Genomic DNA, 283,799 nt, shown 5'->3' with positions numbered 1-283,799 from the left:
GAGATATACCTAATGCAAATGACGAGTTATTGGGTGCAGCACACCAACGTGGCACATGCATACATATGTAACAACCCTGCACGTTGTGCACATTTACCCTAAAATTTAAATAAAAAAATACATTTACCTAAAAATCAATATGACTGCTTAAATAAATAAATTGCACATTATTCTAAGAATACATGATTATGAAATATTGTCAGGCCTAATAGAAATAAAGATAACAGTATAATTATTCTTGATAACCCGAAACTGAAGAGAACTCAAAGGCCTCTAAAACTGGAGAATAGATTGTAAAAGCTGTGATATAGTCAAATAATTGAAAACTACTCAAAAGTACTACAAAAAAGGACACCAAAAGTATGTATTGTATGATCACATCCATATAAAATTTCAGAATGGGCAAGATCAATCTGTAGTGATAGAAACAAGAATAATAGCTGGAGGGTGATGGGAATTGATTGTTAAGTGGCATGAGAAATTTCTGGGGTAATGTCAATGTTTTATGGGCTGTGCGTGGCTCAATCATATATTTTTATCAAAAGTCATTGAATAATGACATAAAAATTGTGCATTTCATCTTATCTAAAGTATACCACAATTAAAAACAAGGAAAAATACTATCAAAAAATATGGAAAATAAACTTTTTCGCGCATTAGTCTCAAAAAACAATGATTTCTGATATTCTGTTTACTCTGTCAATGTTTTTCATTTTGAATCATCTAGGTTTTTCTGTATTACTATGCTTCAGCTCAGAGAGTGAATACTTAACAAAATGCAGACTATGAATTTCAGTGAAGTAATGGCCAAAAAATAAGCCATAAACAGATTATTGTGAGATTAGTATTTGTGGTATGCACAGTTGCCTCCCAAAGATGTCCACATCCTCATTCCTGGAATCTGTGAATATGGCAAAATGGACTTTGTAGCTGTAACTAAGGTTACAAACCTTAAGATAGGGCAAGCAGTTTTAAGTATCCAGGTGAACCCAATCTAATCATATGAACTTTTAAAAGCAGAGAACGTTCTTTAGCTGGAGAAAGAGAGGCTTGGCAGAGGGAGAAATTAGAAAGATTCTGCCTGAGAAGGTTCGGAGGCGTCATTGCTGGTTTTGCGATGTAGAGGCACACATAGGAAGTCTGGAGACAGGTTACTAGGAGCTGACACCAGCTGTGTCCACCAGTTGACACTGGCAAGAAAACAATGACGTACAACTGTACAAGATACTGGGAATGGTGATACAACTGCAGACGACTAAATTCTGCCAACAACCTTAATAAACCTGGAAATGTACTCTTACCAGAACTTCCCAATAAGATCCCTGTTGATTGTTAACTTCGTTTGGACCTTGCCGGTTGTTGAACAGGGGAGCTGGTTGAGCCCACTCAGACTTCAGACCTACAGAAGTGTGAGATACTAATTTATGTTGCTGAAGCCGTTAATTTAGTTGAAATTGTCCTGGTGCCAATATTAAAAAAATACTTTATTTTAGAATGAGACTGGATAATGAAGGGCTTGTGTTGATTTTCAAGGAGATTGAAAAATATATCTCATACATCTAGTGAAAACATGTAAGTTCTGGGGAGGATGAAATTGATAATATCTTTTCTATTTGCATTAGTCCATTTTTGCACCGCTGTCAAGAACTGCCTGAGACTGGGTAGTTTATAACGGAAAGAGGTTTAATTGACTCACAGTTCTGCATGGCTGGGGAGGCCTCCGGAAGCTGACAATCATGGCGGAAGGTGAAGGGGAAGCAGGCACCTTCTTCACAAGGTGGCAGAAGAGAGAGATGTAGGAGCACAGGAAAAAACTGCCTCTTTTAAAACCAAAAGATTTTGTGAGACTCGCTATCACGACAACAGCATGGGAGAAACCACCCCCTCCCATGATCCTATCACTTCCCTCCCTCGACACGTGGGAATGGGTGGGGACACAGAACCAAAGCATAGCAACATTTATGTTAATTCTGCTACATCATTCCTGTTAGACCATCTCTCTCAGTTTTGTTTTCCTAGAATAACAGCCCATTGCTTGTATTAAAACTATTTCTAGGTATAAACTTTATTCTCAGTAAAACCTTGAAAATGTGAATGTACTTGGCATTTTTACTTCATCAACACATAGGAAAATTCTGTACAAAGCCAAAATTCTTCTTTTGATTGCCCTTGTAATATAGAAAAAAAAGATGGAAATATAAATATTTTATATGAAAACTAAAATCTTCTAATATGGCCTCAAGGCATGTTGGTCAGCCTCATCCCTTTCACAAACTGGCATCAGTGACTGTTACTCTCAGTTTCCTTCCTTGTTTCCTCACATATACTCTCCCTATTCCTCCCCCAAAATCATTACTTCTAGTTAAATAAATCTTTCTTTCCATTTTTCATTCTTGTCACCATTTTCAGGAAAGAACTATTGCCCCTTTCTTTGATCAAAAGCAGCTCCCCAAATACAATGTTTTTTTCTTGCAGGAGGAAGGTTATTTTTTCATGTTGGAAAGAAATGAAAGATTAGAAACCAAACCACACACAATCTTGCATAGTGCAGTCACCAAGGAGGTAACTTTCCACCATTACTTGAGACAAATGCGTGTGTGCATTTTGAATCTAGTCTGACCCCAGAGCCTCTAAATAAATGAAGAAATACATGTGTAATTGAAAAAAAAAAACTGTTCTCTCAGCCATTATTCAAAGGACACTAACCCAAATAACAAATCTTAAAGCTCTTTAAAAAGTAAAAACATTTTCTTGGTGGAACATCAAATGATAACTTATTCACATTAAAATCCATAATTACAACAAGCCCCAGTGAATAGGTCTGGCTATTTTTCATTGAAAACAAAAAGTATAACAATCGTAGAACACCTGAATTTATTGGCTTTAATTAAGTGTGTTTATTCTAAACTGATGTAATTTAGGCACAATCCATAGAAAAGAAAATCTATTGTATATTCAGTACTGATTTGCCTGTCCATATAAGAAAATTTACAGTCTAGTGAAAATTAGCCTGATGTTATATACAGAAAACTATAAAACCTCTAATAACATTTTTTTCATTTAAAGGCAAAGGTTTAAAATAAACTTTATATATTATAAAGTCAGTTAAAGTTATTTTTATTTCTCTTAACTAAATACATTGAGATTTTAGAAGCAAAAATATAAATTTCTGAAATTGTATACATTATCAAAACAATTTCACTGAAGAATGGGGTTTAGATCAGGAATCAGAGTATTTCTAAGAAGACTATTGATTACTTTCCTCCACCTATTATAAGTAACTAATAAACTATTTTTCTATGTTTGAAATATTAAACTAATATTAAACATAACTGAACCAACTCAGTGGATGAACCCTAGCATTAAGGTAGGTCTATGTAACATATTTGTGATTATAGCAATGAAAGAAATGCATTTCAATTTTTTTCAGGTTCTACTATATTCTAGCTAAAGGATTAGCTTTGTAGTAGTAAGTTGAAGAATGGGAAGCAGAAATAGAGTAGAAAAGATAAATGACATTTATTAAGTCCATGCAGTGGACTAGGTGTATGATGGACTTTCTGTACATATTTATTTATACAAGAATCTTATAAATTAAAAATTATCCTCACTTAATATATAAGAAAATTGAGACTCAGACAAGTAAAATAACTCATTCAAGGTTATATAAGTAGGTTTTCAATCCTTATTCATCTAGTTCCAGTGCCCATGACCTGGCTCTCTGGAAGGGAAACAAACTGAGGAAGAGAAAAAGTAAAATAAGCAGTGAAGGCAGAAATTGCTAAACTCTGTAGTGCTATCAGGGGCACATAGGCATCTTCCTGGAACTACCACTAAGAGAGTGTAGCCCTCTCCCTACATCAACACCATTTATTTGTAGTGAGCTATAGAGAAACTAAGAAGGCAAGACCTCAACTTCCTAAGTGGACATAAATGTAAAATTTTTAGGTCTTGTGCGGGTCCAGATTCAGAGTGAAGAACATGAAGCCCTTGCTGCCTCAGGTGAGGAACCTAAATGGATGTCAAATAAACTCAGTAATCAAGGTAACTGATAATGTAATATTTTATTAAGTCAAAATTAATGCAGGAAATCTATGATGAACAACATATTAACATTTTAAATAAAGACAAAATCAATATTACTGAGGTTTTCTTTTGCTTCATGCTTCCATGTGGCTTGGCAATGGTGCTGTGTTGTTACTGATCCTATCAGACCACTGAGCATCTGCTAGAGATGATAACAAAAGAGTCAAAGATTGAGTCAAAGAGTGCATGCATTTAAAATTCAGATAATAATCATATTTAATGACTACAGCTTGAGGTTTTAAAATTTCTTCATATCTGTAGGTGTAGTATCTTTATCTATTTTAAAAATTTTCTTCCTTCTTTCTACTTTTCTTGGAAATTGTCAAAAGTGTATTATATTAGCCTTTTCAGATATCATATTTTGAAAATATTTATCATGTACTCCTATTTTTTGTTTTTATTTAATAATTTTACACTCATCAATTCCACCTATATCTTTTCTGCTAGTTAGTCTACACATAAGTTTTCAACTAGAAGTCCTTTTTTAAATGTCCAAGTCCTCTCACATTTTGTATGCATATTATAGTTTTTCATTTTCTATTTGTGTTGAAAATTCTTATTCCAAGAGCCTTTACTCAGTAATTCTGGATGATGGATAAATTGTGTTGTGGGTGTTCCCATGGGTTTTCTTTTGCAAATGTGAGTTCCCTATTCCTCTGGGGGGAGTGTAGCTATGTATGTTAATAAACAAAAATGATTCAAGTCATTATAAACAAGATAATATGTGAAAAGCGCAGGCAATGATATCTTGAATAAGAATAATTGGCACTGACATTGATAACTCAAATTGGAATAAAAGAGAATTAAATGTTCATTATCATGTAGTGATTCCTTAAATTAAGGAAGGATTTGGATGTAGATTTATAGGGGAAACATGTTACCAGGACATTCTTAAGAAAATAAAAGGATAGCTGAAAAAATTATATAAAACCCAAAGGGTCATTCAAGCGACAAATAGACATAAAAGATCTCAGATAACATCACCCCAAAAATCTAGACAAAGAATGAGCCAAAATAAGGAGAAGGTAAAAAGAGACATTTTATGAAATGACAGATGAACAATAAGTCCTATAAATACAGCACATAGATTAAGCAACTAAAGAAAACTTCTTGCAGACTATAGAATAAAAGGCATAAATTTTGGTAAAACAAGAATAATTCAAGTTACAAAACTCCAGAGGTTTCAGAAGAGAATTAAAAATAACTGTACTCACATGATCTCATAAAAAGATGTAGACTGGAGCAGTCTAAAAGTAAAATCTGAAGATAAAATAGAAACCACACGAACTTCTACCAGTAACTGCAGATTTGTAATTGATATCAACTCTCCCATGGAACACAGCAACAAAATTTCTTCAAGACACTAAGTGTTAACAAAGCAATGGAAAATTGCAAAGCCCAGATCCAAGAGATGAGCTTGGCATTGAGCATCACTTTTCAGCTCAAGATTTTTACTGATTCTAGGAAGTTAAAAAATAGATTGCAAAACTAAGGAATACTTTCGGCAGCCAAATGCATGTAACTGTGTGAGTGTGCAAGGGAATGTGGTGGGGAGAATTGGAGCACAGTACCCTCCAGGCTTTCAGTTGGGGGCAAGGAGTACACTCGATAAAGACCAGCCCACTCAGGGACATAAAACTAGTGTCTGATTGTGTGTACACTTATGGAAGTGTTAAAGTAACCTGCTAGTGTCCTTAGCTTACTGCAAAGACCAAATGTAATTCCTTTCTAGAGAATGTTAACATTTCCAGGGCCTCAAATTACTTTCAGTTTTTCATATATAATGCCTAGTACTCAATTTAAAATACATGTAAATAAATACATGATGAGATATGATGAAGAAATTATTGAAAAAAAAATGAGGATGATATGGTTTGGCACTGTGTCCCTGCCCAAATCTCATCTCTAATTGTAATCTCCACGTGTTGAAGGAGGGACTTGGTGGGAGGTAATTGGATCATGGGAGTGGTTTCCTCCATGCTATTCCCATGATAATGAGGGAGTTGTCATGAGATCTGATGGTTTTAAATGTGACAGTTTTGTCCAGTGCAATGGCTCACACCTGTAATCCCAGCACTTAGGGAGGCTAAGGTGGGTGGATCACTTCAGATCAGGAGTTCAAAACCAGCTGGTTAACATGGCAAAACCCCATCTCTACTAAAAATACAAAAAAATTAGCTCGGTATAGTGGCACATGCCTGTAATCTCAGCTATTCAGGAGACTGAGACAGAGGAATCACTTGAACCTGGGAGACGAAGGTTGCAGTGAGCCAAGATCACACCACTGCACTCCAGTCTGGGCTACACAGCAAGACTCTGCCTCAAAAAAAAAAAAAAGTGGCAGTTTTTCTTGCTCTCTCTCCTGCTACCATGTAAGATGTGCCTTGCTTCTCCTTTACCTTCTGTCATGATTGTATGTTTCCTGAGGCCTCCCCAGCCATGCAGAACTGTGAATCAAGTAAATCATTTTTATTTATAAATTACCCAGTCTCAGGTAGTATCTTTATAGCAATTTGAAAACTAATACATCAGATGTATAAGAGAAAAATCAATAATAAAAAAACTTTTGCCTGGAAAAAAATAATGAATCTCTTTATAATTGCATAATTATAGTACAGATGTTCCTCAACTTATGATAGGGTTACATCCTGATAAGCCCAATATAATTGAAAATATCATAAGTAGAAAATGCATTTAATATACCCAACCTGCCAAACATCATCGCTTAGCCTAGCCTACCTTAAACAAGCTCAGTGCACTAACATTAGCCTAAAGTTGGTCAAAATTATCTAACAGAAAGCCTGCTTTATCAGAAAGTGTTGAATCTCTCATGCAATGTATTGAATATGGTACATTATGTTGGAATTGTGATTGTTTTGCAGTGTTGTAAAGTCGAAAAATTGTAAGTGAAACCATCATTAAGTCAAGGACTATCTGTATATTTAAATTCTTTTATACAGACACACACACACACACACACACACACACGGAGAAAGAGGGGAAGAGAGTGACAGAAAGATAAACAGTGAGACAGAAAGAGAGACCAGAAATTACCAGTGTGAGAAATTAATAAAAGAGAGGACATCACTACAGTTTCTATAGACATCAAATCAAGTATAAAAGATTTATAGTGTCCCCAGCTAGTGTGATAAGGTAATTAAAAGAAGTTAAATTTGTAAGTATTGAAAAGGAAAGGTAAATGCTATTTTGGAGATGGCATGGCTATGTACCAATGTCAAAAATTATCTACAAACAATTAGAAATAAATGCCAGTTTGGTAAGGTGACTGGATTTATAACAAATGCACAAAAAGCAAAAATCAATTGTATACCTATTACACTTTTTATTTGATAAAGTAGAAATAATTCATCACAAACAAGGACAGAAAGGAAAGGGAATAAATACATCCTTAAATTGTGTACCCTTGATGCCTGTCTTGCTTCACCCTAGGCTCAGTCCTGATGAAAATGGCTCATTATTTGTTAGAGAAATTTAAATTAAAACTGTAATGACATACAATTCTACACATACCAGTTTGTCTAACATTAAAAGACTAACAATAATGATTACAAATGAAGATACAGAACAAAGGAAATTCTCATAGACTGTTGGAGAAAAAGTAAATGGATGCAGCTACCCACTTACATATTTATACTACAAGATACAAGCAAGGATGTTCATAGCAGCATTATTTGTTTAAAAAAAGATGAATTTTTAAAATTGCATATTGAATATTATTCAGTGATGAAAATGAACAAATTAGAACTACATGTAACAACATAGGTCAATCTTACAATGCATAATATTAAGCAATAAAAGAAAATAAATGAGTGTGTATTTGTTTCCTGGGGCTGTTGTAACAACTTATCACAAAGTTAGTGATTTTAAACAAGATAAATTTATTCTCTCTCAGTTAGAGAGACCAGAAGTACAACATTCGTTTCACTGACCTAAAGTCAAGATGGCAGAAGGGCTATATTCTCAATGGAGACTCCAAAAGATAATCCATTCATGGCCTCTTCCATCCTGTGGGCCTTCCTCTATTTCCAAAGCCAGCATCACAGCATCTTCAAGCTTCTCCATTTCTATTGTCCCATTGCCTTCTGCTCCCTCTGTCTCCTTTTTATAAGGACACTTGTGATGGCATTTAGGGCTCACTCAGATAACCCAGGATGATCTCCTCTCAAATTTCTTTTTTTTTTTTTTCTTGAGACAGAGTCTTGCTCTGCCACCCAGACTGGAGTGCAATGGCGCGATCTTGGCTTACTGCAACCTCCGCCTCCTGTGTTCAAGTGATCCTCCCTGCCTCAGGCTCTCGAGTAGCTGGGATTACAGGTGCTGCCACCACCACACCCAGCTAATTTTTGTATCTTTGGTAGATACGGGCTTTTTGCCATGTTGGCCAGGCTGGTCTTGAAATCCTGACCTCAGGTGAATCCACCTGCCTCGGCCTTTCAAAGTGCTGAGATTACAGACATGAGCCACTGTGCCTGGCCTCAAATGTCTTAAATACATCTGCAAATGCCCTACTTCAAATAAGGTCAGGCTCCATGGATGAAGACACGGACATGCCTTTCAGAGGCATTATTGGCCTACCACAGAGTGGGTATATAAATATCAAAACATTAAGAAAAGTAAACTCCAAATAGTGGGTATCTTTGAAGACAAATTAAGGAGTAGTAATCTGTTTTGCAAAAAAAAAATGTTATTCTGAGTGGTAGTTGTGGAGGTATTTGTTTTGTGATAATTCCTTAAGGTGTATACATTTTCTTAGGATTTGACATTACATATATATGTTTATGCATAAATTATTCATAGAAATACATATAATTAAAATTTAAGAAATAAATTATAATGACTCAATCTTCTAATGTTTTTTAAATTTTTTTAAAAATGTGACCTTTTAGGAAATAATGCAGTCACATAGATAAATTTAATACTTCCAATTAAAAAAGCAGACATAGTATTCTTATTATAAAATTATTTTTTATCTATTCTACTAGCTGTCTCTCTCTCACTATACATATAGTTATGTATCTTCCATCTATATCCAAACTTTTTGGAGTATGAAATTTGAAACACATATAACTATTTTACAGCTATTATAATAATTGTATGTGCTTATTCCCTTTAAATTTGAATAATACCAAAAAGTGCAAAGAAGAAACAAACAAAAAAATCACCCAAATGAATTCCACCAACTGTTAACATTGGTTGTTTCTGAAAATTTGGGGTGATTTATTTTGTTTTCTTTGTACTCTTTGGCATGAAGTATTTTTATAAAATAAGCAAAGTCATTACTATAAAAATCACTGAAATAAAACCTATGTAGAAATTGTAATAATGAAGATAACAAAGAGAGGAATCACTGCTTACATAGCCATTTATTTAGTGCTTACCATCTACTATGCATTATTCAGTGTCTATTACATTACGTTTTTCATCATCACAATAATTTTGCAAGATATATACATATATATATAAAACAGAATATTGTATCTGTATTTATTATAGATGATAAAACAGAGGTGTTTTGTGAGTTTAAGTGACAGCCAGCAAACAATATTGCTAGGTTATGGTACCCAAGAGTTCTAGCTTCAGTGCAAAAAAAAAATTCAATGTTTTCCACCGCCGCTCAGGATGTTTCTAATTCAATTATGACTGAATCAGATGGATGTATTGAGAATTCAGAAGTGCAGATTAGTCAAGGAAACCATGTACGTGTGCATGTTTGTTTTCTCCTCAAATCTTGCTCCCCTTCCTCAGTCTTTCAACCAACACCTAACACCTCCCTCAAAACACACAATACACACAAACACAACTAATGCCTTGAGAGCTGAGGCCATAGCTGACACATATTTCAACACCAGAGTCTAGCACAGAATCTAGCACTATAAGTCACCCCCAGAGTGTTTACTATAAATAAACTAGTGATGAGACTGTAGCTTAAATCCATGACCATCAACTCTGCTGCCACACTTACAAGCAAGAGTTACATCCGTCATTGAAGCTATGTAGTTGTGATTTATGCAGAAGCTTTGTAAAGAAAACCAGAGCTTGGGTAGTGGGTAGCAGTAATCTGTTCTCAATTTCCCCTATGAAGAGATAAACTCATTGCAGTCTATAGCTACCAAACACAGAGGTCACAAGATTTCTGTGACAAGAACTCCCACTGCTGTGGTCTTCCACAAATAACGCTAATGGAAACAGAGAGGAAAAACAATAATCAAACAATCAAATAAAGGTCTGACTGCATACTCTTTTTCAAGATCTTTCATCTGAGGATATCAGAAAGGAAAGCAATTCAGAGGTGCAAATTGCCTAATGTGCAAATCAATAACATACTGGTCTAATGCTCAATTTCATGGGATTGCTGTTATAAAAATGTAGGGAAAAGCAAATAATCAGGAGTCAAAATTGTCTCTTATCAGGGAAAGTTCATAATTAGTTTGCATTTTCACAGAATTCCAAATAGTACTGATTAATTAAGCCAATATGTATTCCAAGCAGCAACAGCTACCAATAGTCAGCCTGTGTGGGGAGAAGCATAAATCCAATGAACTCAAATTTAATACCCCTAATTGTACCAATGTAAGTAACAGTCAATGACTGAGCATGAAGCCCTTTCCCTAGACAATCTCTAAAATAGTTTTTAACTGAATTTTGTGAACAGTATGTAGAGAAAGTCTAAGGAAAAAAACACAGTGAAGGAAAGATTTCCCAAAATGCAAATCAGAAAACATTAAAATAATATTATGAAAGTTTGGTTTTCACAATTATGGTATTTTTCAAGTTCAATTCACTTTCTCATTGTTGTATTTTTCTTTTAATTTTTCAATTTCTAGACATATTTATGCAATTATTGGTAAATCTGTCTAAATTCTAGAAAAAATTTTGCCCATTTGAATGTCATAGAAACAGAAATATAAAAACAGTTTTAAGATATAAATATTCTTGAGGATTTATAACCAAATATTTTTATTCCTTATTCAACTAAAAATATTCCCTCATATCTGTGACCCAATTAAAATAAAATTGAATAAAATGAATATTTTAAGATACTGGTTTTCAGCATTTTCTTACTTTTTTTGTAAATGGTACAAAACTAAGTAACTAGTTCTCCTTTGCATAAAGAACTGCTCACCACTCTCCAAGAACAGCTATTTAATTCGGACAAAGAAGAAAATGATACACATACACCTTTCTCTCCTCCAGAACAAAGCAAAGAGAAAGAGATCAAATTGACAGAGAGTGGGAAGAGAGATGACTTATTCTTGAAGACAGACATGAAAGGTCAAGATATGAATTTTAGATAGACAGTGTAAAAACTTGACAAGTGAAAAGATAATCAACTTTGTGATCGAGGTCAGGAGATCGCGACCATCCTGGCTAACGTGGTGAAACCCCGTCTCTACTGAGAAATAGAAAAAATTAACCGGGCGTGGTGGCGGGCGCCTGTAGTCCCAGCTACTCGGGAGGCTGAGGCAGGAGAATGGTGTGAAGCCGGGAGGCAGAGCTTGCAGTGACGATCGTGCCACTGCACTCCAGCCTGGGTGACAGAGCGAGACTCTGTCTCAAAAAAAAAAAAAAAAAAGAAAAGGAAAAACTTTGTGAACTGTTATATACTTGCAATGTCAGAAAAAATAAGATATTATGCTTCAACTTCAAATCATCGACTACAGTACTGTGGTTGATGCAAGGGATGTAGATTTTAGGAAGAACAAAGAGACCATGAACCAGACTTGAGTGCCCTTCCTCCAGGTGTTTTTTTGTCATCTTAATCAAACTAAGGCTCCTGTATATTTGGGACTCATTGCTAGAAGTTTAATCTGCCCCGTTGTTGCCTTTCTTCTGCTTCTTTGTTGCCTAAGAAGTAGATTGACTTATTGATTTTGATTTTTAAGTTCAAGAAGGATATTTTAGTGCCAGGCAAAAGCACCTAATTTATAAGGTGCTGAAAATGTGTGAAGATGGCACCTGTCCACTGAGTTTCTAAAAAACTTAATTGGTCTACTAAAACAATAGGCTTGATTTTGAGGCCTGACTGCCAGGTTACAAAGTGTTTGCTGACTCACATCTGTCCCTTTCAAGCTTAATGAACAGTCTTTGTTCAACTTCCAAACATTCCATATGGTTAGTACTTGATGGAACACAATATTTTCACCAAGAAAGAGAAGTTCAATACATCTACTCATAACTGCTAACTGAATAGCCTATACAGAGTCAAAATTTAGCCTATGTGTCTCTAATTTTTGTAATTTTATGTACATATATATAGATATAGATTATATATATATATATGTGGAGAAGTTCTATGTTCATATATATATATATATATATTTTTTTTTTGGAGAAGTTCTATGTTCACTAGCTACTGTACTCTGGGGAACTTATCTAAATGGGCTGCCAGAACATGTGTGATTGATTTAGTTTTGTAGCTGATACCCACAAAATCTTGATTTCCCTTGACTTTCTACTCAGCAAGCTAGTAAATAAATGTATTAGTGGCAATATCATAGCACTTTTCTCTGATGAGCTCAAAGTATTTTCCAAGCATCTCCTCATTAATCCTTACAATATTTCTATGAAGTTAACTAGCAGAGATATATCTATTTTAAGGTAGAGATCAAATTGTTTTATGGATAGGTGAGTTGTCCAGAATTATATAGATTATCACTGGGGAAGAAGGAAGAAAATTAGGTTTCCCATATCTCAGATAACCATATAATTTATTCTGCAAACTAGGAAACTTGTGAAAGTGATAGGGACACTATGAATAATGATGCCAGGAGAACACCGACAAACAGAGTACAACCATGCTACCTATATCTTACTGAATGGAATAGTAAGAAAATCACAATACCTAGTTGAAAGTTGTAAGCCAGAGGATTTGTTTCATTATTTTGAGTTGCTGTAAAATAAAATTCTACTATAAATAGTTTGTTGCATTTACTTCCATTATTTTAATATGTAATTTTTCAAACATACTTGGAATTATAACTTACATGTAATTTTGTATTCAGGATTTTTAATTTGACACTTCAAATTGTTTTGCTAATATACAAGAATGCTTTATAAACATTTACAAATTACCACGTTATGTTAACATATATGGATTTACCATAATCAACATAACCATAGCCCAGTTATTATTTACAATTGTTTAGATTTATGAATAGTGCTCCAATGAGATTTTTAGCATACATTTTTCATATAGCTTTAACAATCTCCTTAGGATATATATTTTTTTGATGGCCTCCAGTTATATTTTTAATCTTTATTTACAATTTATTCTAATTTTTAGGCTTTAAGTTTATCTCTTGGGGGAATTTATTCTTTAATCTTTTTAGAACTTGTTTTGGTGACTGGTAGATGGGAACAATCATGAATGGTGTCATTATTTGTCCTAGTCTGATTGAACTGCCATCACAAAATACCACAGACTGAGTGGTTTAAACAGAAATGTATTTTCTTACACATCTGGAGGCTGGAAAGTCCAAGATCAGGATCTGTGAATGTTTGCTATCTGGTGAGTGTTCTCTTGCAGACAGTCAAGTTCTCTCACTCTGTCCTCACATTGCAGGGGAAGAGAGCAAGCTCTCTGGTGTCTATGTTACAAGGGAACTAATTCCATCATGAGAACCCTGCCCTGATGACATCATCTAAACCTTGTTACTTCCCAAAGGCCCTGTACCCAAACACCATCACATAAATTCTGAATTTTGGGTTAAATTACATCTATCTCATTATAATACTCTTCTATTAATATATTTAATTGGTAATATATTGTGAAGTTTCTGGAGATTATTGTTTTTCTATTAACATGATAAATTATAGTAAACTATTTCCTAATAGTCATCCATTCTTGCTTACTAACATGAACACCCCTTGATTATGAAATATGATTTTAATGGGATTACAACTTTTAATTGTAAAGTACAGCTTTAGAATATTTGCAGTAATATTTATTAGTGGAATAGGCCTGTATTTTATTGTGTGTAGTGTATACGAGAGAGACAAAGGGAAAGGGATGGGAAGAGAACACGTGTTCAGCTTTGGTCCAGTTTAGTATAAATACAATATTTATTCATAAGTATATTTGGAAGTATTTTTATTTTCTGTACATGGAAACATTTAAAGCTATAGATTTCTCCTCTCCCTCTCATTGTCACTCTCACTTTGTTTGTGTGTGCACGCACATGTGTGTGCATGCCTCATTTAGCCCCGCTGACTGATATGCCTGGTTATTTATGATCAAAAGCCAGACGTTGACCTAAGAGAAAAAGTCTTTAGATGGGATCTCCCTCCAAAGAAATTGTAGTTTTCTTCTGGCTTAGAGGTAGATCCTCTTGGTCCAATCAGACTGAAATGCCTTGAGGCTAGATTTCAGTTTTTGTGGCAGCTGGTGCATTTCTAGTTTGTGTTTTCAGCTACGGATTAGCTTTTTAGGGGTCTCAATGCCTAGGGAGATTTCTAGGTCCTCTGTTCCTTGTTGAATTCCAATTTTGTCTATCCTTTTGCTGAGAGGTCTGCTTAACTTCCTTTTAGTCGGGTAGCTCCATTTTATGCTAAGCTTCTTAGTTGCTCACTTTCTGCAACTAAAGAATCAGAAAATACTGTGAAGGAAAAACAAAACGAAATTGTTTTGTTTCTACTGGCCCTTTATCAAGCCCTGGCCACCATGATAGTCCTGAATTCCAATTTTTGTCTATGCAGGCCTATCAGATTTCCAAAATCTCTGAGTTACCATTTTCTTCTTAGCTATCTGCTCAGCAAATGTATCCAAATGAAAGGTTGTGGAGAATGTTGAAATCACTTCAATGTGTTTCTCTTCTTTCTGGGAGCTTACACACTCAAGTTCTGGATGCTTTGATTGCTCTCAGAAGCCCTTAAATAGCTACTTATTTTTAGTTAATTTTATCCAGCTTTCATAATTGTTCTTGCCAGGTGGGATGGCCTGATACAAATTAACTCCTCATAGCTAGAATTAGAAGAGGAAAACTTGAAATAGCTTTGAGTTATCAGTACTTTCATGTCTTGATACATTTCTTCTTGAAAATGTTCATGCCTGCTGATTTGTCTGTTGAGAGGAGAATGTTCAGAATTTTATATCTTCAACATCTTTTTCTGCATTAATAAGATACTAAGATTTTATAACTCTTGTCATTTGGGTCACTTATATTTTCATATGGAAAAAATCATATAATCCAGGGTTTCCAATATATTTGTGTAAAATTAAGAAAATGATCTTATCTAATTACTTGATAAATATCTGTGATTATATTTTCATTGCCTTCCAGTTTTAATATTTGTTCTCTATTCCTTCTTAATCTGGATTGAGGTTCTGATTAATTATTTTAATGTTGCAAATTGTTTTCACTTTTTCCATAAAATGAGTTCTTGAGTTTATATCTTTACTGCATCATTCTATTTTCGCGTCATGAACTTCTGCTTCAATTAAAAAAAAACCTCACCATTTCTATAAAATTGTTGTGTTCATATTTTATTTTTTATTTATTGTATAATTCAGTATGGAATATATAATATTATAAAATATGTAATAATAGGATAAAAAATAAGATACAAAAAGTAAGGGGTGTGAGTTTGGAAAATTATACTTGCTGATATGGTGAAATAACTCTGACCAAACTAACCTTCCAGCAATAAAAACAAAATTGGAAAACTGGATAAAATATGCATGGTAACATGTTAGGTCAGCTTTGTCTGTCTTCAAACAACTATAAATACTGTTCTACCCTTGTTATTTATTCTTTTCCATTTTGTTTTCTTAATTTTTTTCTTACACACCATTTATTTGAGTAAGTTTTGAAACTATCTATTCTTCATTTTTGCTGTTTCTAGTGTGGTATATATTTCTCAGATAAAAGATATTTTCCCTTTTATCTTTCTAAGCTCACACTACATATATAGCATTTATCTTATATCTGCTTTAAAAGCTATTTATGTCTTTTTAGGTCACTTACATCAGAGGAGTTGTATTGGTGCAGGAATGGGAGTTTGATTTAATGAAACAATGCATTAAAAATTTGTATTCAATTTGTGATTCAATGATAGTCAATGTGGCATGTAATTTTTTTCTGTCTTTTAATATTATATTGTCTTTGTTGCTTTTCTCTAACATGAAATATATGTTATACAGGCACAGTGCTGCTATCTTGTCTATTATTATCTTTGAATGGGACTCATTTTTGTCTGAGCTATTTATTAAAATGGTGAAGGAAAAGATCAGTAAAGTAAATTATGTCAATAGGCAGTATCAATTTAGGTCTATTTTCCATGAATATTTTCTCAGCAACTGTAGTGTTATGATATATATTGGTTTTCATCCACAGTTCCTGGCTTATAACTCCTCTAGCACTTGTTACAGTCTTTTGTTATAATATTGGGTGTGTTAGGCCTCAGGAGCAGGCCTCTCACCTTCTCATGGCCTGTTTTCATTTTTATGTTCCTGCCTTTCTGGTTGTGGATCTTAAGACCATCTCAGGAGAGAGTCCCACTCTATACCCTGGAGGGAGGAATGCTGATATCATGAAACTTCCATGAAAATCTAGGAGGACAGGGTTCAGTGAGCTTCTGGGTAGTTGAACACATGGATGTTCCTGGAGGGTGGCCCACCCAGGGATGGCATGGAAGCTCTGCTCCCTTTCCCCATGCATTGCTCTAAGTGTCTCTTCATCTATATCCTTTGCAATATCCTTTATAATACACCAGGAAATGTAAGTGTTTCCCTGAGTTCTGTGAGCCACTCCAACAAATTAATCAAACCCAAAGAGGGGGTCATGAGAACCCAACTTGAAGCCAGTATGTCAGAAGTTCAGAGGCCTTGACTTGTGGCTGGTAGGTTGAGGGTGGGCAGTCTTGGGGACTGACCTGTAAGATCTGACACTATCTCCAGGTAGACAGGGTAGTGTCAGAACTGAATTAGTGGACACTCAGCTGGTGTCTGCTCCTTGGTGTATATATGGAGGAAGAAACCCACACATTTGGTCACAGAAGTCTTCTGTGTTGCTGATTGATCTTTGTGGTGTGAGACTAGAGGAAAAACAGAGAGAGTTTTCTCTACACAGCAAGTATATAATCTGTGGGAATATCTCTTTTTACACCTAGCCTTACATCTGGCTGGCTACAGTCATTTATCTGGCCTTGGGAAATGTGACCACAGAATCAGATATACACATGAGATCAAATAATAAATGTGTATGTCATTTAAATATCTAGAAAAGTTATGACTTTACCAGATATGAAGAATATAAAAAGAACTCTATCAAGAATCATAGAGTAAATAGATTTTTGAATTTAATCTATTACCTAAACAATCAGAGTAGGGAGGTTAGATATTAAAATCAGGCTAAAGATGTAGGCAACATGGATCTAGAAAACATGGATTGCATTGCCATTTCACTTAGAGTTCATGGGCTTGGAATCTCTATTAACATAACTTTTACAACGTTAGAATTTGTTCCCATATTAATGAGGGAAAAACCAACAATTACCCTGAGTATCTGAAGCTCCAGATCTCATTTTCCAATCAAAATCTCTGACAGCTAAACAACCTGAAAAAGTAGCCACAACTCACTGAGGTGATAACCCCATTTGCTTAAGAGGATGTAATTGTTTTTATGATTTTTTTAATCCCAGGAAAACATTGAAAAAAAGTTTAGAGATGATGAAGTATATAAAAGCTATAATATTTATACTTTAGAGATGTGATATTTATTTATAATTGTATTAGTATTTAAATATAGATTAGCATTTTACATTCCAATTTTAAATGTGTAACAGAATATTTTAGATATTGGATTTTTTTTTAGTTGAAATTATAAGCAGTTTTACCGAGTTGCCAATAGTGGTTTAACATTGAAGATAATTTAAGATTCATGATTTTGTGAGTTTAATTTATTAGCTCTATAAGGGTTGTTTAAGTACTCCGAAGGCTTTAATTGTTAGTCTGATAATGAAAATGTTCACAAAGATCATTGAACATATTTATAAATGTAGTTTGAAATCTTTAAGGGAGTTTAATTAACTAAGTTGTAAATGGACCAAACATTAATCAAAGTCTCCTTAAAAATAATTTTTAATGTACTAGATTTACAAATAGAACAATAAGATTTCTAATTTAAACTCAAAAAATTTTTAAATTGGTTAACAATTTAACATAATATGCTGCACATTAATTCAGAATATGAAATCTTATAAGTAGTCCTTTTTACATTCAAGAATCACATTGATAAACATCACAAAATGCCCACTGGTAACCACTATGAAACTCTTTAAGCGATAGGTCCTGTATGAATTTTACTCCTCATGATTTGAAGATTATGCATAAATTCCTTCTTCTTGTTATTTGGTTTCCAATTTAGTCTTTACATAGACAATTCAATTTAGTCTTTACATAGACAAAACCCCTATAACAGAAAAACTGAAAACATAGATGGTGCATTCCTTCGCTTGCTTTCTGAGGACGCCCTACTCTAAAAGGCAGTAGCTTTCAATAAACTATGTCTTCTTCTCATTGTAATCTGTGACTCACCTTGAATTCTTTCCTGTGTGAGGCCCAAGAACTCTCTCTTGAAGTGTGGATTGGGACCCCTTTTTCCAGTAACACTAGTACTGTTATAATTAGGTAAATGTTACTCACACCTGAAACATGGAGCATAAATGATTGAATTTCATTTCTACACAACATTTTTCTCTTAAACTGACAATTTTTTAAAAATTTTTGTTTTGTTCATTTTTCTATGCATGTATCAAAGTACCAACTCCAAACTCTACCCCAGTTTTCTAATGAGTCTCATATTGCGTTCAGATGCATTAGACATTTTATCAGATTTATCTTTTAGAATTTTTTTTCTAGATAGCTCTAATTTACACAGGTTGCTGTGTACACATACTGTACATCTAACAACCAGGAGATTCCCTGTATTTTATACCCTACTCTTTCTTAGTTTACTTCCTCATTTTAGTGAAATTCTTCTCCAGTAAATTCCTGAGATAGGATGTATTGGATGTAGAGTTTTAGAATCTTGCCATGCTGTAAATGCTTATTATTGTTTCCTCCTATCTGATTTACAGTTTGGTTGGAGATACTATTCTGCATTAGAAATAATTTGTTTTGCAATTTATAAGGCTTTGCTTGTCTTCCAGTGACCATTTTTATTTCTCTTCTCTGGAAATTTGAAGTGTCTTCTTTTTTTTTTTTTCCGGAGTGTGCTGATTTGTGTGTGTGTGTGTGTGTGTATGTGTGTGTGTGTGTGTGTGTGTGTGTGTGTGTGTGTGTGTGTGTATGTGTGTGTGTGTGTGTGTTGATCTAGGTCTATTTTCACCACTGGCTTGAATTCTGGTGGACACATTCAATCTGAAATTCATACACTTTAACTCTTACCCATTTCAAAAAAAATTTATATATATCATACTTCATTGTATTTTTTTCTTTTCCCAAATGCCTGTATTTTGTTTGGCCCTATAGGACCAATTATTTAATTCATTAAACTTTCCCTTTCTCATTCCCAACTCTGTTTACACTAACTTTTCTGGAGTTGCAGTCAGCTTTAACTTCCAAATATCCCATTAAGTTATATATTTCTGCAATAAATTTCTTAAATTTTAAGAATTCTATTTTTTTGAATATCCATTTTATATCACACCTTGTTCTTGTTGTATTATCTTATCTTCCCTCTCTGAGGAAATTAATAATTACCTTTTTCCCACACTGTATAGACTCTGTTTACTTTCAGTTGTTTTGTTTATTTTTTGTTTCTGTGTTTGTTATTGGCTGTACCTAGAATCTCGTGATTGTTGGTTATCTGTTTGTGTTCAAGAGCAATACAATAAATGTTTATGGTAAGCTTCAGGTTCTTAGGAAATAATTTTCAACTGTGGCTTCCAGACAGGGCCATCAGGTTGAGAAGTTTTCCCAGAAAAGCACCTCATGACATATCCACTGTCTATTCCTTTGGGCTGATCATGATCTTCCAACTAGAGTCTTCCAGTCTTCTCTGAGGATATAAGACTAGTAGACTGTTATTTTTTGAATCTAGATAGAGGTGAAAATTGGGGAGATCTAGCTTTCAGTAGTTACTGTTCATTTTGCCCCCCTAATTTATGTATGACCAATGAAGATGATATTGCCAGTACTAAGATTCCCTGTTACCTCTCTAGACAGCAGATGTCTACTTTTCCACCAGCAGAACCTAGAGGCATTCACGAAGATTGATGAAGTGGGCGTTGGAAACAGTCTTTCAACCAATCTTCCTGGGTTTTAGTCCTACCTTTACTTCTACTTTCAGAGGTATCCCGTGCAACCAATTTATGAACATTTTGTAGAATCAGATTTCCCCGCTGCTTACAATTTTGCACTTTTTGGTAAGCTAGGTCAGTTACCAGCCATTTACAGAATTCCTATTTTCAAAAATGCTGTTTTCTTTTTCTATCACTTGAATAAGCCATTTGCCATCAGGTTATAGTTTCAGGTGGGAAAATAAGTCTCTCTATGTGTATAATATGCCATATTTGCTCAGTTGTCTGCATCTACTCTCACCATGTTTTGAAGAAAGGTTAAATTGTTATGGCACTAACAACTAGTCTTCAAAGTTTGGCTTATAATTATTAATGGTGTTGTTTTTAACAAAATTAGTGGAGTTTTTTTCTTTGCACATTGATTTTTCTTTTGGTTTTCAGTTGTTTTAAGAAATAAATGGAGGGAGAGATATGCTTCCTTTGCTCCCATTAACCAAAAGAATAGTTTGAACAACACAGGAATTAACATTTCCATTAAGTTGAAGAGGACCTGCTTGAGACACAGCTGGGCCTTGAGCTTTTAAAGGTGCTATAACTTTATGCCAGTTTCATTTTTTTCTATTGTTGGTATCTTCAAATGTTCTCATTTATCTAGATTTATTTTTATAGTTAAATTTTCCCTAAAAAATTAACCTCTTCACATATATTTTCAAATACATGACCAAAAGATACATATTGCATTCTTTTGAAATTTTCAATTATCCAGTTTTCCATTTTTCTTCTTATATTTTAACAGGCTCTCTCTTTTTTGTCATCTAATTTATTTGTCTTTTCAAAGAAACAATTTTTTGGATTTATTGAAAAATTCCATTGCTGTTGGGATGGGAGAAGATTAAATCCTTAAAATAATAGGCCAGGCATGGTGGCTCACATCTGTAATCCCTGCACTTTGGGAGGCCAAGGTGGGTGGATCACTTGAGGACAGTGGTTCAAGGCCAGCCTGGCTGATATGTTGAAACCCCTTCTCTACTAAAAACACAAAAATACAAAAATTAGCCGGGAATGGTGGCACGTGCCTGTAGTCTCAGCTACTTGTGAAACTGAGGCACAAGAAATCACTCAAACCCAGGAGGTGGAGGTTGGATTGAGCCAAGATTCTGCCACTGCACTCCAGCCTGGGTGACAGAGCAAGACTCTGTCTCAAAAAAACAAACAAACAAACAAACAAACAAAAACAAAACAAAACAAAAGAGAACTTTAAATAATAGTATATTGTATTGTAGATTATAAGATCAATAGATATTTATTGTAAAATGCACAAATAGTGCAACATTTCTTAAAGTAGACAGTGAAATACTTCATGATGCCATGTTTCTCCAAGAGGTACTATTGGGCCTTCATACAAAGCAATTCTTCCTTATATAGGACTGTTTGTCTCAATGCACTGTTTGGCCCAATGCATGCTGCATGTGATCTGTACTCTCTATTTGTAAGTGCTTGTCATGTCTCCATCATAGATACAACCAAAAATAACCTACATTTCCAAAATCACTCCAAAGGAATGGTCCTGAGAAAGAGTTGAAAATTCTCAACTCCTCGGATTAGATCTCTATTAAATAATTGAACAAATGTGCTAACTAATATTTGCAAAGCTGTTCATTATACAAGTTTATAAAAAATGCAAAGATGGTAATGACTTAAATTTTCAATAGATATGTTTTATAAAAATACTGGTAAAATTAACATTTTACAGTCATTTTAAATGATGGCAAGATATCCAATGTATTTTTGAATGAAATATCAGGTCACTACAAATCATAATTAGCATAATCCCATTTTTTAAAAAGTACACATATGCGTTTTATGAGTGAGAGTATTTGAGTTCTAATTAAATTGTTTTTGGTGGATTTCTAAAGAATTGAGGAAATGATGAGGCAAGTGGGATTGTAGAGAGAGGGAGATTTCAATTTACATTAAATTCACTCCTGGAGTGTTTGAGTTTTTGTAATAAAACATTATAAAATGTTATATCATTTACAGTATGATCACTTATAAACTTTCATTTCAATTAAAAGGAAATTTTTAAAAAGAGGACTACCAAATAACTACTGCAGCAATTGTAGTTTCATAAATGACTTTTTCCTTAATTCATGTTGTGTTAATGTGTGCCTGCTAGGTCAAGACCCAGATTTGACACTATGTACAGTCAGGATATAAGTATCAAAACAGAAGATTACCTATCTGGGTACCCTAGCTTCCCCATTCCTGAGCAAGTTGGGAAGCCATAGGGTCCAACTCTCTCAATATGTACTAATGAAACAGAGATACTTTTCCCAAAGGATATTCTTCTTGATGGTAAAAATATTAGCTAACATGTGTTAGCTGACAAAAATGAAGTATATTAAATATGCTAAGGGAAACTGTGGTTCAAGTGATAGAGATTTTTAATTCTTTTTGAGATCACGTAATTATACCCATGACAAGGTAAGTTTGGTTTAGAATAATTGCTGCCAAAATAAAGGATGCTGTTGATGGCCTGCTCATCCCCTGCCTATTGACTATTATTCTCAAACTCAGGCAAAATTAATTTTTAAATAACAGGATAAGAAATATGAGTAAGCTCTGCCTTTTCTGTGACAGGTTGAAAGTATGGAAGAAATTCAGAAAGGACATAGTCAGGAATAGATGAGAAAAGAAAAATATATATTATTTTGGCCATTGATATGGTTTGGCTCTGTGTCCCCACCCAAATCTCATCTGGAATTGTAATCCCCACAAGTAAAGGAAGGAACCTGGTGGGAGGTGATTGGATCATGGGAGCAGCTTCCCCTATGCTGTTCTCATGATAATGAGTTAAGTTCTCAAGAGATCTGATGGGTTCATAAGTGTTTGACGGTTCCTCCTTCACATGCTTACTTTCTCCCTTGCCTGCCACCATAGAAGACATGTCAGCTTCTCCTCCCACCATCATGGTAAGTTTCCTGAGGCCTCTCCAGCATGCAGAACTGTGAGTCAATTACAACTTTTTTCCTTTATCAATTACCCAGTCTCAGGAAAGTCTTTTATCACAGTGTGAAAACGGACTAATACAGCCATGAAAAATGAATAATGTTTAAATGGTAAGAAGAAGAAAGAACATTCTTGGCCTAGAGAGTACAAAAGGAAAGCCATGGGGTTGGACCTAAAAAGAATACAAAGGAAGAGGAGAGAAGAGTACTCATTGTGCTCAGCAGCTGAACTGGGAAATTTTTTACAAAGCCAAGAAATACCAAACTTAGTGAACTATTGTGGGACCAGTGAATAAAGAAATATTAAAAAGATGAAAAATAATGTAAGTATATGTGAGAAGAAAAATTAAGAATATCTGTATATTTTTGATCAAAGGATGTAATGATTAAAGTTACATTATAAATTATTCTATCTATGGAATTAATTATGGATTGAAAAGAATAAAAGTCAGACAAACTATAAACTTCTCTCATTCTTTATTTTGGAACTTAAAGAACTTATGTATCTAAGTTAATCAGATATTTTTATGTTATTTTTACAAAAGTACCTGTGCATTAATTTAGAAAGATTTTTATTGTCTGTTTTCTATAAAAATAAAGCGTAAGATTTTACTACTTCAGATAACATTTGCTATAAGTCAATCTATGCCTTCCAAGAAATTCTCTTGGTCAGGGCTCATACTTCTCCACCATATTTCAGATTTGATTTCTTTTTGGAGAGGTAAGATTTGTTACTGTGTCCCCTTAAATTGAAATAGATGTAATTAATGTGGCCATAGTGAGATTCATCTTCAATATAGTAATTGTATTCTGAAACATTCATCTTAAAATGAAATATTTTCTCCTCTAGCTGGAGTCTTTCATTTACAATTAACTTAAACTTTTAGTTCTTACACTGGAAACTCTTCTTTAAAGAAGATATGACTATTTTGTTCTCATAAAAGCTAGATTCTTGGAGAAGACAGAAACTGCAGCGGCAGAAAGATTAATGCGGATACTAGAATCTAGAAAGTTGTCTAGAGACTATTTAAAATGGTTACTGGAAGAAAGCTCAAAAAGAGAATAATCATTCAGAATAGGAAGAGATAGAAACCCTTAAACAATTAAAATAAAAATACCAGGTGTGTATAGTCAGAGGGAGAGATTTTGCTTATATTATTCTGGGGAAAGAAATAAAATATTTCTGTATAACATCATAGAAATGTAAATGGAGATGTTAAACTTCTCTGATGGGTAGTTTGAGAAAAATTTTAAAAATTGAAAAGATTTTTTTTTTTTTTGAGATGGAGTCTTGCTGTGTCATCCAGGCTGGAGTGCAGTGGCACCATCTTGGCTCACTGCGAGCTCAGCCTCCAGGGTTCATGCCATTCTCTTGCCTCAGCCTCTCGAGTAGTGGGACTACAGGCGCCTGCCACCATGCCCGGCTAATTTTTTTTTTGTATTTTTATTAGAGACAGGGTTTCATCGTGTTATTCAGGATGGTCTCAATCTTCTGACCTCGTGATCTGCCTGCCTCGACCTCCCAAAGTGCTGGGGATACAGGCACGAGCCGCTGCACAAGGCCAAGATTATTGTTTTAAAGTGTGAAAACTAATATTGAATACTTGTGTTTATATAATATGGTGTCCTATAATTTCTGTTTGGAGTATAAAATCAGCAACAAATATGTATTTTCAAAGCATTATAAATACAGAGTGCTAAGTTACTTCACTGTGAAATGTAGTCATATAAAGAATATAATAATTATACTGGATTCTTTTTAAATGGGCTCACATTATATTAAAAGGTTTCCCCAGTAATTCATTATATCAAAATGCTCCAGGCTGGGCATGGTGGCTTACACCTGTAATCTCAGCACTTTGGGAGGTCGAGGTGGGCGAATCACTTGAGGTCAGGAGTTGGAGACCAGCCAGGCCAACATGGTGAAACCCAGTCTCTAATAAAAAGAAAACAAAAAATTACCTGGGTGTGGTGGTGGGCAACTGTAATCTCAGCTAATCAGGAGGCTGAGGCAGGAGAATTGCTTGAACTTGGAAGGCAGAGGCTGCAGTGTGCCAAGATCACACCACCCTACTCCAACCTGGGTGATAGAGCAAGACTCAGTCTCAAGGAAAAAAAAAAGCTCAAAAGTGTTTGCTTATTTTGGTAAAATTATTCATTGACTATGCTCAGAAATCAAGGAAACTGTCCACATTTCATTTTTAGAAACTACACATTAAAGATCTAAAACAAAGGATAAAATATATGCAAAAATATTTGTATTTCTGGATAAATTAGTTTCCTGAGTTAACTCCTTGACTGTTGACATTGAATCTATTTTAAATTAAACAAGGTGCTGATAAAACAAAAGACAAAGAAATTCAAAATAAAATTGAAAGATGAAATCAGAGCTTACCAGAGATAAAATTTCCTCTGACAGTGTAAAAGAGATCTTCATACAAAATGCAGAATTTGTATAGTCTCTTTCCAAAAGACCATAAAACCAATCAGTTAATAGTTGATTTTTATGTGAAAAAAGAGAGTATAAAAGAAAAAATAAAGACACCAAAATCCATTTTAAATTCAAACAGTCATAAAGTTTCAAAAATGTTATTCAGATAAGAAATTAATGTCAGCTACATTCCTCCACAGTAAAGGTTTGCATCAACTTTTCACCTGATAGTTTTAGCATTCATTATAAAATTTGTTTCAACCATTATTTTACTAGGTGTTATAACGGTACTACATTATTTCATTTTTTTCTTCATTTATTAGCTGGAATAATTTCTAAAAGAACATTTCCTCCCAAATATGTATTGATTACACCAAAACACAGTTTTGACAGGAAAAGCAAGATAAGTAGACAAATGCTTGATTTTTATTCCCCTACCCACTTTTCACAGTAATGAATTAGTGCTTCAAGAAACTTTTATAGTGATTAAAAACTTATTTCCCATAACAAAAATTTTAAATATTTGTAAGTAAATGACAAATAATAATTTATCCAGTATTTCATGAGTACGTATAATCAGCCAGGATCCATTCTCCAACAATGCGGAGAAAGGAGCCCAGTTTAAAATTCCTGTCAGGACACCAGCAAGATGATGAAATAGAAAGCCTCAAAGCCCCTCCACCCTCCTGTCCAAGGAGACACCCGCTCGACAATAATACGCAAATAAATCCCCTTTGTGAAAAGTACAGAGGCCAATTTAAAGACTCTGGATTCCCTGGTAGGCTTCAAGCCAGACACATCTAAATCAGCAGGTAAATTTGTTGCACTCATTCATCCTCCCTCAGCAGTACAACACAATGGAGAGAAAGCACCAAACTCCCAGCTCATCTCTAGGGAGAGAAAGAAAAGTTTAGACCATATGTTCAGCATTTTGACTTTTTGGGAGGGCACCTGTCTACTCTGAATCTAAGTACTAACAGGAAAGGATGCCAGATTGCATGCCTGCTGATAAAGCCACAGTTTGGACTGTCACTCAATCACCATCATTCCTCCTGTGACTCAGTATAACAAGATTGGGAGAATACTCTACAGTTCCTGATTCCCACACAGAAGTGAAAGAGAATACTGAAACACACATTCAGTGTTTAGACTTCAGGGGAGTTGCCAAGTGATTGTTTTCTGTCTTGCCTGAATTTAAGCGCTAACAGGAAAGCTTTCCAGGTTGGGGATATTAAGAACAAATGAGTTGAGGCAGTTTGGTTTAGCATACATTCACTTATCATACTATCCTTCCCTGGATCAATATGCAATGAGTGGGAGAAAACCCTCAACTCCTGGCTTCCCCTTGGAGAAGGAAAAAGCTGGAGAGTGCATCCAGAATTCCAACTTTTCCCAGTCAGCCTGATGGACTGTTTTCTGTCTGACCGGATACGCTTGATGTCTCAGGACTGCTGAGAACAAAAGAGAGCTAGGGGGTTATAGCAACTCCAGATAACCTACAGTACTACAGATAGATAACAAAGAGAGCAAGAGATTACATGCTCCTGAAGAAAGACTTGCAAATTTTTCTAAGAATTTACACACAATTCCAGAGACAATACATTCACAGAAAGATTTGACACACTTCAGAATCTCTAACTGGGCTGACTGGTGAAAGGATTTCCCAGTGCAAAACCAGTCTGTAAAGACAGGGAGAAGTGGTTATTTTTTTCAAATCCTAGAATTGCAACACAAAATTAAAAGGCACGCAAGGAAACAAGGAAACATGGCCCAATAAAAGGAACAAAATAAGTTTCCAAATATCAACCCTTCAAAAATGGAGGTATATAAATTATCTGGCAAAGTGACATATCCTGACACATTCTCCAGGATAGATCACATGTTAGGTCACAAAACAAGTCTTAACAAATTTAAGACAAAGGAAATCAAGAACCTGTTTTGACCAAAAGTAGGATGAAGCAAAAATTCAATAGTAGAAGGCAAACTGAAACATTTACAAATATATGGAAATTAAACAACATACTATTGAACAGCCAATGAGTCAAAGAAGAAATCAAAAAGAATATTAGAAAACAAGCTGACAAAAAAAATTTAAAAACACAACATAGCAAAAACTTTGAAATGCAGCAAAGGCAGTACTAAAGAGGGAAATTTATAGCAATAAATGCCTACCTTAAAAAAGAAGAAAGATCTCAAATAAAAAACCTAACTTTACAACTCAAGGAACTAAAAAAGAACTAAGCCCAAACCCAGCAAAAGGAAGGAAATAATAAAGATTAATGCAAATAAAGGATATTTTCATACACATATTTTCATTATAACCAGAAAGCAGAACCAATGGAAGTGAATAGATTAAAAAAAACTGTGGTAATACTATACAATGGAATATGGCAATTAAAAAAAGAAAAGACTCAACCAAATAAAATTAAAAATGAAAAAGTAGACATTGCAATTGATGCCACAGGAATAAAAAAAGATGATAAGAGACTGCTGTGAATGATTATGGTGGTAATTGGATAACCTAGAAAAAAATCAAATTACTGGAAATACACAACTTACAACACTGAATCAAGAAGAAATACAAAATATGAACAAATCTATAGCTAGTAAGGTATTCAAATTAGTAATCAAAAATCTTCCAGCAAAGAAAATCTCAGGCACAGGTGACTTTACTAGAGAATTCTGCCAATATTTAAGGAAGAATTAATGGCAATATTTCTCAAACATTCCTAAAAAATTAAAGAAGAAAGAAAAATTCTAAACTCTTTTTGTGAAGCTAGCACAACCCTAATATCAAAGCGAGACAATGGCGCTACAAGAAAAAGAATTAAAGATTCTTAATGAATGTAGATGCAAAATCCTCAACAAATACCAGCAAAATGAATTCAATAGCACTGTAAAGTATCATTCACCATAATTATGATGGATTTGTTCCTGAAATGCAAGAAGTGTTCAACATGTGAGAATCAATATAATAGGCCACTTTAACAAAACAATTAAAATAACATCATCATCTTCATAGATGGAGAAAGAGCATTTGATGAAATTCAACATTCTCTCATTAGAAAAACACTTGAAAAAATAGGAATAGAAGGAAATTATTCCAACAGAATAAAGGCCATATGTAAAAACCCACAGTTCACATCATATTAATGAAGAAAAACTGAAATCTCTTCTTCTAAGATCAGGATCAGGAACAAGGCAAGGATGCCTTTATGAAGTACATAAAGTCCTAGCTAAAATAATTAAGCAAGAAAAAGATATAAAAGGCATCCAAATTGGAAAGGAAGAAGTAAAATTTTCTCTATTCACAGAAAACATCATCTTATATATTAAAAAAAACCCTAAAGATTCAACAAACAGCTCTTAGAACTAATAAAATGAATTCAACAAAGTTGCAGGATTCAAAGTAAAGATTCAAAAAAACACAAACAGCAAACATTCTGAAAAGGAAATTAAGAAAACAATCCAATTGCAATGGCATCAAAATGAATAAAATACGTAGGAATAAACTTAGACGGTGGGGGAAAGACTTGTACACTGAATACTGCAAAATATTGCTGAAAGAAGTTAAGGAAGACACAAGTAAATGGAAAGCCATCTGATTTTCATGAATTGAAAGAATATTTTTAAATTCTGATACTAGCCAAAGCAATTTACAGATTTGATGTAATCTCTATAAAAATTCCAATGATAATTTTAGAGAAATAGAAAGGACAATTCTAAAATCCATATGGAACCACAACGGACCCTGAATATCCAAAACAATCCTAAGAAAGAAAAACAAAGTTAGAGGCTTCACATTTTCTGACTTTGAAATATACTACAAAGCTACAGCAATCCCAATAGTGTGATATTAACATAAAACTAATCATACAGATGAATGGAAAAGAATGGATTAGTGGAACAGAATAGAAAGCCCATTGGGAGGCCAAGGCGGGTGGATCACCTAAGGTCGGGAGTTTGAGACCAGCCTGGCTAACATGGTGAAATCCAGTCTCTATGAAAAAATACAAAAATTAGCTGGGCATGGTTGTGGGCACCTGTAATTCCAGCTACTCGGGAGGCTGAGGTAGCAGAATCGCTTGAACCCAGGAGGAAGAGGTTGCAGTGAGCCAAGATCACACCACTGCACTCCCACCTGGGTTACAGAGCAAGACTCCATCTCAAATAAATAAATAAATAAATAAATAAATAAATTAATTAATTAATTAATACATAAATAAAGCAAGCCCAGAAATAAACCCACATGCATATAGTCAAATGATCTTTGACGAGGGTGCCAAAACTATACAATGGAGAAAGGATAATTTCTTCTACAAATATTGTTGGGAAAACTGGATATCCTTATGCAAAAGAATGAAAGTGAACCCTTATCTTACACTGTTCACAAATGTTAACTCCAAATGGATTGAAGACTTCAATGTAAGAACTAAAGCTGTAAAACTGCTACAAGAAAACATAAAGAAAGCCTTTATCACATTGGTCGTGGCAATAATTCCTTGGATTTGACACCAAAAGCACAGGCAACCAAAGCAAAAATAGGTTAGGATGATTACATCAAGATAAAATGCTTCTTTGCAAAAAAGGAAACAACAGAGTGAACAGGCAGCCTACATAATTGGAAAAAAAATTTGAAAACCATGTACGTGCTAAGGGATTAATATCCAAAATATATAAGAAACATCTATAACTCAAAAGCAAATAAACACATAACCCAATTTAAAAATGGCCAAATTCTTAAATAGATATTTTTCAGGAAGACATACAAATGACCAACAGTGATATAAAAAGATACTCACCATCATTAATCATCAGGGAAATGCTAATTAAAATCACAACAGGATTTATCACCTCATAACTCTATGACCATTTTTAAAAAAAGAAAATAGCAAGTATTGATGAAGATGTGGAGAAATTGAATTAGAACCCTATGTACTGTCAGTAGGAATGTAAAATGGTAGAGCCACTATGGCAAACAGTATAGAGGGTCCTCAAAACATTAAAAAATAGACCTACCCATATGATGCAGCAATCCCACTTGTGGGCATTTTTCCAAAATAATTGAATAATTCCAAAATAATTGAAAACAAGATCTTGAAGTGATATTTGCATTCCTATATTCATTACAGAATTATTCACCATAGCCAAAAAGTAGAAACAATCTAACACTCCATCATCAAATGAACAGATAAAGAAAATATGGTGTATGTGTATATATATATATAAAAAATATATATATGGTGTATATATATATAGTGTATATATATATGGTGTATATATATATATGGTGTATATATATATGGTGTATATATATATGGTGTATATATATATGGTGTATATATATATGGTGTATATATATATGTATGGTATATATATATGTATGGTATATATAGTATGGTATATATATGTATGGTGTATATATATGGTATATATATGTATGGTGTGTATATATGGTATATATATGTGTATATATATACACATACAATGGAATATTATTCAGCCTTCAAAAGGGAAATTCTGTCATATTTCAACATGTATCAATCTTAAGGATATTGTGCTAAGTGAAATAAGCCAGACACAAAGACAAATATATTGTGTTTCCATCTATATGAGGTATTGAAAGTAGCCAAACACATGGAAACAGAAGATAAAATGGTAGTTGTCAGGGCCTGGAGGAAACAGGAAATCTGGAGTTGCTGTTCCCCAGGTGTGGAGTTTCAGTCAAGCAAGATAAAAACATTCTAGATTTCTGCTGTACAACAATGTGTATATCATTAACAAAATGTTCTGCAAACTTAAAATTTTGTTAAGATGGTGGATTTTTTTGTTATGTGTTTTTTAATTACAAAAATTTCTGTCTGTATTTAGTTTACATTTTAGTAAGGAAAGACAAATAAGCTAATGGCAATGATAAATGCTGTAAGGATATCTACAGCAATAAAAGAAGTTATGGATATGGGAGTATAATTTTAGATAGTGAAGATTTCTGTATTCAAATGCCACATGGAAAAAGGACTAAGGGGAATGAGGAGATGAGTCATATGGAATGCCCAAGACACAGAACAAGGCAGGCAGAAAAAATAACAAGGATAAAGACACTGAAGAAAAATCATGCTTGCTATATTTCAAAACAACAGCGAGGACACTAGTGTGACAGAGCAGGAGTGACCAATGGGAGGCTGGAGATTTTGTCTGAGATACTGTCAAGGCTCAGGATCGTACAGGGACTTGTAAGCCTGGAAAGCACTTTGAATTTTATTCAGAATGAGATGAGAAGCCATTGAAAAGTTTCTAAGCAGATGAGTAAAATAATCTGCCTTGTATTTTAAGAGGAGCATCCTACCTTCTTCTCTGTGGAACAGAGAGGTGGAAGGGCAAAGCTTGAAGCAGAGAGAGCAGTGAAGAGTGTACTGTAATATTCTTATGTGAGGAATAGTGCCGGGAATGAGAGGTGGTCAGCCTTAAACTGCCATTTGCTCTCTGTATCAGGGCTCAGGGACTTTCAGACTCTCCAGGGATTCCTTACAGTTTTTACATCTGTTTCTCAGTTGCAAACATAATCTCTTCACTCTATGAGAACTGTAGATCTGAATCCTTGTTATGAGTCAGGAGTCCACTCTAGTTTACTCTCTTGTCAGTAACTAGACTTGAAATGTTTTAATATTAGGTGCTATAGTAATAAGATTGGTTAGAGAAATAGCAAAGAGAGAGCATCCCCATCCTATGACCATATCAGCACCAGAAGAGAAAAACACACCCACACAGTTTATTCCTTGGCATAGGCCCTGGTATTCTGTTAGGGAACAGGTTATTCAGGAAATACAAAGGGTCTTTGTACTTACTTTCAGAATGTATTTTCTTTAACATGAAAAGAATCCAAGGCCTTTAATGCTTCTAATTGCTTTTTGTGTATCTACTACCATCCCTTTCTAAATTACTGATACATTTCCTCAAATCTCGGCATGATGTCCTACATTCCAAATTTTCAATAGCTGAAAATTTCACCTTTTCAGTGCCTTCATGTTTATTTTAGTAAAAAGTTGAGAAAGACTTCAATAGAGTTATTTAATCAGATTTTTTTCATCTACCATAATTTTTGAATAAGGAAAAACATCAAAACTTTTTCTCCTTACTTGGCAAATAACTTCCATAGAGAGGAAAAAAAAAATCAAAACAAGTACAAAATGTAACAAAACCAAAGGACCATGTGAGGTGAAATTTAAAATAGAAAAAGGTCCACATTGCTTTGGGCAATGCAACTCCTGGGAACTAGTAACTCAGCACTTGAGAGCTAAATAATTCTACAGGGCTAAATATATATTCTGGTACCCAAGGGGAAAATGACATCATAGAGAGGTTAGGTCTATTAAAACATATTTGTAGATGTGTAGCTATAAAAAATGCTTTTAGATATGAGAAGAGAAAAAAACTCATTTGTTTAACAAGTTCTGTTGGGTGCTTTTCACTAAAAGAGAAACATCATACGTTTATAACACTGAGGATGTAAATTGCAGTACATTTCAAATTACATGAGAAACTAAAGAAAATATCTGTTTCAGGTCACTGAATAATTCATCCTTATTTAGTGTTTGTCCCTAATTCCTGTGATTTTATGAATAATTCAGAGCAATGATTTTACCTTTCTCTACAGCTTTATTTGGCAAATGTCCGCATTATTTTTGTTGCAAAGATGCAGCCAAGTTTCTTAGAATAGGAACAATGTTTAGAATGTATTTTTTCCATAATGAAAAATATTATGAAAGGGGCAACTAAGATATAGCTTACAGGGTTCTGTATTGTGATAACTAAAACAGACTTAGCCTCAAGTAAAACTGACATCTTGCTAACTGTTGGTGGTGAAGGAGAAAGAAGACAACATTGAACCAGACTGGGGAAAGATGAATTCAAATTAGTTAGAGATTTGTCACCCAAAGCAAAACAAATTCAAGCTTGAACTGAGTTGACATTGATAGTTATTATGAACTGCAAATCCCTCAAATTCATATGTTGAAATCCTAACTCTCAATGTATTGGTATTAGGAGGTAAACCTTTGGGAGGTAATTAGGTCATGAAGATGAAACCCTCATCAAAGGAAAGTAGTGCCCTTCTAAGAAGAGATACAAGAGAGATTTTTCTCTCCTCCATGTGAGGATAAAATAAGACAGCCATCTGTAAACCAAGAAGACAGCCTTCACCAAGAACCCAACCAGGCTGACTCCCTGATTTCAGATTTACAGCCTACAGAGCTGTGAAAAACAAATGTTTGTTGTTTTAGCCACTCAATCTGTGTTTTCTGTTATAGCTGCCCACATTGACCAAGAAAATACTAAACCCTTTATTTGATAGATGAAGATAGTATCAGACAAGGTATCATATGAGTAAAAACCTAAGATTTATGTGTGATCATTTTACATTGGAGCAGCTACTGAAAGTTGAGACCAAAACCACTAGCTAACATCGGTATGTCAACCCAAAACATTTGGGACAGTAACGAAGATACAGCAAATGAATTGTTTTAATATATAATCAAGGCAAAGTTATCATCAGAATTATAGGAAAAAAATCCACTGAATTTGGTTTATGACAAATTCATGATTCATTATATACCTTGATACTGGGCTTAAAGCAGCAATCCTAATTCCAGATCTACCTTCAAGTCTGGGTCAGCGTTCTGCAATTCTGCCAGTTTCATGTCAGGACTGGCTTAATATTGAAGGTAACTGAGCATTGCTAATGTCTGACTGGAGCTGAAAGAGGCCAAAAGCAGGGTTATAACTTTGGGAAAACTGACCTGGTGTCAACTTCCATCCCTTCCATTTCAAACGTGAAGGTATCACAATTAGAAGCTATTAGCAGTCTTATCTAATAACTTGTGGATAATTCCTTTTTTTTCTTTTTTTAAAAGTCAGGGTCTCACTCTGCCACCTAGGCTGGAGTGCAGTGGTGTAATTGTTATGGAATCTTTGGGGTGTCGATTTTCTGGTTGGAAAACTGTGATTGGTGGCATCTTTGCCAGAGTTCTTGTCCTGCATCAAGGAAGAATGGTGTAGGTAGACAAGTGAAGGGTTAAAGGAGAGGAGCTTTATTAAGTGTTAGAACAGCTCAGGGAAGACCCATAGTGGGTAGCTCCTCTCTAGGTTGTTCTGTCAAGTGTTCAGCTCTCAGCAGAAAGGGAAGCCCTGGAGAGGGTTGCTCCTGTCTGCAGCTGGTAGTTCCCAGACATCTCTGCAGGTCTCTGAAGCATTCAGCAGAGAAAGTAGCTGGCCCTCCCATTGTCTCCAGCTATCAGCAGAAAGGATAGCTCCTTCCTGCCTCTAGTCTTCCCTCCTCTGTCTTATGCCCTGTTCTGGCTGAGTCCTGGGCTTTTATGGCTGTCAGAGGGGAGGAGGTGTATGCCCATTGGTCCATGGGCAGCCATGGGTGGGCCCAGGAAAAAGCACCATGAGTTTTGCCTCCAGTCTGCAGGACTGGCAGCCTAGCCTGCAGGTGGGGCTTCAGTGGGGACCCATCCCCTTCCACCCAGGAGCCTGTCTGCCTCCCACAGCCATACATGGCACCCAGGCTGCTGGCACCAAGAGGCACTTGCAGGCCAGTGCCCAGCCACCCTCAGACCCCCTCAGCTTCCCCTCCCATGCCCCTGCTCCTCGGTGTCCAAAGTCCAGAGGGGGCTGAGATGGCAGGGGATTGGCACATCAGCACTGCTTCCAATGTGTGCCCACCTGGCTGGGCTGTGACAGCACCCTGCTGGGTCCCATCCCCACTCTGAGATCAGAGCACAGAGCCAGGAGGTGGGAGAGACCAGGCAGCAGGAAGAAGTGCCTCCAAGCCTGCAGGGGGCAAGGGAGGCGTTCCCAGGCTCCCCAAGAGTGCAGGGATGCCTGAGTCTGCAGGATTGGTTTGGGTGGCTGGGTGGTGGGCTGGGGTGGGGACAGAGTAGGGGAGTTGGATAAACTCTTGTCTGCTCCATGGAGTGAGAGGTCCAGGTCTAAAGTTACAGTTGCAGTTTGGTCAGCTGCAGCAGCACCCGGGGAGCTCCAATTCCAACTCGGAAGGGGCAGGGCTCCCACTTGTCCCCATCCTGCCAACTCCAGGGAGCAAACAACCCTGGCCACACCTCTCCCCTGCAGCTGGCATGATGGCAGCAGCCGCTGCCATCACAATCATAGCTTATTGTTGCCTCAAACTCCTGGGCCCAAGTGATCTTTTTACCTTAGTCTCCCCAATAGCTGGGGCCACAGACATGTGCCACAATGCCCATCTAATTGTTTTTTATTTTTTGTAGAGAAGTTGGTCTGGCTATATTGCCCAGGTTAATCTCTAATTCCTGGACTTAAGCAGTCTTCCTGCCTCATCCTCCTACATGGCTGGAATTACAGGCATGAGCGACTGTGCCCAGCTCCTGATAAATCCTTTCTCAATCAAAGTCTTCATCATCAGCCTTACTTACCACAATCTTCCCAGATGATCTCAAGTATCCAAAGAAATTAAAAGTAGCTACTGCTGACAAAACTGTTGGGTTCCCTGATATTGTGCAAGAATAAAATTATGCTAGGTCTTCCGTTAGCTAGCTCTTCTTCTGTAACAGTCTCTTTCTATGTATTAATCAAAACTGATGCAACTTTTTAAAGAACTATTCCTAGAAACTTCCTCCCTTCCCAGTCAGAATTAATGTATTATTTATCCATTTAAAGGACTATATAAGTAGGACATGGTTTGGGTATATAACAGCACTTATGGCCATTTACTTTGTGGTTCAGTGATTTCTGTGTGCTTCTGACCTGTATATACTTTCAGCCCTTGTAGACGTAGTGGTGGTAGTTTTCCCAACTTAAATTTATCTTTATCATCCACCTTTATCCACAGTCCTCTTCATGATTAGCACATTGTCAATAAATATTTATTAAGCTGAACTGAAAGTTTTTATTATGCATAAATAATAAGATGTCCATGTCCATGGTCATGCAGGACAGGAGAAGATAATTTTTTTTACCAGTGTATCTATTGCTAACAATTGCTTCAAGGTCAGGAGCCAACTCATGTATTAGACAGGTAAATCTTGTGAAAATATTCATATTGGAAACAGCATGTAGCAAGTGCAAACAGAACTAAATAAATCGTTTAATTTATCACAGTCCCTTCAAAGTATGAATTCTTCTTCTAGCATTACATCCAATTTGATAAAATCCAAAAGTATTTTATCTCAATGTTTTAAAAGTGTTGATGCTGTATACGTTGAGTTATTGTACAATTGAATGGAACCCACATTCAAAGTTTTTCCTCAATATTAAAATTAAATGGTTCTCTCTGTGATTCTTTCTGTTTGCAGTTTTTCTCAATTCATTGTTAGAATTTGCCTCTACTAATGTAATTCATTTGGCATTCCAGAAGTTCTGATCTTTTCAAATGTGTATTTTGACAGGTGCCTCAAACATTCATCCTTGGTTTGTGCTATGGGCTGAGAGTATATATCTCTTCAAAATTCATATATTGAAATCTAATATATGTGATGTGATATATATTACACATCACACACATATATGTGATGTGAGGCCAGGCTGGACACAATGGCTCACACCTGTAATCCCAGCACTTTGGGATGCTGAAGTGGACAGATCATGAGGTCAGGAGTTCAAGACCAGCCTGGCCAACATGATAAAACCCCATCTCTACTAAAAATACAAAAATTAGCGAGGTGTGGTGGCACACGCCTGTAATCCCAGCTACTCGGGAGGCTGAGGTGGGAGAATTGCTTGAACCTGGGAAGCAGAGATTGCAGTGAGCTGAGATTGTGCCACTGCACCACAGCCTGGGCAACAGAGCAAGACTCCGTCTCAAAAATTAAATAAATAAATAAATAAATAAATAAATAAAGAAGGGAGGTCTTTGGGATGTGAGTAGGTTAAGGGTTTGGGGAGCCGTCATGAATGTGTTAGTCCCCTTATAAAAGAACCCATAGGGAGCTACTTTGCCCCTTTCGCCCTTATGCCATGTGAAGATGCAGCAGTAAGTGTCAGAAACAAACCTCACCAGGTAACATCTCTGCCGGCACCTAGATCTTGGACTTCCCAACCCCCAGAACTGAGAATAACAAATTTGATTTATAAATTACCCAGTCTAAGGTAATTTGTTACAGCAGTCCAAATGGACTCAAACAGGTTGTAAACACTTGAAAAATGAGTATCTGTATTGAATCACATATTTTACCAACGTTTGCTTGTAGGAGTACAGCCTATGGGCAAAGAATTAATAGCTGACTCTCATTTGAATGGCCAAGATTTGCTCTCTATTTCCAGTATTTTATTTTTGTGCCTGTATGTTGGACATAGGCAAATTTTTACAAAACAAACCAGAAAAGTTCAATAGTCTTTCATTCCCTGCTTTCACTAACTTCTTTCAAGTATATTTCAACAATTATCTTAATATTGTCACCAGTAGATTAAGCATACTGTTATAAACACTCTATTTCTATTTATTCAAAGCTTGAATTGAGCTAGCTGCTAATAACTTTTTAAAATTAGCATTGCAACCATATTCACCTACCATATTTTTCCCTCTCCTTTGATTTCTGGGCATTACTCACTTTCACAATTTGTATGTGACTCACCATTCTATACCTACTTTTGCCTTACCTTAAAATATTTTTTGATTTAATACATTTACATTTTTTCTCCTTTTGCTTTTGGAATTGTATTACTATCATGGGAGGTTTACTTTTCCTCTTTCAAGAGTTTCTCAAAATTCTTCACCAAAGCCCTATCCCCTGAAGTGAGTAATATTCTTCACTATATTACTGCATCACATGTTTACATCTGGCTAAAGTAAGAAACATTACTCGTGTTCTGTAGCTAATTGATAATTGTTAAAATAAACTTACAATTGATAACAAATCATAGAAAATGATTATTTTAAAGTTCTTTATACTTGTAATATTTGTAAATAATATGAGTTATCACCTCTTTCTGTAGCTAATTGTATAGGGAGCACATGCAGTTAGTGGCATGTTTCTTAACACATTTCTTTCAATTCTTGTGGGTTTAAACCCAGAAGTTGACTTGCTGACTGATATAGCAATTCTATGTTTCATTTTTATTTATTTATTTATTTTTGAGATGGAGTTTGACTCTCTTGGCTCACTGCAAACTTCACCTCCCACATTCAAGTGATTCTGCTGCCTCAGCCTCCTGAGTAGCTGGGATTACAGGCACGCAGCACCACACCTAGCTAATTTTTGTATTTTTAGTTGAGACACAGTTTCACCATGTTGGTCAGGCTGGTCTTGAACTCCGGACCTCATGATCTGGCCGCCTCAGTGTCCTAAAGTGCTGGGATAACAGGCATGAGCCACTGAGCCCAGCCTATGTTCCATTTATTTTTAATTTAGGAAGCACTGTACTCTTTTCTACCATGACTATACCGCTGTAGAATCCACCAGCAATGTACAAGAGTTTCGATTTGGCTACATCCTCACGAACACTTGTTATTCCCTGGTTTTTTGATGATTGCCATCTTAATGTGTATGAAGTGGTATCTTACTATGGTTTTGATTTGCATTTCCTTAGTAATCAGTGATGTTGAGCATCTTTCATGTGCTTGATGGCCAGTTGTGTATCTTTTTTGAGAAATTTTCTATGTAAGTCTTTGCCTATTTTTTAATTGGGTTGTTTATTTATTGTTGAGTTGTAGGAATTCTTTATATATTCTGCATATTGATCCCTTATCAAAGATATTGTTTGAAATATTTTCTTCCATTCTACCAGTTGTCCTCTGATTGCACAAAAGTTTTAAATTTTGGTGAAGTCCAATTTACTTGTTTTTTTCTTTTGTTACTTATGCTTTTGGTGTCAGAAAGCTTTTAGTTTACAATTTTAACTATATCATGTCTCCTGCCTCATATGTACCACTGGACAAGGTCCCTTTTATGTACTCACCTTCTGTCAGAGGTAAATGTATTTTGAAGTGGAGAATGAAGATAATTGCAAAATTGGCCTGGAGAACTAAGGTAATTATGAAAATTCCAGATACAAGGAGAGAGGGCGCAATATGCCAGCAGTTCTCTACCAATCCATCCTAGAAGTCTTCTTTTAGGATTGCCTAAATAATGCAGGCGATGGATGCAAGACACACAAGTGTTCCAGAAGCATGTAAACAATGTACAGAGAAGAGGATAAGATAAAATAAGATGAGATAAGAATATTAGGAAAGCCCTGTTCAGAAGATTGCCTACAGAGGCAAAAGGGACAGTTACATTTTGCTGAGGGAAACAGGGTGGTAAGAAGCCTCATGTGGAAGATCCCCACTTATCCTGATACAGAAAGGTGTAAAATAATGTAATGGGAAAGCATTAGGCTGAGATAGCTCCCATGGCCTGGGTTCCTACATAGACAAAATGAAACAAGCTTAGCCCACCAACAAGTGGCCCGCTGAGTATTAGCTGTGTAATGAGAGACCTACCAACAGGATAGTTCAAATAATGCAACTGCCAAAATTTTTGCCAAACAAATAGTTTCTCTACTCTACTTCTACATTCACCCTATAAAAGCCTTCCCTACAAACACCTCCAGTAGATCCTCCAACCACTTTCAGTTTGGAGCTGGCTGATCCATGAATCTCTGTTTGTTTAAATAAACTCTTTAAAATGTTAATATGCTTAAGTTTATCTATTTTTTTCTCATTTTTAAAAATTGAGATGGGATCTTCCTATGTTGTCCAGGCTGGTCTTAAAACCCTGAACTCAAGGGATTCTCCTGCCTCAGCCTCCTGAGTAGCTGGAATTATAGACGTGTGCCTCCACACCCAGCTTACATTTATCTTTAAACAATGGTTTGACCCCTTTCTGAAATGTAATTGTGTTAAGACCTCTACCCTAAGTGATATGGCAGGCTCATTTTAGACCGTTGGACACTTTTGTCTCTGGACCACAATTTGCCCTTTGTGACCTGCTCTCCTAAGAAATTCAAGTGTAATTCAAGTTAGTTTAGCCTCTGCTGATCAGGGGAGATTGCTCTGGGTGCAAATTCAAGACAGGCACTCACACCTTCATTCATACCCCAAATCTCATCATCACACAATACACCCATGTAATAGACCTGCACAGGTACCCTCCAGAATCTAAAATGAAAGTTGAAATTCCCTAAAATTTTAATTTCATCTTACTAAAAAACAAAGATAAATTTACTTCTTTCCAATTTGGATATACATTATACTGACATACACACTATATTCTATGGTGAACTATATTGATTGAATTTCACATTTTAAACTAACACTGAGTTACTGTGAAAAACTCTATTGGGTCATAATGTATTATGTTTTTAATATATTTTAATACAATTTGCAAATATTCTGTTTTAAAATTACATCTATGTTCCATAAATAAATAAATATGTAAAAAATAATAAATGTTTATATTATTCAAGTGAAGATTATAGTGATCTTTTTGAATATCTACTTAACCTCAGCTAACTTTAAATTCAGAAGTAGCAACTCCATAGAAATTCAACTTATTTCTACTTTATTACTCATACTTGTCTCCTTGAAGAAGCTTCATTGCTATCATGCAGTTTAGACTGGGATGTCACAGATCTCTAGACTAAGTAGTATAATACTCACTATTCAAATAAAATCAAATTATTATAATGTTATGACACCTCGAAATACAAAAACGAAGCCCATGGATGTTAGGTTAATGTATAGAGAGAAGTATTCCTACTTACTATCTTTTAGGGCAGACATATCCCTGCTAAGGTGATTGCAAAATGTAATCAAAACCATATTGTAGAAGGAGACTTGAGATTCAGATTAGATTTTCATTCCAACTCTTACATACACAAGCTGCATGACTCTGGGTAAATTGCATATTCTCTTAGAGTTTCAATTTCTTCATCTGTACAATGGAGGTTAATGCCTATGGGCTATGGTTGATGTAGGGATAAAAGAACCAACATGGATGCATGGGCAGGGCCTGGTCCATAGAGCAGCTGGCATCAACAAATTGAAGCCCCCTTCCCATCTTGTCTTTGCGTGCACTACAAAATCCGGAATATGTCGGTATAAAAAGTACTCTTATAAGAGACAGAATTGGAAACTTTTGCAAAAAGAGATTGAAAAGGTGTCACATCTTGTGGCATGAGGAGTTGTGGGCATACACTTGAACTTTCTGCTGTGAGATATCCACAGAACTTCAGTAGCTTAAGAGAAGAGTTTAGATGTCATCTTAGTCATCTACCATAGAACTTCCTCTTCTTTTCTGAGATTTCTAGACAGTAAATTTTACAGCTCTAATAATGCAGTTCTCTCCCAATTGTTTGGACTATTCTAATAGATACAAAGCAGTATTTCACCAGCAGATGCTACTGCAGTTCATATGATGATTTCAAACTGAGAATCCCTTTAAAGTTATGCAACACATTTTTTTGGAAATAGGGTGAAAGTACTTTAAGATTAAAATCCTATGAAATAGGTTTACAGTAAATAATTACTTCTTGCAATGTCTATCTTACTATCTTATATTCACACATGTATCGGTGTCCTAATAAATATATGTGGTGAGTGAAAGTTACTTGAGGGCAGAGACTGTGCCATATGTTCCCTGCACTGCTGATGCCAATCTCAGCACGTGATATACAGTAGATGCTCAGTAAATAAATACTTTAACTTAAAAAATGCACTAAGAATAAATCTTAGAAGACATCAAAATACATATGAGTTCAACCTAGGGACATGGTCAGGAGCTCAAATTTCAATCTTATTTATTTATTTATTTATTTATTTATTTAGAGACAGAGTCTCACTCTGTTGCCCAGGCTGGAGTGCAGTGGCACGATCTCAGCTTACTGCAACCTTCCTCTCCCGGGTTCAAGCGATTCTCCTGCCTCAGCCTCCAGATTATCTGAGATTACAGGTGCACACTAACATGCCCGGCTAATTTTTTTGCATTTTTAGTAGACACAGGGTTTCACCATGTTGGCCAGGCTGGGCTCAAACTCCTGAGCTCAGGCAATCTGCCCACTTTGGTCTCCCAAAATGCTGGGATTATAGGCAACAGCCACCACGCACGACCACAAAATGTTTTAATGTAGCTTCAAAACCCCTTTGCAAATAGGTGTATTCATAACAAGATGAAAACAAGAAAACATTGAGCTTCATAAAATAGAAGGGTTCTGCCTCGATTTGCATGTGGCCCCATCATTTGTTTGCTGTTGGGCCGTGGTCAGGTTACTTAGCTGCTCTCTGCCTCCACATAGGCTTTATGCCTGTGCATCCCTCAACTACAAAACGGGAATAAGAATATCTAACAGAAGTGGAGAAAACATATATAAAGGCCTTTGAAAAGAGCTTGTGAAAGCTCAATAATTGTCCTCAATAATTGCTCTCAATAATTGTCACCTATTATTCAATAATAATCATAATCATGAAAATGTATGACTCAAAGAAAGATTCCTACTTCATATCCAGCTTGCCAAAAGAATATCAGCCATTGGACTTGTGAAAGGAATGACATTGAGATTTATTTTCACAATGCTAAGTTGGTTTTTTCTTTACCATTCAATTTCTGCAGTCCCCACTCTAAGCCCATGGTCCACCTTTTTATTTTTCCTCCTAAGATGTCTTCCCTTCTTGTAAGATTTTCTTTGCCTTAAGAAGGGCCCTTTTCATCCACCCACCATTTTACCCTTCCCAGAAGTTGGTTAATGGGCACAAAAATACAGTTAGATGGAAGGAACAGAAGTTCTAGTGTTCAATAGCACAGTAGAGTGATGATCATTAACAATAACTTATTATACATTTCAAAATGGCTAGAAGAAAGATGTGGAATTTTCCTAACACAAATAAATGATAAATGTTTGAGGTGATGGATATGCAAATTATCTTGATTTGATCAGTGCACATTGTATGCATATATCAAAATATCACATGTACCCTAGACATATGTATAATTGTCATGGAACAATAAAAACAAAAAGGGCCTGTTTCTCTTTCCTTCCTCCCCGCATTCCCTCCTATCCCAGATATGTGTTGCTCCTGGGGCTCTCCTGCCCCACGTTCAGTCAGCACTGAGCCAGCAGGAAGGATCTCACAGGTCATATCCTGAGATCAACCCTCCACCCCTTCAGGTAATGATCCTCCTGCTCTTAGTCATTTATATCCTTTGGTTCATAGATATTTTGAGTCAAGTGCCTTCTAACTGCTGAGCTACATAATATCCCTTGGTTTTTAAAGATAATACAAAGTGGATTTTAGTAACAACCTTGAGTCATCACGGCAGCTAATGAAGTTGGGGATTCCATGAAGCCATCCAAGCACATAAAACCCATTTCCTGGGTCCCTTTCCCTTAGCTCAAGGCCACAAAAATCAGAACATGAATTCCAGCCCATATTTGCATTATGTCTAAATAATTATGAATTATAAAATGAATCTAAAAAAATAGCTAAATATGTTCTATTCTTCTACTTCAATAAATATACCGCCATAATAACCCACAAGGTCGAAGTCGAGTGTAGAATTCTCTGATTTCTTGGTGCTCTGCGCGGGAATGTGGTAGTAAAGGGAGAGCTGATCCTCAGCCCCAGGCTAAACTTTTTTCTTTCATCATAGCTAGCCCTGTCCTCACTTGAGAAGCTTTGCGTACCCCTGTGTGGGGGACTTCCTAGGCCCCATGCAAGCTCCATCCACAATTCTCACCCCTTCAGACAGCAGAGCCTTGGGCACCATTTGGACAAGCACAGTTTGCGCTTTGAAATGGACCCAGGGAAGAGGCCATGCAGGCTCAGGCACATTTGGCCAGGGGCCTGAGTGCCCAGCGTGTGCCCTAGAAGAGATGGTGAGAGCTCTGGGTGGGCAAGGGTACAGTCGGTGGAGGGCCAGAGAGGCACCTTCTCAAGCGCAGGATTCAGGGCGGTAGTCCTCTTGCCAAGATGGAAGGCTACGATTCCTCCGTGCAATGACGACTGTGTCATGTCTTCTCAGCACACCTTTCATTCAGTCTCAGCCACCGTGGGGAGTTCTATTGAAGCACAGGCTTCCCTTGTGCTGCCAGCAAACTCAAGCTACACTTTCCGCCCCAGGACATCTCCACTATTGTAGGATTTTCCTGAGCACAAATACAGCCCAGAAACACTTGCAGGTTAACAGCCTCAGGGGAAGACCTCAACCAGTGTGGGACAGGTGGGCAAATGCTCGAGGCTCATGTTTCAGGTGGACAGTCCTGGGTAACTTTCCAGAGTCTCTCAGAAGGTCCTGTATAAAAAAAGTGCATGGGAGCAGCCTCAATAGCATGCCATTATTTTGGCTTTTTTCTATTTGCCTGGTTCACTCTTCCCACCTCTCACTCTTGCTTCTTGGAATCACTTCCCAAATAAACTATCCACACCCAAGTCTTCACTCCAGCTCTGCTTTCAGGGGTACAGGCGCACCTTGGAGATTGCAGGTTTGGTTCTAGGTCACCACAATAAAGCGAACCTCACAATAGAGCAAGTCACACGAAATTTTTTGCAAGTCACAAGAAATTCTTTGCTTTCTGGTGCATATAAAAGATACGTTGTCGGGCATAGTGGCTCACGCCTGTAATCCCAGCACATTGGGAGGCCAAGGTAGGTGGATCACCAGAGGTCTGAAGTTCGAGACCTGCCTGGCCAACATGGGGAAACCCTGTGAAAATACAAAAATGGTGGTGAGGGCCTGTATTCCTAGCTACTCAAGAGGCTGAGGCAGGAGAATTGTTTGAACCTGGGAGACAGAGTTTGCAGTGAGACAAGATCTCACCACTGCACTCCAACCTGGGCAACAGAGTGAGACTCCATCTCAAAAAAAATAGTTAAGTTTAAACTACTGTAGTCAATTAAGTTTGCAATAGCATTATGTCTAAAATATAATGTATACCTTACTTTGAAAATACTTGATTGCCAAAAAATGCTAACCATCATCTGTGCCTTCAGCAAGTCATCATCATTTTGCTGGTGGATGGTCTTGTCTCAATGTTGATAGCTACTGACTGCTCAGGATGATGGTTGCTGAGGGCTGGAGAGGGAGCGGTAATTTCTTAAAGTAACATGACAATGAAGTTAGCCATATTGACTGACTCTTGCTTTCATAAAAGATTTCGCTGTAGCATGCTGTACAGTTTGGTAGCATTTTACCCACAGTAGAATTTGTATCAAAACTGGAACCAATCCTCTCAAACTTTGCCACTCCTCTATCAAGTAAGTTTATGGAATAGTCTAAGTCCTTTGTTGTTCTTTCCACAATGTTCATGGCATCTTCAGCAAGAGTAGATTCCATCCCAAGAAACCACTTTCTTTACTCATTCATAATAAGCAACTCTTTATCCATTAAGATTGCAGCAATTCAGCTGGGTGCGGTGGCTCATGCCTGTAATCCCAGTACTTTTGTAGGCTGAGGCTAGTGGATCATCTGACGTTGGGAGTTCGAGACCAGCCAGACCAACATGGTGAAACTCCGTCTCTACTAAAAATACAAAATTAGCTGGGTGTCATGGCACATGCCTACAATACCAGCTACTCAGGAGGCTGAGGCAGGAGAATCACTTGAAACCAGGAGGTGGAGGTTTCGGTGAGCTGAGATCGCACCATTTTACTCCAGCCTGGGCAACAAGAGCAAAACTCCATCTCAAAAAAAAAAAAAAAAAAAAAGATTGCAGCAATTCACTCACATCTTCAGGCTCCACTTGTAATACTAGTTCTCTTGCTATCTTCACCACAACTGTGGTTACTTCCTCTGCTAAAGTCTTGAACCCCTCAAAGTCATTTATGAGGGTTCGAATCAACTTCTTCCAAACTCCTATTAATGCTGCTATTTTTACCTCCTCTGGTGAATGGTGAATGTTCTTAGTGGCATCTACAATAGTGAATCCATTTATAGAGCATGGATAGAGTAGATTTAGCATAATTCTTAAGAGGTGCCCTAGGATTTATGGAATTGCAAATGAGCATTGGCTTGTAATAAGAGAGTCAGTCTGTCCTATAAATCTTTTTTTTTTTTCTTGAGATAAGTTCTCACTCTGTTGCCCAGGATGGATTGCAGTGGCATGATCTTGGCCCACTTCAGACTTGGCCTCCTTGACTCAAGCAATCCTCCCACCTCAGCCTCCTGAGTAGCTGGACTAGTAGCATGCACCACCATACATGGCTTTTTTTTTTATTCATTTATTTTTGGTTAGAGACAGGGTTTCACCATGTTGCCCAGGCTGGTCTCAAACTCCTAAGCTCAAGGCATTCTCCCACTTCAGCCTCCCAGAGTGCTGGGATTACAGACATGAGCCACCCTGCCTGGCCTCTAAATTCATGTTATGGACACTCATTTTCATGGTTAAAAATTACTGAATTCACTGTGGCCTGTTGAGAGGTGGGATGGAGGAAACTATTTATGGAAAATGAAGAAGAAAGGGAAGCTCACTAGAAGCAAGAAAGTGTCATCGAATTTTACATCAAGGACTCCATGATAAAGAGAAAGAACAGGTAGCCTGTTTTTGTGGCTGACCATTGGACTGCAGACTGCACCTGCATCTACCAGGTTCTTCTGGATATTCCCAGTTTTAAATTTTTGACCTGATATTCATGAACACAGTGCTACTGGTCAGACCTTTGTCCAGGATTAAGCTTCAGAAAAGAATGTCTTCATGTAGTGGGAGGCCTGGTTAGGGTTATGATTCTGCCCTGGGGCATCTGCCCCTTCTGGTCTGGAGGTAAACTTGGCATCTACAATTTACCTCCACACTTGAACAGCCAAGGATGGGCTGAGCACAAAGGCTCACATCTGTAACTCCAACAGTTTGGGAGGCCAAGGCAGGAGGATCGCTTAAGGCCAGGAGTTCAAGACCAGCCTGGGCAAATAGTGAGACCTTGTCTCTGTAAAAACAAACAAACAATCAAAACCAAGGATGGATGGGTGTCAGGGAGCAGTTCAACATGGGAAACCATTAATCTGAGAGCTGGAAGGACCCTTAGACCAGCCCCCTATTAACAGATGAGACTCTGCCCTGGGATTATAGCCTAAGGTAATGCATTGAACTTTTCCAGAGATTTTAAAATAATCAGTCCTAAAACCCCCAAGCATACTGCTACTGTTTGCTATTGAATAATGTTTTCTAGTCCAGGTGTGGTGGTTCAGGCCTGTAATCCCAACACTTTGGAAGGTTGAGACAAGTGGATCACCTGAAGTGAGGAGTTTGAGACCAGCCTGGCCAACATGGTGAAACCCTGTCTCTACTAAAAATACAAAAAATTAGCAGGCCATGGTGGAGCATGCCTGTAATCCCAGCTGCTTGGGAGGCTGAGGCAGAAGAATACTTTGATCCTGGGAGGCAGAGGTTGCAGTGAGCTGAGATTGGACCATTGCACTCCAGCCTGGGCTACAAGACTCAAATTCTGTCTCGAAAATAGTAATGATAATAATAATGTTTTCTACAAGCCAGGGGTTATTTTGTACTGGGAACTGGTGTGAAGGGATCCACCATGTGTTAGCTTTTGGATTGATGACAGTTATTTCCAGATCATGGAGGTGGGAATGCTTGTTGATCATCTTCTATGTTCTTTGTTATATTGATTGATTTTTTTAAAAAGCTAGCATTTTTATGACAATAAAGTCATAAAAATAAGTAACTAAAATAAAGTAAAATAATCTAAAAAGGCCAAGTGCGGTGGCTCACACCTGCAATCCCAGCACTTTGGGAGGCCAAGGTTGGTGGATCACGTGAGGTCAGGAGTTCAAGACCAGCCTGGCCAACATGGTGAAACCCCCATCTCTACTGAAAATACAAAAATTAGCCAGAGGTGGTGGCAGGCACCTGTAATCCCAGCTACTCAGGAGGTTGAGGCAAGAGAATTTCTTGAACTCGGGAGAAGGTGCTTGCAGTGAGCTGAGATTGTGCCATTGCATTCCAGCCTGGGTGACAAGAGCTAAATTCCATATCAAAACAAAACAAAACCAAAATCTAAATGTAATTGAGTTGAATATTTAAACTTTTAATTGACATTTCAAATTAGATTCTAATTCCATTTAAAAGAGCATATGATAGAAGCAAATGTACTCATTTATGTTAACTCTGTGGTTTCATTTAAGCGATTTGTTTTGTGAAGAGACAGAAGTCCAACCAGATTTTAACACTGTATAAATATGTGTTTATTAATTTAATTACAATGACAATACTCTCAACTCCCCCTTTGAATAAAGGAGAGCATCTGATCTGTGTTCTGGGACAGTGTGCCCTGTAGTTGTGTGGAAATACCGATGCCCTCAGCTGTGTGGCAGGCTCAGTGGGACCCGGAGTGCAGGAGCCCCTGGGCCATTCACCTCTGGCCACAAAAGTCATTGTCCATTTATCCCCAACTGCTATAGAAATATTATTTTCAGTGGTTGTTATGATGTAAAAGAAAAGAAGCAGATTTATGAAACCTTTACATATAAGTTATGTTAGTAAATAAAGTCTACTTTCTTCTGGCTTAACTAAAAATCTATGCTAGTATTTATGCATTTTGGAAAATAAAGATGCCAATTTAAATATTATGAAGCAAAGCAACTGAGTATTAGGTAAGACAGCCAAGTACAACTGCAGAATTGTAGAGGTTATGGGTTACATGTATAAGAATATTTCATAGCAATAATCTTTTAAGACTCTGTGAAGACGCTCCACAGTGAAGCAGAAATTAGAACAGAATTAATAATACTGTGTATGCTGTCATTTCACCAATTTTTCAAAACCAGCTTTATGATTCAGGAGGGTGTCTGCTCTTTTGCAATTGGAAGAAAAGAAATAATATTTTATTTTTCAACTCTTAAGATTTTCTTCATTAACAGTATTTCCAAGGCGAAGTAAGGGAGTTGCAAGTAGCACCAAGAGAATAAAGCAGTCTTGAGCAGCTTTTAAAAAATGGTCTTAAAATATGGAAAATGGAGCCAGGTGTGGTGGCTAACTCTTGTGATCCCAGAACTTTGGGAGCTTGAGGTGAGAGGATTGCTTGAGGCCAAAAGTTTGAGACCAGCCTGGACAGCATAGCAAGATCCCCATTGTTACAAAAAATAGTAAATTTTTTTTAATTAGCTGGATGAGGTGGTGCATGCCTTAGTGTCCCAGTTACTTGAGAGGCTGAGGTAGGAGGAGTTCTTGAGCCCGGGGGTTCAAGTCTGCAGTCAGCTATGATTGCACCAGTCCTCAAGCCTGGGCAAGAAAGTGAGACCTTGTCTCACTATATATATAAATATTTATATATATATATATATAATATATATGGATATATAATATATATATGAATATATATAATATATATAAAAATATATATATGGAAAAGGGAAGGGGCCAAGAATATCAAAGACCTTATTGAAGAAGAGGAAATATTTGTGCTGCCAAATATCAGAACTTTTAAAAAGCCACAGCAATTAAGACAGTGTGGTCTTCACGATAAACTGACAGATGAAACAGAATAGAGAGTTCCCAAGCAAATCTACACAAATTTAATCTTTGATATGTGATGTAGATGACATGGCAGATCAGCAAGGAAAGAAAGGACTTTTCAATAAATAGAATAGAAAAATAATGGTTATTGATATAGGAAACAAAATGAAATTATATTCCTACTTCACTCTATATACAAACATTAAATTCCAGAGGAGAAAAGACTTACATTTCAGAAACAAAACTTTAATACTTTTAGTAGAAAATGTAAATGAATGAGACACAAAAAGCCATTTAACCATTAAAAAAGATTAGACATTTTGACTATCACAAAATTAAGAACTTTTTACATCAAAAAGTGGAAAGATAGGCTGGGCATGGTATCTCAAGCCTGTAATCCCAACAGTACATCACCAGAGGTCAGGAGTTTGAGACCAGGCTGACCAACATGGTGAAACTCCATCTCTACTAAAAATACAAGAAATTAGCTTGGCATTAGTGGCAGACACTTGTAATCCCAGCTACTTGGGAAGCTGAGGCACGAGAATCATCTGAACCCAGGAGGTGGAGGTTGCAGTGAGCCACTGCATTCCAGCCTGAATAACAGAGCTAGACTCTGTCTTAAAAAAAAAAAGAAATTAAAAAATAAAAGTAAAAAAGTGAAAAGGTAAACTATAAATTAGAATATATTTGCAGTACCTAAAATCTATGAAAGATTAAAATCGTATCAACTAAGTATAAGGAGCTCCTATGAATTAATTTTAAAAATAGCAACCTAACAGAAAATTGGGAAAATACATCAATAGGGATTACACAAAAAGAAAGCCCACAAAATGTAAAAAATTTCTCAACCTCATTAGTAATCAGGAAAATGCCCAAGATACTACATATCTACTCTCCCCACAGTGATTAAGAAGTTTGACAATACCAAATGTATTAGTCCACATTCACACTGCTCATAAAGACAAACCTGAGATAGGGAAGAAAAAGAGGATTAATTGTATTTAGGGTTCCACATGGTTGAGGAGGCCTCAGAGTTATGGCAGTGGATGAACAGCACTTCTTACATGGCAGTGGCAAGAGAATATGAGAAGGAGGCAAAAGAAGCAAAAGATGAAACCACTGATAAACCCATCAGATCTTGTGAGACTTATTCACTATCACAAGAATAGCATGGGAAAGACCGACCCCAAAGATTCAACTACCTCCCCCTGGTTCCCTCCCCGAACATGTGGGAATTCTGAGCAATACAATTCAAGTTGAGATTTGGGTAGGGACATAGTCAAACCATATTTTTCCACTCTTGGCCCCTCCAAGTCTCATGTCCTCTCCAAATCTCATGTCCTCACATTTCAAAACCTATTATGCCTTCCCAACAGTCACCCAAAGTCTTAACTCATTTCAGCATTAACCCAAATGTCCACTGTCCAAAGTCTCATCTGAGAAAAGGCAAGTCTCTTCTGCCTATGACCCTGTAAAATCCAAATCAAGCTAGTTACTTCCTAGATACAGTGGGGGTACAGGTAATTGAGTAAATGCAGCTGTTCCAAATGGGAGAAATTGGCCAAAACAAAGGGTTTACAGGCCCCATGCCAGTCTGAAATCCAGCAAGGTAGTCAAATTTTAAAGCTCCAAAATGATCTCCATTGACTTCATGTTTCACATCAAGATCATGCTGATGCAAGAGGTGGGCTACCATGGCCTTGGGTAGTTCTGCCCCTGTGGCTTTGCAGGGTATAGCCCACCTCCTGGCTGTTTTCATGGGCTGATGTTGAGTGACTGCAGCTTTTCCAGGCTCACAGTGCAAGCCGTCAGTGAATCTACCATTCTGGGGCCTGGAGGAGAGTGGCCCTCTCCTCACAGCTCCACTAGGAAGTGCCCCAGTAGGGACTCTGTAGGTTCTCCAACCCCACATTTCCCTTCTGCACAGCCCTAGCAGAGGTTCTCCATCAGAGCCCCACCCCTGCAGCAAACTTCTGCTTGGATATCCCAGTATTTTCATACATCCTCTGAAATCTAGGTGGGGGATTCCAAACCTCAATTCTTGACTTCTATGCATGTGCAGGCTCAACACCACGTGGAAGCTGCCAAGGCTTGGTGTTTGCACTCTCAAGGCCATGGCGTGACTTCTATGTTGGCCCCTTTCAGCCATGGCTGGAAGGGCTGAAACGCAGAGAACCAAGGCTATAGGCTGCACACAGCACAGTCAACCTGGGCCCAGCCCAGAAAAACAGTTTTTCCTCCTAGGCCTCCAGGCTTGTGATGGGAGGGGCTGCTGTGATGACCTGTGACATGTCCCATAGAAATTTTCCCCATTGTTTTGGGGATTAACATTCAGCTTCTCATTACTTATGCAAATTTCTGCAGACTGCTTGAATTTATCATCAGAAAATGGAATTTTCTTTTCTATCAAATTGTCAGGCTGCAAATTTCCCAAACTTGTATGCTCTGCTTCCTTTATAAAACCGAAGGCCTTTAGCATCACCCAAGTCACCTCTTGAATGCTTTACTGCTTAGAAATTTCTTCCAGCAGATAACCTAAATCATCTCTCTCAAGTTCAAAGTTCCACAAATCTCTAGGGCAGCGGCAAAATGCTGCCATTCTCTTTGCTAAAACATAACAAGAGTCACCTTTGCTCCAGTTCCCAACAAGTTCCTCAACTCCATCTGAGACCATCTCAGCCTGGACCTTATTGTTCAAAACACTATCAGCATTTTTGTCAAAGCCATTCAACAAGTCTCTAGGAGGTTCCAAAATTTCCAACCTTTTCCAGTGTTCTTCTGAGCCCTCCAAACTGTTTCAGCCTCTGCCTGTTACCAAGTTTCAAAGTCGCTTCCACATTTTTGGTTATCTTTTCAGCAGCACCCCACACCACAGGTATTAATTTACTGTATTATTCCAATTTCACACTGCTGATAAAGACGTATCCAAGTCCGAGAAGAAAAAGAGGTTTAAAGAAAAAGAACTGTAATTGGATTTACAGTCCCACATGGTGGGGGAGGCCTCAGAGTCATGGTAGGAGGTGAAAGGGACTTCTTAAATGGCAGCAGCAAGAGAAAATGAGGAGGAAGCCAAAGCAGAATCCCCTGATAAACCCATCAGATCTCATGAGGCTTATTCACTATCATGAGAATAGCACAGGAAAGACTGGCCTCCATCATTCAGTTACCTCACCCTGGGTCCCTCCCACAACATGTTGGTATTCTGGGAGATAGAATTCAATCTGAGATTTGAGTGGGCACACAGCCAAACCATATCACCAAATATGGAGAGACTGTGGATCAACAAGATCATCTCGAACTAATACAGGAGGTGAGAGTTTAAATTAGAACAACCACTTTGGAAAACAATTTGGATTATCTTATAAAGTTGAGCATTCTCATATGTTATGGCAAAGTAATTTCTCTACCATAGGCCCTGGAGAAACTCTTGCCCATATGTACCAGAAGTAGTAAAAAAAAAAAAATGCTCATGTAATGCCATTCATAATAGCAAATATATGGAAACAAGCTAGATGTTCATTAATAGGAGAATGGGTAAATTTATAGGAGAATGGGTACATAAATTATACCCTTAAAAACTAAATAATACGTCATTTAGGGCAATCATATATATGCAATAAAACAATGTTTTTTTAAAGGCAGGGAATCCTAAACATAAATTCCGGATAGTAGTTACCCTGGGGCTGAATGGTGTAAATCAGGAAAAAGGACAGAGGAGGAGCAGATGTTAGGGTCAGAACCCTAGTTCTTGGGTTGTGTTCTGGGTTCACAAGTGATTACCATATTATTCAAATACATTCAAATAGATTTACATAGAGGCCCAGGCACAGACAAGGATGAAATAAGAGCCAAGGTATGCTATGAGCCAAGGAATATGATTGATCAAATTTTGTGCACTTTAAGCTATTTGAAAAACAGAAAAGCAAAACAACAAAATAATTTTTAAATAATTGAATATAGAGTGCTATGTTCTGAATGGTTCCCCTAAAATTAATCACAATGTTATAGGATTAAGAAGTACGGCCCTTGGGTAGTGACTCAGTCATGAAGGGAGAATCTTCACGAATGGGTTTAGGGTCCTTACACAAGGACTGGAGGGAGTGGGCTTCCCCTGTTTTGCCCTTCCACCTTCTGCCATGTGAGGACACAGTGCATCTCCTCCTGAAGACACAGTGCACAAGGTACCATCTTGGTTGCAAAGATCTGGTCCTCACCAGACACCAATCCTGCTGGCACCTTGATCTTGGACTTCCAGCCTATGGAAATGTGAGAAGTAATTTCTCTTCTTCAGAAATTACCCAGTCTATTGTATTTTCTTACACAGTAGCACAAACTCATGAAGGCATAATGCCTCTTGTCATTTTCTTTTACCATTTTCTTTGTTGCCTCTTTAGCACTGGGTCATTTTATATTTGATCCTTCATAATATCTCTTACTTTTGGTTTTTCACATTTCTCTTCCAAGTGTATTCTTAGATACATATTTTTCACTGTTTATTAGTATCCAGGTCAGAAAGTCCAGGATACATTCTTTTAAGAGTTAATTTCTGCAGCAATGAAGTATTAATGCCTCCTTTAAACTAGGTATTTCCTTTCCGATTGTAACTGCCATCTAGAAGCAAAGAGGAATTACAGGCTATGAGTGTGTGTGAGGTTGATATTTAGTGTATCTAGAGTAAGGTTAAATGCTGGTTTTTAACCACACAGATACTTCAATTGCTTGGTGCACTAGGGTATCAGTTGCTAGTTATCTCTGTATTTATCCATGCTGTTACAGAGGGAAAGTAAGACCGTGAGGTTGGATCAGTTGTCATACCCATATTTGGGGAGATTGATTTTTTTAACCTTCATCTGCTTAACTGTCACACTTAGCAGCTCAGGTGAAAAGCACTTTTATTGTGGGGATTTTCCCTTAGTGCTCTATGGTGCACAAGAGCAGACCTATGTAGAAGCATTTAAGTATTTTGTGCATCAACAGGACAATTAAAGGAATAAATTCTTATTGTATCTTTTAGTCCCTGAAGACAAAACCACAGTGACAGTAATTAGGTCAAGCCATTGTATTCAGAGAGAGTCAGCCTTGGTCTTTGAGAGTGAGTCCCCTTTACCCCACCACCGTCAAGACTCACTGAGCAGATGGGAAAGTTCAGGTGGAACATGCAGTGAATAGTAAACACGGTGGGGGGCGCTCACTGTCATGCACTGCCATGCCTGCCATGGTCAGCGGACCTGTCTTCTACTTGACAACAGGCAGCTTCAGAAACATTTTCTTGGAGAGTTTCTTGATTCTTGCCAGTTGTGGCAGGATGGACTGACTTAGAGGAGCTCAGGAAGGTTGTTAACACAGAAACCCAAGGTGAATTGTACACCTCAGCAGGCCCATGTTAGATCAGCAGGTACTTGAAGCCTCAGCCACTCCTGGGACACAACATAATGCCCCTAATGATTTGAAATTTGGTGGAGAGTGGGTCGCTAATCCCTGTGTCCAGGGACAAAAAGAGACATAAACAGCAAAAAGTTATAAAATAAGTGTGCCTAACATCTGCTTATTGTGGGAGGTAGGGATTTAAGATATAAGAATTTAGCTGCAGGAGCAAACACACACCTGTAATCTCAGCACTTTGGGAGGCCAACACAGGAGGACAGTTTGAGCCCAGGAGTTTGACATGGGCCAGGCAACATAGTAAGTCCCCATTTGTACAAAAATGTTTTTGGAGAAAAGTAGTTGAGTGTGGGGGCACATGCCTGTAGTCCCAGGTATGTGGGAGGCTGAGACAAGAAAATCACTTCAGCCTGGGAGATGGAGGCTGCAGTGAACTGTGATCACCACAATGCACGTCAGCCTGTGAGTCTGGAGACCCGACCTGGCGCCTTGAAGGGGGGTCCCCCTGCACCGGTAGAAGTCGGCTCAAGGAGGTTCTGAAAACAGGACTCCCGGGGGTCCAGCCCTGGAGGACCCGAAGCCCCCACTCCCATAACGACCTCTACTACATCCACACTCCAGCCGCCACTGCTACTGCCACAGAACACCCGCCACGTGTCGCCGAACCTGTTTAAAGGGGCCACAGCCGGAGTTTGAAGAGCAAAGCAGGAGTCGGCATGGGGAATGCGCATGCGGGAGGCACGAGCCCATTCCCCTGTGACGGTGGTTCCAACGGTTGGCTGAGGACGATTCCCTGAGCCTTGTCAAAGCAGGAGCCTTCCGTGGCAGTGAGTCAGTGTCGAGACTCCAGCCGGACCAATCCAGGGGGTCGACAAAACAGATTCTGGACATTATGCTACACAGAGGGGCTACCAGGATGCAGAAACAGCAGACGGAGTCCGGGGAAAGCGGGGTGGCATCCCAGCCTCAGGCCTGCCAGTACGGTGTTCGGGTGAGCCTCCAAAGTCATGCCCCTTGTGATCTCGAGGACAGGTTTGTCTGTGTGCCGAAGGACTACTCTCTCACCCGATGGTCATTCTCCCAAAGAGCAGAGACCCGCAGCCTCAGTGATTGCCTGGGACGGTGTGTCTCTCTGACACTGCTGTATGTCTGGTGCGTGTGTCTCCCATTCTCTCTGTCACTCACTCTCTGTCTGTTTCTCTCACTTTCTCTGTCTCTCTGTGTGAGTGAGCCCGTGTGCGTGTGTGTTTATGTGCCCAGTGCGCTACAAAGCGATCTCTTGCATGTCAGCGTGTCTTTAGTGGGCCCCAGTCTGCGTCTCTGCCTGGGTCATGTGGCCGGCTGTCAATCATTTCCGCGGCGGTTCCACTTTGGCTTTCTGAAGACCTCGACAATGTGAAAAGCGTCGGTTTCAGAGAAACTGAAATTTCATCCCGATCCTGAGCTGCCTCTTTTCTAGAATCAAGATGACCACACTCCAACAAAACAAACAAACAAACAAACAAACAAAACTACAAGGAGTTAACTGTTTTCCAGTAGGGGAGGACACCAATGTGAAAGGAGATGGTTCTGTCTCCTCATGGCTCTTCTCTGAGAAATGAAGCCATGCTACGAATCAATCTTCAACAGAAGCTGAAAACGGGACATAACAAGGACGCCTGTCAATGGAAAGCAAGCCTCTCAGGACAAGTCACCCGTTTGGCACTCCTCCCCTTATGCCCTTGGAGGTGGTTTCCAGTTGTTCCACGGTTTCCGAGGCTTTCATTGTTGCTGGTTTCCAGGACTGGGGCTGGGTGCAGAAGAGGTGGAGTAAGGGCTACCTGGACGGTGGAGGGTTGGAGGTGGGGTGAATTTTGGAGAAACCTCTCTGCTCCTCTAGCAGGCATTTCAAAATGGGGCTTCGGTCAGGCACCGGGCCCCTCCTGGTTCCCAGGTGTACTTTGATATTCCTTGGCATTGATGAAAACGTCACTTGTTCCGCCTTCCACAGGGCACAAGCCTGAACACCACCGTTTGTTTCGCCGTCGCCCCATATGCCTCCGGTGACACACAATCAAACCATCTGCCATGAGACACGCCACTACCACGCGTGGCCCCATGGTCTCCACGTTGGATTCACCCCTGTTCCTGTTTGCACGTGTCCTGGAAAGCGCTATCGGCTTTCCGGAGGCCCAGAGCTTTTAGACGCCGGGCAGTCCACTGCTCTTCCAAAGGAGGAGGGAGGAAGACGGCTAATGGATCAGTGAATTTTCAGCTGAAAACACGCCTTGAGACCCATGGGGTAGATGTGTGCTGAAGAGAGGTCTTGCCTGCCTCATCAGATGTGGTGAGCCCATCCTATCTCACTCGGAGGGGGCCAAAATCGGATCTGAACGGGAGTCCCCAGAAACCAGTAGGCGCCCTGAAACTCCCCATCCCTCCGTGGAAGTGGGCTCAAGGAGGTCCGGAGGACAGGACTCCTGGGGGCTTGGCCCTGGGACAGGACATCCGCGGACCCCTGTCCCATGCTGCCCCAAACCGGGCCCCGGATCCAGCAGCCACCACGGCTGAGGCAGGAGACTAGCTGACACCACACAACCTAGGCCTAATTTAAAGCGGACACAGCCTGACAGCCAGGAGCTGAGCCCGAGTCGGCCCAGCCAACGCGCATGCGCGAGGCGCGAGCTTCTCTTCCCTTCACAGTACTTCTCACGGTTGTCTTAGAAACCGGTCCCTTGAGGCTTGGCAAAGCAGGAGCCCTCCGTGGCGGTGCTTGGGTGGCGGGGCTCTGAGGCTCCGGTCTGACCGCTCCACGAGGTCGACGGGAACGTCTCCTGATGCCAGCAGTCGCAAAGGGCCGACCAGGATGAGGAAACCCCAGGCGGAGTCCGGGGGAAGCAGCACGGCATCCTAGCCTCAGGCCTCTCCGGACGGTGTTGGAGTGAGTCTCCCCAAAAGTAGTGTCGCCGTCATCTCGAGGACAGGTCGGCCTGCGTGCCCCTGGGGCTGATCTCTCACCCGAGGGTCGTTCTCGTCCAGAGCAGAACCCCGAAGCCTCAGGGGTGGCCTGGGGGTGTGTGTTTCAATGCCTCTAGTGTATGACTCTGTTTGTGTGTGTGTGTGTGTGTGTGTCTGTGTGTATGTCCAATTCTCTCTTCTCTGTCTCTCAGTCTCTGTGTCTTTCTTTCCCTCTCTCTGTTGGTTAGTGTGTTTGTGCCCCCGTGCGTGTGTGTCTTTGTCAGAAAGTGCCCTGTGCACCACAAAGCAATTTCTGGCATGTCGGCCTGTCTTTGCTGAGCCTCTTTCTGCGTCTCTGGCTGGGTCATGAGGCCGGTTGTCAATTGCTTTCGCCACCGCGAATCTGCTTTGGGTGTGTGAAGGCCTGGTCCATGTAAGGAGATGCATCGGTCCAGGAGCAATTGAAATCTCATCCCCATCATGAGCTGCCTCTTTTCTAACATCAAGATGACCTCACTGCAGCGAAGGACAAGAATTCCACAGGAGCTCTTTGTCCTGCAGGAGAGGAATGGACCCACGTCAGAGAAGATGGTTGTATCTTTTCACGGCTCTTCTCTGAGAAATGAAGCCACACCACGATACAGTCTGGAAGAGGAAGCAAGGAATGGGAGATGGCAACAATCCCTATCACTAGTACGCTGGCCTCTCAGGACAAGCCACCCTTTTGGAACCCCTCCCCTTATGCCCGTGGTGGTGGCATGGCGCTGTATCCTGCCGGGGCTCTGGCCTCTGCTCTATCCTCCCTCTTGCTCTGCCTCCCCTGTTTCTCAGGGGCCTGCATGCCTCTCGCTCTGGCCAAATGTCTTCAACAAAGATGACTTCCCAGTCCGTCAGGGACACACTTCCTGCAGATCAGTGTCATGTTTGTTTCTCTCTCCAAACAGGTTTCTGCTTCATTGGACGGGACTCATGACCCTGGATTTCTTGACTTCCATATGTGTCTCAGACAGGGAAGCTTCCTTGTTCTCCATGTTTCCCCTCATGGGTGGGTGGATTGCCTAGAATGAGCGCTAGGCGACCGTGACTGGCCTTGTCTTCTAAGAGAGCTGGTGTCGCATTTCCTCTGCACTTTCAGTCTTTCTTAAGGGACGTTCTCTCCTCTGCTCCTGGGTGGACTGACTCCCTTAATCTTGTGGCCGAATCGAATGTCAGGGAACCACAGGGACCGGGCTGGGGCTGGGGCAGGGGCTGGGTCTGTGTCTGGGGCTGGGGCTGGGGCTGGGGCTGGGGCTGGGGCTTGGTGCAGTGGAAGTGGCCTCAGGGATATCAGGGCGGAGGAGGGTTGGGGGTGGGGCGAATTTTGCAGAAACTTCTTTTTTTTTTAATAAACAGTATATTCCTTGTTCACAAAAATATATAAATTAAAACATGTAAATTAGATACATCAGAGAGTTTTTCATATTATAAAAATTCTCAGTACATTAACATATTTACCAAGTTTCAAAGATGTACATTTGAAACAAAAATATTATATAAGATTCATTTGATTCACCCTATAAATTATGGAGAAACTTTTCTTTTTTCAAGAAAACTTAGGAAAAAGATTATAACTTGTGACAGTTCATTTTATTTTTCAAAGTACACTGCACTGGTAACCCAGAGAAGTAGATTTTTTTTCTTTTTCCCTTTTTTTTTTTCTATGAGAAAAAGTCTTACTCTGTCACCCAGGCTGGAGTGCAATTGTGTGATCATGGTTCACTGCACTGCAGCCTCAAACTCCACGGCTCAATTGATCCTCCCACCTCAGCTTCCCAAGTAGATGGGGACTATAGCCGTTCGCCACTATGACCTGCAAATTTTTATATTTTCTAGAGATGGTATCCCACTATGTTGACCTGGCTGGTCTCAAACTCCTGGACGGAAACAATACTCCAACTCCGGATTACATGCATGAACCAACACACGCAGGTGAGAAGTAAGGATTTAAATATGCACACTCTCCCTGAATATAAACAATAACAAGGTATATTTATTAATAAACTTGGGTAGGTAAAATCTTCCTAAATGCACACATTTAAGAATCACTCTGAGGAAGGGCCTAGTGACTACACAAGTGTGCAGAAACTTATCTGCTTCTCTGAAAGGCATTTGAAAACCTGCTTGGGAGAGCCACAGAACCCCCCACTCCCGGGCTCCCAGGTTTTCTTTGATTTTCCTTGGCATTGACGGATATGCCACATGTTCCCCCCTTCCACTAGCACATGCCTAGACACCAACGTTTGTTTCGCCGTCTCCCGATATGCCTTCGGTGACACACGTTCACACCATCTGCTCTAGGATCCGCCAGTGACACATGGGGTCACATGGTCTCCACCTCGGATTCGCCCGTGTTCCTCCCTGCACGTGTCCTGTAAAGCGCGGTCGGCTTTCAGGAGCCACAGGGTTTTAGAAGCGGGGCAGGCCACTGCAATTTCAAAGGAGGAGGGAGGCAGAGGGCTGATGGATCAGTGAAGTTTTCAGCTGACACTACGCCTTCAGACCTATTGGATCATTCTATTCTGCAGCGAGACCCTGCCTACCTCAACAGATGTGGTGAGCCCATCCTATCTCACTGGGAGGGGGCCAAAATCGGATCTGAACGGGAGTCCCCAGAACACAGCAGGCGTCCTGAAGCTCCCCTTCCCTCCGTGGAAGTCGGCTCAAGGAGATCCTGAGGGAGGGACTCCTGGGGGTTTGGCCCTGCGACAGGGCACCGGCGGCCCCTCTCCCACTGCGTCCCAAGCTGGACCCCGTATCCACACGCCGCCGCGGCTGCAGCAGGAGCCTCGCTGCAGCCGCGCAGCGGGGGCATTATTTAAAGGGGACGCAGCCTGACTGCCAGGAGCGGAGCGCGAGTCGGTCCAGCCAATGCGGATGCGCGAGGCGCGAGCGGCTTCTGCCGTCACAGTGCTTCCCACGGTTGTCTTAGAAACCGGTCCCTGAGGCTTGGCAGAGCAGGAGCCCTCCGTGGCAGTGCTTGGGTGGCGGGGCTCTGAGGCTCCGGCCTGACCTCTCCACGGGGTCGACGGGAACGTCTCCGGATGCCAGGAGTCGCAAAGGGCCGACCAGGATGCGGAAACCCCAGGCGGAGTCCGGGGGAAGCAGCACGGCATCCCAGCCTCAGGCCTGCCCGGACGCTGTTGGGGTGAGTCTCCCCAAAAGTCGTGCCGCCGTCATCTCGAGGACAGGTCGGCCTGCGTGCCCCTGGGCTGTTCTCTCACCCCAGGGTCGTTCTCGTCGAGAGCAGAACCCCGCAGCCTCAGGGGTTGCCTAGGGGGTGTGTTTCCATGCCTCTGCTGTATGACTCTGTTTCTGTGTGTGTGTGTGTGCGTGTATGTGTGCGCGCGTGTGTGTCTGTCTCCCATTCTCTCTTCTCTCTCTGTCTCTCTGTCTCTGTGTCTTTCTTTCCCTCTCTCTGTCGGTTAGTGTGTGCGTGCTCCTCTGCGTGTGTGTCTTTGGCTGAATGTGCCCTGTGCAGCACAAGGCGATTTCTGGCATGTCGGCCTGTCTTTGCTGAGCCTCTTTCTGCGTCTCTGCCTGGGTCATGAGGCCGGCTGTCAATCGTTTTCGCCGCCGCGGATCCGCTTTGGGTGTGTGAAGGCCTGGCCCACGTGAGGAGATGTATCGGTCCCGGAGCAATTGAAATCTCATCCCCATCATGAGCTGCCTCTTTTCTAAGATCAAGATGACCACACGGCAACCAAGGAAAAGAGCCCCACAGGAGCTCTTTGTCCCGCAGTAGGGAAGCAGAACCACATCAGAGAAGATGGTTGTACCTTTTCACGGCTCTTCTCTGAGAAATGAAGCCACACCACCATACCGTGTAGAAGAAGCAGCCGGGAATGGGAGATGGCAACCATCCCTGTCACTGTCACTGGAACGCTGGCCTCTCTGGACAAGCCACCCTTTTGGAAGCCCTCCCCTTATGCCAGTGGTGGTGGCACGGCGCTGTATCCTGCCGGGGCTCTGGCCTCTGCTCTATCCTCCCTCTTGCTCTGCCTCACCTGTTTCTCAAGGGCCTGGATGCCTCTCGCTCTGGCCAAATGTCTTCAACAAAGATGACTTCCCAGTCCGTCAGGGACACACTTCCTGCAGATCCGTGTCATGATGGTATCTCTCTCCAAACGTCTTTCTGCTTCATTGGGCAGGTCTCATGACCCTGGATTTCTTGGCTTCCATACGTGTCTCAGACAGGGAAGCTTCCTTGTTCTCCATGTTTCCCCTCATGGGTGGGTGGATTGCCTAGAATGAGCGCTAGGCGACCGTGACTGGCCTTGTCTTCTAGGACAGGTGGTGTCGCATTTCCTCTGCACTTCCTGTCTCATTCTTGAGGGACATCCTCTCCTCTGCTCCTGGGTGGACTGACTCCCTTGATCTTGTGGCCCAAACGAATGTCAGGGAACCAGAGGGACTGGGCTGGGGCTGGGGCTGGGGCTGGGTCTGTGTCTGGGGCTGGGGCTGGGGCTGGGGCTGGGGCTGGGTGCAGGGGAAGTTGCGTCAGGGCTACCAGGGAGGAGGAGGGTTGGGGGCGGGGCGAATTCTGCAGAAGATTCTTTGCTCCTCTGATAGGCATTGGAAAACCTGGCTTGGGTCAGGCACAGGCCCCCCACCCACCGAGTCCCAGGTGTTCTTTGATTTCCCTTGGCATTGACCGAAAGGTCACTTGTTCCCCCCTTCCACTGGCACATGCCTGGACACCACCGTTTGTTTCGCCGTCTCCCGGTATGCCTCCGGTGACACACGTTCACACCATCTGCTGTGGGATACGCCAGTGCCACGCGTGGTCACATGGTCTCCACCTCGGATTCGCCCCTGTTCCTGCCTGCACGTGTCCTGTAAAGCGCGGTCGGCTTTCCGGAGCCCCAGGGCTTTTAGAAGCGGAGCAGGCCACTGCTCTTTCGAAGGAGGAGGGAGGCAGAGGGCTGATGGATCAGTGAAGTTTCAGCTGACGCTACGCCTTGAGACCTATGGGATCATTCTGCGCTGCAGCGAGGCCCTGCCTGCCTCACCAGATGTGGTGAGCCCATCCTATCTCACTGGGAGGGGGCCAAAATCGGATCTGAACGGGAGTCCCCAGAACACAGCAGGCGTCCTGAAGCTCCCCTTCCCTCCGTGGAAGTCGGCTCAAGGAGATCCTGAGGGCGGGACTCCTGGGGGTTTGGCCCTGAGACAGGGCACCGGCGGCCCCATCTCCCACGGCGTCCCAAGCTGGACCCCGTATCCACACGCCGCCGCGGCTGCAGCAGGAGCCTCGCTGCAGCCGCGCAGCGGGGGCATTATTTAAAGGGGACGCAGCCTGACTGCCAGGAGCGGAGCGCGAGTCGGTCCAGCCAATGCGCATGCGCGAGGCGCGAGCGGCTTCTGCCGTCACAGTGCTTCCCACGGTTGTCTTAGAAACCCGTCCCTGAGGCTTGGCAGAGCAGGAGTCCTCCGTGGCAGTGCTTGGGTGGCGGGGCTCTGAGGCTCCGGTCTGACCTCTCCACGGGGTCGACGGGAACGTCTCCGGATGCCAGGAGTCGCAAAGGGCCGACCAGGATGAGGAAACCCCAGGCGGAGTCCGGGGGAAGCAGCATGGCATCCCAGCCTCAGGCCTGCCCGGACGCTGTTGGGGTGAGTCTCCCCAAAAGTCGTGCCGCCGTCATCTCGAGGACAGGTCGGCCTGGGTGCCCCTGGGCTCTTCTCTCACCCCAGGGTCGTTCTCGTCGAGAGCAGAACCCCGCAGCCTCAGGGGTTGCCTGGGGGGGGTGTGTTTCCATGCCTCTGCTGTATGACTCTGTTTCTGTGTGTGTGTGTGTGCGTGTATGTGTGCGCGCGTGTGTGCGTGTCTCCCATCCTCTCTTCTCTCTCTGTCTCTCAGTCTCTGTGTCTTTCTTTCCCTCTCTCTGTCGGTTAGTGTGTGCGTGTCTCCCATCCTCTCTTCTCTCTCTGTCTCTCAGTCTCTGTGTCTTTCTTTCCCTCTCTCTGTCGGTTAGTGTGTGCGTGCCCCTCTGCGTGTGTGTCTTTGGCTGAATGTGCCCTGTGCAGCACAAGGCGATTTCTGGCATGTCGGCCTGTCTTTGCTGAGCCTCTTTCTGCGTCTCTGCCTGGGTCATGAGGCCGGCTGTCAATCGTTTTCGCCGCCGCGGATCCGCTTTGGGTGTGTGAAGGCCTGGCCCACGTGAGGAGATGCATCGGTCCCGGAGCAATTGAAATCTCATCCCCATCATGAGCTGCCTCTTTTCTAAGATCAAGATGACCACACGGCAACCAAGGAAAAGAGCCCCACAGGAGCTCTTTGTCCCGCAGTAGGGAAGCAGAACCACATCAGAGAAGATGGTTGTACCTTTTCACGGCTCTTCTCTGAGAAATGAAGCCACACCACCATACCGTGTAGAAGAAGCAGCCGGGAATGGGAGATGGCAACCATCCCTGTCACTGTCACTGGAACGCTGGCCTCTCTGGACAAGCCACCCTTTTGGAAGCCCTCCCCTTATGCCAGTGGTGGTGGCACGGCGCTGTATCCTGCCGGGGCTCTGGCCTCTGCTCTATCCTCCCTCTTGCTCTGCCTCACCTGTTTCTCAAGGGCCTGGATGCCTCTCGCTCTGGCCAAATGTCTTCAACAAAGATGACTTCCCAGTCCGTCAGGGACACACTTCCTGCAGATCCGTGTCATGATGGTATCTCTCTCCAAACGTCTTTCTGCTTCATTGGGCAGGTCTCATGACCCTGGATTTCTTGGCTTCCATACGTGTCTCAGACAGGGAAGCTTCCTTGTTCTCCATGTTTCCCCTCATGGGTGGGTGGATTGCCTAGAATGAGCGCTAGGCGACCGTGACTGGCCTTGTCTTCTAGGACAGGTGGTGTCGCATTTCCTCTGCACTTCCTGTCTCATTCTTGAGGGACATCCTCTCCTCTGCTCCTGGGTGGACTGACTCCCTTGATCTTGTGGCCCAAACGAATGTCAGGGAACCAGAGGGACTGGGCTGGGGCTGGGGCTGGGGCTGGGTCTGTGTCTGGGGCTGGGGCTGGGGCTGGGGCTGGGGCTGGGTGCAGGGGAAGTTGCGTCAGGGCTACCAGGGAGGAGGAGGGTTGGGGGCGGGGCGAATTCTGCAGAAGATTCTTTGCTCCTCTGATAGGCATTGGAAAACCTGGCTTGGGTCAGGCACAGGCCCCCCACCCACCGAGTCCCAGGTGTTCTTTGATTTCCCTTGGCATTGACCGAAAGGTCACTTGTTCCCCCCTTCCACTGGCACATGCCTGGACACCACCGTTTGTTTCGCCGTCTCCCGGTATGCCTCCGGTGACACACGTTCACACCATCTGCTGTGGGATACGCCAGTGCCACGCGTGGTCACATGGTCTCCACCTCGGATTCGCCCCTGTTCCTGCCTGCACGTGTCCTGTAAAGCGCGGTCGGCTTTCCGGAGCCCCAGGGCTTTTAGAAGCGGAGCAGGCCACTGCTCTTTCGAAGGAGGAGGGAGGCAGAGGGCTGATGGATCAGTGAAGTTTCAGCTGACGCTACGCCTTGAGACCTATGGGATCATTCTGCGCTGCAGCGAGGCCCTGCCTGCCTCACCAGATGTGGTGAGCCCATCCTATCTCACTGGGAGGGGGCCAAAATCGGATCTGAACGGGAGTCCCCAGAACACAGCAGGCGTCCTGAAGCTCCCCTTCCCTCCGTGGAAGTCGGCTCAAGGAGATCCTGAGGGCGGGACTCCTGGGGGTTTGGCCCTGAGACAGGGCACCGGCGGCCCCATCTCCCACGGCGTCCCAAGCTGGACCCCGTATCCACACGCCGCCGCGGCTGCAGCAGGAGCCTCGCTGCAGCCGCGCAGCGGGGGCATTATTTAAAGGGGACGCAGCCTGACTGCCAGGAGCGGAGCGCGAGTCGGTCCAGCCAATGCGCATGCGCGAGGCGCGAGCGGCTTCTGCCGTCACAGTGCTTCCCACGGTTGTCTTAGAAACCCGTCCCTGAGGCTTGGCAGAGCAGGAGCCCTCCGTGGCAGTGCTTGGGTGGCGGGGCTCTGAGGCTCCGGTCTGACCTCTCCACGGGGTCGACGGGAACGTCTCCGGATGCCAGGAGTCGCAAAGGGCCGACCAGGATGAGGAAACCCCAGGCGGAGTCCGGGGGAAGCAGCATGGCATCCCAGCCTCAGGCCTGCCCGGACGCTGTTGGGGTGAGTCTCCCCAAAAGTCGTGCCGCCGTCATCTCGAGGACAGGTCGGCCTGGGTGCCCCTGGGCTCTTCTCTCACCCCAGGGTCGTTCTCGTCGAGAGCAGAACCCCGCAGCCTCAGGGGTTGCCTGGGGGGGGTGTGTTTCCATGCCTCTGCTGTATGACTCTGTTTCTGTGTGTGTGTGTGTGCGTGTATGTGTGCGCGCGTGTGTGCGTGTCTCCCATCCTCTCTTCTCTCTCTGTCTCTCAGTCTCTGTGTCTTTCTTTCCCTCTCTCTGTCGGTTAGTGTGTGCGTGTCTCCCATCCTCTCTTCTCTCTCTGTCTCTCAGTCTCTGTGTCTTTCTTTCCCTCTCTCTGTCGGTTAGTGTGTGCGTGCCCCTCTGCGTGTGTGTCTTTGGCTGAATGTGCCCTGTGCAGCACAAGGCGATTTCTGGCATGTCGGCCTGTCTTTGCTGAGCCTCTTTCTGCGTCTCTGCCTGGGTCATGAGGCCGGCTGTCAATCGTTTTCGCCGCCGCGGATCCGCTTTGGGTGTGTGAAGGCCTGGCCCACGTGAGGAGATGCATCGGTCCCGGAGCAATTGAAATCTCATCCCCATCATGAGCTGCCTCTTTTCTAAGATCAACATGAACACAGAGCAACCAAGGAAAAGAGCCCCACAGGAGCTCTTTGTCCCGCAGTAGGGAAGCAGGACCACATCAGAGAAGATGGTTGTACCTTTTCACGGCTCTTCTCTGAGAAATGAAGCCACACCACCATACCGTGTAGAAGAAGCAGCCGGGAATGGGAGATGGCAACCATCCCTGTCACTGTCACTGGAACGCTGGCCTCTCTGGACAAGCCACCCTTTTGGAAGCCCTCCCCTTATGCCCGTGGTGGTGGCACGGCGCTGTATCCTGCCGGGGCTCTGGCCTCTGCTCTATCCTCCCTCTTGCTCTGCCTCACCTGTTTCTCAGGGGCCTGGATGCCTCTCGCTCTGGCCCAATGTCTTCAACAAAGATGACTTCCCAGTCCGTCAGGGACACACTTCCTGCAGATCCGTGTCATGATGGTATCTCTCTCCAAACGTCTTTCTGCTTCATTGGGCAGGTCTCATGACCCTGGATTTCTTGGCTTCCATAGGTGTCTCAGACAGGGAAGCTTCCTTGTTCTCCATGTTTCCCCTCATGGGTGGGTGGACTGCCTAGAATGAGCGCTAGGCGACCGTGACTGGCCTTGTCTTCTAGGACAGGTGGTGTCGCATTTCCTCTGCACTTCCTGTCTCATTCTTGAGGGACATCCTCTCCTCTGCTCCTGGGTGGACTGACTCCCTTGATCTTGTGGCCCAAACGAATGTCAGGGAACCAGAGGGACTGGGCTGGGGCTGGGGCTGGGGCTGGGTCTGTGTCTGGGTCTGGGGCTGGGGCTGGGGCTGGGGCTGGGGCTGGGTGCAGGGGAAGTTGCGTCAGGGCTACCAGGGAGGAGGAGGGTTGGGGGCGGGGCGAATTCTGCAGAAGATTCTTTGCTCCTCTGATAGGCATTGGAAAACCTGGCTTGGGTCAGGCACAGGCCCCCCACCCACCGAGTCCCAGGTGTCCTTTGATTTCCCTTGGCATTGACCGAAAGGTCACTTGTTCCCCCCTTCCACTGGCACATGCCTGGACACCACCGTTTGTTTCGCCGTCTCCCGGTATGCCTCCGGTGACACACGTTCACACCATCTGCTGTGGGATACGCCAGTGCCACGCGTGGTCACATGGTCTCCACCTCGGATTCGCCCCTGTTCCTGCCTGCACGTGTCCTGTAAAGCGCGGTCGGCTTTCCGGAGCCCCAGGGCTTTTAGAAGCGGAGCAGGCCACTGCTCTTTCGAAGGAGGAGGGAGGCAGAGGGCTGATGGATCAGTGAAGTTTCAGCTGACGCTACGCCTTGAGACCTATGGGATCATTCTGCGCTGCAGCGAGGCCCTGCCTGCCTCACCAGATGTGGTGAGCCCATCCTATCTCACTGGGAGGGGGCCAAAATCGGATCTGAACGGGAGTCCCCAGAACACAGCAGGCGTCCTGAAGCTCCCCTTCCCTCCGTGGAAGTCGGCTCAAGGAGATCCTGAGGGCGGGACTCCTGGGGGTTTGGCCCTGAGACAGGGCACCGGCGGCCCCATCTCCCACGGCGTCCCAAGCTGGACCCCGTATCCACACGCCGCCGCGGCTGCAGCAGGAGCCTCGCTGCAGCCGCGCAGCGGGGGCATTATTTAAAGGGGACGCAGCCTGACTGCCAGGAGCGGAGCGCGAGTCGGTCCAGCCAATGCGCATGCGCGAGGCGCGAGCGGCTTCTGCCGTCACAGTGCTTCCCACGGTTGTCTTAGAAACCCGTCCCTGAGGCTTGGCAGAGCAGGAGTCCTCCGTGGCAGTGCTTGGGTGGCGGGGCTCTGAGGCTCCGGTCTGACCTCTCCACGGGGTTGACGGGAACGTCTCCGGATGCCAGGAGTCGCAAAGGGCCGACCAGGATGAGGAAACCCCAGGCGGAGTCCGGGGGAAGCAGCACGGCAACCCAGCCTCAGGCCTGCCCGGACGCTGTTGGGGTGAGTCTCCCCAAAAGTCGTGCCGCCGTCATCTCGAGGACAGGTCGGCCTGCGTGTCCCTGGGCTGTTCTCTCACCCCAGGGTCGTTCACGTCGAGAGCAGAACCCCGCAGCCTCAGGGGTTGCCTGGGGGGGTGTGTTTCCATGCCTCTGCTGTATGACTCTGTTTCTGTGTGTGTGTGTGTGCGTGTATGTGTGCGCGCGTGTGTGTGTGTCTCCCATCCTCTCTTCTCTCTCTGTCTCTCAGTCTCTGTGTCTTTCTTTCCCTCTCTCTGTCGGTTAGTGTGTGCGTGCCCCTCTGCGTGTGTGTCTTTGGCTGAATGTGCCCTGTGCAGCACAAGGCGATTTCTGGCATGTCGGCCTGTCTTTGCTGAGCCTCTTTCTGCGTCTCTGCCTGGGTCATGAGGCCGGCTGTCAATCGTTTTCGCCGCCGCGGATCCGCTTTGGGTGTGTGAAGGCCTGGCCCACGTGAGGAGATGCATCGGTCCCGGAGCAATTGAAATCTCATCCCCATCATGAGCTGCCTCTTTTCTAAGATCAACATGAACACAGAGCAACCAAGGAAAAGAGCCCCACAGGAGCTCTTTGTCCCGCAGTAGGGAAGCAGGACCACATCAGAGAAGATGGTTGTACCTTTTCACGGCTCTTCTCTGAGAAATGAAGCCACACCACCATACCGTGTAGAAGAAGCAGCCGGGAATGGGAGATGGCAACCATCCCTGTCACTGTCACTGGAACGCTGGCCTCTCTGGACAAGCCACCCTTTTGGAAGCCCTCCCCTTATGCCCGTGGTGGTGGCACGGCGCTGTATCCTGCCGGGGCTCTGGCCTCTGCTCTATCCTCCCTCTTGCTCTGCCTCACCTGTTTCTCAGGGGCCTGGATGCCTCTCGCTCTGGCCCAATGTCTTCAACAAAGATGACTTCCCAGTCCGTCAGGGACACACTTCCTGCAGATCCGTGTCATGATGGTATCTCTCTCCAAACGTCTTTCTGCTTCATTGGGCAGGTCTCATGACCCTGGATTTCTTGGCTTCCATAGGTGTCTCAGACAGGGAAGCTTCCTTGTTCTCCATGTTTCCCCTCATGGGTGGGTGGACTGCCTAGAATGAGCGCTAGGCGACCGTGACTGGCCTTGTCTTCTAGGACAGGTGGTGTCGCATTTCCTCTGCACTTCCTGTCTCATTCTTGAGGGACATCCTCTCCTCTGCTCCTGGGTGGACTGACTCCCTTGATCTTGTGGCCCAAACGAATGTCAGGGAACCAGAGGGACTGGGCTGGGGCTGGGGCTGGGGCTGGGTCTGTGTCTGGGTCTGGGGCTGGGGCTGGGGCTGGGGCTGGGGCTGGGTGCAGGGGAAGTTGCGTCAGGGCTACCAGGGAGGAGGAGGGTTGGGGGCGGGGCGAATTCTGCAGAAGATTCTTTGCTCCTCTGATAGGCATTGGAAAACCTGGCTTGGGTCAGGCACAGGCCCCCCACCCACCGAGTCCCAGGTGTCCTTTGATTTCCCTTGGCATTGACCGAAAGGTCACTTGTTCCCCCCTTCCACTGGCACATGCCTGGACACCACCGTTTGTTTCGCCGTCTCCCGGTATGCCTCCGGTGACACACGTTCACACCATCTGCTGTGGGATACGCCAGTGCCACGCGTGGTCACATGGTCTCCACCTCGGATTCGCCCCTGTTCCTGCCTGCACGTGTCCTGTAAAGCGCGGTCGGCTTTCCGGAGCCCCAGGGCTTTTAGAAGCGGAGCAGGCCACTGCTCTTTCGAAGGAGGAGGGAGGCAGAGGGCTGATGGATCAGTGAAGTTTCAGCTGACGCTACGCCTTGAGACCTATGGGATCATTCTGCGCTGCAGCGAGGCCCTGCCTGCCTCACCAGATGTGGTGAGCCCATCCTATCTCACTGGGAGGGGGCCAAAATCGGATCTGAACGGGAGTCCCCAGAACACAGCAGGCGTCCTGAAGCTCCCCTTCCCTCCGTGGAAGTCGGCTCAAGGAGATCCTGAGGGCGGGACTCCTGGGGGTTTGGCCCTGAGACAGGGCACCGGCGGCCCCATCTCCCACGGCGTCCCAAGCTGGACCCCGTATCCACACGCCGCCGCGGCTGCAGCAGGAGCCTCGCTGCAGCCGCGCAGCGGGGGCATTATTTAAAGGGGACGCAGCCTGACTGCCAGGAGCGGAGCGCGAGTCGGTCCAGCCAATGCGCATGCGCGAGGCGCGAGCGGCTTCTGCCGTCACAGTGCTTCCCACGGTTGTCTTAGAAACCCGTCCCTGAGGCTTGGCAGAGCAGGAGCCCTCCGTGGCAGTGCTTGGGTGGCGGGGCTCTGAGGCTCCGGTCTGACCTCTCCACGGGGTTGACGGGAACGTCTCCGGATGCCAGGAGTCGCAAAGGGCCGACCAGGATGAGGAAACCCCAGGCGGAGTCCGGGGGAAGCAGCACGGCAACCCAGCCTCAGGCCTGCCCGGACGCTGTTGGGGTGAGTCTCCCCAAAAGTCGTGCCGCCGTCATCTCGAGGACAGGTCGGCCTGCGTGCCCCTGGGCTGTTCTCTCACCCCAGGGTCGTTCACGTCGAGAGCAGAACCCCGCAGCCTCAGGGGTTGCCTGGGGGGGTGTGTTTCCATGCCTCTGCTGTATGACTCTGTTTCTGTGTGTGTGTGTGTGCGTGTATGTGTGCGCGCGTGTGTGTGTGTCTCCCATCCTCTCTTCTCTCTCTGTCTCTCAGTCTCTGTGTCTTTCTTTCCCTCTCTCTGTCGGTTAGTGTGTGCGTGCCCCTCTGCGTGTGTGTCTTTGGCTGAATGTGCCCTGTGCAGCACAAGGCGATTTCTGGCATGTCGGCCTGTCTTTGCTGAGCCTCTTTCTGCGTCTCTGCCTGGGTCATGAGGCCGGCTGTCAATCGTTTTCGCCGCCGCGGATCCGCTTTGGGTGTGTGAAGGCCTGGCCCACGTGAGGAGATGCATCGGTCCCGGAGCAATTGAAATCTCATCCCCATCATGAGCTGCCTCTTTTCTAAGATCAACATGAACACAGAGCAACCAAGGAAAAGAGCCCCACAGGAGCTCTTTGTCCCGCAGTAGGGAAGCAGGACCACATCAGAGAAGATGGTTGTACCTTTTCACGGCTCTTCTCTGAGAAATGAAGCCACACCACCATACCGTGTAGAAGAAGCAGCCGGGAATGGGAGATGGCAACCATCCCTGTCACTGTCACTGGAACGCTGGCCTCTCTGGACAAGCCACCCTTTTGGAAGCCCTCCCCTTATGCCCGTGGTGGTGGCACGGCGCTGTATCCTGCCGGGGCTCTGGCCTCTGCTCTATCCTCCCTCTTGCTCTGCCTCACCTGTTTCTCAGGGGCCTGGATGCCTCTCGCTCTGGCCCAATGTCTTCAACAAAGATGACTTCCCAGTCCGTCAGGGACACACTTCCTGCAGATCCGTGTCATGATGGTATCTCTCTCCAAACGTCTTTCTGCTTCATTGGGCAGGTCTCATGACCCTGGATTTCTTGGCTTCCATAGGTGTCTCAGACAGGGAAGCTTCCTTGTTCTCCATGTTTCCCCTCATGGGTGGGTGGACTGCCTAGAATGAGCGCTAGGCGACCGTGACTGGCCTTGTCTTCTAGGACAGGTGGTGTCGCATTTCCTCTGCACTTCCTGTCTCATTCTTGAGGGACATCCTCTCCTCTGCTCCTGGGTGGACTGACTCCCTTGATCTTGTGGCCCAAACGAATGTCAGGGAACCAGAGGGACTGGGCTGGGGCTGGGGCTGGGGCTGGGTCTGTGTCTGGGTCTGGGGCTGGGGCTGGGGCTGGGGCTGGGGCTGGGTGCAGGGGAAGTTGCGTCAGGGCTACCAGGGAGGAGGAGGGTTGGGGGCGGGGCGAATTCTGCAGAAGATTCTTTGCTCCTCTGATAGGCATTGGAAAACCTGGCTTGGGTCAGGCACAGGCCCCCCACCCACCGAGTCCCAGGTGTCCTTTGATTTCCCTTGGCATTGACCGAAAGGTCACTTGTTCCCCCCTTCCACTGGCACATGCCTGGACACCACCGTTTGTTTCGCCGTCTCCCGGTATGCCTCCGGTGACACACGTTCACACCATCTGCTGTGGGATACGCCAGTGCCACGCGTGGTCACATGGTCTCCACCTCGGATTCGCCCCTGTTCCTGCCTGCACGTGTCCTGTAAAGCGCGGTCGGCTTTCCGGAGCCCCAGGGCTTTTAGAAGCGGAGCAGGCCACTGCTCTTTCGAAGGAGGAGGGAGGCAGAGGGCTGATGGATCAGTGAAGTTTCAGCTGACGCTACGCCTTGAGACCTATGGGATCATTCTGCGCTGCAGCGAGGCCCTGCCTGCCTCACCAGATGTGGTGAGCCCATCCTATCTCACTGGGAGGGGGCCAAAATCGGATCTGAACGGGAGTCCCCAGAACACAGCAGGCGTCCTGAAGCTCCCCTTCCCTCCGCGGAAGTCGGCTCAAGGAGATCCTGAGGGCGGGACTCCTGGGGGTTTGGCCCTGAGACAGGGCACCGGCGGCCCCATCTCCCAAGGCGTCCCAAGCTGGACCCCGTATCCACACGCCGCCGCGGCTGCAGCAGGAGCCTCGCTGCAGCCGCGCAGCGGGGGCATTATTTAAAGGGGACGCAGCCTGACTGCCAGGAGCGGAGCGCGAGTCGGTCCAGCCAATGCGCATGCGCGAGGCGCGAGCGGCTTCTGCCGTCACAGTGCTTCCCACGGTTGTCTTAGAAACCCGTCCCTGAGGCTTGGCAGAGCAGGAGCCCTCCGTGGCAGTGCTTGGGTGGCGGGGCTCTGAGGCTCCGGTCTGACCTCTCCACGGGGTTGACGGGAACGTCTCCGGATGCCAGGAGTCGCAAAGGGCCGACCAGGATGAGGAAACCCCAGGCGGAGTCCGGGGGAAGCAGCACGGCAACCCAGCCTCAGGCCTGCCCGGACGCTGTTGGGGTGAGTCTCCCCAAAAGTCGTGCCGCCGTCATCTCGAGGACAGGTCGGCCTGCGTGCCCCTGGGCTGTTCTCTCACCCCAGGGTCGTTCACGTCGAGAGCAGAACCCCGCAGCCTCAGGGGTTGCCTGGGGGGGTGTGTTTCCATGCCTCTGCTGTATGACTCTGTTTCTGTGTGTGTGTGTGTGCGTGTATGTGTGCGCGCGTGTGTGTGTGTCTCCCATCCTCTCTTCTCTCTCTGTCTCTCAGTCTCTGTGTCTTTCTTTCCCTCTCTCTGTCGGTTAGTGTGTGCGTGCCCCTCTGCGTGTGTGTCTTTGGCTGAATGTGCCCTGTGCAGCACAAGGCGATTTCTGGCATGTCGGCCTGTCTTTGCTGAGCCTCTTTCTGCGTCTCTGCCTGGGTCATGAGGCCGGCTGTCAATCGTTTTCGCCGCCGCGGATCCGCTTTGGGTGTGTGAAGGCCTGGCCCACGTGAGGAGATGCATCGGTCCCGGAGCAATTGAAATCTCATCCCCATCATGAGCTGCCTCTTTTCTAAGATCAACATGAACACAGAGCAACCAAGGAAAAGAGCCCCACAGGAGCTCTTTGTCCCGCAGTAGGGAAGCAGGACCACATCAGAGAAGATGGTTGTACCTTTTCACGGCTCTTCTCTGAGAAATGAAGCCACACCACCATACCGTGTAGAAGAAGCAGCCGGGAATGGGAGATGGCAACCATCCCTGTCACTGTCACTGGAACGCTGGCCTCTCTGGACAAGCCACCCTTTTGGAAGCCCTCCCCTTATGCCCGTGGTGGTGGCACGGCGCTGTATCCTGCCGGGGCTCTGGCCTCTGCTCTATCCTCCCTCTTGCTCTGCCTCACCTGTTTCTCAGGGGCCTGGATGCCTCTCGCTCTGGCCCAATGTCTTCAACAAAGATGACTTCCCAGTCCGTCAGGGACACACTTCCTGCAGATCCGTGTCATGATGGTATCTCTCTCCAAACGTCTTTCTGCTTCATTGGGCAGGTCTCATGACCCTGGATTTCTTGGCTTCCATACGTGTCTCAGACAGGGAAGCTTCCTTGTTCTCCATGTTTCCCCTCATGGGTGGGTGGACTGCCTAGAATGAGCGCTAGGCGACCGTGACTGGCCTTGTCTTCTAGGACAGGTGGTGTCGCATTTCCTCTGCACTTCCTGTCTCATTCTTGAGGGACATCCTCTCCTCTGCTCCTGGGTGGACTGACTCCCTTGATCTTGTGGCCCAAACGAATGTCAGGGAACCAGAGGGACTGGGCTGGGGCTGGGGCTGGGGCTGGGTCTGTGTCTGGGTCTGGGGCTGGGGCTGGGGCTGGGGCTGGGGCTGGGTGCAGGGGAAGTTGCGTCAGGGCTACCAGGGAGGAGGAGGGTTGGGGGCGGGGCGAATTCTGCAGAAGATTCTTTGCTCCTCTGATAGGCATTGGAAAACCTGGCTTGGGTCAGGCACAGGCCCCCCACCCACCGAGTCCCAGGTGTCCTTTGATTTCCCTTGGCATTGACCGAAAGGTCACTTGTTCCCCCCTTCCACTGGCACATGCCTGGACACCACCGTTTGTTTCGCCGTCTCCCGGTATGCCTCCGGTGACACACGTTCACACCATCTGCTGTGGGATACGCCAGTGCCACGCGTGGTCACATGGTCTCCACCTCGGATTCGCCCCTGTTCCTGCCTGCACGTGTCCTGTAAAGCGCGGTCGGCTTTCCGGAGCCCCAGGGCTTTTAGAAGCGGAGCAGGCCACTGCTCTTTCGAAGGAGGAGGGAGGCAGAGGGCTGATGGATCAGTGAAGTTTCAGCTGACGCTACGCCTTGAGACCTATGGGATCATTCTGCGCTGCAGCGAGGCCCTGCCTGCCTCACCAGATGTGGTGAGCCCATCCTATCTCACTGGGAGGGGGCCAAAATCGGATCTGAACGGGAGTCCCCAGAACACAGCAGGCGTCCTGAAGCTCCCCTTCCCTCCGCGGAAGTCGGCTCAAGGAGATCCTGAGGGCGGGACTCCTGGGGGTTTGGCCCTGAGACAGGGCACCGGCGGCCCCATCTCCCACGGCGTCCCAAGCTGGACCCCGTATCCACACGCCGCCGCGGCTGCAGCAGGAGCCTCGCTGCAGCCGCGCAGCGGGGGCATTATTTAAAGGGGACGCAGCCTGACTGCCAGGAGCGGAGCGCGAGTCGGTCCAGCCAATGCGCATGCGCGAGGCGCGAGCGGCTTCTGCCGTCACAGTGCTTCCCACGGTTGTCTTAGAAACCCGTCCCTGAGGCTTGGCAGAGCAGGAGCCCTCCGTGGCAGTGCTTGGGTGGCGGGGCTCTGAGGCTCCGGTCTGACCTCTCCACGGGGTTGACGGGAACGTCTCCGGATGCCAGGAGTCGCAAAGGGCCGACCAGGATGAGGAAACCCCAGGCGGAGTCCGGGGGAAGCAGCACGGCAACCCAGCCTCAGGCCTGCCCGGACGCTGTTGGGGTGAGTCTCCCCAAAAGTCGTGCCGCCGTCATCTCGAGGACAGGTCGGCCTGCGTGCCCCTGGGCTGTTCTCTCACCCCAGGGTCGTTCACGTCGAGAGCAGAACCCCGCAGCCTCAGGGGTTGCCTGGGGGGGTGTGTTTCCATGCCTCTGCTGTATGACTCTGTTTCTGTGTGTGTGTGTGTGCGTGTATGTGTGCGCGCGTGTGTGTGTGTCTCCCATCCTCTCTTCTCTCTCTGTCTCTCAGTCTCTGTGTCTTTCTTTCCCTCTCTCTGTCGGTTAGTGTGTGCGTGCCCCTCTGCGTGTGTGTCTTTGGCTGAATGTGCCCTGTGCAGCACAAGGCGATTTCTGGCATGTCGGCCTGTCTTTGCTGAGCCTCTTTCTGCGTCTCTGCCTGGGTCATGAGGCCGGCTGTCAATCGTTTTCGCCGCCGCGGATCCGCTTTGGGTGTGTGAAGGCCTGGCCCACGTGAGGAGATGCATCGGTCCCGGAGCAATTGAAATCTCATCCCCATCATGAGCTGCCTCTTTTCTAAGATCAACATGAACACAGAGCAACCAAGGAAAAGAGCCCCACAGGAGCTCTTTGTCCCGCAGTAGGGAAGCAGGACCACATCAGAGAAGATGGTTGTACCTTTTCACGGCTCTTCTCTGAGAAATGAAGCCACACCACCATACCGTGTAGAAGAAGCAGCCGGGAATGGGAGATGGCAACCATCCCTGTCACTGTCACTGGAACGCTGGCCTCTCTGGACAAGCCACCCTTTTGGAAGCCCTCCCCTTATGCCCGTGGTGGTGGCACGGCGCTGTATCCTGCCGGGGCTCTGGCCTCTGCTCTATCCTCCCTCTTGCTCTGCCTCACCTGTTTCTCAGGGGCCTGGATGCCTCTCGCTCTGGCCCAATGTCTTCAACAAAGATGACTTCCCAGTCCGTCAGGGACACACTTCCTGCAGATCCGTGTCATGATGGTATCTCTCTCCAAACGTCTTTCTGCTTCATTGGGCAGGTCTCATGACCCTGGATTTCTTGGCTTCCATAGGTGTCTCAGACAGGGAAGCTTCCTTGTTCTCCATGTTTCCCCTCATGGGTGGGTGGACTGCCTAGAATGAGCGCTAGGCGACCGTGACTGGCCTTGTCTTCTAGGACAGGTGGTGTCGCATTTCCTCTGCACTTCCTGTCTCATTCTTGAGGGACATCCTCTCCTCTGCTCCTGGGTGGACTGACTCCCTTGATCTTGTGGCCCAAACGAATGTCAGGGAACCAGAGGGACTGGGCTGGGGCTGGGGCTGGGGCTGGGTCTGTGTCTGGGTCTGGGGCTGGGGCTGGGGCTGGGGCTGGGGCTGGGTGCAGGGGAAGTTGCGTCAGGGCTACCAGGGAGGAGGAGGGTTGGGGGCGGGGCGAATTCTGCAGAAGATTCTTTGCTCCTCTGATAGGCATTGGAAAACCTGGCTTGGGTCAGGCACAGGCCCCCCACCCACCGAGTCCCAGGTGTCCTTTGATTTCCCTTGGCATTGACCGAAAGGTCACTTGTTCCCCCCTTCCACTGGCACATGCCTGGACACCACCGTTTGTTTCGCCGTCTCCCGGTATGCCTCCGGTGACACACGTTCACACCATCTGCTGTGGGATACGCCAGTGCCACGCGTGGTCACATGGTCTCCACCTCGGATTCGCCCCTGTTCCTGCCTGCACGTGTCCTGTAAAGCGCGGTCGGCTTTCCGGAGCCCCAGGGCTTTTAGAAGCGGAGCAGGCCACTGCTCTTTCGAAGGAGGAGGGAGGCAGAGGGCTGATGGATCAGTGAAGTTTCAGCTGACGCTACGCCTTGAGACCTATGGGATCATTCTGCGCTGCAGCGAGGCCCTGCCTGCCTCACCAGATGTGGTGAGCCCATCCTATCTCACTGGGAGGGGGCCAAAATCGGATCTGAACGGGAGTCCCCAGAACACAGCAGGCGTCCTGAAGCTCCCCTTCCCTCCGCGGAAGTCGGCTCAAGGAGATCCTGAGGGCGGGACTCCTGGGGGTTTGGCCCTGAGACAGGGCACCGGCGGCCCCATCTCCCACGGCGTCCCAAGCTGGACCCCGTATCCACACGCCGCCGCGGCTGCAGCAGGAGCCTCGCTGCAGCCGCGCAGCGGGGGCATTATTTAAAGGGGACGCAGCCTGACTGCCAGGAGCGGAGCGCGAGTCGGTCCAGCCAATGCGCATGCGCGAGGCGCGAGCGGCTTCTGCCGTCACAGTGCTTCCCACGGTTGTCTTAGAAACCCGTCCCTGAGGCTTGGCAGAGCAGGAGCCCTCCGTGGCAGTGCTTGGGTGGCGGGGCTCTGAGGCTCCGGTCTGACCTCTCCACGGGGTTGACGGGAACGTCTCCGGATGCCAGGAGTCGCAAAGGGCCGACCAGGATGAGGAAACCCCAGGCGGAGTCCGGGGGAAGCAGCACGGCAACCCAGCCTCAGGCCTGCCCGGACGCTGTTGGGGTGAGTCTCCCCAAAAGTCGTGCCGCCGTCATCTCGAGGACAGGTCGGCCTGCGTGCCCCTGGGCTGTTCTCTCACCCCAGGGTCGTTCACGTCGAGAGCAGAACCCCGCAGCCTCAGGGGTTGCCTGGGGGGGTGTGTTTCCATGCCTCTGCTGTATGACTCTGTTTCTGTGTGTGTGTGTGTGCGTGTATGTGTGCGCGCGTGTGTGTGTGTCTCCCATCCTCTCTTCTCTCTCTGTCTCTCAGTCTCTGTGTCTTTCTTTCCCTCTCTCTGTCGGTTAGTGTGTGCGTGCCCCTCTGCGTGTGTGTCTTTGGCTGAATGTGCCCTGTGCAGCACAAGGCGATTTCTGGCATGTCGGCCTGTCTTTGCTGAGCCTCTTTCTGCGTCTCTGCCTGGGTCATGAGGCCGGCTGTCAATCGTTTTCGCCGCCGCGGATCCGCTTTGGGTGTGTGAAGGCCTGGCCCACGTGAGGAGATGCATCGGTCCCGGAGCAATTGAAATCTCATCCCCATCATGAGCTGCCTCTTTTCTAAGATCAACATGAACACAGAGCAACCAAGGAAAAGAGCCCCACAGGAGCTCTTTGTCCCGCAGTAGGGAAGCAGGACCACATCAGAGAAGATGGTTGTACCTTTTCACGGCTCTTCTCTGAGAAATGAAGCCACACCACCATACCGTGTAGAAGAAGCAGCCGGGAATGGGAGATGGCAACCATCCCTGTCACTGTCACTGGAACGCTGGCCTCTCTGGACAAGCCACCCTTTTGGAAGCCCTCCCCTTATGCCCGTGGTGGTGGCACGGCGCTGTATCCTGCCGGGGCTCTGGCCTCTGCTCTATCCTCCCTCTTGCTCTGCCTCACCTGTTTCTCAGGGGCCTGGATGCCTCTCGCTCTGGCCCAATGTCTTCAACAAAGATGACTTCCCAGTCCGTCAGGGACACACTTCCTGCAGATCCGTGTCATGATGGTATCTCTCTCCAAACGTCTTTCTGCTTCATTGGGCAGGTCTCATGACCCTGGATTTCTTGGCTTCCATACGTGTCTCAGACAGGGAAGCTTCCTTGTTCTCCATGTTTCCCCTCATGGGTGGGTGGACTGCCTAGAATGAGCGCTAGGCGACCGTGACTGGCCTTGTCTTCTAGGACAGGTGGTGTCGCATTTCCTCTGCACTTCCTGTCTCATTCTTGAGGGACATCCTCTCCTCTGCTCCTGGGTGGACTGACTCCCTTGATCTTGTGGCCCAAACGAATGTCAGGGAACCAGAGGGACTGGGCTGGGGCTGGGGCTGGGGCTGGGTCTGTGTCTGGGTCTGGGGCTGGGGCTGGGGCTGGGGCTGGGGCTGGGTGCAGGGGAAGTTGCGTCAGGGCTACCAGGGAGGAGGAGGGTTGGGGGCGGGGCGAATTCTGCAGAAGATTCTTTGCTCCTCTGATAGGCATTGGAAAACCTGGCTTGGGTCAGGCACAGGCCCCCCACCCACCGAGTCCCAGGTGTCCTTTGATTTCCCTTGGCATTGACCGAAAGGTCACTTGTTCCCCCCTTCCACTGGCACATGCCTGGACACCACCGTTTGTTTCGCCGTCTCCCGGTATGCCTCCGGTGACACACGTTCACACCATCTGCTGTGGGATACGCCAGTGCCACGCGTGGTCACATGGTCTCCACCTCGGATTCGCCCCTGTTCCTGCCTGCACGTGTCCTGTAAAGCGCGGTCGGCTTTCCGGAGCCCCAGGGCTTTTAGAAGCGGAGCAGGCCACTGCTCTTTCGAAGGAGGAGGGAGGCAGAGGGCTGATGGATCAGTGAAGTTTCAGCTGACGCTACGCCTTGAGACCTATGGGATCATTCTGCGCTGCAGCGAGGCCCTGCCTGCCTCACCAGATGTGGTGAGCCCATCCTATCTCACTGGGAGGGGGCCAAAATCGGATCTGAACGGGAGTCCCCAGAACACAGCAGGCGTCCTGAAGCTCCCCTTCCCTCCGCGGAAGTCGGCTCAAGGAGATCCTGAGGGCGGGACTCCTGGGGGTTTGGCCCTGAGACAGGGCACCGGCGGCCCCATCTCCCACGGCGTCCCAAGCTGGACCCCGTATCCACACGCCGCCGCGGCTGCAGCAGGAGCCTCGCTGCAGCCGCGCAGCGGGGGCATTATTTAAAGGGGACGCAGCCTGACTGCCAGGAGCGGAGCGCGAGTCGGTCCAGCCAATGCGCATGCGCGAGGCGCGAGCGGCTTCTGCCGTCACAGTGCTTCCCACGGTTGTCTTAGAAACCCGTCCCTGAGGCTTGGCAGAGCAGGAGCCCTCCGTGGCAGTGCTTGGGTGGCGGGGCTCTGAGGCTCCGGTCTGACCTCTCCACGGGGTCGACGGGAACGTCTCCGGATGCCAGGAGTCGCAAAGGGCCGACCAGGATGAGGAAACCCCAGGCGGAGTCCGGGGGAAGCAGCACGGCAACCCAGCCTCAGGCCTGCCCGGACGCTGTTGGGGTGAGTCTCCCCAAAAGTCGTGCCGCCGTCATCTCGAGGACAGGTCGGCCTGCGTGCCCCTGGGCTGTTCTCTCACCCCAGGGTCGTTCACGTCGAGAGCAGAACCCCGCAGCCTCAGGGGTTGCCTGGGGGGGTGTGTTTCCATGCCTCTGCTGTATGACTCTGTTTCTGTGTGTGTGTGTGTGCGTGTATGTGTGCGCGCGTGTGTGTGTGTCTCCCATCCTCTCTTCTCTCTCTGTCTCTCAGTCTCTGTGTCTTTCTTTCCCTCTCTCTGTCGGTTAGTGTGTGCGTGCCCCTCTGCGTGTGTGTCTTTGGCTGAATGTGCCCTGTGCAGCACAAGGCGATTTCTGGCATGTCGGCCTGTCTTTGCTGAGCCTCTTTCTGCGTCTCTGCCTGGGTCATGAGGCCGGCTGTCAATCGTTTTCGCCGCCGCGGATCCGCTTTGGGTGTGTGAAGGCCTGGCCCACGTGAGGAGATGCATCGGTCCCGGAGCAATTGAAATCTCATCCCCATCATGAGCTGCCTCTTTTCTAAGATCAACATGAACACAGAGCAACCAAGGAAAAGAGCCCCACAGGAGCTCTTTGTCCCGCAGTAGGGAAGCAGGACCACATCAGAGAAGATGGTTGTACCTTTTCACGGCTCTTCTCTGAGAAATGAAGCCACACCACCATACCGTGTAGAAGAAGCAGCCGGGAATGGGAGATGGCAACCATCCCTGTCACTGTCACTGGAACGCTGGCCTCTCTGGACAAGCCACCCTTTTGGAAGCCCTCCCCTTATGCCCGTGGTGGTGGCACGGCGCTGTATCCTGCCGGGGCTCTGGCCTCTGCTCTATCCTCCCTCTTGCTCTGCCTCACCTGTTTCTCAGGGGCCTGGATGCCTCTCGCTCTGGCCCAATGTCTTCAACAAAGATGACTTCCCAGTCCGTCAGGGACACACTTCCTGCAGATCCGTGTCATGATGGTATCTCTCTCCAAACGTCTTTCTGCTTCATTGGGCAGGTCTCATGACCCTGGATTTCTTGGCTTCCATAGGTGTCTCAGACAGGGAAGCTTCCTTGTTCTCCATGTTTCCCCTCATGGGTGGGTGGACTGCCTAGAATGAGCGCTAGGCGACCGTGACTGGCCTTGTCTTCTAGGACAGGTGGTGTCGCATTTCCTCTGCACTTCCTGTCTCATTCTTGAGGGACATCCTCTCCTCTGCTCCTGGGTGGACTGACTCCCTTGATCTTGTGGCCCAAACGAATGTCAGGGAACCAGAGGGACTGGGCTGGGGCTGGGGCTGGGGCTGGGTCTGTGTCTGGGTCTGGGGCTGGGGCTGGGGCTGGGGCTGGGGCTGGGTGCAGGGGAAGTTGCGTCAGGGCTACCAGGGAGGAGGAGGGTTGGGGGCGGGGCGAATTCTGCAGAAGATTCTTTGCTCCTCTGATAGGCATTGGAAAACCTGGCTTGGGTCAGGCACAGGCCCCCCACCCACCGAGTCCCAGGTGTCCTTTGATTTCCCTTGGCATTGACCGAAAGGTCACTTGTTCCCCCCTTCCACTGGCACATGCCTGGACACCACCGTTTGTTTCGCCGTCTCCCGGTATGCCTCCGGTGACACACGTTCACACCATCTGCTGTGGGATACGCCAGTGCCACGCGTGGTCACATGGTCTCCACCTCGGATTCGCCCCTGTTCCTGCCTGCACGTGTCCTGTAAAGCGCGGTCGGCTTTCCGGAGACCCAGGGCTTTTAGAAGCGGAGCAGGCCACTGCTCTTTCGAAGGAGGAGGGAGGCAGAGGGCTGATGGATCAGTGAAGTTTCAGCTGACGCTACGCCTTGAGACCTATGGGATCATTCTGCGCTGCAGCGAGGCCCTGCCTGCCTCACCAGATGTGGTGAGCCCATCCTATCTCACTGGGAGGGGGCCAAAATCGGATCTGAACGGGAGTCCCCAGAACACAGCAGGCGTCCTGAAGCTCCCCTTCCCTCCGTGGAAGTCGGCTCAAGGAGATCCTGAGGGCGGGACTCCTGGGGGTTTGGCCCTGAGACAGGGCACCGGCGGCCCCATCTCCCACGGCGTCCCAAGCTGGACCCCGTATCCACACGCCGCCGCGGCTGCAGCAGGAGCCTCGCTGCAGCCGCGCAGCGGGGGCATTATTTAAAGGGGACGCAGCCTGACTGCCAGGAGCGGAGCGCGAGTCGGTCCAGCCAATGCGCATGCGCGAGGCGCGAGCGGCTTCTGCCGTCACAGTGCTTCCCACGGTTGTCTTAGAAACCCGTCCCTGAGGCTTGGCAGAGCAGGAGCCCTCCGTGGCAGTGCTTGGGTGGCGGGGCTCTGAGGCTCCGGTCTGACCTCTCCACGGGGTCGACGGGAACGTCTCCGGATGCCAGGAGTCGCAAAGGGCCGACCAGGATGAGGAAACCCCAGGCGGAGTCCGGGGGAAGCAGCACGGCAACCCAGCCTCAGGCCTGCCCGGAAGCTGTTGGGGTGAGTCTCCCCAAAAGTCGTGCCGCCGTCATCTCGAGGACAGGTCGGCCTGCGTGCCCCTGGGCTCTTCTCTCACCCCAGGGTCGTTCACGTCGAGAGCAGAACCCCGCAGCCTCAGGGGTTGCCTGGGGGGGTGTGTTTCCATGCCTCTGCTGTATGACTCTGTTTCTGTGTGTGTGTGTGTGCGTGTATGTGTGCGCGCGTGTGTGTGTGTCTCCCATCCTCTCTTCTCTCTCTGTCTCTCAGTCTCTGTGTCTTTCTTTCCCTCTCTCTGTCGGTTAGTGTGTGCGTGCCCCTCTGCGTGTGTGTCTTTGGCTGAATGTGCCCTGTGCAGCACAAGGCGATTTCTGGCATGTCGGCCTGTCTTTGCTGAGCCTCTTTCTGCGTCTCTGCCTGGGTCATGAGGCCGGCTGTCAATCGTTTTCGCCGCCGCGGATCCGCTTTGGGTGTGTGAAGGCCTGGCCCACGTGAGGAGATGCATCGGTCCCGGAGCAATTGAAATCTCATCCCCATCATGAGCTGCCTCTTTTCTAAGATCAACATGAACACAGAGCAACCAAGGAAAAGAGCCCCACAGGAGCTCTTTGTCCCGCAGTAGGGAAGCAGGACCACATCAGAGAAGATGGTTGTACCTTTTCACGGCTCTTCTCTGAGAAATGAAGCCACACCACCATACCGTGTAGAAGAAGCAGCCGGGAATGGGAGATGGCAACCATCCCTGTCACTGTCACTGGAACGCTGGCCTCTCTGGACAAGCCACCCTTTTGGAAGCCCTCCCCTTATGCCCGTGGTGGTGGCACGGCGCTGTATCCTGCCGGGGCTCTGGCCTCTGCTCTATCCTCCCTCTTGCTCTGCCTCACCTGTTTCTCAGGGGCCTGGATGCCTCTCGCTCTGGCCCAATGTCTTCAACAAAGATGACTTCCCAGTCCGTCAGGGACACACTTCCTGCAGATCCGTGTCATGATGGTATCTCTCTCCAAACGTCTTTCTGCTTCATTGGGCAGGTCTCATGACCCTGGATTTCTTGGCTTCCATAGGTGTCTCAGACAGGGAAGCTTCCTTGTTCTCCATGTTTCCCCTCATGGGTGGGTGGACTGCCTAGAATGAGCGCTAGGCGACCGTGACTGGCCTTGTCTTCTAGGACAGGTGGTGTCGCATTTCCTCTGCACTTCCTGTCTCATTCTTGAGGGACATCCTCTCCTCTGCTCCTGGGTGGACTGACTCCCTTGATCTTGTGGCCCAAACGAATGTCAGGGAACCAGAGGGACTGGGCTGGGGCTGGGGCTGGGGCTGGGTCTGTGTCTGGGTCTGGGTCTGGGGCTGGGGCTGGGGCTGGGGCTGGGTGCAGGGGAAGTTGCGTCAGGGCTACCAGGGAGGAGGAGGGTTGGGGGCGGGGCGAATTCTGCAGAAGATTCTTTGCTCCTCTGATAGGCATTGGAAAACCTGGCTTGGGTCAGGCACAGGCCCCCCACCCACCGAGTCCCAGGTGTCCTTTGATTTCCCTTGGCATTGACCGAAAGGTCACTTGTTCCCCCCTTCCACTGGCACATGCCTGGACACCACCGTTTGTTTCGCCGTCTCCCGGTATGCCTCCGGTGACACACGTTCACACCATCTGCTGTGGGATACGCCAGTGCCACGCGTGGTCACATGGTCTCCACCTCGGATTCGCCCCTGTTCCTGCCTGCACGTGTCCTGTAAAGCGCGGTCGGCTTTCCGGAGCCCCAGGGCTTTTAGAAGCGGAGCAGGCCACTGCTCTTTCGAAGGAGGAGGGAGGCAGAGGGCTGATGGATCAGTGAAGTTTCAGCTGACGCTACGCCTTGAGACCTATGGGATCATTCTGCGCTGCAGCGAGGCCCTGCCTGCCTCACCAGATGTGGTGAGCCCATCCTATCTCACTGGGAGGGGGCCAAAATCGGATCTGAACGGGAGTCCCCAGAACACAGCAGGCGTCCTGAAGCTCCCCTTCCCTCCGTGGAAGTCGGCTCAAGGAGATCCTGAGGGCGGGACTCCTGGGGGTTTGGCCCTGAGACAGGGCACCGGCGGCCCCATCTCCCACGGCGTCCCAAGCTGGACCCCGTATCCACACGCCGCCGCGGCTGCAGCAGGAGCCTCGCTGCAGCCGCGCAGCGGGGGCATTATTTAAAGGGGACGCAGCCTGACTGCCAGGAGCGGAGCGCGAGTCGGTCCAGCCAATGCGCATGCGCGAGGCGCGAGCGGCTTCTGCCGTCACAGTGCTTCCCACGGTTGTCTTAGAAACCCGTCCCTGAGGCTTGGCAGAGCAGGAGCCCTCCGTGGCAGTGCTTGGGTGGCGGGGCTCTGAGGCTCCGGTCTGACCTCTCCACGGGGTCGACGGGAACGTCTCCGGATGCCAGGAGTCGCAAAGGGCCGACCAGGATGAGGAAACCCCAGGCGGAGTCCGGGGGAAGCAGCACGGCAACCCAGCCTCAGGCCTGCCCGGACGCTGTTGGGGTGAGTCTCCCCAAAAGTCGTGCCGCCGTCATCTCGAGGACAGGTCGGCCTGCGTGCCCCTGGGCTGTTCTCTCACCCCAGGGTCGTTCACGTCGAGAGCAGAACCCCGCAGCCTCAGGGGTTGCCTGGGGGGGTGTGTTTCCATGCCTCTGCTGTATGACTCTGTTTCTGTGTGTGTGTGTGTGCGTGTATGTGTGCGCGCGTGTGTGTGTGTCTCCCATCCTCTCTTCTCTCTCTGTCTCTCAGTCTCTGTGTCTTTCTTTCCCTCTCTCTGTCGGTTAGTGTGTGCGTGCCCCTCTGCGTGTGTGTCTTTGGCTGAATGTGCCCTGTGCAGCACAAGGCGATTTCTGGCATGTCGGCCTGTCTTTGCTGAGCCTCTTTCTGCGTCTCTGCCTGGGTCATGAGGCCGGCTGTCAATCGTTTTCGCCGCCGCGGATCCGCTTTGGGTGTGTGAAGGCCTGGCCCACGTGAGGAGATGCATCGGTCCCGGAGCAATTGAAATCTCATCCCCATCATGAGCTGCCTCTTTTCTAAGATCAACATGAACACAGAGCAACCAAGGAAAAGAGCCCCACAGGAGCTCTTTGTCCCGCAGTAGGGAAGCAGGACCACATCAGAGAAGATGGTTGTACCTTTTCACGGCTCTTCTCTGAGAAATGAAGCCACACCACCATACCGTGTAGAAGAAGCAGCCGGGAATGGGAGATGGCAACCATCCCTGTCACTGTCACTGGAACGCTGGCCTCTCTGGACAAGCCACCCTTTTGGAAGCCCTCCCCTTATGCCCGTGGTGGTGGCACGGCGCTGTATCCTGCCGGGGCTCTGGCCTCTGCTCTATCCTCCCTCTTGCTCTGCCTCACCTGTTTCTCAGGGGCCTGGATGCCTCTCGCTCTGGCCCAATGTCTTCAACAAAGATGACTTCCCAGTCCGTCAGGGACACACTTCCTGCAGATCCGTGTCATGATGGTATCTCTCTCCAAACGTCTTTCTGCTTCATTGGGCAGGTCTCATGACCCTGGATTTCTTGGCTTCCATAGGTGTCTCAGACAGGGAAGCTTCCTTGTTCTCCATGTTTCCCCTCATGGGTGGGTGGACTGCCTAGAATGAGCGCTAGGCGACCGTGACTGGCCTTGTCTTCTAGGACAGGTGGTGTCGCATTTCCTCTGCACTTCCTGTCTCATTCTTGAGGGACATCCTCTCCTCTGCTCCTGGGTGGACTGACTCCCTTGATCTTGTGGCCCAAACGAATGTCAGGGAACCAGAGGGACTGGGCTGGGGCTGGGGCTGGGGCTGGGTCTGTGTCTGGGTCTGGGGCTGGGGCTGGGGCTGGGGCTGGGGCTGGGTGCAGGGGAAGTTGCGTCAGGGCTACCAGGGAGGAGGAGGGTTGGGGGCGGGGCGAATTCTGCAGAAGATTCTTTGCTCCTCTGATAGGCATTGGAAAACCTGGCTTGGGTCAGGCACAGGCCCCCCACCCACCGAGTCCCAGGTGTCCTTTGATTTCCCTTGGCATTGACCGAAAGGTCACTTGTTCCCCCCTTCCACTGGCACATGCCTGGACACCACCGTTTGTTTCGCCGTCTCCCGGTATGCCTCCGGTGACACACGTTCACACCATCTGCTGTGGGATACGCCAGTGCCACGCGTGGTCACATGGTCTCCACCTCGGATTCGCCCCTGTTCCTGCCTGCACGTGTCCTGTAAAGCGCGGTCGGCTTTCCGGAGCCCCAGGGCTTTTAGAAGCGGAGCAGGCCACTGCTCTTTCGAAGGAGGAGGGAGGCAGAGGGCTGATGGATCAGTGAAGTTTCAGCTGACGCTACGCCTTGAGACCTATGGGATCATTCTGCGCTGCAGCGAGGCCCTGCCTGCCTCACCAGATGTGGTGAGCCCATCCTATCTCACTGGGAGGGGGCCAAAATCGGATCTGAACGGGAGTCCCCAGAACACAGCAGGCGTCCTGAAGCTCCCCTTCCCTCCGCGGAAGTCGGCTCAAGGAGATCCTGAGGGCGGGACTCCTGGGGGTTTGGCCCTGAGACAGGGCACCGGCGGCCCCATCTCCCACGGCGTCCCAAGCTGGACCCCGTATCCACACGCCGCCGCGGCTGCAGCAGGAGCCTCGCTGCAGCCGCGCAGCGGGGGCATTATTTAAAGGGGACGCAGCCTGACTGCCAGGAGCGGAGCGCGAGTCGGTCCAGCCAATGCGCATGCGCGAGGCGCGAGCGGCTTCTGCCGTCACAGTGCTTCCCACGGTTGTCTTAGAAACCCGTCCCTGAGGCTTGGCAGAGCAGGAGCCCTCCGTGGCAGTGCTTGGGTGGCGGGGCTCTGAGGCTCCGGTCTGACCTCTCCACGGGGTTGACGGGAACGTCTCCGGATGCCAGGAGTCGCAAAGGGCCGACCAGGATGAGGAAACCCCAGGCGGAGTCCGGGGGAAGCAGCACGGCAACCCAGCCTCAGGCCTGCCCGGACGCTGTTGGGGTGAGTCTCCCCAAAAGTCGTGCCGCCGTCATCTCGAGGACAGGTCGGCCTGCGTGCCCCTGGGCTGTTCTCTCACCCCAGGGTCGTTCACGTCGAGAGCAGAACCCCGCAGCCTCAGGGGTTGCCTGGGGGGGTGTGTTTCCATGCCTCTGCTGTATGACTCTGTTTCTGTGTGTGTGTGTGTGCGTGTATGTGTGCGCGCGTGTGTGTGTGTCTCCCATCCTCTCTTCTCTCTCTGTCTCTCAGTCTCTGTGTCTTTCTTTCCCTCTCTCTGTCGGTTAGTGTGTGCGTGCCCCTCTGCGTGTGTGTCTTTGGCTGAATGTGCCCTGTGCAGCACAAGGCGATTTCTGGCATGTCGGCCTGTCTTTGCTGAGCCTCTTTCTGCGTCTCTGCCTGGGTCATGAGGCCGGCTGTCAATCGTTTTCGCCGCCGCGGATCCGCTTTGGGTGTGTGAAGGCCTGGCCCACGTGAGGAGATGCATCGGTCCCGGAGCAATTGAAATCTCATCCCCATCATGAGCTGCCTCTTTTCTAAGATCAACATGAACACAGAGCAACCAAGGAAAAGAGCCCCACAGGAGCTCTTTGTCCCGCAGTAGGGAAGCAGGACCACATCAGAGAAGATGGTTGTACCTTTTCACGGCTCTTCTCTGAGAAATGAAGCCACACCACCATACCGTGTAGAAGAAGCAGCCGGGAATGGGAGATGGCAACCATCCCTGTCACTGTCACTGGAACGCTGGCCTCTCTGGACAAGCCACCCTTTTGGAAGCCCTCCCCTTATGCCCGTGGTGGTGGCACGGCGCTGTATCCTGCCGGGGCTCTGGCCTCTGCTCTATCCTCCCTCTTGCTCTGCCTCACCTGTTTCTCAGGGGCCTGGATGCCTCTCGCTCTGGCCCAATGTCTTCAACAAAGATGACTTCCCAGTCCGTCAGGGACACACTTCCTGCAGATCCGTGTCATGATGGTATCTCTCTCCAAACGTCTTTCTGCTTCATTGGGCAGGTCTCATGACCCTGGATTTCTTGGCTTCCATACGTGTCTCAGACAGGGAAGCTTCCTTGTTCTCCATGTTTCCCCTCATGGGTGGGTGGACTGCCTAGAATGAGCGCTAGGCGACCGTGACTGGCCTTGTCTTCTAGGACAGGTGGTGTCGCATTTCCTCTGCACTTCCTGTCTCATTCTTGAGGGACATCCTCTCCTCTGCTCCTGGGTGGACTGACTCCCTTGATCTTGTGGCCCAAACGAATGTCAGGGAACCAGAGGGACTGGGCTGGGGCTGGGGCTGGGGCTGGGTCTGTGTCTGGGTCTGGGGCTGGGGCTGGGGCTGGGGCTGGGGCTGGGTGCAGGGGAAGTTGCGTCAGGGCTACCAGGGAGGAGGAGGGTTGGGGGCGGGGCGAATTCTGCAGAAGATTCTTTGCTCCTCTGATAGGCATTGGAAAACCTGGCTTGGGTCAGGCACAGGCCCCCCACCCACCGAGTCCCAGGTGTCCTTTGATTTCCCTTGGCATTGACCGAAAGGTCACTTGTTCCCCCCTTCCACTGGCACATGCCTGGACACCACCGTTTGTTTCGCCGTCTCCCGGTATGCCTCCGGTGACACACGTTCACACCATCTGCTGTGGGATACGCCAGTGCCACGCGTGGTCACATGGTCTCCACCTCGGATTCGCCCCTGTTCCTGCCTGCACGTGTCCTGTAAAGCGCGGTCGGCTTTCCGGAGCCCCAGGGCTTTTAGAAGCGGAGCAGGCCACTGCTCTTTCGAAGGAGGAGGGAGGCAGAGGGCTGATGGATCAGTGAAGTTTCAGCTGACGCTACGCCTTGAGACCTATGGGATCATTCTGCGCTGCAGCGAGGCCCTGCCTGCCTCACCAGATGTGGTGAGCCCATCCTATCTCACTGGGAGGGGGCCAAAATCGGATCTGAACGGGAGTCCCCAGAACACAGCAGGCGTCCTGAAGCTCCCCTTCCCTCCGCGGAAGTCGGCTCAAGGAGATCCTGAGGGCGGGACTCCTGGGGGTTTGGCCCTGAGACAGGGCACCGGCGGCCCCATCTCCCACGGCGTCCCAAGCTGGACCCCGTATCCACACGCCGCCGCGGCTGCAGCAGGAGCCTCGCTGCAGCCGCGCAGCGGGGGCATTATTTAAAGGGGACGCAGCCTGACTGCCAGGAGCGGAGCGCGAGTCGGTCCAGCCAATGCGCATGCGCGAGGCGCGAGCGGCTTCTGCCGTCACAGTGCTTCCCACGGTTGTCTTAGAAACCCGTCCCTGAGGCTTGGCAGAGCAGGAGCCCTCCGTGGCAGTGCTTGGGTGGCGGGGCTCTGAGGCTCCGGTCTGACCTCTCCACGGGGTCGACGGGAACGTCTCCGGATGCCAGGAGTCGCAAAGGGCCGACCAGGATGAGGAAACCCCAGGCGGAGTCCGGGGGAAGCAGCACGGCAACCCAGCCTCAGGCCTGCCCGGACGCTGTTGGGGTGAGTCTCCCCAAAAGTCGTGCCGCCGTCATCTCGAGGACAGGTCGGCCTGCGTGCCCCTGGGCTGTTCTCTCACCCCAGGGTCGTTCACGTCGAGAGCAGAACCCCGCAGCCTCAGGGGTTGCCTGGGGGGGTGTGTTTCCATGCCTCTGCTGTATGACTCTGTTTCTGTGTGTGTGTGTGTGCGTGTATGTGTGCGCGCGTGTGTGTGTGTCTCCCATCCTCTCTTCTCTCTCTGTCTCTCAGTCTCTGTGTCTTTCTTTCCCTCTCTCTGTCGGTTAGTGTGTGCGTGCCCCTCTGCGTGTGTGTCTTTGGCTGAATGTGCCCTGTGCAGCACAAGGCGATTTCTGGCATGTCGGCCTGTCTTTGCTGAGCCTCTTTCTGCGTCTCTGCCTGGGTCATGAGGCCGGCTGTCAATCGTTTTCGCCGCCGCGGATCCGCTTTGGGTGTGTGAAGGCCTGGCCCACGTGAGGAGATGCATCGGTCCCGGAGCAATTGAAATCTCATCCCCATCATGAGCTGCCTCTTTTCTAAGATCAACATGAACACAGAGCAACCAAGGAAAAGAGCCCCACAGGAGCTCTTTGTCCCGCAGTAGGGAAGCAGGACCACATCAGAGAAGATGGTTGTACCTTTTCACGGCTCTTCTCTGAGAAATGAAGCCACACCACCATACCGTGTAGAAGAAGCAGCCGGGAATGGGAGATGGCAACCATCCCTGTCACTGTCACTGGAACGCTGGCCTCTCTGGACAAGCCACCCTTTTGGAAGCCCTCCCCTTATGCCCGTGGTGGTGGCACGGCGCTGTATCCTGCCGGGGCTCTGGCCTCTGCTCTATCCTCCCTCTTGCTCTGCCTCACCTGTTTCTCAGGGGCCTGGATGCCTCTCGCTCTGGCCCAATGTCTTCAACAAAGATGACTTCCCAGTCCGTCAGGGACACACTTCCTGCAGATCCGTGTCATGATGGTATCTCTCTCCAAACGTCTTTCTGCTTCATTGGGCAGGTCTCATGACCCTGGATTTCTTGGCTTCCATAGGTGTCTCAGACAGGGAAGCTTCCTTGTTCTCCATGTTTCCCCTCATGGGTGGGTGGACTGCCTAGAATGAGCGCTAGGCGACCGTGACTGGCCTTGTCTTCTAGGACAGGTGGTGTCGCATTTCCTCTGCACTTCCTGTCTCATTCTTGAGGGACATCCTCTCCTCTGCTCCTGGGTGGACTGACTCCCTTGATCTTGTGGCCCAAACGAATGTCAGGGAACCAGAGGGACTGGGCTGGGGCTGGGGCTGGGGCTGGGTCTGTGTCTGGGTCTGGGGCTGGGGCTGGGGCTGGGGCTGGGGCTGGGTGCAGGGGAAGTTGCGTCAGGGCTACCAGGGAGGAGGAGGGTTGGGGGCGGGGCGAATTCTGCAGAAGATTCTTTGCTCCTCTGATAGGCATTGGAAAACCTGGCTTGGGTCAGGCACAGGCCCCCCACCCACCGAGTCCCAGGTGTCCTTTGATTTCCCTTGGCATTGACCGAAAGGTCACTTGTTCCCCCCTTCCACTGGCACATGCCTGGACACCACCGTTTGTTTCGCCGTCTCCCGGTATGCCTCCGGTGACACACGTTCACACCATCTGCTGTGGGATACGCCAGTGCCACGCGTGGTCACATGGTCTCCACCTCGGATTCGCCCCTGTTCCTGCCTGCACGTGTCCTGTAAAGCGCGGTCGGCTTTCCGGAGCCCCAGGGCTTTTAGAAGCGGAGCAGGCCACTGCTCTTTCGAAGGAGGAGGGAGGCAGAGGGCTGATGGATCAGTGAAGTTTCAGCTGACGCTACGCCTTGAGACCTATGGGATCATTCTGCGCTGCAGCGAGGCCCTGCCTGCCTCACCAGATGTGGTGAGCCCATCCTATCTCACTGGGAGGGGGCCAAAATCGGATCTGAACGGGAGTCCCCAGAACACAGCAGGCGTCCTGAAGCTCCCCTTCCCTCCGCGGAAGTCGGCTCAAGGAGATCCTGAGGGCGGGACTCCTGGGGGTTTGGCCCTGAGACAGGGCACCGGCGGCCCCATCTCCCACGGCGTCCCAAGCTGGACCCCGTATCCACACGCCGCCGCGGCTGCAGCAGGAGCCTCGCTGCAGCCGCGCAGCGGGGGCATTATTTAAAGGGGACGCAGCCTGACTGCCAGGAGCGGAGCGCGAGTCGGTCCAGCCAATGCGCATGCGCGAGGCGCGAGCGGCTTCTGCCGTCACAGTGCTTCCCACGGTTGTCTTAGAAACCCGTCCCTGAGGCTTGGCAGAGCAGGAGCCCTCCGTGGCAGTGCTTGGGTGGCGGGGCTCTGAGGCTCCGGTCTGACCTCTCCACGGGGTCGACGGGAACGTCTCCGGATGCCAGGAGTCGCAAAGGGCCGACCAGGATGAGGAAACCCCAGGCGGAGTCCGGGGGAAGCAGCACGGCAACCCAGCCTCAGGCCTGCCCGGACGCTGTTGGGGTGAGTCTCCCCAAAAGTCGTGCCGCCGTCATCTCGAGGACAGGTCGGCCTGCGTGCCCCTGGGCTGTTCTCTCACCCCAGGGTCGTTCACGTCGAGAGCAGAACCCCGCAGCCTCAGGGGTTGCCTGGGGGGGTGTGTTTCCATGCCTCTGCTGTATGACTCTGTTTCTGTGTGTGTGTGTGTGCGTGTATGTGTGCGCGCGTGTGTGTGTGTCTCCCATCCTCTCTTCTCTCTCTGTCTCTCAGTCTCTGTGTCTTTCTTTCCCTCTCTCTGTCGGTTAGTGTGTGCGTGCCCCTCTGCGTGTGTGTCTTTGGCTGAATGTGCCCTGTGCAGCACAAGGCGATTTCTGGCATGTCGGCCTGTCTTTGCTGAGCCTCTTTCTGCGTCTCTGCCTGGGTCATGAGGCCGGCTGTCAATCGTTTTCGCCGCCGCGGATCCGCTTTGGGTGTGTGAAGGCCTGGCCCACGTGAGGAGATGCATCGGTCCCGGAGCAATTGAAATCTCATCCCCATCATGAGCTGCCTCTTTTCTAAGATCAACATGAACACAGAGCAACCAAGGAAAAGAGCCCCACAGGAGCTCTTTGTCCCGCAGTAGGGAAGCAGGACCACATCAGAGAAGATGGTTGTACCTTTTCACGGCTCTTCTCTGAGAAATGAAGCCACACCACCATACCGTGTAGAAGAAGCAGCCGGGAATGGGAGATGGCAACCATCCCTGTCACTGTCACTGGAACGCTGGCCTCTCTGGACAAGCCACCCTTTTGGAAGCCCTCCCCTTATGCCCGTGGTGGTGGCACGGCGCTGTATCCTGCCGGGGCTCTGGCCTCTGCTCTATCCTCCCTCTTGCTCTGCCTCACCTGTTTCTCAGGGGCCTGGATGCCTCTCGCTCTGGCCCAATGTCTTCAACAAAGATGACTTCCCAGTCCGTCAGGGACACACTTCCTGCAGATCCGTGTCATGATGGTATCTCTCTCCAAACGTCTTTCTGCTTCATTGGGCAGGTCTCATGACCCTGGATTTCTTGGCTTCCATAGGTGTCTCAGACAGGGAAGCTTCCTTGTTCTCCATGTTTCCCCTCATGGGTGGGTGGACTGCCTAGAATGAGCGCTAGGCGACCGTGACTGGCCTTGTCTTCTAGGACAGGTGGTGTCGCATTTCCTCTGCACTTCCTGTCTCATTCTTGAGGGACATCCTCTCCTCTGCTCCTGGGTGGACTGACTCCCTTGATCTTGTGGCCCAAACGAATGTCAGGGAACCAGAGGGACTGGGCTGGGGCTGGGGCTGGGGCTGGGTCTGTGTCTGGGTCTGGGGCTGGGGCTGGGGCTGGGGCTGGGGCTGGGTGCAGGGGAAGTTGCGTCAGGGCTACCAGGGAGGAGGAGGGTTGGGGGCGGGGCGAATTCTGCAGAAGATTCTTTGCTCCTCTGATAGGCATTGGAAAACCTGGCTTGGGTCAGGCACAGGCCCCCCACCCACCGAGTCCCAGGTGTCCTTTGATTTCCCTTGGCATTGACCGAAAGGTCACTTGTTCCCCCCTTCCACTGGCACATGCCTGGACACCACCGTTTGTTTCGCCGTCTCCCGGTATGCCTCCGGTGACACACGTTCACACCATCTGCTGTGGGATACGCCAGTGCCACGCGTGGTCACATGGTCTCCACCTCGGATTCGCCCCTGTTCCTGCCTGCACGTGTCCTGTAAAGCGCGGTCGGCTTTCCGGAGCCCCAGGGCTTTTAGAAGCGGAGCAGGCCACTGCTCTTTCGAAGGAGGAGGGAGGCAGAGGGCTGATGGATCAGTGAAGTTTCAGCTGACGCTACGCCTTGAGACCTATGGGATCATTCTGCGCTGCAGCGAGGCCCTGCCTGCCTCACCAGATGTGGTGAGCCCATCCTATCTCACTGGGAGGGGGCCAAAATCGGATCTGAACGGGAGTCCCCAGAACACAGCAGGCGTCCTGAAGCTCCCCTTCCCTCCGTGGAAGTCGGCTCAAGGAGATCCTGAGGGCGGGACTCCTGGGGGTTTGGCCCTGAGACAGGGCACCGGCGGCCCCATCTCCCACGGCGTCCCAAGCTGGACCCCGTATCCACACGCCGCCGCGGCTGCAGCAGGAGCCTCGCTGCAGCCGCGCAGCGGGGGCATTATTTAAAGGGGACGCAGCCTGACTGCCAGGAGCGGAGCGCGAGTCGGTCCAGCCAATGCGCATGCGCGAGGCGCGAGCGGCTTCTGCCGTCACAGTGCTTCCCACGGTTGTCTTAGAAACCCGTCCCTGAGGCTTGGCAGAGCAGGAGCCCTCCGTGGCAGTGCTTGGGTGGCGGGGCTCTGAGGCTCCGGTCTGACCTCTCCACGGGGTCGACGGGAACGTCTCCGGATGCCAGGAGTCGCAAAGGGCCGACCAGGATGAGGAAACCCCAGGCGGAGTCCGGGGGAAGCAGCACGGCAACCCAGCCTCAGGCCTGCCCGGACGCTGTTGGGGTGAGTCTCCCCAAAAGTCGTGCCGCCGTCATCTCGAGGACAGGTCGGCCTGCGTGCCCCTGGGCTGTTCTCTCACCCCAGGGTCGTTCACGTCGAGAGCAGAACCCCGCAGCCTCAGGGGTTGCCTGGGGGGGTGTGTTTCCATGCCTCTGCTGTATGACTCTGTTTCTGTGTGTGTGTGTGTGCGTGTATGTGTGCGCGCGTGTGTGTGTGTCTCCCATCCTCTCTTCTCTCTCTGTCTCTCAGTCTCTGTGTCTTTCTTTCCCTCTCTCTGTCGGTTAGTGTGTGCGTGCCCCTCTGCGTGTGTGTCTTTGGCTGAATGTGCCCTGTGCAGCACAAGGCGATTTCTGGCATGTCGGCCTGTCTTTGCTGAGCCTCTTTCTGCGTCTCTGCCTGGGTCATGAGGCCGGCTGTCAATCGTTTTCGCCGCCGCGGATCCGCTTTGGGTGTGTGAAGGCCTGGCCCACGTGAGGAGATGCATCGGTCCCGGAGCAATTGAAATCTCATCCCCATCATGAGCTGCCTCTTTTCTAAGATCAACATGAACACAGAGCAACCAAGGAAAAGAGCCCCACAGGAGCTCTTTGTCCCGCAGTAGGGAAGCAGGACCACATCAGAGAAGATGGTTGTACCTTTTCACGGCTCTTCTCTGAGAAATGAAGCCACACCACCATACCGTGTAGAAGAAGCAGCCGGGAATGGGAGATGGCAACCATCCCTGTCACTGTCACTGGAACGCTGGCCTCTCTGGACAAGCCACCCTTTTGGAAGCCCTCCCCTTATGCCCGTGGTGGTGGCACGGCGCTGTATCCTGCCGGGGCTCTGGCCTCTGCTCTATCCTCCCTCTTGCTCTGCCTCACCTGTTTCTCAGGGGCCTGGATGCCTCTCGCTCTGGCCCAATGTCTTCAACAAAGATGACTTCCCAGTCCGTCAGGGACACACTTCCTGCAGATCCGTGTCATGATGGTATCTCTCTCCAAACGTCTTTCTGCTTCATTGGGCAGGTCTCATGACCCTGGATTTCTTGGCTTCCATAGGTGTCTCAGACAGGGAAGCTTCCTTGTTCTCCATGTTTCCCCTCATGGGTGGGTGGACTGCCTAGAATGAGCGCTAGGCGACCGTGACTGGCCTTGTCTTCTAGGACAGGTGGTGTCGCATTTCCTCTGCACTTCCTGTCTCATTCTTGAGGGACATCCTCTCCTCTGCTCCTGGGTGGACTGACTCCCTTGATCTTGTGGCCCAAACGAATGTCAGGGAACCAGAGGGACTGGGCTGGGGCTGGGGCTGGGGCTGGGTCTGTGTCTGGGTCTGGGGCTGGGGCTGGGGCTGGGGCTGGGGCTGGGTGCAGGGGAAGTTGCGTCAGGGCTACCAGGGAGGAGGAGGGTTGGGGGCGGGGCGAATTCTGCAGAAGATTCTTTGCTCCTCTGATAGGCATTGGAAAACCTGGCTTGGGTCAGGCACAGGCCCCCCACCCACCGAGTCCCAGGTGTCCTTTGATTTCCCTTGGCATTGACCGAAAGGTCACTTGTTCCCCCCTTCCACTGGCACATGCCTGGACACCACCGTTTGTTTCGCCGTCTCCCGGTATGCCTCCGGTGACACACGTTCACACCATCTGCTGTGGGATACGCCAGTGCCACGCGTGGTCACATGGTCTCCACCTCGGATTCGCCCCTGTTCCTGCCTGCACGTGTCCTGTAAAGCGCGGTCGGCTTTCCGGAGCCCCAGGGCTTTTAGAAGCGGAGCAGGCCACTGCTCTTTCGAAGGAGGAGGGAGGCAGAGGGCTGATGGATCAGTGAAGTTTCAGCTGACGCTACGCCTTGAGACCTATGGGATCATTCTGCGCTGCAGCGAGGCCCTGCCTGCCTCACCAGATGTGGTGAGCCCATCCTATCTCACTGGGAGGGGGCCAAAATCGGATCTGAACGGGAGTCCCCAGAACACAGCAGGCGTCCTGAAGCTCCCCTTCCCTCCGTGGAAGTCGGCTCAAGGAGATCCTGAGGGCGGGACTCCTGGGGGTTTGGCCCTGAGACAGGGCACCGGCGGCCCCATCTCCCACGGCGTCCCAAGCTGGACCCCGTATCCACACGCCGCCGCGGCTGCAGCAGGAGCCTCGCTGCAGCCGCGCAGCGGGGGCATTATTTAAAGGGGACGCAGCCTGACTGCCAGGAGCGGAGCGCGAGTCGGTCCAGCCAATGCGCATGCGCGAGGCGCGAGCGGCTTCTGCCGTCACAGTGCTTCCCACGGTTGTCTTAGAAACCCGTCCCTGAGGCTTGGCAGAGCAGGAGCCCTCCGTGGCAGTGCTTGGGTGGCGGGGCTCTGAGGCTCCGGTCTGACCTCTCCACGGGGTCGACGGGAACGTCTCCGGATGCCAGGAGTCGCAAAGGGCCGACCAGGATGAGGAAACCCCAGGCGGAGTCCGGGGGAAGCAGCACGGCAACCCAGCCTCAGGCCTGCCCGGACGCTGTTGGGGTGAGTCTCCCCAAAAGTCGTGCCGCCGTCATCTCGAGGACAGGTCGGCCTGCGTGCCCCTGGGCTGTTCTCTCACCCCAGGGTCGTTCACGTCGAGAGCAGAACCCCGCAGCCTCAGGGGTTGCCTGGGGGGGTGTGTTTCCATGCCTCTGCTGTATGACTCTGTTTCTGTGTGTGTGTGTGTGCGTGTATGTGTGCGCGCGTGTGTGTGTGTCTCCCATCCTCTCTTCTCTCTCTGTCTCTCAGTCTCTGTGTCTTTCTTTCCCTCTCTCTGTCGGTTAGTGTGTGCGTGCCCCTCTGCGTGTGTGTCTTTGGCTGAATGTGCCCTGTGCAGCACAAGGCGATTTCTGGCATGTCGGCCTGTCTTTGCTGAGCCTCTTTCTGCGTCTCTGCCTGGGTCATGAGGCCGGCTGTCAATCGTTTTCGCCGCCGCGGATCCGCTTTGGGTGTGTGAAGGCCTGGCCCACGTGAGGAGATGCATCGGTCCCGGAGCAATTGAAATCTCATCCCCATCATGAGCTGCCTCTTTTCTAAGATCAACATGAACACAGAGCAACCAAGGAAAAGAGCCCCACAGGAGCTCTTTGTCCCGCAGTAGGGAAGCAGGACCACATCAGAGAAGATGGTTGTACCTTTTCACGGCTCTTCTCTGAGAAATGAAGCCACACCACCATACCGTGTAGAAGAAGCAGCCGGGAATGGGAGATGGCAACCATCCCTGTCACTGTCACTGGAACGCTGGCCTCTCTGGACAAGCCACCCTTTTGGAAGCCCTCCCCTTATGCCCGTGGTGGTGGCACGGCGCTGTATCCTGCCGGGGCTCTGGCCTCTGCTCTATCCTCCCTCTTGCTCTGCCTCACCTGTTTCTCAGGGGCCTGGATGCCTCTCGCTCTGGCCCAATGTCTTCAACAAAGATGACTTCCCAGTCCGTCAGGGACACACTTCCTGCAGATCCGTGTCATGATGGTATCTCTCTCCAAACGTCTTTCTGCTTCATTGGGCAGGTCTCATGACCCTGGATTTCTTGGCTTCCATAGGTGTCTCAGACAGGGAAGCTTCCTTGTTCTCCATGTTTCCCCTCATGGGTGGGTGGACTGCCTAGAATGAGCGCTAGGCGACCGTGACTGGCCTTGTCTTCTAGGACAGGTGGTGTCGCATTTCCTCTGCACTTCCTGTCTCATTCTTGAGGGACATCCTCTCCTCTGCTCCTGGGTGGACTGACTCCCTTGATCTTGTGGCCCAAACGAATGTCAGGGAACCAGAGGGACTGGGCTGGGGCTGGGGCTGGGGCTGGGTCTGGGGCTGGGGCTGGGTCTGGGGCTGGTGCTGGGTCTGGGGCTGGGGCTGGGGCTGGGGCTGGGGCTGGGGCTGGGTGCAGGGGAAGTTGCGTCAGGGCTACCAGGGAGGAGGAGGGTTGGGGGCGGGGCGAATTCTGCAGAAGATTCTTTGCTCCTCTGATAGGCATTGGAAAACCTGGCTTGGGTCAGGCACAGGCCCCCCACCCACCGAGTCCCAGGTGTCCTTTGATTTCCCTTGGCATTGACCGAAAGGTCACTTGTTCCCCCCTTCCACTGGCACATGCCTGGACACCACCGTTTGTTTCGCCGTCTCCCGGTATGCCTCCGGTGACACACGTTCACACCATCTGCTGTGGGATACGCCAGTGCCACGCGTGGTCACATGGTCTCCACCTCGGATTCGCCCCTGTTCCTGCCTGCACGTGTCCTGTAAAGCGCGGTCGGCTTTCCGGAGCCCCAGGGCTTTTAGAAGCGGAGCAGGCCACTGCTCTTTCGAAGGAGGAGGGAGGCAGAGGGCTGATGGATCAGTGAAGTTTCAGCTGACGCTACGCCTTGAGACCTATGGGATCATTCTGCGCTGCAGCGAGGCCCTGCCTGCCTCACCAGATGTGGTGAGCCCATCCTATCTCACTGGGAGGGGGCCAAAATCGGATCTGAACGGGAGTCCCCAGAACACAGCAGGCGTCCTGAAGCTCCCCTTCCCTCCGTGGAAGTCGGCTCAAGGAGATCCTGAGGGCGGGACTCCTGGGGGTTTGGCCCTGAGACAGGGCACCGGCGGCCCCATCTCCCACGGCGTCCCAAGCTGGACCCCGTATCCACACGCCGCCGCGGCTGCAGCAGGAGCCTCGCTGCAGCCGCGCAGCGGGGGCATTATTTAAAGGGGACGCAGCCTGACTGCCAGGAGCGGAGCGCGAGTCGGTCCAGCCAATGCGCATGCGCGAGGCGCGAGCGGCTTCTGCCGTCACAGTGCTTCCCACGGTTGTCTTAGAAACCCGTCCCTGAGGCTTGGCAGAGCAGGAGTCCTCCGTGGCAGTGCTTGGGTGGCGGGGCTCTGAGGCTCCGGTCTGACCTCTCCACGGGGTCGACGGGAACGTCTCCGGATGCCAGGAGTCGCAAAGGGCCGACCAGGATGAGGAAACCCCAGGCGGAGTCCGGGGGAAGCAGCACGGCATCCCAGCCTCAGGCCTGCCCGGACGCTGTTGGGGTGAGTCTCCCCAAAAGTCGTGCCGCCATCATCTCGAGGACAGGTCGGCCTGCGTGCCCCTGGGCTCTTCTCTCACCCCAGGGTCGTTCTCGTCGAGAGCAGAACCCCGCAGCCTCAGGGGTTGCCTGGGGGGGGTGTGTTTCCATGCCTCTGCTGTATGACTCTGTTTCTGTGTGTGTGTGTGTGCGTGTATGTGTGCGCGCGTGTGTGCGTGTCTCCCATCCTCTCTTCTCTCTCTGTCTCTCACTCTCTGTGTCTTTCTTTCCCTCTCTCTGTCGGTTAGTGTGTGCGTGCCCCTCTGCGTGTGTGTCTTTGGCTGAATGTGCCCTGTGCAGCACAAGGCGATTTCTGGCATGTCGGCCTGTCTTTGCTGAGCCTCTTTCTGCGTCTCTGCCTGGGTCATGAGGCCGGCTGTCAATCGTTTTCGCCGCCGCGGATCCGCTTTGGGTGTGTGAAGGCCTGGCCCACGTGAGGAGATGCATCGGTCCCGGAGCAATTGAAATCTCATCCCCATCATGAGCTGCCTCTTTTCTAAGATCAACATGACCACACAGCAACCAAGGAAAAGAGCCCCACAGGAGCTCTTTGTCCCGCAGTAGGGAAGCAGGACCACATCAGAGAAGATGGTTGTACCTTTTCACGGCTCTTCTCTGAGAAATGAAGCCACACCACCATACCGTGTAGAAGAAGCAGCCGGGAATGGGAGATGGCAACCATCCCTGTCACTGTCACTGGAACGCTGGCCTCTCTGGACAAGCCACCCTTTTGGAAGCCCTCCCCTTATGCCCGTGGTGGTGGCACGGCGCTGTATCCTGCCGGGGCTCTGGCCTCTGCTCTATCCTCCCTCTTGCTCTGCCTCACCTGTTTCCCAGGGGCCTGGATGCCTGTCGCTCTGGCCCAATGTCTTCAACAAAGATGACTTCCCAGTCCGTCAGGGACACACTTCCTGCAGATCCGTGTCATGATGGTATCTCTCTCCAAACGTCTTTCTGCTTCATTGGGCAGGTCTCATGACCCTGGATTTCTTGGCTTCCATACGTGTCTCAGACAGGGAAGCTTCCTTGTTCTCCATGTTTCCCCTCATGGGTGGGTGGATTGCCTAGAATGAGCGCTAGGCGACCGTGACTGGCCTTGTCTTCTAGGACAGGTGGTGTCGCATTTCCTCTGCACTTCCTGTCTCATTCTGGAGGGACATCCTCTCCTCTGCTCCTGGGTGGACTGACTCCCTTGATCTTGTGGCCCAAACGAATGTCAGGGAACCAGAGGGACTAGGCTGGGGCTGGGGCTGGGGCTGGGTCTGTGTCTGGGTCTGGGGCTGGGGCTGGGGCTGGGGCTGGGTGCAGGGGAAGTTGCGTCAGGGCTACCAGGGAGGAGGAGGGTTGGGGGCGGGGCGAATTCTGCAGAAGATTCTTTGCTCCTCTGATAGGCATTGGAAAACCTGGCTTGGGTCAGGCACAGGCCCCCCACCCACCGAGTCCCAGGTGTCCTTTGATTTCCCTTGGCATTGACCGAAAGGTCACTTGTTTCCCCCTTCCACTGGCACATGCCTGGACACCACCGTTTGTTTCGCCGTCTCCCGGTATGCCTCCGGTGACACACGTTCACACCATCTGCTGTGGGATACGCCAGTGCCACGCGTGGTCACATGGTCTCCACCTCGGATTCGCCCCTGTTCCTGCCTGCACGTGTCCTGTAAAGCGCGGTCGGCTTTCCGGAGCCCCAGGGCTTTTAGAAGCGGAGCAGGCCACTGCTCTTTCGAAGGAGGAGGGAGGCAGAGGGCTGATGGATCAGTGAAGTTTCAGCTGACGCTACGCCTTGAGACCTATGGGATCATTCTGCGCTGCAGCGAGGCCCTGCCTGCCTCACCAGATGTGGTGAGCCCATCCTATCTCACTGGGAGGGGGCCAAAATCGGATCTGAACGGGAGTCCCCAGAACACAGCAGGCGTCCTGAAGCTCCCCTTCCCTCCGTGGAAGTCGGCTCAAGGAGATCCTGAGGGTGGGACTCCTGGGGGTTTGGCCCTGAGACAGGGCACCGGCGGCCCCATCTCCCACGGCGTCCCAAGCTGGACCCCGTATCCACACGCCGCCGCGGCTGCAGCAGGAGCCTCGCTGCAGCCGCGCAGCGGGGGCATTATTTAAAGGGGACGCAGCCTGACTGCCAGGAGCGGAGCGCGAGTCGGTCCAGCCAATGCGCATGCGCGAGGCGCGAGCGGCTTCTGCCGTCACAGTGCTTCCCACGGTTGTCTTAGAAACCCGTCCCTGAGGCTTGGCAGAGCAGGAGCCCTCCGTGGCAGTGCTTGGGTGGCGGGGCTCTGAGGCTCCGGTCTGACCTCTCCACGGGGTCGACGGGAACGTCTCCGGATGCCAGGAGTCGCAAAGGGCCGACCAGGATGAGGAAACCCCAGGCGGAGTCCGGGGGAAGCAGCACGGCATCCCAGCCTCAGGCCTGCCCGGACGCTGTTGGGGTGAGTCTCCCCAAAAGTCGTGCCGCCGTCATCTCGAGGACAGGTCGGCCTGGGTGCCCCTGGGCTCTTCTCTCACCCCAGGGTCGTTCTCGTCGAGAGCAGAACCCCGCAGCCTCAGGGGTTGCCTGGGGGGGGTGTGTTTCCATGCCTCTGCTGTATGACTCTGTTTCTGTGTGTGTGTGTGTGCGTGTATGTGTGCGCGCGTGTGTGCGTGTCTCCCATCCTCTCTTCTCTCTCTGTCTCTCAGTCTCTGTGTCTTTCTTTCCCTCTCTCTGTCGGTTAGTGTGTGCGTGCCCCTCTGCGTGTGTGTCTTTGGCTGAATGTGCCCTGTGCAGCACAAGGCGATTTCTGGCATGTCGGCCTGTCTTTGCTGAGCCTCTTTCTGCGTCTCTGCCTGGGTCATGAGGCCGGCTGTCAATCGTTTTCGCCGCCGCGGATCCGCTTTGGGTGTGTGAAGGCCTGGCCCACGTGAGGAGATGCATCGGTCCCGGAGCAATTGAAATCTCATCCCCATCATGAGCTGCCTCTTTTCTAAGATCAACATGACCACACAGCAACCAAGGAAAAGAGCCCCACAGGAGCTCTTTGTCCCGCAGTAGGGAAGCAGGACCACATCAGAGAAGATGGTTGTACCTTTTCACGGCTCTTCTCTGAGAAATGAAGCCACACCACCATACCGTGTAGAAGAAGCAGCCGGGAATGGGAGATGGCAACCATCCCTGTCACTGTCACTGGAACGCTGGCCTCTCTGGACAAGCCACCCTTTTGGAAGCCCTCCCCTTATGCCCGTGGTGGTGGCACGGCGCTGTATCCTGCCGGGGCTCTGGCCTCTGCTCTATCCTCCCTCTTGCTCTGCCTCACCTGTTTCTCAGGGGCCTGGATGCCTCTCGCTCTGGCCCAATGTCTTCAACAAAGATGACTTCCCAGTCCGTCAGGGACACACTTCCTGCAGATCCGTGTCATGATGGTATCTCTCTCCAAACGTCTTTCTGCTTCATTGGGCAGGTCTCATGACCCTGGATTTCTTGGCTTCCATACGTGTCTCAGACAGGGAAGCTTCCTTGTTCTCCATGTTTCCCCTCATGGGTGGGTGGACTGCCTAGAATGAGCGCTAGGCGACCGTGACTGGCCTTGTCTTCTAGGACAGGTGGTGTCGCATTTCCTCTGCACTTCCTGTCTCATTCTGGAGGGACATCCTCTCCTCTGCTCCTGGGTGGACTGACTCCCTTGATCTTGTGGCCCAAACGAATGTCAGGGAACCAGAGGGACTGGGCTGGGGCTGGGGCTGGGGCTGGGTCTGTGTCTGGGTCTGGGGCTGGGGCTGGGGCTGGGGCTGGGTGCAGGGGAAGTTGCGTCAGGGCTACCAGGGAGGAGGAGGGTTGGGGGCGGGGCGAATTCTGCAGAAGATTCTTTGCTCCTCTGATAGGCATTGGAAAACCTGGCTTGGGTCAGGCACAGGCCCCCCACCCACCGAGTCCCAGGTGTCCTTTGATTTCCCTTGGCATTGACCGAAAGGTCACTTGTTCCCCCCTTCCACTGGCACATGCCTGGACACCACCGTTTGTTTCGCCGTCTCCCGGTATGCCTCCGGTGACACACGTTCACACCATCTGCTGTGGGATACGCCAGTGCCACGCGTGGTCACATGGTCTCCACCTCGGATTCGCCCCTGTTCCTGCCTGCATGTGTCCTGTAAAGCGCGGTCGGCTTTCCGGAGCCCCAGGGCTTTTAGAAGCGGAGCAGGCCACTGCTCTTTCGAAGGAGGAGGGAGGCAGAGGGCTGATGGATCAGTGAAGTTTCAGCTGACGCTACGCCTTGAGACCTATGGGATCATTCTGCGCTGCAGCGAGGCCCTGCCTGCCTCACCAGATGTGGTGAGCCCATCCTATCTCACTGGGAGGGGGCCAAAATCGGATCTGAACGGGAGTCCCCAGAACACAGCAGGCGTCCTGAAGCTCCCCTTCCCTCCGTGGAAGTCGGCTCAAGGAGATCCTGAGGGCGGGACTCCTGGGGGTTTGGCCCTGAGACAGGGCACCGGCGGCCCCATCTCCCACGGCGTCCCAAGCTGGACCCCGTATCCACACGCCGCCGCGGCTGCAGCAGGAGCCTCGCTGCAGCCGCGCAGCGGGGGCATTATTTAAAGGGGACGCAGCCTGACTGCCAGGAGCGGAGCGCGAGTCGGTCCAGCCAATGCGCATGCGCGAGGCGCGAGCGGCTTCTGCCGTCACAGTGCTTCCCACGGTTGTCTTAGAAACCCGTCCCTGAGGCTTGGCAGAGCAGGAGCCCTCCGTGGCAGTGCTTGGGTGGCGGGGCTCTGAGGCTCCGGTCTGACCTCTCCACGGGGTCGACGGGAACGTCTCCGGATGCCAGGAGTCGCAAAGGGCCGACCAGGATGAGGAAACCCCAGGCGGAGTCCGGGGGAAGCAGCACGGCATCCCAGCCTCAGGCCTGCCCGGACGCTGTTGGGGTGAGTCTCCCCAAAAGTCGTGCCGCCGTCATCTCGAGGACAGGTCGGCCTGCGTGCCCCTGGGCTCTTCTCTCACCCCAGGGTCGTTCTCGTCGAGAGCAGAACCCCGCAGCCTCAGGGGTTGCCTGGGGGGGTGTGTTTCCATGCCTCTGCTGTATGACTCTGTTTCTGTGTGTGTGTGTGCGTGTATGTGTGCGCGCGTGTGTGCGTGTCTCCCATCCTCTCTTCTCTCTCTGTCTCTCAGTCTCTGTGTCTTTCTTTCCCTCTCTCTGTCGGTTAGTGTGTGCGTGCCCCTCTGCGTGTGTGTCTTTGGCTGAATGTGCCCTGTGCAGCACAAGGCGATTTCTGGCATGTCGGCCTGTCTTTGCTGAGCCTCTTTCTGCGTCTCTGCCTGGGTCATGAGGCCGGCTGTCAATCGTTTTCGCCGCCGCGGATCCGCTTTGGGTGTGTGAAGGCCTGGCCCACGTGAGGAGATGCATCGGTCCCGGAGCAATTGAAATCTCATCCCCATCATGAGCTGCCTCTTTTCTAAGATCAACATGAACACAGAGCAACCAAGGAAAAGAGCCCCACAGGAGCTCTTTGTCCCGCAGTAGGGAAGCAGGACCACATCAGAGAAGATGGTTGTACCTTTTCACGGCTCTTCTCTGAGAAATGAAGCCACACCACCATACCGTGTAGAAGAAGCAGCCGGGAATGGGAGATGGCAACCATCCCTGTCACTGTCACTGGAACGCTGGCCTCTCTGGACAAGCCACCCTTTTGGAAGCCCTCCCCTTATGCCCGTGGTGGTGGCACGGCGCTGTATCCTGCCGGGGCTCTGGCCTCTGCTCTATCCTCCCTCTTGCTCTGCCTCACCTGTTTCTCAGGGGCCTGGATGCCTCTCGCTCTGGCCCAATGTCTTCAACAAAGATGACTTCCCAGTCCGTCAGGGACACACTTCCTGCAGATCCGTGTCATGATGGTATCTCTCTCCAAACGTCTTTCTGCTTCATTGGGCAGGTCTCATGACCCTGGATTTCTTGGCTTCCATACGTGTCTCAGACAGGGAAGCTTCCTTGTTCTCCATGTTTCCCCTCATGGGTGGGTGGACTGCCTAGAATGAGCGCTAGGCGACCGTGACTGGCCTTGTCTTCTAGGACAGGTGGTGTCGCATTTCCTCTGCACTTCCTGTCTCATTCTGGAGGGACATCCTCTCCTCTGCTCCTGGGTGGACTGACTCCCTTGATCTTGTGGCCCAAACGAATGTCAGGGAACCAGAGGGACTGGGCTGGGGCTGGGGCTGGGGCTGGGTCTGTGTCTGGGTCTGGGGCTGGGGCTGGGGCTGGGGCTGGGTGCAGGGGAAGTTGCGTCAGGGCTACCAGGGAGGAGGAGGGTTGGGGGCGGGGCGAATTCTGCAGAAGATTCTTTGCTCCTCTGATAGGCATTGGAAAACCTGGCTTGGGTCAGGCACAGGCCCCCCACCCACCGAGTCCCAGGTGTCCTTTGATTTCCCTTGGCATTGACCGAAAGGTCACTTGTTCCCCCCTTCCACTGGCACATGCCTGGACACCACCGTTTGTTTCGCCGTCTCCCGGTATGCCTCCGGTGACACACGTTCACACCATCTGCTGTGGGATACGCCAGTGCCACGCGTGGTCACATGGTCTCCACCTCGGATTCGCCCCTGTTCCTGCCTGCACGTGTCCTGTAAAGCGCGGTCGGCTTTCCGGAGCCCCAGGGCTTTTAGAAGCGGAGCAGGCCACTGCTCTTTCGAAGGAGGAGGGAGGCAGAGGGCTGATGGATCAGTGAAGTTTCAGCTGACGCTACGCCTTGAGACCTATGGGATCATTCTGCGCTGCAGCGAGGCCCTGCCTGCCTCACCAGATGTGGTGAGCCCATCCTATCTCACTGGGAGGGGGCCAAAATCGGATCTGAACGGGAGTCCCCAGAACACAGCAGGCGTCCTGAAGCTCCCCTTCCCTCCGTGGAAGTCGGCTCAAGGAGATCCTGAGGGCGGGACTCCTGGGGGTTTGGCCCTGAGACAGGGCACCGGCGGCCCCATCTCCCACGGCGTCCCAAGCTGGACCCCGTATCCACACGCCGCCGCGGCTGCAGCAGGAGCCTCGCTGCAGCCGCGCAGCGGGGGCATTATTTAAAGGGGACGCAGCCTGACTGCCAGGAGCGGAGCGCGAGTCGGTCCAGCCAATGCGCATGCGCGAGGCGCGAGCGGCTTCTGCCGTCACAGTGCTTCCCACGGTTGTCTTAGAAACCCGTCCCTGAGGCTTGGCAGAGCAGGAGCCCTCCGTGGCAGTGCTTGGGTGGCGGGGCTCTGAGGCTCCGGTCTGACCTCTCCACGGGGTCGACGGGAACGTCTCCGGATGCCAGGAGTCGCAAAGGGCCGACCAGGATGAGGAAACCCCAGGCGGAGTCCGGGGGAAGCAGCACGGCATCCCAGCCTCAGGCCTGCCCGGACGCTGTTGGGGTGAGTCTCCCCAAAAGTCGTGCCGCCGTCATCTCGAGGACAGGTCGGCCTGCGTGCCCCTGGGCTCTTCTCTCACCCCAGGGTCGTTCTCGTCGAGAGCAGAACCCCGCAGCCTCAGGGGTTGCCTGGGGGGGTGTGTTTCCATGCCTCTGCTGTATGACTCTGTTTCTGTGTGTGTGTGTGCGTGTATGTGTGCGCGCGTGTGTGCGTGTCTCCCATCCTCTCTTCTCTCTCTGTCTCTCAGTCTCTGTGTCTTTCTTTCCCTCTCTCTGTCGGTTAGTGTGTGCGTGCCCCTCTGCGTGTGTGTCTTTGGCTGAATGTGCCCTGTGCAGCACAAGGCGATTTCTGGCATGTCGGCCTGTCTTTGCTGAGCCTCTTTCTGCGTCTCTGCCTGGGTCATGAGGCCGGCTGTCAATCGTTTTCGCCGCCGCGGATCCGCTTTGGGTGTGTGAAGGCCTGGCCCACGTGAGGAGATGCATCGGTCCCGGAGCAATTGAAATCTCATCCCCATCATGAGCTGCCTCTTTTCTAAGATCAACATGAACACAGAGCAACCAAGGAAAAGAGCCCCACAGGAGCTCTTTGTCCCGCAGTAGGGAAGCAGGACCACATCAGAGAAGATGGTTGTACCTTTTCACGGCTCTTCTCTGAGAAATGAAGCCACACCACCATACCGTGTAGAAGAAGCAGCCGGGAATGGGAGATGGCAACCATCCCTGTCACTGTCACTGGAACGCTGGCCTCTCTGGACAAGCCACCCTTTTGGAAGCCCTCCCCTTATGCCCGTGGTGGTGGCACGGCGCTGTATCCTGCCGGGGCTCTGGCCTCTGCTCTATCCTCCCTCTTGCTCTGCCTCACCTGTTTCTCAGGGGCCTGGATGCCTCTCGCTCTGGCCCAATGTCTTCAACAAAGATGACTTCCCAGTCCGTCAGGGACACACTTCCTGCAGATCCGTGTCATGATGGTATCTCTCTCCAAACGTCTTTCTGCTTCATTGGGCAGGTCTCATGACCCTGGATTTCTTGGCTTCCATAGGTGTCTCAGACAGGGAAGCTTCCTTGTTCTCCATGTTTCCCCTCATGGGTGGGTGGACTGCCTAGAATGAGCGCTAGGCGACCGTGACTGGCCTTGTCTTCTAGGACAGGTGGTGTCGCATTTCCTCTGCACTTCCTGTCTCATTCTGGAGGGACATCCTCTCCTCTGCTCCTGGGTGGACTGACTCCCTTGATCTTGTGGCCCAAACGAATGTCAGGGAACCAGAGGGACTGGGCTGGGGCTGGGGCTGGGGCTGGGTCTGTGTCTGGGTCTGGGGCTGGGGCTGGGGCTGGGGCTGGGTGCAGGGGAAGTTGCGTCAGGGCTACCAGGGAGGAGGAGGGTTGGGGGCGGGGCGAATTCTGCAGAAGATTCTTTGCTCCTCTGATAGGCATTGGAAAACCTGGCTTGGGTCAGGCACAGGCCCCCCACCCACCGAGTCCCAGGTGTCCTTTGATTTCCCTTGGCATTGACCGAAAGGTCACTTGTTCCCCCCTTCCACTGGCACATGCCTGGACACCACCGTTTGTTTCGCCGTCTCCCGGTATGCCTCCGGTGACACACGTTCACACCATCTGCTGTGGGATACGCCAGTGCCACGCGTGGTCACATGGTCTCCACCTCGGATTCGCCCCTGTTCCTGCCTGCACGTGTCCTGTAAAGCGCGGTCGGCTTTCCGGAGCCCCAGGGCTTTTAGAAGCGGAGCAGGCCACTGCTCTTTCGAAGGAGGAGGGAGGCAGAGGGCTGATGGATCAGTGAAGTTTCAGCTGACGCTACGCCTTGAGACCTATGGGATCATTCTGCGCTGCAGCGAGGCCCTGCCTGCCTCACCAGATGTGGTGAGCCCATCCTATCTCACTGGGAGGGGGCCAAAATCGGATCTGAACGGGAGTCCCCAGAACACAGCAGGCGTCCTGAAGCTCCCCTTCCCTCCGTGGAAGTCGGCTCAAGGAGATCCTGAGGGCGGGACTCCTGGGGGTTTGGCCCTGAGACAGGGCACCGGCGGCCCCATCTCCCACGGCGTCCCAAGCTGGACCCCGTATCCACACGCCGCCGCGGCTGCAGCAGGAGCCTCGCTGCAGCCGCGCAGCGGGGGCATTATTTAAAGGGGACGCAGCCTGACTGCCAGGAGCGGAGCGCGAGTCGGTCCAGCCAATGCGCATGCGCGAGGCGCGAGCGGCTTCTGCCGTCACAGTGCTTCCCACGGTTGTCTTAGAAACCCGTCCCTGAGGCTTGGCAGAGCAGGAGCCCTCCGTGGCAGTGCTTGGGTGGCGGGGCTCTGAGGCTCCGGTCTGACCTCTCCACGGGGTCGACGGGAACGTCTCCGGATGCCAGGAGTCGCAAAGGGCCGACCAGGATGAGGAAACCCCAGGCGGAGTCCGGGGGAAGCAGCACGGCATCCCAGCCTCAGGCCTGCCCGGACGCTGTTGGGGTGAGTCTCCCCAAAAGTCGTGCCGCCGTCATCTCGAGCACAGGTCGGCCTGCGTGCCCCTGGGCTCTTCTCTCACCCCAGGGTCGTTCTCGTCGAGAGCAGAACCCCGCAGCCTCAGGGGTTGCCTGGGGGGGTGTGTTTCCATGCCTCTGCTGTATGACTCTGTTTCTGTGTGTGTGTGTGCGTGTATGTGTGCGCGCGTGTGTGCGTGTCTCCCATCCTCTCTTCTCTCTCTGTCTCTCAGTCTCTGTGTCTTTCTTTCCCTCTCTCTGTCGGTTAGTGTGTGCGTGCCCCTCTGCGTGTGTGTCTTTGGCTGAATGTGCCCTGTGCAGCACAAGGCGATTTCTGGCATGTCGGCCTGTCTTTGCTGAGCCTCTTTCTGCGTCTCTGCCTGGGTCATGAGGCCGGCTGTCAATCGTTTTCGCCGCCGCGGATCCGCTTTGGGTGTGTGAAGGCCTGGCCCACGTGAGGAGATGCATCGGTCCCGGAGCAATTGAAATCTCATCCCCATCATGAGCTGCCTCTTTTCTAAGATCAACATGACCACACAGCAACCAAGGAAAAGAGCCCCACAGGAGCTCTTTGTCCCGCAGTAGGGAAGCAGGACCACATCAGAGAAGATGGTTGTACCTTTTCACGGCTCTTCTCTGAGAAATGAAGCCACACCACCATACCGTGTAGAAGAAGCAGCCGGGAATGGGAGATGGCAACCATCCCTGTCACTGTCACTGGAACGCTGGCCTCTCTGGACAAGCCACCCTTTTGGAAGCCCTCCCCTTATGCCCGTGGTGGTGGCACGGCGCTGTATCCTGCCGGGGCTCTGGCCTCTGCTCTATCCTCCCTCTTGCTCTGCCTCACCTGTTTCTCAGGGGCCTGGATGCCTCTCGCTCTGGCCCAATGTCTTCAACAAAGATGACTTCCCAGTCCGTCAGGGAAACACTTCCTGCAGATCCGTGTCATGATGGTATCTCTCTCCAAACGTCTTTCTGCTTCATTGGGCAGGTCTCATGACCCTGGATTTCTTGGCTTCCATAGGTGTCTCAGACAGGGAAGCTTCCTTGTTCTCCATGTTTCCCCTCATGGGTGGGTGGACTGCCTAGAATGAGCGCTAGGCGACCGTGACTGGCCTTGTCTTCTAGGACAGGTGGTGTCGCATTTCCTCTGCACTTCCTGTCTCATTCTGGAGGGACATCCTCTCTTCTGCTCCTGGGTGGACTGACTCCCTTGATCTTGTGGTCCAAACGAATGTCAGGGAACCAGAGGGACTGGGCTGGGGCTGGGGCTGGGGCTGGGTCTGTGTCTGGGTCTGGGGCTGGGGCTGGGGCTGGGGCTGGGTGCAGGGGAAGTTGCGTCAGGGCTACCAGGGAGGAGGAGGGTTGGGGGCGGGGCGAATTCTGCAGAAGATTCTTTGCTCCTCTGATAGGCATTGGAAAACCTGGCTTGGGTCAGGCACAGGCCCCCCACCCACCGAGTCCCAGGTGTCCTTTGATTTCCCTTGGCATTGACCGAAAGGTCACTTGTTCCCCCCTTCCACTGGCACATGCCTGGACACCACCGTTTGTTTCGCCGTCTCCCGGTATGCCTCCGGTGACACACGTTCACACTATCTGCTGTGGGATACGCCAGTGCCACGCGTGGTCACATGGTCTCCACCTCGGATTCGCCCCTGTTCCTGCCTGCACGTGTCCTGTAAAGCGCGGTCGGCTTTCCGGAGCCCCAGGGCTTTTAGAAGCGGAGCAGGCCACTGCTCTTTCGAAGGAGGAGGGAGGCAGAGGGCTGATGGATCAGTGAAGTTTCAGCTGACGCTACGCCTTGAGACCTATGGGATCATTCTGCGCTGCAGCGAGGACCTGCCTGCCTCACCAGATGTGGTGAGCCCATCCTATCTCACTGGGAGGGGGCCAAAATCGGATCTGAACGGGAGTCCCCAGAACACAGCAGGCGTCCTGAAGCTCCCCTTCCCTCCGTGGAAGTCGGCTCAAGGAGATCCTGAGGGCGGGACTCCTGGGGGTTTGGCCCTGAGACAGGGCACCGGCGGCCCCATCTCCCACGGCGTCCCAAGCTGGACCCCGTATCCACACGCCGCCGCGGCTGCAGCAGGAGCCTCGCTGCAGCCGCGCAGCGGGGGCATTATTTAAAGGGGACGCAGCCTGACTGCCAGGAGCGGAGCGCGAGTCGGTCCAGCCAATGCGCATGCGCGAGGCGCGAGCGGCTTCTGCCGTCACAGTGCTTCCCACGGTTGTCTTAGAAACCCGTCCCTGAGGCTTGGCAGAGCAGGAGCCCTCCGTGGCAGTGCTTGGGTGGCGGGGCTCTGAGGCTCCGGTCTGACCTCTCCACGGGGTCGACGGGAACGTCTCCGGATGCCAGGAGTCGCAAAGGGCCGACCAGGATGAGGAAACCCCAGGCGGAGTTCGGGGGAAGCAGCACGGCATCCCAGCCTCAGGCCTGCCCGGACGCTGTTGGGGTGAGTCTCCCCAAAAGTCGTGCCGCCGTCATCTCGAGGACAGGTCGGCCTGCGTGCCCCTGGGCTCTTCTCTCACCCCAGGGTCGTTCTCGTCCAGAGCAGAACCCCGCAGCCTCAGGGGTTGCCGGGGGGGGTGTGTTTCCATGCCTCTGCTGTATGACTCTGTTTCTGTGTGTGTGTGTGTGCGTGTATGTGTGCGCGCGTGTGTGTGTGTCTCCCATCCTCTCTTCTCTCTCTGTCTCTCAGTCTCTGTGTCTTTCTTTCCCTCTCTCTGTCGGTTAGTGTGTGCGTGCCCCTCTGCGTGTGTGTCTTTGGCTGAATGTGCCCTGTGCAGCACAAGGCGATTTCTGGCATGTCGGCCTGTCTTTGCTGAGCCTCTTTCTGCGTCTCTGCCTGGGTCATGAGGCCGGCTGTCAATCGTTTTCGCCGCCGCGGATCCGCTTTGGGTGTGTGAAGGCCTGGCCCACGTGAGGAGATGCATCGGTCCCGGAGCAATTGAAATCTCACCCCCATCATGAGCTGCCTCTTTTCTAAGATCAACATGACCACACAGCAACCAAGGAAAAGAGCCCCACAGGAGCTCTTTGTCCCGCAGTAGGGAAGCAGGACCACATCAGAGAAGATGGTTGTACCTTTTCACGGCTCTTCTCTGAGAAATGAAGCCACACCACCATACCGTGTAGAAGAAGCAGCCGGGAATGGGAGATGGCAACCATCCCTGTCACTGTCACTGGAACGCTGGCCTCTCTGGACAAGCCACCCTTTTGGAAGCCCACCCCTTATGCCCGTGGTGGTGGCACGGCACTGTATCCTGCCGGGGCTCTGGCCTCTGCTCTATCCTCCCTCTTGCTCTGCCTCACCTGTTTCTCAGGGGCATGGATGCCTCTCGCTCTGGCCCAATGTCTTCAACAAAGATGACTTCCCAGTCCGTCAGGGACACACTTCCTGCAGATCCGTGTCATGATGGTATCTCTCTCCAAACGTCTTTCTGCTTCATTGGGCAGGTCTCATGACCCTGGATTTCTTGGCTTCCATACGTGTCTCAGACAGGGAAGCTTCCTTGTTCTCCATGTTTCCCCTCATGGGTGGGTGGACTGCCTAGAATGAGCGCTAGGCGACCGTGACTGGCCTTGTCTTCTAGGACAGGTGGTGTCGCATTTCCTCTGCACTTCCTGTCTCATTCTGGAGGGACATCCTCTCCTCTGCTCCTGGGTGGACTGACTCCCTTGATCTTGTGGCCCAAACGAATGTCAGGGAACCAGAGGGACTGGGCTGGGGCTGGGGCTGGGGCTGGGTCTGTGTCTGGGTCTGGGGCTGGGGCTGGGGCTGGGGCTGGGTGCAGGGGAAGTTGCGTCAGGGCTACCAGGGAGGAGGAGGGTTGGGGGCGGGGCGAATTCTGCAGAAGATTCTTTGCTCCTCTGATAGGCATTGGAAAACCTGGCTTGGGTCAGGCACAGGCCCCCCACCCACCGAGTCCCAGGTGTCCTTTGATTTCCCTTGGCATTGACCGAAAGGTCACTTGTTCCCCCCTTCCACTGGCACATGCCTGGACACCACCGTTTGTTTCGCCGTCTCCCGGTATGCCTCCGGTGACACACGTTCACACCATCTGCTGTGGGATACGCCAGTGCCACGCGTGGTCACATGGTCTCCACCTCGGATTCGCCCCTGTTCCTGCCTGCACGTGTCCTGTAAAGCGCGGTCGGCTTTCCGGAGCCCCAGGGCTTTTAGAAGCGGAGCAGGCCACTGCTCTTTCGAAGGAGGAGGGAGGCAGAGGGCTGATGGATCAGTGAAGTTTCAGCTGACGCTACGCCTTGAGACCTATGGGATCATTCTGCGCTGCAGCGAGGCCCTGCCTGCCTCACCAGATGTGGTGAGCCCATCCTATCTCACTGGGAGGGGGCCAAAATCGGATCTGAACGGGAGTCCCCAGAACACAGCAGGCGTCCTGAAGCTCCCCTTCCCTCCGTGGAAGTCGGCTCAAGGAGATCCTGAGGGCGGGACTCCTGGGGGTTTGGCCCTGAGACAGGGCACCGGCGGCCCCATCTCCCACGGCGTCCCAAGCTGGACCCCGTATCCACACGCCGCCGCGGCTGCAGCAGGAGCCTCGCTGCAGCCGCGCAGCGGGGGCATTATTTAAAGGGGACGCAGCCTGACTGCCAGGAGCGGAGCGCGAGTCGGTCCAGCCAATGCGCATGCGCGAGGCGCGAGCGGCTTCTGCCGTCACAGTGCTTCCCACGGTTGTCTTAGAAACCCGTCCCTGAGGCTTGGCAGAGCAGGAGCCCTCCGTGGCAGTGCTTGGGTGGCGGGGCTCTGAGGCTCCGGTCTGACCTCTCCACGGGGTCGACGGGAACGTCTCCGGATGCCAGGAGTCGCAAAGGGCCGACCAGTATGAGGAAACCCCAGGCGGAGTCCGGGGGAAGCAGCACGGCATCCCAGCCTCAGGCCTGCCCGGACGCTGTTGGGGTGAGTCTCCCCAAAAGTCGTGCCGCCGTCATCTCGAGGACAGGTCGGCCTGCGTGCCCCTGGGCTCTTCTCTCACCCCAGGGTCGTTCTCGTCGAGAGCAGAACCCCGCAGCCTCAGGGGTTGCCTGGGGGGGTGTGTTTCCATGCCTCTGCTGTATGACTCTGTTTCTGTGTGTGTGTGTGCGTGTATGTGTGCGCGCGTGTGTGCGTGTCTCCCATCCTCTCTTCTCTCTCTGTCTCTCAGTCTCTGTGTCTTTCTTTCCCTCTCTCTGTCGGTTAGTGTGTGCGTGCCCCTCTGCGTGTGTGTCTTTGGCTGAATGTGCCCTGTGCAGCACAAGGCGATTTCTGGCATGTCGGCCTGTCTTTGCTGAGCCTCTTTCTGCGTCTCTGCCTGGGTCATGAGGCCGGCTGTCAATCGTTTTCGCCGCCGCGGATCCGCTTTGGGTGTGTGAAGGCCTGGCCCACGTGAGGAGATGCATCGGTCCCGGAGCAATTGAAATCTCATCCCCATCATGAGCTGCCTCTTTTCTAAGATCAACATGACCACACAGCAACCAAGGAAAAGAGCCCCACAGGAGCTCTTTGTCCCGCAGTAGGGAAGCAGGACCACATCAGAGAAGATGGTTGTACCTTTTCACGGCTCTTCTCTGAGAAATGAAGCCACACCACCATACCGTGTAGAAGAAGCAGCCGGGAATGGGAGATGGCAACCATCCCTGTCACTGTCACTGGAACGCTGGCCTCTCTGGACAAGCCACCCTTTTGGAAGCCCTCCCCTTATGCCCGTGGTGGTGGCACGGCGCTGTATCCTGCCGGGGCTCTGGCCTCTGCTCTATCCTCCCTCTTGCTCTGCCTCACCTGTTTCTCAGGGGCCTGGATGCCTCTCGCTCTGGCCCAATGTCTTCAACAAAGATGACTTCCCAGTCCGTCAGGGAAACACTTCCTGCAGATCCGTGTCATGATGGTATCTCTCTCCAAACGTCTTTCTGCTTCATTGGGCAGGTCTCATGACCCTGGATTTCTTGGCTTCCATAGGTGTCTCAGACAGGGAAGCTTCCTTGTTCTCCATGTTTCCCCTCATGGGTGGGTGGACTGCCTAGAATGAGCGCTAGGCGACCGTGACTGGCCTTGTCTTCTAGGACAGGTGGTGTCGCATTTCCTCTGCACTTCCTGTCTCATTCTGGAGGGACATCCTCTCTTCTGCTCCTGGGTGGACTGACTCCCTTGATCTTGTGGCCCAAACGAATGTCAGGGAACCAGAGGGACTGGGCTGGGGCTGGGGCTGGGGCTGGGTCTGTGTCTGGGTCTGGGGCTGGGGCTGGGGCTGGGGCTGGGTGCAGGGGAAGTTGCGTCAGGGCTACCAGGGAGGAGGAGGGTTGGGGGCGGGGCGAATTCTGCAGAAGATTCTTTGCTCCTCTGATAGGCATTGGAAAACCTGGCTTGGGTCAGGCACAGGCCCCCCACCCACCGAGTCCCAGGTGTCCTTTGATTTCCCTTGGCATTGACCGAAAGGTCACTTGTTCCCCCCTTCCACTGGCACATGCCTGGACACCACCGTTTGTTTCGCCGTCTCCCGGTATGCCTCCGGTGACACACGTTCACACTATCTGCTGTGGGATACGCCAGTGCCACGCGTGGTCACATGGTCTCCACCTCGGATTCGCCCCTGTTCCTGCCTGCACGTGTCCTGTAAAGCGCGGTCGGCTTTCCGGAGCCCCAGGGCTTTTAGAAGCGGAGCAGGCCACTGCTCTTTCGAAGGAGGAGGGAGGCAGAGGGCTGATGGATCAGTGAAGTTTCAGCTGACGCTACGCCTTGAGACCTATGGGATCATTCTGCGCTGCAGCGAGGACCTGCCTGCCTCACCAGATGTGGTGAGCCCATCCTATCTCACTGGGAGGGGGCCAAAATCGGATCTGAACGGGAGTCCCCAGAACACAGCAGGCGTCCTGAAGCTCCCCTTCCCTCCGTGGAAGTCGGCTCAAGGAGATCCTGAGGGCGGGACTCCTGGGGGTTTGGCCCTGAGACAGGGCACCGGCGGCCCCATCTCCCACGGCGTCCCAAGCTGGACCCCGTATCCACACGCCGCCGCGGCTGCAGCAGGAGCCTCGCTGCAGCCGCGCAGCGGGGGCATTATTTAAAGGGGACGCAGCCTGACTGCCAGGAGCGGAGCGCGAGTCGGTCCAGCCAATGCGCATGCGCGAGGCGCGAGCGGCTTCTGCCGTCACAGTACTTCCCACGGTTGTCTTAGAAACCCGTCCCTGAGGCTTGGCAGAGCAGGAGCCCTCCGTGGCAGTGCTTGGGTGGCGGGGCTCTGAGGCTCCGGTCTGACCTCTCCACGGGGTCGACGGGAACGTCTCCGGATGCCAGGAGTCGCAAAGGGCCGACCAGGATGAGGAAACCCCAGGCGGAGTTCGGGGGAAGCAGCACGGCATCCCAGCCTCAGGCCTGCCCGGACGCTGTTGGGGTGAGTCTCCCCAAAAGTCGTGCCGCCGTCATCTCGAGGACAGGTCGGCCTGCGTGCCCCTGGGCTCTTCTCTCACCCCAGGGTCGTTCTCGTCCAGAGCAGAACCCCGCAGCCTCAGGGGTTGCCGGGGGGGGTGTGTTTCCATGCCTCTGCTGTATGACTCTGTTTCTGTGTGTGTGTGTGTGCGTGTATGTGTGCGCGCGTGTGTGTGTGTCTCCCATCCTCTCTTCTCTCTCTGTCTCTCAGTCTCTGTGTCTTTCTTTCCCTCTCTCTGTCGGTTAGTGTGTGCGTGCCCCTCTGCGTGTGTGTCTTTGGCTGAATGTGCCCTGTGCAGCACAAGGCGATTTCTGGCATGTCGGCCTGTCTTTGCTGAGCCTCTTTCTGCGTCTCTGCCTGGGTCATGAGGCCGGCTGTCAATCGTTTTCGCCGCCGCGGATCCGCTTTGGGTGTGTGAAGGCCTGGCCCACGTGAGGAGATGCATCGGTCCCGGAGCAATTGAAATCTCACCCCCATCATGAGCTGCCTCTTTTCTAAGATCAACATGACCACACAGCAACCAAGGAAAAGAGCCCCACAGGAGCTCTTTGTCCCGCAGTAGGGAAGCAGGACCACATCAGAGAAGATGGTTGTACCTTTTCACGGCTCTTCTCTGAGAAATGAAGCCACACCACCATACCGTGTAGAAGAAGCAGCCGGGAATGGGAGATGGCAACCATCCCTGTCACTGTCACTGGAACGCTGGCCTCTCTGGACAAGCCACCCTTTTGGAAGCCCACCCCTTATGCCCGTGGTGGTGGCACGGCGCTGTATCCTGCCGGGGCTCTGGCCTCTGCTCTATCCTCCCTCTTGCTCTGCCTCACCTGTTTCTCAGGGGCATGGATGCCTCTCGCTCTGGCCCAATGTCTTCAACAAAGATGACTTCCCAGTCCGTCAGGGACACACTTCCTGCAGATCCGTGTCATGATGGTATCTCTCTCCAAACGTCTTTCTGCTTCATTGTTCAGGTCTCATGACCCTGGATTTCTTGGCTTCCATACGTGTCTCAGACAGGGAAGCTTCCTTGTTCTCCATGTTTCCCCTCATGGGTGGGTGGATTGCCTAGAATGAGCGCTAGGCGACCGTGACTGGCCTTGTCTTCTAGGACAGGTGGTGTCGCATTTCCTCTGCACTTCCTGTCTCATTCTGGAGGGACATCCTCTCCTCTGCTCCTGGGTGGACTGACTCCCTTGATCTTGTGGCCCAAACGAATGTCAGGGAACCAGAGGGACTGGGCTGGGGCTGGGGCTGGGGCTGGGTCTGTGTCTGGGTCTGGGGCTGGGGCTGGGGCTGGGGCTGGGTGCAGGGGAAGTTGCGTCAGGGCTACCAGGGAGGAGGAGGGTTGGGAGCGGGGCGAATTCTGCAGAAGATTCTTTGCTCCTCTGATAGGCATTGGAAAACCTGGCTTGGGTCAGGCACAGGCCCCCCACCCACCGAGTCCCAGGTGTCCTTTGATTTCCCTTGGCATTGACCGAAAGGTCACTTGTTCCCCCCTTCCACTGGCACATGCCTGGACACCACCGTTTGTTTCGCCGTCTCCCGGTATGCCTCCGGTGACACACGTTCACACCATCTGCTGTGGGATACGCCAGTGCCACGCGTGGTCACATGGTCTCCACCTCGGATTCGCCCCTGTTCCTGCCTGCACGTGTCCTGTAAAGCGCGGTCGGCTTTCCGGAGACCCAGGGCTTTTAGAAGCGGAGCAGGCCACTGCTCTTTCGAAGGAGGAGGGAGGCAGAGGGCTGATGGATCAGTGAAGTTTCAGCTGACGCTACGCCTTGAGACCTATGGGATCATTCTGCGCTGCAGCGAGGCCCTGCCTGCCTCACCAGATGTGGTGAGCCCATCCTATCTCACTGGGAGGGGGCCAAAATCGGATCTGAACGGGAGTCCCCAGAACACAGCAGGCGTCCTGAAGCTCCCCTTCCCTCCGTGGAAGTCGGCTCAAGGAGATCCTGAGGGCGGGACTCCTGGGGGTTTGGCCCTGAGACAGGGCACCGGCGGCCCCATCTCCCACGGCGTCCCAAGCTGGACCCCGTATCCACACGCCGCCGCGGCTGCAGCAGGAGCCTCGCTGCAGCCGCGCAGCGGGGGCATTATTTAAAGGGGACGCAGCCTGACTGCCAGGAGCGGAGCGCGAGTCGGTCCAGCCAATGCGCATGCGCGAGGCGCGAGCGGCTTCTGCCGTCACAGTGCTTCCCACGGTTGTCTTAGAAACCCGTCCCTGAGGCTTGGCAGAGCAGGAGCCCTCCGTGGCAGTGCTTGGGTGGCGGGGCTCTGAGGCTCCGGTCTGACCTCTCCACGGGGTTGACGGGAACGTCTCCAGATGCCAGGAGTCGCAAAGGGCCGACCAGGATGAGGAAACCCCAGGCGGAGTCCGGGGGAAGCAGCACGGCAACCCAGCCTCAGGCCTGCCCGGACGCTGTTGGGGTGAGTCTCCCCAAAAGTCGTGCCGCCGTCATCTCGAGGACAGGTCGGCCTGCGTGCCCCTGGGCTCTTCTCTCACCCCAGGGTCGTTCACGTCGAGAGCAGAACCCCGCAGCCTCAGGGGTTGCCTGGGGGGGTGTGTTTCCATGCCTCTGCTGTATGACTCTGTTTCTGTGTGTGTGTGTGTGCGTGTATGTGTGCGCGCGTGTGTGTGTGCCTCCCATCCTCTCTTCTCTCTCTGTCTCTCAGTCTCTGTGTCTTTCTTTCCCTCTCTCTGTCGGTTAGTGTGTGCGTGCCCCTCTGCGTGTGTGTCTTTGGCTGAATGTGCCCTGTGCAGCACAAGGCGATTTCTGGCATGTCGGCCTGTCTTTGCTGAGCCTCTTTCTGCGTCTCTGCCTGGGTCATGAGGCCGGCTGTCAATCGTTTTCGCCGCCGCGGATCCGCTTTGGGTGTGTGAAGGCCTGGCCCACGTGAGGAGATGCATCGGTCCCGGAGCAATTGAAATCTCATCCCCATCATGAGCTGCCTCTTTTCTAAGATCAACATGAACACAGAGCAACCAAGGAAAAGAGCCCCACAGGAGCTCTTTGTCCCGCAGTAGGGAAGCAGGACCACATCAAAGAAGATGGTTGTACCTTTTCACGGCTCTTCTCTGAGAAATGAAGCCACACCACCATACCGTGTAGAAGAAGCAGCCGGGAATGGGAGATGGCAACCATCCCTGTCACTGTCACTGGAACGCTGGCCTCTCTGGACAAGCCACCCTTTTGGAAGCCCTCCCCTTATGCCCGTGGTGGTGGCACGGCGCTGTATCCTGCCGGGGCTCTGGCCTCTGCTCTATCCTCCCTCTTGCTCTGCCTCACCTGTTTCTCAGGGGCCTGGATGCCTCTCGCTCTGGCCCAATGTCTTCAACAAAGATGACTTCCCAGTCCGTCAGGGACACACTTCCTGCAGATCCGTGTCATGATGGTATCTCTCTCCAAACGTCTTTCTGCTTCATTGGGCAGGTCTCATGACCCTGGATTTCTTGGCTTCCATACGTGTCTCAGACAGGGAAGCTTCCTTGTTCTCCATGTTTCCCCTCATGGGTGGGTGGACTGCCTAGAATGAGCGCTAGGCGACCGTGACTGGCCTTGTCTTCTAGGACAGGTGGTGTCGCATTTCCTCTGCACTTCCTGTCTCATTCTTGAGGGACATCCTCTCCTCTGCTCCTGGGTGGACTGACTCCCTTGATCTTGTGGCCCAAACGAATGTCAGGGAACCAGAGGGACTGGGCTGGGGCTGGGGCTGGGGCTGGGTCTGTGTCTGGGTCTGGGGCTGGGGCTGGGGCTGGGGCTGGGGCTGGGTGCAGGGGAAGTTGCGTCAGGGCTACCAGGGAGGAGGAGGGTTGGGGGCGGGGCGAATTCTGCAGAAGATTCTTTGCTCCTCTGATAGGCATTGGAAAACCTGGCTTGGGTCAGGCACAGGCCCCCCACCCACCGAGTCCCAGGTGTCCTTTGATTTCCCTTGGCATTGACCGAAAGGTCACTTGTTCCCCCCTTCCACTGGCACATGCCTGGACACCACCGTTTGTTTCGCCGTCTCCCGGTATGCCTCCGGTGACACACGTTCACACCATCTGCTGTGGGATACGCCAGTGCCACGCGTGGTCACATGGTCTCCACCTCGGATTCGCCCCTGTTCCTGCCTGCACGTGTCCTGTAAAGCGCGGTCGGCTTTCCGGAGCCCCAGGGCTTTTAGAAGCGGAGCAGGCCACTGCTCTTTCGAAGGAGGAGGGAGGCAGAGGGCTGATGGATCAGTGAAGTTTCAGCTGACGCTACGCCTTGAGACCTATGGGATCATTCTGCGCTGCAGCGAGGCCCTGCCTGCCTCACCAGATGTGGTGAGCCCATCCTATCTCACTGGGAGGGGGCCAAAATCGGATCTGAACGGGAGTCCCCAGAACACAGCAGGCGTCCTGAAGCTCCCCTTCCCTCCGTGGAAGTCGGCTCAAGGAGATCCTGAGGGCGGGACTCCTGGGGGTTTGGCCCTGAGACAGGGCACCGGCGGCCCCATTTCCCATGGCGTCCCAAGCTGGACCCCGTATCCACACGCCGCCGCGGCTGCAGCAGGAGCCTCGCTGCAGCCGCGCAGTGGGGGCATTATTTAAAGGGGACGCAGCCTGACTGCCAGGAGCGGAGCGCGAGTCGGTCCAGCCAATGCGCATGCGCGAGGCGCGAGCGGCTTCTGCCGTCACAGTGCTTCCCACTGTTGTCTTAGAAACCCGTCCCTGAGGCTTGGCAGAGCAGGAGTCCTCCGTGGCAGTGCTTGGGTGGCGGGGCTCTGAGGCTCCGGTCTGACCTCTCCACGGGGTCGACGGGAACGTCTCCGGATGCCAGGAGTCGCAAAGGGCCGACCAGGATGAGGAAACCCCAGGCGGAGTCCGGGGGAAGCAGCACGGCATCCCAGCCTCAGGCCTGCCCGGACGCTGTTGGGGTGAGTCTCCCCAAAAGTCGTGCCGCCGTCATCTCGAGGACAGGTCGGCCTGCGTGCCCCTGGGCTCTTCTCTCACCCCAGGGTCGTTCTCGTCGAGAGCAGAACCCCGCAGCCTCAGGGGTTGCCTGGGGGGGGTGTGTTTCCATGCCTCTGCTGTATGACTCTGTTTCTGTGTGTGTGTGTGTGCGTGTATGTGTGCGCGCGTGTGTGCGTGTCTCCCATCCTCTCTTCTCTCTCTGTCTCTCAGTCTCTGTGTCTTTCTTTCCCTCTCTCTGTCGGTTAGTGTGTGCGTGCCCCTCTGCGTGTGTGTCTTTGGCTGAATGTGCCCTGTGCAGCACAAGGCGATTTCTGGCATGTCGGCCTGTCTTTGCTGAGCCTCTTTCTGCGTCTCTGCCTGGGTCATGAGGCCGGCTGTCAATCGTTTTCGCCGCCGCGGATCCGCTTTGGGTGTGTGAAGGCCTGGCCCACGTGAGGAGATGCATCGGTCCCGGAGCAATTGAAATCTCATCCCCATCATGAGCTGCCTCTTTTCTAAGATCAACATGACCACATAGCAACCAAGGAAAAGAGCCCCACAGGAGCTCTTTGTCCCGCAGTAGGGAAGCAGGACCACATCAGAGAAGATGGTTGTACCTTTTCACGGCTCTTCTCTGAGAAATGAAGCCACACCACCATACCGTGTAGAAGAAGCAGCCGGGAATGGGAGATGGCAACCATCCCTGTCACTGTCACTGGAACGCTGGCCTCTCTGGACAAGCCACCCTTTTGGAAGCCCTCCCCTTATGCCCGTGGTGGTGGCACGGCGCTGTATCCTGCCGGGGCTCTGGCCTCTGCTCTATCCTCCCTCTTGCTCTGCCTCACCTGTTTCCCAGGGGCCTGGATGCCTCTCGCTCTGGCCCAATGTCTTCAACAAAGATGACTTCCCAGTCCGTCAGGGACACACTTCCTGCAGATCCGTGTCATGATGGTATCTCTCTCCAAACGTCTTTCTGCTTCATTGGGCAGGTCTCATGACCCTGGATTTCTTGGCTTCCATACGTGTCTCAGACAGGGAAGCTTCCTTGTTCTCCATGTTTCCCCTCATGGGTGGGTGGACTGCCTAGAATGTGCGCTAGGCGACCGTGACTGGCCTTGTCTTCTAGGACAGGTGGTGTCGCATTTCCTCTGCACTTCCTGTCTCATTCTGGAGGGACATCCTCTCCTCTGCTCCTGGGTGGACTGACTCCCTTGATCTTGTGGCCCAAACGAATGTCAGGGAACCAGAGGGACTGGGCTGGGGCTGGGGCTGGGGCTGGGTCTGTGTCTGGGTCTGGGGCTGGGGCTGGGGCTGGGGCTGGGTGCAGGGGAAGTTGCGTCAGGGCTACCAGGGAGGAGGAGGGTTGGGGGCGGGGCGAATTCTGCAGAAGATTCTTTGCTCCTCTGATAGGCATTGGAAAACCTGGCTTGGGTCAGGCACAGGCCCCCCACCCACCGAGTCCCAGGTGTCCTTTGATTTCCCTTGGCATTGACCGAAAGGTCACTTGTTCCCCCCTTCCACTGGCACATGCCTGGACACCACCGTTTGTTTCGCCGTCTCCCGGTATGCCTCCGGTGACACACGTTCACACCATCTGCTGTGGGATACGCCAGTGCCACGCGTGGTCACATGGTCTCCACCTCGGATTCGCCCCTGTTCCTGCCTGCACGTGTCCTGTAAAGCGCGGTCGGCTTTCCGGAGCCCCAGGGCTTTTAGAAGCGGAGCAGGCCACTGCTCTTTCGAAGGAGGAGGGAGGCAGAGGGCTGATGGATCAGTGAAGTTTCAGCTGACGCTACGCCTTGAGACCTATGGGATCATTCTGCGCTGCAGCGAGGACCTGCCTGCCTCACCAGATGTGGTGAGCCCATCCTATCTCACTGGGAGGGGGCCAAAATCGGATCTGAACGGGAGTCCCCAGAACACAGCAGGCGTCCTGAAGCTCCCCTTCCCTCCGTGGAAGTCGGCTCAAGGAGATCCTGAGGGCGGGACTCCTGGGGGTTTGGCCCTGAGACAGGGCACCGGCGGCCCCATCTCCCACGGCGTCCCAAGCTGGACCCCGTATCCACACGCCGCCGCGGCTGCAGCAGGAGCCTCGCTGCAGCCGCGCAGCGGGGGCATTATTTAAAGGGGACGCAGCCTGACTGCCAGGAGCGGAGCGCGAGTCGGTCCAGCCAATGCGCATGCGCGAGGCGCGAGCGGCTTCTGCCGTCACAGTACTTCCCACGGTTGTCTTAGAAACCCGTCCCTGAGGCTTGGCAGAGCAGGAGCCCTCCGTGGCAGTGCTTGGGTGGCGGGGCTCTGAGGCTCCGGTCTGACCTCTCCACGGGGTCGACGGGAACGTCTCCGGATGCCAGGAGTCGCAAAGGGCCGACCAGGATGAGGAAACCCCAGGCGGAGTTCGGGGGAAGCAGCACGGCATCCCAGCCTCAGGCCTGCCCGGACGCTGTTGGGGTGAGTCTCCCCAAAAGTCGTGCCGCCGTCATCTCGAGGACAGGTCGGCCTGCGTGCCCCTGGGCTCTTCTCTCACCCCAGGGTCGTTCTCGTCCAGAGCAGAACCCCGCAGCCTCAGGGGTTGCCGGGGGGGGTGTGTTTCCATGCCTCTGCTGTATGACTCTGTTTCTGTGTGTGTGTGTGTGCGTGTATGTGTGCGCGCGTGTGTGTGTGTCTCCCATCCTCTCTTCTCTCTCTGTCTCTCAGTCTCTGTGTCTTTCTTTCCCTCTCTCTGTCGGTTAGTGTGTGCGTGCCCCTCTGCGTGTGTGTCTTTGGCTGAATGTGCCCTGTGCAGCACAAGGCGATTTCTGGCATGTCGGCCTGTCTTTGCTGAGCCTCTTTCTGCGTCTCTGCCTGGGTCATGAGGCCGGCTGTCAATCGTTTTCGCCGCCGCGGATCCGCTTTGGGTGTGTGAAGGCCTGGCCCACGTGAGGAGATGCATCGGTCCCGGAGCAATTGAAATCTCACCCCCATCATGAGCTGCCTCTTTTCTAAGATCAACATGACCACACAGCAACCAAGGAAAAGAGCCCCACAGGAGCTCTTTGTCCCGCAGTAGGGAAGCAGGACCACATCAGAGAAGATGGTTGTACCTTTTCACGGCTCTTCTCTGAGAAATGAAGCCACACCACCATACCGTGTAGAAGAAGCAGCCGGGAATGGGAGATGGCAACCATCCCTGTCACTGTCACTGGAACGCTGGCCTCTCTGGACAAGCCACCCTTTTGGAAGCCCACCCCTTATGCCCGTGGTGGTGGCACGGCGCTGTATCCTGCCGGGGCTCTGGCCTCTGCTCTATCCTCCCTCTTGCTCTGCCTCACCTGTTTCTCAGGGGCATGGATGCCTCTCGCTCTGGCCCAATGTCTTCAACAAAGATGACTTCCCAGTCCGTCAGGGACACACTTCCTGCAGATCCGTGTCATGATGGTATCTCTCTCCAAACGTCTTTCTGCTTCATTGTTCAGGTCTCATGACCCTGGATTTCTTGGCTTCCATACGTGTCTCAGACAGGGAAGCTTCCTTGTTCTCCATGTTTCCCCTCATGGGTGGGTGGATTGCCTAGAATGAGCGCTAGGCGACCGTGACTGGCCTTGTCTTCTAGGACAGGTGGTGTCGCATTTCCTCTGCACTTCCTGTCTCATTCTGGAGGGACATCCTCTCCTCTGCTCCTGGGTGGACTGACTCCCTTGATCTTGTGGCCCAAACGAATGTCAGGGAACCAGAGGGACTGGGCTGGGGCTGGGGCTGGGGCTGGGTCTGTGTCTGGGTCTGGGGCTGGGGCTGGGGCTGGGGCTGGGTGCAGGGGAAGTTGCGTCAGGGCTACCAGGGAGGAGGAGGGTTGGGAGCGGGGCGAATTCTGCAGAAGATTCTTTGCTCCTCTGATAGGCATTGGAAAACCTGGCTTGGGTCAGGCACAGGCCCCCCACCCACCGAGTCCCAGGTGTCCTTTGATTTCCCTTGGCATTGACCGAAAGGTCACTTGTTCCCCCCTTCCACTGGCACATGCCTGGACACCACCGTTTGTTTCGCCGTCTCCCGGTATGCCTCCGGTGACACACGTTCACACCATCTGCTGTGGGATACGCCAGTGCCACGCGTGGTCACATGGTCTCCACCTCGGATTCGCCCCTGTTCCTGCCTGCACGTGTCCTGTAAAGCGCGGTCGGCTTTCCGGAGACCCAGGGCTTTTAGAAGCGGAGCAGGCCACTGCTCTTTCGAAGGAGGAGGGAGGCAGAGGGCTGATGGATCAGTGAAGTTTCAGCTGACGCTACGCCTTGAGACCTATGGGATCATTCTGCGCTGCAGCGAGGCCCTGCCTGCCTCACCAGATGTGGTGAGCCCATCCTATCTCACTGGGAGGGGGCCAAAATCGGATCTGAACGGGAGTCCCCAGAACACAGCAGGCGTCCTGAAGCTCCCCTTCCCTCCGTGGAAGTCGGCTCAAGGAGATCCTGAGGGCGGGACTCCTGGGGGTTTGGCCCTGAGACAGGGCACCGGCGGCCCCATCTCCCACGGCGTCCCAAGCTGGACCCCGTATCCACACGCCGCCGCGGCTGCAGCAGGAGCCTCGCTGCAGCCGCGCAGCGGGGGCATTATTTAAAGGGGACGCAGCCTGACTGCCAGGAGCGGAGCGCGAGTCGGTCCAGCCAATGCGCATGCGCGAGGCGCGAGCGGCTTCTGCCGTCACAGTGCTTCCCACGGTTGTCTTAGAAACCCGTCCCTGAGGCTTGGCAGAGCAGGAGCCCTCCGTGGCAGTGCTTGGGTGGCGGGGCTCTGAGGCTCCGGTCTGACCTCTCCACGGGGTTGACGGGAACGTCTCCAGATGCCAGGAGTCGCAAAGGGCCGACCAGGATGAGGAAACCCCAGGCGGAGTCCGGGGGAAGCAGCACGGCAACCCAGCCTCAGGCCTGCCCGGACGCTGTTGGGGTGAGTCTCCCCAAAAGTCGTGCCGCCGTCATCTCGAGGACAGGTCGGCCTGCGTGCCCCTGGGCTCTTCTCTCACCCCAGGGTCGTTCACGTCGAGAGCAGAACCCCGCAGCCTCAGGGGTTGCCTGGGGGGGTGTGTTTCCATGCCTCTGCTGTATGACTCTGTTTCTGTGTGTGTGTGTGTGCGTGTATGTGTGCGCGCGTGTGTGTGTGCCTCCCATCCTCTCTTCTCTCTCTGTCTCTCAGTCTCTGTGTCTTTCTTTCCCTCTCTCTGTCGGTTAGTGTGTGCGTGCCCCTCTGCGTGTGTGTCTTTGGCTGAATGTGCCCTGTGCAGCACAAGGCGATTTCTGGCATGTCGGCCTGTCTTTGCTGAGCCTCTTTCTGCGTCTCTGCCTGGGTCATGAGGCCGGCTGTCAATCGTTTTCGCCGCCGCGGATCCGCTTTGGGTGTGTGAAGGCCTGGCCCACGTGAGGAGATGCATCGGTCCCGGAGCAATTGAAATCTCATCCCCATCATGAGCTGCCTCTTTTCTAAGATCAACATGAACACAGAGCAACCAAGGAAAAGAGCCCCACAGGAGCTCTTTGTCCCGCAGTAGGGAAGCAGGACCACATCAAAGAAGATGGTTGTACCTTTTCACGGCTCTTCTCTGAGAAATGAAGCCACACCACCATACCGTGTAGAAGAAGCAGCCGGGAATGGGAGATGGCAACCATCCCTGTCACTGTCACTGGAACGCTGGCCTCTCTGGACAAGCCACCCTTTTGGAAGCCCTCCCCTTATGCCCGTGGTGGTGGCACGGCGCTGTATCCTGCCGGGGCTCTGGCCTCTGCTCTATCCTCCCTCTTGCTCTGCCTCACCTGTTTCTCAGGGGCCTGGATGCCTCTCGCTCTGGCCCAATGTCTTCAACAAAGATGACTTCCCAGTCCGTCAGGGACACACTTCCTGCAGATCCGTGTCATGATGGTATCTCTCTCCAAACGTCTTTCTGCTTCATTGGGCAGGTCTCATGACCCTGGATTTCTTGGCTTCCATACGTGTCTCAGACAGGGAAGCTTCCTTGTTCTCCATGTTTCCCCTCATGGGTGGGTGGACTGCCTAGAATGAGCGCTAGGCGACCGTGACTGGCCTTGTCTTCTAGGACAGGTGGTGTCGCATTTCCTCTGCACTTCCTGTCTCATTCTTGAGGGACATCCTCTCCTCTGCTCCTGGGTGGACTGACTCCCTTGATCTTGTGGCCCAAACGAATGTCAGGGAACCAGAGGGACTGGGCTGGGGCTGGGGCTGGGGCTGGGTCTGTGTCTGGGTCTGGGGCTGGGGCTGGGGCTGGGGCTGGGGCTGGGTGCAGGGGAAGTTGCGTCAGGGCTACCAGGGAGGAGGAGGGTTGGGGGCGGGGCGAATTCTGCAGAAGATTCTTTGCTCCTCTGATAGGCATTGGAAAACCTGGCTTGGGTCAGGCACAGGCCCCCCACCCACCGAGTCCCAGGTGTCCTTTGATTTCCCTTGGCATTGACCGAAAGGTCACTTGTTCCCCCCTTCCACTGGCACATGCCTGGACACCACCGTTTGTTTCGCCGTCTCCCGGTATGCCTCCGGTGACACACGTTCACACCATCTGCTGTGGGATACGCCAGTGCCACGCGTGGTCACATGGTCTCCACCTCGGATTCGCCCCTGTTCCTGCCTGCACGTGTCCTGTAAAGCGCGGTCGGCTTTCCGGAGACCCAGGGCTTTTAGAAGCGGAGCAGGCCACTGCTCTTTCGAAGGAGGAGGGAGGCAGAGGGCTGATGGATCAGTGAAGTTTCAGCTGACGCTACGCCTTGAGACCTATGGGATCATTCTGCGCTGCAGCGAGGCCCTGCCTGCCTCACCAGATGTGGTGAGCCCATCCTATCTCACTGGGAGGGGGCCAAAATCGGATCTGAACGGGAGTCCCCAGAACACAGCAGGCGTCCTGAAGCTCCCCTTCCCTCCGTGGAAGTCGGCTCAAGGAGATCCTGAGGGCGGGACTCCTGGGGGTTTGGCCCTGAGACAGGGCACCGGCGGCCCCATTTCCCATGGCGTCCCAAGCTGGACCCCGTATCCACACGCCGCCGCGGCTGCAGCAGGAGCCTCGCTGCAGCCGCGCAGTGGGGGCATTATTTAAAGGGGACGCAGCCTGACTGCCAGGAGCGGAGCGCGAGTCGGTCCAGCCAATGCGCATGCGCGAGGCGCGAGCGGCTTCTGCCGTCACAGTGCTTCCCACTGTTGTCTTAGAAACCCGTCCCTGAGGCTTGGCAGAGCAGGAGTCCTCCGTGGCAGTGCTTGGGTGGCGGGGCTCTGAGGCTCCGGTCTGACCTCTCCACGGGGTCGACGGGAACGTCTCCGGATGCCAGGAGTCGCAAAGGGCCGACCAGGATGAGGAAACCCCAGGCGGAGTCCGGGGGAAGCAGCACGGCATCCCAGCCTCAGGCCTGCCCGGACGCTGTTGGGGTGAGTCTCCCCAAAAGTCGTGCCGCCGTCATCTCGAGGACAGGTCGGCCTGCGTGCCCCTGGGCTCTTCTCTCACCCCAGGGTCGTTCTCGTCGAGAGCAGAACCCCGCAGCCTCAGGGGTTGCCTGGGGGGGGTGTGTTTCCATGCCTCTGCTGTATGACTCTGTTTCTGTGTGTGTGTGTGTGCGTGTATGTGTGCGCGCGTGTGTGCGTGTCTCCCATCCTCTCTTCTCTCTCTGTCTCTCAGTCTCTGTGTCTTTCTTTCCCTCTCTCTGTCGGTTAGTGTGTGCGTGCCCCTCTGCGTGTGTGTCTTTGGCTGAATGTGCCCTGTGCAGCACAAGGCGATTTCTGGCATGTCGGCCTGTCTTTGCTGAGCCTCTTTCTGCGTCTCTGCCTGGGTCATGAGGCCGGCTGTCAATCGTTTTCGCCGCCGCGGATCCGCTTTGGGTGTGTGAAGGCCTGGCCCACGTGAGGAGATGCATCGGTCCCGGAGCAATTGAAATCTCATCCCCATCATGAGCTGCCTCTTTTCTAAGATCAACATGACCACATAGCAACCAAGGAAAAGAGCCCCACAGGAGCTCTTTGTCCCGCAGTAGGGAAGCAGGACCACATCAGAGAAGATGGTTGTACCTTTTCACGGCTCTTCTCTGAGAAATGAAGCCACACCACCATACCGTGTAGAAGAAGCAGCCGGGAATGGGAGATGGCAACCATCCCTGTCACTGTCACTGGAACGCTGGCCTCTCTGGACAAGCCACCCTTTTGGAAGCCCTCCCCTTATGCCCGTGGTGGTGGCACGGCGCTGTATCCTGCCGGGGCTCTGGCCTCTGCTCTATCCTCCCTCTTGCTCTGCCTCACCTGTTTCCCAGGGGCCTGGATGCCTCTCGCTCTGGCCCAATGTCTTCAACAAAGATGACTTCCCAGTCCGTCAGGGACACACTTCCTGCAGATCCGTGTCATGATGGTATCTCTCTCCAAACGTCTTTCTGCTTCATTGGGCAGGTCTCATGACCCTGGATTTCTTGGCTTCCATACGTGTCTCAGACAGGGAAGCTTCCTTGTTCTCCATGTTTCCCCTCATGGGTGGGTGGACTGCCTAGAATGTGCGCTAGGCGACCGTGACTGGCCTTGTCTTCTAGGACAGGTGGTGTCGCATTTCCTCTGCACTTCCTGTCTCATTCTGGAGGGACATCCTCTCCTCTGCTCCTGGGTGGACTGACTCCCTTGATCTTGTGGCCCAAACGAATGTCAGGGAACCAGAGGGACTGGGCTGGGGCTGGGGCTGGGGCTGGGTCTGTGTCTGGGTCTGGGGCTGGGGCTGGGGCTGGGGCTGGGTGCAGGGGAAGTTGCGTCAGGGCTACCAGGGAGGAGGAGGGTTGGGGGCGGGGCGAATTCTGCAGAAGATTCTTTGCTCCTCTGATAGGCATTGGAAAACCTGGCTTGGGTCAGGCACAGGCCCCCCACCCACCGAGTCCCAGGTGTCCTTTGATTTCCCTTGGCATTGACCGAAAGGTCACTTGTTCCCCCCTTCCACTGGCACATGCCTGGACACCACCGTTTGTTTCGCCGTCTCCCGGTATGCCTCCGGTGACACACGTTCACACCATCTGCTGTGGGATACGCCAGTGCCACGCGTGGTCACATGGTCTCCACCTCGGATTCGCCCCTGTTCCTGCCTGCACGTGTCCTGTAAAGCGCGGTCGGCTTTCCGGAGCCCCAGGGCTTTTAGAAGCGGAGCAGGCCACTGCTCTTTCGAAGGAGGAGGGAGGCAGAGGGCTGATGGATCAGTGAAGTTTCAGCTGACGCTACGCCTTGAGACCTATGGGATCATTCTGCGCTGCAGCGAGGCCCTGCCTGCCTCACCAGATGTGGTGAGCCCATCCTATCTCACTGGGAGGGGGCCAAAATCGGATCTGAACGGGAGTCCCCAGAACACAGCAGGCGTCCTGAAGCTCCCCTTCCCTCCGTGGAAGTCGGCTCAAGGAGATCCTGAGGGTGGGACTCCTGGGGGTTTGGCCCTGAGACAGGGCACCGGCGGCCCCATCTCCCACGGCGTCCCAAGCTGGACCCCGTATCCACACGCCGCCGCGGCTGCAGCAGGGGCATTATTTAAAGGGGACGCAGCCTGACTGCCAGGAGCGGAGCGCGAGTCGGTCCAGCCAATGCGCATGCGCGAGGCGCGAGCGGCTTCTGCCGTCACAGTGCTTCCCACGGTTGTCTTAGAAACCCGTCCCTGAGGCTTGGCAGAGCAGGAGCCCTCCGTGGCAGTGCTTGGGTGGCGGGGCTCTGAGGCTCCGGTCTGACCTCTCCACGGGGTTGACGGGAACGTCTCCGGATGCCAGGAGTCGCAAAGGGCCGACCAGGATGAGGAAACCCCAGGCGGAGTCCGGGGGAAGCAGCACAGCATCCCAGCCTCAGGCCTGCCCGGACGCTGTTGGGGTGAGTCTCCCCAAAAGTCGTGCCGCCGTCATCTCGAGGACAGGTCGGCCTGCGTGCCCCTGGGCTCTTCTCTCACCCCAGGGTCGTTCTCGTCGAGAGCAGAACCCCGCAGCCTCAGGGGTTGCCTGGGGGGGTGTGTTTCCATGCCTCTGCTGTATGACTCTGTTTCTGTGTGTGTGTGTGCGTGTATGTGTGCGCGCGTGTGTGCGTGTCTCCCATCCTCTCTTCTCTCTCTGTCTCTCAGTCTCTGTGTCTTTCTTTCCCTCTCTCTGTCGGTTAGTGTGTGCGTGCCCCTCTGCGTGTGTGTCTTTGGCTGAATGTGCCCTGTGCAGCACAAGGCGATTTCTGGCATGTCGGCCTGTCTTTGCTGAGCCTCTTTCTGCGTCTCTGCCTGGGTCATGAGGCCGGCTGTCAATCGTTTTCGCCGCCGCGGATCCGCTTTGGGTGTGTGAAGGCCTGGCCCACGTGAGGAGATGCATCGGTCCCGGAGCAATTGAAATCTCATCCCCATCATGAGCTGCCTCTTTTCTAAGATCAACATGAACACAGAGCAACCAAGGAAAAGAGCCCCACGGGAGCTCTTTGTCCCGCAGTAGGGAAGCAGGACCACATCAAAGAAGATGGTTGTACCTTTTCACGGCTCTTCTCTGAGAAATGAAGCCACACCACCATACCGTGTAGAAGAAGCAGCCGGGAATGGGAGATGGCAACCATCCCTGTCACTGTCACTGGAACGCTGGCCTCTCTGGACAAGCCACCCTTTTGGAAGCCCTCCCCTTATGCCCGTGGTGGTGGCACGGCGCTGTATCCTGCCGGGGCTCTGGCCTCTGCTCTATCCTCCCTCTTGCTCTGCCTCACCTGTTTCTCAGGGGCCTGGATGCCTCTCGCTCTGGCCCAATGTCTTCAACAAAGATGACTTCCCAGTCCGTCAGGGATACACTTCCTGCAGATCCGTGTCATGATGGTATCTCTCTCCAAACGTCTTTCTGCTTCATTGGGCAGGTCTCATGACCCTGGATTTCTTGGCTTCCATACGTGTCTCAGACAGGGAAGCTTCCTTGTTCTCCATGTTTCCCCTCATGGGTGGGTGGACTGCCTAGAATGAGCGCTAGGCGACCGTGACTGGCCTTGTCTTCTAGGACAGGTGGTGTCGCATTTCCTCTGCACTTCCTGTCTCATTCTGGAGGGACATCCTCTCCTCTGCTCCTGGGTGGACTGACTCCCTTGATCTTGTGGCCCAAACGAATGTCAGGGAACCAGAGGGACTGGGCTGGGGCTGGGGCTGGGGCTGGGTCTGTGTCTGGGTCTGGGGCTGGGGCTGGGGCTGGGGCTGGGTGCAGGGGAAGTTGCGTCAGGGCTACCAGGGAGGAGGAGGGTTGGGGGCGGGGCGAATTCTGCAGAAGATTCTTTGCTCCTCTGATAGGCATTGGAAAACCTGGCTTGGGTCAGGCACAGACCCCCCACCCACCGAGTCCCAGGTGTCCTTTGATTTCCCTTGGCATTGACCGAAAGGTCACTTGTTCCCCCCTTCCACTGGCACATGCCTGGACACCACCGTTTGTTTCGCCGTCTCCCGGTATGCCTCCGGTGACACACGTTCACACCATCTGCTGTGGGATACGCCAGTGCCACGCGTGGTCACATGGTCTCCACCTCGGATTCGCCCCTGTTCCTGCCTGCACGTGTCCTGTAAAGCGCGGTCGGCTTTCCGGAGCCCCAGGGCTTTTAGAAGCGGAGCAGGCCACTGCTCTTTCGAAGGAGGAGGGAGGCAGAGGGCTGATGGATCAGTGAAGTTTCAGCTGACGCTACGCCTTGAGACCTATGGGATCATTCTGCGCTGCAGCGAGGCCCTGCCTGCCTCACCAGATGTGGTGAGCCCATCCTATCTCACTGGGAGGGGGCCAAAATCGGATCTGAACGGGAGTCCCCAGAACACAGCAGGCGTCCTGAAGCTCCCCTTCCCTCCGTGGAAGTCGGCTCAAGGAGATCCTGAGGGCGGGACTCCTGGGGGTTTGGCCCTGAGACAGGGCACCGGCGGCCCCATCTCCCACGGCGTCCCAAGCTGGACCCCGTATCCACACGCCGCCGCGGCTGCAGCAGGAGCCTCGCTGCAGCCGCGCAGTGGGGCCATTATTTAAAGGGGACGCAGCCTGACTGCCAGGAGCGGAGCGCGAGTCGGTCCAGCCAATGCGCATGCGCGAGGCGCGAGGGGCTTCTGCCGTCACAGTGCTTCCCACGGTTGTCTTAGAAACCCGTCCCTGAGGCTTGGCAGAGCAGGAGCCCTCCGTGGCAGTGCTTGGGTGGCGGGGCTCTGAGGCTCCGGTCTGACCTCTCCACGGGGTCGACGGGAACGTCTCCGGATGCCAGGAGTCGCAAAGGGCCGACCAGGATGAGGAAACCCCAGGCGGAGTCCGGGGGAAGCAGCACGGCATCCCAGCCTCAGGCCTGCCCGGACGCTGTTGGGGTGAGTCTCCCCAAAAGTCGTGCCGCCGTCATCTCGAGGACAGGTCAGCCTGCGTGCCCCTGGGCTCTTCTCTCACCCCAGGGTCGTTCTCGTCGAGAGCAGAACCCCGCAGCCTCAGGGGTTGCCTGGGGGGGTGTGTTTCCATGCCTCTGCTGTATGACTCTGTTTCTGTGTGTGTGTGTGTGCGTGTATGTGTGCGCGCGTGTGTGTGTGTCTCCCATCCTCTCTTCTCTCTCTGTCTCTCAGTCTCTGTGTCTTTCTTTCCCTCTCTCTGTCGGTTAGTGTGTGTGTGCCCCTCTGCGTGTGTGTCTTTGGCTGAATGTGCCCTGTGCAGCACAAGGCGATTTCTGGCATGTCGGCCTGTCTTTGCTGAGCCTCTTTCTGCGTCTCTGCCTGGGTCATGAGGCCGGCTGTCAATCGTTTTCGCCGCCGCGGATCCGCTTTGGGTGTTTGAAGGCCTGGCCCACGTGAGGAGATGCATCGGTCCCGGAGCAATTGAAATCTCATCCCCATCATGAGCTGCCTCTTTTCTAAGATCAACATGACCACACAGCAACCAAGGAAAAGAGCCCCACAGGAGCTCTTTGTCCCGCAGTAGGGAAGCAGGACCACATCAGAGAAGATGGTTGTACCTTTTCACGGCTCTTCTCTGAGAAATGAAGCCACACCACCATACCGTGTAGAAGAAGCAGCCGGGAATGGGAGATGGCAACCATCCCTGTCACTGTCACTGGAACGCTGGCCTCTCTGGACAAGCCACCCTTTTGGAAGCCCTCCCCTTATGCCCGTGGTGGTGGCACGGCGCTGTATCCTGCCGGGGCTCTGGCCTCTGCTCTATCCTCCCTCTTGCTCTACCTCACCTGTTTCCCAGGGGCCTGGATGCCTCTCGCTCTGGCCCAATGTCTTCAACAAAGATGACTTCCCAGTCCGTCAGGGACACACTTCCTGCAGATCCGTGTCATGATGGTATCTCTCTCCAAACGTCTTTCTGCTTCATTGGGCAGGTCTCATGACCCTGGATTTCTTGGCTTCCATACGTGTCTCAGACAGGGAAGCTTCCTTGTTCTCCATGTTTCCCCTCATGGGTGGGTGGACTGCCTAGAATGAGCGCTAGGCGACCGTGACTGGCCTTGTCTTCTAGGACAGGTGGTGTCGCATTTCCTCTGCACTTCCTGTCTCATTCTGGAGGGACATCCTCTCCTCTGCTCCTGGGTGGACTGACTCCCTTGATCTTGTGGCCCAAACGAATGTCAGGGAACCAGAGGGACTGGGCTGGGGCTGGGGCTGGGGCTGGGTCTGTGTCTGGGTCTGGGGCTGGGTCTGGGGCTGGGGCTGGGTGCAGGGGAAGTTGCGTCAGGGCTACCAGGGAGGAGGAGGGTTGGGGGCGGGGCGAATTCTGCAGAAGATTCTTTGCTCCTCTGATAGGCATTGGAAAACCTGGCTTGGGTCAGGCACAGGCCCCCCACCCACCGAGTCCCAGGTGTCCTTTGATTTCCCTTGGCATTGACCGAAAGGTCACTTGTTCCGCCCTTCCACTGGCACATGCCTGGACACCACCGTTTGTTTCGCCGTCTCCCGGTATGCCTCCGGTGACACACGTTCACACCATCTGCTGTGGGATACGCCAGTGCCACGCGTGGTCACATGGTCTCCACCTCGGATTCGCCCCTGTTCCTGCCTGCACGTGTCCTGTAAAGCGCGGTCGGCTTTCCGGAGCCCCAGGGCTTTTAGAAGCGGAGCAGGCCACTGCTCTTTCGAAGGAGGAGGGAGGCAGAGGGCTGATGGATCAGTGAAGTTTCAGCTGACGCTACGCCTTGAGACCTATGGGATCATTCTGCGCTGCAGCGAGGCCCTGCCTGCCTCACCAGATGTGGTGAGCCCATCCTATCTCACTGGGAGGGGGCCAAAATCGGATCTGAACGGGAGTCCCCAGAACACAGCAGGCGTCCTGAAGCTCCCCTTCCCTCCGTGGAAGTCGGCTCAAGGAGATCCTGAGGGCGGGACTCCTGGGGGTTTGGCCCTGAGACAGGGCACCGGCGGCCCCATCTCCCACGGCGTCCCAAGCTGGACCCCGTATCCACACGCCGCCGCGGCTGCAGCAGGAGCCTCGCTGCAGCCGCGCAGCGGGGGCATTATTTAAAGGGGACGCAGCCTGACTGCCAGGAGCGGAGCGCGAGTCGGTCCAGCCAATGCGCATGCGCGAGGCGCGAGCGGCTTCTGCCGTCACAGTGCTTCCCACGGTTGTCTTAGAAACCCGTCCCTGAGGCTTGGCAGAGCAGGAGCCCTCCGTGGCAGTGCTTGGGTGGCGGGGCTCTGAGGCTCCGGTCTGACCTCTCCACGGGGTCGACGGGAACGTCTCCGGATGCCAGGAGTCGCAAAGGGCCGACCAGGATGAGGAAACCCCAGGCGGAGTCCGGGGGAAGCAGCACGGCATCCCAGCCTCAGGCCTGCCCGGACGCTGTTGGGGTGAGTCTCCCCAAAAGTCGTGCCGCCGTCATCTCGAGGACAGGTCGGCCTGCGTGCCCCTGGGCTCTTCTCTCACCCCAGGGTCGTTCTCGTCGAGAGCAGAACCCCGCAGCCTCAGGGGTTGCCTGGGGGGGTGTGTTTCCATGCCTCTGCTGTATGACTCTGTTTCTGTGTGTGTGTGTGTGCGTGTATGTGTGCGCGCGTGTGTGCGTGTCTCCCATCCTCTCTTCTCTCTCTGTCTCTCAGTCTCTGTGTCTTTCTTTCCCTCTCTCTGTCGGTTAGTGTGTGCGTGCCCCTCTGCGTGTGTGTCTTTGGCTGAATGTGCCCTGTGCAGCACAAGGCGATTTCTGGCATGTCGGCCTGTCTTTGCTGAGCCTCTTTCTGCGTCTCTGCCTGGGTCATGAGGCCGGCTGTCAATCGTTTTCGCCGCCGCGGATCCGCTTTGGGTGTGTGAAGGCCTGGCCCACGTGAGGAGATGCATCGGTCCCGGAGCAATTGAAATCTCATCCCCATCATGAGCTGCCTCTTTTCTAAGATCAACATGACCACACAGCAACCAAGGAAAAGAGCCCCACAGGAGCTCTTTGTCCCGCAGTAGGGAAGCAGGACCACATCAGAGAAGATGGTTGTACCTTTTCACGGCTCTTCTCTGAGAAATGAAGCCACACCACCATACCGTGTAGAAGAAGCAGCCGGGAATGGGAGATGGCAACCATCCCTGTCACTGTCACTGGAACGCTGGCCTCTCTGGACAAGCCACCCTTTTGGAAGCCCTCCCCTTATGCCCGTGGTGGTGGCACGGCGCTGTATCCTGCCGGGGCTCTGGCCTCTGCTCTATCCTCCCTCTTGCTCTGCCTCACCTGTTTCTCAGGGGCCTGGATGCCTCTCGCTCTGGCCCAATGTCTTCAACAAAGATGACTTCCCAGTCCGTCAGGGAAACACTTCCTGCAGATCCGTGTCATGATGGTATCTCTCTCCAAACGTCTTTCTGCTTCATTGGGCAGGTCTCATGACCCTGGATTTCTTGGCTTCCATACGTGTCTCAGACAGGGAAGCTTCCTTGTTCTCCATGTTTCCCCTCATGGGTGGGTGGACTGCCTAGAATGAGCGCTAGGCGACCGTGACTGGCCTTGTCTTCTAGGACAGGTGGTGTCGCATTTCCTCTGCACTTCCTGTCTCATTCTGGAGGGACATCCTCTCCTCTGCTCCTGGGTGGACTGACTCCTTTGATCTTGTGGCCCAAACGAATGTCAGGGAACCAGAGGGACTAGGCTGGGGCTGGGGCTGGGGCTGGGTCTGTGTCTGGGTCTGGGGCTGGGGCTGGGGCTGGGGCTGGGTGCAGGGGAAGTTGCGTCAGGGCTACCAGGGAGGAGGAGGGTTGGGGGCGGGGCGAATTCTGCAGAAGATTCTTTGCTCCTCTGATAGGCATTGGAAAACCTGGCTTGGGTCAGGCACAGGCCCCCCACCCACCGAGTCCCAGGTGTCCTTTGATTTCCCTTGGCATTGACCGAAAGGTCACTTGTTCCCCCCTTCCACTGGCACATGCCTGGACACCACCGTTTGTTTCGCCGTCTCCCGGTATGCCTCCGGTGACACACGTTCACACCATCTGCTGTGGGATACGCCAGTGCCACGCGTGGTCACATGGTCTCCACCTCGGATTCGCCCCTGTTCCTGCCTGCACGTGTCCTGTAAAGCGCGGTCGGCTTTCCGGAGCCCCAGGGCTTTTAGAAGCGGAGCAGGCCACTGCTCTTTCGAAGGAGGAGGGAGGCAGAGGGCTGATGGATCAGTGAAATTTCAGCTGACGCTACGCCTTGAGACCTATGGGATCATTCTGCGCTGCAGCGAGGCCCTGCCTGCCTCACCAGATGTGGTGAGCCCATCCTATCTCACTGGGAGGGGGCCAAAATCGGATCTGAACGGGAGTCCCCAGAACACAGCAGGCGTCCTGAAGCTCCCCTTCCCTCCGTGGAAGTCGGCTCAAGGAGATCCTGAGGGCGGGACTCCTGGGGGTTTGGCCCTGAGACAGGGCACCGGCGGCCCCATCTCCCACGGCGTCCCAAGCTGGACCCCGTATCCACACGCCGCCGCGGCTGCAGCAGGAGCCTCGCTGCAGCCGCGCAGCGGGGGCATTATTTAAAGGGGACGCAGCCTGACTGCCAGGAGCGGAGCTCGAGTCGGTCCAGCCAATGCGCATGCGCGAGGCGCGAGCGGCTTCTGCCGTCACAGTGCTTCCCACGGTTGTCTTAGAAACCCGTCCCTGAGGCTTGGCAGAGCAGGAGCCCTCCGTGGCAGTGCTTGGGTGGCGGGGCTCTGAGGCTCCGGTCTGACCTCTCCACGGGGTCGACGGGAACGTCTCCGGATGCCAGGAGTCGCAAAGGGCCGACCAGGATGAGGAAACCCCAGGCGGAGTCCGGGGGAAGCAGCACGGCATCCCAGCCTCAGGCCTGCCCGGACGCTGTTGGGGTGAGTCTCCCCAAAAGTCGTGCCGCCGTCATCTCGAGGACAGGTCGGCCTGCGTGCCCCTGGGCTCTTCTCTCACCCCAGGGTCGTTCTCGTCGAGAGCAGAACCCCGCAGCCTCAGGGGTTGCCTGGGGGGGTGTGTTTCCATGCCTCTGCTGTATGACTCTGTTTCTGTGTGTGTGTGTGCGTGTATGTGTGCGCGCGTGTGTGCGTGTCTCCCATCCTCTCTTCTCTCTCTGTCTCTCAGTCTCTGTGTCTTTCTTTCCCTCTCTCTGTCGGTTAGTGTGTGCGTGCCCCTCTGCGTGTGTGTCTTTGGCTGAATGTGCCCTGTGCAGCACAAGGCGATTTCTGGCATGTCGGCCTGTCTTTGCTGAGCCTCTTTCTGCGTCTCTGCCTGGGTCATGAGGCCGGCTGTCAATCGTTTTCGCCGCCGCGGATCCGCTTTGGGTGTTTGAAGGCCTGGCCCACGTGAGGAGATGCATCGGTCCCGGAGCAATTGAAATCTCACCCCCATCATGAGCTGCCTCTTTTCTAAGATCAACATGACCACACAGCAACCAAGGAAAAGAGCCCCACAGGAGCTCTTTGTCCCGCAGTAGGGAAGCAGGACCACATCAGAGAAGATGGTTGTACCTTTTCACGGCTCTTCTCTGAGAAATGAAGCCACACCACCATACCGTGTAGAAGAAGCAGCCGGGAATGGGAGATGGCAACCATCCCTGTCACTGTCACTGGAACGCTGGCCTCTCTGGACAAGCCAACCTTTTGGAAGCCCTCCCCTTATGCCCGTGGTGGTGGCACGGCGCTGTATCCTGCCGGGGCTCTGGCCTCTGCTCTATCCTCCCTCTTGCTCTGCCTCACCTGTTTCTCAGGGGCATGGATGCCTCTCGCTCTGGCCCAATGTCTTCAACAAAGATGACTTCCCAGTCCGTCAGGGACACACTTCCTGCAGATCCGTGTCATGATGGTATCTCTCTCCAAACGTCTTTCTGCTTCATTGGGCAGGTCTCATGACCCTGGATTTCTTGGCTTCCATACGTGTCTCAGACAGGGAAGCTTCCTTGTTCTCCATGTTTCCCCTCATGGGTGGGTGGATTGCCTAGAATGAGCGCTAGGCGACCGTGACTGGCCTTGTCTTCTAGGACAGGTGGTGTCGCATTTCCTCTGCACTTCCTGTCTCATTCTGGAGGGACATCCTCTCCTCTGCTCCTGGGTGGACTGACTCCCTTGATCTTGTGGCCCAAACGAATGTCAGGGAACCAGAGGGACTGGGCTGGGGCTGGGGCTGGGGCTGGGTCTGTGTCTGGGTCTGGGGCTGGGGCTGGGGCTGGGGCTGGGTGCAGGGGAAGTTGCGTCAGGGCTACCAGGGAGGAGGAGGGTTGGGGGCGGGGCGAATTCTGCAGAAGATTCTTTGCTCCTCTGATAGGCATTGGAAAACCTGGCTTGGGTCAGGCACAGGCCCCCCACCCACCGAGTCCCAGGTGTCCTTTGATTTCCCTTGGCATTGACCGAAAGGTCACTTCTTCCCCCCTTCCACTGGCACATGCCTGGACACCACCGTTTGTTTCGCCGTCTCCCGGTATGCCTCCGGTGACACACGTTCACACCATCTGCTGTGGGATACGCCAGTGCCACGCGTGGTCACATGGTCTCCACCTCGGATTCGCCCCTGTTCCTGCCTGCACGTGTCCTGTAAAGCGCGGTCGGCTTTCCGGAGCCCCAGGGCTTTTAGAAGCGGAGCAGGCCACTGCTCTTTCGAAGGAGGAGGGAGGCAGAGGGCTGATGGATCAGTGAAGTTTCAGCTGACGCTACGCCTTGAGACCTATGGGATCATTCTGCGCTGCAGCGAGGCCCTGCCTGCCTCACCAGATGTGGTGAGCCCATCCTATCTCACTGGGAGGGGGCCAAAATCGGATCTGAACGGGAGTCCCCAGAACACAGCAGGCGTCCTGAAGCTCCCCTTCCCTCCGTGGAAGTCGGCTCAAGGAGATCCTGAGGGCGGGACTCCTGGGGGTTTGGCCCTGAGACAGGGCACCGGCGGCCCCATCTCCCACGGCGTCCCAAGCTGGACCCCGTATCCACACGCCGCCGCGGCTGCAGCAGGGGCATTATTTAAAGGGGACGCAGCCTGACTGCCAGGAGCGGAGCGCGAGTCGGTCCAGCCAATGCGCATGCGCGAGGCGCGAGCGGCTTCTGCCGTCACAGTGCTTCCCACGGTTGTCTTAGAAACCCGTCCCTGAGGCTTGGCAGAGCAGGAGCCCTCCGTGGCAGTGCTTGGGTGGCGGGGCTCTGAGGCTCCGGTCTGACCTCTCCACGGGGTCGACGGGAACGTCTCCGGATGCCAGGAGTCGCAAAGGGCCGACCAGGATGAGGAAACCCCAGGCGGAGTCCGGGGGAAGCAGCACGGCATCCCAGCCTCAGGCCTGCCCGGACGCTGTTGGGGTGAGTCTCCCCAAAAGTCGTGCCGCCGTCATCTCGAGGACAGGTCGGCCTGCGTGCCCCTGGGCTCTTCTCTCACCCCAGGGTCGTTCTCGTCGAGAGCAGAACCCCGCAGCCTCAGGGGTTGCCTGGGGGGGTGTGTTTCCATGCCTCTGCTGTATGACTCTGTTTCTGTGTGTGTGTGTGCGTGTATGTGTGCGCGCGTGTGTGCGTGTCTCCCATCCTCTCTTCTCTCTCTGTCTCTCAGTCTCTGTGTCTTTCTTTCCCTCTCTCTGTCGGTTAGTGTGTGCGTGCCCCTCTGCGTGTGTGTCTTTGGCTGAATGTGCCCTGTGCAGCACAAGGCGATTTCTGGCATGTCGGCCTGTCTTTGCTGAGCCTCTTTCTGCGTCTCTGCCTGGGTCATGAGGCCGGCTGTCAATCGTTTTCGCCGCCGCGGATCCGCTTTGGGTGTGTGAAGGCCTGGCCCACGTGAGGAGATGCATCGGTCCCGGAGCAATTGAAATCTCATCCCCATCATGAGCTGCCTCTTTTCTAAGATCAACATGACCACACAGCAACCAAGGAAAAGAGCCCCACAGGAGCTCTTTGTCCCGCAGTAGGGAAGCAGGACCACATCAGAGAAGATGGTTGTACCTTTTCCCGGCTCTTCTCTGAGAAATGAAGCCACACCACCATACCGTGTAGAAGAAGCAGCCGGGAATGGGAGATGGCAACCATCCCTGTCACTGTCACTGGAACGCTGGCCTCTCTGGACAAGCCACCCTTTTGGAAGCCCTCCCCTTATGCCCGTGGTGGTGGCACGGCGCTGTATCCTGCCGGGGCTCTGGCCTCTGCTCTATCCTCCCTCTTGCTCTGCCTCACCTGTTTCTCAGGGGCCTGGATGCCTCTCGCTCTGGCCCAATGTCTTCAACAAAGATGACTTCCCAGTCCGTCAAGGAAACACTTCCTGCAGATCCGTGTCATGATGGTATCTCTCTCCAAACGTCTTTCTGCTTCATTGGGCAGGTCTCATGACCCTGGATTTCTTGGCTTCCATACGTGTCTCAGACAGGGAAGCTTCCTTGTTCTCCATGTTTCCCCTCATGGGTGGGTGGACTGCCTAGAATGAGCGCTAGGCGACCGTGACTGGCCTTGTCTTCTAGGACAGGTGGTGTCGCATTTCCTCTGCACTTCCTGTCTCATTCTGGAGGGACATCCTCTCCTCTGCTCCTGGGTGGACTGACTCCTTTGATCTTGTGGCCCAAACGAATGTCAGGGAACCAGAGGGACTGGGCTGGGGCTGGGGCTGGGGCTGGGTCTGTGTCTGGGTCTGGGGCTGGGGCTGGGGCTGGGGCTGGGTGCAGGGGAAGTTGCGTCAGGGCTACCAGGGAGGAGGAGGGTTGGGGGCGGGGCGAATTCTGCAGAAGATTCTTTGCTCCTCTGATAGGCATTGGAAAACCTGGCTTGGGTCAGGCACAGGCCCCCCACCCACCGAGTCCCAGGTGTCCTTTGATTTCCCTTGGCATTGACCGAAAGGTCACTTGTTCCCCCCTTCCACTGGCACATGCCTGGACACCACCGTTTGTTTCGCCGTCTCCCGGTATGCCTCCGGTGACACACGTTCACACCATCTGCTGTGGGATACGCCAGTGCCACGCGTGGTCACATGGTCTCCACCTCGGATTCGCCCCTGTTCCTGCCTGCACGTGTCCTGTAAAGCGCGGTCGGCTTTCCGGAGCCCCAGGGCTTTTAGAAGCGGAGCAGGCCACTGCTCTTTCGAAGGAGGAGGGAGGCAGAGGGCTGATGGATCAGTGAAGTTTCAGCTGACGCTACGCCTTGAGACCTATGGGATCATTCTGCGCTGCAGCGAGGCCCTGCCTGCCTCACCAGATGTGGTGAGCCCATCCTATCTCACTGGGAGGGGGCCAAAATCGGATCTGAACGGGAGTCCCCAGAACACAGCAGGCGTCCTGTAGCTCCCCTTCCCTCCGTGGAAGTCGGCTCAAGGAGATCCTGAGGGCGGGACTCCTGGGGGTTTGGCCCTGAGACAGGGCACCGGCGGCCCCATCTCCCACGGCGTCCCAAGCTGGACCCCGTATCCACACGCCGCCGCGGCTGCAGCAGGAGCCTCGCTGCAGCCGCGCAGCGGGGGCATTATTTAAAGGGGACGCAGCCTGACTGCCAGGAGCGGAGCGCGAGTAGGTCCAGCCAATGCGCATGCGCGAGGCGCGAGCGGCTTCTGCCGTCACAGTGCTTCCCACGGTTGTCTTAGAAACCCGTCCCTGAGGCTTGGCAGAGCAGGAGCCCTCCGTGGCAGTGCTTGGGTGGCGGGGCTCTGAGGCTCCGGTCTGACCTCTCCACGGGGTCGACGGGAACGTCTCCGGATGCCAGGAGTCGCAAAGGGCCGACCAGGATGAGGAAACCCCAGGCGGAGTTCGGGGGAAGCAGCACGGCATCCCAGCCTCAGGCCTGCCCGGACGCTGTTGGGGTGAGTCTCCCCAAAAGTCGTGCCGCCGTCATCTCGAGGACAGGTCGGCCTGCGTGCCCCTGGGCTGTTCTCTCACCCCAGGGTCGTTCTCGTCCAGAGCAGAACCCCGCAACCTCAGGGGTTGCCTGGGGGGATGTGTTTCCATGCCTCTGCTGTATGACTCTGTTTCTGTGTGTGTGTGTGTGCGTGTATGTGTGCGCGCGTGTGTGTGTGTCTCCCATCCTCTCTTCTCTCTCTGTCTCTCAGTCTCTGTGTCTTTCTTTCCCTCTCTCTGTCGGTTAGTGTGTGCGTGCCCCTCTGCGTGTGTGTCTTTGGCTGAATGTGCTCTGTGCAGCACAAGGCGATTTCTGGCATGTCGGCCTGTCTTTGCTGAGCCTCTTTCTGCGTCTCTGCCTGGGTCATGAGGCCGGCTGTCAATCGTTTTCGCCGCCGCGGATCCGCTTTGGGTGTGTGAAGGCCTGGCCCACGTGAGGAGATGCATCGGTCCCGGAGCAATTGAAATCTCATCCCCATCATGAGCTGCCTCTTTTCTAAGATCAACATGACCACACAGCAACCAAGGAAAAGAGCCCCACAGGAGCTCTTTGTCCCGCAGTAGGGAAGCAGGACCACATCAGAGAAGATGGTTTTACCTTTTCACGGCTCTTCTCTGAGAAATGAAGCCACACCACCATACCGTGTAGAAGAGGCAGCCGGGAATGGGAGATGGCAACCATCCCTGTCACTGTCACTGGAACGCTGGCCTCTCTGGACAAGCCACCCTTTTGGAAGCCCTCCCCTTATGCCCGTGGTGGTGGCACGGCGCTGTATCCTGCCGGGGCTCTGGCCTCTGCTCTATCCTCCCTCTTGCTCTGCCTCACCTGTTTCTCAGGGGCCTGGATGCCTCTCGCTCTGGCCCAATGTCTTCAACAAAGATGACTTCCCAGTCCGTCAGGGACACACTTCCTGCAGATCCGTGTCATGATGGTATCTCTCTCCAAACGTCTTTCTGCTTCATTGGGCAGGTCTCATGACCCTGGATTTCTTGGCTTCCATACGTGTCTCAGACAGGGAAGCTTCCTTGTTCTCCATGTTTCCCCTCATGGGTGGGTGGATTGCCTAGAATGAGCGCTAGGCGACCGTGACTGGCCTTGTCTTCTAGGACAGGTGGTGTCGCATTTCCTCTGCACTTCCTGTCTCATTCTGGAGGGACATCCTCTCCTCTGCTCCTGGGTGGACTGACTCCCTTGATCTTGTGGCCCAAACGAATGTCAGGGAACCAGAGGGACTGGGCTGGGGCTGGGGCTGGGGCTGGGTCTGTGTCTGGGTCTGGGGCTGGGGCTGGGGCTGGGGCTGGGTGCAGGGGAAGTTGCGTCAGGGCTACCAGGGAGGAGGAGGGTTGGGGGCGGGGCGAATTCTGCAGAAGATTCTTTGCTCCTCTGATAGGCATTGGAAAACCTGGCTTGGGTCAGGCACAGGCCCCCCACCCACCGAGTCCCAGGTGTCCTTTGATTTCCCTTGGCATTGACCGAAAGGTCACTTGTTCCCCCCTTCCACTGGCACATGCCTGGACACCACCGTTTGTTTCGCCGTCTCCCGGTATGCCTCCGGTGTCACACGTTCACACCATCTGCTGTGGGATACGCCAGTGCCACGCGTGGTCACATGGTCTCCACCTCGGATTCGCCCCTGTTCCTGCCTGCACGTGTCCTGTAAAGCGCGGTCGGCTTTCCGGAGCCCCAGGGCTTTTAGAAGCGGAGCAGGCCACTGCTCTTTCGAAGGAGGAGGGAGGCAGAGGGCTGATGGATCAGTGAAGTTTCAGCTGACGCTACGCCTTGAGACCTATGGGATCATTCTGCGCTGCAGCGAGGCCCTGCCTGCCTCACCAGATGTGGTGAGCCCATCCTATCTCACTGGGAGGGGGCCAAAATCGGATCTGAACGGGAGTCCCCAGAACACAGCAGGCGTCCTGAAGCTCCCCTTCCCTCCGTGGAAGTCGGCTCAAGGAGATCCTGAGGGCGGGACTCCTGGGGGTTTGGCCCTGAGACAGGGCAGCGGCGGCCCCATCTCCCACGGCGTCCCAAGCTGGACCCCGTATCCACACGCCGCCGCGGCTGCAGCAGGAGCCTCGCTGCAGCCGCGCAGCGGGGGCATTATTTAAAGGGGACGCAGCCTGACTGCCAGGAGCGGAGCGCGAGTAGGTCCAGCCAATGCGCATGCGCGAGGCGCGAGCGGCTTCTGCCGTCACAGTGCTTCCCACGGTTGTCTTAGAAACCCGTCCCTGAGGCTTGGCAGAGCAGGAGTCCTCCGTGGCAGTGCTTGGGTGGCGGGGCTCTGAGGCTCCGGTCTGACCTCTCCACGGGGTCGACGGGAAAGTCTCCGGATGCCAGGAGTCGCAAAGGGCCGACCAGGATGAGGAAACCCCAGGCGGAGTCCGGGGGAAGCAGCACGGCATCCCAGCCTCAGGCCTGCCCGGACGCTGTTGGGGTGAGTCTCCCCAAAAGTCGTGCCGCCGTCATCTCGAGGACAGGTCGGCCTGCGTGCCCCTGGGCTCTTCTCTCACCCCAGGGTCGTTCTCGTCGAGAGCAGAACCCCGCAGCCTCAGGGGTTGCCTGGGGGGGGTGTGTTTCCATGCCTCTGCTGTATGACTCTGTTTCTGTGTGTGTGTGTGTGTGCGTGTATGTGTGCGCGCGTGTGTGCGTGTCTCCCATCCTCTCTTCTCTCTCTGTCTCTCAGTCTCTGTGTCTTTCTTTCCCTCTCTCTGTCGGTTAGTGTGTGCGTGCCCCTCTGCGTGTGTGTCTTTGGCTGAATGTGCCCTGTGCAGCACAAGGCGATTTCTGGCATGTCGGCCTGTCTTTGCTGAGCCTCTTTCTGCGTCTCTGCCTGGGTCATGAGGCCGGCTGTCAATCGTTTTCGCCGCCGCGGATCCGCTTTGGGTGTGTGAAGGCCTGGCCCACGTGAGGAGATGCATCGGTCCCGGAGCAATTGAAATCTCATCCCTATCATGAGCTGCCTCTTTTCTAAGATCAACATGACCACACAGCAACCAAGGAAAAGAGCCCCACAGGAGCTCTTTGTCCCGCAGTAGGGAAGCAGGACCACATCAGAGAAGATGGTTGTACCTTTTCCCGGCTCTTCTCTGAGAAATGAAGCCACACCACCATACCGTGTAGAAGAAGCAGCCGGGAATGGGAGATGGCAACCATCCCTGTCACTGTCACTGGAACGCTGGCCTCTCTGGACAAGCCACCCTTTTGGAAGCCCTCCCCTTATGCCCGTGGTGGTGGCACGGCGCTGTATCCTGCCGGGGCTCTGGCCTCTGCTCTATCCTCCCTCTTGCTCTGCCTCACCTGTTTCTCAGGGGCCTGGATGCCTCTCGCTCTGGCCCAATGTCTTCAACAAAGATGACTTCCCAGTCCGTCAGGGACACACTTCCTGCAGATCCGTGTCATGATGGTATCTCTCTCCAAACGTCTTTCTGCTTCATTGGGCAGGTCTCATGACCCTGGATTTCTTGGCTTCCATACGTGTCTCAGACAGGGAAGCTTCCTTGTTCTCCATGTTTCCCCTCATGGGTGGGTGGATTGCCTAGAATGAGCGCTAGGCGACCGTGACTGGCCTTGTCTTCTAGGACAGGTGGTGTCGCATTTCCTCTGCACTTCCTGTCTCATTCTTGAGGGACATCCTCTCCTCTGCTCCTGGGTGGACTGACTCCCTTGATCTTGTGGCCCAAACGAATGTCAGGGAACCAGAGGGACTAGGCTGGGGCTGGGGCTGGGGCTGGGTCTGTGTCTGGGTCTGGGGCTGGGGCTGGGGCTGGGGCTGGGTGCAGGGGAAGTTGCGTCAGGGCTACCAGGGAGGAGGAGGGTTGGGGGCGGGGCGAATTCTGCAGAAGATTCTTTGCTCCTCTGATAGGCATTGGAAAACCTGGCTTGGGTCAGGCACAGGCCCCCCACCCACCGAGTCCCAGGTGTCCTTTGATTTCCCTTGGCATTGACCGAAAGGTCACTTGTTCCCCCCTTCCACTGGCACATGCCTGGACACCACCGTTTGTTTCGCCGTCTCCCGGTATGCCTCCGGTGACACACGTTCACACCATCTGCTGTGGGATACGCCAGTGCCACGCGTGGTCACATGGTCTCCACCTCGGATTCGCCCCTGTTCCTGCCTGCACGTGTCCTGTAAAGCGCGGTCGGCTTTCCGGAGCCCCAGGGCTTTTAGAAGCGGAGCAGGCCACTGCTCTTTCGAAGGAGGAGGGAGGCAGAGGGCTGATGGATCAGTGAAGTTTCAGCTGACGCTACGCCTTGAGACCTATGGGATCATTCTGCGCTGCAGCGAGGCCCTGCCTGCCTCACCAGATGTGGTGAGCCCATCCTATCTCACTGGGAGGGGGCCAAAATCGGATCTGAACGGGAGTCCCCAGAACACAGCAGGCGTCCTGAAGCTCCCCTTCCCTCCGTGGAAGTCGGCTCAAGGAGATCCTGAGGGCGGGACTCCTGGGGGTTTGGCCCTGAGACAGGGCAGCGGCGGCCCCATCTCCCACGGCGTCCCAAGCTGGACCCCGTATCCACACGCCGCCGCGGCTGCAGCAGGAGCCTCGCTGCAGCCGCGCAGCGGGGGCATTATTTAAAGGGGACGCAGCCTGACTGCCAGGAGCGGAGCGCGAGTAGGTCCAGCCAATGCGCATGCGCGAGGCGCGAGCGGCTTCTGCCGTCACAGTGCTTCCCACGGTTGTCTTAGAAACCCGTCCCTGAGGCTTGGCAGAGCAGGAGTCCTCCGTGGCAGTGCTTGGGTGGCGGGGCTCTGAGGCTCCGGTCTGACCTCTCCACGGGGTCGACGGGAAAGTCTCCGGATGCCAGGAGTCGCAAAGGGTCGACCAGGATGAGGAAACCCCAGGCGGAGTCCGGGGGAAGCAGCACGGCATCCCAGCCTCAGGCCTGCCCGGACGCTGTTGGGGTGAGTCTCCCCAAAAGTCGTGCCGCCGTCATCTCGAGGACAGGTCGGCCTGCGTGCCCCTGGGCTCTTCTCTCACCCCAGGGTCGTTCTCGTCGAGAGCAGAACCCCGCAGCCTCAGGGGTTGCCTGGGGGGGGTGTGTTTCCATGCCTCTGCTGTATGACTCTGTTTCTGTGTGTGTGTGTGTGTGCGTGTATGTGTGCGCGCGTGTGTGCGTGTCTCCCATCCTCTCTTCTCTCTCTGTCTCTCAGTCTCTGTGTCTTTCTTTCCCTCTCTCTGTCGGTTAGTGTGTGCGTGCCCCTCTGCGTGTGTGTCTTTGGCTGAATGTGCCCTGTGCAGCACAAGGCGATTTCTGGCATGTCGGCCTGTCTTTGCTGAGCCTCTTTCTGCGTCTCTGCCTGGGTCATGAGGCCGGCTGTCAATCGTTTTCGCCGCCGCGGATCCGCTTTGGGTGTGTGAAGGCCTGGCCCACGTGAGGAGATGCATCGGTCCCGGAGCAATTGAAATCTCATCCCCATCATGAGCTGCCTCTTTTCTAAGATCAACATGACCACACAGCAACCAAGGAAAAGAGCCCCACAGGAGCTCTTTGTCCCGCAGTAGGGAAGCAGGACCACATCAGAGAAGATGGTTGTACCTTTTCCCGGCTCTTCTCTGAGAAATGAAGCCACACCACCATACCGTGTAGAAGAAGCAGCCGGGAATGGGAGATGGCAACCATCCCTGTCACTGTCACTGGAACGCTGGCCTCTCTGGACAAGCCACCCTTTTGGAAGCCCTCCCCTTATGCCCGTGGTGGTGGCACGGCGCTGTATCCTGCCGGGGCTCTGGCCTCTGCTCTATCCTCCCTCTTGCTCTGCCTCACCTGTTTCTCAGGGGCCTGGATGCCTCTCGCTCTGGCCCAATGTCTTCAACAAAGATGACTTCCCAGTCCGTCAGGGACACACTTCCTGCAGATCCGTGTCATGATGGTATCTCTCTCCAAACGTCTTTCTGCTTCATTGGGCAGGTCTCATGACCCTGGATTTCTTGGCTTCCATACGTGTCTCAGACAGGGAAGCTTCCTTGTTCTCCATGTTTCCCCTCATGGGTGGGTGGATTGCCTAGAATGAGCGCTAGGCGACCGTGACTGGCCTTGTCTTCTAGGACAGGTGGTGTCGCATTTCCTCTGCACTTCCTGTCTCATTCTTGAGGGACATCCTCTCCTCTGCTCCTGGGTGGACTGACTCCCTTGATCTTGTGGCCCAAACGAATGTCAGGGAACCAGAGGGACTAGGCTGGGGCTGGGGCTGGGGCTGGGTCTGTGTCTGGGTCTGGGGCTGGGGCTGGGGCTGGGGCTGGGTGCAGGGGAAGTTGCGTCAGGGCTACCAGGGAGGAGGAGGGTTGGGGGCGGGGCGAATTCTGCAGAAGATTCTTTGCTCCTCTGATAGGCATTGGAAAACCTGGCTTGGGTCAGGCACAGGCCCCCCACCCACCGAGTCCCAGGTGTCCTTTGATTTCCCTTGGCATTGACCGAAAGGTCACTTGTTCCCCCCTTCCACTGGCACATGCCTGGACACCACCGTTTGTTTCGCCGTCTCCCGGTATGCCTCCGGTGACACACGTTCACACCATCTGCTGTGGGATACGCCAGTGCCACGCGTGGTCACATGGTCTCCACCTCGGATTCGCCCCTGTTCCTGCCTGCACGTGTCCTGTAAAGCGCGGTCGGCTTTCCGGAGCCCCAGGGCTTTTAGAAGCGGAGCAGGCCACTGCTCTTTCGAAGGAGGAGGGAGGCAGAGGGCTGATGGATCAGTGAAGTTTCAGCTGACGCTACGCCTTGAGACCTATGGGATCATTCTGCGCTGCAGCGAGGCCCTGCCTGCCTCACCAGATGTGGTGAGCCCATCCTATCTCACTGGGAGGGTCCAAAATCGGATCTGAACGGGAGTCCCCAGAACACAGCAGGCGTCCTGAAGCTCCCCTTCCCTCCGTGGAAGTCGGCTCAAGGAGATCCTGAGGGTGGGACTCCTGGGGGTTTGGCCCTGAGACAGGGCACCGGCGGCCCCATCTCCCACGGCGTCCCAAGCAGGACCCCGTATCCACACGCCGCCGCGGCTGCAGCAGGAGCCTCGCTGCAGCCGCGCAGCGGGGGCATTATTTAAAGGGGACGCAGCCTGACTGCCAGGAGCGGAGCGCGAGTCGGTCCAGCCAATGCGCATGCGCGAGGCGCGAGCGGCTTCTGCCGTCACAGTGCTTCCCACGGTTGTCTTAGAAACCCGTCCCTGAGGCTTGGCAGAGCAGGAGTCCTCCGTGGCAGTGCTTGGGTGGCAGGGCTCTGAGGCTCCGGTCTGACCTCTCCACGGGGTCGACGGGAACGTCTCCGGATGCCAGGAGTCGCAAAGGGCCGACCAGGATGAGGAAACCCCAGGCGGAGTCCGGGGGAAGCAGCACGGCATCCCAGCCTCAGGCCTGCCCGGACGCTGTTGGGGTGAGTCTCCCCAAAAGTCGTGCCGCCGTCATCTCGAGGACAGGTCGGCCTGCGTGCCCCTGGGCTCTTCTCTCACCCCAGGGTCGTTCTCGTCCAGAGCAGAACCCCGCAGCCTCAGGGGTTGCCTGGGGGGGGGTGTGTTTCCATGTCTCTGCTGTATGACTCTGTTTCTGTGTGTGTGTGTGTGCGTGTATGTGTGCGCGCGTGTGTGCGTGTCTCCCATCCTCTCTTCTCTCTCTGTCTCTCAGTCTCTGTGTCTTTCTTTCCCTCTCTCTGTCGGTTAGTGTGTGCGTGCCCCTCTGCGTGTGTGTCTTTGGCTGAATGTGCCCTGTGCAGCACAAGGCGATTTCTGGCATGTCGGCCTGTCTTTGCTGAGCCTCTTTCTGCGTCTCTGCCTGGGTCATGAGGCCGGCTGTCAATCGTTTTCGCCGCGGCGGATCCGCTTTGGGTGTGTGAAGGCCTGGCCCACGTGAGGAGATGCATCGGTCCCGGAGCAATTGAAATCTCATCCCCATCATGAGCTGCCTCTTTTCTAAGATCAACATGACCACACAGCAACCAAGGAAAAGAGCCCCACAGGAGCTCTTTGTCCCGCAGTAGGGAAGCAGGACCACATCAGAGAAGATGGTTGTACCTTTTCACGGCTCTTCTCTGAGAAATGAAGCCACACCACCATACCGTGTAGAAGAAGCAGCCGGGAATGGGAGATGGCAACAATCCCTGTCACTGTCACTGGAACGCTGGCCTCTCTGGACAAGCCACCCTTTTGGAAGCCCTCCCCTTATGCCCGTGGTGGTGGCACGGCGCTGTATCCTGCCGGGGCTCTGGCCTCTGCTCTATCCTCCCTCTTGCTCTGCCTCACCTGTTTCTCAGGGGCCTGGATGCCTCTCGCTCTGGCCCAATGTCTTCAACAAAGATGACTTCCCAGTCCGTCAGGGACACACTTCCTGCAGATCCGTGTCATGATGGTATCTCTCTCCAAACGTCTTTCTGCTTCATTGGGCAGGTCTCATGACCCTGGATTTCTTGGCTTCCATACGTGTCTCAGACAGGGAAGCTTCCTTGTTCTCCATGTTTCCCCTCATGGGTGGGTGGACTGCCTAGAATGAGCGCTAGGCGACCGTGACTGGCCTTGTCTTCTAGGACAGGTGGTGTCGCATTTCCTCTGCACTTCCTGTCTCATTCTGGAGGGACATCCTCTCCTCTGCTCCTGGGTGGACTGACTCCTTTGATCTCGTGGCCCAAACGAATGTCAGGGAACCAGAGGGACTGGGCTGGGGCTGGGGCTGGGGCTGGGTCTGTGTCTGGGTCTGGGGCTGGGGCTGGGGCTGGGGCTGGGTGCAGGGGAAGTTGCGTCAGGGCTACCAGGGAGGAGGAGGGTTGGGGGCGGGGCGAATTCTGCAGAAGATTCTTTGCTCCTCTGATAGGCATTGGAAAACCTGGCTTGGGTCAGGCACAGGCCCCCCACCCACCGAGTCCCAGGTGTCCTTTGATTTCCCTTGGCATTGACCGAAAGGTCACTTGTTCCCCCCTTCCACTGGCACATGCCTGGACACCACCGTTTGTTTCGCCGTCTCCCGGTATGCCTCCGGTGACACACGTTCACACCATCTGCTGTGGGATACGCCAGTGCCACGCGTGGTCACATGGTCTCCACCTCGGATTCGCCCCTGTTCCTGCCTGCACGTGTCCTGTAAAGCGCGGTCGGCTTTCCGGAGCCCCAGGGCTTTTAGAAGCGGAGCAGGCCACTGCTCTTTCGAAGGAGGAGGGAGGCAGAGGGCTGATGGATCAGTGAAGTTTCAGCTGACGCTACGCCTTGAGACCTATGGGATCATTCTGCGCTGCAGCGAGGCCCTGCCTGCCTCACCAGATGTGGTGAGCCCATCCTATCTCACTGGGAGGGGGCCAAAATCGGATCTGAACGGGAGTCCCCAGAACACAGCAGGCGTCCTGTAGCTCCCCTTCCCTCCGTGGAAGTCGGCTCAAGGAGATCCTGAGGGCGGGACTCCTGGGGGTTTGGCCCTGAGACAGGGCACCGGCGGCCCCATCTCCCACGGCGTCCCAAGCTGGACCCTGTATCCACACGCCGCCGCGGCTGCAGCAGGAGCCTCGCTGCAGCCGCGCAGCGGGGGCATTATTTAAAGGGGACGCAGCCTGACTGCCAGGAGCGGAGCGCGAGTCGGTCCAGCCAATGCGCATGCGCGAGGCGCGAGCGGCTTCTGCCGTCACAGTGCTTCCCACGGTTGTCTTAGAAACCCGTCCCTGAGGCTTGGCAGAGCAGGAGCCCTCCGTGGCAGTGCTTGGGTGGCGGGGCTCTGAGGCTCCGGTCTGACCTCTCCACGGGGTCGACGGGAACGTCTCCGGATGCCAGGAGTCGCAAAGGGCCGACCAGGATGAGGAAACCCCAGGCGGAGTCCGGGGGAAGCAGCACGGCATCCCAGCCTCAGGCCTGCCCGGACGCTGTTGGGGTGAGTCTCCCCAAAAGTCGTGCCGCCGTCATCTCGAGGACAGGTCGGCCTGCGTGCCCCTGGGCTGTTCTCTCACCCCAGGGTCGTTCTCGTCGAGAGCAGAACCCCGCAGCCTCAGGGGTTGCCTGGGGGGGTGTGTTTCCATGCCTCTGCTGTATGACTCTGTTTCTGTGTGTGTGTGTGTGCGTGTATGTGTGCGCGCGTGTGTGTGTGTCTCCCATCCTCTCTTCTCTCTCTGTCTCTCAGTCTCTGTGTCTTTCTTTCCCTCTCTCTGTCGGTTAGTGTGTGCGTGCCCCTCTGCGTGTGTGTCTTTGGCTGAATGTGCCCTGTGCAGCACAAGGCGATTTCTGGCATGTCGGCCTGTCTTTGCTGAGCCTCTTTCTGCGTCTCTGCCTGGGTCATGAGGCCGGCTGTCAATCGTTTTCGCCGCCGCGGATCCGCTTTGGGTGTGTGAAGGCCTGGCCCACGTGAGGAGATGCATCGGTCCCGGAGCAATTGAAATCTCATCCCCATCATGAGCTGCCTCTTTTCTAAGATCAACATGACCACACAGCAACCAAGGAAAAGAGCCCCACAGGAGCTCTTTGTCCCGCAGTAGGGAAGCAGGACCACATCAGAGAAGATGGTTGTACCTTTTCCCGGCTCTTCTCTGAGAAATGAAGCCACACCACCATACCGTGTAGAAGAAGCAGCCGGGAATGGGAGATGGCAACAATCCCTGTCACTGTCACTGGAACGCTGGCCTCTCTGGACAAGCCACCCTTTTGGAAGCCCTCCCCTTATGCCCGTGGTGGTGGCACGGCGCTGTATCCTGCCGGGGCTCTGGCCTCTGCTCTATCCTCCCTCTTGCTCTGCCTCACCTGTTTCTCAGGGGCCTGGATGCCTCTCGCTCTGGCCCAATGTCTTCAACAAAGATGACTTCCCAGTCCGTCAGGGACACACTTCCTGCAGATCCGTGTCATGATGGTATCTCTCTCCAAACGTCTTTCTGCTTCATTGGGCAGGTCTCATGACCCTGGATTTCTTGGCTTCCATACGTGTCTCAGACAGGGAAGCTTCCTTGTTCTCCATGTTTCCCCTCATGGGTGGGTGGATTGCCTAGAATGAGCGCTAGGCGACCGTGACTGGCCTTGTCTTCTAGGACAGGTGGTGTCGCATTTCCTCTGCACTTCCTGTCTCATTCTTGAGGGACATCCTCTCCTCTGCTCCTGGGTGGACTGACTCCCTTGATCTTGTGGCCCAAACGAATGTCAGGGAACCAGAGGGACTAGGCTGGGGCTGGGGCTGGGGCTGGGTCTGTGTCTGGGTCTGGGGCTGGGGCTGGGGCTGGGGCTGGGTGCAGGGGAAGTTGCGTCAGGGCTACCAGGGAGGAGGAGGGTTGGGGGCGGGGCGAATTCTGCAGAAGACTCTTTGCTCCTCTGATAGGCATTGGAAAACCTGGCTTGGGTCAGGCACAGGCCCCCCACCCACCGAGTCCCAGGTGTCCTTTGATTTCCCTTGGCATTGACCGAAAGGTCACTTGTTCCCCCCTTCCACTGGCACATGCCTGGACACCACCGTTTGTTTCGCCGTCTCCCGGTATGCCTCCGGTGACACACGTTCACACCATCTGCTGTGGGATACGCCAGTGCCACGCGTGATCACATGGTCTCCACCTCGGATTCGCCCCTGTTCCTGCCTGCACGTGTCCTGTAAAGCGCGGTCGGCTTTCCGGAGCCCCAGGGCTTTTAGAAGCGGAGCAGGCCACTGCTCTTTCGAAGGAGGAGGGAGGCAGAGGGCTGATGGATCAGTGAAGTTTCAGCTGACGCTACGCCTTGAGACCTATGGGATCATTCTGCGCTGCAGCGAGGCCCTGCCTGCCTCACCAGATGTGGTGAGCCCATCCTATCTCACTGGGAGGGGGCCAAAATCGGATCTGAACGGGAGTCCCCAGAACACAGCAGGCGTCCTGAAGCTCCCCTTCCCTCCGTGGAAGTCGGCTCAAGGAGATCCTGAGGGTGGGACTCCTGGGGGTTTGGCCCTGAGACAGGGCACCGGCGGCCCCATCTCCCACGGCGTCCCAAGCAGGACCCCGTATCCACACGCCGCCGCGGCTGCAGCAGGAGCCTCGCTGCAGCCGCGCAGCGGGGGCATTATTTAAAGGGGACGCAGCCTGACTGCCAGGAGCGGAGCGCGAGTCGGTCCAGCCAATGCGCATGCGCGAGGCGCGAGCGGCTTCTGCCGTCACAGTGCTTCCCACGGTTGTCTTAGAAACCCGTCCCTGAGGCTTGGCAGAGCAGGAGTCCTCCGTGGCAGTGCTTGGGTGGCAGGGCTCTGAGGCTCCGGTCTGACCTCTCCACGGTGTCGACGGGAACGTCTCCGGATGCCAGGAGTCGCAAAGGGCCGACCAGGATGAGGAAACCCCAGGCGGAGTCCGGGGGAAGCAGCACGGCATCCCAGCCTCAGGCCTGCCCGGACGCTGTTGGGGTGAGTCTCCCCAAAAGTCGTGCCGCCGTCATCTCGAGGACAGGACGGCCTGCGTGCCCCTGGGCTCTTCTCTCACCCCAGGGTCGTTCTCGTCGAGAGCAGAACCCCGCAGCCTCAGGGGTTGCCTGGGGGGGGGTGTGTTTCCATGCCTCTGCTGTATGACTCTGTTTCTGTGTGTGTGTGTGTGCGTGTATGTGTGCGCGTGTGTGTGCGTGTCTCCCATCCTCTCTTCTCTCTCTGTCTCTCAGTCTCTGTGTCTTTCTTTCCCTCTCTCTGTCGGTTAGTGTGTGCGTGCCCCTCTGCGTGTGTGTCTTTGGCTGAATGTGCCCTGTGCAGCACAAGGCGATTTCTGGCATGTCGGCCTGTCTTTGCTGAGCCTCTTTCTGCGTCTCTGCCTGGGTCATGAGGCCGGCTGTCAATCGTTTTCGCCGCCGCGGATCCGCTTTGGGTGTGTGAAGGCCTGGCCCACGTGAGGAGATGCATCGGTCCCGGAGCAATTGAAATCTCATCCCCATCATGAGCTGCCTCTTTTCTAAGATCAACATGACCACACAGCAACCAAGGAAAAGAGCCCCACAGGAGCTCTTTGTCCCGCAGTAGGGAAGCAAGACCACATCAGAGAAGATGGTTGTACCTTTTCACGGCTCTTCTCTGAGAAATGAAGCCACACCACCATACCGTGTAGAAGAAGCAGCCGGGAATGGGAGATGGCAACAATCCCTGTCACTGTCACTGGAACGCTGGCCTCTCTGGACAAGCCACCCTTTTGGAAGCCCTCCCCTTATGCCCGTGGTGGTGGCACGGCGCTGTATCCTGCCGGGGCTCTGGCCTCTGCTCTATCCTCCCTCTTGCTCTGCCTCACCTGTTTCTCAGGGGCCTGGATGCCTCTCGCTCTGGCCCAATGTCTTCAACAAAGATGACTTCCCAGTCCGTCAGGGACACACTTCCTGCAGATCCGTGTCATGATGGTATCTCTCTCCAAACGTCTTTCTGCTTCATTGGGCAGGTCTCATGACCCTGGATTTCTTGGCTTCCATACGTGTCTCAGACAGGGAAGCTTCCTTGTTCTCCATGTTTCCCCTCATGGGTGGGTGGACTGCCTAGAATGAGCGCTAGGCGACCGTGACTGGCCTTGTCTTCTAGGACAGGTGGTGTCGCATTTCCTCTGCACTTCCTGTCTCATTCTTGAGGGCCATCCTCTCCTCTGCTCCTGGGTGGACTGACTCCCTTGATCTTGTGGCCCAAACGAATGTCAGGGAACCAGAGGGACTGGGCTGGGGCTGGGGCTGGGGCTGGGTCTGGGGCTGGGGCTGGGGCTGGGGCTGGGGCTGGGGCTGGGGCTGGGGCTGGGGCTGGGTGCAGGAGAAGTTGCGTCAGGGCTACCAGGGAGGAGGAGGGTTGGGGGCGGGGCGAATTCTGCAGAAGATTCTTTGCTCCTCTGATAGGCATTGGAAAACCTGGCTTGGGTCAGGCACAGGCCCCCCACCCACCGAGTCCCAGGTGTCCTTTGATTTCCCTTGGCATTGACCGAAAGGTCACTTGTTCCCCCCTTCCACTGGCACATGCCTGGACACCACCGTTTGTTTCGCCGTCTCCCGGTATGCCTCCGGTGACACACGTTCACACCATCTGCTGTGGGATACGCCAGTGCCACGCGTGGTCACATGGTCTCCACCTCGGATTCGCCCCTGTTCCTGCCTGCACGTGTCCTGTAAAGCGCGGTCGGCTTTCCGGAGCCCCAGGGCTTTTAGAAGCGGAGCAGGCCACTGCTCTTTCGAAGGAGGAGGGAGGCAGAGGGCTGATGGATCAGTGAAGTTTCAGCTGACGCTACGCCTTGAGACCTATGGGATCATTCTGCGCTGCAGCGAGGCCCTGCCTGCCTCACCAGATGTGGTGAGCCCATCCTATCTCACTGGGAGGGGGCCAAAATCGGATCTGAACGGGAGTCCCCAGAACACAGCAGGCGTCCTGAAGCTCCCCTTCCCTCCGTGGAAGTCGGCTCAAGGAGATCCTGAGGGCGGGACTCCTGGGGGTTTGGCCCTGAGACAGGGCACCGGCGGCCCCATCTCCCACGGCGTCCCAAGCTGGACCCCGTATCCACACGCCGCCGCGGCTGCAGCAGGAGCCTCGCTGCAGCCGCGCAGCGGGGGCATTATTTAAAGGGGACGCAGCCTGACTGCCAGGAGCGGAGCGCGAGTAGGTCCAGCCAATGCGCATGCGCGAGGCGCGAGCGGCTTCTGCCGTCACAGTGCTTCCCACGGTTGTCTTAGAAACCCGTCCCTGAGGCTTGGCAGAGCAGGAGCCCTCCGTGGCAGTGCTTGGGTGGCGGGGCTCTGAGGCTCCGGTCTGACCTCTCCACGGGGTCGACGGGAACGTCTCCGGATGCCAGGAGTCGCAAAGGGCCGACCAGGATGAGGAAACCCCAGGCGGAGTCCGGGGGAAGCAGCACGGCATCCCAGCCTCAGGCCTGCCCGGACGCTGTTGGGGTGAGTCTCCCCAAAAGTCGTGCCGCCGTCATCTCGAGGACAGGTCGGCCTGCGTGCCCCTGGGCTGTTCTCTCACCCCAGGGTCGTTCTCGTCGAGAGCAGAACCCCGCAGCCTCAGGGGTTGCCTGGGGGGGTGTGTTTCCATGCCTCTGCTGTATGACTCTGTTTCTGTGTGTGTGTGTGTGCGTGTATGTGTGCGCGCGTGTGTGTGTCTCCCATCCTCTCTTCTCTCTCTGTCTCTCAGTCTCTGTGTCTTTCTTTCCCTCTCTCTGTCGGTTAGTGTGTGCGTGCCCCTCTGCGTGTGTGTCTTTGGCTGAATGTGCCCTGTGCAGCACAAGGCGATTTCTGGCATGTCGGCCTGTCTTTGCTGAGCCTCTTTCTGCGTCTCTGCCTGGGTCATGAGGCCGGCTGTCAATCGTTTTCGCCGCCGCGGATCCGCTTTGGGTGTGTGAAGGCCTGGCCCACGTGAGGAGATGCATCGGTCCCGGAGAAATTGAAATCTCATCCCCATCATGAGCTGCCTCTTTTCTAAGATCAACATGACCACACAGCAACCAAGGAAAAGAGCCCCACAGGAGCACTTTGTCCCGCAGTAGGGAAGCAGGACCACATCAGAGAAGATGGTTGTACCTTTTCACGGCTCTTCTCTGAGAAATGAAGCCACACCACCATACCGTGTAGAAGAAGCAGCCGGGAATGGGAGATGGCAACCATCCCTGTCACTGTCACTGGAACGCTGGCCTCTCTGGACAAGCCACCCTTTTGGAAGCCCTCCCCTTATGCCCGTGGTGGTGGCACGGCGCTGTATCCTGCCGGGGCTCTGGCCTCTGCTCTATCCTCCCTCTTGCTCTGCCTCACCTGTTTCTCAGGGGCCTGGATGCCTCTCGCTCTGGCCCAATGTCTTCAACAAAGATGACTTCCCAGTCCGTCAGGGACACACTTCCTGCAGATCCGTGTCATGATGGTATCTCTCTCCAAACGTCTTTCTGCTTCATTGGGCAGGTCTCATGACCCTGGATTTCTTGGCTTCCATACGTGTCTCAGACAGGGAAGCTTCCTTGTTCTCCATGTTTCCCCTCATGGGTGGGTGGATTGCCTAGAATGAGCGCTAGGCGACCGTGACTGGCCTTGTCTTCTAGGACAGGTGGTGTCGCATTTCCTCTGCACTTCCTGTCTCATTCTGGAGGGACATCCTCTCCTCTGCTTCTGGGTGGACTGACTCCCTTGATCTTGTGGCCCAAACGAATGTCAGGGAACCAGAGGGACTCGGCTGGGGCTGGGGCTGGGGCTGGGTCTGTGTCTGGGTCTGGGGCTGGGGCTGGGGCTGGGGCTGGGTGCAGGGGAAGTTGCGTCAGGGCTACCAGGGAGGAGGAGGGTTGGGGGCGGGGCGAATTCTGCAGAAGATTCTTTGCTCCTCTGATAGGCATTGGAAAACCTGGCTTGGGTCAGGCACAGGCCCCCCACCCACCGAGTCCCAGGTGTCCTTTGATTTCCCTTGGCATTGACCGAAAGGTCACTTGTTTCCCCCTTCCACTGGCACATGCCTGGACACCACCGTTTGTTTCGCCGTCTCCCGGTATGCCTCCGGTGACACACGTTCACACCATCTGCTGTGGGATACGCCAGTGCCACGCGTGGTCACATGGTCTCCACCTCGGATTCGCCCCTGTTCCTGCCTGCACGTGTCCTGTAAAGCGCGGTCGGCTTTCCGGAGCCCCAGGGCTTTTAGAAGCGGAGCAGGCCACTGCTCTTTCGAAGGAGGAGGGAGGCAGAGGGCTGATGGATCAGTGAAGTTTCAGCTGACGCTACGCCTTGAGACCTATGGGATCATTCTGCGCTGCAGCGAGGCCCTGCCTGCCTCACCAGATGTGGTGAGCCCATCCTATCTCACTGGGAGGGGGCCAAAATCGGATCTGAACGGGAGTCCCCAGAACACAGCAGGCGTCCTGAAGCTCCCCTTCCCTCCGTGGAAGTCGGCTCAAGGAGATCCTGAGGGTGGGACTCCTGGGGGTTTGGCCCTGAGACAGGGCACCGGCGGCCCCATCTCCCACGGCGTCCCAAGCAGGACCCCGTATCCACACGCCGCCGCGGCTGCAGCAGGAGCCTCGCTGCAGCCGCGCAGCGGGGGCATTATTTAAAGGGGACGCAGCCTGACTGCCAGGAGCGGAGCGCGAGTCGGTCCAGCCAATGCGCATGCGCGAGGCGCGAGCGGCTTCTGCCGTCACAGTGCTTCCCACGGTTGTCTTAGAAACCCGTCCCTGAGGCTTGGCAGAGCAGGAGTCCTCCGTGGCAGTGCTTGGGTGGCAGGGCTCTGAGGCTCCGGTCTGACCTCCCCACGGGGTCGACGGGAACGTCTCCGGATGCCAGGAGTCGCAAAGGGCCGACCAGGATGAGGAAACCCCAGGCGGAGTCCGGGGGAAGCAGCACGGCATCCCAGCCTCAGGCCTGCCCGGACGCTGTTGGGGTGAGTCTCCCCAAAAGTCGTGCCGCCGTCATCTCGAGGACAGGTCGGCCTGCGTGCCCCTGGGCTCTTCTCTCACCCCAGGGTCGTTCTCGTCGAGAGCAGAACCCCGCAGCCTCAGGGGTTGCCTGGGGGGGGTGTGTTTCCATGCCTCTGCTGTATGACTCTGTTTCTGTGTGTGTGTGTGTGCGTGTATGTGTGCGCGCGTGTGTGCGTGTCTCCCATCCTCTCTTCTCTCTCTGTCTCTCAGTCTCTGTGTCTTTCTTTCCCTCTCTCTGTCGGTTAGTGTGTGCGTGCCCCTCTGCGTGTGTGTCTTTGGCTGAATGTGCCCTGTGCAGCACAAGGCGATTTCTGGCATGTCGGCCTGTCTTTGCTGAGCCTCTTTCTGCGTCTCTGCCTGGGTCATGAGGCCGGCTGTCAATCGTTTTCGCCGCCGCGGATCCGCTTTGGGTGTGTGAAGGCCTGGCCCACGTGAGGAGATGCATCGGTCCCGGAGCAATTGAAATCTCATCCCCATCATGAGCTGCCTCTTTTCTAAGATCAACATGACCACACAGCAACCAAGGAAAAGAGCCCCACAGGAGCTCTTTGTCCCGCAGTAGGGAAGCAGGACCACATCAGAGAAGATGGTTGTACCTTTTCACGGCTCTTCTCTGAGAAATGAAGCCACACCACCATACCGTGTAGAAGAAGCAGCCGGGAATGGGAGATGGCAACAATCCCTGTCACTGTCACTGGAACGCTGGCCTCTCTGGACAAGCCACCCTTTTGGAAGCCCTCCCCTTATGCCCGTGGTGGTGGCACGGCGCTGTATCCTGCCGGGGCTCTGGCCTCTGCTCTATCCTCCCTCTTGCTCTGCCTCACCTGTTTCTCAGGGGCCTGGATGCCACTCGCTCTGGCCCAATGTCTTCAACAAAGATGACTTCCCAGTCCGTCAGGGACACACTTCCTGCAGATCCGTGTCATGATGGTATCTCTCTCCAAACGTCTTTCTGCTTCATTGGGCAGGTCTCATGACCCTGGATTTCTTGGCTTCCATACGTGTCTCAGACAGGGAAGCTTCCTTGTTCTCCATGTTTCCCCTCATGGGTGGGTGGACTGCCTAGAATGAGCGCTAGGCGACCGTGACTGGCCTTGTCTTCTAGGACAGGTGGTGTCGCATTTCCTCTGCACTTCCTGTCTCATTCTTGAGGGACATCCTCTCCTCTGCTCCTGGGTGGACTGACTCCCTTGATCTTGTGGCCCAAACGAATGTCAGGGAACCAGAGGGACTGGGCTGGGGCTGGGGCTTGGGTGGGTCTGGGGCTGGGGCTGGGGCTGAGGCTGGGGCTGGGGCTGGGGCTGGGGCTGGGGCTGGGTGCAGGGGAAGTTGCGTCAGGGCTACCAGGGAGGAGGAGGGTTGGGGGCGGGGCGAATTCTGCAGAAGATTCTTTGCTCCTCTGATAGGCATTGGAAAACCTGGCTTGGGTCAGGCACAGGCCCCCCACCCACCGAGTCCCAGGTGTCCTTTGATTTCCCTTGGCATTGACCGAAAGGTCAATTCTTCCCCCCTTCCACTGGCACATGCCTGGACACCACCGTTTGTTTCGCCGTCTCCCGGTATGCCTCCGGTGACACACGTTCACACCATCTGCTGTGGGATACGCCAGTGCCACGCGTGGTCACATGGTCTCCACCTCGGATTCGCCCCTGTTCCTGCCTGCACGTGTCCTGTAAAGCGCGGTCGGCTTTCCGGAGCCCCAGGGCTTTTAGAAGCGGAGCAGGCCACTGCTCTTTCGAAGGAGGAGGGAGGCAGAGGGCTGATGGATCAGTGAAGTTTCAGCTGACGCTACGCCTTGAGACCTATGGGATCATTCTGCGCTGCAGCGAGGCCCTGCATGCCTCACCAGATGTGGTGAGCCCATCCTATCTCACTGGGAGGGGGCCAAAATCGGATCTGAACGGGAGTCCCCAGAACACAGCAGGCGTCCTGAAGCTCCCCTTCCCTCCGTGGAAGTCGGCTCAAGGAGATCCTGAGGGCGGGACTCCTGGGGGTTTGGCCCTGAGACAGGGCACCGGCGGCCCCATCTCCCACGGCGTCCCAAGCTGGACCCCGTATCCACACGCCGTCGCGGCTGCAGCAGGAGCCTCGCTGCAGCCGCGCAGCGGGGGCATTATTTAAATTGGACGCAGCCTGACTGCCAGGAGCGGAGCGCGAGTCGGTCCAGCCAATGCGCATGCGCGAGGCGCGAGCGGCTTCTGCCGTCACAGTGCTTCCCACGGTTGTCTTAGAAACCCGTCCCTGAGGCTTGGCAGAGCAGGAGCCCTCCGTGGCAGTGCTTGGGTGGCGGGGCTCTGAGGCTCCGGTCTGACCTCTCCACGGGGTCGACGGGAACGTCTCCGGATGCCAGGAGTCGCAAAGGGCCGACCAGGATGAGGAAACCCCAGGCGGAGTCCGGGGGAATCAGCACGGCATCCCAGCCTCAGGCCTGCCCGGACGCTGTTGGGGTGAGTCTCCCCAAAAGTCGTGCCGCCGTCATCTCGAGGACAGGTCGGCCTGCGTGCCCCTGGGCTCTTCTCTCACCCCAGGGTCGTTCTCGTCGAGAGCAGAACCCCGCAGCCTCAGGGGTTGCCTGGGGGGGTGTGTTTCCATGCCTCTGCTGTATGACTCTGTTTCTGTGTGTGTGTGTGTGTGCGTGTATGTGTGCGCGCGTGTGTGTGTGTCTCCCATCCTCTCTTCTCTCTCTGTCTCTCAGTCTCTGTGTCTTTCTTTCCCTCTCTCTGTCGGTTAGTGTGTGCGTGCCCCTCTGCGTGTGTGTCTTTGGCTGAATGTGCCCTGTGCAGCACAAGGCGATTTCTGGCATGTCGGCCTGTCTTTGCTGAGCCTCTTTCTGCGTCTCTGCCTGGGTCATGAGGCCGGCTGTCAATCGTTTTCGCCGCCGCGGATCCGCTTTGGGTGTGTGAAGGCCTGGCCCACGTGAGGAGATGCATCGGTCCCGGAGCAATTGAAATCTCATCCCCATCATGAGCTGCCTCTTTTCTAAGATCAACATGACCACACAGCAACCAAGGAAAAGAGCCCCACAGGAGCTCTTTGTCCCGCAGTAGGGAAGCAGGACCACATCAGAGAAGATGGTTGTACCTTTTCACGGCTCTTCTCTGAGAAATGAAGCCACACCACCATACCGTGTAGAAGAAGCAGCCGGGAATGGGAGATGGCAACAATCCCTGTCACTGTCACTGGAACGCTGGCCTCTCTGGACAAGCCACCCTTTTGGAAGCCCTCCCCTTATGCCCGTGGTGGTGGCACGGCGCTGTATCCTGCCGGGGCTCTGGCCTCTGCTCTATCCTCCCTCTTGCTCTGCCTCACCTGTTTCTCAGGGGCCTGGATGCCTCTCGCTCTGGCCCAATGTCTTCAACAAAGATGACTTCCCAGTCCGTCAGGGACACACTTCCTGCAGATCCGTGTCATGATGGTATCTCTCTCCAAACGTCTTTCTGCTTCATTGGGCAGGTCTCATGACCCTGGATTTCTTGGCTTCCATACGTGTCTCAGACAGGGAAGCTTCCTCGTTCTCCATGTTTCCCCTCATGGGTGGGTGGACTGCCTAGAATGAGCGCTAGGCGACCGTGACTGGCCTTGTCTTCTAGGACAGGTGGTGTCGCATTTCCTCTGCACTTCCTGTCTCATTCTGGAGGGACATCCTCTCCTCTGCTCCTGGGTGGACTGACTCCCTTGATCTTGTGGCCCAAACGAATGTCAGGGAACCAGAGGGACTGGGCTGGGGCTGGGGCTGGGGCTGGGTCTGTGTCTGGGGCTGGGGCTGGGGCTGGGGCTGGGGCTGGGGCTGGGTGCAGGGGAAGTTGCGTCAGGGCTACCAGGGAGGAGGAGGGTTGGGGGCGGGGCGAATTCTGCAGAAGATTCTTTGCTCCTCTGATAGGCATTGGAAAACCTGGCTTGGGTCAGGCACAGGCCCCCCACCCACCGAGTCCCAGGTGTCCTTTGATTTCCCTTGGCATTGACCGAAAGGTCACTTGTTCCCCCCTTCCACTGGCACATGCCTGGACACCACCGTTTGTTTCGCCGTCTCCCGGTATGCCTCCGGTGACACACGTTCACACCATCTGCTGTGGGATACGCCAGTGCCACGCGTGGTCACATGGTCTCCACCTCGGATTCGCCCCTGTTCCTGCCTGCACGTGTCCTGTAAAGCGCGGTCGGCTTTCCGGAGCCCCAGGGCTTTTAGAAGCGGAGCAGGCCACTGCTCTTTCGAAGGAGGAGGGAGGCAGAGGGCTGATGGATCAGTGAAGTTTCAGCTGACGCTACGCCTTGAGACCTATGGGATCATTCTGCGCTGCAGCGAGGCCCTGCCTGCCTCACCAGATGTGGTGAGCCCATCCTATCTCACTGGGAGGGGGCCAAAATCGGATCTGAACGGGAGTCCCCAGAACACAGCAGGCGTCCTGAAGCTCCCCTTCCCTCCGTGGAAGTCGGCTCAAGGAGATCCTGAGGGCGGGACTCCTGGGGGTTTGGCCCTGAGACAGGGCACCGGCGGCCCAATCTCCCACGGCGTCCCAAGCTGGACCCCGTATCCACACGCCGCCGCGGCTGCAGCAGGAGCCTCGCTGCAGCCGCGCAGCGGGGGCATTATTTAAAGGGGACGCAGCCTGACTGCCAGGAGCGGAGCGCGAGTCGGTCCAGCCAATGCGCATGCGCGAGGCGCGAGCGGCTTCTGCCGTCACAGTGCTTCCCACGTTTGTCTTAGAAACCCGTCCCTGAGGCTTGGCAGAGCAGGAGCCCTCCGTGGCAGTGCTTGGGTGGCGGGGCTCTGAGGCTCCGGTCTGACCTCTCCACGGGGTCGACGGGAACGTCTCCGGATGCCAGGAGTCGCAAAGGGCCGACCAGGATGAGGAAACCCCAGGCGGAGTCCGGGGGAAGCAGCACGGCATCCCAGCCTCAGGCCTGCCCGGACGCTGTTGGGGTGAGTCTCCCCAAAAGTCGTGCCGCCGTCATCTCGAGGACAGGTCGGCCTGCGTGCCCCTGGGCTGTTCTCTCACCCCAGGGTCGTTCTCGTCGAGAGCAGAACCCCGCAGCCTCAGGGGTTGCCTGGGGGGATGTGTTTCCATGCCTCTGCTGTATGACTCTGTTTCTGTGTGTGTGTGTGTGCGTGTATGTGTGGGCGCGTGTGTGTGTGTCTCCCATCCTCTCTTCTCTCTCTGTCTCTCAGTCTCTGTGTCTTTCTTTCCCTCTCTCTGTCGGTTAGTGTGTGCGTGCCCATCTGCGTGTGTGTCTTTGGCTGAATGTGCCCTGTGCAGCACAAGGCGATTTCTGCCATGTCGGCCTGTCTTTGCTGAGCCTCTTTCTGCGTCTCTGCCTGGGTCATGAGGCCGGCTGTCAATCGTTTTCGCCGCCGCGGATCCTCTTTGGGTGTGTGAAGGCCTGGCCCACGTGAGGAGATGCATCGGTCCCGGAGCAATTGAAATCTCATCCCCATCATGAGCTGCCTCTTTTCTAAGATCAACATGACCACACAGCAACCAAGGAAAAGAGCCCCACAGGAGCTCTTTGTCCCGCAGTAGGGAAGCAGGACCACATCAGAGAAGATGGTTGTAGCTTTTCACGGCTCTTCTCTGAGAAATGAAGCCACACCACCATACCGTGTAGAAGAAGCAGCCGGGAATGGGAGATGGCAACAATCCCTGTCACTGTCACTGGAACGCTGGCCTCTCTGGACAAGCCACCCTTTTGGAAGCCCTCCCCTTATGCCCGTGGTGGTGGCACGGCGCTGTATCCTGCCGGGGCTCTGGCCTCTGCTCTATCCTCCCTCTTGCTCTGCCTCACCTGTTTCTCAGGGGCCTGGATGCCTCTCGCTCTGGCCCAATGTCTTCAACAAAGATGACTTCCCAGTCCGTCAGGGACACACTTCCTGCAGATCCGTGTCATGATGGTATCTCTCTCCAAACGTCTTTTTGCTTCATTGGGCAGGTCTCATGACCCTGGATTTCTTGGCTTCCATACGTGTCTCAGACAGGGAAGCTTCCTCGTTCTCCATGTTTCCCCTCATGGGTGGGTGGACTGCCTAGAATGAGCGCTAGGCGACCGTGACTGGCCTTGTCTTCTAGGACAGGTGGTGTCGCATTTCCTCTGCACTTCCTGTCTCATTCTTGAGGGACATCCTCTCCTCTGCTCCTGGGTGGACTGACTCCCTTGATCTTGTGGCCCAAACGAATGTCAGGGAACCAGAGGGACTGGGCTGGGGCTGGGGCTGGGGCTGGGTCTGTGTCTGGGGCTGGGGCTGGGGCTGGGGCTGGGGCTGGGGCTGGGTGCAGGGGAAGTTGCGTCAGGGCTACCAGGGAGGAGGAGGGTTGGGGGCGGGGCGAATTCTGCAGAAGATTCTTTGCTCCTCTGATAGGCATTGGAAAACCTGGCTTGGGTCAGGCACAGGCCCCCCACCCACCGAGTCCCAGGTGTCCTTTGATTTCCCTTGGCATTGACCGAAAGGTCACTTGTTCCCCCCTTCCACTGGCACATGCCTGGACACCACCGTTTGTTTCGCCGTCTCCCGGTATGCCTCCGGTGACACACGTTCACACCATCTGCTGTGGGATACGCCAGTGCCACGCGTGGTCACATGGTCTCCACCTCGGATTCGCCCCTGTTCCTGCCTGCACGTGTCCTGTAAAGCGCGGTCGGCTTTCCGGAGCCCCAGGGCTTTTAGAAGCGGAGCAGGCCACTGCTCTTTCGAAGGAGGAGGGAGGCAGAGGGCTGATGGATCAGTGAAGTTTCAGCTGACGCTACGCCTTGAGACCTATGGGATCATTCTGCGCTGCAGCGAGGCCCTGCCTGCCTCACCAGATGTGGTGAGCCCATCCTATCTCACTGGGAGGGGGCCAAAATCGGATCTGAACGGGAGTCCCCAGAACACAGCAGGCGTCCTGAAGCTCCCCTTCCCTCCGTGGAAGTCGGCTCAAGGAGATCCTGAGGGCGGGACTCCTGGGGGTTTGGCCCTGAGACAGGGCACCGGCGGCCCCATCTCCCACGGCGTCCCAAGCTGGACCCCGTATCCACACGCCGCCGCGGCTGCAGCAGGAGCCTCGCTGCAGCCGCGCAGCGGGGGCATTATTTAAAGGGGACGCAGCCTGACTGCCAGGAGCGGAGCGCGAGTAGGTCCAGCCAATGCGCATGCGCGAGGCGCGAGCGGCTTCTGCCGTCACAGTGCTTCCCACGGTTGTCTTAGAAACCCGTCCCTGAGGCTTGGCAGAGCAGGAGCCCTCCGTGGCAGTGATTGGGTGGCGGGGCTCTGAGGCTCCGGTCTGACCTCTCCACGGGGTCGACGGGAACGTCTCCGGATGCCAGGAGTCGCAAAGGGCCGACCAGGATGAGGAAACCCCAGGCGGAGTCCGGGGGAAGCAGCACGGCATCCCAGCCTCAGGCCTGCCCGGACGCTGTTGGGGTGAGTCTCCCCAAAAGTCGTGCCGCCGTCATCTCGAGGACAGGTCGGCCTGTGTGCCCCTGGGCTGTTCTCTCACCCCAGGGTCGTTCTCGTCGAGAGCAGAACCCCGCAGCCTCAGGGGTTGCCTGGGGGGGTGTGTTTCCATGCCTCTGCTGTATGACTCTGTTTCTGTGTGTGTGTGTGTGCGTGTATGTGTGCGCGCGTGTGTGTGTCTCCCATCCTCTCTTCTCTCTCTGTCTCTCAGTCTCTGTGTCTTTCTTTCCCTCTCTCTGTCGGTTAGTGTGTGCGTGCCCCTCTGCGTGTGTGTCTTTGGCTGAATGTGCCCTGTGCAGCACAAGGCGATTTCTGGCATGTCGGCCTGTCTTTGCTGAGCCTCTTTCTGCGTCTCTGCCTGGGTCATGAGGCCGGCTGTCAATCGTTTTCGCCGCCGCGGATCCGCTTTGGGTGTGTGAAGGCCTGGCCCACGTGAGGAGATGCATCGGTCCCGGAGTAATTGAAATCTCATCCCCATCATGAGCTGCCTCTTTTCTAAGATCAACATGACCACACAGCAACCAAGGAAAAGAGCCCCACAGGAGCACTTTGTCCCGCAGTAGGGAAGCAGGACCACATCAGAGAAGATGGTTGTACCTTTTCACGGCTCTTCTCTGAGAAATGAAGCCACACCACCATACCGTGTAGAAGAAGCAGCCGGGAATGGGAGATGGCAACCATCCCTGTCACTGTCACTGGAACGCTGGCCTCTCTGGACAAGCCACCCTTTTGGAAGCCCTCCCCTTATGCCCGTGGTGGTGGCACGGCGCTGTATCCTGCCGGGGCTCTGGCCTCTGCTCTATCCTCCCTCTTGCTCTGCCTCACCTGTTTCTCAGGGGCCTGGATGCCTCTCGCTCTGGCCCAATGTCTTCAACAAAGATGACTTCCCAGTCCGTCAGGGACACACTTCCTGCAGATCCGTGTCATGATGGTATCTCTCTCCAAACGTCTTTCTGCTTCATTGGGCAGGTCTCATGACCCTGGATTTCTTGGCTTCCATACGTGTCTCAGACAGGGAAGCTTCCTTGTTCTCCATGTTTCCCCTCATGGGTGGGTGGATTGCCTAGAATGAGCGCTAGGCGACCGTGACTGGCCTTGTCTTCTAGGACAGGTGGTGTCGCATTTCCTCTGCACTTCCTGTCTCATTCTGGAGGGACATCCTCTCCTCTACTCCTGGGTGGACTGACTCCCTTGATCTTGTGGCCCAAACGAATGTCAGGGAACCAGAGGGACTAGGCTGGGGCTGGGGCTGGGGCTGGGTCTGTGTCTGGGTCTGGGGCTGGGGCTGGGGCTGGGGCTGGGTGCAGGGGAAGTTGCGTCAGGGCTACCAGGGAGGAGGAGGGTTGGGGGCGGGGCGAATTCTGCAGAAGATTCTTTGCTCCTCTGATAGGCATTGGAAAACCTGGCTTGGGTCAGGCACAGGCCCCCCACCCACCGAGTCCCAGGTGTCCTTTGATTTCCCTTGGCATTGACCGAAAGGTCACTTGTTTCCCCCTTCCACTGGCACATGCCTGGACACCACCGTTTGTTTCGCCGTCTCCCGGTATGCCTCCGGTGACACACGTTCACACCATCTGCTGTGGGATACGCCAGTGCCACGCGTGGTCACATGGTCTCCACCTCGGATTCGCCCCTGTTCCTGCCTGCACGTGTCCTGTAAAGCGCGGTCGGCTTTCCGGAGCCCCAGGGCTTTTAGAAGCGGAGCAGGCCACTGCTCTTTCGAAGGAGGAGGGAGGCAGAGGGCTGATGGATCAGTGAAGTTTCAGCTGACGCTACGCCTTGAGACCTATGGGATCATTCTGCGCTGCAGCGAGGCCCTGCCTGCCTCACCAGATGTGGTGAGCCCATCCTATCTCACTGGGAGGGGGCCAAAATCGGATCTGAACGGGAGTCCCCAGAACACAGCAGGCGTCCTGAAGCTCCCCTTCCCTCCGTGGAAGTCGGCTCAAGGAGATCCTGAGGGTGGGACTCCTGGGGGTTTGGCCCTGAGACAGGGCACCGGCGGCCCCATCTCCCACGGCGTCCCAAGCAGGACCCCGTATCCACACGCCGCCGCGGCTGCAGCAGGAGCCTCGCTGCAGCCGCGCAGCGGGGGCATTATTTAAAGGGGACGCAGCCTGACTGCCAGGAGCGGAGCGCGAGTCGGTCCAGCCAATGCGCATGCGCGAGGCGCGAGCGGCTTCTGCCGTCACAGTGCTTCCCACGGTTGTCTTAGAAACCCGTCCCTGAGGCTTGGCAGAGCAGGAGTCCTCCGTGGCAGTGCTTGGGTGGCAGGGCTCTGAGGCTCCGGTCTGACCACCCCACGGGGTCGACGGGAACGTCTCCGGATGCCAGGAGTCGCAAAGGGCCGACCAGGATGAGGAAACCCCAGGCGGAGTCCGGGGGAAGCAGCACGGCATCCCAGCCTCAGGCCTGCCCGGACGCTGTTGGGGTGAGTCTCCCCAAAAGTCGTGCCGCCGTCATCTCGAGGACAGGTCGGCCTGCGTGCCCCTGGGCTCTCCTCTCACCCCAGGGTCGTTCTCGTCGAGAGCAGAACCCCGCAGCCTCAGGGGTTGCCTGGGGGGGGTGTGTTTCCATGCCTCTGCTGTATGACTCTGTTTCTGTGTGTGTGTGTGTGCGTGTATGTGTGCGCCCGTGTGTGCGTGTCTCCCATCCTCTCTTCTCTCTCTGTCTCTCAGTCTCTGTGTCTTTCTTTCCCTCTCTCTGTCGGTTAGTGTGTGCGTGCCCCTCTGCGTGTGTGTCTTTGGCTGAATGTGCCCTGTGCAGCACAAGGCGATTTCTGGCATGTCGGCCTGTCTTTGCTGAGCCTCTTTCTGCGTCTCTGCCTGGGTCATGAGGCCGGCTGTCAATCGTTTTCGCCGCCGCGGATCCGCTTTGGGTGTGTGAAGGCCTGGCCCACGTGAGGAGATGCATCGGTCCCGGAGCAATTGAAATCTCATCCCCATCATGAGCTGCCTCTTTTCTAAGATCAACATGACCACACAGCAACCAAGGAAAAGAGCCCCACAGGAGCTCTTTGTCCCGCAGTAGGGAAGCAGGACCACATCAGAGAAGATGGTTGTACCTTTTCACGGCTCTTCTCTGAGAAATGAAGCCACACCACCATACCGTGTAGAAGAAGCAGCCGGGAATGGGAGATGGCAACAATCCCTGTCACTGTCACTGGAACGCTGGCCTCTCTGGACAAGCCACCCTTTTGGAAGCCCTCCCCTTATGCCCGTGGTGGTGGCACGGCGCTGTATCCTGCCGGGGCTCTGGCCTCTGCTCTATCCTCCCTCTTGCTCTGCCTCACCTGTTTCTCAGGGGCATGGATGCCTCTCGCTCTGGCCCAATGTCTTCAACAAAGATGACTTCCCAGTCCGTCAGGGACACACTTCCTGCAGATCCGTGTCATGATGGTATCTCTCTCCAAACGTCTTTCTGCTTCATTGGGCAGGTCTCATGACCCTGGATTTCTTGGCTTCCATACGTGTCTCAGACAGGGAAGCTTCCTTGTTCTCCATGTTTCCCCTCATGGGTGGGTGGATTGCCTAGAATGAGCGCTAGGCGACCGTGACTGGCCTTGTCTTCTAGGACAGGTGGTGTCGCATTTCCTCTGCACTTCCTGTCTCATTCTGGAGGGACATCCTCTCCTCTGCTCCTGGGTGGACTGACTCCCTTGATCTTGTGGCCCAAACGAATGTCAGTGAACCAGAGGGACTGGGCTGGGGCTGGGGCTGGGGCTGGGTCTGTGTCTGTGTCTGGGGCTGGGGCTGGGGCTGGGGCTGGGGCTGGGTGCAGAGGAAGTTGCGTCAGGGCTACCAGGGAAGAAGAGGGTTGGGGGCGGGGCGAATTCTGCAGAAGATTCTTTGCTCCTCTGATAGGCATTGGAAAACCTGGCTTGGGTCAGGCACAGGCCCCCCACCCACCGAGTCCCAGGTGTCCTTTGATTTCCCTTGGCATTGACCGAAAGGTCACTTGTTCCCCCCTTCCACTGGCACATGCCTGGACACCACCGTTTGTTTCGCCGTCTCCCGGTATGCCTCCGGTGACACACGTTCACACCATCTGCTGTGGGATACGCCAGTGCCACCCGTGGTCACATGGTCTCCACCTCGGATTCGCCCCTGTTCCTGCCTGCACGTGTCCTGTAAAGCGCGGTCGGCTTTCCGGAGCCCCAGGGCTTTTAGAAGCGGAGCAGGCCACTGCTCTTTCGAAGGAGGAGGGAGGCAGAGGGCTGATGGATCAGTGAAGTTTCAGCTGACGCTACGCCTTGAGACCTATGGGATCATTCTGCGCTGCAGCGAGGCCCTGCCTGCCTCACCAGATGTGGTGAGCCCATCCTATCTCACTGGGAGGGGGCCAAAATCGGATCTGAACGGGAGTCCCCAGAACACAGCAGGCGTCCTGAAGCTCCCCTTCCCTCCGTGGAAGTCGGCTCAAGGAGATCCTGAGGGCGGGACTCCTGGGGGTTTGGCCCTGAGACAGGGCACCGGCGGCCCCATCTCCCACGGCGTCCCAAGCTGGACCCCGTATCCACACGCCGCCGCGGCTGCAGCAGGAGCCTCGCTGCAGCCGCGCAGCGGGGGCATTATTTAAAGGGGACGCAGCCTGACTGCCAGGAGCGGAGCGCGAGTCGGTCCAGCCAATGCGCATGCGCGAGGCGCGAGCGGCTTCTGCCGTCACAGTGCTTCCCACGGTTGTCTTAGAAACCCGTCCCTGAGGCTTGGCAGAGCAGGAGCCCTCCGTGGCAGTGCTTGGGTGGCGGGGCTCTGAGGCTCCGGTCTGACCTCTCCACGGGGTCGACGGGAACGTCTCCGGATGCCAGGAGTCGCAAAGGGCCGACCAGGATGAGGAAACCCCAGGCGGAGTCCGGGGGAAGCAGCACGGCATCCCAGCCTCAGGCCTGCCCGGACGCTGTTGGGGTGAGTCTCCCCAAAAGTCGTGCCGCCGTCATCTCGAGGACAGGTCGGCCTGCGTGCCCCTGGGCTCTTCTCTCACCCCAGGGTCGTTCTCGTCGAGAGCAGAACCCCGCAGCCTCAGGGGTTGCCTGGGGGGGTGTGTTTCCATGCCTCTGCTGTATGACTCTGTTTCTGTGTGTGTGTGTGTGCGTGTATGTGTGCGCGCGTGTGTGCGTGTCTCCCATCCTCTCTTCTCTCTCTGTCTCTCAGTCTCTGTGTCTTTCTTTCCCTCTCTCTGTCGGTTAGTGTGTGCGTGCCCCTCTGCGTGTGTGTCTTTGGCTGAATGTGCCCTGTGCAGCACAAGGCGATTTCTGGCATGTCGGCCTGTCTTTGCTGAGCCTCTTTCTGCGTCTCTGCCTGGGTCATGAGGCCGGCTGTCAATCGTTTTCGCCGCCGCGGATCCGCTTTGGGGGTGTGAAGGCCTGGCCCACGTGAGGAGATGCATCGGTCCCGGAGCAATTGAAATCTCATCCCCATCATGAGCTGCCTCTTTTCTAAGATCAACATGACCACAGAGCAACCAAGGAAAAGAGCCCCACAGGAGCTCATTGTCCCGCAGTAGGGAAGCAGGACCACATCAGAGAAGATGGTTGTACCTTTTCACGGCTCTTCTCTGAGAAATGAAGCCACACCACCATACCGTGTAGAAGAAGCAGCCGGGAATGGGAGATGGCAACAATCCCTGTCACTGTCACTGGAACGCTGGCCTCTCTGGACAAGCCACCCTTTTGGAAGCCCTCCCCTTATGCCCGTGGTGGTGGCACGGCGCTGTATCCTGCCGGGGCTCTGGCCTCTGCTCTATCCTCCCTCTTGCTCTGCCTCACCTGTTTCTCAGGGGCCTGGATGCCTCTCGCTCTGGCCCAATGTCTTCAACAAAGATGACTTCCCAGTCCGTCAGGGACACACTTCCTGCAGATCCGTGTCATGATGGTATCTCTCTCCAAACGTCTTTCTGCTTCATTGGGCAGGTCTCATGACCCTGGATTTCTTGGCTTCCATACGTGTCTCAGACAGGGAAGCTTCCTCGTTCTCCATGTTTCCCCTCATGGGTGGGTGGACTGCCTAGAATGAGCGCTAGGCGACCGTGACTGGCCTTGTCTTCTAGGACAGGTGGTGTCGCATTTCCTCTGCACTTCCTGTCTCATTCTTGAGGGACATCCTCTCCTCTGCTCCTGGGTGGACTGACTCCCTTGATCTTGTGGCCCAAACGAATGTCAGGGAACCAGAGGGACTGGGCTGGGGCTGGGGCTGGGGCTGGGTCTGTGTCTGGGGCTGGGGCTGGGGCTGGGGCTGGGGCTGGGGCTGGGTGCAGGGGAAGTTGCGTCAGGGCTACCAGGGAGGAGGAGGGTTGGGGGCGGGGCGAATTCTGCAGAAGATTCTTTGCTCCTCTGATAGGCATTGGAAAACCTGGCTTGGGTCAGGCACAGGCCCCCCACCCACCGAGTCCCAGGTGTCCTTTGATTTCCCTTGGCATTGACCGAAAGGTCACTTGTTCCCCCCTTCCACTGGCACATGCCTGGACACCACCGTTTGTTTCGCCGTCTCCCGGTATGCCTCCGGTGACACACGTTCACACCATCTGCTGTGGGATACGCCAGTGCCACGCGTGGTCACATGGTCTCCACCTCGGATTCGCCCCTGTTCCTGCCTGCACGTGTCCTGTAAAGCGCGGTCGGCTTTCCGGAGCCCCAGGGCTTTTAGAAGCGGAGCAGGCCACTGCTCTTTCGAAGGAGGAGGGAGGCAGAGGGCTGATGGATCAGTGAAGTTTCAGCTGACGCTACGCCTTGAGACCTATGGGATCATTCTGCGCTGCAGCGAGGCCCTGCCTGCCTCACCAGATGTGGTGAGCCCATCCTATCTCACTGGGAGGGGGCCAAAATCGGATCTGAACGGGAGTCCCCAGAACACAGCAGGCGTCCTGAAGCTCCCCTTCCCTCCGTGGAAGTCGGCTCAAGGAGATCCTGAGGGCGGGACTCCTGGGGGTTTGGCCCTGAGACAGGGCACCGGCGGCCCCATCTCCCACGGCATCCCAAGCTGGACCCCGTATCCACACGCCGCCGCGGCTGCAGCAGGAGCCTCGCTGCAGCCGCGCAGCGGGGGCATTATTTAAAGGGGACGCAGCCTGACTGCCAGGAGCGGAGCGCGAGTCGGTCCAGCCAATGCGCATGCGCGAGGCGCGAGCGGCTTCTGCCGTCACAGTGCTTCCCACGGTTGTCTTAGAAACCCGTCCCTGAGGCTTGGCAGAGCAGGAGCCCTCCGTGGCAGTGCTTGGGTGGCGGGGCTCTGAGGCTCCGGTCTGACCTCTCCACGGGGTCGACGGGAACGTCTCCGGATGCCAGGAGTCGCAAAGGGCCGACCAGGATGAGGAAACCCCAGGCGGAGTCCGGGGGAAGCAGCACGGCATCCCAGCCTCAGGCCTGCCCGGACGCTGTTGGGGTGAGTCTCCCCAAAAGTCGTGCCGCCGTCATCTCGAGGACAGGTCGGCCTGCGTGCCCCTGGGCTCTTCTCTCACCCCAGGGTCGTTCTCGTCGAGAGCAGAACCCCGCAGCCTCAGGGGTTGCCTGGGGGGGGGTGTTTCCATGCCTCTGCTGTATGACTCTGTTTCTGTGTGTGTGTGTGTGCGTGTATGTGTGCGCGCGTGTGTGCGTGTCTCCCATCCTCTCTTCTCTCTCTGTCTCTCAGTCTCTGTGTCTTTCTTTCCCTCTCTCTGTCGGTTAGTGTGTGCGTGCCCCTCTGCGTGTGTGTCTTTGGCTGAATGTGCCCTGTGCAGCACAAGGCGATTTCTGGCATGTCGGCCTGTCTTTGCTGAGCCTCTTTCTGCGTCTCTGCCTGGGTCATGAGGCCGGCTGTCAATCGTTTTCGCCGCCGCGGATCCGCTTTGGGTGTGTGAAGGCCTGGCCCACGTGAGGAGATGCATCGGTCCCGGAGCAATTGAAATCTCATCCCCATCATGACCTGCCTCTTTTCTAAGATCAACATGACCACAGAGCAACCAAGGAAAAGAGCCCCACAGGAGCTCATTGTCCCGCAGTAGGGAAGCAGGACCACATCAGAGAAGATGGTTGTACCTTTTCACGGCTCTTCTCTGAGAAATGAAGCCACACCACCATACCGTGTAGAAGAAGCAGCCGGGAATGGGAGATGGCAACAATCCCTGTCACTGTCACTGGAACGCTGGCCTCTCTGGACAAGCCACCCTTTTGGAAGCCCTCCCCTTATGCCCGTGGTGGTGGCACGGCGCTGTATCCTGCCGGGGCTCTGGCCTCTGCTCTATCCTCCCTCTTGCTCTGCCTCACCTGTTTCTCAGGGGCCTGGATGCCTCTCGCTCTGGCCCAATGTCTTCAACAAAGATGACTTCCCAGTCCGTCAGGGACACACTTCCTGCAGATCCGTGTCATGATGGTATCTCTCTCCAAACGTCTTTCTGCTTCATTGGGCAGGTCTCATGACCCTGGATTTCTTGGCTTCCATACGTGTCTCAGACAGGGAAGCTTCCTCGTTCTCCATGTTTCCCCTCATGGGTGGGTGGACTGCCTAGAATGAGCGCTAGGCGACCGTGACTGGCCTTGTCTTCTAGGACAGGTGGTGTCGCATTTCCTCTGCACTTCCTGTCTCATTCTTGAGGGACATCCTCTCCTCTGCTCCTGGGTGGACTGACTCCCTTGATCTTGTGGCCCAAACGAATGTCAGGGAACCAGAGGGACTGGGCTGGGGCTGGGGCTGGGGCTGGGGCTGGGTCTGTGTCTGGGGCTGGGGCTGGGGCTGGGGCTGGGGCTGGGGCTGGGTGCAGGGGAAGTTGCGTCAGGGCTACCAGGGAGGAGGAGGGTTGGGGGCGGGGCGAATTCTGCAGAAGATTCTTTGCTCCTCTGATAGGCATTGGAAAACCTGGCTTGGGTCAGGCACAGGCCCCCCACCCACCGAGTCCCAGGTGTCCTTTGATTTCCCTTGGCATTGACCGAAAGGTCACTTGTTCCCCCCTTCCACTGGCACATGCCTGGACACCACCGTTTGTTTCGCCGTCTCCCGGTATGCCTCCGGTGACACACGTTCACACCATCTGCTGTGGGATACGCCAGTGCCACGCGTGGTCACATGGTCTCCACCTCGGATTCGCCCCTGTTCCTGCCTGCACGTGTCCTGTAAAGCGCGGTCGGCTTTCCGGAGCCCCAGGGCTTTTAGAAGCGGAGCAGGCCACTGCTCTTTCGAAGGAGGAGGGAGGCAGAGGGCTGATGGATCAGTGAAGTTTCAGCTGACGCTACGCCTTGAGACCTATGGGATCATTCTGCGCTGCAGCGAGGCCCTGCCTGCCTCACCAGATGTGGTGAGCCCATCCTATCTCACTGGGAGGGGGCCAAAATCGGATCTGAACGGGAGTCCCCAGAACACAGCAGGCGTCCTGAAGCTCCCCTTCCCTCCGTGGAAGTCGGCTCAAGGAGATCCTGAGGGCGGGACTCCTGGGGGTTTGGCCCTGAGACAGGGCACCGGCGGCCCCATCTCCCACGGCGTCCCAAGCTGGACCCCGTATCCACACGCCGCCGCGGCTGCAGCAGGAGCCTCGCTGCAGCCGCGCAGCGGGGGCATTATTTAAAGGGGACGCAGCCTGACTGCCAGGAGCGGAGCGCGAGTCGGTCCAGCCAATGCGCATGCGCGAGGCGCGAGCGGCTTCTGCCGTCACAGTGCTTCCCACGTTTGTCTTAGAAACCCGTCCCTGAGGCTTGGCAGAGCAGGAGCCCTCCGTGGCAGTGCTTGGGTGGCGGGGCTCTGAGGCTCCGGTCTGACCTCTCCACGGGGTCGACGGGAACGTCTCCGGATGCCAGGAGTCGCAAAGGGCCGACCAGGATGAGGAAACCCCAGGCGGAGTCCGGGGGAAGCAGCACGGCATCCCAGCCTCAGGCCTGCCCGGACGCTGTTGGGGTGAGTCTCCCCAAAAGTCGTGCCGCCGTCATCTCGAGGACAGGTCGGCCTGCGTGCCCCTGGGCTGTTCTCTCACCCCAGGGTCGTTCTCGTCGAGAGCAGAACCCCGCAGCCTCAGGGGTTGCCTGGGGGGGTGTGTTTCCATGCCTCTGCTGTATGACTCTGTTTCTGTGTGTGTGTGTGTGCGTGTATGTGTGCGCGCGTGTGTGTGTGTCTCCCATCCTCTCTTCTCTCTCTGTCTCTCAGTCTCTGTGTCTTTCTTTCCCTCTCTCTGTCGGTTAGTGTGTGCGTGCCCCTCTGCGTGTGTGTCTTTGGCTGAATGTGCCCTGTGCAGCACAAGGCGATTTCTGGCATGTCGGCCTGTCTTTGCTGAGCCTCTTTCTGCGTCTCTGCCTGGGTCATGAGGCCGGCTGTCAATCGTTTTCGCCGCCGCGGATCCGCTTTGGGTGTGTGAAGGCCTGGCCCACGTGAGGAGATGCATCGGTCCCGGAGCAATTGAAATCTCATCCCCATCATGAGCTGCCTCTTTTCTAAGATCAAAATGACCGCACAGCAACCAAGGAAAAGAGCCCCACAGGAGCTCTTTGTCCCGCAGTAGGGAAGCAGGACCACATCAGAGAAGATGGTTGTACCTTTTCACGGCTCTTCTCTGAGAAATGAAGCCACACCACCATACCGTGTAGAAGAAGCAGCCGGGAATGGGAGATGGCAACCATCCCTGTCACTGTCACTGGAACGCTGGCCTCTCTGGACAAGCCACCCTTTTGGAAGCCCTCCCCTTATGCCCGTGGTGGTGGCACGGCGCTGTATCCTGCCGGGGCTCTGGCCTCTGCTCTATCCTCCCTCTTGCTCTGCCTCACCTGTTTCTCAGGGGCCTGGATGCCTCTCGCTCAGGCCCAATGTCTTCAACAAAGATGACTTCCCAGTCCGTCAGGGACACACTTCCTGCAGATCCGTGTCATGATGGTATCTCTCTCCAAACGTCTTTCTGCTTCATTGGGCAGGTCTCATGACCCTGGATTTCTTGGCTTCCATACGTGTCTCAGACAGGGAAGCTTCCTTGTTCTCCATGTTTCCCCTCATGGGTGGGTGGATTGCCTAGAATGAGCGCTAGGCGACCGTGACTGGCCTTGTCTTCTAGGACAGGTGGTGTCGCATTTCCTCTGCACTTCCTGTCTCATTCTGGAGGGACATCCTCTCCTCTGCTCCTGGGTGGACTGACTCCCTTGATCTTGTGGCCCAAACGAATGTCAGGGAACCAGAGGGACTGGGCTGGGGCTGGGGCTGGGGCTGGGTCTGTGTCTGGGGCTGGGGCTGGGGCTGGGGCTGGGGCTGGGGCTGGGTGCAGGGGATGTTGCGTCAGGGCTACCAGGGAAGAGGAGGGTTGGGGGCGGGGCGAATTCTGCAGAAGATTCTTTGCTCCTCTGATAGGCATTGGAAAACCTGGCTTGGGTCAGGCACAGGCCCCCCACCCACCGAGTCCCAGGTGTCCTTTGATTTCCCTTGGCATTGACCGAAAGGTCACTTGTTCCCCCCTTCCACTGGCACATGCCTGGACACCACCGTTTGTTTCGCCGTCTCCCGGTATGCCTCCGGTGACACACGTTCACACCATCTGCTGTGGGATACGCCAGTGCCACGCGTGGTCACATGGTCTCCACCTCGGATTCGCCCCTGTTCCTGCCTGCACGTGTCCTGTAAAGCGCGGTCGGCTTTCCGGAGCCCCAGGGCTTTTAGAAGCGGAGCAGGCCACTGCTCTTTCGAAGGAGGAGGGAGGCAGAGGGCTGATGGATCAGTGAAGTTTCAGCTGACGCTACGCCTTGAGACCTATGGGATCATTCTGCGCTGCAGCGAGGCCCTGCCTGCCTCACCAGATGTGGTGAGCCCATCCTATCTCACTGGGAGGGGGCCAAAATCGGATCTGAACGGGAGTCCCCAGAACACAGCAGGCGTCCTGAAGCTCCCCTTCCCTCCGTGGAAGTCGGCTCAAGGAGATCCTGAGGGCGGGACTCCTGGGGGTTTGGCCCTGAGACAGGGCACCGGCGGCCCCATCTCCCACGGCGTCCCAAGCTGGACCCCGTATCCACACGCCGCCGCGGCTGCAGCAGGAGCCTCGCTGCAGCCGCGCAGCGGGGGCATTATTTAAAGGGGACGCAGCCTGACTGCCAGGAGCGGAGCGCGAGTCGGTCCAGCCAATGCGCATGCGCGAGGCGCGAGCGGCTTCTGTCGTCACAGTGCTTCCCACGGTTGTCTTAGAAACCCGTCCCTGAGGCTTGGCAGAGCAGGAGCCCTCCGTGGCAGTGCTTGGGTGGCGGGGCTCTGAGGCTCCGGTCTGACCTCTCCACGGGGTCGACGGGAACGTCTCCGGATGCCAGGAGTCGCAAAGGGCCGACCAGGATGAGGAAACCCCAGGCGGAGTCCGGGGGAAGCAGCACGGCATCCCAGCCTCAGGCCTGCCCGGACGCTGTTGGGGTGAGTCTCCCCAAAAGTCGTGCCGCCGTCATCTCGAGGACAGGTCGGCCTGCGTGCCCCTGGGCTCTTCTCTCACCCCAGGGTCGTTCTCGTCGAGAGCAGAACCCCGCAGCCTCAGGGGTTGCCTGGGGGGGTGTGTTTCCATGCCTCTGCTGTATGACTCTGTTTCTGTGTGTGTGTGTGTGCGTGTATGTGTGCGCGCGTGTGTGTGTGTCTCCCATCCTCTCTTCTCTCTCTGTCTCTCAGTCTCTGTGTCTTTCTTTCCCTCTCTCTGTCGGTTAGTGTGTGCGTGCCCCTCTGCGTGTGTGTCTTTGGCTGAATGTGCCCTGTGCAGCACAAGGCGATTTCTGGCATGTCGGCCTGTCTTTGCTGAGCCTCTTTCTGCGTCTCTGCCTGGGTCATGAGGCCGGCTGTCAATCGTTTTCGCCGCCGCGGATCCGCTTTGGGTGTGTGAAGGCCTGGCCCACGTGAGGAGATGCATCGGTCCCGGAGCAATTGAAATCTCATCCCCATCATGAGCTGCCTCTTTTCTAAGATCAACATGACCACACAGCAACCAAGGAAAAGAGCCCCACAGGAGCTCTTTGTCCCGCAGTAGGGAAGCAGGACCACATCAGAGAAGATGGTTGTACCTTTTCACGGCTCTTCTCTGAGAAATGAAGCCACACCACCATACCGTGTAGAAGAAGCAGCCGGGAATGGGAGATGGCAACAATAACTGTCACTGTCACTGGAACGCTGGCCTCTCTGGACAAGCCACCCTTTTGGAAGCCCTCCCCTTATGCCCGTGGTGGTGGCACGGCGCTGTATCCTGCCGGGGCTCTGGCCTCTGCTCTATCCTCCCTCTTGCTCTGCCTCACCTGTTTCTCAGGGGCCTGGATGCCTCTCGCTCTGGCCCAATGTCTTCAACAAAGATGACTTCCCAGTCCGTCAGGGACACACTTCCTGCAGATCCGTGTCATGATGGTATCTCTCTCCTAACGTCTTTCTGCTTCATTGGGCAGGTCTCATGACCCTGGATTTCTTGGCTTCCATACGTGTCTCAGACAGGGAAGCTTCCTTGTTCTCCATGTTTCCCCTCATGGGTGGGTGGATTGCCTAGAATGAGCGCTAGGCGACCGTGACTGGCCTTGTCTTCTAGGACAGGTGGTGTCGCATTTCCTCTGCACTTCCTGTCTCATTCTGGAGGGACATCCTCTCCTCTGCTCCTGGGTGGACTGACTCCCTTGATCTTGTGGCCCAAACGAATGTCAGGGAACCAGAGGGACTGGGCTGGGGCTGGGGCTGGGGCTGGGTCTGTGTCTGTGTCTGGGGCTGTGGCTGGGGCTGGGGCTGGGGCTGGGTGCAGAGGAAGTTGCGTCCGGGCTACCGGGGAAGAGGAGGGTTGGGGGCGGGTCGAATTCTGCAGAAGATTCTTTGCTCCTCTGATAGGCATTGGAAAACCTGGCTTGGGTCAGGCACAGGCCCCCCACCCACCGAGTCCCAGGTGTCCTTTGATTTCCCTTGGCATTGACCGAAAGGTCACTTGTTCCCCCCTTCCACTGGCACATGCCTGGACACCACCGTTTGTTTCGCCGTCTCCCGGTATGCCTCCGGTGACACACGTTCACACCATCTGCTGTGGGATACGCCAGTGCCACCCGTGGTCACATGGTCTCCACCTCGGATTCGCCCCTGTTCCTGCCTGCACGTGTCCTGTAAAGCGCGGTCGGCTTTCCGGAGCCCCAGGGCTTTTAGAAGCGGAGCAGGCCACTGCTCTTTCGAAGGAGGAGGGAGGCAGAGGGCTGATGGATCAGTGAAGTTTCAGCTGACGCTACGCCTTGAGACCTATGGGATCATTCTGCGCTGCAGCGAGGCCCTGCCTGCCTCACCAGATGTGGTGAGCCCATCCTATCTCACTGGGAGGGGGCCAAAATCGGATCTGAACGGGAGTCCCCAGAACACAGCAGGCGTCCTGAAGCTCCCCTTCCCTCCGTGGAAGTCGGCTCAAGGAGATCCTGAGGGCGGGACTCCTGGGGGTTTGGCCCTGAGACAGGGCACCGGCGGCCCCATCTCCCACGGCGTCCCAAGCTGGACCCCGTATCCACACGCCGCCGCGGCTGCAGCAGGAGCCTCGCTGCAGCCGCGCAGCGGGGGCATTATTTAAAGGGGACGCAGCCTGACTGCCAGGAGCGGAGCGCGAGTCGGTCCAGCCAATGCGCATGCGCGAGGCGCGAGCGGCTTCTGCCGTCACAGTGCTTCCCACGGTTGTCTTAGAAACCCGTCCCTGAGGCTTGGCAGAGCAGGAGCCCTCCGTGGCAGTGCTTGGGTGGCGGGGCTCTGAGGCTCCGGTCTGACCTCTCCACGGGGTCGACGGGAACGTCTCCGGATGCCAGGAGTCGCAAAGGGCCGACCAGGATGAGGAAACCCCAGGCGGAGTCCGGGGGAAGCAGCACGGCATCCCAGCCTCAGGCCTGCCCGGACGCTGTTGGGGTGAGTCTCCCCAAAAGTCGTGCCGCCGTCATCTCGAGGACAGGTCGGCCTGCGTGCCCCTGGGCTCTTCTCTCACCCCAGGGTCGTTCTCGTCGAGAGCAGAACCCCGCAGCCTCAGGGGTTGCCTGGGGGGGTGTGTTTCCATGCCTCTGCTGTATGACTCTGTTTCTGTGTGTGTGTGTGTGCGTGTATGTGTGCGCGCGTGTGTGTGTGTCTCCCATCCTCTCTTCTCTCTCTGTCTCTCAGTCTCTGTGTCTTTCTTTCCCTCTCTCTGTCGGTTAGTGTGTGCGTGCCCCTCTGCGTGTGTGTCTTTGGCTGAATGTGCCCTGTGCAGCACAAGGCGATTTCTGGCATGTCGGCCTGTCTTTGCTGAGCCTCTTTCTGCGTCTCTGCCTGGGTCATGAGGCCGGCTGTCAATCGTTTTCGCCGCCGCGGATCCGCTTTGGGTGTGTGAAGGCCTGGCCCACGTGAGGAGATGCATCGGTCCCGGAGCAATTGAAATCTCATCCCCATCATGAGCTGCCTCTTTTCTAAGATCAACATGACCACACAGCAACCAAGGAAAAGAGCCCCACAGGAGCTCTTTGTCCCGCAGTAGGGAAGCAGGACCACATCAGAGAAGATGGTTGTACCTTTTCACGGCTCTTCTCTGAGAAATGAAGCCACACCACCATACCGTGTAGAAGAAGCAGCCGGGAATGGGAGATGGCAACAATCCCTGTCACTGTCACTGGAACGCTGGCCTCTCTGGAAAAGCCACCCTTTTGGAAGTCCTCCCCTTATGCCCGTGGTGGTGGCACGGCGCTGTATCCTGCCGGGGCTCTGGCCTCTGCTCTATCCTCCCTCTTGCTCTGCCTCACCTGTTTCTCAGGGGCCTGGATGCCTCTCGCTCTGGCCCAATGTCTTCAACAAAGATGACTTCCCAGTCCGTCAGGGACACACTTCCTGCAGATCCGTGTCATGATGGTATCTCTCTCCAAACGTCTTTCTGCTTCATTGGGCAGGTCTCATGACCCTGGATTTCTTGGCTTCCATACGTGTCTCAGACAGGGAAGCTTCCTTGTTCTCCATGTTTCCCCTCATGGGTGGGTGGACTGCCTAGAATGAGCGCTAGGCGACCGTGACTGGCCTTGTCTTCTAGGACAGGTGGTGTCGCATTTCCTCTGCACTTCCTGTCTCATTCTTGAGGGACATCCTCTCCTCTGCTCCTGGGTGGACTGACTCCCTTGATCTTGTGGCCCAAACGAATGTCAGGGAACCAGAGGGACTGGGCTGGGGCTGGGGCTGGGGCTAGGTCTGTGTCTGGGTCTGGGGCTGGGGCTGGGGCTGGGGCTGGGTGCAGGGGAAGTTGCGTCAGGGCTACCAGGGAGGAGGAGAGTTGAGGGCGGGGCGAATTCTGCAGAAGATTCTTTGCTCCTCTGATAGGCATTGCAAAACCTGGCTTGGGTCAGGCACAGGCCCCCCACCCACCGAGTCCCAGTTGTTCTTTGATTTCCCTTGGCATTGACCGAAAGGTCACTTCTTCCCCCCTTCCACTGGCAGATGCCTGGACACCACCGTTTGTTTCGCCGTCTCCCGGTATGCCTCTGGTGACACACGTTCACACCATCTGCTGTGGGATACGCCAGTGCCACGCGTGGTCACATGGTCTCCTCCTCGGATTCGCCCCTGTTCCTGCCTGCACGTGTCCTGTAAAGCGCGGTCGGCTTTCCGGAGCCCCAGGGCTTTTAGAAGCGGAGCAGGCCACTGCTCTTTCGAAGGAGGAGAGAGGCAGAGGGCTGATGGATCAGTGAAGTTTCAGCTGACGCTACGCCTTGAGACCTATGGGATCATTCTGCGCTGCAGCGAGGCCCTGCCTCCTCACCAGATGTGGTGAGCCCATCCTATCTCACTGTTAGGGGGCCAGAATCGGATCTGAACGGGAGTCCCCAGAACACAGCAGGCGTCCTGAAGCTCCCCTTCCTTCCGTGGAAGTTGGCTCAAGGAGATCCTGAGGGCGGGACTCCTGGGGGTTTGGCCCTGAGACAGGGCACCGGCGGCCCCATCTCCCACGGCGTCCCAAGCTGGACGCCGTATCCACACGCCGCCGCGGCTGCAGCAGGAGCCTCGCTGCAGCCGCGCAGCGGGGGCATTATTTAAAGGGGACGCAGCCTGACTGCCAGGAGCGGAGCGCGAGTCGGTCCAGCCAATGCGCATGCGCGAGGCGCGAGCGGCTTCTGCCGTCACAGTGCTTCCCACGGTTGTCTTAGAAACCCGTCCCTGAGGCTTGGCAGAGCAGGAGTCCTCCGTGGCAGTGCTTGGGTGGCGGGGCTCTGAGGCTCCGGTCTGACCTCTCCACGGGGTCGACGGGAACGTCTCCGGATGCCAGGAGTCGCAAAGGGCCGACCAGGATGAGGAAACCCCAGTCGGAGTCCGGGGGAAGCAGCACGGCATCCCAGCCTCAGGCCTGCCCGGACGCTGTTGGGGTGAGTCTCCCCAAAAGTCGTGCCGCCGTCATCTCGAGGACAGGTCGGCCTGCGTGCCCCTGGGCTCTTCTCTCACCCCAGGGTCGTTCTCGTCGAGAGCAGAACCCCGCAGCCTCAGGGGTTGCCTGGGGGGGGTGTGTTTCCATGCCTCTGCTGTATGACTCTGTTTCTGTGTGTGTGTGTGTGCGTGTATGTGTGCGCGCGTGTGTGCGTGTCTCCCATCCTCTCTTCTCTCTCTGTCTCTCAGTCTCTGTGTCTTTCTTTCCCTCTCTCTGTCGGTTAGTGTGTGCGTGCCCCTCTGCGTGTGTGTCTTTGGCTGAATGTGCCCTGTGCAGCACAAGGCGATTTCTGGCATGTCGGCCTGTCTTTGCTGAGCCTCTTTCTGCGTCTCTGCCTGGGTCATGAGGCCGGCTGTCAATCGTTTTCGCCGCCGCGGATCCGCTTTGGGTGTGTGAAGGCCTGGCCCACGTGAGGAGATGCATCGGTCCCGGAGCAATTGAAATCTCATCCCCATCATGAGCTGCCTCTTTTCTAAGATCAACATGACCGCACAGCAACCAAGGAAAAGAGCCCCACAGGAGCTCTTTGTCCCGCAGTAGGGAAGCAGGACCACATCAGAGAAGATGGTTGTACCTTTTCACGGCTCTTCTCTGAGAAATGAAGCCACACCACCATACCGTGTAGAAGAAGCAGCCGGGAATGGGAGATGGCAACCATCCCTGTCACTGTCACTGGAACGCTGGCCTCTCTGGACAAGCCACCCTTTTGGAAGCCCTCCCCTTATGCCCGTGGTGGTGGCACGGCGCTGTATCCTGCCGGGGCTCTGGCCTCTGCTCTATCCTCCCTCTTGCTCTGCCTCACCTGTTTCTCAGGGGCCTGGATGCCTCTCGCTCTGGCCCAATGTCTTCAACAAAGATGACTTCTCAGTCCGTCAGGGACACACTTCCTGCAGATCCGTGTCATGATGGTATCTCTCTCCAAACGTCTTTCTGCTTCATTGGGCAGGTCTCATGACCCTGGATTTCTTGGCTTCCATACGTGTCTCAGACAGGGAAGCTTCCTTGTTCTCCATGTTTCCCCTCATGGGTGGGTGGACTGCCTAGAATGAGCGCTAGGCGACCGTGACTGGCCTTGTCTTCTAGGACAGGTGGTGTCGCATTTCCTCTGCACTTCCTGTCTCATTCTTGAGGGACATCCTCTCCTCTGCTCCTGGGTGGACTGACTCCCTTGATCTTGTGGCCCAAACGAATGTCAGGGAACCAGAGGGACTGGGCTGGGTCTGGGGCTGGGGCTGGGTCTGGGGCTGGGGCTGGGTCTGGGGCTGGGGCTGGGTCTGGGGCTGGGGCTGGGGCTGGGGCTGGGGCTGGGGCTGGGTGCAGGGGAAGTTGCGTCAGGGCTACCAGGGAGGAGGAGGGTTGGGGGCGGGGCGAATTCTGCAGAAGATTCTTTGCTCCTCTGATAGGCATTGGAAAACCTGGCTTGGGTCAGGCACAGGCCCCCCACCCACCGAGTCCCAGGTGTCCTTTGATTTCCCTTGGCATTGACCGAAAGGTCACTTGTTCCCCCCTTCCACTGGCACATGCCTGGACACCACCGTTTGTTTCGCCGTCTCCCGGTATGCCTCCGGTGACACACGTTCACACCATCTGCTGTGGGATACGCCAGTGCCACGCGTGGTCACATGGTCTCCACCTCGGATTCGCCCCTGTTCCTGCCTGCACGTGTCCTGTAAAGCGCGGTCGGCTTTCCGGAGCCCCAGGGCTTTTAGAAGCGGAGCAGGCCACTGCTCTTTCGAAGGAGGAGGGAGGCAGAGGGCTGATGGATCAGTGAAGTTTCAGCTGACGCTACGCCTTGAGACCTATGGGATCATTCTGCGCTGCAGCGAGGCCCTGCCTGCCTCACCAGATGTGGTGAGCCCAGCCTATCTCACTGGGAGGGGGCCAAAATCGGATCTGAACGGGAGTCCCCAGAACACAGCAGGCGTCCTGAAGCTCCCCTTCCCTCCGTGGAAGTCGGCTCAAGGAGATCCTGAGGGCGGGACTCCTGGGGGTTTGGCCCTGAGACAGGGCACCGGCGGCCCCATCTCCCACGGCGTCCCAAGCTGGACCCCGTATCCACACGCCGCCGCGGCTGCAGCAGGAGCCTCGCTGCAGCCGCGCAGCGGGGGCATTATTTAAAGGGGACGCAGCCTGACTGCCAGGAGCGGAGCGCGAGTCGGTCCAGCCAATGCGCATGCGCGAGGCGCGAGCGGCTTCTGCCGTCACAGTGCTTCCCACGGTTGTCTTAGAAACCCGTCCCTGAGGCTTGGCAGAGCAGGAGTCCTCCGTGGCAGTGCTTGGGTGGCGGGGCTCTGAGGCTCCGGTCTGACCTCTCCACGGGGTTGATGGGAACGTCTCCGGATGCCAGGAGTCGCAAAGGGCCGACCAGGATGAGGAAACCCCAGGCGGAGTCCGGGGGAAGCAGCACGGCAACCCAGCCTCAGGCCTGCCCGGACGCTGTTGGGGTGAGTCTCCCCAAAAGTCGTGCCGCCGTCATCTCGAGGACAGGTCGGCCTGCGTGCCCCTGGGCTCTTCTCTCACCCCAGGGTCGTTCTCGTCGAGAGCAGAACCCCGCAGCCTCAGGGGTTGCCTGGGGGGGTGTGTTTCCATGCCTCTGCTGTATGACTCTGTTTCTGTGTGTGTGTGTGTGCGTGTATGTGTGCGCGCGTGTGTGCGTGTCTCCCATCCTCTCTTCTCTCTCTGTCTCTCAGTCTCTGTGTCTTTCTTTCCCTCTCTCTGTCGGTTAGTGTGTGCGTGCCCCTCTGCGTGTGTGTCTTTGGCTGAATGTGCCCTGTGCAGCACAAGGCGATTTCTGGCATGTCGGCCTGTCTTTGCTGAGCCTCTTTCTGCGTCTCTGCCTGGGTCATGAGGCCGGCTGTCAATCGTTTTCGCCGCCGCGGATCCGCTTTGGGTGTGTGAAGGCCTGGCCCACGTGAGGAGATGCATCGGTCCCGGAGCAATTGAAATCTCATCCCCATCATGAGCTGCCTCTTTTCTAAGATCAACATGACCACACAGCAACCAAGGAAAAGAGCCCCACAGGAGCTCTTTGTCCCGCAGTAGGGAAGCAGGACCACATCAGAGAAGATGGTTGTACCTTTTCACGGCTCTTCTCTGAGAAATGAAGCCACACCACCATACCGTGTAGAAGAAGCAGCCGGGAATGGGAGATGGCAACAATCCCTGTCACTGTCACTGGAACGCTGGCCTCTCTGGACAAGCCACCCTTTTGGAAGCCCTCCCCTTATGCCCGTGGTGGTGGCACGGCGCTGTATCCTGCCGGGGCTCTGGCCTCTGCTCTATCCTCCCTCTTGCTCTGCCTCACCTGTTTCTCAGGGGCCTGGATGCCTCTCGCTCTGGCCCAATGTCTTCAACAAAGATGACTTCCCAGTCCGTCAGGGACACACTTCCTGCAGATCCGTGTCATGATGGTATCTCTCTCCAAACGTCTTTCTGCTTCATTGGGCAGGTCTCATGACCCTGGATTTCTTGGCTTCCATACGTGTCTCAGACAGGGAAGCTTCCTTGTTCTCCATGTTTCCCCTCATGGGTGGGTGGACTGCCTAGAATGAGCGCTAGGCGACCGTGACTGGCCTTGTCTTCTAGGACAGGTGGTGTCGCATTTCCTCTGCACTTCCTGTCTCATTCTTGAGGGACATCCTCTCCTCTGCTCCTGGGTGGACTGACTCCCTTGATCTTGTGGCCCAAACGAATGTCAGGGAACCAGAGGGACTGGGCTGGGGCTGGGGCTGGGTCTGGGTCTGGGGCTGGGGCTGGGTCTGGGGCTGGGGCTGGGTCTGGGGCTGGGGCTGGGGCTGGGGCTGGGGCTGGGGCTGGGTGCAGGGGAAGTTGCGTCAGGGCTACCAGGGAGGAGGAGGGTTGGGGGCGGGGCGAATTCTGCAGAAGATTCTTTGCTCCTCTGATAGGCATTGGAAAACCTGGCTTGGGTCAGGCACAGGCCCCCCACCCACCGAGTCCCAGGTGTCCTTTGATTTCCCTTGGGATTGACCGAAAGGTCACTTCTTCCCCCCTTCCACTGGCACATGCCTGGACACCACCGTTTGTTTCGCCGTCTCCCGGTATGCCTCCGGTGACACACGTTCACACCATCTGCTGTGGGATACGCCAGTGCCACGCGTGGTCACATGGTCTCCACCTCGGATTCGCCCCTGTTCCTGCCTGCACGTGTCCTGTAAAGCGCGGTCGGCTTTCCGGAGCCCCAGGGCTTTTAGAAGCGGAGCAGGCCACTGCTCTTTCGAAGGAGGAGGGAGGCAGAGGGCTGATGGATCAGTGAAGTTTCAGCTGACGCTACGCCTTGAGACCTATGGGATCATTCTGCGCTGCAGCGAGGCCCTGCCTGCCTCACCAGATGTGGTGAGCCCATCCTATCTCACTGGGAGGGGGCCAAAATCGGATCTGAACGGGAGTCCCCAGAACACAGCAGGCGTCCTGAAGCTCCCCTTCCCTCCGTGGAAGTCGGCTCAAGGAGATCCTGAGGGCGGGACTCCTGGGGGTTTGGCCCTGAGACAGGGCACCGGCGGCCCCATCTCCCACGGCGTCCCAAGCTGGACCCCGTATCCACACGCCGCCGCGGCTGCAGCAGGAGCCTCGCTGCAGCCGCGCAGCGGGGGCATTATTTAAAGGGGACGCAGCCTGACTGCCAGGAGCGGAGCGCGAGTCGGTCCAGCCAATGCGCATGCGCGAGGCGCGAGCGGCTTCTGCCGTCACAGTGCTTCCCACGGTTGTCTTAGAAACCCGTCCCTGAGGCTTGGCAGAGCAGGAGCCCTCCGTGGCAGTGCTTGGGTGGCGGGGCTCTGAGGCTCCGGTCTGACCTCTCCACGGGGTCGACGGGAACGTCTCCGGATGCCAGGAGTCGCAAAGGGCCGACCAGGATGAGGAAACCCCAGGCGGAGTCCGGGGGAAGCAGCACGGCATCCCAGCCTCAGGCCTGCCCGGACGCTGTTGGGGTGAGTCTCCCCAAAAGTCGTGCCGCCGTCATCTCGAGGACAGGTCGGCCTGCGTGCCCCTGGGCTCTTCTCTCACCCCAGGGTCGTTCTCGTCGAGAGCAGAACCCCGCAGCCTCAGGGGTTGCCTGGGGGGGTGTGTTTCCATGCCTCTGCTGTATGACTCTGTTTCTGTGTGTGTGTGTGTGCGTGTATGTGTGCGCGCGTGTGTGTGTGTCTCCCATCCTCTCTTCTCTCTCTGTCTCTCAGTCTCTGTGTCTTTCTTTCCCTCTCTCTGTCGGTTAGTGTGTGCGTGCCCCTCTGCGTGTGTGTCTTTCGCTGAATGTGCCCTGTGCAGCACAAGGCGATTTCTGGCATGTCGGCCTGTCTTTGCTGAGCCTCTTTCTGCGTCTCTGCCTGGGTCATGAGGCCGGCTGTCAATCGTTTTCGCCGCCGCGGATCCGCTTTGGGTGTGTGAAGGCCTGGCCCACGTGAGGAGATGCATCGGTCCCGGAGCAATTGAAATCTCATCCCCATCATGAGCTGCCTCTTTTCTAAGATCAACATGACCACACAGCAACCAAGGAAAAGAGCCCCACAGGAGCTCTTTGTCCCGCAGTAGGGAAGCAGGACCACATCAGAGAAGATGGTTGTACCTTTTCACGGCTCTTCTCTGAGAAATGAAGCCACACCACCATACCGTGTAGAAGAAGCAGCCGGGAATGGGAGATGGCAACAATTCCTATCACTGTCACTGGAACGCTGGCCTCTCTGGACAAGCCACCCTTTTGGAAGCCCTCCCCTTATGCCCGTGGTGGTGGCACGGCGCTGTATCCTGCCGGGGCTCTGGCCTCTGCTCTATCCTCCCTCTTGCTCTGCCTCACCTGTTTCTCAGGGGCCTGGATGCCTCTCGCTCTGGCCCAATGTCTTCAACAAAGATGACTTCCCAGTCCGTCAGGGACACACTTCCTGCAGATCCGTGTCATGATGGTATCTCTCTCCAAACGTCTTTCTGCTTCATTGGGCAGGTCTCATGACCCTGGATTTCTTGGCTTCCATACGTGTCTCAGACAGGGAAGCTTCCTTGTTCTCCATGTTTCCCCTCATGGGTGGGTGGACGGCCTAGAATGAGCGCTAGGCGACCGTGACTGGCCTTGTCTTCTAGGACAGGTGGTGTCGCATTTCCTCTGCACTTCCTGTCTCATTCTTGAGGGACATCCTCTCCTCTGCTCCTGGGTGGACTGACTCCCTTGATCTTGTGGCCCAAACGAATGTCAGGGAACCAGAGGGACTGGGCTGGGGCTGGGGCTGGGTCTGGGTCTGTGTCTGGGGCTGGGGCTGGGGCTGGGGCTGGGGCTGGGTGCAGGGGAAGTTGCGTCAGGGCTACCAGGGAGGAGGAGGGTTGGGGGCGGGGCGAATTCTGCAGAAGATTCTTTGCTCCTCTGATAGGCATTGGAAAACCTGGCTTGGGTCAGGCACAGGCCCCCCACCCACCGAGTCCCAGGTGTCCTTTGATTTCCCTTGGCATTGACCGAAAGGTCACTTCTTCCCCCCTTCCACTGGCACATGCCTGGACACCACCGTTTGTTTCGCCGTCTCCCGGTATGCCTCCGGTGACACACGTTCACACCATCTGCTGTGGGATACGCCAGTGCCACGCGTGGTCACATGGTCTCCACCTCGGATTCGCCCCTGTTCCTGCCTGCACGTGTCCTGTAAAGCGCGGTCGGCTTTCCGGAGCCCCAGGGCTTTTAGAAGCGGAGCAGGCCACTGCTCTTTCGAAGGAGGAGGGAGGCAGAGGGCTGATGGATCAGTGAAGTTTCAGCTGACGCTACGCCTTGAGACCTATGGGATCATTCTGCGCTGCAGCGAGGCCCTGCCTGCCTCACCAGATGTGGTGAGCCCAGCCTATCTCACTGGGAGGGGGCCAAAATCGGATCTGAACGGGAGTCCCCAGAACACAGCAGGCGTCCTGAAGCTCCCCTTCCCTCCGTGGAAGTCGGCTCAAGGAGATCCTGAGGGCGGGACTCCTGGGGGTTTGGCCCTGAGACAGGGCACCGGCGGCCCCATCTCCCACGGCGTCACAAGCTGGACCCCGTATCCACACGCCGCCGCGGCTGCAGCAGGAGCCTCGCTGCAGCCGCGCAGCGGGGGCATTATTTAAAGGGGACGCAGCCTGACTGCCAGGAGCGGAGCGCGAGTCGGTCCAGCCAATGCGCATGCGCGAGGCGCGAGCGGCTTCTGCCGTCACAGTGCTTCCCACGGTTGTCTTAGAAACCCGTCCCTGAGGCTTGGCAGAGCAGGAGCCCTCCGTGGCAGTGCTTGGGTGGCGGGGCTCTGAGGCTCCGGTCTGACCTCTCCACGGGGTCGACGGGAACGTCTCCGGATGCCAGGAGTCGCAAAGGGCCGACCAGGATGAGGAAACCCCAGGCGGAGTCCGGGGGAAGCAGCACGGCAACCCAGCCTCAGGCCTGCCCGGACGCTGTTGGGGTGAGTCTCCCCAAAAGTCGTGCCGCCGTCATCTCGAGGACAGGTCGGCCTGCGTGCCCCTGGGCTCTTCTCTCACCCCAGGGTCGTTCTCGTCGAGAGCAGAACCCCGCAGCCTCAGGGGTTGCCTGGGGGGGGTGTGTTTCCATGCCTCTGCTGTATGACTCTGTTTCTGTGTGTGTGTGTGTGCGTGTATGTGTGCGCGCGTGTGTGCGTGTCTCCCATCCTCTCTTCTCTCTCTGTCTCTCAGTCTCTGTGTCTTTCTTTCCCTCTCTCTGTCGGTTAGTGTGTGCGTGCCCCTCTGCGTGTGTGTCTTTGGCTGAATGTGCCCTGTGCAGCACAAGGCGATTTCTGGCATGTCGGCCTGTCTTTGCTGAGCCTCTTTCTGCGTCTCTGCCTGGGTCATGAGGCCGGCTGTCAATCGTTTTCGCCGCCGCGGATCCGCTTTGGGTGTGTGAAGGCCTGGCCCACGTGAGGAGATGCATCGGTCCCGGAGCAATTGAAATCTCATCCCCATCATGAGCTGCCTCTTTTCTAAGATCAACATGACCACACAGCAACCAAGGAAAAGAGCCCCACAGGAGCTCTTTGTCCCGCAGTAGGGAAGCAGGACCACATCAGAGAAGATGGTTGTACCTTTTCACGGCTCTTCTCTGAGAAATGAAGCCACACCACCATACCGTGTAGAAGAAGCAGCCGGGAATGGGAGATGGCAACAATCCCTGTCACTGTCACTGGAACGCTGGCCTCTCTGGACAAGCCACCCTTTTGGAAGCCCTCCCCTTATGCCCGTGGTGGTGGCACGGCGCTGTATCCTGCCGGGGCTCTGGCCTCTGCTCTATCCTCCCTCTTGCTCTGCCTCACCTGTTTCTCAGGGGCCTGGATGCCTCTCGCTCTGGCCCAATGTCTTCAACAAAGATGACTTCCCAGTCCGTCAGGGACACACTTCCTGCAGATCCGTGTCATGATGGTATCTCTCTCCAAACGTCTTTCTGCTTCATTGGGCAGGTCTCATGACCCTGGATTTCTTGGCTTCCATACGTGTCTCAGACAGGGAAGCTTCCTTGTTCTCCATGTTTCCCCTCATGGGTGGGTGGACTGCCTAGAATGAGCGCTAGGCGACCGTGACTGGCCTTGTCTTCTAGGACAGGTGGTGTCGCATTTCCTCTGCACTTCCTGTCTCATTCTTGAGGGACATCCTCTCCTCTGCTCCTGGGTGGACTGACTCCCTTGATCTTGTGGCCCAAACGAATGTCAGGGAACCAGAGGGACTGGGCTGGGGCTGGGGCTGGGGCTGGGTCTGGGGCTGGGGCTGGGTCTGGGGCTGGGGCTGGGTCTGGGGCTGGGGCTGGGGCTGGGGCTGGGGCTGGGGCTGGGTGCAGGGGAAGTTGCATCAGGGCTACCAGGGAGGAGGAGGGTTGGGGGCGGGGCGAATTCTGCAGAAGATTCTTTGCTCCTCTGATAGGCATTGGAAAACCTGGCTTGGGTCAGGCACAGGCCCCCCACCCACCGAGTCCCAGGTGTCCTTTGATTTCCCTTGGCATTGACCGAAAGGTCACTTGTTCCCCCCTTCCACTGGCACATGCCTGGACACCACCGTTTGTTTCGCCGTCTCCCGGTATGCCTCCGGTGACACACGTTCACACCATCTGCTGTGGGATACGCCAGTGCCACGCGTGGTCACATGGTCTCCACCTCGGATTCGCCCCTGTTCCTGCCTGCACGTGTCCTGTAAAGCGCGGTCGGCTTTCCGGAGCCCCAGGGCTTTTAGAAGCGGAGCAGGCCACTGCTCTTTCGAAGGAGGAGGGAGGCAGAGGGCTGATGGATCAGTGAAGTTTCAGCTGACGCTACGCCTTGAGACCTATGGGATCATTCTGCGCTGCAGCGAGGCCCTGCCTGCCTCACCAGATGTGGTGAGCCCAGCCTATCTCACTGGGAGGGGGCCAAAATCGGATCTGAACGGGAGTCCCCAGAACACAGCAGGCGTCCTGAAGCTCCCCTTCCCTCCGTGGAAGTCGGCTCAAGGAGATCCTGAGGGCGGGACTCCTGGGGGTTTGGCCCTGAGACAGGGCACCGGCGGCCCCATCTCCCACGGCGTCCCAAGCTGGACCCCGTATCCACACGCCGCCGCGGCTGCAGCAGGAGCCTCGCTGCAGCCGCGCAGCGGGGGCATTATTTAAAGGGGACGCAGCCTGACTGCCAGGAGCGGAGCGCGAGTCGGTCCAGCCAATGCGCATGCGCGAGGCGCGAGCGGCTTCTGCCGTCACAGTGCTTCCCACGGTTGTCTTAGAAACCCGTCCCTGAGGCTTGGCAGAGCAGGAGCCCTCCGTGGCAGTGCTTGGGTGGCGGGGCTCTGAGGCTCCGGTCTGACCTCTCCACGGGGTCAACGGGAACGTCTCCGGATGCCAGGAGTCGCAAAGGGCCGACCAGGATGAGGAAACCCCAGGCGGAGTCCGGGGGAAGCAGCACGGCATCCCAGCCTCAGGCCTGCCCGGACGCTGTTGGGGTGAGTCTCCCCAAAAGTCGTGCCGCCGTCATCTCGAGGACAGGTCGGCCTGCGTGCCCCTGGGCTCTTCTCTCACCCCAGGGTCGTTCTCGTCGAGAGCAGAACCCCGCAGCCTCAGGGGTTGCCTGGGGGGGTGTGTTTCCATGCCTCTGCTGTATGACTCTGTTTCTGTGTGTGTGTGTGTGCGTGTATGTGTGCGCGCGTGTGTGTGTGTCTCCCATCCTCTCTTCTCTCTCTGTCTCTCAGTCTCTGTGTCTTTCTTTCCCTCTCTCTGTCGGTTAGTGTGTGCGTGCCCCTCTGCGTGTGTGTCTTTGGCTGAATGTGCCCTGTGCAGCACAAGGCGATTTCTGGCATGTCGGCCTGTCTTTGCTGAGCCTCTTTCTGCGTCTCTGCCTGGGTCATGAGGCCGGCTGTCAATCGTTTTCGCCGCCGCGGATCCGCTTTGGGTGTGTGAAGGCCTGGCCGACGTGAGGAGATGCATCGGTCCCGGAGCAATTGAAATCTCATCCCCATCATGAGCTGCCTCTTTTCTAAGATCAACATGACCACACAGCAACCAAGGAAAAGAGCCCCACAGGAGCTCTTTGTCCCGCAGTAGGGAAGCAGGACCACATCAGAGAAGATGGTTGTACCTTTTCACGGCTCTTCTCTGAGAAATGAAGCCACACCACCATACCGTGTAGAAGAAGCAGCCGGGAATGGGAGATGGCAACAATCCCTATCACTGTCACTGGAACGCTGGCCTCTCTGGACAAGCCACCCTTTTGGAAGCCCTCCCCTTATGCCCGTGGTGGTGGCACGGCGCTGTATCCTGCCGGGGCTCTGGCCTCTGCTCTATCCTCCCTCTTGCTCTGCCTCACCTGTTTCTCAGGGGCCTGGATGCCTCTCGCTCTGGCCCAATGTCTTCAACAAAGATGACTTCCCAGTCCGTCAGGGACACACTTCCTGCAGATCCGTGTCATGATGGTATCTCTCTCCAAACGTCTTTCTGCTTCATTGGGCAGGTCTCATGACCCTGGATTTCTTGGCTTCCATACGTGTCTCAGACAGGGAAGCTTCCTTGTTCTCCATGTTTCCCCTCATGGGTGGGTGGACTGCCTAGAATGAGCGCTAGGCGACCGTGACTGGCCTTGTCTTCTAGGACAGGTGGTGTCGCATTTCCTCTGCACTTCCTGTCTCATTCTTGAGGGACATCCTCTCCTCTGCTCCTGGGTGGACTGACTCCCTTGATCTTGTGGCCCAAACGAATGTGAGGGAACCAGAGGGACTGGGCTGGGGCTGGGGCTGGGTCTGGGTCTGTGTCTGGGGCTGGGGCTGGGGCTGGGGCTGGGGCTGGGTGCAGGGGAAGTTGCGTCAGGTCTACCAGGGAGGAGGAGGGTTGGGGGCGGGGCGAATTCTGCAGAAGATTCTTTGCTCCTCTGATAGGCATTGGAAAACCTGGCTTGGGTCAGGCACAGGCCCCCCACCCACCGAGTCCCAGGTGTCCTTTGATTTCCCTTGGCATTGACCGAAAGGTCACTTCTTCCCCCCTTCCACTGGCACATGCCTGGACACCACCGTTTGTTTCGCCGTCTCCCGGTATGCCTCCGGTGACACACGTTCACACCATCTGCTGTGGGATACGCCAGTGCCACGCGTGGTCACATGGTCTCCACCTCGGATTCGCCCCTGTTCCTGCCTGCACGTGTCCTGTAAAGCGCGGTCGGCTTTCCGGAGCCCCAGGGCTTTTAGAAGCGGAGCAGGCCACTGCTCTTTCGAAGGAGGAGGGAGGCAGAGGGCTGATGGATCAGTGAAGTTTCAGCTGACGCTACGCCTTGAGACCTATGGGATCATTCTGCGCTGCAGCGAGGCCCTGCCTGCCTCACCAGATGTGGTGAGCCCAGCCTATCTCACTGGGAGGGGGCCAAAATCGGATCTGAACGGGAGTCCCCAGAACACAGCAGGCGTCCTGAAGCTCCCCTTCCCTCCGTGGAAGTCGGCTCAAGGAGATCCTGAGGGCGGGACTCCTGGGGGTTTGGCCCTGAGACAGGGCACCGGCGGCCCCATCTCCCACGGCGTCACAAGCTGGACCCCGTATCCACACGCCGCCGCGGCTGCAGCAGGAGCCTCGCTGCAGCCGCGCAGCGGGGGCATTATTTAAAGGGGACGCAGCCTGACTGCCAGGAGCGGAGCGCGAGTCGGTCCAGCCAATGCGCATGCGCGAGGCGCGAGCGGCTTCTGCCGTCACAGTGCTTCCCACGGTTGTCTTAGAAACCCGTCCCTGAGGCTTGGCAGAGCAGGAGCCCTCCGTGGCAGTGCTTGGGTGGCGGGGCTCTGAGGCTCCGGTCTGACCTCTCCACGGGGTCGACGGGAACGTCTCCGGATGCCAGGAGTCGCAAAGGGCCGACCAGGATGAGGAAACCCCAGGCGGAGTCCGGGGGAAGCAGCACGGCAACCCAGCCTCAGGCCTGCCCGGACGCTGTTGGGGTGAGTCTCCCCAAAAGTCGTGCCGCCGTCATCTCGAGGACAGGTCGGCCTGCGTGCCCCTGGGCTCTTCTCTCACCCCAGGGTCGTTCTCGTCGAGAGCAGAACCCCGCAGCCTCAGGGGTTGCCTGGGGGGGGTGTGTTTCCATGCCTCTGCTGTATGACTCTGTTTCTGTGTGTGTGTGTGTGCGTGTATGTGTGCGCGCGTGTGTGCGTGTCTCCCATCCTCTCTTCTCTCTCTGTCTCTCAGTCTCTGTGTCTTTCTTTCCCTCTCTCTGTCGGTTAGTGTGTGCGTGCCCCTCTGCGTGTGTGTCTTTGGCTGAATGTGCCCTGTGCAGCACAAGGCGATTTCTGGCATGTCGGCCTGTCTTTGCTGAGCCTCTTTCTGCGTCTCTGCCTGGGTCATGAGGCCGGCTGTCAATCGTTTTCGCCGCCGCGGATCCGCTTTGGGTGTGTGAAGGCCTGGCCCACGTGAGGAGATGCATCGGTCCCGGAGCAATTGAAATCTCATCCCCATCATGAGCTGCCTCTTTTCTAAGATCAACATGACCACACAGCAACCAAGGAAAAGAGCCCCACAGGAGCTCTTTGTCCCGCAGTAGGGAAGCAGGACCACATCAGAGAAGATGGTTGTACCTTTTCACGGCTCTTCTCTGAGAAATGAAGCCACACCACCATACCGTGTAGAAGAAGCAGCCGGGAATGGGAGATGGCAACAATCCCTGTCACTGTCACTGGAACGCTGGCCTCTCTGGACAAGCCACCCTTTTGGAAGCCCTCCCCTTATGCCCGTGGTGGTGGCACGGCGCTGTATCCTGCCGGGGCTCTGGCCTCTGCTCTATCCTCCCTCTTGCTCTGCCTCACCTGTTTCTCAGGGGCCTGGATGCCTCTCGCTCTGGCCCAATGTCTTCAACAAAGATGACTTCCCAGTCCGTCAGGGACACACTTCCTGCAGATCCGTGTCATGATGGTATCTCTCTCCAAACGTCTTTCTGCTTCATTGGGCAGGTCTCATGACCCTGGATTTCTTGGCTTCCATACGTGTCTCAGACAGGGAAGCTTCCTTGTTCTCCATGTTTCCCCTCATGGGTGGGTGGACTGCCTAGAATGAGCGCTAGGCGACCGTGACTGGCCTTGTCTTCTAGGACAGGTGGTGTCGCATTTCCTCTGCACTTCCTGTCTCATTCTTGAGGGACATCCTCTCCTCTGCTCCTGGGTGGACTGACTCCCTTGATCTTGTGGCCCAAACGAATGTCAGGGAACCAGAGGGACTGGGCTGGGGCTGGGGCTGGGGCTGGGTCTGGGGCTGGGGCTGGGTCTGGGGCTGGTGCTGGGTCTGGGGCTGGGGCTGGGGCTGGGGCTGGGGCTGGGGCTGGGTGCAGGGGAAGTTGCGTCAGGGCTACCAGGGAGGAGGAGGGTTGGGGGCGGGGCGAATTCTGCAGAAGATTCTTTGCTCCTCTGATAGGCATTGGAAAACCTGGCTTGGGTCAGGCACAGGCCCCCCACCCACCGAGTCCCAGGTGTCCTTTGATTTCCCTTGGCATTGACCGAAAGGTCACTTGTTCCCCCCTTCCACTGGCACATGCCTGGACACCACCGTTTGTTTCGCCGTCTCCCGGTATGCCTCCGGTGACACACGTTCACACCATCTGCTGTGGGATACGCCAGTGCCACGCGTGGTCACATGGTCTCCACCTCGGATTCGCCCCTGTTCCTGCCTGCACGTGTCCTGTAAAGCGCGGTCGGCTTTCCGGAGCCCCAGGGCTTTTAGAAGCGGAGCAGGCCACTGCTCTTTCGAAGGAGGAGGGAGGCAGAGGGCTGATGGATCAGTGAAGTTTCAGCTGACGCTACGCCTTGAGACCTATGGGATCATTCTGCGCTGCAGCGAGGCCCTGCCTGCCTCACCAGATGTGGTGAGCCCAGCCTATCTCACTGGGAGGGGGCCAAAATCGGATCTGAACGGGAGTCCCCAGAACACAGCAGGCGTCCTGAAGCTCCCCTTCCCTCCGTGGAAGTCGGCTCAAGGAGATCCTGAGGGCGGGACTCCTGGGGGTTTGGCCCTGAGACAGGGCACCGGCGGCCCCATCTCCCACGGCGTCCCAAGCTGGACCCCGTATCCACACGCCGCCGCGGCTGCAGCAGGAGCCTCGCTGCAGCCGCGCAGCGGGGGCATTATTTAAAGGGGACGCAGCCTGACTGCCAGGAGCGGAGCGCGAGTCGGTCCAGCCAATGCGCATGCGCGAGGCGCGAGCGGCTTCTGCCGTCACAGTGCTTCCCACGGTTGTCTTAGAAACCCGTCCCTGAGGCTTGGCAGAGCAGGAGTCCTCCGTGGCAGTGCTTGGGTGGCGGGGCTCTGAGGCTCCGGTCTGACCTCTCCACGGGGTTGACGGGAACGTCTCCGGATGCCAGGAGTCGCAAAGGGCCGACCAGGATGAGGAAACCCCAGGCGGAGTCCGGGGGAAGCAGCACGGCAACCCAGCCTCAGGCCTGCCCGGACGCTGTTGGGGTGAGTCTCCCCAAAAGTCGTGCCGCCGTCATCTCGAGGACAGGTCGGCCTGCGTGCCCCTGGGCTCTTCTCTCACCCCAGGGTCGTTCTCGTCGAGAGCAGAACCCCGCAGCCTCAGGGGTTGCCTGGGGGGGTGTGTTTCCATGCCTCTGCTGTATGACTCTGTTTCTGTGTGTGTGTGTGTGCGTGTATGTGTGCGCGTGTGTGTGTGTGTCTCCCATCCTCTCTTCTCTCTCTGTCTCTCAGTCTCTGTGTCTTTCTTTCCCTCTCTCTGTCGGTTAGTGTGTGCGTGCCCCTCTGCGTGTGTGTCTTTCGCTGAATGTGCCCTGTGCAGCACAAGGCGATTTCTGGCATGTCGGCCTGTCTTTGCTGAGCCTCTTTCTGCGTCTCTGCCTGGGTCATGAGGCCGGCTGTCAATCGTTTTCGCCGCCGCGGATCCGCTTTGGGTGTGTGAAGGCCTGGCCCACGTGAGGAGATGCATCGGTCCCGGAGCAATTGAAATCTCATCCCCATCATGAGCTGCCTCTTTTCTAAGATCAACATGACCACACAGCAACCAAGGAAAAGAGCCCCACAGGAGCTCTTTGTCCCGCAGTAGGGAAGCAGGACCACATCAGAGAAGATGGTTGTACCTTTTCACGGCTCTTCTCTGAGAAATGAAGCCACACCACCATACCGTGTAGAAGAAGCAGCCGGGAATGGGAGATGGCAACAATTCCTATCACTGTCACTGGAACGCTGGCCTCTCTGGACAAGCCACCCTTTTGGAAGCCCTCCCCTTATGCCCGTGGTGGTGGCACGGCGCTGTATCCTGCCGGGGCTCTGGCCTCTGCTCTATCCTCCCTCTTGCTCTGCCTCACCTGTTTCTCAGGGGCCTGGATGCCTCTCGCTCTGGCCCAATGTCTTCAACAAAGATGACTTCCCAGTCCGTCAGGGACACACTTCCTGCAGATCCGTGTCATGATGGTATCTCTCTCCAAACGTCTTTCTGCTTCATTGGGCAGGTCTCATGACCCTGGATTTCTTGGCTTCCATACGTGTCTCAGACAGGGAAGCTTCCTTGTTCTCCATGTTTCCCCTCATGGGTGGGTGGACGGCCTAGAATGAGCGCTAGGCGACCGTGACTGGCCTTGTCTTCTAGGACAGGTGGTGTCGCATTTCCTCTGCACTTCCTGTCTCATTCTTGAGGGACATCCTCTCCTCTGCTCCTGGGTGGACTGACTCCCTTGATCTTGTGGCCCAAACGAATGTCAGGGAACCAGAGGGACTGGGCTGGGGCTGGGGCTGGGTCTGGGTCTGTGTCTGGGGCTGGGGCTGGGGCTGGGGCTGGGGCTGGGTGCAGGGGAAGTTGCGTCAGGGCTACCAGGGAGGAGGAGGGTTGGGGGCGGGGCGAATTCTGCAGAAGATTCTTTGCTCCTCTGATAGGCATTGGAAAACCTGGCTTGGGTCAGGCACAGGCCCCCCACCCACCGAGTCCCAGGTGTCCTTTGATTTCCCTTGGCATTGACCGAAAGGTCACTTCTTCCCCCCTTCCACTGGCACATGCCTGGACACCACCGTTTGTTTCGCCGTCTCCCGGTATGCCTCCGGTGACACACGTTCACACCATCTGCTGTGGGATACGCCAGTGCCACGCGTGGTCACATGGTCTCCACCTCGGATTCGCCCCTGTTCCTGCCTGCACGTGTCCTGTAAAGCGCGGTCGGCTTTCCGGAGCCCCAGGGCTTTTAGAAGCGGAGCAGGCCACTGCTCTTTCGAAGGAGGAGGGAGGCAGAGGGCTGATGGATCAGTGAAGTTTCAGCTGACGCTACGCCTTGAGACCTATGGGATCATTCTGCGCTGCAGCGAGGCCCTGCCTGCCTCACCAGATGTGGTGAGCCCAGCCTATCTCACTGGGAGGGGGCCAAAATCGGATCTGAACGGGAGTCCCCAGAACACAGCAGGCGTCCTGAAGCTCCCCTTCCCTCCGTGGAAGTCGGCTCAAGGAGATCCTGAGGGCGGGACTCCTGGGGGTTTGGCCCTGAGACAGGGCACCGGCGGCCCCATCTCCCACGGCGTCACAAGCTGGACCCCGTATCCACACGCCGCCGCGGCTGCAGCAGGAGCCTCGCTGCAGCCGCGCAGCGGGGGCATTATTTAAAGGGGACGCAGCCTGACTGCCAGGAGCGGAGCGCGAGTCGGTCCAGCCAATGCGCATGCGCGAGGCGCGAGCGGCTTCTGCCGTCACAGTGCTTCCCACGGTTGTCTTAGAAACCCGTCCCTGAGGCTTGGCAGAGCAGGAGCCCTCCGTGGCAGTGCTTGGGTGGCGGGGCTCTGAGGCTCCGGTCTGACCTCTCCACGGGGTCGACGGGAACGTCTCCGGATGCCAGGAGTCGCAAAGGGCCGACCAGGATGAGGAAACCCCAGGCGGAGTCCGGGGGAAGCAGCACGGCAACCCAGCCTCAGGCCTGCCCGGACGCTGTTGGGGTGAGTCTCCCCAAAAGTCGTGCCGCCGTCATCTCGAGGACAGGTCGGCCTGCGTGCCCCTGGGCTCTTCTCTCACCCCAGGGTCGTTCTCGTCGAGAGCAGAACCCCGCAGCCTCAGGGGTTGCCTGGGGGGGGTGTGTTTCCATGCCTCTGCTGTATGACTCTGTTTCTGTGTGTGTGTGTGTGCGTGTATGTGTGCGCGCGTGTGTGCGTGTCTCCCATCCTCTCTTCTCTCTCTGTCTCTCAGTCTCTGTGTCTTTCTTTCCCTCTCTCTGTCGGTTAGTGTGTGCGTGCCCCTCTGCGTGTGTGTCTTTGGCTGAATGTGCCCTGTGCAGCACAAGGCGATTTCTGGCATGTCGGCCTGTCTTTGCTGAGCCTCTTTCTGCGTCTCTGCCTGGGTCATGAGGCCGGCTGTCAATCGTTTTCGCCGCCGCGGATCCGCTTTGGGTGTGTGAAGGCCTGGCCCACGTGAGGAGATGCATCGGTCCCGGAGCAATTGAAATCTCATCCCCATCATGAGCTGCCTCTTTTCTAAGATCAACATGACCACACAGCAACCAAGGAAAAGAGCCCCACAGGAGCTCTTTGTCCCGCAGTAGGGAAGCAGGACCACATCAGAGAAGATGGTTGTACCTTTTCACGGCTCTTCTCTGAGAAATGAAGCCACACCACCATACCGTGTAGAAGAAGCAGCCGGGAATGGGAGATGGCAACAATCCCTGTCACTGTCACTGGAACGCTGGCCTCTCTGGACAAGCCACCCTTTTGGAAGCCCTCCCCTTATGCCCGTGGTGGTGGCACGGCGCTGTATCCTGCCGGGGCTCTGGCCTCTGCTCTATCCTCCCTCTTGCTCTGCCTCACCTGTTTCTCAGGGGCCTGGATGCCTCTCGCTCTGGCCCAATGTCTTCAACAAAGATGACTTCCCAGTCCGTCAGGGACACACTTCCTGCAGATCCGTGTCATGATGGTATCTCTCTCCAAACGTCTTTCTGCTTCATTGGGCAGGTCTCATGACCCTGGATTTCTTGGCTTCCATACGTGTCTCAGACAGGGAAGCTTCCTTGTTCTCCATGTTTCCCCTCATGGGTGGGTGGACTGCCTAGAATGAGCGCTAGGCGACCGTGACTGGCCTTGTCTTCTAGGACAGGTGGTGTCGCATTTCCTCTGCACTTCCTGTCTCATTCTTGAGGGACATCCTCTCCTCTGCTCCTGGGTGGACTGACTCCCTTGATCTTGTGGCCCAAACGAATGTCAGGGAACCAGAGGGACTGGGCTGGGGCTGGGGCTGGGGCTGGGTCTGGGGCTGGGGCTGGGTCTGGGGCTGGGGCTGGGTCTGGGGCTGGGGCTGGGGCTGGGGCTGGGGCTGGGGCTGGGTGCAGGGGAAGTTGCATCAGGGCTACCAGGGAGGAGGAGGGTTGGGGGCGGGGCGAATTCTGCAGAAGATTCTTTGCTCCTCTGATAGGCATTGGAAAACCTGGCTTGGGTCAGGCACAGGCCCCCCACCCACCGAGTCCCAGGTGTCCTTTGATTTCCCTTGGCATTGACCGAAAGGTCACTTGTTCCCCCCTTCCACTGGCACATGCCTGGACACCACCGTTTGTTTCGCCGTCTCCCGGTATGCCTCCGGTGACACACGTTCACACCATCTGCTGTGGGATACGCCAGTGCCACGCGTGGTCACATGGTCTCCACCTCGGATTCGCCCCTGTTCCTGCCTGCACGTGTCCTGTAAAGCGCGGTCGGCTTTCCGGAGCCCCAGGGCTTTTAGAAGCGGAGCAGGCCACTGCTCTTTCGAAGGAGGAGGGAGGCAGAGGGCTGATGGATCAGTGAAGTTTCAGCTGACGCTACGCCTTGAGACCTATGGGATCATTCTGCGCTGCAGCGAGGCCCTGCCTGCCTCACCAGATGTGGTGAGCCCAGCCTATCTCACTGGGAGGGGGCCAAAATCGGATCTGAACGGGAGTCCCCAGAACACAGCAGGCGTCCTGAAGCTCCCCTTCCCTCCGTGGAAGTCGGCTCAAGGAGATCCTGAGGGCGGGACTCCTGGGGGTTTGGCCCTGAGACAGGGCACCGGCGGCCCCATCTCCCACGGCGTCCCAAGCTGGACCCCGTATCCACACGCCGCCGCGGCTGCAGCAGGAGCCTCGCTGCAGCCGCGCAGCGGGGGCATTATTTAAAGGGGACGCAGCCTGACTGCCAGGAGCGGAGCGCGAGTCGGTCCAGCCAATGCGCATGCGCGAGGCGCGAGCGGCTTCTGCCGTCACAGTGCTTCCCACGGTTGTCTTAGAAACCCGTCCCTGAGGCTTGGCAGAGCAGGAGCCCTCCGTGGCAGTGCTTGGGTGGCGGGGCTCTGAGGCTCCGGTCTGACCTCTCCACGGGGTCAACGGGAACGTCTCCGGATGCCAGGAGTCGCAAAGGGCCGACCAGGATGAGGAAACCCCAGGCGGAGTCCGGGGGAAGCAGCACGGCATCCCAGCCTCAGGCCTGCCCGGACGCTGTTGGGGTGAGTCTCCCCAAAAGTCGTGCCGCCGTCATCTCGAGGACAGGTCGGCCTGCGTGCCCCTGGGCTCTTCTCTCACCCCAGGGTCGTTCTCGTCGAGAGCAGAACCCCGCAGCCTCAGGGGTTGCCTGGGGGGGTGTGTTTCCATGCCTCTGCTGTATGACTCTGTTTCTGTGTGTGTGTGTGTGCGTGTATGTGTGCGCGCGTGTGTGTGTGTCTCCCATCCTCTCTTCTCTCTCTGTCTCTCAGTCTCTGTGTCTTTCTTTCCCTCTCTCTGTCGGTTAGTGTGTGCGTGCCCCTCTGCGTGTGTGTCTTTGGCTGAATGTGCCCTGTGCAGCACAAGGCGATTTCTGGCATGTCGGCCTGTCTTTGCTGAGCCTCTTTCTGCGTCTCTGCCTGGGTCATGAGGCCGGCTGTCAATCGTTTTCGCCGCCGCGGATCCGCTTTGGGTGTGTGAAGGCCTGGCCGACGTGAGGAGATGCATCGGTCCCGGAGCAATTGAAATCTCATCCCCATCATGAGCTGCCTCTTTTCTAAGATCAACATGACCACACAGCAACCAAGGAAAAGAGCCCCACAGGAGCTCTTTGTCCCGCAGTAGGGAAGCAGGACCACATCAGAGAAGATGGTTGTACCTTTTCACGGCTCTTCTCTGAGAAATGAAGCCACACCACCATACCGTGTAGAAGAAGCAGCCGGGAATGGGAGATGGCAACAATCCCTATCACTGTCACTGGAACGCTGGCCTCTCTGGACAAGCCACCCTTTTGGAAGCCCTCCCCTTATGCCCGTGGTGGTGGCACGGCGCTGTATCCTGCCGGGGCTCTGGCCTCTGCTCTATCCTCCCTCTTGCTCTGCCTCACCTGTTTCTCAGGGGCCTGGATGCCTCTCGCTCTGGCCCAATGTCTTCAACAAAGATGACTTCCCAGTCCGTCAGGGACACACTTCCTGCAGATCCGTGTCATGATGGTATCTCTCTCCAAACGTCTTTCTGCTTCATTGGGCAGGTCTCATGACCCTGGATTTCTTGGCTTCCATACGTGTCTCAGACAGGGAAGCTTCCTTGTTCTCCATGTTTCCCCTCATGGGTGGGTGGACTGCCTAGAATGAGCGCTAGGCGACCGTGACTGGCCTTGTCTTCTAGGACAGGTGGTGTCGCATTTCCTCTGCACTTCCTGTCTCATTCTTGAGGGACATCCTCTCCTCTGCTCCTGGGTGGACTGACTCCCTTGATCTTGTGGCCCAAACGAATGTGAGGGAACCAGAGGGACTGGGCTGGGGCTGGGGCTGGGTCTGGGTCTGTGTCTGGGGCTGGGGCTGGGGCTGGGGCTGGGGCTGGGTGCAGGGGAAGTTGCGTCAGGTCTACCAGGGAGGAGGAGGGTTGGGGGCGGGGCGAATTCTGCAGAAGATTCTTTGCTCCTCTGATAGGCATTGGAAAACCTGGCTTGGGTCAGGCACAGGCCCCCCACCCACCGAGTCCCAGGTGTCCTTTGATTTCCCTTGGCATTGACCGAAAGGTCACTTCTTCCCCCCTTCCACTGGCACATGCCTGGACACCACCGTTTGTTTCGCCGTCTCCCGGTATGCCTCCGGTGACACACGTTCACACCATCTGCTGTGGGATACGCCAGTGCCACGCGTGGTCACATGGTCTCCACCTCGGATTCGCCCCTGTTCCTGCCTGCACGTGTCCTGTAAAGCGCGGTCGGCTTTCCGGAGCCCCAGGGCTTTTAGAAGCGGAGCAGGCCACTGCTCTTTCGAAGGAGGAGGGAGGCAGAGGGCTGATGGATCAGTGAAGTTTCAGCTGACGCTACGCCTTGAGACCTATGGGATCATTCTGCGCTGCAGCGAGGCCCTGCCTGCCTCACCAGATGTGGTGAGCCCAGCCTATCTCACTGGGAGGGGGCCAAAATCGGATCTGAACGGGAGTCCCCAGAACACAGCAGGCGTCCTGAAGCTCCCCTTCCCTCCGTGGAAGTCGGCTCAAGGAGATCCTGAGGGCGGGACTCCTGGGGGTTTGGCCCTGAGACAGGGCACCGGCGGCCCCATCTCCCACGGCGTCACAAGCTGGACCCCGTATCCACACGCCGCCGCGGCTGCAGCAGGAGCCTCGCTGCAGCCGCGCAGCGGGGGCATTATTTAAAGGGGACGCAGCCTGACTGCCAGGAGCGGAGCGCGAGTCGGTCCAGCCAATGCGCATGCGCGAGGCGCGAGCGGCTTCTGCCGTCACAGTGCTTCCCACGGTTGTCTTAGAAACCCGTCCCTGAGGCTTGGCAGAGCAGGAGCCCTCCGTGGCAGTGCTTGGGTGGCGGGGCTCTGAGGCTCCGGTCTGACCTCTCCACGGGGTCGACGGGAACGTCTCCGGATGCCAGGAGTCGCAAAGGGCCGACCAGGATGAGGAAACCCCAGGCGGAGTCCGGGGGAAGCAGCACGGCAACCCAGCCTCAGGCCTGCCCGGACGCTGTTGGGGTGAGTCTCCCCAAAAGTCGTGCCGCCGTCATCTCGAGGACAGGTCGGCCTGCGTGCCCCTGGGCTCTTCTCTCACCCCAGGGTCGTTCTCGTCGAGAGCAGAACCCCGCAGCCTCAGGGGTTGCCTGGGGGGGGTGTGTTTCCATGCCTCTGCTGTATGACTCTGTTTCTGTGTGTGTGTGTGTGCGTGTATGTGTGCGCGCGTGTGTGCGTGTCTCCCATCCTCTCTTCTCTCTCTGTCTCTCAGTCTCTGTGTCTTTCTTTCCCTCTCTCTGTCGGTTAGTGTGTGCGTGCCCCTCTGCGTGTGTGTCTTTGGCTGAATGTGCCCTGTGCAGCACAAGGCGATTTCTGGCATGTCGGCCTGTCTTTGCTGAGCCTCTTTCTGCGTCTCTGCCTGGGTCATGAGGCCGGCTGTCAATCGTTTTCGCCGCCGCGGATCCGCTTTGGGTGTGTGAAGGCCTGGCCCACGTGAGGAGATGCATCGGTCCCGGAGCAATTGAAATCTCATCCCCATCATGAGCTGCCTCTTTTCTAAGATCAACATGACCACACAGCAACCAAGGAAAAGAGCCCCACAGGAGCTCTTTGTCCCGCAGTAGGGAAGCAGGACCACATCAGAGAAGATGGTTGTACCTTTTCACGGCTCTTCTCTGAGAAATGAAGCCACACCACCATACCGTGTAGAAGAAGCAGCCGGGAATGGGAGATGGCAACAATCCCTGTCACTGTCACTGGAACGCTGGCCTCTCTGGACAAGCCACCCTTTTGGAAGCCCTCCCCTTATGCCCGTGGTGGTGGCACGGCGCTGTATCCTGCCGGGGCTCTGGCCTCTGCTCTATCCTCCCTCTTGCTCTGCCTCACCTGTTTCTCAGGGGCCTGGATGCCTCTCGCTCTGGCCCAATGTCTTCAACAAAGATGACTTCCCAGTCCGTCAGGGACACACTTCCTGCAGATCCGTGTCATGATGGTATCTCTCTCCAAACGTCTTTCTGCTTCATTGGGCAGGTCTCATGACCCTGGATTTCTTGGCTTCCATACGTGTCTCAGACAGGGAAGCTTCCTTGTTCTCCATGTTTCCCCTCATGGGTGGGTGGACTGCCTAGAATGAGCGCTAGGCGACCGTGACTGGCCTTGTCTTCTAGGACAGGTGGTGTCGCATTTCCTCTGCACTTCCTGTCTCATTCTTGAGGGACATCCTCTCCTCTGCTCCTGGGTGGACTGACTCCCTTGATCTTGTGGCCCAAACGAATGTCAGGGAACCAGAGGGACTGGGCTGGGGCTGGGGCTGGGGCTGGGTCTGGGGCTGGGGCTGGGTCTGGGGCTGGTGCTGGGTCTGGGGCTGGGGCTGGGGCTGGGGCTGGGGCTGGGGCTGGGTGCAGGGGAAGTTGCGTCAGGGCTACCAGGGAGGAGGAGGGTTGGGGGCGGGGCGAATTCTGCAGAAGATTCTTTGCTCCTCTGATAGGCATTGGAAAACCTGGCTTGGGTCAGGCACAGGCCCCCCACCCACCGAGTCCCAGGTGTCCTTTGATTTCCCTTGGCATTGACCGAAAGGTCACTTGTTCCCCCCTTCCACTGGCACATGCCTGGACACCACCGTTTGTTTCGCCGTCTCCCGGTATGCCTCCGGTGACACACGTTCACACCATCTGCTGTGGGATACGCCAGTGCCACGCGTGGTCACATGGTCTCCACCTCGGATTCGCCCCTGTTCCTGCCTGCACGTGTCCTGTAAAGCGCGGTCGGCTTTCCGGAGCCCCAGGGCTTTTAGAAGCGGAGCAGGCCACTGCTCTTTCGAAGGAGGAGGGAGGCAGAGGGCTGATGGATCAGTGAAGTTTCAGCTGACGCTACGCCTTGAGACCTATGGGATCATTCTGCGCTGCAGCGAGGCCCTGCCTGCCTCACCAGATGTGGTGAGCCCAGCCTATCTCACTGGGAGGGGGCCAAAATCGGATCTGAACGGGAGTCCCCAGAACACAGCAGGCGTCCTGAAGCTCCCCTTCCCTCCGTGGAAGTCGGCTCAAGGAGATCCTGAGGGCGGGACTCCTGGGGGTTTGGCCCTGAGACAGGGCACCGGCGGCCCCATCTCCCACGGCGTCCCAAGCTGGACCCCGTATCCACACGCCGCCGCGGCTGCAGCAGGAGCCTCGCTGCAGCCGCGCAGCGGGGGCATTATTTAAAGGGGACGCAGCCTGACTGCCAGGAGCGGAGCGCGAGTCGGTCCAGCCAATGCGCATGCGCGAGGCGCGAGCGGCTTCTGCCGTCACAGTGCTTCCCACGGTTGTCTTAGAAACCCGTCCCTGAGGCTTGGCAGAGCAGGAGTCCTCCGTGGCAGTGCTTGGGTGGCGGGGCTCTGAGGCTCCGGTCTGACCTCTCCACGGGGTTGACGGGAACGTCTCCGGATGCCAGGAGTCGCAAAGGGCCGACCAGGATGAGGAAACCCCAGGCGGAGTCCGGGGGAAGCAGCACGGCAACCCAGCCTCAGGCCTGCCCGGACGCTGTTGGGGTGAGTCTCCCCAAAAGTCGTGCCGCCGTCATCTCGAGGACAGGTCGGCCTGCGTGCCCCTGGGCTCTTCTCTCACCCCAGGGTCGTTCTCGTCCAGAGCAGAACCCCGCAGCCTCAGGGGTTGCCTGGGGGGGTGTGTTTCCATGCCTCTGCTGTATGACTCTGTTTCTGTGTGTGTGTGTGTGCGTGTATGTGTGCGCGTGTGTGTGTGTGTCTCCCATCCTCTCTTCTCTCTCTGTCTCTCAGTCTCTGTGTCTTTCTTTCCCTCTCTCTGTCGGTTAGTGTGTGCGTGCCCCTCTGCGTGTGTGTCTTTGGCTGAATGTGCCCTGTGCAGCACAAGGCGATTTCTGGCATGTCGGCCTGTCTTTGCTGAGCCTCTTTCTGCGTCTCTGCCTGGGTCATGAGGCCGGCTGTCAATCGTTTTCGCCGCCGCGGATCCGCTTTGGGTGTGTGAAGGCCTGGCCCACGTGAGGAGATGCATCGGTCCCGGAGCAATTGAAATCTCATCCCCATCATGAGCTGCCTCTTTTCTAAGATCAACATGACCACACAGCAACCAAGGAAAAGAGCCCCACAGGAGCTCTTTGTCCTGCAGTAGGGAAGCAGGACCACATCAGAGAAGATGGTTGTACCTTTTCACGGCTCTTCTCTGAGAAATGAAGCCACACCACCATACCGTGTAGAAGAAGCAGCCGGGAATGGGAGATGGCAACAATCCCTGTCACTGTCACTGGAACGCTGGCCTCTCTGGACAAGCCACCCTTTTGGAAGCCCTCCCCTTATGCCCGTGGTGGTGGCACGGCGCTGTATCCTGCCGGGGCTCTGGCCTCTGCTCTATCCTCCCTCTTGCTCTGCCTCACCTGTTTCTCAGGGGCCTGGATGCCTCTCGCTCTGGCCCAATGTCTTCAACAAAGATGACTTCCCAGTCCGTCAGGGACACACTTCCTGCAGATCCGTGTCATGATGGTATCTCTCTCCAAACGTCTTTCTGCTTCATTGGGCAGGTCTCATGACCCTGGATTTCTTGGCTTCCATACGTGTCTCAGACAGGGAAGCTTCCTTGTTCTCCATGTTTCCCCTCATGGGTGGGTGGACTGCCTAGAATGAGCGCTAGGCGACCGTGACTGGCCTTGTCTTCTAGGACAGGTGGTGTCGCATTTCCTCTGCACTTCCTGTCTCATTCTGGAGGGACATCCTCTCCTCTGCTCCGGGGTGGACTGACTCCCTTGATCTTGTGGCCCAAACGAATGTCAGGGAACCAGAGGGACTGGGCTGGGGCTGGGGCTGGGTCTGGGTCTGTGTCTGGGGCTGGGGCTGGGGCTGGGGCTGGGGCTGGGGCTGGGTGCAGGGGAAGTTGCGTCAGGGCTACCAGGGAGGAGGAGGGTTGGGGGCGGGGCGAATTCTGCAGAAGATTCTTTGCTCCTCTGATAGGCATTGGAAAACCTGGCTTGGGTCAGGCACAGGCCCCCCACCCACCGAGTCCCAGGTGTCCTTTGATTTCCCTTGGCATTGACCGAAAGGTCACTTGTTCCCCCCTTCCACTGGCACATGCCTGGACACCACCGTTTGTTTCGCCGTCTCCCGGTATGCCTCCGGTGACACACGTTCACACCATCTGCTGTGGGATACGCCAGTGCCACGCGTGGTCACATGGTCTCCACCTCGGATTCGCCCCTGTTCCTGCCTGCACGTGTCCTGTAAAGCGCGGTCGGCTTTCCGGAGCCCCAGGGCTTTTAGAAGCGGAGCAGGCCACTGCTCTTTCGAAGGAGGAGGGAGGCAGAGGGCTGATGGATCAGTGAAGTTTCAGCTGACGCTACGCCTTGAGACCTATGGGATCATTCTGCGCTGCAGCGAGGCCCTGCCTGCCTCACCAGATGTGGTGAGCCCATCCTATCTCACTGGGAGGGGGCCAAAATCGGATCTGAACGGGAGTCCCCAGAACACAGCAGGCGTCCTGAAGCTCCCCTTCCCTCCGTGGAAGTCGGCTCAAGGAGATCCTGAGGGCGGGACTCCTGGGGGTTTGGCCCTGAGACAGGGCACCGGCGGCCCCATCTCCCACGGCGTCCCAAGCTGGACCCCGTATCCACACGCCGCCGCGGCTGCAGCAGGAGCCTCGCTGCAGCCGCGCAGCGGGGGCATTATTTAAAGGGGACGCAGCCTGACTGCCAGGAGCGGAGCGCGAGTCGGTCCAGCCAATGCGCATGCGCGAGGCGCGAGCGGCTTCTGCCGTCACAGTGCTTCCCACGGTTGTCTTAGAAACCCGTCCCTGAGGCTTGGCAGAGCAGGAGCCCTCCGTGGCAGTGCTTGGGTGGCGGGGCTCTGAGGCTCCGGTCTGACCTCTCCACGGGGTCGACGGGAACGTCTCCGGATGCCAGGAGTCGCAAAGGGCCGACCAGGATGAGGAAACCCCAGGCGGAGTCCGGGGGAAGCAGCACGGCATCCCAGCCTCAGGCCTGCCCGGACGCTGTTGGGGTGAGTCTCCCCAAAAGTCGTGCCGCCGTCATCTCGAGGACAGGTCGGCCTGCGTGCCCCTGGGCTCTTCTCTCACCCCAGGGTCGTTCTCGTCGAGAGCAGAACCCCGCAGCCTCAGGGGTTGCCTGGGGGGGTGTGTTTCCATGCCTCTGCTGTATGACTCTGTTTCTGTGTGTGTGTGTGTGCGTGTATGTGTGCGCGCGTGTGTGTGTGTCTCCCATCCTCTCTTCTCTCTCTGTCTCTCAGTCTCTGTGTCTTTCTTTCCCTCTCTCTGTCGGTTAGTGTGTGCGTGCCCCTCTGCGTGTGTGTCTTTGGCTGAATGTGCCCTGTGCAGCACAAGGCGATTTCTGGCATGTCGGCCTGTCTTTGCTGAGCCTCTTTCTGCGTCTCTGCCTGGGTCATGAGGCCGGCTGTCAATCGTTTTCGCCGCCGCGGATCCGCTTTGGGTGTGTGAAGGCCTGGCCCACGTGAGGAGATGCATCGGTCCCGGAGCAATTGAAATCTCATCCCCATCATGAGCTGCCTCTTTTCTAAGATCAACATGACCACACAGCAACCAAGGAAAAGAGCCCCACAGGAGCTCTTTGTCCCGCAGTAGGGAAGCAGGACCACATCAGAGAAGATGGTTGTACCTTTTCACGGCTCTTCTCTGAGAAATGAAGCCACACCACCATACCGTGTAGAAGAAGCAGCCGGGAATGGGAGATGGCAACAATCCCTGTCACTGTCACTGGAACGCTGGCCTCTCTGGACAAGCCACCCTTTTGGAAGCCCTCCCCTTATGCCCGTGGTGGTGGCACGGCGCTGTATCCTGCCGGGGCTCTGGCCTCTGCTCTATCCTCCCTCTTGCTCTGCCTCACCTGTTTCTCAGGGGCCTGGATGCCTCTCGCTCTGGCCCAATGTCTTCAACAAAGATGACTTCCCAGTCCGTCAGGGACACACTTCCTGCAGATCCGTGTCATGATGGTATCTCTCTCCAAACGTCTTTCTGCTTCATTGGGCAGGTCTCATGACCCTGGATTTCTTGGCTTCCATACGTGTCTCAGACAGGGAAGCTTCCTTGTTCTCCATGTTTCCCCTCATGGGTGGGTGGACTGCCTAGAATGAGCGCTAGGCGACCGTGACTGGCCTTGTCTTCTAGGACAGGTGGTGTCGCATTTCCTCTGCACTTCCTGTCTCATTCTTGAGGGACATCCTCTCCTCTGCTCCTGGGTGGACTGACTCCCTTGATCTTGTGGCCCAAACGAATGTCAGGGAACCAGAGGGACTGGGCTGGGGCTGGGGCTGGGGCTGGGTCTGGGGCTGGGGCTGGGTCTGGGGCTGGGGCTGGGTCTGGGGCTGGGGCTGGGGCTGGGGCTGGGGCTGGGGCTGGGTGCAGGGGAAGTTGCGTCAGGGCTACCAGGGAGGAGGAGGGTTGGGGGCGGGGCGAATTCTGCAGAAGATTCTTTGCTCCTCTGATAGGCATTGGAAAACCTGGCTTGGGTCAGGCACAGGCCCCCCACCCACCGAGTCCCAGGTGTCCTTTGATTTCCCTTGGCATTGACCGAAAGGTCACTTGTTCCCCCCTTCCACTGGCACATGCCTGGACACCACCGTTTGTTTCGCCGTCTCCCGGTATGCCTCCGGTGACACACGTTCACACCATCTGCTGTGGGATACGCCAGTGCCACGCGTGGTCACATGGTCTCCACCTCGGATTCGCCCCTGTTCCTGCCTGCACGTGTCCTGTAAAGCGCGGTCGGCTTTCCGGAGCCCCAGGGCTTTTAGAAGCGGAGCAGGCCACTGCTCTTTCGAAGGAGGAGGGAGGCAGAGGGCTGATGGATCAGTGAAGTTTCAGCTGACGCTACGCCTTGAGACCTATGGGATCATTCTGCGCTGCAGCGAGGCCCTGCCTGCCTCACCAGATGTGGTGAGCCCAGCCTATCTCACTGGGAGGGGGCCAAAATCGGATCTGAACGGGAGTCCCCAGAACACAGCAGGCGTCCTGAAGCTCCCCTTCCCTCCGTGGAAGTCGGCTCAAGGAGATCCTGAGGGCGGGACTCCTGGGGGTTTGGCCCTGAGACAGGGCACCGGCGGCCCCATCTCCCACGGCGTCCCAAGCTGGACCCCGTATCCACACGCCGCCGCGGCTGCAGCAGGAGCCTCGCTGCAGCCGCGCAGCGGGGGCATTATTTAAAGGGGACGCAGCCTGACTGCCAGGAGCGGAGCGCGAGTCGGTCCAGCCAATGCGCATGCGCGAGGCGCGAGCGGCTTCTGCCGTCACAGTGCTTCCCACGGTTGTCTTAGAAACCCGTCCCTGAGGCTTGGCAGAGCAGGAGTCCTCCGTGGCAGTGCTTGGGTGGCGGGGCTCTGAGGCTCCGGTCTGACCTCTCCACGGGGTTGACGGGAACGTCTCCGGATGCCAGGAGTCGCAAAGGGCCGACCAGGATGAGGAAACCCCAGGCGGAGTCCGGGGGAAGCAGCACGGCATCCCAGCCTCAGGCCTGCCCGGACGCTGTTGGGGTGAGTCTCCCCAAAAGTCGTGCCGCCGTCATCTCGAGGACAGGTCGGCCTGCGTGCCCCTGGGCTCTTCTCTCACCCCAGGGTCGTTCTCGTCGAGAGCAGAACCCCGCAGCCTCAGGGGTTGCCTGGGGGGGTGTGTTTCCATGCCTCTGCTGTATGACTCTGTTTCTGTGTGTGTGTGTGTGCGTGTATGTGTGCGCGTGTGTGTGTGTGTCTCCCATCCTCTCTTCTCTCTCTGTCTCTCAGTCTCTGTGTCTTTCTTTCCCTCTCTCTGTCGGTTAGTGTGTGCGTGCCCCTCTGCGTGTGTGTCTTTGGCTGAATGTGCCCTGTGCAGCACAAGGCGATTTCTGGCATGTCGGCCTGTCTTTGCTGAGCCTCTTTCTGCGTCTCTGCCTGGGTCATGAGGCCGGCTGTCAATCGTTTTCGCCGCCGCGGATCCGCTTTGGGTGTGTGAAGGCCTGGCCCACGTGAGGAGATGCATCGGTCCCGGAGCAATTGAAATCTCATCCCCATCATGAGCTGCCTCTTTTCTAAGATCAACATGACCACACAGCAACCAAGGAAAAGAGCCCCACAGGAGCTCTTTGTCCCGCAGTAGGGAAGCAGGACCACATCAGAGAAGATGGTTGTACCTTTTCACGGCTCTTCTCTGAGAAATGAAGCCACACCACCATACCGTGTAGAAGAAGCAGCCGGGAATGGGAGATGGCAACAATCCCTGTCACTGTCACTGGAACGCTGGCCTCTCTGGACAAGCCACCCTTTTGGAAGCCCTCCCCTTATGCCCGTGGTGGTGGCACGGCACTGTATCCTGCCGGGGCTCTGGCCTCTGCTCTATCCTCCCTCTTGCTCTGCCTCACCTGTTTCTCAGGGGCCTGGATGCCTCTCGCTCTGGCCCAATGTCTTCAACAAAGATGACTTCCCAGTCCGTCAGGGACACACTTCCTGCAGATCCGTGTCATGATGGTATCTCTCTCCAAACGTCTTTCTGCTTCATTGGGCAGGTCTCATGACCCTGGATTTCTTGGCTTCCATACGTGTCTCAGACAGGGAAGCTTCCTTGTTCTCCATGTTTCCCCTCATGGGTGGGTGGATTGCCTAGAATGAGCGCTAGGCGACCGTGACTGGCCTTGTCTTCTAGGACAGGTGGTGTCGCATTTCCCCTGCACTTCCTGTCTCATTCTGGAGGGACATCCTCTCCTCTGCTCCTGGGTGGACTGACTCCCTTGATCTTGTGGCCCAAACGAATGTCAGGGAACCAGAGGGACTGGGCTGGGGCTGGGGCTGGGGCTGATTCTCAGTCTGGGGCTGGGGCTGGGGCTGGGGCTGGGGCTGGGTGCAGGGGAAGTTGCGTCAGGGCTACCAGGGAGGAGGAGGGTTGGGGGCGGGGCGAATTCTGCAGAAGATTCTTTGCTCCTCTGATAAGCATTGGAAAACCTGGCTTGGGTCAGGCACAGGCCCCCCACCCACCGAGTCCCAGGTGTTCTTTGATTTCCCTTGGCATTGACCGAAAGGTCACTTCTTCCCCCCTTCCACTGGCACATGCCTGGACACCACCGTTTGTTTCGCCGTCTCCCGGTATGCCTCTGGTGACACACGTTCACACCGTCTGCTGTGGGATACGCCAGTGCCACGCGTGGTCACATGGTCTCCACCTCGGATTCGCCCCTGTTCCTGCCTGCACGTGTCCTGTAAAGCGCGGTCGGCTTTCCGGAGCCCCAGGGCTTTTAGAAGCGGAGCAGGCCACTGCTCTTTCGAAGGAGGAGGGAGGCAGAGGGCTGATGGATCAGTGAAGTTTCAGCTGACGCTACGCCTTGAGACCTATGGGATCATTCTGCGCTGCAGCGAGGCCCTGCCTGCCTCACCAGATGTGGTGAGCCCATCCTATCTCACTGGGAGGGGGCCAAAATCGGATCTGAACGGGAGTCCCCAGAACACAGCAGGCGTCCTGAAGCTCCCCTTCCCTCCGTGGAAGTCGGCTCAAGGAGATCCTGAGGGCGGGACTCCTGGGGGTTTGGCCCTGAGACAGGGCACCGGCGGCCCCATCTCCCACGGCGTCCCAAGCTGGACCCCGTATCCACACGCCGCCGCGGCTGCAGCAGGAGCCTCGCTACAGCCGCGCAGCGGGGGCATTATTTAAAGGGGACGCAGCCTGACTGCCAGGAGCGGAGCGCGAGTCGGTCCAGCCAATGCGCATGCGCGAGGCGCGAGCGGCTTCTGCCGTCACAGTGCTTCCCACGGTTGTCTTAGAAACCCGTCCCTGAGGCTTGGCAGAGCAGGAGTCCTCCGTGGCAGTGCTTGGGTGGCGGGGCTCTGAGGCTCCGGTCTGACCTCTCCACGGGGTCGACGGGAACGTCTCCGGATGCCAGGAGTCGCAAAGGGCCGACCAGGATGAGGAAACCCCAGGCGGAGTCCGGGGGAAGCAGCACGGCATCCCAGCCTCAGGCCTGCCCGGACGCTGTTGGGGTGAGTCTCCCCAAAAGTCGTGCCGCCGTCATCTCGAGGACAGGTCGGCCTGCGTGCCCCTGGGCTGTTCTCTCACCCCAGGGTCGTTCTCGTCCAGAGCAGAACCCCGCAGCCTCAGGGGTTGCCTGGGGGGGTGTGTTTCCATGCCTCTGCTGTATGACTCTGTTTCTGTGTGTGTGTGTGTGCGTGTATGTGTGCGCGTGTGTGTGTGTGTCTCCCATCCTCTCTTCTCTCTCTGTCTCTCAGTCTCTGTGTCTTTCTTTCCCTCTCTCTGTCGGTTAGTGTGTGCGTGCCCCTCTGCGTGTGTGTCTTTGGCTGAATGTGCCCTGTGCAGCACAAGGCGATTTCTGGCATGTCGGCCTGTCTTTGCTGAGCCTCTTTCTGCGTCTCTGCCTGGGTCATGAGGCCGGCTGTCAATCGTTTTCGCCGCCGCGGATCCGCTTTGGGTGTGTGAAGGCCTGGCCCACGTGAGGAGATGCATCGGTCCCGGAGCAATTGAAATCTCATCCCCATCATGAGCTGCCTCTTTTCTAAGATCAACATGACCACACAGCAACCAAGGAAAAGAGCCCCACAGGAGCTCTTTGTCCCGCAGTAGGGAAGCAGGACCACATCAGAGAAGATGGTTGTACCTTTTCACGGCTCTTCTCTGAGAAATGAAGCCACACCACCATACCGTGTAGAAGAAGCAGCCGGGAATGGGAGATGGCAACAATCCCTGTCACTGTCACTGGAACGCTGGCCTCTCTGGACAAGCCACCCTTTTGGAAGCCCTCCCCTTATGCCCGTGGTGGTGGCACGGCGCTGTATCCTGCCGGGGCTCTGGCCTCTGCTCTATCCTCCCTCTTGCTCTGCCTCACCTGTTTCTCAGGGGCCTGGATGCCTCTCGCTCTGGCCCAATGTCTTCAACAAAGATGACTTCCCAGTCCGTCAGGGACACACTTCCTGCAGATCCGTGTCATGATGGTATCTCTCTCCAAACGTCTTTCTGCTTCATTGGGCAGGTCTCATGACCCTGGATTTCTTGGCTTCCATACGTGTCTCAGACAGGGAAGCTTCCTTGTTCTCCATGTTTCCCCTCATGGGTGGGTGGACTGCCTAGAATGAGCGCTAGGCGACCGTGACTGGCCTTGTCTTCTAGGACAGGTGGTGTCGCATTTCCTCTGCACTTCCTGTCTCATTCTTGAGGGACATCCTCTCCTCTGCTCCTGGGTGGACTGACTCCCTTGATCTTGTGGCCCAAACGAATGTCAGGGAACCAGAGGGACTGGGCTGGGGCTGGGGCTGGGGCTGGGTCTGGGGCTGGGGCTGGGTCTGGGGCTGGGGCTGGGTCTGGGGCTGGGGCTGGGGCTGGGGCTGGGGCTGGGGCTGGGGCTGGGTGCAGGGGAAGTTGCGTCAGGGCTACCAGGGAGGAGGAGGGTTGGGGGCGGGGCGAATTCTGCAGAAGATTCTTTGCTCCTCTGATAGGCATTGGAAAACCTGGCTTGGGTCAGGCACAGGCCCCCCACCCACCGAGTCCCAGGTGTCCTTTGATTTCCCTTGGCATTGACCGAAAGGTCACTTCTTCCCCCCTTCCACTGGCACATGCCTGGACACCACCGTTTGTTTCGCCGTCTCCCGGTATGCCTCCGGTGACACACGTTCACACCATCTGCTGTGGGATACGCCAGTGCCACGCGTGGTCACATGGTCTCCACCTCGGATTCGCCCCTGTTCCTGCCTGCACGTGTCCTGTAAAGCGCGGTCGGCTTTCCGGAGCCCCAGGGCTTTTAGAAGCGGAGCAGGCCACTGCTCTTTCGAAGGAGGAGGGAGGCAGAGGGCTGATGGATCAGTGAAGTTTCAGCTGACGCTACGCCTTGAGACCTATGGGATCATTCTGCGCTGCAGCGAGGCCCTGCCTGCCTCACCAGATGTGGTGAGCCCATCCTATCTCACTGGGAGGGGGCCAAAATCGGATCTGAACGGGAGTCCCCAGAACACAGCAGGCGTCCTGAAGCTCCCCTTCCCTCCGTGGAAGTCGGCTCAAGGAGATCCTGAGGGCGGGACTCCTGGGGGTTTGGCCCTGAGACAGGGCACCGGCGGCCCCATCTCCCACGGCGTCCCAAGCTGGACCCCGTATCCACACGCCGCCGCGGCTGCAGCAGGAGCCTCGCTGCAGCCGCGCAGCGGGGGCATTATTTAAAGGGGACGCAGCCTGACTGCCAGGAGCGGAGTGCGAGTCGGTCCAGCCAATGCGCATGCGCGAGGCGCGAGCGGCTTCTGCCGTCACAGTGCTTCCCACGGTTGTCTTAGAAACCCGTCCCTGAGGCTTGGCAGAGCAGGAGCCCTCCGTGGCAGTGCTTGGGTGGCGGGGCTCTGAGGCTCCGGTCTGACCTCTCCACGGGGTCGACGGGAACGTCTCCGGATGCCAGGAGTCGCAAAGGGCCGACCAGGATGAGGAAACCCCAGGCGGAGTCCGGGGGAAGCAGCACGGCATCCCAGCCTCAGGCCTGCCCGGACGCTGTTGGGGTGAGTCTCCCCAAAAGTCGTGCCGCCGTCATCTCGAGGACAGGTCGGCCTGCCTGCCCCTGGGCTCTTCTCTCACCCCAGGGTCGTTCTCGTCGAGAGCAGAACCCCGCAGCCTCAGGGGTTGCCTGGGGGGGTGTGTTTCCATGCCTCTGCTGTATGACTCTGTTTCTGTGTGTGTGTGTGTGCGTGTATGTGTGCGCGCGTGTGTGTGTGTCTCCCATCCTCTCTTCTCTCTCTGTCTCTCAGTCTCTGTGTCTTTCTTTCCCTCTCTCTGTCGGTTAGTGTGTGCGTGCCCCTCTGCGTGTGTGTCTTTGGCTGAATGTGCCCTGTGCAGCACAAGGCGATTTCTGGCATGTCGGCCTGTCTTTGCTGAGCCTCTTTCTGCGTCTCTGCCTGGGTCATGAGGCCGGCTGTCAATCGTTTTCGCCGCCGCGGATCCGCTTTGGGTGTGTGAAGGCCTGGCCCACGTGAGGAGATGCATCGGTCCCGGAGCAATTGAAATCTCATCCCCATCATGAGCTGCCTCTTTTCTAAGATCAACATGACCACACAGCAACCAAGGAAAAGAGCCCCACAGGAGCTCTTTGTCCCGCAGTAGGGAAGCAGGACCACATCAGAGAAGATGGTTGTACCTTTTCACGGCTCTTCTCTGAGAAATGAAGCCACACCACCATACCGTGTAGAAGAAGCAGCCGGGAATGGGAGATGGCAACAATCCCTATCACTGTCACTGGAACGCTGGCCTCTCTGGACAAGCCACCCTTTTGGAAGCCCTCCCCTTATGCCCGTGGTGGTGGCACGGCGCTGTATCCTGCCGGGGCTCTGGCCTCTGCTCTATCCTCCCTCTTGCTCTGCCTCACCTGTTTCTCAGGGGCCTGGATGCCTCTCGCTCTGGCCCAATGTCTTCAACAAAGATGACTTCCCAGTCCGTCAGGGACACACTTCCTGCAGATCCGTGTCATGATGGTATCTCTCTCCAAACGTCTTTCTGCTTCATTGGGCAGGTCTCATGACCCTGGATTTCTTGGCTTCCATACGTGTCTCAGACAGGGAAGCTTCCTTGTTCTCCATGTTTCCCCTCATGGGTGGGTGGACGGCCTAGAATGAGCGCTAGGCGACCGTGACTGGCCTTGTCTTCTAGGACAGGTGGTGTCGCATTTCCTCTGCACTTCCTGTCTCATTCTTGAGGGACATCCTCTCCTCTGCTCCTGGGTGGACTGACTCCCTTGATCTTGTGGCCCAAACGAATGTCAGGGAACCAGAGGGACTGGGCTGGGGCTGGGGCTGGGTCTGGGTCTGTGTCTGGGGCTGGGGCTGGGGCTGGGGCTGGGGCTGGGTGCAGGGGAAGTTGCGTCAGGGCTACCAGGGAGGAGGAGGGTTGGGGGCGGGGCGAATTCTGCAGAAGATTCTTTGCTCCTCTGATAGGCATTGGAAAACCTGGCTTGGGTCAGGCACAGGCCCCCCACCCACCGAGTCCCAGGTGTCCTTTGATTTCCCTTGGCATTGACCGAAAGGTCACTTCTTCCCCCCTTCCACTGGCACATGCCTGGACACCACCGTTTGTTTCGCCGTCTCCCGGTATGCCTCCGGTGACACACGTTCACACCATCTGCTGTGGGATACGCCAGTGCCACGCGTGGTCACATGGTCTCCACCTCGGATTCGCCCCTGTTCCTGCCTGCACGTGTCCTGTAAAGCGCGGTCGGCTTTCCGGAGCCCCAGGGCTTTTAGAAGCGGAGCAGGCCACTGCTCTTTCGAAGGAGGAGGGAGGCAGAGGGCTGATGGATCAGTGAAGTTTCAGCTGACGCTACGCCTTGAGACCTATGGGATCATTCTGCGCTGCAGCGAGGCCCTGCCTGCCTCACCAGATGTGGTGAGCCCAGCCTATCTCACTGGGAGGGGGCCAAAATCGGATCTGAACGGGAGTCCCCAGAACACAGCAGGCGTCCTGAAGCTCCCCTTCCCTCCGTGGAAGTCGGCTCAAGGAGATCCTGAGGGCGGGACTCCTGGGGGTTTGGCCCTGAGACAGGGCACCGGCGGCCCCATCTCCCACGGCGTCCCAAGCTGGACCCCGTATCCACACGCCGCCGCGGCTGCAGCAGGAGCCTCGCTGCAGCCGCGCAGCGGGGGCATTATTTAAAGGGGACGCAGCCTGACTGCCAGGAGCGGAGCGCGAGTCGGTCCAGCCAATGCGCATGCGCGAGGCGCGAGCGGCTTCTGCCGTCACAGTGCTTCCCACGGTTGTCTTAGAAACCCGTCCCTGAGGCTTGGCAGAGCAGGAGCCCTCCGTGGCAGTGCTTGGGTGGCGGGGCTCTGAGGCTCCGGTCTGACCTCTCCACGGGGTCGACGGGAACGTCTCCGGATGCCAGGAGTCGCAAAGGGCCGACCAGGATGAGGAAACCCCAGGCGGAGTCCGGGGGAAGCAGCACGGCAACCCAGCCTCAGGCCTGCCCGGACGCTGTTGGGGTGAGTCTCCCCAAAAGTCGTGCCGCCGTCATCTCGAGGACAGGTCGGCCTGCGTGCCCCTGGGCTCTTCTCTCACCCCAGGGTCGTTCTCGTCGAGAGCAGAACCCCGCAGCCTCAGGGGTTGCCTGGGGGGGGTGTGTTTCCATGCCTCTGCTGTATGACTCTGTTTCTGTGTGTGTGTGTGTGCGTGTATGTGTGCGCGCGTGTGTGCGTGTCTCCCATCCTCTCTTCTCTCTCTGTCTCTCAGTCTCTGTGTCTTTCTTTCCCTCTCTCTGTCGGTTAGTGTGTGCGTGCCCCTCTGCGTGTGTGTCTTTGGCTGAATGTGCCCTGTGCAGCACAAGGCGATTTCTGGCATGTCGGCCTGTCTTTGCTGAGCCTCTTTCTGCGTCTCTGCCTGGGTCATGAGGCCGGCTGTCAATCGTTTTCGCCGCCGCGGATCCGCTTTGGGTGTGTGAAGGCCTGGCCCACGTGAGGAGATGCATCGGTCCCGGAGCAATTGAAATCTCATCCCCATCATGAGCTGCCTCTTTTCTAAGATCAACATGACCACACAGCAACCAAGGAAAAGAGCCCCACAGGAGCTCTTTGTCCCGCAGTAGGGAAGCAGGACCACATCAGAGAAGATGGTTGTACCTTTTCACGGCTCTTCTCTGAGAAATGAAGCCACACCACCATACCGTGTAGAAGAAGCAGCCGGGAATGGGAGATGGCAACAATCCCTGTCACTGTCACTGGAACGCTGGCCTCTCTGGACAAGCCACCCTTTTGGAAGCCCTCCCCTTATGCCCGTGGTGGTGGCACGGCGCTGTATCCTGCCGGGGCTCTGGCCTCTGCTCTATCCTCCCTCTTGCTCTGCCTCACCTGTTTCTCAGGGGCCTGGATGCCTCTCGCTCTGGCCCAATGTCTTCAACAAAGATGACTTCCCAGTCCGTCAGGGACACACTTCCTGCAGATCCGTGTCATGATGGTATCTCTCTCCAAACGTCTTTCTGCTTCATTGGGCAGGTCTCATGACCCTGGATTTCTTGGCTTCCATACGTGTCTCAGACAGGGAAGCTTCCTTGTTCTCCATGTTTCCCCTCATGGGTGGGTGGACTGCCTAGAATGAGCGCTAGGCGACCGTGACTGGCCTTGTCTTCTAGGACAGGTGGTGTCGCATTTCCTCTGCACTTCCTGTCTCATTCTTGAGGGACATCCTCTCCTCTGCTCCTGGGTGGACTGACTCCCTTGATCTTGTGGCCCAAACGAATGTCAGGGAACCAGAGGGACTGGGCTGGGTCTGGGGCTGGGGCTGGGTCTGGGGCTGGGGCTGGGTCTGGGGCTGGGGCTGGGTCTGGGGCTGGGGCTGGGGCTGGGGCTGGGGCTGGGGCTGGGTGCAGGGGAAGTTGCATCAGGGCTACCAGGGAGGAGGAGGGTTGGGGGCGGGGCGAATTCTGCAGAAGATTCTTTGCTCCTCTGATAGGCATTGGAAAACCTGGCTTGGGTCAGGCACAGGCCCCCCACCCACCGAGTCCCAGGTGTCCTTTGATTTCCCTTGGCATTGACCGAAAGGTCACTTCTTCCCCCCTTCCACTGGCACATGCCTGGACACCACCGTTTGTTTCGCCGTCTCCCGGTATGCCTCCGGTGACACACGTTCACACCATCTGCTGTGGGATACGCCAGTGCCACGCGTGGTCACATGGTCTCCACCTCGGATTCGCCCCTGTTCCTGCCTGCACGTGTCCTGTAAAGCGCGGTCGGCTTTCCGGAGCCCCAGGGCTTTTAGAAGCGGAGCAGGCCACTGCTCTTTCGAAGGAGGAGGGAGGCAGAGGGCTGATGGATCAGTGAAGTTTCAGCTGACGCTACGCCTTGAGACCTATGGGATCATTCTGCGCTGCAGCGAGGCCCTGCCTGCCTCACCAGATGTGGTGAGCCCAGCCTATCTCACTGGGAGGGGGCCAAAATCGGATCTGAACGGGAGTCCCCAGAACACAGCAGGCGTCCTGAAGCTCCCCTTCCCTCCGTGGAAGTCGGCTCAAGGAGATCCTGAGGGCGGGACTCCTGGGGGTTTGGCCCTGAGACAGGGCACCGGCGGCCCCATCTCCCACGGCGTCCCAAGCTGGACCCCGTATCCACACGCCGCCGCGGCTGCAGCAGGAGCCTCGCTGCAGCCGCGCAGCGGGGGCATTATTTAAAGGGGACGCAGCCTGACTGCCAGGAGCGGAGCGCGAGTCGGTCCAGCCAATGCGCATGCGCGAGGCGCGAGCGGCTTCTGCCGTCACAGTGCTTCCCACGGTTGTCTTAGAAACCCGTCCCTGAGGCTTGGCAGAGCAGGAGCCCTCCGTGGCAGTGCTTGGGTGGCGGGGCTCTGAGGCTCCGGTCTGACCTCTCCACGGGGTCGACGGGAACGTCTCCGGATGCCAGGAGTCGCAAAGGGCCGACCAGGATGAGGAAACCCCAGGCGGAGTCCGGGGGAAGCAGCACGGCATCCCAGCCTCAGGCCTGCCCGGACGCTGTTGGGGTGAGTCTCCCCAAAAGTCGTGCCGCCGTCATCTCGAGGACAGGTCGGCCTGCGTGCCCCTGGGCTCTTCTCTCACCCCAGGGTCGTTCTCGTCGAGAGCAGAACCCCGCAGCCTCAGGGGTTGCCTGGGGGGGTGTGTTTCCATGCCTCTGCTGTATGACTCTGTTTCTGTGTGTGTGTGTGTGCGTGTATGTGTGCGCGCGTGTGTGTGTGTCTCCCATCCTCTCTTCTCTCTCTGTCTCTCAGTCTCTGTGTCTTTCTTTCCCTCTCTCTGTCGGTTAGTGTGTGCGTGCCCCTCTGCGTGTGTGTCTTTGGCTGAATGTGCCCTGTGCAGCACAAGGCGATTTCTGGCATGTCGGCCTGTCTTTGCTGAGCCTCTTTCTGCGTCTCTGCCTGGGTCATGAGGCCGGCTGTCAATCGTTTTCGCCGCCGCGGATCCGCTTTGGGTGTGTGAAGGCCTGGCCGACGTGAGGAGATGCATCGGTCCCGGAGCAATTGAAATCTCATCCCCATCATGAGCTGCCTCTTTTCTAAGATCAACATGACCACACAGCAACCAAGGAAAAGAGCCCCACAGGAGCTCTTTGTCCCGCAGTAGGGAAGCAGGACCACATCAGAGAAGATGGTTGTACCTTTTCACGGCTCTTCTCTGAGAAATGAAGCCACACCACCATACCGTGTAGAAGAAGCAGCCGGGAATGGGAGATGGCAACAATCCCTATCACTGTCACTGGAACGCTGGCCTCTCTGGACAAGCCACCCTTTTGGAAGCCCTCCCCTTATGCCCGTGGTGGTGGCACGGCGCTGTATCCTGCCGGGGCTCTGGCCTCTGCTCTATCCTCCCTCTTGCTCTGCCTCACCTGTTTCTCAGGGGCCTGGATGCCTCTCGCTCTGGCCCAATGTCTTCAACAAAGATGACTTCCCAGTCCGTCAGGGACACACTTCCTGCAGATCCGTGTCATGATGGTATCTCTCTCCAAACGTCTTTCTGCTTCATTGGGCAGGTCTCATGACCCTGGATTTCTTGGCTTCCATACGTGTCTCAGACAGGGAAGCTTCCTTGTTCTCCATGTTTCCCCTCATGGGTGGGTGGACTGCCTAGAATGAGCGCTAGGCGACCGTGACTGGCCTTGTCTTCTAGGACAGGTGGTGTCGCATTTCCTCTGCACTTCCTGTCTCATTCTTGAGGGACATCCTCTCCTCTGCTCCTGGGTGGACTGACTCCCTTGATCTTGTGGCCCAAACGAATGTCAGGGAACCAGAGGGACTGGGCTGGGGCTGGGGCTGGGTCTGGGTCTGTGTCTGGGGCTGGGGCTGGGGCTGGGGCTGGGGCTGGGTGCAGGGGAAGTTGCGTCAGGTCTACCAGGGAGGAGGAGGGTTGGGGGCGGGGCGAATTCTGCAGAAGATTCTTTGCTCCTCTGATAGGCATTGGAAAACCTGGCTTGGGTCAGGCACAGGCCCCCCACCCACCGAGTCCCAGGTGTCCTTTGATTTCCCTTGGCATTGACCGAAAGGTCACTTCTTCCCCCCTTCCACTGGCACATGCCTGGACACCACCGTTTGTTTCGCCGTCTCCCGGTATGCCTCCGGTGACACACGTTCACACCATCTGCTGTGGGATACGCCAGTGCCACGCGTGGTCACATGGTCTCCACCTCGGATTCGCCCCTGTTCCTGCCTGCACGTGTCCTGTAAAGCGCGGTCGGCTTTCCGGAGCCCCAGGGCTTTTAGAAGCGGAGCAGGCCACTGCTCTTTCGAAGGAGGAGGGAGGCAGAGGGCTGATGGATCAGTGAAGTTTCAGCTGACGCTACGCCTTGAGACCTATGGGATCATTCTGCGCTGTAGCGAGGCCCTGCCTGCCTCACCAGATGTGGTGAGCCCAGCCTATCTCACTGGGAGGGGGCCAAAATCGGATCTGAACGGGAGTCCCCAGAACACAGCAGGCGTCCTGAAGCTCCCCTTCCCTCCGTGGAAGTCGGCTCAAGGAGATCCTGAGGGCGGGACTCCTGGGGGTTTGGCCCTGAGACAGGGCACCGGCGGCCCCATCTCCCACGGCGTCACAAGCTGGACCCCGTATCCACACGCCGCCGCGGCTGCAGCAGGAGCCTCGCTGCAGCCGCGCAGCGGGGGCATTATTTAAAGGGGACGCAGCCTGACTGCCAGGAGCGGAGCGCGAGTCGGTCCAGCCAATGCGCATGCGCGAGGCGCGAGCGGCTTCTGCCGTCACAGTGCTTCCCACGGTTGTCTTAGAAACCCGTCCCTGAGGCTTGGCAGAGCAGGAGCCCTCCGTGGCAGTGCTTGGGTGGCGGGGCTCTGAGGCTCCGGTCTGACCTCTCCACGGGGTCGACGGGAACGTCTCCGGATGCCAGGAGTCGCAAAGGGCCGACCAGGATGAGGAAACCCCAGGCGGAGTCCGGGGGAAGCAGCACGGCAACCCAGCCTCAGGCCTGCCCGGACGCTGTTGGGGTGAGTCTCCCCAAAAGTCGTGCCGCCGTCATCTCGAGGACAGGTCGGCCTGCGTGCCCCTGGGCTCTTCTCTCACCCCAGGGTCGTTCTCGTCGAGAGCAGAACCCCGCAGCCTCAGGGGTTGCCTGGGGGGGGTGTGTTTCCATGCCTCTGCTGTATGACTCTGTTTCTGTGTGTGTGTGTGTGCGTGTATGTGTGCGCGCGTGTGTGCGTGTCTCCCATCCTCTCTTCTCTCTCTGTCTCTCAGTCTCTGTGTCTTTCTTTCCCTCTCTCTGTCGGTTAGTGTGTGCGTGCCCCTCTGCGTGTGTGTCTTTGGCTGAATGTGCCCTGTGCAGCACAAGGCGATTTCTGGCATGTCGGCCTGTCTTTGCTGAGCCTCTTTCTGCGTCTCTGCCTGGGTCATGAGGCCGGCTGTCAATCGTTTTCGCCGCCGCGGATCCGCTTTGGGTGTGTGAAGGCCTGGCCCACGTGAGGAGATGCATCGGTCCCGGAGCAATTGAAATCTCATCCCCATCATGAGCTGCCTCTTTTCTAAGATCAACATGACCACACAGCAACCAAGGAAAAGAGCCCCACAGGAGCTCTTTGTCCCGCAGTAGGGAAGCAGGACCACATCAGAGAAGATGGTTGTACCTTTTCACGGCTCTTCTCTGAGAAATGAAGCCACACCACCATACCGTGTAGAAGAAGCAGCCGGGAATGGGAGATGGCAACAATCCCTGTCACTGTCACTGGAACGCTGGCCTCTCTGGACAAGCCACCCTTTTGGAAGCCCTCCCCTTATGCCCGTGGTGGTGGCACGGCGCTGTATCCTGCCGGGGCTCTGGCCTCTGCTCTATCCTCCCTCTTGCTCTGCCTCACCTGTTTCTCAGGGGCCTGGATGCCTCTCGCTCTGGCCCAATGTCTTCAACAAAGATGACTTCCCAGTCCGTCAGGGACACACTTCCTGCAGATCCGTGTCATGATGGTATCTCTCTCCAAACGTCTTTCTGCTTCATTGGGCAGGTCTCATGACCCTGGATTTCTTGGCTTCCATACGTGTCTCAGACAGGGAAGCTTCCTTGTTCTCCATGTTTCCCCTCATGTGTGGGTGGACTGCCTAGAATGAGCGCTAGGCGACCGTGACTGGCCTTGTCTTCTAGGACAGGTGGTGTCGCATTTCCTCTGCACTTCCTGTCTCATTCTTGAGGGACATCCTCTCCTCTGCTCCTGGGTGGACTGACTCCCTTGATCTTGTGGCCCAAACGAATGTCAGGGAACCAGAGGGACTGGGCTGGGGCTGGGGCTGGGGCTGGGTCTGGGGCTGGGGCTGGGTCTGGGGCTGGGGCTGGGTCTGGGGCTGGGGCTGGGGCTGGGGCTGGGGCTGGGGCTGGGTGCAGGGGAAGTTGCGTCAGGGCTACCAGGGAGGAGGAGGGTTGGGGTCGGGGCGAATTCTGCAGAAGATTCTTTGCTCCTCTGATAGGCATTGGAAAACCTGGCTTGGGTCAGGCACAGGCCCCCCACCCACCGAGTCCCAGGTGTCCTTTGATTTCCCTTGGCATTGACCGAAAGGTCACTTGTTCCCCCCTTCCACTGGCACATGCCTGGACACCACCGTTTGTTTCGCCGTCTCCCGGTATGCCTCCGGTGACACACGTTCACACCATCTGCTGTGGGATACGCCAGTGCCACGCGTGGTCACATGGTCTCCACCTCGGATTCGCCCCTGTTCCTGCCTGCACGTGTCCTGTAAAGCGCGGTCGGCTTTCCGGAGCCCCAGGGCTTTTAGAAGCGGAGCAGGCCACTGCTCTTTCGAAGGAGGAGGGAGGCAGAGGGCTGATGGATCAGTGAAGTTTCAGCTGACGCTACGCCTTGAGACCTATGGGATCATTCTGCGCTGCAGCGAGGCCCTGCCTGCCTCACCAGATGTGGTGAGCCCAGCCTATCTCACTGGGAGGGGGCCAAAATCGGATCTGAACGGGAGTCCCCAGAACACAGCAGGCGTCCTGAAGCTCCCCTTCCCTCCGTGGAAGTCGGCTCAAGGAGATCCTGAGGGCGGGACTCCTGGGGGTTTGGCCCTGAGACAGGGCACCGGCGGCCCCATCTCCCACGGCGTCCCAAGCTGGACCCCGTATCCACACGCCGCCGCGGCTGCAGCAGGAGCCTCGCTGCAGCCGCGCAGCGGGGGCATTATTTAAAGGGGACGCAGCCTGACTGCCAGGAGCGGAGCGCGAGTCGGTCCAGCCAATGCGCATGCGCGAGGCGCGAGCGGCTTCTGCCGTCACAGTGCTTCCCACGGTTGTCTTAGAAACCCGTCCCTGAGGCTTGGCAGAGCAGGAGTCCTCCGTGGCAGTGCTTGGGTGGCGGGGCTCTGAGGCTCCGGTCTGACCTCTCCACGGGGTTGACGGGAACGTCTCCGGATGCCAGGAGTCGCAAAGGGCCGACCAGGATGAGGAAACCCCAGGCGGAGTCCGGGGGAAGCAGCACGGCAACCCAGCCTCAGGCCTGCCCGGACGCTGTTGGGGTGAGTCTCCCCAAAAGTCGTGCCGCCGTCATCTCGAGGACAGGTCGGCCTGCGTGCCCCTGGGCTCTTCTCTCACCCCAGGGTCGTTCTCGTCGAGAGCAGAACCCCGCAGCCTCAGGGGTTGCCTGGGGGGGTGTGTTTCCATGCCTCTGCTGTATGACTCTGTTTCTGTGTGTGTGTGTGTGCGTGTATGTGTGCGCGTGTGTGTGTGTGTCTCCCATCCTCTCTTCTCTCTCTGTCTCTCAGTCTCTGTGTCTTTCTTTCCCTCTCTCTGTCGGTTAGTGTGTGCGTGCCCCTCTGCGTGTGTGTCTTTGGCTGAATGTGCCCTGTGCAGCACAAGGCGATTTCTGGCATGTCGGCCTGTCTTTGCTGAGCCTCTTTCTGCGTCTCTGCCTGGGTCATGAGGCCGGCTGTCAATCGTTTTCGCCGCCGCGGATCCGCTTTGGGTGTGTGAAGGCCTGGCCCACGTGAGGAGATGCATCGGTCCCGGAGCAATTGAAATCTCATCCCCATCATGAGCTGCCTCTTTTCTAAGATCAACATGACCACACAGCAACCAAGGAAAAGAGCCCCACAGGAGCTCTTTGTCCCGCAGTAGGGAAGCAGGACCACATCAGAGAAGATGGTTGTACCTTTTCACGGCTCTTCTCTGAGAAATGAAGCCACACCACCATACCGTGTAGAAGAAGCAGCCGGGAATGGGAGATGGCAACAATCCCTGTCACTGTCACTGGAACGCTGGCCTCTCTGGACAAGCCACCCTTTTGGAAGCCCTCCCCTTATGCCCGTGGTGGTGGCACGGCGCTGTATCCTGCCGGGGCTCTGGCCTCTGCTCTATCCTCCCTCTTGCTCTGCCTCACCTGTTTCTCAGGGGCCTGGATGCCTCTCGCTCTGGCCCAATGTCTTCAACAAAGATGACTTCCCAGTCCGTCAGGGACACACTTCCTGCAGATCCGTGTCATGATGGTATCTCTCTCCAAACGTCTTTCTGCTTCATTGGGCAGGTCTCATGACCCTGGATTTCTTGGCTTCCATACGTGTCTCAGACAGGGAAGCTTCCTTGTTCTCCATGTTTCCCCTCATGGGTGGGTGGACTGCCTAGAATGAGCGCTAGGCGACCGTGACTGGCCTTGTCTTCTAGGACAGGTGGTGTCGCATTTCCTCTGCACTTCCTGTCTCATTCTGGAGGGACATCCTCTCCTCTGCTCCGGGGTGGACTGACTCCCTTGATCTTGTGGCACAAACGAATGTCAGGGAACCAGAGGGACTGGGCTGGGGCTGGGGCTGGGTCTGGGTCTGTGTCTGGGGCTGGGGCTGGGGCTGGGGCTGGGGCTGGGGCTGGGTGCAGGGGAAGTTGCGTCAGGGCTACCAGGGAGGAGGAGGGTTGGGGGCGGGGCGAATTCTGCAAAAGATTCTTTGCTCCTCTGATAGGCATTGGAAAACCTGGCTTGGGTCAGGCACAGGCCCCCCACCCACCGAGTCCCAGGTGTCCTTTGATTTCCCTTGGCATTGACCGAAAGGTCACTTGTTCCCCCCTTCCACTGGCACATGCCTGGACACCACCGTTTGTTTCGCCGTCTCCCGGTATGCCTCCGGTGACACACGTTCACACCATCTGCTGTGGGATACGCCAGTGCCACGCGTGGTCACATGGTCTCCACCTCGGATTCGCCCCTGTTCCTGCCTGCACGTGTCCTGTAAAGCGCGGTCGGCTTTCCGGAGCCCCAGGGCTTTTAGAAGCGGAGCAGGCCACTGCTCTTTCGAAGGAGGAGGGAGGCAGAGGGCTGATGGATCAGTGAAGTTTCAGCTGACGCTACGCCTTGAGACCTATGGGATCATTCTGCGCTGCAGCGAGGCCCTGCCTGCCTCACCAGATGTGGTGAGCCCATCCTATCTCACTGGGAGGGGGCCAAAATCGGATCTGAACGGGAGTCCCCAGAACACAGCAGGCGTCCTGAAGCTCCCCTTCCCTCCGTGGAAGTCGGCTCAAGGAGATCCTGAGGGCGGGACTCCTGGGGGTTTGGCCCTGAGACAGGGCACCGGCGGCCCCATCTCCCACGGCGTCCCAAGCTGGACCCCGTATCCACACGCCGCCGCGGCTGCAGCAGGAGCCTCGCTGCAGCCGCGCAGCGGGGGCATTATTTAAAGGGGACGCAGCCTGACTGCCAGGAGCGGAGCGCGAGTCGGTCCAGCCAATGCGCATGCGCGAGGCGCGAGCGGCTTCTGCCGTCACAGTGCTTCCCACGGTTGTCTTAGAAACCCGTCCCTGAGGCTTGGCAGAGCAGGAGCCCTCCGTGGCAGTGCTTGGGTGGCGGGGCTCTGAGGCTCCGGTCTGACCTCTCCACGGGGTCGACGGGAACGTCTCCGGATGCCAGGAGTCGCAAAGGGCCGACCAGGATGAGGAAACCCCAGGCGGAGTCCGGGGGAAGCAGCACGGCATCCCAGCCTCAGGCCTGCCCGGACGCTGTTGGGGTGAGTCTCCCCAAAAGTCGTGCCGCCGTCATCTCGAGGACAGGTCGGCCTGCGTGCCCCTGGGCTCTTCTCTCACCCCAGGGTCGTTCTCGTCCAGAGCAGAACCCCGCAGCCTCAGGGGTTGCCTGGGGGGGTGTGTTTCCATGCCTCTGCTGTATGACTCTGTTTCTGTGTGTGTGTGTGTGCGTGTATGTGTGCGCGTGTGTGTGTGTGTCTCCCATCCTCTCTTCTCTCTCTGTCTCTCAGTCTCTGTGTCTTTCTTTCCCTCTCTCTGTCGGTTAGTGTGTGCTTGCCCCTCTGCGTGTGTGTCTTTGGCTGAATGTGCCCTGTGCAGCACAAGGCGATTTCTGGCATGTCGGCCTGTCTTTGCTGAGCCTTTTTCTGCGTCTCTGCCTGGGTCATGAGGCCGGCTGTCAATCGTTTTCGCCGCCGCGGATCCGCTTTGGGTGTGTGAAGGCCTGGCCCACGTGAGGAGATGCATCGGTCCCGGAGCAATTGAAATCTCATCCCCATCATGAGCTGCCTCTTTTCTAAGATCAACATGACCACACAGCAACCAAGGAAAAGAGCCCCACAGGAGCTCTTTGTCCCGCAGTAGGGAAGCAGGACCACATCAGAGAAGATGGTTGTACCTTTTCACGGCTCTTCTCTGAGAAATGAAGCCACACCACCATACCGTGTAGAAGAAGCAGCCGGGAATGGGAGATGGCAACAATCCCTGTCACTGTCACTGGAACGCTGGCCTCTCTGGACAAGCCACCCTTTTGGAAGCCCTCCCCTTATGCCCGTGGTGGTGGCACGGCGCTGTATCCTGCCGGGGCTCTGGCCTCTGCTCTATCCTCCCTCTTGCTCTGCCTCACCTGTTTCTCAGGGGCCTGGATGCCTCTCGCTCTGCCCAATGTCTTCAACAAAGATGACTTCCCAGTCCGTCAGGGACACACTTCCTGCAGATCCGTGTCATGATGGTATCTCTCTCCAAACGTCTTTCTGCTTCATTGGGCAGGTCTCATGACCCTGGATTTCTTGGCTTCCATACGTGTCTCAGACAGGGAAGCTTCCTTGTTCTCCATGTTTCCCCTCATGGGTGGGTGGACTGCCTAGAATGAGCGCTAGGCGACCGTGACTGGCCTTGTCTTCTAGGACAGGTGGTGTCGCATTTCCTCTGCACTTCCTGTCTCATTCTTGAGGGACATCCTCTCCTCTGCTCCTGGGTGGACTGACTCCCTTGATCTTGTGGCCCAAACGAATGTCAGGGAACCAGAGGGACTGGGCTGGGGCTGGGGCTGGGGCTGGGTCTGGGGCTGGGGCTGGGTCTGGGGCTGGGGCTGGGTCTGGGGCTGGGGCTGGGGCTGGGGCTGGGGCTGGGGCTGGGTGCAGGGGAAGTTGCGTCAGGGCTACCAGGGAGGAGGAGGGTTGGGGGCGGGGCGAATTCTGCAGAAGATTCTTTGCTCCTCTGATAGGCATTGGAAAACCTGGCTTGGGTCAGGCACAGGCCCCCCACCCACCGAGTCCCAGGTGTCCTTTGATTTCCCTTGGCAGTGACCGAAAGGTCACTTGTTCCCCCCTTCCACTGGCACATGCCTGGACACCACCGTTTGTTTCGCCGTCTCCCGGTATGCCTCCGGTGACACACGTTCACACCATCTGCTGTGGGATACGCCAGTGCCACGCGTGGTCACATGGTCTCCACCTCGGATTCGCCCCTGTTCCTGCCTGCACGTGTCCTGTAAAGCGCGGTCGGCTTTCCGGAGCCCCAGGGCTTTTAGAAGCGGAGCAGGCCACTGCTCTTTCGAAGGAGGAGGGAGGCAGAGGGCTGATGGATCAGTGAAGTTTCAGCTGACGCTACGCCTTGAGACCTATGGGATCATTCTGCGCTGCAGCGAGGCCCTGCCTGCCTCACCAGATGTGGTGAGCCCAGCCTATCTCACTGGGAGGGGGCCAAAATCGGATCTGAACGGGAGTCCCCAGAACACAGCAGGCGTCCTGAAGCTCCCCTTCCCTCCGTGGAAGTCGGCTCAAGGAGATCCTGAGGGCGGGACTCCTGGGGGTTTGGCCCTGAGACAGGGCACCGGCGGCCCCATCTCCCACGGCGTCCCAAGCTGGACCCCGTATCCACACGCCGCCGCGGCTGCAGCAGGAGCCTCGCTACAGCCGCGCAGCGGGGGCATTATTTAAAGGGGACGCAGCCTGACTGCCAGGAGCGGAGCGCGAGTCGGTCCAGCCAATGCGCATGCGCGAGGCGCGAGCGGCTTCTGCCGTCACAGTGCTTCCCACGGTTGTCTTAGAAACCCGTCCCTGAGGCTTGGCAGAGCAGGAGTCCTCCGTGGCAGTGCTTGGGTGGCGGGGCTCTGAGGCTCCGGTCTGACCTCTCCACGGGGTCGACGGGAACGTCTCCGGATGCCAGGAGTCGCAAAGGGCCGACCAGGATGAGGAAACTCCAGGCGGAGTCCGGGGGAAGCAGCACGGCATCCCAGCCTCAGGCCTGCCCGGACGCTGTTGGGGTGAGTCTCCCCAAAAGTCGTGCCGCCGTCATCTCGAGGACAGGTCGGCCTGCGTGCCCCTGGGCTGTTCTCTCACCCCAGGGTCGTTCTCGTCCAGAGCAGAACCCCGCAGCCTCAGGGGTTGCCTGGGGGGGTGTGTTTCCATGCCTCTGCTGTATGACTCTGTTTCTGTGTGTGTGTGTGTGCGTGTATGTGTGCGCGTGTGTGTGTGTGTCTCCCATCCTCTCTTCTCTCTCTGTCTCTCAGTCTCTGTGTCTTTCTTTCCCTCTCTCTGTCGGTTAGTGTGTGCGTGCCCCTCTGCGTGTGTGTCTTTGGCTGAATGTGCCCTGTGCAGCACAAGGCGATTTCTGGCATGTCGGCCTGTCTTTGCTGAGCCTTTTTCTGCGTCTCTGCCTGGGTCACGAGGCCGGCTGTCAATCGTTTTCGCCGCCGCGGATCCGCTTTGGGTGTGTGAAGGCCTGGCCCACGTGAGGAGATGCATCGGTCCCGGAGCAATTGAAATCTCATCCCCATCATGAGCTGCCTCTTTTCTAAGATCAACATGACCACACAGCAACCAAGGAAAAGAGCCCCACAGGAGCTCTTTGTCCCGCAGTAGGGAAGCAGGACCACATCAGAGAAGATGGTTGTACCTTTTCACGGCTCTTCTCTGAGAAATGAAGCCACACCACCATACCGTGTAGAAGAAGCAGCCGGGAATGGGAGATGGCAACAATCCCTGTCACTGTCACTGGAACGCTGGCCTCTCTGGACAAGCCACCCTTTTGGAAGCCCTCCCCTTATGCCCGTGGTGGTGGCACGGCGCTGTATCCTGCCGGGGCTCTGGCCTCTGCTCTATCCTCCCTCTTGCTCTGCCTCACCTGTTTCTCAGGGGCCTGGATGCCTCTCGCTCTGGCCCAATGTCTTCAACAAAGATGACTTCCCAGTCCGTCAGGGACACACTTCCTGCAGATCCGTGTCATGATGGTATCTCTCTCCAAACGTCTTTCTGCTTCATTGGGCAGGTCTCATGACCCTGGATTTCTTGGCTTCCATACGTGTCTCAGACAGGGAAGCTTCCTTGTTCTCCATGTTTCCCCTCATGGGTGGGTGGACTGCCTAGAATGAGCGCTAGGCGACCGTGACTGGCCTTGTCTTCTAGGACAGGTGGTGTCGCATTTCCTCTGCACTTCCTGTCTCATTCTTGAGGGACATCCTCTCCTCTGCTCCTGGGTGGACTGACTCCCTTGATCTTGTGGCCCAAACGAATGTCAGGGAACCAGAGGGACTGGGCTGGGGCTGGGGCTGGGGCTGGGTCTGGGGCTGGGGCTGGGTCTGGGGCTGGTGCTGGGTCTGGGGCTGGGGCTGGGGCTGGGGCTGGGGCTGGGGCTGGGTGCAGGGGAAGTTGCGTCAGGGCTACCAGGGAGGAGGAGGGTTGGGGGCGGGGCGAATTCTGCAGAAGATTCTTTGCTCCTCTGATAGGCATTGGAAAACCTGGCTTGGGTCAGGCACAGGCCCCCCACCCACCGAGTCCCAGGTGTCCTTTGATTTCCCTTGGCATTGACCGAAAGGTCACTTGTTCCCCCCTTCCACTGGCACATGCCTGGACACCACCGTTTGTTTCGCCGTCTCCCGGTATGCCTCCGGTGACACACGTTCACACCATCTGCTGTGGGATACGCCAGTGCCACGCGTGGTCACATGGTCTCCACCTCGGATTCGCCCCTGTTCCTGCCTGCACGTGTCCTGTAAAGCGCGGTCGGCTTTCCGGAGCCCCAGGGCTTTTAGAAGCGGAGCAGGCCACTGCTCTTTCGAAGGAGGAGGGAGGCAGAGGGCTGATGGATCAGTGAAGTTTCAGCTGACGCTACGCCTTGAGACCTATGGGATCATTCTGCGCTGCAGCGAGGCCCTGCCTGCCTCACCAGATGTGGTGAGCCCAGCCTATCTCACTGGGAGGGGGCCAAAATCGGATCTGAACGGGAGTCCCCAGAACACAGCAGGCGTCCTGAAGCTCCCCTTCCCTCCGTGGAAGTCGGCTCAAGGAGATCCTGAGGGCGGGACTCCTGGGGGTTTGGCCCTGAGACAGGGCACCGGCGGCCCCATCTCCCACGGCGTCACAAGCTGGACCCCGTATCCACACGCCGCCGCGGCTGCAGCAGGAGCCTCGCTGCAGCCGCGCAGCGGGGGCATTATTTAAAGGGGACGCAGCCTGACTGCCAGGAGCGGAGCGCGAGTCGGTCCAGCCAATGCGCATGCGCGAGGCGCGAGCGGCTTCTGCCGTCACAGTGCTTCCCACGGTTGTCTTAGAAACCCGTCCCTGAGGCTTGGCAGAGCAGGAGTCCTCCGTGGCAGTGCTTGGGTGGCGGGGCTCTGAGGCTCCGGTCTGACCTCTCCACGGGGTTGACGGGAACGTCTCCGGATGCCAGGAGTCGCAAAGGGCCGACCAGGATGAGGAAACCCAAGGCGGAGTCCGGGGGAAGCAGCACGGCAACCCAGCCTCAGGCCTGCCCGGACGCTGTTGGGGTGAGTCTCCCCAAAAGTCGTGCCGACGTCATCTCGAGGACAGGTCGGCCTGCGTGCCCCTGGGCTCTTCTCTCACCCCAGGGTCGTTCTCGTCGAGAGCAGAACCCCGCAGCCTCAGGGGTTGCCTGGGGGGGGTGTGTTTCCATGCCTCTGCTGTATGACTCTGTTTCTGTGTGTGTGTGTGTGCGTGTATGTGTGCGCGCGTGTGTGCGTGTCTCCCATCCTCTCTTCTCTCTCTGTCTCTCAGTCTCTGTGTCTTTCTTTCCCTCTCTCTGTCGGTTAGTGTGTGCGTGCCCCTCTGCGTGTGTGTCTTTGGCTGAATGTGCCCTGTGCAGCACAAGGCGATTTCTGGCATGTCGGCCTGTCTTTGCTGAGCCTCTTTCTGCGTCTCTGCCTGGGTCATGAGGCCGGCTGTCAATCGTTTTCGCCGCCGCGGATCCGCTTTGGGTGTGTGAAGGCCTGGCCCACGTGAGGAGATGCATCGGTCCCGGAGCAATTGAAATCTCATCCCCATCATGAGCTGCCTCTTTTCTAAGATCAACATGACCGCACAGCAACCAAGGAAAAGAGCCCCACAGGAGCTCTTTGTCCCGCAGTAGGGAAGCAGGACCACATCAGAGAAGATGGTTGTACCTTTTCACGGCTCTTCTCTGAGAAATGAAGCCACACCACCATACCGTGTAGAAGAAGCAGCCGGGAATGGGAGATGGCAACAATCCCTGTCACTGTCACTGGAACGCTGGCCTCTCTGGACAAGCCACCCTTTTGGAAGCCCTCCCCTTATGCCCGTGGTGGTGGCACGGCGCTGTATCCTGCCGGGGCTCTGGCCTCTGCTCTATCCTCCCTCTTGCTCTGCCTCACCTGTTTCTCAGGGGCCTGGATGCCTCTCGCTCTGGCCCAATGTCTTCAACAAAGATGACTTCCCAGTCCGTCAGGGACACACTTCCTGCAGATCCGTGTCATGATGGTATCTCTCTCCAAACGTCTTTCTGCTTCATTGGGCAGGTCTCATGACCCTGGATTTCTTGGCTTCCATACGTGTCTCAGACAGGGAAGCTTCCTTGTTCTCCATGTTTCCCCTCATGGGTGGGTGGACTGCCTAGAATGAGCGCTAGGCGACCGTGACTGGCCTTGTCTTCTAGGACAGGTGGTGTCGCATTTCCTCTGCACTTCCTGTCTCATTCTTGAGGGACATCCTCTCCTCTGCTCCTGGGTGGACTGACTCCCTTGATCTTGTGGCCCAAACGAATGTCAGGGAACCAGAGGGACTGGGCTGGGGCTGGGGCTGGGGCTGGGTCTGGGGCTGGGGCTGGGTCTGGGGCTGGGGCTGGGTCTGGGGCTGGGGCTGGGGCTGGGGCTGGGGCTGGGGCTGGGTGCAGGGGAAGTTGCGTCAGGGCTACCAGGGAGGAGGAGGGTTGGGGGCGGGGCGAATTCTGCAGAAGATTCTTTGCTCCTCTGATAGGCATTGGAAAACCTGGCTTGGGTCAGGCACAGGCCCCCCACCCACCGAGTCCCAGGTGTCCTTTGATTTCCCTTGGCATTGACCGAAAGGTCACTTGTTCCCCCCTTCCACTGGCACATGCCTGGACACCACCGTTTGTTTCGCCGTCTCCCGGTATGCCTCCGGTGACACACGTTCACACCATCTGCTGTGGGATACGCCAGTGCCACGCGTGGTCACATGGTCTCCACCTCGGATTCGCCCCTGTTCCTGCCTGCACGTGTCCTGTAAAGCGCGGTCGGCTTTCCGGAGCCCCAGGGCTTTTAGAAGCGGAGCAGGCCACTGCTCTTTCGAAGGAGGAGGGAGGCAGAGGGCTGATGGATCAGTGAAGTTTCAGCTGACGCTACGCCTTGAGATCTATGGGATCATTCTGCGCTGCAGCGAGGCCCTGCCTGCCTCACCAGATGTGGTGAGCCCATCCTATCTCACTGGGAGGGGGCCAAAATCGGATCTGAACGGGAGTCCCCAGAACACAGCAGGCGTCCTGAAGCTCCCCTTCCCTCCGTGGAAGTCGGCTCAAGGAGATCCTGAGGGCGGGACTCCTGGGGGTTTGGCCCTGAGACAGGGCACCGGCGGCCCCATCTCCCACGGCGTCCCAAGCTGGACCCCGTATCCACACGCCGCCGCGGCTGCAGCAGGAGCCTCGCTGCAGCCGCGCAGCGGGGGCATTATTTAAAGGGGACGCAGCCTGACTGCCAGGAGCGGAGCGCGAGTCGGTCCAGCCAATGCGCATGCGCGAGGCGCGAGCGGCTTCTGCCGTCACAGTGCTTCCCACGGTTGTCTTAGAAACCCGTCCCTGAGGCTTGGCAGAGCAGGAGTCCTCCGTGGCAGTGCTTGGGTGGCGGGGCTCTGAGGCTCCGGTCTGACCTCTCCACGGGGTTGACGGGAACGTCTCCGGATGCCAGGAGTCGCAAAGGGCCGACCAGGATGAGGAAACCCAAGGCGGAGTCCGGGGGAAGCAGCACGGCAACCCAGCCTCAGGCCTGCCCGGACGCTGTTGGGGTGAGTCTCCCCAAAAGTCGTGCCGACGTCATCTCGAGGACAGGTCGGCCTGCGTGCCCCTGGGCTCTTCTCTCACCCCAGGGTCGTTCTCGTCGAGAGCAGAACCCCGCAGCCTCAGGGGTTGCCTGGGGGGGGTGTGTTTCCATGCCTCTGCTGTATGACTCTGTTTCTGTGTGTGTGTGTGTGCGTGTATGTGTGCGCGCGTGTGTGCGTGTCTCCCATCCTCTCTTCTCTCTCTGTCTCTCAGTCTCTGTGTCTTTCTTTCCCTCTCTCTGTCGGTTAGTGTGTGCGTGCCCCTCTGCGTGTGTGTCTTTGGCTGAATGTGCCCTGTGCAGCACAAGGCGATTTCTGGCATGTCGGCCTGTCTTTGCTGAGCCTCTTTCTGCGTCTCTGCCTGGGTCATGAGGCCGGCTGTCAATCGTTTTCGCCGCCGCGGATCCGCTTTGGGTGTGTGAAGGCCTGGCCCACGTGAGGAGATGCATCGGTCCCGGAGCAATTGAAATCTCATCCCCATCATGAGCTGCCTCTTTTCTAAGATCAACATGACCGCACAGCAACCAAGGAAAAGAGCCCCACAGGAGCTCTTTGTCCCGCAGTAGGGAAGCAGGACCACATCAGAGAAGATGGTTGTACCTTTTCACGGCTCTTCTCTGAGAAATGAAGCCACACCACCATACCGTGTAGAAGAAGCAGCCGGGAATGGGAGATGGCAACAATCCCTGTCACTGTCACTGGAACGCTGGCCTCTCTGGACAAGCCACCCTTTTGGAAGCCCTCCCCTTATGCCCGTGGTGGTGGCACGGCGCTGTATCCTGCCGGGGCTCTGGCCTCTGCTCTATCCTCCCTCTTGCTCTGCCTCACCTGTTTCTCAGGGGCCTGGATGCCTCTCGCTCTGGCCCAATGTCTTCAACAAAGATGACTTCCCAGTCCGTCAGGGACACACTTCCTGCAGATCCGTGTCATGATGGTATCTCTCTCCAAACGTCTTTCTGCTTCATTGGGCAGGTCTCATGACCCTGGATTTCTTGGCTTCCATACGTGTCTCAGACAGGGAAGCTTCCTTGTTCTCCATGTTTCCCCTCATGGGTGGGTGGACTGCCTAGAATGAGCGCTAGGCGACCGTGACTGGCCTTGTCTTCTAGGACAGGTGGTGTCGCATTTCCTCTGCACTTCCTGTCTCATTCTTGAGGGACATCCTCTCCTCTGCTCCTGGGTGGACTGACTCCCTTGATCTTGTGGCCCAAACGAATGTCAGGGAACCAGAGGGACTGGGCTGGGGCTGGGGCTGGGGCTGGGTCTGGGGCTGGGGCTGGGTCTGGGGCTGGGGTTGGGTCTGGGGCTGGGGCTGGGGCTGGGGCTGGGGCTGGGGCTGGGTGCAGGGGAAGTTGCGTCAGGGCTACCAGGGAGGAGGAGGGTTGGGGGCGGGGCGAATTCTGCAGAAGATTCTTTGCTCCTCTGATAGGCATTGGAAAACCTGGCTTGGGTCAGGCACAGGCCCCCCACCCACCGAGTCCCAGGTGTCCTTTGATTTCCCTTGGCATTGACCGAAAGGTCACTTGTTCCCCCCTTCCACTGGCACATGCCTGGACACCACCGTTTGTTTCGCCGTCTCCCGGTATGCCTCCGGTGACACACGTTCACACCATCTGCTGTGGGATACGCCAGTGCCACGCGTGGTCACATGGTCTCCACCTCGGATTCGCCCCTGTTCCTGCCTGCACGTGTCCTGTAAAGCGCGGTCGGCTTTCCGGAGCCCCAGGGCTTTTAGAAGCGGAGCAGGCCACTGCTCTTTCGAAGGAGGAGGGAGGCAGAGGGCTGATGGATCAGTGAAGTTTCAGCTGACGCTACGCCTTGAGACCTATGGGATCATTCTGCGCTGCAGCGAGGCCCTGCCTGCCTCACCAGATGTGGTGAGCCCATCCTATCTCACTGGGAGGGGGCCAAAATCGGATCTGAACGGGAGTCCCCAGAACACAGCAGGCGTCCTGAAGCTCCCCTTCCCTCCGTGGAAGTCGGCTCAAGGAGATCCTGAGGGCGGGACTCCTGGGGGTTTGGCCCTGAGACAGGGCACCGGCGGCCCCATCTCCCACGGCGTCCCAAGCTGGACCCCGTATCCACACGCCGCCGCGGCTGCAGCAGGAGCCTCGCTGCAGCCGCGCAGCGGGGGCATTATTTAAAGGGGACGCAGCCTGACTGCCAGGAGCGGAGCGCGAGTCGGTCCAGCCAATGCGCATGCGCGAGGCGCGAGCGGCTTCTGCCGTCACAGTGCTTCCCACGGTTGTCTTAGAAACCCGTCCCTGAGGCTTGGCAGAGCAGGAGCCCTCCGTGGCAGTGCTTGGGTGGCGGGGCTCTGAGGCTCCGGTCTGACCTCTCCACGGGGTCGACGGGAACGTCTCCGGATGCCAGGAGTCGCAAAGGGCCGACCAGGATGAGGAAACCCCAGGCGGAGTCCGGGGGAAGCAGCACGGCATCCCAGCCTCAGGCCTGCCCGGACGCTGTTGGGGTGAGTCTCCCCAAAAGTCGTGCCGCCGTCATCTCGAGGACAGGTCGGCCTGCGTGCCCCTGGGCTCTTCTCTCACCCCAGGGTCGTTCTCGTCGAGAGCAGAACCCCGCAGCCTCAGGGGTTGCCTGGGGGGGTGTGTTTCCATGCCTCTGCTGTATGACTCTGTTTCTGTGTGTGTGTGTGTGCGTGTATGTGTGCGCGCGTGTGTGTGTGTCTCCCATCCTCTCTTCTCTCTCTGTCTCTCAGTCTCTGTGTCTTTCTTTCCCTCTCTCTGTCGGTTAGTGTGTGCGTGCCCCTCTGCGTGTGTGTCTTTGGCTGAATGTGCCCTGTGCAGCACAAGGCGATTTCTGGCATGTCGGCCTGTCTTTGCTGAGCCTCTTTCTGCGTCTCTGCCTGGGTCATGAGGCCGGCTGTCAATCGTTTTCGCCGCCGCGGATCCGCTTTGGGTGTGTGAAGGCCTGGCCCACGTGAGGAGATGCATCGGTCCCGGAGCAATTGAAATCTCATCCCCATCATGAGCTGCCTCTTTTCTAAGATCAACATGACCACACAGCAACCAAGGAAAAGAGCCCCACAGGAGCTCTTTGTCCCGCAGTAGGGAAGCAGGACCACATCAGAGAAGATGGTTGTACCTTTTCACGGCTCTTCTCTGAGAAATGAAGCCACACCACCATACCGTGTAGAAGAAGCAGCCGGGAATGGGAGATGGCAACAATCCCTGTCACTGTCACTGGAACGCTGGCCTCTCTGGACAAGCCACCCTTTTGGAAGCCCTCCCCTTATGCCCGTGGTGGTGGCACGGCGCTGTATCCTGCCGGGGCTCTGGCCTCTGCTCTATCCTCCCTCTTGCTCTGCCTCACCTGTTTCTCAGGGGCCTGGATGCCTCTCGCTCTGGCCCAATGTCTTCAACAAAGATGACTTCCCAGTCCGTCAGGGACACACTTCCTGCAGATCCGTGTCATGATGGTATCTCTCTCCAAACGTCTTTCTGCTTCATTGGGCAGGTCTCATGACCCTGGATTTCTTGGCTTCCATACGTGTCTCAGACAGGGAAGCTTCCTTGTTCTCCATGTTTCCCCTCATGGGTGGGTGGACTGCCTAGAATGAGCGCTAGGCGACCGTGACTGGCCTTGTCTTCTAGGACAGGTGGTGTCGCATTTCCTCTGCACTTCCTGTCTCATTCTTGAGGGACATCCTCTCCTCTGCTCCTGGGTGGACTGACTCCCTTGATCTTGTGGCCCAAACGAATGTCAGGGAACCAGAGGGACTGGGCTGGGGCTGGGGCTGGGGCTGGGTCTGGGGCTGGGGCTGGGTCTGGGGCTGGGGCTGGGTCTGGGGCTGGGGCTGGGGCTGGGGCTGGGGCTGGGGCTGGGTGCAGGGGAAGTTGCGTCAGGGCTACCCGGGAGGAGGAGGGTTGGGGGCGGGGCGAATTCTGCAGAAGATTCTTTGCTCCTCTGATAGGCATTGGAAAACCTGGCTTGGGTCAGGCACAGGCCCCCCACCCACCGAGTCCCAGGTGTCCTTTGATTTCCCTTGGCATTGACCGAAAGGTCACTTGTTCCCCCCTTCCACTGGCACATGCCTGGACACCACCGTTTGTTTCGCCGTCTCCCGGTATGCCTCCGGTGACACACGTTCACACCATCTGCTGTGGGATACGCCAGTGCCACGCGTGGTCACATGGTCTCCACCTCGGATTCGCCCCTGTTCCTGCCTGCACGTGTCCTGTAAAGCGCGGTCGGCTTTCCGGAGCCCCAGGGCTTTTAGAAGCGGAGCAGGCCACTGCTCTTTCGAAGGAGGAGGGAGGCAGAGGGCTGATGGATCAGTGAAGTTTCAGCTGACGCTACGCCTTGAGACCTATGGGATCATTCTGCGCTGCAGCGAGGCCCTGCCTGCCTCACCAGATGTGGTGAGCCCAGCCTATCTCACTGGGAGGGGGCCAAAATCGGATCTGAACGGGAGTCCCCAGAACACAGCAGGCGTCCTGAAGCTCCCCTTCCCTCCGTGGAAGTCGGCTCAAGGAGATCCTGAGGGCGGGACTCCTGGGGGTTTGGCCCTGAGACAGGGCACCGGCGGCCCCATCTCCCACGGCGTCCCAAGCTGGACCCCGTATCCACACGCCGCCGCGGCTGCAGCAGGAGCCTCGCTGCAGCCGCGCAGCGGGGGCATTATTTAAAGGGGACGCAGCCTGACTGCCAGGAGCGGAGCGCGAGTCGGTCCAGCCAATGCGCATGCGCGAGGCGCGAGCGGCTTCTGCCGTCACAGTGCTTCCCACGGTTGTCTTAGAAACCCGTCCCTGAGGCTTGGCAGAGCAGGAGTCCTCCGTGGCAGTGCTTGGGTGGCGGGGCTCTGAGGCTCCGGTCTGACCTCTCCACGGGGTTGACGGGAACGTCTCCGGATGCCAGGAGTCGCAAAGGGCCGACCAGGATGAGGAAACCCAAGGCGGAGTCCGGGGGAAGCAGCACGGCAACCCAGCCTCAGGCCTGCCCGGACGCTGTTGGGGTGAGTCTCCCCAAAAGTCGTGCCGACGTCATCTCGAGGACAGGTCGGCCTGCGTGCCCCTGGGCTCTTCTCTCACCCCAGGGTCGTTCTCGTCGAGAGCAGAACCCCGCAGCCTCAGGGGTTGCCTGGGGGGGGTGTGTTTCCATGCCTCTGCTGTATGACTCTGTTTCTGTGTGTGTGTGTGTGCGTGTATGTGTGCGCGCGTGTGTGCGTGTCTCCCATCCTCTCTTCTCTCTCTGTCTCTCAGTCTCTGTGTCTTTCTTTCCCTCTCTCTGTCGGTTAGTGTGTGCGTGCCCCTCTGCGTGTGTGTCTTTGGCTGAATGTGCCCTGTGCAGCACAAGGCGATTTCTGGCATGTCGGCCTGTCTTTGCTGAGCCTCTTTCTGCGTCTCTGCCTGGGTCATGAGGCCGGCTGTCAATCGTTTTCGCCGCCGCGGATCCGCTTTGGGTGTGTGAAGGCCTGGCCCACGTGAGGAGATGCATCGGTCCCGGAGCAATTGAAATCTCATCCCCATCATGAGCTGCCTCTTTTCTAAGATCAACATGACCGCACAGCAACCAAGGAAAAGAGCCCCACAGGAGCTCTTTGTCCCGCAGTAGGGAAGCAGGACCACATCAGAGAAGATGGTTGTACCTTTTCACGGCTCTTCTCTGAGAAATGAAGCCACACCACCATACCGTGTAGAAGAAGCAGCCGGGAATGGGAGATGGCAACAATCCCTGTCACTGTCACTGGAACGCTGGCCTCTCTGGACAAGCCACCCTTTTGGAAGCCCTCCCCTTATGCCCGTGGTGGTGGCACGGCGCTGTATCCTGCCGGGGCTCTGGCCTCTGCTCTATCCTCCCTCTTGCTCTGCCTCACCTGTTTCTCAGGGGCCTGGATGCCTCTCGCTCTGGCCCAATGTCTTCAACAAAGATGACTTCCCAGTCCGTCAGGGACACACTTCCTGCAGATCCGTGTCATGATGGTATCTCTCTCCAAACGTCTTTCTGCTTCATTGGGCAGGTCTCATGACCCTGGATTTCTTGGCTTCCATACGTGTCTCAGACAGGGAAGCTTCCTTGTTCTCCATGTTTCCCCTCATGGGTGGGTGGACTGCCTAGAATGAGCGCTAGGCGACCGTGACTGGCCTTGTCTTCTAGGACAGGTGGTGTCGCATTTCCTCTGCACTTCCTGTCTCATTCTTGAGGGACATCCTCTCCTCTGCTCCTGGGTGGACTGACTCCCTTGATCTTGTGGCCCAAACGAATGTCAGGGAACCAGAGGGACTGGGCTGGGGCTGGGGCTGGGGCTGGGTCTGGGGCTGGGGCTGGGTCTGGGGCTGGGGCTGGGTCTGGGGCTGGGGCTGGGGCTGGGGCTGGGGCTGGGGCTGGGTGCAGGGGAAGTTGCGTCAGGGCTACCCGGGAGGAGGAGGGTTGGGGGCGGGGCGAATTCTGCAGAAGATTCTTTGCTCCTCTGATAGGCATTGGAAAACCTGGCTTGGGTCAGGCACAGGCCCCCCACCCACCGAGTCCCAGGTGTCCTTTGATTTCCCTTGGCATTGACCGAAAGGTCACTTGTTCCCCCCTTCCACTGGCACATGCCTGGACACCACCGTTTGTTTCGCCGTCTCCCGGTATGCCTCCGGTGACACACGTTCACACCATCTGCTGTGGGATACGCCAGTGCCACGCGTGGTCACATGGTCTCCACCTCGGATTCGCCCCTGTTCCTGCCTGCACGTGTCCTGTAAAGCGCGGTCGGCTTTCCGGAGCCCCAGGGCTTTTAGAAGCGGAGCAGGCCACTGCTCTTTCGAAGGAGGAGGGAGGCAGAGGGCTGATGGATCAGTGAAGTTTCAGCTGACGCTACGCCTTGAGACCTATGGGATCATTCTGCGCTGCAGCGAGGCCCTGCCTGCCTCACCAGATGTGGTGAGCCCATCCTATCTCACTGGGAGGGGGCCAAAATCGGATCTGAACGGGAGTCCCCAGAACACAGCAGGCGTCCTGAAGCTCCCCTTCCCTCCGTGGAAGTCGGCTCAAGGAGATCCTGAGGGCGGGACTCCTGGGGGTTTGGCCCTGAGACAGGGCACCGGCGGCCCCATCTCCCACGGCGTCCCAAGCTGGACCCCGTATCCACACGCCGCCGCGGCTGCAGCAGGAGCCTCGCTGCAGCCGCGCAGCGGGGGCATTATTTAAAGGGGACGCAGCCTGACTGCCAGGAGCGGAGCGCGAGTCGGTCCAGCCAATGCGCATGCGCGAGGCGCGAGCGGCTTCTGCCGTCACAGTGCTTCCCACGGTTGTCTTAGAAACCCGTCCCTGAGGCTTGGCAGAGCAGGAGCCCTCCGTGGCAGTGCTTGGGTGGCGGGGCTCTGAGGCTCCGGTCTGACCTCTCCACGGGGTCGACGGGAACGTCTCCGGATGCCAGGAGTCGCAAAGGGCCGACCAGGATGAGGAAACCCCAGGCGGAGTCCGGGGGAAGCAGCACGGCATCCCAGCCTCAGGCCTGCCCGGACGCTGTTGGGGTGAGTCTCCCCAAAAGTCGTGCCGCCGTCATCTCGAGGACAGGTCGGCCTGCGTGCCCCTGGGCTCTTCTCTCACCCCAGGGTCGTTCTCGTCGAGAGCAGAACCCCGCAGCCTCAGGGGTTGCCTGGGGGGGTGTGTTTCCATGCCTCTGCTGTATGACTCTGTTTCTGTGTGTGTGTGTGTGCGTGTATGTGTGCGCGCGTGTGTGTGTGTCTCCCATCCTCTCTTCTCTCTCTGTCTCTCAGTCTCTGTGTCTTTCTTTCCCTCTCTCTGTCGGTTAGTGTGTGCGTGCCCCTCTGCGTGTGTGTCTTTGGCTGAATGTGCCCTGTGCAGCACAAGGCGATTTCTGGCATGTCGGCCTGTCTTTGCTGAGCCTCTCTCTGCGTCTCTGCCTGGGTCATGAGGCCGGCTGTCAATCGTTTTCGCCGCTGCGGATCCGCTTTGGGTGTGTGAAGGCCTGGCCCACGTGAGGAGATGCATCGGTCCCGGAGCAATTGAAATCTCATCCCCATCATGAGCTGCCTCTTTTCTAAGATCAACATGACCACACAGCAACCAAGGAAAAGAGCCCCACAGGAGCTCTTTGTCCCGCAGTAGGGAAGCAGGACCACATCAGAGAAGATGGTTGTACCTTTTCACGGCTCTTCTCTGAGAAATGAAGCCACACCACCATACCGTGTAGAAGAAGCAGCCGGGAATGGGAGATGGCAACAATCCCTGTCACTGTCACTGGAACGCTGGCCTCTCTGGACAAGCCACCCTTTTGGAAGCCCTCCCCTTATGCCCGTGGTGGTGGCACGGCGCTGTATCCTGCCGGGGCTCTGGCCTCTGCTCTATCCTCCCTCTTGCTCTGCCTCACCTGTTTCTCAGGGGCCTGGATGCCTCTCGCTCTGGCCCAATGTCTTCAACAAAGATGACTTCCCAGTCCGTCAGGGACACACTTCCTGCAGATCCGTGTCATGATGGTATCTCTCTCCAAACGTCTTTCTGCTTCATTGGGCAGGTCTCATGACCCTGGATTTCTTGGCTTCCATACGTGTCTCAGACAGGGAAGCTTCCTTGTTCTCCATGTTTCCCCTCATGGGTGGGTGGATTGCCTAGAATGAGCGCTAGGCGACCGTGACTGGCCTTGTCTTCTAGGACAGGTGGTGTCGCATTTCCTCTGCACTTCCTGTCTCATTCTGGAGGGACATCCTCTCCTCTGCTCCTGGGTGGACTGACTCCCTTGATCTTGTGGCCCAAACGAATGTCAGGGAACCAGAGGGACTGGGCTGGGGCTGGGGCTGGGGCTGATTCTCTGTCTGGGGCTGGGGCTGGGGCTGGGGCTGGGGCTGGGTGCAGGGGAAGTTGCGTCAGGGCTACCAGGGAGGAGGAGGGTTGGGGGCGGGGCGAATTCTGCAGAAGATTCTTTGCTCCTCTGATAGGCATTGGAAAACCTGGCTTGGGTCAGGCACAGGCCCCCCACCCACCGAGTCCCAGGTGTCCTTTGATTTCCCTTGGCATTGACCGAAAGGTCACTTGTTCCCCCCTTCCACTGGCACATGCCTGGACACCACCGTTTGTTTCGCCGTCTCCCGGTATGCCTCCGGTGACACACGTTCACACCATCTGCTGTGGGATACGCCAGTGCCACGCGTGGTCACATGGTCTCCACCTCGGATTCGCCCCTGTTCCTGCCTGCACGTGTCCTGTAAAGCGCGGTCGGCTTTCCGGAGCCCCAGGGCTTTTAGAAGCGGAGCAGGCCACTGCTCTTTCGAAGGAGGAGGGAGGCAGAGGGCTGATGGATCAGTGAAGTTTCAGCTGACGCTACGCCTTGAGACCTATGGGATCATTCTGCGCTGCAGCGAGGCCCTGCCTGCCTCACCAGATGTGGTGAGCCCATCCTATCTCACTGGGAGGGGGCCAAAATCGGATCTGAACGGGAGTCCCCAGAACACAGCAGGCGTCCTGAAGCTCCCCTTCCCTCCGTGGAAGTCGGCTCAAGGAGATCCTGAGGGCGGGACTCCTGGGGGTTTGGCCCTGAGACAGGGCACCGGCGGCCCCATCTCCCACGGCGTCCCAAGCTGGACCCCGTATCCACACGCTGCCGCGGCTGCAGCAGGAGCCTCGCTGCAGCCGCGCAGCGGGGGCATTATTTAAAGGGGACGCAGCCTGACTGCCAGGAGCGGAGCGCGAGTCGGTCCAGCCAATGCGCATGCGCGAGGCGCGAGCGGCTTCTGCCGTCACAGTGCTTCCCACGGTTGTCTTAGAAACCCGTCCCTGAGGCTTGGCAGAGCAGGAGTCCTCCGTGGCAGTGCTTGGGTGGCGGGGCTCTGAGGCTCTGGTCTGACCTCTCCACGGGGTCGACGGGAACGTCTCCGGATGCCAGGAGTCGCAAAGGGCCGACCAGGATGAGGAAACCCCAGGCGGAGTCCGGGGGAAGCAGCACGGCAACCCAGCCTCAGGCCTGCCCGGACGCTGTTGGGGTGAGTCTCCCCAAAAGTCGTGCCGCCGTCATCTCGAGGACAGGTCGGCCTGCGTGCCCCTGGGCTCTTCTCTCACCCCAGGGTCGTTCTCGTCGAGAGCAGAACCCCGCAGCCTCAGGGGTTGCCTGGGGGGGGTGTGTTTCCATGCCTCTGCTGTATGACTCTGTTTCTGTGTGTGTGTGTGTGCGTGTATGTGTGCGCGCGTGTGTGCGTGTCTCCCATCCTCTCTTCTCTCTCTGTCTCTCAGTCTCTGTGTCTTTCTTTCCCTCTCTCTGTCGGTTAGTGTGTGCGTGCCCCTCTGCGTGTGTGTCTTTGGCTGAATGTGCCCTGTGCAGCACAAGGCGATTTCTGGCATGTCGGCCTGTCTTTGCTGAGCCTCTTTCTGCGTCTCTGCCTGGGTCATGAGGCCGGCTGTCAATCGTTTTCGCCGCCGCGGATCCGCTTTGGGTGTGTGAAGGCCTGGCCCACGTGAGGAGATGCATCGGTCCCGGAGCAATTGAAATCTCATCCCCATCATGAGCTGCCTCTTTTCTAAGATCAACATGACCACACAGCAACCAAGGAAAAGAGCCCCACAGGAGCTCTTTGTCCCGCAGTAGGGAAGCAGGACCACATCAGAGAAGATGGTTGTACCTTTTCACGGCTCTTCTCTGAGAAATGAAGCCACACCACCATACCGTGTAGAAGAAGCAGCCGGGAATGGGAGATGGCAACAATCCCTGTCACTGTCACTGGAACGCTGGCCTCTCTGGACAAGCCACCCTTTTGGAAGCCCTCCCCTTATGCCCGTGGTGGTGGCACGGCGCTGTATCCTGCCGGGGCTCTGGCCTCTGCTCTATCCTCCCTCTTGCTCTGCCTCACCTGTTTCTCAGGGGCCTGGATGCCTCTCGCTCTGGCCCAATGTCTTCAACAAAGATGACTTCCCAGTCCGTCAGGGACACACTTCCTGCAGATCCGTGTCATGATGGTATCTCTCTCCAAACGTCTTTCTGCTTCATTGGGCAGGTCTCATGACCCTGGATTTCTTGGCTTCCATACGTGTCTCAGACAGGGAAGCTTCCTTGTTCTCCATGTTTCCCCTCATGGGTGGGTGGATTGCCTAGAATGAGCGCTAGGCGACCGTGACTGGCCTTGTCTTCTAGGACAGGTGGTGTCGCATTTCCTCTGCACTTCCTGTCTCATTCTGGAGGGACATCCTCTCCTCTGCTCCTGGGTGGACTGACTCCCTTGATCTTGTGGCCCAAACGAATGTCAGGGAACCAGAGGGACTGGGCTGGGGCTGGGGCTGGGGCTGATTCTCTGTCTGGGGCTGGGGCTGGGGCTGGGGCTGGGGCTGGGTGCAGGGGAAGTTGCGTCAGGGCTACCAGGGAGGAGGAGGGTTGGGGGCGGGTCGAATTCTGCAGAAGATTCTTTGCTCCTCTGATAGGCATTGGAAAACCTGGCTTGGGTCAGGCACAGGCCCCCCACCCACCGAGTCCCAGGTGTTCTTTGATTTCCCTTGGCATTGACCGAAAGGTCACTTCTTCCCCCCTTCCACTGGCACATGCCTGGACACCACCGTTTGTTTCGCCGTCTCCCGGTATGCCTCTGGTGACACACGTTCACACCATCTGCTGTGGGATACGCCAGTGCCACGCGTGGTCACATGGTCTCCACCTCGGATTCGCCCCTGTTCCTGCCTGCACGTGTCCTGTAAAGCGGGGTCGGCTTTCCGGAGCCCCAGGGCTTTTAGAAGCGGAGCAGGCCACTGCTCTTTCGAAGGAGGAGGGAGGCAGAGGGCTGATGGATCAGTGAAGTTTCAGCTGACGCTACGCCTTGAGACCTATGGGATCATTCTGCGCTGCAGCGAGGCCCTGCCTGCCTCACCAGATGTGGTGAGCCCATCCTATCTCACTGGGAGGGGGCCAAAATCGGATCTGAACGGGAGTCCCCAGAACACAGCAGGCGTCCTGAAGCTCCCCTTCCCTCCGTGGAAGTCGGCTCAAGGAGATCCTGAGGGCGGGACTCCTGGGGGTTTGGCCCTGAGACAGGGCACCGGCGGCCCCATCTCCCACGGCGTCCCAAGCTGGACCCCGTATCCACACGCCGCCGCGGCTGCAGCAGGAGCCTCGCTACAGCCGCGCAGCGGGGGCATTATTTAAAGGGGACGCAGCCTGACTGCCAGGAGCAGAGCGCGAGTCGGTCCAGCCAATGCGCATGCGCGAGGCGCGAGCGGCTTCTGCCGTCACAGTGCTTCCCACGGTTGTCTTAGAAACCCGTCCCTGAGGCTTGGCAGAGCAGGAGTCCTCCGTGGCAGTGCTTGGGTGGCGGGGCTCTGAGGCTCCGGTCTGACCTCTCCACGGAGTCGACGGGAACGTCTCCGGATGCCAGGAGTCGCAAAGGGCCGACCAGGATGAGGAAACCCCAGGCGGAGTCCGGGGGAAGCAGCACGGCATCCCAGCCTCAGGCCTGCCCGGACGCTGTTGGGGTGAGTCTCCCCAAAAGTCGTGCCGCCGTCATCTCGAGGACAGGTCGGCCTGCGTGCCCCTGGGCTCTTCTCTCACCCCAGGGTCGTTCTCGTCGAGAGCAGAACCCCGCAGCCTCAGGGGTTGCCTGGGGGGGTGTGTTTCCATGCCTCTGCTGTATGACTCTGTTTCTGTGTGTGTGTGTGTGTGCGTGTATGTGTGCGCGTGTGTGTGTGTGTCTCCCATCCTCTCTTCTCTCTCTGTCTCTCAGTCTCTGTGTCTTTCTTTCCCTCTCTCTGTCGGTTAGTGTGTGCGTGCCCCTCTGCGTGTGTGTCTTTGGCTGAATGTGCCCTGTGCAGCACAAGGCGATTTCTGGCATGTCGGCCTGTCTTTGCTGAGCCTCTTTCTGCGTCTCTGCCTGGGTCATGAGGCCGGCTGTCAATCGTTTTCGCCGCCGCGGATCCGCTTTGGGTGTGTGAAGGCCTGGCCCACGTGAGGAGATGCATCGGTCCCGGAGCAATTGAAATCTCATCCCCATCATGAGCTGCCTCTTTTCTAAGATCAACATGACCACACAGCAACCAAGGAAAAGAGCCCCACAGGAGCTCTTTGTCCCGCAGTAGGGAAGCAGGACCACATCAGAGAAGATGGTTGTACCTTTTCACGGCTCTTCTCTGAGAAATGAAGCCACACCACCATACCGTGTAGAAGAAGCAGCCGGGAATGGGAGATGGCAACAATCCCTGTCACTGTCACTGGAACGCTGGCCTCTCTGGACAAGCCACCCTTTTGGAAGCCCTCCCCTTATGCCCGTGGTGGTGGCACGGCGCTGTATCCTGCCGGGGCTCTGGCCTCTGCTCTATCCTCCCTCTTGCTCTGCCTCACCTGTTTCTCAGGGGCCTGGATGCCTCTCGCTCTGGCCCAATGTCTTCAACAAAGATGACTTCCCAGTCCGTCAGGGACACACTTCCTGCAGATCCGTGTCATGATGGTATCTCTCTCCAAACGTCTTTCTGCTTCATTGGGCAGGTCTCATGACCCTGGATTTCTTGGCTTCCATACGTGTCTCAGACAGGGAAGCTTCCTTGTTCTCCATGTTTCCCCTCATGGGTGGGTGGACTGCCTAGAATGAGCGCTAGGCGACCGTGACTGGCCTTGTCTTCTAGGACAGGTGGTGTCGCATTTCCTCTGCACTTCCTGTCTCATTCTGGAGGGACATCCTCTCCTCTGCTCCTGGGTGGACTGACTCCCTTGATCTTGTGGCCCAAACGAATGTCAGGGAACCAGAGGGACTGGGCTGGGGCTGGGGCTGGGTCTGGGTCTGTGTCTGGGGCTGGGGCTGGGGCTGGGGCTGGGGCTGGGTGCAGGGGAAGTTGCGTCAGGGCTACCAGGGAGGAGGAGGGTTGGGGGCGGGGCGAATTCTGCAGAAGATTCTTTGCTCCTCTGATAGGCATTGGAAAACCTGGCTTGGGTCAGGCACAGGCCCCCCACCCACCGAGTCCCAGGTGTCCTTTGATTTCCCTTGGCATTGACCGAAAGGTCACTTCTTCCCCCCTTCCACTGGCACATGCCTGGACACCACCGTTTGTTTCGCCGTCTCCCGGTATGCCTCCGGTGACACACGTTCACACCATCTGCTGTGGGATACGCCAGTGCCACGCGTGGTCACATGGTCTCCACCTCGGATTCGCCCCTGTTCCTGCCTGCACGTGTCCTGTAAAGCGCGGTCGGCTTTCCGGAGCCCCAGGGCTTTTAGAAGCGGAGCAGGCCACTGCTCTTTCGAAGGAGGAGGGAGGCAGAGGGCTGATGGATCAGTGAAGTTTCAGCTGACGCTACGCCTTGAGACCTATGGGATCATTCTGCGCTGCAGCGAGGCCCTGCCTGCCTCACCAGATGTGGTGAGCCCAGCCTATCTCACTGGGAGGGGGCCAAAATCGGATCTGAACGGGAGTCCCCAGAACACAGCAGGCGTCCTGAAGCTCCCCTTCCCTCCGTGGAAGTCGGCTCAAGGAGATCCTGAGGGCGGGACTCCTGGGGGTTTGGCCCTGAGACAGGGCACCGGCGGCCCCATCTCCCACGGCGTCCCAAGCTGGACCCCGTATCCACACGCCGCCGCGGCTGCAGCAGGAGCCTCGCTGCAGCCGCGCAGCGGGGGCATTATTTAAAGGGGACGCAGCCTGACTGCCAGGAGCAGAGCGAGAGTCGGTCCAGCCAATGCGCATGCGCGAGGCGCGAGCGGCTTCTGCCGTCACAGTGCTTCCCACGGTTGTCTTAGAAACCCGTCCCTGAGGCTTGGCAGAGCAGGAGTCCTCCGTGGCAGTGCTTGGGTGGCGGGGCTCTGAGGCTCCGGTCTGACCTCTCCATGGGGTTGACGGGAACGTCTCCGGATGCCAGGAGTCGCAAAGGGCCGACCAGGATGAGGAAACCCCAGGCGGAGTCCGGGGGAAGCAGCACGGCAACCCAGCCTCAGGCCTGCCCGGACGCTGTTGGGGTGAGTCTCCCCAAAAGTCGTGCCGCCGTCATCTCGAGGACAGGTCGGCCTGCGTGCCCCTGGGCTCTTCTCTCACCCCAGGGTCGTTCTCGTCGAGAGCAGAACCCCGCAGCCTCAGGGGTTGCCTGGGGGGGGTGTGTTGCCATGCCTCTGCTGTATGACTCTGTTTCTGTGTGTGTGTGTGTGCGTGTATGTGTGCGCGCGTGTGTGCGTGTCTCCCATCCTCTCTTCTCTCTCTGTCTCTCAGTCTCTGTGTCTTTCTTTCCCTCTCTCTGTCGGTTAGTGTGTGCGTGCCCCTCTGCGTGTGTGTCTTTGGCTGAATGTGCCCTGTGCAGCACAAGGCGATTTCTGGCATGTCGGCCTGTCTTTGCTGAGCCTCTTTCTGCGTCTCTGCCTGGGTCATGAGGCCGGCTGTCAATCGTTTTCGCCGCCGCGGATCCGCTTTGGGTGTGTGAAGGCCTGGCCCACGTGAGGAGATGCATCGGTCCCGGAGCAATTGAAATCTCATCCCCATCATGAGCTGCCTCTTTTCTAAGATCAACATGACCACACAGCAACCAAGGAAAAGAGCCCCACAGGAGCTCTTTGTCCCGCAGTAGGGAAGCAGGACCACATCAGTGAAGATGGTTGTACCTTTTCACGGCTCTTCTCTGAGAAATGAAGCCACACCACCATACCGTGTAGAAGAAGCAGCCGGGAATGGGAGATGGCAACCATCCCTGTCACTGTCACTGGAACGCTGGCCTCTCTGGACAAGCCACCCTTTTGGAAGCCCTCCCCTTATGCCCGTGGTGGTGGCACGGCGCTGTATCCTGCCGGGGCTCTGGCCTCTGCTCTATCCTCCCTCTTGCTCTGCCTCACCTGTTTCTCAGGGGCCTGGATGCCTCTCGCTCTGGCCAAATGTCTTCAACAAAGATGACTTCCCAGTCCGTCAGGGACACACTTCCTGCAGATCCGTGTCATGATGGTATCTCTCTCCAAACGTCTTTCTGCTTCATTGGGCAGGTCTCATGACCCTGGATTTCTTGGCTTCCATACGTGTCTCAGACAGGGAAGCTTCCTTGTTCTCCATGTTTCCCCTGATGGGTGGGTGGATTGCCTAGAATGAGCGCTAGGCGACCGTGACTGGCCTTGTCTTCTAGGACAGGTGGTGTCGCATTTCCTCTGCACTTCCTGTCTCATTCTTGAGGGACATCCTCTCCTCTGCTCCTGGGTGGACTGACTCCCTTGATCTTGTGGCCCAAACGAGGGAACCAGAGGGACTGGGCTGGGGCTGGGGCTGGGTCTGTGTCTGTGTCTGGGGCTGGGGCTGGGGCTGGGGCTGGGGCTGGGTGCAGGGGAAGTTGCGTCAGGGCTACCAGGGAGGAGGAGTGTTGGGGGCGGGGCGAATTCTGCAGAAGATTCTTTGCTCCTCTGATAGGCATTGGAAAACCTGGCTTGGGTCAGGCACAGGCCCCCCACCCACCGAGTCCCAGGTGTTCTTTGATTTCCCTTGGCATTGACCGAAAGGTCACTTGTTCCCCCCTTCCACTGGCACATGCCTGGACACCACCGTTTGTTTCGCCGTCTCCCGGTATGCCTCCGGTGACACACGTTCACACCATCTGCTGTGGGATACGCCAGTGCCACGCGTGGTCACATGGTCTCCACCTCGGATTCGCCCCTGTTCCTGCCTGCACGTGTCCTGTAAAGCGCGGTCGGCTTTCCGGAGCCCCAGGGCTTTTAGTAGCGGAGGAGGCCACTGCTCTTTCGAAGGAGGAGGGAGGCAGAGGGCTGATGGATCAGTGAAGTTTCAGCTGACGCTACGCCTTGAGACCTATGGGATCATTCTGCGCTGCAGCGAGGCCCTGCCTGCCTCACCAGATGTGGTGAGCCCATCCTATCTCACTGGGAGGGGGCCAAAATCGGATCTGAACGGGAGTCCCCAGAACACAGCAGGCGTCCTGAAGCTCCCCCTCCCTCGGTGGAAGTCGCCTTCAGGAGGTCCGGAGGACAGGACTCCTGGGGGTTTGGCCCTGGGACAGGACACTCGCGGCACCCTCTCCCAGGGTGCCCCAAACTGGACCCCGGATCCAGTCGCTGCGGAGGCTTCAACAGGAGCCCCTCTGCTACAGCACAGTTGCCATTGTTTAAAGGAGCAGCAGCCTGACTTCCAGCACCAGAGCTTTAGTCAGCCCAGCCAATGTGCCTCCACAAGGCTCTCCCCGCGTCTCTGCCTGGCTTGTGTGGCCGGTTGTCAGTCATTTTTCCGGCGGCTCCAGTTTAGGTTTGTGAAGGTCCGGATGAAGTGGGGAGCTACATCTCTCTAGTAAGAATTTAAATCATCTCCTCACCCTCAGAGGCCTCTTTTCTCGGATTAAGGCCTCCACCCCACAGTCAAGGATAAAAGCCTCACCGGAGAGGTCATTGTCTACCCGCAGGAGCAGTGCGGAGCGACCTGAAAGAAGGTGGTTCTCATTCGTCTCTCTCTTTCATTTTCTTGAGAAATCTAGCCACAGGGTAACTCAGGTTTTGAGAGGATGGGAACGGGACGTGGCAAGGATCTGTGAGTGCGCAGGCTGTGTTTCACATATCATTAAATATAGTCTAGTGAGGGTTCTGCAGATAGCTGGCGTTTAAGTTTGTTTTATTGAATCAAGGAAAAGAAAAAACGCTGAGAAAATAATGACACATCTTGCCTGCCAACCCATCTGACTGTTATAAATTTAATAGTAATTTTAATTTATCTTCAATTGTAAAGGTCCTTGGCAGTGATTCCTAATTTCCTAAGATAGCCTTGCTTCATATTGTATGATTAAGATGTCATGCATATCAGAGTATCTGGAAATTCTTCCCAACGTCCTTGACATAGGTGATTAATCACATTCCCAAAATAACATACCAAAACGAATAACAGAAAATCATTTTAAGTTGTGGTTGCTTCATGCACAAAACATTTCATGTGTGTCTGGCACTCTTCCGGGCACAGATTTCATCTTAACCTAAGTATTGAAATGCTTGTGCCCTTTGATTAATTTTTCTATGTAAATACTTTGATAATAAGCTACATTGAGGCCGGGTGCAGTGGCTCACACCTCTAATCCCAGTTCTTTGGGAGGCTGAGGCCAGTGGATCACAAATTCCGGAGATCAAGACCATCCTGGCCAACATGGTGAAACGCTGTCTCTTCAAATATACAAAGAATTAGCCAGGTGAGGCCAGGCTCTGGCCTATGCCTGTAATTCCACACTTTGGGAGGCTGAGGAGAGTATATCACCTAAGGTCAGGAGTTCGAGACCAGTCTGTCCAACATGGCAAAACCCTGTTTCTAATAAAAATACAAAAAATTAGCCGGGTGTGGTGGCAGGTGCCTGTAATCCCAGCTACTCGGGAGGCTGAGGCAGAAGAATCCCTTGAACCCAGGAGGCGGAGGTTGCATTGAGCTGAGATCATGCCATTGCACCATTGGGCCTGGGTGACAAGAGTGAAACTCTGTCAAAAAAAAAAAAAAAAACCTGGTCTATACTAAAAATACAAAAATTAGACCCTGAAGGTCACGTCCAAATGAGAAAGACATTGTTTGGCTCAAATAGTCTGACACTAAGGAATAGTGCAGACTGGACAAGTGAGGTGACTGACACCTGTAATCCCAGCACTTTGGGAGGCCGAGGCTGGTGGATTACCCAAGGTCAGGAGTTGGAGACCAGCCTGACCAACATCGTGAAACTCCATCTCTACTAAAAAAAAGTTCATGAAAATTAGCCGGCTATGGTGGTTCATGCCTGTAAATCCCAGCTACTCAGGAGGCTGAGGCAGGAGACTCGCTTGAACCCGGGTGGCAGAGGTTGTGGTGAATGGAGATCACACCACTGCACTCCAGCCTGGCAACAAGAGTGAAACTCTGTCTCAAGAAACAGAATAGTGCAGAGTAAGAGCAGATTTATGTATGTATGTATGTATGTATGTATGCATGTATGTATGTATTTTCAGAGAAGCAGGGAATCTGGAATTTTGGGTGAAATGTCTGTTTCCAGAAGCTGAAAATGCTCTCAAATGGAATATTCAGGCTAGCCTCTATCAAGCTTCTCCTTGTTCTATGTGTGAATAGCATGGGACAGAGGGAACAGTTTGAGCCAAGGCAGGATGGTGGGATGGGACAGATGGCCAGGGCTGCTGCACTGGGGGCCGTAGTGGAGAATTTGGCTGGAAATGCAGATGGGACCAGACCATGAAGAGTCTCAAACACAGACCTGAGGACTCTGACCTTTATCCTGGGGGCGTCAGGAAGCCATGTTATGTGAAGGAACAAGGCTGTTTCTCCCTCAGCACTAGTGCAAGGAAAGGCCAGGGAGGCCCTCAGTGGAAGCTTGCTGCTGGATTTGTTGATGTGCCTTTTCTCCTGCCTGCAGTAGGGTCAGAATGGCCTGGGGTACTGCACACTTCCTGCCAGGAATAGAAGGCCCCACAGCTATAGCACCCCTCTTCCCTTTAGTTCTTTGGAGGGATGAACACACTATTCAGCCTCTCTGAGCCTCAGTTTTCTCATCCATAAAATGAAGACAGTATAGCAACCTCGCAGGTCACAAGGATGTTTTGAAATTTGGTGAGCACAGCATAGCAGGTGTATTTTTGGGTCCTATTATTACATGTGAACCAAGTTGCCTTGTAGAAAAGGCACAGGCTCAGGGGACCTGTGTTTCAATCCCACTATGCCCCTGTAATGCCCACCTCTCAGGTATGATGGAAAGATTAAATTCACGGAGATGATGCCTGTGCAGCATCTGATACCCAGCAGATGCCTAAGAACCTAACCTACCACCCACCTGAGCAAGCACAAGCAGTCCTGCTCCTCCTGCAAGCACTGGGGATGCTGCCAACCACCCACCTTAGAACACTGCTCCTCCTCCCTCTCTGCAGGGGGCATTTTATAGGCCTCAGTCGCTGGGCTTGCTGTCCTCTCACCTGTCACTCAGCGCGGGGCTCAGAGCAGGCATTCTTCACCTTTGCAAGAAGCTTCTCTATGCATCCCTGTCCGCAGGCTTGCTGAGTGCATTCACCTATTGTATTCCTTATAATCAGGACAGAGTTGCTCCCCACTGTGTAGATGAGGAAATGGAGACCTAGAAAGGGAAGGAAAGACCAACACTTTGAGCACCTGCAATGTGCCTGAGGCAATGTACCCATTAGCTCTGCTTCACAGCAGCCCAAGAGGGAGGTATTATTCTTCCCCTGTGTAAATGTGGGTGTTGAGGCTCAGAGAAGGGCAGTGACTTGTCCAAGGTCACATAGCAAGCAACCGTCAGTGCCTGAGGGAAACCCAGGTCTTTCTGACTTCAGAGTGTGGGATTTAGAACAAACATTTGCAACGTGAGGTTGACAGATCCATCCCCCAGTGCTGTTCCAAGGACCAGATGGGGTCATAAGTGTGTGAGTACCTGACATGGTGCCCAAGGACTGGGAGTAGAAGCAGAATCCCATCCACCTCCACCTAATCATACAGAGAAAAGAGACAGGAGCCCAGGGAGGGCAGTGCTGTGCCCAAGCTGTCAGCAAGCAGTAGGCAGAGCCCAGGACCCTGCTTTCCCGTGCCCATTGCTTCCCAGTTCAGGGCAAGGCCACCTCACCAGGGCCTTTCCCTCTCCTAGAGAGGAACTCCCCAAGTTCCTCTGACCAGGCAGGAGAGTGAATGAGAGCAGAAAATTCCACTTCAGCACACACACGTGGAGCCTGAGGCTGAAAGCTGGAATCCCAGACTTTGACACTCAAGAAGCCACCTCCACACTCTTTCAGCACCTCCACCTGGGACATTCGTGAGCACTTTGCTTCCCTCCCAGGGTAGAGGGGGTGTCCCGGAGACACTGGGGCCCTTAGAAGGCACTATGAGTTGGCAGTGACTCCAGCAGTGTGGTGGGATTGTGGGAGGTGTAGGAAGCAGGGGAAGCAGATCACAGCACTCAGGATGGCCAGAGCTGAAGGCATCAGAGTCCTCTGCCCTTGCTCTGCAAAAAAAAACCCACAGCATATTCCCCTCCCACTCCACACCTCCCACGGTCAGCAGTCGGTCCCAGAGGAGGAGCAGTGAGGCCTCAGGAGGACAGCAACCACTGCTGGCAAGGCGTTGGTGTTCTCCTGTTGAACTGCACAGGTTGTCAGCATCAGACAAGGTCGCTCTGTGACCATGATGGGTCAAGACAAAGCAAGGTCACTTGGTAGCTATCATGGCTCAGCTCATGCAAAACATGGACAAAAATGACCTCACACCCCCTCCCCTGTGGCTATGTCATGACCACTACCTCCTTGTCAATTGCAGCATTAGCTTTGGTCTTGTCTTCCTTCCTTCTAGGTAAGATTGGGGAAGATGCCAGGTGATAGAATCCACCCTGCCTCTGACAGCATCCAATCTGGAGCAAAGGCTTCTTTCAACCCTCCCCCAAGCTTCCAATACAAGCCCAAATTCTGGAACAAATCCTTTCCAACACCTCCTTCAGAAAAGCTCCCTGGCTCCAGGCAGTGCTTGCTCCCCTCCCTGCAGCAGGGAGCCCAGCTTGCGAGCTGCAGGTGTGCTCCAGGTGGTCACTGGATGCAGGGTATTGACAGATGGATCCCATCGATACCCCCACTGCATAACCATGTAAGCACATCATCCCCCACTTGCACATGAGGAAACGGAGTTCCGCAGGGTGGAGAAGGGAAGACATAATTTGTCCTTCAAATGCGATACCGGTGAGATGTGAGAGGCAGTACCCCTCATAACTCTGTGAGGCAGTGGGCACACCAGGACCCTCCCAGGAAGTTCGGGTGTGTGGTCGCCCCCATTGCATAGCATGGGCGGGAGTTGGGGAGACCACACATGGGTCTCGCCACCTCTCCACTGGCCCGACCTCCCTGCAGACCCCCGGGACAGAGTCAGCATCTGCTTGCTGGCAGGCCTGGCCACCAGAGGTCTTTGCTTATGTCTAAGGTCCCTGTAGTTGTGGTTCACAGGATGGGGGCTGCTCCTGAGATTCAGCACCACACAGGCACTGCACAGCACTGTGCCATGGTGGTGGGCACTCACTTTCCAGATAGGGCCCATGTTGCCAGCAGGCATGATGCATCATTTACCCGACCCTGAGTGCAATAGGTCATTTTATAGAAAAAAACTTGGGCCAGGCGCGGTGGTTCACACCTGTAATCTCAGCACTTTAGGAGGCCAAGGCGGGCGGATCACAAGGTCAGGAGCTCAGAATACAAAAATTAGCCAGATGTAGTGGTGGGCGCCTGTAGTCCCAGCTACTCAGGAGGCTGAGGCAGAAGAATCGCTTGAACCCAGGAGTCGGAGGTTGCGATGAGCCAAGATCATGCCACTGCACTCCAGCCTAGGTGACAGAGCAAGACTCCATCTCAAAAAAAAAAAAAAAAGAAAAGGAAAAATATTTGTAGATGAATGAAGGTGACTCCTTTGAATATTGGAAATGATTTTATTTTAGCCATTGGTCTGGCAGTCATTCTGATGGGGTGACATGTGTCCCTGCCTTAGTCAGCAGAGCACAGGAGTGTGCTACACCTCCCCTCAACTAAGATTCAGCCCATGAGCAGGAACGCCTGTCTTTGTGTCATACCAACAGAGAGGATGTATCTGGTTTCACCATTCACTGCAGAGGCAGAAATTACCCAGAAAGAAGAGACAGTCTGTTCCCAAGAGTGTGTCCTTTTGACTCAGCATGGGGGTCATCTCCCTTCCTTGGCCGGGACCCCCAACCTGAACACAGAGGCAGAGAACATGTGAAGGGCTCCCATTCCCAGGTGGTCCAGGGTACAAGCTCTGAGTCTGTGGTCCTGGTCACTGCCCTTTTCTCCACAGCATGGCTGCCACCATCCTGGGCTGGGGCACAGAGGGGCTTTGCAGAGATCAGCATAACAAAAGCATCAGTGAGATGCTGCAATTGCAAACCGTGATACTTTCGTGGGCTGCCAAGTCAGCCTAAGCTATTTGTTGCTGCACTCAGTGTCCCCAGACAGCTGTGTGGCTGTCACTGCCTCTGGTGTGTCCCTTTTACTTCTCTTCTCCTGTCTGAGCTTCTGTTCTGAACTCTGTCTCTAACTTACAAGAAGTCAAGCTCACTGGATTCTGAGATCTTCAGGGTCAAGGACTGTGTCAGTAGTTCATGTCTCTTTCTAGAGATCACAGCTTAGTATCTGGCACAGAGTAGATACTCAGCCAATGCCAAATGATTCATTTTCCAGAAAGCTGAATTTCATCCATAATCCTAGTCAATGCAAATACATTCTGCCGGTGGTGTGTGTTTGTCCTCTGAAGGCGTTTTCCCAGGCTTTGTAAATACATACAGGCCACTTAGAAATTTGAATGTCAAAGAATAAAGGAGCTTAGAAAGTAAACATTGGAGAAGTGTGGGAGGGTGGTATTATTTGCAAGACATTACTTGGTCCTTGTGAGTTCTATACACCCTCGATGAGCACCGAGTCTGGGCCAGGCCAGACACCCAGCTGGACCCAGGAGATACTGAGGTGAGTAAAGCCAAAATGCCTCCCTTCAGCAAGAGGCAGGCAGTCACACCAAAGTGATAAAGGCACAAAACCCAGAGGCAGCAGAGGAGAAAGAACTACCTTGTTCCTGGACAGTGTGACCTCAGGGAGAGCTTTGAGAGGAGGACATCTGTGCAGGGCTTGGAAGGATGAACACAAATTTGCCGAGCAGAAAAGGGAGCCAAGGAAATCCCGATGGAGAACAGCTTGGGTGAGAGTGTGAGCCACGGGATTGAGGGGCACAGGCATGGAACTGGAGGAGCAGAAAGAATGAGGAGGTCAGCAGAGGTCAATCACAGAAGGGTTTGAATCCTGGTGAGGGAGCAGTGGGTGCTGCACAAGGAACATGGGCCTGGAGGAGATGCAGTTAGCTCTGAGTGAAGATGGAGCACGCCATCCACTAGGGAACCACAAGATGCAATAGAAATAAGAACCCTGAGAAGCCTGCACAAAGGATGAGAGTCCCAGGGGTAGCACCAAGAAGGTCCCTGTCAGAGGCCAGCTTGGAACGGAGACAGAAAAGACTCTTGAGGGTCTCAGCTGCTGCAAACCTCCTCAACAAATCATATTTTACCTTCAAATATTTGCTAAAGAATACTAACTATTGGAAGAGCAATGGTCCATTGATAATAATTATTCCCTCACTGTACATTTTTTACAATTCTCAAAATGCTCTCGGTCCAGTGTCTCATTGGAACCCCCATATAATCCCATTTTACAAATAGGGAAATGAGGCCCTGTGATGTCACACTGAGGTTTGCAGCAGTTCCAGGATAGAAAATAGGGAGCACTTTCATCTCAGCCCTGGGTATGAGTCTCAAAGTTCCTTTTCTGGGAGGGGGTCCTTGAGGCCACCCAGCAGTCCATAGTCCAAGTCTTATTCTTCCTCCTTGGGCTTCTCCACACCTGTGTTCAAAGCCTCCTTCTCCTCCTTTGTTCTCAGGTACCACTACCAGCTATTGGGCAGGGAGACCTCCTGCTGCTGCCCATCCTAGGGTGCATCCTCCAACATGGGTGCATTGTGGTTCAGCCAGCACCTACACTACCTGCAGCCCAGGGCTCCTGTGGTGGGCCTGAGGTTCCTCCCTATCAAATGGAGATGTGCTGGGGTTGCTGCCTTTGCTGAAGCCCATGTCCAGGTCATCTTCGGGGTGGCCCAGGGTACAGGGCTCTGGGGACAGGCCAGAGGGCTGCAGGGGCAAAAACCAAGAGGATGAGGGGATCTCTGAGTCAGACCACCTGGATTTGCATCCCAGAGACTAGCTGAAAGGCCTGGGGTGGACTGGTTCACCTCTCTGGGCATCAGTTTCCCTGTAAAGTGGGAGGTATAACAGATTCACTCCTACAGTTGTCTCTGAGCTTTACAGCAGGTAATGTGTGCAAAGTAGTTCGCACAATGCCTGGCACATGGTAGGTGATAATAAACAGGGTTACTATGATATCATCATCTGAGCTAGGTCACTCATGCACTTCTTCAATGCTTCAGGGTTCCCCTCCATCCCTCACACGGTAGCAGCAAGTGAAAGGGCTGCCCCTGGCCTTGAGGAGCTCACATCTTCTCATTTCACAGGGGTCTCCGTCCAGTGACCACACACGCCTGGCATGCAATAGGCGCCTCATCCACATCTGGTGAAAGAGTGGAAAGCAGGTCATTATCATGTATTGTTCGGCACAGAATCTGCAGTAGGGGACAGAGAAGTGAGTGACTGTAGTTGTGCTCACCAGTTCCTGTCCCTGAATTTTCAGGGATCAAGAGGCCTTAGCAAGTCTAGTACCAGGGAGTGGGCACTGTGTGGTGGGGCAGGAGGCAGGTCCTGAGAAAGGCAGTGAGGTGAGGAGAGGAGCTCTGCCTTTGAGGTCTGGGAGATCCTTCACCAGGACCTCACCAAAGGCCCCGGGCAGGTCATCCCTCCTCCCAGAATCTCTCTATGCTCTTCTGTATAATGGGGCTAGCCTGGAAGAGATACTTGCACAACCATGTTCAGAGCAGCATCATCCACAATAACCAAAAGATGGAAGCAACCCAAGTGCCCATGGATGGATGGATGGATCAACAAAATGCTGTCTATGCATACAGTGGAATAGTGTTCAGCCTTGAAAAGGAAGGAGATTCTGATGCCTGCTGCATCAAGAATGAACCTTGAGGACATTAGGCTGAGCAAAAGAAGCCAGACCAAAAAGGCAAATGCTGTATTATTCCACTTTTCCAAGGCACCTAGAGTAGTCAAATCCATAGAGACAGACAGGAGAATGGTGGCTACCAGGTCCTGGGGAGGGTGGTGATTGGGGAGTTGTTGTTAAATGAGTTACAGAATTGTAGTTTTACAAGATGAAAAGCATTCTTGAAATTGGTTGCACAACATTGTGAATGTAGTGCCACTGAAATGTAAACTTAAACATAGTTAGACAGTAAATTTTAGTTTATTTTACCACAGTTTTAATAATGGGGTAGTTATGCCTGTCTTCTTGTGTTGCTGTAGGATTTCATGAGATAACATATAAGGAACCACCCAGCATGTTACCTGGCACATAGTAACTGCTCAATAAATCACAACTGGATGCTATTGAAGATAAAGTTACCTGACTTCTCTGAGGCTTGCTCTCTTCAGCTGAAAATTCTCCCAAAATATATTAGATGAGACCCTACTGTATTATACTGGGTTCATAAATACCACTCCCCCTTTTCCCTTCCCACAGAGTGCAGTGAATAGAAGACACTTCTCTGCACCCCAAAAGCTCCATGCTGATTGCGAGAAGGAAATGCTGGATGGAGGGGTTCCTGGAACTACTGTGAGGGGTGAGCTTTCCCCAGATGTCTAGAAATGAGGCAGAGGCCCGACATCTTCCACCCCCACTAAGGTTACCTTGCAGTTCCCAGCTGGCTCTATACTTCCTAGAAACTGCCACTTTTCTGCCTCCGTTACCTAATAGCCCAGTCAGCACCATTATCATCATCACCATGATCGCCATCACCATCCTTACAATCACCAACACTATCATCATCGCCATCACCATTCTTACCCTCACCATTCTCACCATCATCAACACCAGCGTCTTCACCATAACTATCACTATCGTTATCACCACCTTCACCATCACCATCCTCACCATAATAATTATTGTCACCCTCCCCATCCTCATAATCATAATCATTATCAACATTACCATCACTATCATCGTCACTATCACCATTCTCACCATCATCATCCTCATCATCATCACCATTATCCTCACCATAACTATCGCTGTTATCATCACCACCTTCGCCATCACCATCCTTATCATCACCATCACAATCACCACCATCACCATTCTCACCATCACCATGTTCACCTTTACCATTCTCACCATCATCATCACCTTCATCATCCTCAACGTAACTATCACTTCATTATCACCACCTCCACCTTCACCATCACCATCCTCACCATCATCATCACCACCATCACAATGATCCTTGCTACATGGAACCATGCATTCTGGGTAGGAGGGCTCTTGGGTCAGGGCATCTAACACATCTCATAGGATAGAAACCCAGCCCCTTAGGGTCTCACAGTTGGTGAAGTAACTGATTCTTGTGAGGTCATGTTCCTCTGGGTGATGTGGGATGTCACAAGACCAATAAATATGGGCTGAAGCCCATCACATCACTTCTTTTTTTTGTAAAATAAGCTCCATCATCAGTAGTAGTTGTATGATAGCAGAGAATAAGAACTCAGCAAATGTAAATAATTTGATGCTATGAGAAGCATATGAAGCGGAGTCCATATTCCGATATGCATCTTTCCAATGATGGCAATTCTTTACCACTTCCATGAAGGAAAGGAGAAAATATTATTACAACATTACCAGAAATCTGTCTGGTCTAGGCAAGGCAGTTCCTCTTTCCAGGGTCTCAGCATTGCTCATTGTCAGCAGTCAGGGCACTCATCTGGGCAGTAGGCAGCACTGCTGCAGGGAAGTTCATGTTATTGGAAACATGTAGCATCTTCTCCTGCTACCATCGCCACATTGTCCATGAAACCACTGGGCAAACGATGGAATCTGGGAAAAGTTCTCATAACCAGAACATAATCATCCATATCAGGATATCAGCATCCACCCAACACTACTGTCCAATCAACAGAAGCTATAATCTCATCCAAATTTTCTCATTTGTGCCCTAAATACATTTTTTTTGAACTTTGTAATCCAGGATCCAATCCAGGAGTTCCCATTGCATTAATTGTCATGTCTCTTAAGCTCCTTCAACTTCAAACAGTTCCTCTGTTTTGCCCTATTTTTCATAACCTTAAGAGTTTTAAAGAGCATAAGCATTTATTAAGGATATGTTCACCTTTTTCCATCTGATGTGTTTCCACATCCAGACTTAGGTCATGTATCTTTCACAAGAAAACCACAGAAATACTGCTGTGGTCTTCCTAGGACATCACAGCAGGAGGCACATGATCAAGTTTGTGCCAGATTTCTCCACCACAAAGTCATCATTCTTCCAACTGTAATTGAGAAGTATTTCATATGAAGATATTAATTACACATACACATTAATGTATACTTATATGTAAAATATATACAAAATATTATTTCAATGTCTAACCAATATAGAAGTTATTAATTAGATATGTTTAATTTTATTTCCTACTAAGTCTTCAAAATCTGGTGTGTGTTTTACCCTGACAGCACATCTCAGTCCAGCCTAGCCACATTTCAAGTGCTCGATATTCACATGGCTGTGGCTACCATATTTGTCAGGGCAGCACTAAGCACTAAAGAACTTCTTCCTAGGAGAAGTTCTAAGCTTTCAAAATGTTTGGCAAATACATTTTATAAAATTCTTCAGAATCCATAAATAGGCAATTACACATTCAGTAAGCCATAGAATCCAACATGACATTAAAAATGAATCCCTCAACAAAAAAGAAGGTAGGCAAAATTTTCTTCAGACCAAATGGACAAATCGATTATGATTACCTAACATGCCCATTATTACTTATTAACATCCTTCATTAATACCCCCAAACCCCATCAACAGGTAAATGAATAAATGCATTCAAGCCTATCTGAACAATGTCCCAATTTCTTACCATTCTTACTTCTTTTGCAAGCAGAAAAGACTCAGTATTAGCAAAGACTATTCAGATAGTTTGTTCTTATGCCAGTAGTTGTAATTTCCTGGAGGTCTATGTGATATCAATTATGTACTTCAATACCTCTCACAAGTACTTTTCCTGTTTGGCCATTTTCTGCAGTATATCCATGCTCCCATTTTCTCTATTCTTCTATTTCTATCCTAGACTTTTCTTTCATCCTATAATTCTTTATCCGAAAAATATTAATTTAAGGATAACATCACAAAATAGTGTATTTCTTCAGATGATACTTCAAATTGATACCTAATATACAGAAATGACTATCATGGACATAACCCACAACATGTGAAATGTATGGCTCATTCTACTGACATTATAAAGGAAAGTTAATGACAACTGAATTTCTAGTCATTTTCCACCCAACCAGTTGCTTATAAAATGGCAAGGAATTGTAGGTATGTACACAGTGGCTATTTTTTGGTGGGGTGTTCAGCAACTCTCCTCTTGAGAGCCCCCCTTTTCTTTGAGGACCATTTCAATGAGCACCAACTGGGCCTGACCCAACCTACCAGCCCCAGCCCTAGAGGTGATCATGATGCCCAGCTCTGGCAAAAGACTCTACCCTTGGATCATAGCAACTGTTTCAGTACTTTTTTTTTTGGAATCATCAGGAAGGACTCTTGCTTTTTCTACCACTGTGGTCTATGAGGACAAAGTAAAGTGGGTTATTTGTCACACTATCTCTTGCTACAGAGAGAGAAGAGAGTCATCTTCAGAAGGAAAAAATGAGGCTAAAACAAAAGGAAAAGTGTCGAGAGAAAGAAGGAGAACATTTCTTGACGATTTTATATAAGCCTCTGGGTCCAGCTATGCATGACAGCGACTTGGGTTAAAGCTCTGTCACTTATAGGACCATTGACTTAAATATAAAATAAAGTATTGAAAGCTTTGAACTTTTAGATGAAAATACAGAAAAAAAATCTTTGTAATAGTCAATTAATCAAAAATGTCTTAGATGAAGCCCCAAAAACCAAATGCACAAGAACAATTAATAAATTGGACCCCATCAATATTAAGAGCATCTGCTGTTTGAAAGATAGTGTTATGAGAACAAAAAGAAAACTCAAGGGGAAAATACTGGCAAGTCTCATATCTAATAAGGGATTTGAATCCAGAGTACATAAAGAAACTATTAAAATTTAATAATGAGAAAATAAGCAAAGAAAAAAACAAAAAAGGAAGAAGCAAAAAAAAATGTGAACATACACTTTACCAAATATATACAGATGGCATGTAAGTACATAAAGAGATACTACATATTATTAGGCATTATGGAACCACAATAAAATACTATTGTACACACATGAAAATGTCTAAAATTTTAAAAGAAGGCCCATACAAAGTATTGGCAAGAGTGTGGAATTCTTATATACTGCTGATAAAAATATAAAATGGTTCAACCATTTTGACAAACATTTTGATGGTCTATTAAAACTAAACCTAAACCTATTAGCTATTACACTCCTAATATTTACTCAAAGTTATAAGAACTTGTGTATATGAATGTTCATTGCAAATGTATTTGTGTAAGTTCCAAACTGGAAGCAATGCAAAAACCCACCAACAGGCAAACGGATATATAAGTTGCGACCGATCTGCACAATAGAATACTACTCAGTAATAAGATTAATGACCCATTGATGCCTGCAATATAGCTGAATCTCAAAATAATTATGTTGTGTGAAAGATGCCAGACCCCTCCAAAAAGGGGTCCATACTACACTTCATTTATATAAATGTCTAGACAAGGCAAACTCTTTTATAGTGACAGATTGGTGATTGTCAGGGAGAGTGGTAAGTAGGAAGATACAGAAAGTTTGGGATTATAAAAGGGCAAGGGGAAACTTTTATGAGTGCTGGATATGTTCATTATTTTTATTTTGGTGATGGATTTGCAAGTACATATAAAAAATAACACGCAATGGAAGTAGAAACAGTATTTTTGTTTCTTTCTTAAAAAAGCACAATTGACTTACTAATGCGATGTGTGTGCCTGTTGGGCACAAAGCACAACTTTTCAAATCTTAAAATCGGACTGGATCTCAACCACTGGACCTTATTCCTATTGCACACTGACTTTAGCACAATACTTCCTTTCAACGCGGTAATTAACAACACCCACCTTAAAGGTAAAGAAATGCACTTCTAACTACTTTTGAAACTATGAACTGCCTCAGGCTAGTAGTTCTTAAGGTCTGCAGCAAATGTTGCTTTGTTTCCCTCAAAAATATACAGCCTGGGCAACATGGCAAAACCCCGTCTCTACTAAAATTACCAAACTTAGCCAGGCATGGTGGTGCTTGCCTGTTGTCCCATCTACTCAGGGAGGCAGAGGCTGCAGTGAGCCTAGACCTCACCACTCCACTCCAGCCTGGGGGACAGAGTGAGACCCCCATCTCAAACACACACACACACATACACATACTCACACGCTATCCGCTGCTGCCCCTGTCAGTTAAACACAGCATCTTAGAGCACCTCAGCACACAGTGTGAGAGAAGTGGTCCTAAACACTTCAATTAAAAGTGAAACATCTCTGGCTGGATTTTTAGAATATTCACTTTTTAATGTTTTATATTATATTTAATTTTTATGTTTTAATTAATTTATCTGAATACAATAATCCAGACATTTGGAAGTAAAACAATGGAAAACATGCCTGCAAACACTAATCAGCACAAAGCTCATGTTGCTATGTTATTATTGACAGTTTAGACTTAAGCCAAGAAATATTGCTAAGATAAAAAAGATTTTACGATGTCAGTCACCAGAAAAGTATGCCAATTTTAAATATGTCTAAATATAAAATATCCCTTCAAATTATTTACTACAGAAACTGATATAACTAAAAGAAACATGGACTAATCTACAATATAGATTTTAACATACCTTTCAATTACCGATGGAACCAACAGAAAAAAATCCATAAGAGAAAGGGAGATTTGATGAACACAATGAACAAACTTGACATAAACTGACATATACAGAACGGGACACTCAACGACTACTGGATACACATCCTTTTCCAGTGCACGTATCATATTTACCAACATCGATTATATGTTGGAATTTAAAGGGACTCATCAGTCATGGCATTTTGCCTAAACTTGTCTGGCCTTCAACAGGGTTCAAATACAGTTAAATTCTTATTTCATCTAAAGAGTCCTATCCTTTTTTTGGAAATTTTACCGCAACAATCTAAGTTTGCATAACAACTGAACCCAGCCCTTGAAACTTGAAGTTTATCCTAGCCAAAGGCAGATTAAACCGTCTAAGTAATAATGTCCTTCAAATTGTTGTCCCCTGCTCCAGTAACGGACTATAGCTCCAAGAAGCTAACAGACTGTTTGTCCTTCATGGTATACATTCTATGTTACATCAAAACACAGTATAAAGCCTTGAAATCAGCAGCAGAGAGAAAAAGATCAACAACCATCTAGCTGTGACCTCACTACATCGTAATTACGCTTTTAGCTGACTCCTTTACTTGATTCCTAACTGCTTATTTCTGGCAGGGTAGCACTAATCCCTGACCAAGCTGACCTTTTAAGAAGTGAGCAGAATGAAAAGACTCTACCACCAGTGATCAGTTTAACAAGCTGCAACACTGGTCAATGGCTGCAACTCTAGTCACTGGCTGCAACTCTAGTCACTGGCTGCAACTCATATTGTGGGTTTTAAGAGCTCAGAATTAACATGGAAATACTATTGACTCCAAAAGAAACCCAGAAATCTCTGGGAATCCAGCAAAGATAGAAAGGGTCCTCTCAATAGTCACCACTCACACTTTGCTTTGTTTTGGTAATTATTTTATTACATACGGAGAGTATCAAAAAAGTATGCCTTTTCCTCATTGTTAATGCTAACCCTAAAATGGTAAGGCTCTTGCAAGTTGAAACCCCCAGGCTCTCACTGGCCCTTCAACAGAAGGCAGTGAAGTCACCTGCAAGAGTGATCACCCAAAAGCTTCCAGGCTGGACAAGTTGGGACTCAGTTCTTTCAGTTCCCAAATTCACAGTTCTCTTGGGATATGGTTATTTATGGAGCTCCTGAAGATGAGAAATTCCACCCAGGAAATTCTGTTTATAAAAATTACTCACATCTAATTATCTCAGGAGACATTAACACAGCAATGTTGAAAATTTTCCATTAATTGTTAATCCATGGAGAAAAACTGGACAATTATTTTTTAAAATATGGAAAGCTTCATATAATACAAATTATACTACCACATGTGATTCAACTTCTATTCATTAATGCCAGAGAAGTTAATAATTACGAATTGCCAGTGGTTGAAAAAAAAAATCATTCATCATTGGAGAAGTGCAGAAGGTTTAAAAGAGATAAGAATTAGTTTTTGGCTTTGGGGCTTTTTACGCTTTCCAAAAGATTTTGCTCTTTTTTTGCTCATGGCTTTTTCTCTCTCTCTCTCTTTCTTTCTGATTTCAGTTTCTTTTGATTTCTCCTGCTTAGAAATGGTGAGAGAACTTTGGATGTGGAACGTGGAGGAGGAACACGAAGTGAGGATCTGCACTTGGGATGCTCAACACTGCGGATGCCCGGCAAAGGCACTGCCCGGTCCACCTCCCGGAGGGGTCTCTGTGCCTCAGTCGGCATCGCAGCTGATGGTGAAACTTTTGGTGTGGCAGAAGAGTGTCCACAAACTTTGGAAGGTATCCGCTGCATCCTCCATGGCAGTGTATGCCTGCCGAGGGCGATCTTCTCGGGGAGCGGAAAGTCTCGTTGGTGGGCCAGGGCTGGCTGGCTGGAGCCACTTGGGCGGCGCAGCCCTGGCGGAGGTTCAGGCGGCCCCGGTGTCGCAAGCGGCTGTGAGTGATGCCTCTTTGGGGCCGGAGGGGTCCCAGGAAGGCTGCAGACCAGGGCTGAACAGCGGGCAGCATGGTGGAAGCGATGGAAGGTGACGGGGTTCGCAGCGCCAGGGGGCCCAGCAGACCCCGAGCCCGGGCATCCCGCATCGCCAGCAGCACCGCGGGGAGGCCTGGCGCTGGTGACGCGGCGGCCACTGCACGAGGCCCACGACCCAGTCCCAGAGGCCAGCCCATCGTCAGCTAACATCAGGAACCCTGGGCCAGCTGAGGCCCGGGCCCCAGGGGCAAGACAAAGGGCAGAGGCTCCGCAGGCGGGGCCAAGAGCCGGCAGCGCAGGCCTGGCTCCACCGCCGCGGAGCTCGCAGGGCGCAGCAGGCACCGGGCAGCAACCAAGGCTTCCAGAGGAGGCTGTGCACCCCCGCAAAGGCTCCTGCCCGGCGTCCAGCCTCTCCGCGGGGACTCCACGTGCAACACCTCCTCATTGTCCTTGTCTAGGGCCGAGACAAGGTCCTCGCTCCCATGGCGCGACTCCGGGGGCGCAGGAGCCTAGGCTGAGCAGGTGGAGTAGGGTGAGCACCGCCAAGAACCCAACGAGAGTGGCGCCCCAGGGCGGCACAGGAGGCCGCATTTAACGTGTCAATCATCTCAAAGATTTTATGACATCTTCTTTTTTGACATCTTATAATATCTATAATGTTTATTATATCTTGTGATATAATTATTAACACCACTTCATTGTGATTATTATGATTATTTTTATACCAACAAATCTTCAATTATTAATATTCCCAGTTGCTAAAGAAAAATGAAAACGACTAGTTTTGAAAGCCTTACTTCTGCCAATGGAAGCACATTCCAGCATGTGGCCAATGCAATCCACTTTCCACCACTTTCAGAAGAAACCTTACTGCAAAATTATACTATCCTACCCTTATATACTTTGTGTGTGTGTGTACTTGTATGTATGTATATTATATATGTAATATATATATATATATAAAGTATGCCAGAGATGAACAAGTATTAGAAAATTAAATGCACACAGGTCATGTCAGTGCTATGTATAATGTGGTGTACTAAGTATAGATGTTCAACAGTGTGGAATCTAGGCTGGAACAAGACTTCTAGTCTTAAGCAATTCTTTCTAGGTTCAGTCTCTGGAAATAATGCTCTGTATCAAATGTGCGAGAAAATTAATGGGTTTTAAAGACTATTCTATGTCAACTATAACATTTCATTTGGGGATTTCTGTCCCTTATAATATCTACCTCATTTTGGATGGATTCCTTGAGGCCTGGTTTATTTTTCTTTTCCTTTCTACACATCGCTGCTTAGAGTGATGAATGGAGTTGTATTTTGAATAAAATAGCTAAGCATCCTTTTGTGAGCAAGGAGCATGATGGTACTTAGACCTACCATTTCTCGTTAAGGTGGTTACGGTTACGGTGGGGCTGGTGTGTTTACCTGGAGCCTGAATGTCCACTGGGACATGATACCCACTGGGATTGTTTTGTGTCAACCTGGTCTCTGATGTCCACCTGGGGATTGGGTATCCACCTAAGGCCTGACGTTTACCTGGAGCCAGATGTGCACCCGAGGCCTGATGTGTATCTGTGGCCTTATGTTCACCTGGGGACTGATGCACACCTGAAGCATAGGTTTTCACCTGGGGCCTGATATCCACCTGTAGTGTGGGTGTCAACCTTGGGGCTGATGTTCAGCTGGCGTCCACTGTCTACCTGGGGCCTGGTGTACACATGGGGCCTGGGCATCCACCTGAGACTTGATGTTTAATATGGCCTAGAGTTCTTTTGGGGCCTGTTGTACCCTGGAGCCTGGGCGTACACCTGGAGTCTGGTGTCCCAGCTGGACACCTGGGTCCCAGGTGATCTTCAGGCCCTAGGTGAAATCTCCAGGCTCTAAGTGGACAACCAGGCCCCAGGCTGATGTTTACTGGGGCCAGATGTCTACCAGGCCTCAGGTGAAAACTCCAGGCTCCAAGTGGACAACATGACCCCAGGTTCCAGGTAGACACTGGAATCCAAATCAACACCAGGCCCCAGATGGACACCCAGGCCTGTGGTGGACATCAGAATACAGAAGGTCATCTGGCTCGAGGTGGATATCAAGCCCCAAGTGGATACCTAGTCCCCAGGTGGATATCAGGCCCCACTTTGACGCCAGTCCCTGGGTAGATACCTAGGCCTCAGGTGGATATCCAGTCTCTAGCTAAGCATCAGGCTCCAGGTGGACCCAGGCCCTAGCTGACTGGGGACTAGTGTTCATATGGGGCCACGTGTCCATCTGGGCCCTAGGTGTCAACTTGTAGCCTGATGTCAACCTGGGAGCTGGTGTTCACCAGAGGACTAAAGTCCTCCTGGTGCCTGATGTCCAACTTGGGACTTTGTGTCCACCTGGAGACTGATATGCACTTGGGACCAGATGTCCAACTGGAGCAAGATGTCCATCTGTAACCTAGAACTTCACCTAAGGCCTGATGTTCCCCAGGGCCTACAGGGCCTATGTATCTACCTAGGGACTTGTGTCCAGGTGGGGCCCGAGTTCCATATGGGGTCTGGAATTAACCTGGGACCTGATGTCCACCTGAGGCCTGGGTGTTCTTCTGGAGACTGATATCTATCTGGGGCCTGGGTGTCCTCCTGTGGTCTGATGTCCACTTGTAGGCTGGTGTCCACCTGGGGCCTGGCTGTCCACCTAGGAACCTGATGTATACCTGAAGTCCAGTATCTACCTGGGTACTGATGTCTACCAGGAAAGTGATATAAACCTGGGGCCTGATAGCCACCTGGGCCCTGAGTGTCCACATATGTTCTGATTTCCTACGGCTTGATTGTAGGGCCTGAGTGCCACCTAGGTCCTGATGTTCACCAGGAACCTAGGTATTCACTTGAGGCTTGATGTTCACCTGGGGCCTAATGTCCATGTGAGACCTGCTATTCACCTAGAGCCTGGGCATCCACCTGTGGCCTGATGTTCAGTTGGCGACTAGGAATTCCACTAAGGCTTGATGTCCACCGGGGGCATAGAGAACCACTTGTGGCCTAGTGTTTCCCTGAAGCTTAGGTGTCAACCCAGGGCATAATGTCTTCTTGGGGCCTGCTGTCCACCTGCAGACTGGTGTCTGCATAGGGCCTGGTATCCATCTGGGGTCTGGTGTCTGCATGGGGCCTAGTGTCTACCTGAAGACTGAGTATAGACCTCAGACCTGATGTATGCCTGGGGCCTATTTATCCACCTGGGGACTAGCATTCATCTGCAGCCTCATGTCCACTTAAGCCCTGGGTGTCAACCTGGTGCCTCATGGCCACCAGGGATCTGTGTACTCACTTGGAGCCTGGTGCTCCCATAGGGCCTAGGTATACACCTGGGGAATGATGTGCAGGTGGAGGTGGATGTCTTCCTGGGTGCTGGTGTTCACCTGGGGACAAGGGTCTCCCTGGGGACTGGTGTTTATCGGGAGCCTCATATGCACCTTGAAACTGCCCGTCTACCTAGGGCCTGATGTCCATGTTAAGGCTGGGTGTCCACCTGGGGCCTGGTTGTCCACTTGGGGCCTAATGTCCACCTAAGACCTAGTGTTCACCTAGGGCCTGGGTGTCCACCTGGAGCCTGATGTTCAGCTGGAGTTGCATCCACCCGAGACCTAGGTATCCACCCAGGGTCTGGTGTCGAACTGGGGCCTTATGTCTACCTGGGGACTAGATATCTACCCGAGGCTTGATGTCCACCTGGAGCCCGATATCCACCTCAGAGCTGGGTGTCCACCCAGGTTGTGGTATCCACCCTGAGCCTGGTGTCCACTTGGGTCCCAGTGCCCACCTGGAACCTGGGTATCACCATGGGACCTGGGTGTCCACTTGGAACGTGATGTGCACCTGGGACCTGAGTTTCCACCTAGGGCCTGATGACCACCTGAGACCCAGGTGTCCTCCTGGGGTCTGATGTCTATCTGAAGCCTAGGTAACCACCTAGGGCATGGTGTTACCTGTGCCTTGATTTCCACCTGAGCCTGGTGTACACCTGGGGCCTGGGTGTCTATCTGAGGCCTAATGTACACTTCAAGTCCAGTGTCCACTTGTGGCCTGATGTCAACTTGGAAGCTGATATCCACCTGGGGACTGATGTTCTCCTGGGGCCTGATATCCAACTGGGATCAGATGTTCACCTAAGGCCTAGAGTTAATCTGGGGCCTGATGGTCACCAGGGTCCCAGGTGTCCACCTAAGGCCTAGAGTTAATCTGGGGCCTGATGGTCACCAGGGTCCCAGGTGTCCATCTAGGGCCTAGTGTCCAACTAGGGCCTGATGTCCACCTGGAGTCTAGTATCCGCCTTGGCCCTGATGCTACTTGAGGCCTAGGTGTCTTCCTAGAACCTGAGTCCCCAATTAGGCCCTGATGTCCACATGAGGCCTGGTGTCCTTATAGGGCCTGATATCTACCTAAGGCCTGGGTATCCTCCTGCAGCCTGATGCTCACCTGTAGGCTGGTGTCCATATGGGGCCTGGGTGTCCACTTGTGAACTTGATGTACACCTGGACTCCAGTGTCCCCTTGGTTACTAATACATACCAGGAAAATGGTATATACCTGGGGCCTGATATACACCTGGAGGCTGTGTGTCCACTGGAGCCATGATGTCCACCTGGGACCTTGTGTTTACCTGGGGCCTATATCCACCCACTACCCAAAGTCAAGTTGGGAAAAGGGCCCAGCATAGGTTAGGAGCACAGAACAGGGACCTCATTCATAAGAAAATCTGCTGTAGAAAAGGTGCTCTAAGCTCTTAAAACAGCCTCTGCCTCAGGAAAGACTGTCCAGGGCATAGGAAGCCCACACACGGTGGGATGACAAGTTTGCATCTGGCACTGCTGGGAGCCGTGGGGGTCTCTGCCCTTTTAGCCACGTTGTCTCCTGCCTCTTAGGGTGGTGGGATTCTGGGCTCTGATTGCAGCAGGTGGATTCTCTTAGCTCTCCTCCCCTTTTAGCATTACTGTCTTCTCTAATAAACCTCTCACTTTGATCTGCCAGGCTGTCAAATGCTTTGATTGCCCTCTCTGTTTTGGTCCAATGGTTCATCAATCCAAATATTCACAATGGAAGGACAGATTTTAGTCTCTTCATACAGTGGGATATTTCACAGCTATTAAAACAAAATAAATGCTTGTATATTGATAGGCAAAGTCATCCCACGTCAATAACTTTTAAACACATTTTATGATCCCACATCTATATCTATACATAATGTTTGCCACTGCTTAAACAAAACAACATCTAAGCTTTAGACTCCAAATGGAATTACACGGGAGTCTTGATGTCTGTGTTCTGCAGTTCTGCCATGTTTGAAATTGTCAAATAAACATGGTGCCTTTCCGGTAGCCACTCAGAATTCCTCCTTTCTGTCCACAAAGCATTGTCACCATCCCTGTCCCATTTGCCCCAGCCCCGTGGAGCTTGCTGAGCTGGCACCATCATCTCTTGGAATAGACAAAGATATTGAGGACCAGAGAGGGGAAGCACCTTGTTGACATCCCACAGCTCTGAGTCAAAGTGGACTTGGACTCCCTTACTAGCTGTTTCCTAAAGTCCAGGGAGCCCTGGAGGCCCAGGAATGTAAGGGCTGGAGGCTGGCGCTTTCTGTCCTGAAGTAGGGGAGGTGGGGCTACAGCTCACGGCTTGAGTGCATTTCCTCTCAAGTACAATAAGGGCTGCTTTGTAAGATAAAAAACATAAATGGCTGCCTGCAAATTTGTCAGGTAATGTGTTTGTCTCCCCTATGGGACTGTAAACTTGGTATAAGCAGAGACCTGTCTGAATCACCCTAGTGTCCCCAGCAGCAGGCCAGAGCCTGACATATAAAATGACTGACTTCATTGAATACTAACACCTTCTAGGTGCCAGGTACTGCTCCAGATGCTGGAATCTGCAGTGAATAAGTTACCCAGAATCCCTGCCCCTGTGTAGCCCTCATGTAGTAGAGCAGAACAGATGATGAATAAGTAAGCATGCAGGGTGTGGGATGGGTGGGAGAGCTGCATTGTGGAATCGGGCAGTGTGCAAAGTGGACACTCAGGAAAGAACCTGAGGGTTGAGCTGTGGATATGATGGAGAAAAGTCTCCCCTAACATGAGTGCAGACACTCCAGCTACAATCAAGCGGAGGTGGAGAAGGAAGCACAGAGGCAAGCAGCTGGGGAGATGTGGGGGTGGGATCCAGGGAAGGTTGTCTCTTTATTGCATCTATTTTCAAATTGAAATAGGAAGCAAGGAAGCAGGTGTAAGGAAGGCTGGGGAAGGTTTTAGAGGTTTAAGGAGGAAGGAGAAGGCACGATACTGTTGCTTGGGGACAGGGCAGCACTTCCAGAGCTGGGTGCCTGGGCTCCAGGGCAAGTCACTTCATCTCTTCCTGTGCCAGGATCTCCTCAGCTGTGAAATGGTGATTATTATAGAACAGATTCATAGAGTTTTATGATAATTAAATCAGTTGGTATTCATAACATGCTTAGATTATATATATTTTTATTAAGACAACAAATAAAGAAGTCTGGCATACTTATGGACTCAGGAAATGAGTGAGTTTGTAGGACATCATCCAGGGCCCCCTGGAGGTTTGGGCTTAATGATTAAATGAGAGCAAAATGCATGTGTGTTTCTCTCTGGCTGTACTCAGCCACCTGAGTGCAGGAGCAGAGGGAGCGGGTGGCTGGTTTTCAGCAGAGTGCAGTTTTGCCCTGGGAGTACAATAAATTGTAGGGCAAGAGAGTGGAGAGTGTTAGAGAGGGTGGATGACAGGCTAGACCATATAGTCTCAGCTGGGAGGAGGGGAAATTTACAAGAAAGTGAGTGAGACACAAAAGTGAAAATTTGGAGTCATTGAAGTGTGTTGGAGTTGGGAGGCAGTGGGAAAAAGGAAAGTGGTGGTCAAAAAAAGGGTGTTTGAAATTGAGGGTCTGGAGTAGCTACAGTTTCTGCAGTGACAAGGACATGAATATACAGGTAGGAGTGTGTGCCTCAGGGAGGGTGGAGACAAAGTTTCTAGGGGTGGAGGGACCAAGAGCCAGAGCATGAAGAGGACTCTCTATGCGCATGTTGACATCACCTCAGCAGGAGAAAGTGCCCATGAACTGGGAGATAAGTCTTCATTGCATAGGGATGTCGTCCTGGGTGCAATCTGAGGGCAAGAGCTTCAATACTGATTCCCTTCTTGTGTCACCGTGTCCTTGGGTAATTTTTCTTTGGGCCAACGTCTCAGAGTGTGCTTACACACACCTCAATATTGTACACCTAGGCTCTATGGCACAGCCTACTGCTCTCAGGCTGCACACCTGGGCACAGGTTACTGCAGTGAATACTGTTGGCAGTTGTAGCACAATGGTCAGTACTTGTGCATCCAAACATATCATGAAAAGTACAGTAAAAACATAGTATTGCACTATATAAAAATATAGTGTGGTACCTAGACATGGTGCACTGGTCTAGGACACTTACCATGAATGAAACGTGCAGGGCTGGAAGCTTCTCTGGGTGAGTCAGTGAGTGGTGAGTGCAGGTGAAGTCGTAGGGCATGACTGTGTACTACTGTAGATTTTATAAACACCGGACACTTAGGCTACACTACCAGATATATATTTCTTTTTCTACAGAATTATAAATCTTTTTAAATAAATATATTTTTAAAGTAACTGTGCCATAATGTTACAATTGTTATGTCACTGGGCTAGGCAGTAGGTGTCTTTCGGCTCCATTATAGTTTCATGGGTCCACCACTGCACATGCGGCCTGGGTTGATGGAAACATCATTTCGTGGCACATGAATGTATTTTTATGGGAGAGAAGGATGATGAGCTGAAAAAGGGAGGCAA

At 54.3% G+C, this 283,799-nt stretch overlaps 1 protein-coding gene across 19 annotated transcripts; it reads left to right on the top strand.

Annotated features, from left to right (window-relative positions):
• The first annotated feature begins 57,293 nt into the window (after window positions 1-57,293).
• Window positions 57,294-277,313, top strand: LOC129051052 (uncharacterized). Of its 19 annotated transcripts, XR_010138151.1 has the most exons (7): window positions 60,234-61,702; window positions 263,761-264,048; window positions 266,887-267,082; window positions 267,514-267,591; window positions 268,641-268,740; window positions 275,543-275,766; window positions 276,715-277,313. XR_010138151.1 is itself a non-coding variant. In XM_063718495.1 (4 exons), exons 1-4 carry the CDS (start codon window positions 61,628-61,630, stop codon window positions 276,013-276,015), a joined length of 912 nt encoding a protein of 303 aa, XP_063574565.1. In that variant the 5' UTR covers window positions 60,234-61,627; the 3' UTR covers window positions 276,016-277,313. The 19 variants fall into 19 exon arrangements, 4 of the variants coding, with proteins under 4 accessions (XP_063574565.1, XP_063574561.1, XP_063574562.1 ...); XR_010138152.1 differs by lacking the exon at window positions 263,761-264,048; XR_010138154.1 differs by lacking the exon at window positions 267,514-267,591.
• The last annotated feature ends 6,486 nt before the right edge of the window (window positions 277,314-283,799 follow it).

This window comes from Pongo abelii, chromosome 19 (genome assembly GCF_028885655.2).
Source record: "Pongo abelii isolate AG06213 chromosome 19, NHGRI_mPonAbe1-v2.0_pri, whole genome shotgun sequence".
NCBI classification, from domain to species: domain Eukaryota; kingdom Metazoa; phylum Chordata; class Mammalia; order Primates; family Hominidae; genus Pongo; species Pongo abelii.
Note: the sequence above shows the minus strand (reverse complement) of the source record. Positions and strands in the feature narration are given on the sequence as shown.

What these genes read in the sequence shown, in the direction of transcription:
- LOC129051052 (XM_063718491.1), top strand. Translation starts at nt 61,628, where the DNA reads ATGCGGAAACCCCAGGCGGAGTCCGGGGGAAGCAGCACGGCATCCCAG. An exon ending in TACCCCCACTGCATAACCAT is followed by an intron (nt 264,049 to 268,640) that starts GTAAGCACATCA and finishes CCCTTCCCACAG; the next exon opens with AGTGCAGTGAATAGAAGACA. An exon ending in TCCTGGAACTACTGTGAGGG is followed by an intron (nt 268,741 to 275,542) that starts GTGAGCTTTCCC and finishes TTCTGATTTCAG; the next exon opens with TTTCTTTTGATTTCTCCTGC.